At 40.5% G+C, this 288,358-nt stretch overlaps 4 protein-coding genes and 2 pseudogenes across 4 annotated transcripts; all 6 read left to right on the top strand.

Moving 5' to 3' along the window:
• The first annotated feature begins 35,824 nt into the window (after positions 1–35,824).
• LOC134621420 (cytidine monophosphate-N-acetylneuraminic acid hydroxylase-like) lies at positions 35,825–45,241 on the top strand (annotated as a pseudogene).
• A 36,031-nt stretch (positions 45,242–81,272) lies between these two features.
• LOC134621412 (E3 ubiquitin-protein ligase TRIM21-like) lies at positions 81,273–91,706 on the top strand. Its single transcript, XM_063467897.1, has 2 exons — positions 81,273–82,898; positions 91,533–91,706. The coding sequence occupies exons 1-2, from the start codon at positions 81,273–81,275 to the stop codon at positions 91,704–91,706; spliced, it is 1,800 nt and encodes a 599-aa protein (XP_063323967.1).
• A 3,221-nt stretch (positions 91,707–94,927) lies between these two features.
• LOC134621405 (NACHT, LRR and PYD domains-containing protein 12-like) lies at positions 94,928–204,906 on the top strand. Its single transcript, XM_063467885.1, has 16 exons — positions 94,928–95,195; positions 95,316–97,107; positions 102,503–102,676; positions 113,129–113,305; positions 115,265–115,438; positions 119,856–120,032; positions 189,263–189,436; positions 191,500–191,673; positions 195,537–195,713; positions 196,948–197,124; positions 197,915–198,091; positions 199,011–199,184; positions 200,550–200,726; positions 201,327–201,500; positions 203,264–203,437; positions 204,397–204,906. The coding sequence occupies exons 1-16, from the start codon at positions 94,928–94,930 to the stop codon at positions 204,404–204,406; spliced, it is 4,350 nt and encodes a 1,449-aa protein (XP_063323955.1). The 3' UTR covers positions 204,407–204,906.
• Positions 142,007–161,978, top strand: LOC134624315 (protein NLRC3-like). Its single transcript, XM_063469291.1, is given in 8 exon segments — positions 142,007–142,308; positions 145,012–145,090; positions 145,930–146,155; positions 146,293–148,090; positions 148,480–148,653; positions 150,301–150,474; positions 161,275–161,321; positions 161,449–161,978. Coding segments are annotated over 8 exon segments (3,303 nt in total). The 5' UTR covers positions 142,007–142,033.
• Positions 204,907–206,034: 1,128 nt separating the features above from the next.
• LOC134621395 (NLR family CARD domain-containing protein 3-like) lies at positions 206,035–235,156 on the top strand. The gene is made up of 8 exons (XM_065470139.1): positions 206,035–206,341; positions 220,449–222,240; positions 224,556–224,729; positions 224,923–225,096; positions 228,018–228,191; positions 231,388–231,434; positions 231,610–231,680; positions 235,070–235,156. Exons 1-8 carry the CDS (start codon positions 206,035–206,037, stop codon positions 235,154–235,156), a joined length of 2,826 nt encoding a protein of 941 aa, XP_065326211.1.
• Positions 235,157–242,040: 6,884 nt separating this feature from the next.
• On the top strand, positions 242,041–274,159 carry LOC134621386 (uncharacterized; annotated as a pseudogene).
• The last annotated feature ends 14,199 nt before the right edge of the window (positions 274,160–288,358 follow it).

The raw sequence follows: 288,358 nt of genomic DNA, 5'->3' as shown, positions 1-288,358 counted from the left end.
TTTTTAATTTTCTACTAAATTATATTATTTTTGCTAGGTTACACTTCTTTTGTTTATTATGTTATGTTATGTTAATTTATGTTATTCTTAATTATTTTATTTCTGCTAAGTTGTAGCTTCTGGTAAACTACAACATTTCTGCTGAATTGTTATGTTTCTTCTAAGTTATTGCATATCTGCTAAGTTATTACATTTTTGTTAACCTAATGTTGTTCTGCAACGTAATTAAATTTCAACAACTTTTTAAACACTGACTTTGATTTCTTCAGCTTCTTCAGCTATTTTCAACTATTTTCAGCAGACAGCTTCAGCTTTACAGCATCCACACTGCATTTTCGCAGGAAATGCAAATTTTTCTAGTTGTGTGGATGCCCTCAAGGGCTTCCACACTATTGAGTTCCTGTTTCTCTTTTTGTGTGGATGCCCTAAAAGGGCTTCCACACTATTGAGTTCCTGTTTCTCTTTATTGTGTGGATGCCCTCAAGGGCTTCCACACTATTGAGTTCCTGTTTCTCTTTATTCTTTATTCCACTATATTCCAGTTGCTTCCGTACACTTTTTGGCACTTAACTACTCCCTCAGTTTTCAGCCGATTTTCTCCGTTCAAACTCTAAACTGTTCTGCTCTTTCTGCTAATGCCGGCTATATCTTTTGGTGTTTATTACTATTATACTTTTTAAAATATTACACTTTTTTCCTTTAATTTGTCCCATTGAAATGAATGGGAAACTTCCACAATTCTGCTAAAACTTGCTTGTTTTTGAAACTTAACTACTTCCTCATACTTTCACCTAGAAACTCCATTCAAACTTTAAAATGTTCTCAGATTATTGGGCTATTCCTGTATGATTCAGCTTTCTCAGATCTTCTACCGTTTGAATTTTATACCTCTTTAAGTTTTCAGTTGAAAAATTGTGATTTTTCAGAAAATACATGCGTTGTTATGGTTGCTATGCAATTAACTCAGAGTGGACAGTGGAAATTTCTGAATTTTCTCTTCATGTCTGAACAACTTCTTGCTACTCGCTCAATTTCCACTCAACCCCCACAAATTATACATCAAAACGTAGGTATTTTTGCTGTCTTTCAGAAATTGTCACTATCATTATTGTGGGAGTTACAGAGTTTTGGCAAATCTCCTCAGAGCAACACAAAGTCTGTAAAGTGTCCTTAGAGAGTCAATGGAGAGTTTGTTCAAAATCAGCGCTGGATTTCTCTAATGACAGGCATTTTCAAATCGTCATATCTCCTTAATGAAACAAAGTTGAGACATGACGCTTGTGCCAATATATCTTCAGACACCCCTGATGCTCACAATTCAAGAATTTTTTTCTCACCTATTACCGTTTGGCCATGAATTACATTTGTTTGAGGGTAGGAAATTTGTGCCTTGCTGAGATCTCTTCAGATTTCAAACTCTGGAAATGAGCAACTTTTTTCTCTCGTCAGATCTTTTTGATGGATTTCAACAGAGACCTGAAAATTTCCATGACTGTTCACCAAAGCCTGCTGTTTCTTATGGTGAAAGAATGATTTTGATGCTCCATATAGATTTAGAGTTACAAAACGTTGTTTGAGGGCAAGTCGAGGCAGTTTTGCTTTGCCTCTACTCAGTTACAGTGTATTACAAGTCATATATCTTCAATAATTTGTATTTTATCTCTGAATTATGAAGACCTGCAGATTCCCCCATCTCTTCTGAACAAAACAGTGTCAGTATGAGCGTTCTAGCCCCTACGGTTAGGAAATTATGGCCATTTGTTCGAGGGGAATCCTGAATGTGAGAAATACACTGAAGAAGACTCATACTTCTCTCTGTGTCTGTGTGTGTAAGGGCTGATTACAGCAGGTGCAGCCAATTTAGCTGACCTAGATATACCAAGCCCAGACTCTTAACAGCCACTGTTCCCTTTAGGCTCTGTGTATGTGTGTGTGTATCAATATTTCTCCCATGTTAAAGTATTACTCCTCCATAATAGTATTTGTGCTAAATCAAAGTACTTCTACTACATCTTAGTACTTCTGCTCCATCATAGTAATTCTAGGTAATCATAGTATTTTTGCCAAATCATGGTATTTGTGCCAAATCATGTTTTTTTGTGTCAAATCATGACATTTCTGATATGTTATAGTATTACTAGTAGGTGGAGGTATTTCTGTTATGTTATAGTATATGTGCTGAATATAGTATATCTGCCAAATCATAGTATTTATCCAAAATCATAGTATTTATGCAAAATTGCAGTATTTCTGCTAAAAAGCAGAAATAGTACCTTTTAGCAGAAATTTCTGTCAAAAGATATTATTTATGTTAAAACATAGTATTTCTGCTAAATCATAGTATTTGTACTAAGTCATAGTACTTGTGCCAAATCATAGTATTTGTACCCAGTCATAGTATTTCTGCCATATCATCGTATTTGTGCCAAATCATGGTATTTTTTTGCAAAATCATGGTATTTGTGCCAAATCATGTTATTTGTGCCCAATTAAAATTTCTGTTATGTTATAGTATTACTACTAAGTCATAGAATTTCTGCTATGTTATAGTGTATCTGCTGATCATAGTATATGTGCCAAATCACAGTATTTGTGCCGAAGCATAGTATTTCTGCCAAATTGTAGTATTCCTTCAATATTATAGTGTTATTGCAATTTCGTAGTATTTGAGCAAAACCGTAGTATATGTGCAAAAACATACTAGGTCTGCTAAATCACATTATATCTGTCATGTTATTGTATTACTACTAAGGCATGGTATTTCTACCAAATCATAGTATTCCTTCAAAATCATAGTATTACTGCAATTTCGTAGTATTTGAGCGAAATCGTATTATTCGTGCAAAAACATAATGTCTGTTCAATCACAGTATATCTGTTATGTTAAAGTATTACTACTAAGTCACAGTATTTCTGCCAATTTGTAGTATTTGTACTAAATCATAGTACTTGTGCCAAATCATAGTATTTTTTGCAAATCATAGTATTCGAACCAAAACATAGTATTTGTATGAAGTCATACTATTTCTTCTAAATCATAGTATTTCAATCAAATCTCAGTGGTTGTGCTGAAATACAGTATTATTGCCAAATCATAGTATTTGTACTGAAACATAGTATTTCTGCCAATAAGAGTATTTCTACTAAATCATAGTACTTGTGCCAAATCATAGTATTTCTGCCACGTTGTGCTAGTTGTGCAAAAACATAGACTGTCTGCAAAATCATAGCATATCTATTATGTTATAGTATTACTACTAAGTCGTACACTCTCTATTTATTTATAGTATATCTGCTGAATACAGTATATGTGCCAAATCATAGTATTTATAGCAAATCATAGTATTTGTGCTAAAACATAGTATTTCTGCCACATTATAGTATTTGTGTAAAACCAGAATGTCTGCAAAAACGTCATATATCTGTTATGTTATAGTATTACTACTAAGGCATAGTATTCCTACCAAATCATAGTATTCCTTCAAAATCATAGTATTACTGCAATTTCGTAGTATTTGAGCAAAACCGTAGTATATGTGCAAAAACATACTATGTCTGCAAAATCAAATTATATCTGCTATGTTATAGTATTACTACTAAGGCATAGTATTTCTACCAAATCATAGTATTCCTTCAAAATCATACTATTACTGCAATTTCATAGTATTTGAGCGAAATCGTAGTATTTGTACTAAATCATGGTACTTGTGCCAAATCATAGTATTTTTTGCAAATCATATTATTTGAACCAAAACATTGTATTTGTACGAAGTCATAGTATTTCTTCTAAATCATAGTATTTCACCCAAATCTCAGTAGTTGTGCTAAAACCCAGTATTATTGCCAAATCGTAGTATTTGTACTGAAACATAGTATTTGTGCCAATAAGAGTATTTGTACTAAATCATAGTACTTGTGCCAAATCATAGTATTTCTGCCATATTGTGCTAGTTGGGCAAAATCATAGACTGTCTGCAACATCACAGTATATCTGTTATGTTATAGTATTACTACTAAGTCACAGTATTTCTGCCAATTCGTAGTATTTGTACTAAATCATACTACTCGTGCCAAATCATAGAGTTAAAATCAAAATATAGTATTTTTACCAAAGCATTGTATTTGTACGAAGTACAGTATTTCTGCCAAATCATAGAATTACTGCAATTTCATAGTATTTGGAGGAATCCCTTTTGTTATAGTATTACTTCTAAGTCATAGTATTTCTGCTTTGTCATACTATTTGTACTGAAACATAGTATTTCTGCCAAATCATATTATTACTGCTATTTCATAGTATTTGAGTGAAATTACAGTGCTTCTGCAAAAACATTGTATTTCTGCTAAATCATAGTATTTCTTTCATCTTAAAGTACTCAATTATAGTATTTGTGCCAAAGTTTAGTATTTCTGCCAAATCATATTATCTCTGCTAAATCATAGTGTCTGCCAAATCATAGTATTTGTGCCAAATTATGGGATTTTGCCATTTTGGCTAAGTAGGAGGCTGACTGTTACTAAGTGCATCAGTGTACATAGGTCATCTCTTGTGTTGGAGTTCCCTCTTGTGGCGCCTTTTGGGTAGTGCCTTAGTAAACATGGACAGTGCAAAGTAGTAGTATCAGACTAGTGGAGGACTAGTGGAGGAATTTGTTGCCAGTTTCTTTTATCTTTAATCCGTATTCATGTTGTAATGTACCACAATATGGCAGAAACACTATGTTTTGGAAAAAAATACTTTGATTTGGTATACTTTAGCTTCTTCACCCATTTTCAGCACAAATTCCAGCTTTTTTGGCTGTTTTCAGAAAAAAAAACTCTTTTCAGCAGAAACTCTGCTGATTCATCTCTTTTCAGCGCAAGTTTCTGCTTCTTTGCCTTTTTTATGCAGAAATTCTGCTGATTCACCTCTTTTCTGCAAAATTTTCAGCCTTTTCACCTCTTATCAGCACAACTCTCAGCCGCTTCTGCTCATTCCACCATAATTGTCAGTCTTTCCATCTCTTTCCTTGTGAGAGTGAGTTTGGCACAGTGACATGAGTCTCTGCCTTGAGCCCACGAGAGCCAGGTTCGAATCCTCCTCAGGGAGGCATTTTTTTGTACACCACCATACAACTTTTTGCAACTTTTCATCTTTTTCAGCTTTTCAGCAGACAGCTTCAGCGTTAAGGCATCCACACAGCATTTTCGCAGGAAATGCAAATTTTTCTAGTTCTTTATTATTCCTCTAGTTGCTTCCGTACACTTTTTGGCACTTAACTACTTCCTCAGTTTTCAGCCGATTTTCTCAGTTCAAACTCTATACTGTTCTGCTCTTTCTGCTAATGATGGCTATGACTTTTGGTGTTTATTACTATTATACTTTTTAAAATATTACACTTTTTTCCTTTAATTTGTCCCATTGAAATGAATGGAAATCTTCAGAAATTCTGCTAAAACTTGCTTGTTTTTGAAACTTAACTACTTCCTCATACTTTCACCCAGAAACTCCATTCAAACTTTAAAATGTTCTCAGATTATTGGGCTATTCCTGTATGATTCAGCTTTTTCAGATCTTCTACCGTTTTAATTTTATACCTCTTTAAGTTTTCAGTTGCAAAATTGTGATTTTTCAGAAAATACATGCGTTGTTATGGTTGCTATGCAATTAACTCAGAGTGGACAGTGGAAATTTCTGAATTTTCTCTTCTTGTCTGAACAACTTCTTGCAACTCGCTCAATTTCCAGTCAACCCCCACAAATTATACATCAAAACGTAGGTATTTTTGCTGGCTTTCAGAAATTGTCACTATCATTGTTGTGGGAGTTACAGAATTTTGGCAAATCTCCTCAGAGCAACACAAAGTCTGTAAAGTCTCCTTAGAGAGTCAATGGAGAGTTTGTTCAAAATCAGCGCTGGATTTCTCTAATGACAGGCATTTTCAAATCGTCATATCTCCTTAATGAAACAAAGTTGAGACATGACGCTTGTGCCAATATATCTTCAGACACCCCTGATGCTCACAATTCAAGAATTTTTTTCTCACCTATTACCGTTTGGCCATGAATTACATTTGTTTGAGGGTAGGAAATTCGTGCCTTGCTCAGATCTGTTCAGATTTCAAACTCTGGAAATGAGGCAGTTTTTTCTCTCGTCAGATCTTTTTGATGGATTTCCACAGAGACCTGAAAATTCTCGTGACTGTTCACCAAAGCCTGCTGTTTCTTAGGGTGAAAGAATGATTTTGATGCTCCATATAGATTTACAGTTAGAAAACGTTGTTTGAGGGCAAGTCAAGGCAGTTTTGCTTCACCTCTACTCAGTTACAGTGTATTACAAGTCATATATCTTCAAAAAATTTATATTCTATCGCTGAATTAAGAAGACCTGCAGATTCCCCCATCTCTTCTGAACAAAACGGTGTCAGAAGAAGCGTTCTAGCCCCTACGGTTAGGAAATTATGGCCATTTGTTCGAGGGGAATCCTGAATGTGAGAAATACACTGCAGAAAACTTATACCTCTCTCTGTGTCTGTGTGTGTAAGTGCTGATTACAGCAGGTGCAGCCAATTTAGCTGACCTAGATATACCAAGCACAGACTCTTAACAGCCACTGCTCCCTTTGCTCTCTGTGTATATGTGTGTGTATCAATATTTCTCCCATGTTAAAGTATTACTCCTCCATAATATTAGTACTTCTACTACATCTTAGTACTTCTGCTCAATCATAGTATTTCTGCTAAATCATAGTATTTTTGAAAAATCATGGTGTCTGTGCCAAATCATGGTTTTGGGGCAAAACCATAATATTTATTTTATGTTATAGTATTACTACTAAGTGGAGGAATGTCTGTTATGTTATAGTACATTTGCTGAATACAGTATATCTGCCAAATCATAGTATTTATCCCAAATCATAGTATTTATGCAAAATTACTGTATTTCTGCTAAAAAGCAGAAATAGTACCTTTTAGCAGAAATTTCTGTCAAAAGATATTATTTATGTTAAAACATAGTATTTCTGCTAAATCATAGTATTTCTGCTAAATCATAGTATTTGTACTAAGTCATAGTACTTGTGCCAAATCATAGTATTTGTACCCAATCATAGTATTTCTGCCATATCATTGTATTTGTGCCAAATCATGGTATTTTTTTGTCAAATCATGTTATTTGTGCCCAATTAAAATTTCTGTTATGTTATAGTATTACTACTAAGTCGTAGAATTTCTGTTATGTTATAGTATATCTGCTGATTATAGTATATGTGCCAAATCATAGTATTTATAGCAAATCATAGTATTTGTGCCCAAACATAGTATGTCTGCTAAATCACAGTATATCTGTTATGTTATAGTATTACTACTAAGGCATAGTATTTCTACCAAATCATAGTATTCCTTCAAAACCATAGTATTACTGCAATTTCATAGTATTTGAGCGAAATCGTAGCATATGTGCAAAAACATACTATGTCTTCAACATCACAGTATATCTGTTATGTTATAGTATTACTACTAAGTCACAGTATTTCTGCCAATTCGTAGTATTTGTACTAAATCATACTACTCGTGCCAAATCATAGTATTGAAATCAAAATATAGTATTTGTACCAAAGCATTGTATTTGTACAAAGTACAGTATTTCTGCCAAATCATAGAATTACTGCAATTTCATAGTATTTTGAGGAATCCCTTTTGTTATAGTATTACTTCTAAGTCATAGTATTTCTGCTTTGTCATAGTATTTGTACTGAAACATAGTATTTCTGCCAAATCATAGTATTACTGCTATTTCATAGTATTTGAGTGAAATTACAGTGTTTCTGCAAAAACATTGCATTTCTGCTACTGTATTTCCGCTGTATTACGTAGTGGCAAAGTAGGAGGCTGACTGTTACTAAGTGCATCAGTGTACATAGGTCATCTCTTGTGTTGGAGTGCCCTCTTGTGGCGCCTTTTCATAGTATTTGAGTGAAATTACAGTGTTTCAAAAATACTTTTTTATGAGATTTGTGCTAAATACAGCATTTCTGCTAAATCATACTTTTTCTGCTATTTTATGAGATTTGTGCTAAACACAGCATTTCTGCTAAATCATACTATTTCTGCTATTTTATAAGATTTGTGCTAATTAGAGCATTTTTGCTAAAACATAGTATTTATATAAAATTACAATATTCATAGTATATTACAGTGTCTCTGGTAAATCACAGCATTTCTGCTATGTTGTACTGTTTTTCTAAATCATAGTATTTCTGTAATGTTTAAGAATGTTTGGCTAAATATATTCTTTCTGTTATCTTATACTATTTCTCCTACGTGAACACTGCAAATAAGTGGTATCAGACTGGTTTGTAGTGGAGGAATTTGTTGCCAGTTTGTTTCATCTTTAATCCGTATTCATGTTGTAATGTAGTAGTACCACAATATGGCAGAAACACTATGTTTTTGCACAAATACTTTGATTTGGTATACTTTAGCTTCTTTAGCCCTTTTCAGCAAAATTTTCATTTTTATCACCCCTTTTCAGCACAAATTCCAGCTTTTTTTGGCTGTTTTCAGAAAAAAAAAACCTCTTTTCAGCAGAAACTCTGTTGATTCACCTCTTTTCAGCACAACATTCTGCTTCTTTGCCTCTTTTCTGCAGAAATTCTGCTGATTCACCTCTTTTCTGCAAAATTTTCAACCTTTTCACCTCTTATCAGCACAATTGTTAACGCTCCATGGAAGAAACAAGTACACAGCCTGATGAAGCAGACAGAGGCAGTACCTCTGATTGGTGAATTTGAGCAGAACCAGGTTGTTCTTTCATTTCATTTCTTTATTTATTTCACACATGGTTCATCGTGTTTCTTTTTCTACATACAGAACCTTCTGCCTCTTTTCAGCAGAAATTCTGCCTCTTTTCTGCAGAAATTCTGCTGATTCATCTCTTTTCTGCAAAGATTTTCAGCCTTTTCACCTTTTTCAATGCTTTCATCTTTTTCAAATCATAGAGTTAAAATCAAAATATAGTATTTTTACCAAAGCATTGTATTTGTACGAAGTACAGTATTTCTGCCAAATCATAGAATTACTGCAATTACATAGTATTTTGAGGAATCCCTTTTGTTATAGTATTACTTCTAAGTCATAGTATTTCTGCTTTGTCATAGTATTTGTACTGAAACATAGTATTTCTGCCAAATCATAGTATTACTGCTATTTCATAGTATATGAGTGAAATTACAGTCTTTCTGCAAAAACATTGTATTTCTGCTACTGTATTTCCGCTGTATTACGTAGTGGCAAAGTAGGAGGCTGACTGTTACTAAGTGCATCAGTGTACATAGGTCATCTCTTGTGTTGGAGTGCCCTCTTGTGGCGCCTTTTGGGTAGTGCCATAGTAAACGTGAACGCTGCAAACAAGTGGTATCAGACTGGTTTGTAGTGGAGGAATTTGTTGCCAGTTTCTTTCATCTTTAATCCGTATTCATGTTGTAATGTAGTAGTACCACAATATGGAAGTTTTGGCACAAATACTTTGATTTGGTATACTTTAGCTTCTTCACCCCTTTTCAGCAAAATTTTCATTTTTTTCAACCCTTTTCAGCACAAATTCCAGCTTTTTGGGCTGTTTTCATAAAAAAAAATATTTTCAGCAGAAACTCTGCTGATTCATCTCTTTTCAGTGCAAGTATCTGCTTCTTTGCCTCTTTTCTGCAGAAATTCTGCTGATTCACCTCTTTTCTGCAAAATTTTCAGCCTTTTCACCTCTTATCAGCACAATTGTTAACACTCCATGGCAGAAACAAGTACACAGCCTGATGAAGCAGACAGAGGCAGTACCTCTGATTGGTGAGATTGAGCAGAACCAGGTTTTTCTTTCATTTCATTTCTTTATTTATTTCACACATGGTTGAACAGTGTTTCTTTTTCTACATACAGAACCTTCTGCCTCTTTTCAGCAGAAATTCTGCTCATTCACCTCTTTTCAGCGCAACATTCTGCTTCTTTCCCTCTTTTCTGCAGAAATTCTGCTGAGTCACGTCTTTTCTGCAAAATTTTCAGCCCTTTTACGTGTTATCAGGACAATTCTCAGCAGCTTCTGTTCATTCCAACATAATTGTCAGTCTCTCCATCTCTTCCTTTATCGGAGTGACTTTGGCACAGTGAGATGAGTTGCTGCCTTGAACCCAGGAGGGCCAGGTTCAAATCCTGCTCACGACAACATTTTTTTTCACAACCCTACAACTTTTGCTACTTTTCATCTTTTTCAGCTTTTCAGCAGACAGCTTCAGCGTTAAGGCATCCACACAGCATTTTCGCAGGAAATGCAAATTGTGTGGATGCCCTAAAAGGGCTTCCACACTATTGAGTTCCTGTTTCTCTTTATTCTTTCTTATACTTTATTATTCTGGTTGCTTCCGTACGTTTTTTGGCGCTTAACTACTCCCTCAGTTTTTGTGCTATTTTCACCGTTCAAATCTTAAAAAATTCTGCTCTTTCTGCTCTTTCCTGCTATGACTTTTGGTGCTCATAACTTCTATACTTTTTGAGATATTGAATTTTTTTTGCAATATTTTTTGCCCATTTCTGTCATATTATCAGTGGCGTCACTAGTTTTCCTTGCCGGTTTGAGCTGTGTTTTAGCTCAGTGAGATGAGCAGCCGTTCTCAGACTGGGAGGTCCGGGTTCAAATCCCGCTTATGGCAACATTTCTTCAGTTAACAGTTAAACTTTTTTTTAACTCTTTTCAACAGAAATTTCAGCTTTTTCAGCCCTTTTGAGCAAAATTTTCAGTTTTTTTACCACTTTTCAGCACAAATCCCAGCTTTTTCAGCTATTTTCAGCAAAACATCTTTTCAGCAGAATTCTGAAAAGAGTTCTGCAGAACTCTTTTCAGCAGAAATTCTGCTGATTGAACTCTTTTCAGGAGAATTTTCAGAATTTTCACCTCTTATCAGCACAATTCTCAGCAGCTTCTGCTCATTTCAGCAAAATTGTCAGTCTCTCCATCTAATTTTTGTCAGAATGAGTTTGGCTCAGTGAGCTGAGTGGCCGCCTTGAGACCAGGAGGGCCAGGTTCGAATCCTGCTCAGGGTGACATTTTTTTTTCACCACCATACAACTTTTTGCAACTTTTCATCTTTTTCAGCTTTTCAGCAGACAGCTTCAGCGTTAAGGCATCCACACAGCATTTTCGCAGGAAATGCAAATTTTTCTAGTTATTCTTTATTATTCCTGTCGCTTCCGTACGTTTTTCGCCGTGGATCTACTCCCACAGTTTTCAGCCGATTTTCTCCGTTCAAACTCTAAACTGTTCTGCTCTTTCTGCTAATGCCGGCTATATCTTTTGGTGTTTATTACTATTATACTTTTTAAAATATTACACTTTTTTCCTTTAATTTGTCCCATTGAAATGAATGGGAAACTTCCACAATTCTGCTAAAACTTGCTTGTTTTTGAAACTTAACTACTTCCTTATACTTTCACCTAGAAACTCCATTCAAACTTTAGAATGTTCTCAGATTATTGGGCTATTCCTGTATGATTCAGCTTTTTCAGATCTTCTACCGTTTAAATTTTATACCTCTTTAAGTTTTCAGTTGCAAAATTGTGATTTTTCAGAAAATATATGCGTTGTTATGGTTGCTATGCAATTAACTCAGAGTGGACAGTGGAAATTTCTGAATTTTCTCTTCTTGTCTGAACAACTTCTTGCAACTCGCTCAATTTCCACTGAAGCCCCACAAATTATACATCAAAACGTAGGTATTTTTGCTGGCTTTCAGAAATTGTCACTATCATTATTGTGGGAGTTACAGAGTTTTGGCAAATCTCCTCAGAGCAACACAAAGTCTGTAAAGTCTCCTTAGAGAGTCAATGGAGAGTTTGTTCAAAATCAGCGCTGGATTTCTCTAATGAGAGGCATTTTCAAATCGTCATATCTCCTTAATGAAACAAAGTTGAGACATGACGCTTGTGCCAATATATCTTCAGACACCCGTGATGCTCACAATTCAAGAATTTTTTTCTCACCTATTACCGTTTGGCCATGAATTACATTTGTTTGAGGGTAGGAAATTCGTGCCTTGCTCAGATCTCTTCAGATTTCAAACTCTGGAAATGAGCAACTTTTTTCTCTGGTCAGATCTTTTTGATGGATTTCCACAGAGACCTGAAAATTCCCATGACTGTTCACCAAAGCCTGCTGTTTCTTACGGTGAAAGAATGATTTTGATGCTCCATATAGATTTAGAGTTACAAAACGTTGTTTGAGGGCAAGTCAAGGCAGTTTTGCTTTGCCTTTACTCAGTTACAGTGTATTACAAGTCATATATCTTCAATAATTTATATTTTATCGCTGAATTATGAAGACCTGCAGATTCCCCCATCTCTTCTGAACACAACGGTGTCAGAATGAGCGTTCTAGCCCCTACGGTAAGGAAATTATAGCCATTTGTTCGAGGGGAGTCCTGAATGTGAGAAATACACTGCAGAAAACTTATAGCTCTCTCTGTGTCTGTGTGTGTAAGGGCTGATTACAGCAGGTGCAGCCAATTTAACTGACCTAGATATACCAAGCACAGTCTCTTAACAGCCACTGTTCCCTTTAGGCTCTGTGTATGTGTATGTTTGTGTGTGTGTATCAATATTTCTCCCATGTTAAAGTATTACTCCTCCATAATAGTATTTCTGCTAAATCAAAGTACTTCTACTACATCTTAGTACTTCTGCTCAATCATAGTAATTCTAGGTAATCATAGTATTTTTGCAAAATCATGGTATTTGTGCCAAATCATGTTTTTTTGTGTCAAATCATGACATTTCTGATATGTTATAGTATTACTAGTAGGTGGAGGTATTTCTGTTACGTTATAGTATATGTGCTGAATATAGTATATCTGCCAAATCATAGTATTTATCCAAAATCATAGTATTTATGCAAAATTGCAGTATTTCTGCTAAAAAGCAGAAATAGTACCTTTTAGCAGAAATTTCTGTCAAAAGATATTATTTATGTTAAAACATAGTATTTCTGCTAAATCATAGTATTTGTGCCAAATCATAGTATTTGTACCCAGTCATAGTATTTCTGCCATATCATCGTATTTGTGCAAATCATGGTATTTTTTTTGCCAAATTATGGTATTTGTGCCAAATCATGTTATTTGTGCCCAATTAAAATTTCTGTTATGTTATAGTATTACTACTAAGTCGTAGAATTTCTGTTATGTTATAGTGTATCTGCTGATCATAGTATATGTGCCAAATCACAGTATTTGTGCCCAAACATAGTATTTCTGCCAAATTGTAGTATTCCTTCAATATTATAGTATTATTGCAATTTCATAGTATTTGAGCAAAATCGTAGTATTTGTACAAAAACGTACTATGTCTGCAAAATCACAGTATATCTGTTATGTTATGGTATTACTACTAAGGCATAGTATTTCTACCTAATCATAGTATTCCTTCAAAATCATAGTATTACTGCAATTTGATAGTATTTGAGCAAAACCGTAGTATATGTGCAAAAACATACTATGTCTACTAAATCACAGTATATCTGTCATGTTATTGTATTACTACTAAGGCATAGTATTTCTACCAAATCATAGTATTACTTCAAAATCATAGTATTACTGCATATTCGTAGTATTTGAGCAAAATCGTAGTATGTTTGCAACAACATACTATGTCTGCAAAATCATAGCATATCTGTTATGTTAAAGTATTACTACTAAGTCACAGTATTTCTGCCAATTCGTAGTATTTGTACTAAATCATAGTAGTTGTGCCAAATCATAGTATTTTTTGCAAATCATAGTATTCGAACCAAAACATAGTATTTGTACGAAGTCATACTATTTCTTCTAAATCATAGTATTTCAATCAAATCTCAGTGGTTGTGCTGAAACGCAGTATTATTGCCAAATCATAGTATTTTTACTGAAACATAGTATTTCTGCCAATAAGAGTATTTCTACTAAATCATAGTACTTGTGCCAAATCATAGTATTTCTGCCACATTGTGCTAGTTGTGTAAAAACATAGACTGTCTGCAAAATCATAGTATATCTATTATGTTATAGTATTACTACTAAGTCGTACACTCTCTATTTATTTATAGTATATCTACTCAATACAGTATATGTGCCAAATCATAGTATTTATAGCAAATCATAGTATTTGTTCTAAAACATAGTATTTGTGCCACATTATAGTATTTGTGTAAAACCAGAATGTCTGCAAAATCATCATATATCTGTTATGTTATAGTATTACTACTAAGGCATAGTATTTCTACCAAATCATAGTATCCCTTCAAAATCATACTATTACTGCAATTTCATAGTCTTTGAGCGAAATCATAGTATTTGTACTAAATCATGGTACTTGTGCCAAATCATAGTATTTCTTGCAAATCATATTATTTGAACCAAAACATTGTATTTGTACGAAGTCATAGTATTTCTTCTAAATCATAGTATTTCACCCAAATCTCAGTAGTTGTTCTAAAACCCAGTATTATTGCCAAATCGTAGTATTTGTACTGAAACATAGTATTTGTGCCAATAAGAGTATTTGTACTAAATCATAGTACTTGTGCCAAATCATAGTATTTCTGGCATATTGTGCTAGTTGTGCAAAAACATAGACTGTCTGCAAAATCATAGTATATCTGCTATGTTATAGTATTACTACTAAGTCACAGTATTTCTGCCAATTCGTAGTATTTGTACTAAATCATACTACTCGTGCCAAATCATAGTATTCACATCAAAATATAGTTTTTGTACCAAAGCATTGTATTTGCACAAAGTACAGTATTTCTGCCAAATCATAGAATTACTGCAATTTCATAGTATTTTGAGGAATCCTTTTTGTTATAGAATTACTTCTAAGTCATAGTATTTCTGCTTTGTCATAGTATTTGTACTGAAACATAGTATTTCTGCCAAATCATAGTATTGCTGCTTTTTCATAGTATTTGAGTAAAATTACAGTGTTTCTGCAAAAACATTGTATTTCTGCTAAATCATAGTATTTCTCTCATCTTAAAGTACTCAATTATAGTATTTGTGCCAAAGTTTTAGTATTTCTGCCAAATCATATTATCTCTGCTAAATCATAGTGTCTGCCAAATCATAGTATTTGTGCCAAATTATGGGATTATGCCATTTTGGCTAAGTAGGAGGCTGACTGTTACTAAGTGCATCAGTGTACATAGGTCATCTCATGTGTTGGAGTGCCCTCTTGTGGCGCCTTTTGGGTAGTGCCTTAGTAAACGTGAACACTGCAAAGAAGTGGTATCAGACTGGTTTGTAGTGGAGGAATTTGTTGCCAGTTTCTTTCAACTTTAATCCGTATTCATGTTGTAATGTAGTAACATTTGTGGCACAAATAACACAATATGGCTAAAATACTATGTTTTGGCACAAATACTTTGATTTGGTATACTTTAGCTTTTTCACCACTTTTCAGCAAAATTTTCATTTTTTTCACCCCTTTTCAGCACAAATTCCAGGTTTTTTGGCTGTTTTCAGAAAAAGAACCTCTTTTCAGCAGAAACTCTGCTGATTCACCTCTTTTCTGCAAAATTTTCAGCCTTTTCACCTCTCATCAGCACAATTCTCAGCAGCTTGGTCCACATGTTTTTTTTCACTACAAATGAGTAGTGCAAAAACATACTATGTCTGCAACATCACAGTATATCTGTTAATTTATAGTATTACTACTAATTCACAGTATTTCTGCCAATTCGTAGTATTCGTACTAAATCATACCACTCGTGCCAAATCATAGTATTCACATCAAAATATAGTATTTGTACCAAAGCACTGTATTTGTACGAAGTATAGTATTTCCTCCAAATCATAGAATTACTGCAATTTCATAGTAATTTTGAGGAATCTCTTTTGTTATAGTATTACTTCTAAGTCATAGTATTTCTGCTTTGTCATAGTATTTGTACTGAAACATAGTATTTCTGCCAAATCATAGTATTACTGCTATTTCATTGTATTTGAGTGAAATTACAGTGTTTCTGCAAAAACATTGGTTGGTATTGGTTTTAGTTACCTTTAGCGTATGTGCTAGTTAGCAATAGCTATGGCAGCCCAGTTATTTTATTGTTTTGGGCTTGTTCCTGCTTTGTTTGTTCCCCCTGCAAATTTATGTGAATTTGTACACTGTAATATCGCTGTATTACATAATGGCTAAGTAGGAGGCTGACTGTTACTAAGTGCATCAGTGTACATAGGTCATCTCTTGTGTTGGAGTGCCCTCTTGTGGCGCCTTTTGGGTAGTGCCTTAGTAAACGTGAACACTGAAAAGAAGTGGTATCAGACTGGTTTGTAGTGGAGGAATTTGTTGCCAGTTTCTTTCATCTTTAATCCGTATTCATGTTGTAATATGGTAACCTTTGTGGCACAAATACCACAATATGGCAGCCTGATGAAGCAGACAGAGGCGGTACCTCTGATTGGTGAATTTGAGCAGAACCAGGTTGTTCTGCCTCTTTTCAGCAGAAATTCTGCTCATTCACCTCTTTTCAGCGCAACGTTCTGCTTCTTTCCCTCTTTCCTGCAGAAATTCTGCTGATTTACTTCTTTTCTACAAAATTTTCAGCCTTTTCACCTCTTATCAGCACAATTCTCAGCAGCTTCTGCTAATTTCAGCTGAATTGTCAGTCTCTCCACCTCTTCTCTGTGTGAAAGAGTTTGGTTCAGTGAGATGAGTAGCTGCCTTTAGACTAGGAGGGCTAGGTTCAAATCCTGCTCAGGGTGACTTATTTTTCCACCACCATACAACTTTTTGCAACTTTTCATCTTTTTCAGCTTTTCAGCAGACAGCTTCAGCGTTAAGGCATCCACACAGCATTTTCGCAGGAAATGCAAATTTTTCTAGTTATTCTTCAAGTTGCTTCCGTACGTTTTTCGCCGTAGAACTACTTCCACAATTTTTGTGCTATTTTCACCGTTCAAATTTTAAACTATTCTGCTATTTTTGCTCTTTCCGGCTATGACTTTTGGTATTTTTTGCTATTATACTTTTTAAAATATTCAGTTTTTTTCCTTTAATTTGTCCCATTGAAATGAATGGAAAACTTCCAAAATTCTGCTAAAGCTTGCCTGTTTTTGAAACTTAACTACTTCCTCATACTTTCACCTAGAACAACCATTCAAACTTTAAAATGTTCACAAATCTTTCTGCTATTCTTGTATGATTCAGCTTTTTCATATCTGTTACCATTTTCATCTTATCCCTCTTTAAGTTTTGAGTTGCAAAATTGTGATTTTTCACAAAATACATGTGTTGTTATGGTTGCTATGGACTTGGCTTTCAGTGAGCCACTGTAAGTTTTGCAGTCTTCTCTTCATGTCCGAACAACTTCTTGCTACTCACTCAATTTTCACTCAACCCACACAAATTATACATCAAAACGTAGGTATTTTTGCTGGCTTTCAGAGAATGTCACTGTCATTATTGTGGGGTTTATAGAATATTGGCAAATCTCCTCAGACCAACACAAGGTTGGAAAAGTCTCAATACAAAGTCAATGGAGAGTTTGTTCAAAATCACCGCTTGATTTCTGTCATGAGAGGCATATTCGAATCGTCATATCTCCTTAGCGAAGCGAAGTTAAAACATGAGGCTTGTCCCAGTATAGCTTCAGACACTCCTGACGCTCACAATTCAAGAATTTTTTTCTCACCTATTACCGTTCTGAGATGAGTTAGACTTGTTTGAGGGTAGGAAATTCGTCCTTCGCTCAGATTTCTTCAGATTTCAAACTCTGGAAATGAGGCACTTTTTTCTCTCGTCATATCTTTTTTTTGGATTTCCACAGAGACCTGAAAATTTCCATGACTGTTCACCAAAGCCTGCTGTCTCTTACGGTGAAAGAATGATATCGATACTCCAAATAGATTTAGAGTTACAAAGCTTTGTTTGAGGGCAAGTCAGGGCAGTTTTCTCTTCGCCTCTACTCAGTTATGGTGCATTAGAAGTCAAATATCTTCAATAATTCATATTTTATTGATAAATTGTCAACACTGTAAGATTCCCCCATCTCTTCTGAACAAAACGGTGTAAGAATGACTGTTCTAGCCCCTACAGTTAGGAAATTATGGCCATTTGTTTGAGGGGAGTCCTGACTATGAGAAATAGACTGCAGAAATCCTGTCTCTGTGCTGCGTGTGTAAAAACAGGTGCACCAGTTTTGGCGGGAAAAAGCACAGAGCCTCTCTGATTGGTGGATTCAAATTTAGCAGCTCCCAGTCTGCTTGACTGACCAAGAAACTTGATTTTCTCTCCCTGTGTGTGTGTGTGTGTGTGTGTGTGTGTGTGTGTGTCACACACACACACACAGAGTGAGAGAGCCTTTCTATGGGAGCATCTTATTGTATGATTTAAATTCAATATATTTAGACTGGTTGACTGAATTTGATCCTGTGTGTGTCTCTCTGTACATGTGTGTTTCCATATGTGTACATATTTGTGATTGTGTGACTGTTATACTTTTTTTTTTTTGCTGATTTTTTTTCATTTAACAATTACAATTGAGGGACCCTTAGCATGTTCAGGATTTTTTCAGCTGTCCATTTTGCTTTTCCAATTTTTCTATTTAACTTATTACTATTGTGCTAAGTCATAGCATTTCTGCTGATTTACAGTATTTGTGCTAAATACAGCATTTCTGCTAAATCATACTATTTCTGCTATTTTATAGGATTTGTACTTAATATAATATTTCCGCTTAATTATAGTATTTCTGCCATTTTATAGTATTTGTGCTAAAACATAGTATTTGTACTAAATGCAGTATATCTGGGTAATCATTGTATTTCTATATATTTGTGCCAGGTCCCCAGGGAGTCAGTCCTCTGTAAGGACTGTAATATTCAAACTTACCTATCAGGACCTGGACGGCTTCCCAGCCAGCCAATCATATCTGAGCCCTGGCACATTCAAATTTGCATATTGTTGGCTTCATGGCTTCTAAGACAACCAATCATATCTGAGCCCTGGCACATTCAAATTTGCATATTGTTGCCTTCATGGCTTCCCAGCCAGCCAATCCATATCTGAGCCCTGGCACATTCAAATTTGCATATTGGGGCATTCATGGCTTCTAAGCCAACCAATCATCTATGTCATATATCTTTAATATTTTATATTTGTATTTTAAATTGTCAACATTTCAAGATTCCCCCATGTCTTCTGAACAAAACGGTCTAAGAATGACTGTTCTAGCCCCTACGGTTAGGAAATTATAGCCATTTGTTTGAGGGGAATCCTGACTATGAAAAATAGACAGCACAAATCCTGTCTCTGTGCTGCGTGTGTGTAAAAACAGGTGCACCAGTTTTGGCGGGAAAAAGTACACAGCCTCTCTGATTGGTGGATTCAAATTTAGCAGCTCCCAGGCTGCTTGACTGACCTAGAAACTTGATTTTCTCTCCCTGTGTGTGTGTGTGTGTGTGTGTGTGTGTGTGTGTGTGTGTGTGTGTGTGTGTGTGACAGAGAGAGAGAGAAAGAGAGGGCGAGAGAGAGTTTTTATGGGAGCATCTTATTGTATGATTTAAATTCAATATATTTAGACAGGTTGACTGAATTTGATCCTGTGTATGTCTCTCTGTGCTTGTGCGTTTCCATATGTGTCCATATTTGTGATTGTGGGACTTTTTTCAGCTGTTCATTTTGCTTTTCCAATTTTTCTATTTAAGTTATTACTATTGTGCTAAGTCATAGCATTTCTGCTACTTTTCAGTATTTGTGCTAAATACAGCATTTCTGCTAAATTATACTATTTCTGCTATTTTATAAGATTTGTGCTAAATACAGCATTTGTGCTAAATCATTCTATTTCTGCTATTTTATAGGATTTGTACTTAATATAATATTTCTGCTTAATTATAGTATTTCTGCCATTTTATAGTATTTGTGCTAAAACATAGTATTTCTACTAAATGCAGTATTTCTGGGTAATCATTGTATTTCTATATATTTCTGCCAGGTCCCCAGGGAGTCAGTCCTCTGTAAGGACTGTAATATTCAAATGAACATATCAGGACCTGGACAGCTTCCCAGCCAGCCAATCATATCTGAGCCCTGGCACATTCAAATTTGCATATTGGGGCATTCATGGCTTCTAAGACAACCAATCATATCTGAGCCCTGGCACATTCAAATTTGCATATTGGGGCCTTCATCGCTTCTAAGCCAACCAATCATCTATGTCATATATCTTTAATATTTCATATTTGTATTTTAAATGGTCAACATTTCAAGATTCCCCCATCTCTTCTGAACAAAATGGTGTAAGAATGACTGTTCTAGCCCCTACGGTTAGGAAATTATAGCCATTTGTTTGAGGGGAATCCTGCCTATGAAAAGTAGACTGCAGAAATCCTGTCTCTGTGCTGCCTGTGTGTAAAAAGAGGTGCACCTGTTTTGGCGGGAAAAAGCACAGAGCCTCTCTGATTGGTGGATTCAAATTTAGCAGCTCCCAGGCTGCTTGACTGACCTAGAAACTTGATTTTCTCTCCCTGTGTGTGTGTGTGTGTGTGTGTGTGTTTGACACAGAGAGAGAGAGAGAGAGAGAGAGAGAGAGAGAGAGAGAGACTTTTTATGGGAGCATCTTATTGTATGATTCAAATTCAATATATTTAGACTGGTTGACTGAATTTGATCCTGTGTGTCTCTCTGTGCTTGTGTGTTTCTATATGTGTTCATATTTGTGATTGTGTGACTATTATACTTTTTTTTTGCTGATTTTTTTTCACTTAACAATTACATTTGAGGGACCCTTAGCATGTTCAGGATTTTTTCAGCTGTCCACTTTTTTCTTTTCCAATTTTTGTATTTAACTTATTACTATTGTGCTAAGTCATAGCATTTCTGCTGATTTACAGTATTTGTGCTAAATACAGCATTTGTGCTAAATCATACTATTTCTGCTATTTTATAGGATTTGTACTTAATATAATATTTCCGCTTAATTATAGTATTTCTGCCATTTTATAGTATTTGTGCTAAAACATAGTATTTCTACTAAATGCAGTATTTCTAGGTAATCATTGTATTTCTATATATTTCTGCCAGGTCCCCAGGGAGTCAGTCCTCTGTAAGGACTGTAATATTCAAACTTACCTATCAGGACCTGGACGGCTTCCCAGCCAGCCAATCATATCTGAGCCCTGGCACATTCAAATTTGCATATTGGGGCCTTCATGGCTTCTAAGACAACCAATCATATCTAAGCCCTGGCACATTCAAATTTGCATATTGGAGCATTCATGGCTTCTAAGCCAACCAATCATCTATGTCATATATCTTTAATATTTCATATTTGTATTTTAAATGGTCAACATTTCAAGATTCCCCCATGTCTTCTGAACAAAACGGTCTAAGAATGACTGTTTTAGCCCCTACGGTTAGGAAATTATGGCTGTTTGTTTGAGGGGAGTCCTGACTATGAGAAATAGACTGCAAAAATCCTTTCTCTCTCTGTGCTGCATGTGTAAAAGCCTGCACTTGGTGCACCAGTTTTGGCGGGAAAAAGCACACAGCCTCTCTGATTGGTGGATTCAAATTGAGAAGCTCACAGCTGTTTTACTGACCTAGAATCATGCTGTTCACTTGCTGCTGCTGTGTGTGTGAGTGTGTGTGTGTGTGTGTGAGAGAGAGAGAGAGAGAGAGAGAGAGACAGGGAGGGAGAGAGAGGGAGAGAGAGAGAGAGAGAGCGAGAAAGAAAGACACACAAAAACCTTTTTAGGGCAGCATCTCATTGTTGGATAGAAATTTAATATATTCAGACTGGTTGACTGACATAGACCCTGTGTGTTTGGCTCTCTCTATGCTGCGTATGTGTAAGCAGTTGCACCTGTTTTGGCGGGAAAAAGTAAACAGCCTCTCTGATTGGTGGATTCAAATTTAGCAGCTCCCAGGCTGCTTGAATGACCTACAAACTTGCTGTTCTCTCCCTGTGTGTGTGTGTGTGTGTGTGTGTGTGTGTGTGTGTGTGTGTGTGTGTGTGTGTGACAAAGAGAGAGAGATAGAGAGGGCGAGAGAGAATTTCTATTGGAGCATCTTATTGTATGATTTTAATTTAATATATTTAGACTTGTTGACTGAATTTGATCCTGTGTGTCTCTCTGTGCATGTGTGTTTCCATATGTGTACATATTTGTGATTGTGTGACTGTTATACTTTTTTTGCTGATTATATTTCGTTTCACAATTACATTTGCGGGACCCTTAGCATGTTCAGCATTTGTTCAGCTGTCCATTTTGCTTTTCCAATTTTTCTATTTAAGTTATTACTATTGTGCTAAGTCATAGGATTTCTGCTGCTTTTCGGTATTTGTGCAAAATATAGCATTTCTGCTAAATCATACTATTTCTGCTATTTTATAGGATTTCTACTTAATATAATATTTCTGCTTAATTATAGTATTTCTCTCATTTTTCATATTTCTGCTAAGTTCTGCTATGCTATTTTATTTTTGCCAAGTATTATGTTTCCTCTAAGATATTAGAGTTCTGCTAAGTTACTACATTTTAGCAAAGTTCCTTTGCTTCTGCAAAGTTTTTACAATTTCTGCAACTTTTCAGCTAGTTTCAGCAGACAGCTTCAGCGTTCCAGCATCCACACTGCATTTTCGCAGGAAATGCAAATTTTTCTAGTTTTAAAAGTTCTTCTAATGAGGTTGAGCTTTTAACTAATTCTTTTAATGAACACTGTCTTGCCATTCTAAATCAGGTTGCTCCTTTCAAAAGCAGTTATTGCTCTGTTAGTTCCCGCACACCATGGTTAAATAATCAGACTCGTGGTCTTCGACGCTCCTATCGAAAAGCAGAGCGTCTGTGGAAGTCCACTGGTCTGACTGTCCATCGTGAGCACTTTAAAGAACTACTTTACCTATATAATGAGTCAGTCAAAGAGGCCAGATCCTCTTACTTCAAAAATCGTCATGAAAATAATTCCAGAATTCTATTTGATACCATCAACAGTAATGTTTCTCCTCCAACCCAGCATGCTCTGTTATTTTCTGATGAAGATTGCAATACTTTCCTTAATTACTTTGTAAATAAGGTGATGGACTTGAGATCCAAAATTTCCTCAAGTGCCTCCCCTTATGAAGATACCCCTTGCTGTCTTGGATCATTTACCTCCTTTTCTCCAAATCACACTAAATGACTTAATTATAGTTTTAGGTAAAATGAAATCCTCTACATGCTCTGTGGATATATTACCTCACTCTGTCCTGTCTGGGTCTATCACCAGCATTGGTCCCAGACAGAACCTTGATCCTAGCTCTACTAGTAATTACCGACCTGTTTCAAGATTGCCATTTTTAAGTAAATTACTTGAAATAAATTGTTGAAAATCAGTTCAGGACTCTATTATGTAAATTAACCATCCTTGACCCTTTTCAGTCTGGCTTTCAAAAGCAGCACTCTACAGAGACCGCTCTCCTAAGAGTCTATAATGATCTATTAATGGCATCTGACGCAGGGAATTGTTCTGTGATCATCTTGCTTGATCTTAGTGCAGCCTTTGATACCATCGATCACAAAATCCTACTTAACAGGCTCAAGGTTTTGGCTGGTATATCTGGCTCTGCCCTAGACTGGTTTTCCTCCTACTTATCAGACAGGACCTTTTCTGTTAGGACTGACAGGTTTACCTCTGACATTGCTGCCCTGACCTGTGGGGTCCCAAAGGGTTCAGTTTTAGGTCCATTACTATTTTCTTTTTATATGCTTCCTTTAGCTGGTATCATTCAATCTTTTAGCGACCTGTCTTATCATTTCTATGCTGATGACATTCAGCTCCATATGTCCTTTAAGCCTCATCAGCTGGATAGGCTGTCCACCCTAGTCCAGTGCTTAACCCAGGTTTCTGATTGGCTTTCAAGCAACTACATTGTTCTAAATACTAACAAGACAGAGACCATGATCATAGCTCCTCCTGAGCTACATTCTAAAATCAGTCAGGTTCTTGCCTCCTTCGGTCCATCCGTCAAGTCAAATATTCAAAATCTCGGAGTAATATTTGACTCTTCTCTGGGCCTTGACTCTCATGTAAAATCTTTGTCTCGTTCCTGTTTCTATCATTTAAGAAACATATCTAAACTGCAACATATGGTTTCCTCAGCTGAACTGGAAAAACTCATTCATGCATTTGTGTCATCACGCTTAGATTACTGTAATTCCCTGTTTACTAGCTTGGATAAATCATCTCTCTCTCACCTCCAGGCAATACAAAACGCAGCAGCCAGACTATTAACTCGTTCTACCAAGTGTGTTCACATTACAAACGTTTGTTTAAACAAGCATTTTGTTGATCTACATATTTTATATTTTTTACATCATTTACATTTGATCTTTTATATTGTGTACATTGTCTATTGATTTTATTGTTTATTTTAATATTTGTGTACAGCACTTTGTGATTGTCTGTCTGTGAAAAGCGCTTAATCAATAAAGTTTACTTACTTACTTACTTACTATGAAATATTTAAAGTGCATATACAGTGCTATGAAATTTGCCCCTTCCTGATTTATTTGCTGGTTGGAAATGTAACACTACCATGTTTCAGATCAAACCCATTGAGGCCAACTTGTACATAGAAAGAGTGGAAAAGATGACTCTGTTAGCCTACAGAAGAGCTAACTCGTCAGGCCAGGACTCCACAGTCCATTCATACCTACAGGGCAGTGGCCACTATTTCAATAATGATGATGTACACATCCTGCACAGGGAAAATGCTGGTTTGAGCATGGAGTCAAGGAGGCCATTTACATGAAGAGGGAAAGAACATCTGTCAGGTTTATATAGTGGATTGTCATTTATGCTTAGAAATATTTACTCATATATGCTTAGAGTTTTATAATTGATTGCCTAATGATAGAGGTCTGATCATTAGCTGTTTGTAAAGACTGTGCCTTCCAGAGTGCTCTGGCATACACACACATCCTAAGATCATGAGAGAGGTCGTACCTTCTCTTTCTGATTCATGGTATAGGACAGGGGTCGGCAACCTTTGTGATGATGAGTGCTGTCTAAAATTTCCTCAGAAGCGAATGTGCCATATGATTGCAATAACAATAAATTTAATAGCACTCTATATTAACAGTTACACACTATATATAACAACTTTACAGAATTATATTTGTTTGCAGATGCTGGCAGCTATCAGCGAATAGTTATCTTCTGTTTTGAAACAAACAAAAAAAAAAAAGACACTTTTTATCAATAACAAGAACTCCATAACAGCAAATGAACTGTACAACAGAAAATACAAATGCTATTTATGGTCTCCTCACAACAATGAAAACAAACGCTGTTGTGACAGTGATGTACACTGTCTTGTTGGTATATGTATGATTTCTATACATTTTACATCAGATAAAAACTTTGGTTGTAAGATTTTGATAATTATTTATTAAAACTAGACATTTTAAATGAGAATAAAAAAGAAAAATATTTCTCTATGCCCCCCTTTCCCTGTTAATGCCCTACCTGCACACTTACCAGCTGTCAGCTACATAGAAAAGGATCCTGGTATTATTTGTCTCTCAGAAACAGTTGATAACTTCCCTTCAACTCATTCATGTCACCTAAAAGGTAAACCTGTTCCTCCATCACCTGTTCAGCTCTGATGATTCAGTAAGGACATCTCCTGGTTTCATCTTCATGTTTCCCTCTCACCACATATCCAAACCAACATCATGACCAGCAGCTTTTACAGCTGTGGCTCCAGCAAACATCAGCTGATACTAGAAAGTAATATTAAATAAATTCTAACAACAGCTGATCAAGCTTAAACGTGCTGCTGTTGTTTAGTGCGACATCCGCTGGTTTCCGCTTTCTGGCGCAAAGTGGGAGATAAACAAGAGAGGAAAGCCGATCAGCTGATCATTGATCCGTTTCATGATTGAAGTAGCAACAGGAGAGAGAGGGGGAGAGAAAGAGAGAAGAGGCAGCTGAGCAGCGTAACAACAGAATAAATCCAGCTTTGTGTCTTTTTCGATTCTAGCTGAAGTCCAGGACAAACTGTGTTCCTGCGAAATGCGTAACATTTTCTCTGAATGCGGGATGATTCCGTCTTTTTACGGGACGGTTGGCAACTCTACTAACCTTATGAATAAAAATAAAAAAATTCACTATCAGTAACATCATAGCACCCACCCAGCAGTACAGAAACTCCGTCATGCTAGCTAGCACACAGTACGGGTTATTGTAACTGACTGTAAAAAGTCAGCATAACGAAAATAAACTCCACCTAAACTTGGTTTATATCTGACCCAGATAGACTGCAGGTCATAACTTCTTACCTGAAGTTCAGTTCACCTGACACTTGCGGCCTGACACTCACTCTGGTCTCTCCTCCTCCTGCCTCCCCTTTCCGGCCCATCGGGCAAATGCCTGGTATGCCCGATGGCCAATCCAGCTATAGTTGTGCCATCAGTTAACTCTTCGCGTACCAACTGTGGCACGCGTGCCCAGGGTTGCCGACCCCTGGTATAGGAGGACACCTACTCTGTATCTGGTTAAGTATAAGAGCCCTTTGTTTAGGTGGACCGCTGCGCTTCTAGCACCAGCTTTGAGGAGTCTTCACAGGGTCACATCTTGCCCACCCCCCCCCCCACACACACACAACATACCTACACTATGCACAGACTGGTACTCTTTGTTTACATGTACGCCTATGTAAGATGTCATATGTTAATCAACTTATGCATATTCATGTAACCTCAATAAAGAGCAGTGTTACGAGGGAGCAGACCAGAGCGACTGAGGTCAAACGAAGGAACGGTGCTGTCACGGTTCTCTCCCTCGTGCACAAGTAACACAAAGAACTTTGGTGACTTGCGTCTTGCTTTTGCTGTTGTAGTAGAATTGTCTCGTTCCAGCAAGGGGTTGTGCTAGACAGACCCATAACATCTCTGAATCGAGTAGAGGGCCTTAGAACATGAACGACTCATCCAGTAGGTCCCAGAAAACAGAAAAAACATGTAAAAGAATGGCAGAATTGTTCAGGCCCTTTTCCCATTCCAAAGCGTAACGCAGTGTTAAGAACGGGATTAAAAATATAAATAAAGGCTTTTAGAGCAGCCTTTTTTTCTGGCTCAGATTGGATCCTTGTGTGTGTGTGTGTGTGTGTGTGTGTGTGTGTGTGTGTGTGTGTAACATTAGTAAACATGATGAATGCAGGTAGCAATGACAGTCTGGTACCTTGTGGGAGAAAAAAACATAGATTTTCTTGCCATTTCTGAAGATTATATAAAGAAAAATATCCTTTACAACATTGCAAATTAAACTCCACTTAACAAAACTGATGAGAAATTTCGAACCAGTTGTTTCCAGTGTTTTTCAAGCAACATTAAACTTTCAAATATGATACCCAAGTTTCTGAGACTTGACTAAAATGAAGGATCTAAAAACTGATATGCTGCTTAATTTTGAAAACATGTGATCAGAAGCAATAATCAAAGTTTCTGTTTTATCTGTATTAAACTGGAGAAAGTTGCCATTTATGAGAGGATGATGGAGAAATATTAGACCTGACGGCAGCAACCTTATTTACAAAGTTTAAAAAAATGTATTACATCAGATTTGCTATAGATTGGTAGATGAGGAACATCAGGAATTAACGATGTTCTTAATTGTATCAAAAAACACTTTACGATAGTTCTTTTTTAAAGCTATTAAATTTAAAAAAAAATATTCTGTTCTGGCTTTTTTTTTTTTAAATCATGTCGTTATGTGAGAAAATTGATTCCTTAAAATGTACCCATGAAGCTCAAACTTGGAAGCCTTCCATAAATGTTCTAACTTGCCACAATATCTCCTGAAATTTCAAACAATTTTATTTATCCAGGGACATAAATTTGAAGAATGAACAACACTTTGCTTCAGAGGTGACACCTTATCTAAGATAGATTTACATTGATTGTTAACACACAAAATAAGTGTGCCGATGTCACTGCGAGCCATGCCAGGGTCAAGCATGCCAGAGAACCTTCCAGCAGCATCATGGCTTATAACGAAACAAAAAGTAAAAAAAATAAAATAAAATTACAAATACACAGCCCTCTGTGAACCTCCACTGTATCCTTAGTGTCAGGTTTATATTGTTGATTGTCATTTATGCTTAGAAATATCTACTCATATATGCTTAGAGTTGTATAATCAATGTCATGTTGGTAGAGGTTTGATCCTTAATAGTCTGCAAAGACTGTGTGCATTCGAGAGTGTTCTGGCATTCACACTCACGTCCTGGGAGCATGGGAGAGGGCATACCTTCTCTTATTGTTTTGTGGTAGGATAACACCACTGCTTTGCACAGCACATGAAGGACCTTCATCTGGTGGTTCTCCCCCTCCTATAGTTTGCACTGAAACACTTTCCTTCTGCTTGGAGTGGATATGTAAGAGTGTGGGGTGTTTCTGATTACAGACTTTACACAAGAGACGTTTCCTGCAGTCCTTGCTTCTGTGCCCAATGCACAGACAACCAAAACACACACCATTCTCTTTCAAAAAAGATAATCTTTCACAGTGCAACTTTCTTTCAAATGAAGGACACAAATCCAACATATGCCCTACTCCACAAAACAAATAAACCTTGGTCACAACTGAACCACTCTCTCGCCTCAACGCTGGCTCAATCTTCCCTTCCACCTTGGTCACTGTAGTAGCAAAACTACTCCGCTTAGCCTTAGGGTAAAACTAAGACTTAACATTCCTCGCCTCTTTTCTGATGGCTGTTGGAGGATCCTGTATATCTCCAAACAATGGGTCACTTGCGATCTTCACTTGCTTTTCAACAAACTCAACAACATCGCAAAAAACTACTTTACGTTGAAACCTCTCCTGCAGATCGCAGGCAACCATTCTCCATTCATCCCTGAGCTTATAAGGCAACTTTTTTATAACTGCTTGCATGTTAGCAGAGACATCCAACTCATGCAAGGACTCAACGTATCCCATTGCATTGCAACATTGCCTTAATAAAAAACCATATTCCTGCAAAGCCTTCACATCATCAGATTTGATGGCCATTTACTGACCCTTTCAATTTAGGCAGCAGCAATTTTCAACGAATGGCCAAAGTTCTCCTGGAGCAAAGATTTAGCTTGACATATCCATACTCAGCAGGCATATACTGACAGCTTCTGACCATTTCTCTTGGATGGCCTCTAGTATATTGCTCGAGAAAATATAAACAATCCTTAGCACTGTGAGCTTGACTCTCCACCCTGTGCTCAAAAGCTCTCATAAATGTTTGATATTGCAAAGGATCACCATCAAAGAACTGAATGTCACGCCTTGGTAGCAAAAAGAGAGACTGCTGCACAGCCAATAAAGTTGTAATTTCATTTTGTTTCTTCAAAACGGTGACTAGATGATCATTACCTTCACTACCTTGCACTGTATGTATAAAATGTTTTGATTGTGCGTGAGACTGCGACATCATCCGAGTAGTCGAAACTACACCTGGAAATACTTGTGGCTTCATCTCTGACTGTTCCAACAAAACGACCTTGGGCTGAGAAATATTTTTAACCTTGGGCCTCACATCCAATACATGCGCTTGATGATCACTTGCATCAACACCCTGATAGCGTTGCTCTGGTAACACAGGTTTGAACGTCAGGGCATTAGGATTTAAAACGCCTAAATGCCCCTCCTGTCGTTCTAAATACGAATTCATGCCATCGGATTTACCACTAACAGCACTTGAGATTCGGGGCGCTGTCACTTGGTGATACTTAGAGTATCACTTCCTGTTCCTGCTCAAACACAGTGGTGTTTCTGAGTAGCTTTTCTGCTTAGCAATTTAATTTAAATCTTTTGATACATCCCTTTTTCATAGTATAATCTTAACGTGCTTCATCTGAATCACCCTTTCTGTGTGCTCACTACCTAATTTATAGCCAAAGTATTCACTCACTGTCTCTTTACTGCTTCGCTAGCTTAGCTTAGCTCGTAGCCGACTCGTTAGCACCATGGCTACTTCACCTGTCCCTCCTGCACTTTCCTGCTCATTGTGTCAGATGTTTAGTTACTCCTTGGCCTCCTTTAGCAGTAATGATACCTGTAACAAATGTAGCATACTGTATTTGCAGCTCTGGAGGCCAGGATTACTGAATTGGAGACTCGGCTTCGCACCCTTCATTCACCCGTAGCTAGCCAGGCCCCTGTAGCTGGTGCAGCCGAAGATAGCGCAGGCCGCGCAAGCTGTTCCCCGGCAGACCCCAAGCAGCTGGGGAAAGAGGGCGGCTGGGTGATGGTGAGGAGGAAGCATAGTCTTAAACAGAAGCCCCAGGTACATCACCAACCTGTTCATGTGTCTAACCGTTTTTCCCCACTCGGCGACACACCCGCCGGGGGTCAAACTCTGGTAATTGGTGATTCTGTTCTCAGACATGTGAAGCTAGAGACACCGGCAACCATAGTCAATTGTCTTCCAGGGGCCAGAGCAGGCGACATTGAAGGAAATTTGAAACTGCTGGCTAAGGGTAAACGTAAATACAGTAAGATCATAATTCACGTCGGCAGTAATGACACCCGGTTACGCCAATCGGAGGTCACTAAAATCAATATTGAATCGGTGTGTAACTTTGCAAAAACAATGTCGGACTCTGTAGTTTTCTCTGGTCCCCTCCCCAATCAGACCAGGAGTGACATGTTTAGCCGCATGTTCTCCTTAAATTGCTGGCTGTCTGAGTGGTGTCCCAGAAACGATGTGGGCTTCATAGATAATTGGCAAACCTTCTGGAGGAAACCTGGTCTTGTTAGGAGAGACGGCATCCATCCCACTTTGGATGGAGCAGCTCTCATTTCTAGAAATATGGACCAATTTATTAAACCCCCCAAAATATGACTATCCAGAGTTGGGACCAGGAAGCAGAGTTGCAGTCTTACACGCCTCTCTGCAGCTTCTCTCCTCCTGCTATCCCCCCAAAAACCCATCCCATTGAGACTGTGTCAGCTCCCAAAAAGACAAAAAACAAACTAAAAACCAGCAATAAACAACTTAAACATCAAGAATCACAAAGAAAGAACAATACAGTATCCACATCTGAACCAAAGAGTAAAACAGTGAAATGTGGATTATTAAATATTAGGTCTCTCTCCTCCAAGTCTCCGTTAGTACATGACTTAATAATTGATCAACAAATCGATTTACTCTGCCTTACAGAAACCTGGTTGCAGCAGGATGAGTATGTTAGTTTAAATGAATCAACACCCCCGAGTCATTCTAACTACCAGAAATCTCGAAGCACAGGCCGAGGGGGCGGTGTGGCAGCAATTTTTCACACCAGTCTATTAATTAACGAAAGACCAAGACAGACTTTTAATTCATTTGAAAGCCTGATGCTTAGCCTTGTCCACCCCAGCTGTAAAACTCAGAAACCAGTCTTACTTGTTATCATATATCGTCCACCTGGGCCTTACACAGAGTTTCTCTCTGATTTCTCAGACTTTTTATCTGATTTAGTGCTCAGCTCAGATAAAATAATTATTGTGGGTGATTTTAACATCCATGTAGATGCTAAAAATGACAGCCTCAACATGGCATTTAATCTGTTATTAGACTCAATTGGCTTCTCTCAAAATGTAAAAGAACCCACCCACCACTTTAATCACACTCTAGATCTTGTGTTAACATATGGCATAGAAACTGGACATTTAACAGTGTTTCCTGAAAACCCTCTCCTGTCTGATCATTTCCTGATAACATTTACATTTACAATAATTGATTGCACAGCAGTGGAGAGTAGACTTTATCAAAGTAGATGTCTTTCTGAAAGTGCTGTAACTAAGTTTAAGAATATAATCCACCCACTGTTATCATCTTCAATGCCCTGTACCAACATAGAGCAGAGCAGCTATCTGAATGCTACTCCAACAGAGGTCGATTATCTTGTTAATAATTTTACGTCCTCACTACGTACAACTCTGGATACTGTAGCTCCGGTGAAAACTAAGGCCTCAAATCAGAAGTCCCTGACTCCGTGGTATAATTCTCAAACACGTAGCCTAAAGCAGATAACTCATAAGCTGGAGAGGAAATGGCGTGTCACAAATTTAGAGGATCATCATTTAGCCTGGAGAAATAGTTTGCTGCTTTATAAGAAAGCCCTCCGCAAAGCCAGAACATCTTACTATTCGTCACTGATTGAAGAAAATAAGAACAACCCCAGGTTTCTCTTCAGCACTGTAGCCAGGCTGACAAAAAGTCAGAGCTCTACTGAGCCAACAATCCCTTTAACGTTAACTAGTAATGACTTCATGAACTTCTTCACAAATAAAATTTTTATCATTAGAGAAAAAATTACCAATAATCATCCCACAGATGTAATATTATCTACAGCTACTTTTAGTACCATTGATGTTAAGTTAGACTCTTTTTCTCCAATTGATCTTTCTGAGTTAACTTCAATAATTAATTCCTCCAAACCATCAACGTGTCTTTTAGACCCCATTCCTACAAAATTGCTCAAAGAAGTCCTGCCATTAATTAATTCTTCAATCTTAAATATGATCAACCTATCTCTAATAATCGGCTATGTACCACAGGCCTTCAAGGTGGCTGTAGTTAAACCTTTATTTAAAAAGCCATCTCTAGACCCAACTGTCTTAGCTAATTATAGGACAATCTCCAACCTTCCTTTCATATCAAAAATCCTTGAAAGAGTAGTTGTCAAACAGCTAACAGATCATCTGCAGAGGAATGGCTTATTTGAAGAGTTTCAGTCAGGTTTCAGAGCTCATCACAGCACAGAAACAGCTTTAGTGAAGGTTACAAATGATCTTCTTATGGCCTCTGACAGTGGACTCATCTCTGTGCTTGTCCTGCTAGACCTTAGTGCTGCGTTTGATACTGTTGATCATAATATCCTATTCGAGCGATTAGAACATGCTGTAGGTATTACAGGTACTGCACTGCAGTGGTTTGTATCATATCTATCTAATAGACAATGTGTCCATGTAAATGGAGAGTCCTCTTCACCCACTAAGGTCAATTATGGTGTTCCACAGGATTTGGTGCTAGGACCAATTCTATTTACATTATACATGCTTCCCCTAGGCAGCATCATTAGAAGACATAGCATAAATTTTCACAGCTATGCAGATGACACGCAGCTCTATCTATCCATGAAGCCAGGTAACACACACCAATTAGTTAAACTGCAGGAATGCCTTAAAGACATAAAGACCTGGATGGCCGCTAACTTTCTGCTTCTTAATTCAGATAAAACTGAGGTTATTGTACTTGGCCCTGAAAATCTTAGAAATATGGTATCTATAAAATATGGTATAATATAGGACAGTTGGTGTCGTAAACCACCGCCTCTGTTCAAAGATGGTCGCTCACAGTGGACGTAAATGGCTTCTTTCACTCCTCTTTCAAACCATCTGTCCTCTCTGTCCAAAATGTGAACGTTGGCATCCTCGAAAGAGTGACCTTTGTCCTTTAGATGCAGATGAACTGCTGAGTCTTGTCCCGTGGAGGTGGCTCTTCTATGTTGTGCCATGCGCTTGTGAAGTGGCTGTTTGGTCTCTCCGATGTAGAGGTCTGGACATTCCTCGCTGCACTGTACAGCATACACCACATTGTTAAGTTTGTGTTTAGGAGTTTTGTCTTTGGGGTGAACCAGTTTCTGTCTGAGTGTGTTGCTGGGATGTCGTGTTTGGAGAAAACTCTCCTGAGTTTCTCTGATACACCGGCTACATAGGGGATGACAATGTTGTTGCGTCTGTCTTTCTTATCCTCCCTCGCTGGTGTCTGATCTTCTTTTCTGTGCATCTTTGCTGACTTTATTTAACTAGGATAACCACATGTTTTAAGTGCTTCCTTTGCATGTGTGTGTTCCTTCTTTTTCCCTTCAGGCTTAGAGGGAACATGTTCTGCCCAGTGGTGGAGGGTCCTAATTACTCCAACTTTGTGTTCCAGAGGGTGATGGGAGTCAAAGAGGAGGTACTGGTCCGTGTGTGTGGGCTTCCGGTAAACTTCAATGTTGAGGTTGCCGTTCTCTTCAATGTGCACGGCGCAGTCCAGGAAAGGCAAACAGTTGTCCTTTGTGTCTTCACTGGTGAACTTGATGTTTTTATCCACGGCGTTAATGTGCGCAGTGAAGGCTTCCACTTCTTGTCTTTTGATTTTGACCCAGGTGTCGTCTGAAGACAGCTCCTTGGAAGACAGGACCAACTTCACACCCGATCAGATTTGCACACTGTTAGACCTCTGCCTCAACACTACATATTTCAAATACAACGAAGGCTTCTACAGACAAAAACATGGCTGTGCCATGGGCTCCCCCGTGTCACCTATTGTAGCCAACCTTTACATGGAGGAAGTGGAAAGAAAGGCTCTTGGCTCTTTTAAAGGGAGAGTACCCAGCCACTGGTACAGATATGTAGACGACACCTGGGCCACATCCTTTTCTAAAATCTTAGCAGTAAATGGTAGTTTTCAAATTCTCCTGTAACTGCTGGTAAGAGAAGGGTCTAACTTTGTTTTTTGTTTTTTCAGGGGATGTATAGCAGCATTTTTAAAATAAGCAAGGACTTTACCAGACGTCAGTGAGGTGTTAATTATGGTGAGCACACAGGGACGAATAGAATTGAAGACATTTTTTTATAACGATGCAGGCAAACAGTCAAGCGAACACGATGATGCTTTCACTGAGTTAACTATTTTTAGCTCGGATAGTGAAAGTACAGACCGAGCTGGATTGGGAGCTGAGAATGCTAAGCTGAAAGGAAAAAATTATTTCTTATATTACTAAGAATGAAAGAAAGTTGGAAGTGATAGGGGCAGCAGGTGGAGCAGGAGGAATAATTTCAGTAATGGTGCCAAATCAAACTAGGATTACCTCTACTCTTTGCAACTAGATAAGATAAATAGGCAGCCCTCACCTCTCTAATTGCATTGTTTAAAGAAACTAATAGATGCTTTAAGTAAAGGAGATGAGCATTTAAGTGAGTTTTCTTCCACAAGTGCTCAGCTTTATGCCAATCACATTTTAAGCAGTGAATATTGTCATTTAGGCAATGTGAGGACTTAGAAACTGAAGCTGGTCTTAGTGATGATAACTGAAGGTTTCCCGCTGGGTCTTCTGGGAGCAAGGCCTCAATGTGAGCGGTCCACCAGGATTTCTTTGTCCAGTTGCAGAACTTCTTTCAATAGGGTGGAAACTGAGCTGGTCAAACTGGAACCAGCGTCATTCGCAACACTCACAATATGAATATTGCACCTCTGCGTTCTTGCCTCCATATCTCCATACTTTTCTTTTATGCTAACCAGCTCACACTGTAATCCTGCACCCGTCCCTTGGAGGCTGACAACCTTGTCCGACCATGACAATAAACCCTCTTCCAGGTCGCTAATGGTGGACTTGATGTTGTTCATTTCTGAGCGGACTTTAGCCGTGTTGTTAGCAATCTCCCTCTTAACTTCCCTCAGTTCGTTCTTCAGGGAGTCAAAATCCTCTGCGAACGCACATCTCAGTTTTGACCTGATAATCGTGGAGATATCGTTTTTCAGAGAAGAAAGGATATCCGATTTCAAACCTTCATACTTCATCACGGTGTCCGACTGCGAGCAAGGCGATGAGCTCCCACTTACTTTATTAGCATGTGCCAAGGATGCGCCTGACCACTTCCCTGAGGAGCCAGTATATTTATATTTACGGAGTTTAGATGCCATTTCAATTGTAACTACTGGTCCATTTTTTTTTTTCCATTGGTCATTGTAAGATTCCTTGTGCTTGCCTCATAAGGTTGTGCGTTAAAACTTTTCTTTTTGAATTTTACCATTTAGGTGCAATGGCCTCTCAAATGGCAAAGGTATTGTTGTTATTGGATGCTGAAGCAGTTGGCTCACTCAAAGAAGGAGTGAATTTCAAGAAAATCCCAGAGGATGGCAAGTGTTACATCATATTTAGCAACAATGACTTTAAAGCATGCAAGAACCAGTGCAAGCATCAAGGGGGGCTGTTCATCAAAGACATTGAAGATCTGGATGGCATGTGAGAGCAGGAGCAGATATCAGTGATTATACATTGTCAATTTTTGATTATAGCTGACAGAATTGTCTGTTCCCTCAGGACTGTTAAATGTACCAAACACAACTGGAAATTAAATGTGTCAACAATGAAATATGTGAACCCACCTGACAGCTTCTTGCAGGATGAGCTTGGTAAGTTCTGTCTGTAAAATGCCATTTACTGTATATTGATATTCCACTTCCTGCAATATGAGTGTTGGATGCTAAATCTGAAATATAAATATGTAAACTGTAAAGGTGCATTATGGGATGTGTGGGGACCTTATAATTATAGCTCTTGCCAAAGTAGGCTCTAACAATCAGAATAGCAATTACCTTCATTACTTTATTAAATTAAATGCTAAACTGGTAGAGGGCCACTTCTAAAGAATAACATGACAATTTATGTCAATAGTTGTAATCAAGAAATGTCAAACATACTCTTTCCAACAGACATTTTTCATGCTGCAAATGACTGGGATGTAAACTGTTTAATGCAATGTAATTCTCTCCTTGGTAATTTGCATTTTTGCATTGCACAATGAGTGAACTTAGCCCACTGAATGAACAATGGGCTGTAAGGTCAGTTCTTTGGTCATTAATATGGAAATGGTGCCAGTGCTGCTAGTTTCAGTCATTGTGCAAATGTACTGTTTATAAGGTTGAGGAAACCTGCAGTCAGCTGAGACTGAAGAAGTCACTTGGATGTCGATGATGAAATGTTTCTCCCACTGAAAACGCTACGTCCATATGAACAGAATCAACTTTTTGGGAGTAGCTAGCAAAGCCGTTATCATTGTTGTACAGGTTAATAGGTTTTCAGGAATGAAATGATGACCATAAATAGCCGAAAAATACAATAAAATACAGGAGTTCAGGTGCATTTTAATGATTCAAAGGAAAATAAACATGCCAAAGGGCGATGTAATCTTGCAAAAGAACTCACTGAATAAATTGTAGATAGCCTCCTCAGAACAATAATTAAACATCTGTGAAGAGCTCTGACCAGGAAAGCAAACCAAAACAAGAAACCAATGCCAAACATATCCTTCCAACTGCCAATTTCCATGACTGGAACTGTTTAATGTAATTTATTCCTCTGAAAGTAATAACAATTATACATTTGTGCCAAAAAGCCCACTACAGTATAAATACATGTGAGTCAGTATGAATGACCATATTTAATGAATGGATAATAATATAATGAGAATAATATATAACTATGTGGCTGTTTGTACCGTGTGTTGGTTGGAAGATACATAAAGGATACGAATACCAAGAACAGTGCAGAGGACCTCAATGCACTTATTAATAAGATTGCACCGGCAATCAAAACTTGGACACCGCAGCCAGGTGCTATTTTGGACCTCGGCCTCGCTCTGAGAGACCCCACCGACAGGTTGGAATAGCTCACATGTTTATCTGTGTTTTCCATTCCTGGTCAATGTAGGAAAGAAAGAGACTGTTATTCCATCTTTGTAATACAACTACATAAAACACAAAAATTTAAACAGCAATGTCAGTCTCTACAATGCCAGTGTATAAACAGATCATTTTGTTTCTCAGAGTCTGATAAGGATAAATATTCATTGTCTGCACTCCAAATGTAAAAGTAAAATGTGCCACTTTTATTGATTTTTCTTTGAGCAGTAGCTTCAGTCCCGTCTTTTTCCCATTTTGATGTAAGTGCCCAGTAAATATATATGACTTTGACTCTTACTGACAGAGTTACAACAAGCTACAGCTACTCAATTATTTCATGTAAATAAGAAAATCCAAATTTGACTGCATTTGTCTATGTTGTGTGATAACATGATGGCATTATTTTATTGAAGAGTTATTATTACTATAAAGAGCACAGGCAGGATTAATACATTTCCAAATATACAACAGGGGTCTCAAACTTAAATGAGGTGTGGGCCACTGCTGGCATTGTCATGTCATTGGAGGCCAGGTACTACAAAACAAACAAACAAACAAGAAAAAAATGACTAATAATTATGAAAATGTAGCGTTTTGTTTTGTTTGTTTGTTTTTTGTTGTTGTTTTTTTTCAGATATTGTATAATAAGACAAAACTGCAAATGTGAATGCAGATTTTTTCCTCCCTCTTAACTAACTGAAGCCTTTGATTGAACTACCAAATAAACACACTGGTACTCTCTTTGTGGCAGCACTTCGGTTATCATTTTGTTCTTATTTAACAAACTAAAAATGCACACATAAGTGTACACATTAGTTTTTGACTCTCACTGAACTAACACAGCCAATATGTTTGTACTCTCTGCTCATGTTGCCTTCATATGGCTGCAAGTGGTCCATGGGCTGTGAGTTTGAGACCCCTGTAATACATCATGTAAACTGCACATGCAAGTGCTGAATGAAATATTTTCTTTGCAACTTTCTTTGCTATGACCAACCGTAGGGAGGCCATCACCAATCCCCCAGCCAGTACAAAGATCTACAAGGACAGCTGGGAATTCGACTTGTATATGGATGAGCTGAAGAGTGCCATCAAGTCTGACATATTTAAACATCAAGACTGGATCCAGTTTTATTACACATGGGCTGGCTTTCAAAACTACAACCTGGTTGTGCGGGTAAATGTTTTTGACAGAGATGTTTTACTTTTCTTTGGCATGAACTGTCCTTCTGTCAACATGTGATTTCTTCGGCATTTACTTTGTTTTCATGATCCTTCATACTTAAAAGCATTTCTCTGCTTACAGCTTCATAAAAAATAAATAATAAAGAGGCCCCCAGAAAAGTAAAAATATATACACTTGTCTCCCTCTGAGAAAAGGGACCCCCCCCCCTAAAAAAAAAAATTGTATATCTTGGCCCTTTGATGGACTAGCAACCTGCTCAGGGTGTACCCTGCCTCCCACCCTGTGAAAACTTAGACTCCTTCCCCTGTGAACATCAGTTACATATGTGTTGAAAAATAGATGGATGGGTGGAACTAAACATGATTTATTCACTTACAGAATTCAACTAAGGTATTTGGGATTAGACTGTGATGGACAGAACAGAATCCCAGCAGTGATAGGGAAAGGGCAGGACCGCCCTCTGAGTTTAGACTCTGTGAGTTGCACAATGGTGTCTTGAAGGGAAAACGACAGATGAGATTCAAAGTTGGCAGAGCAGAGGCTGATTGGCCTTCGTTATTGAATTCATGAATAAGCTTCATTTGGCTAATCCAATGAGCTAAGCTGCTAGTAAAGTTGTTATTCCTCATAAAAATGACAGTGACTGATATTTTTTAATACACATAATAGTGATTTTGGTATTATTTTAGTTTCAGTTAACCTTGTAAGCCATAAAGTCATGTGGAATAATCTATAAAGTTTAACAAAACTGAAAGGAAATTCAGTATTTTCAGTCTGACATTTCTTGTTTGATGAACATACATGAACCTTGGTGTACTTTTTTTTGTTATACCTGAGCAGAAATGTTCCTTGTCTTTATCTTTATGTTTTTTAAAAATTATTTTCTGCCATGCCTCAGCAGCCTCTGCAGTAGCTTAACAGAAACTGGAAATAGAGATGTAGTTCACATCCTGCATTGATGACATTTTAAAATCAAAGACAAAAAAGCAAAATAAAAACCCAGCTCTCTGCTCTGATTCCTTCCAGCTGTTATAAATCACCTTGGCTTACTTCTTTTTTTAATTACATTGCTATCTTACTCAGAGTGGATGCAAATCTGCTGAAATGCAAATGTCTCTGTGTAGGTCATTGAAACAGATGACAAGTTTGAATGCATCACTGACGGTTATGATTATCTGGTGGACTTTCTGGATCTATCATTCCCCACAAAGAGACCCAACAGAGAGCACTCCTACTTGGAGGTGAGACACTATAGAGCACTAAACAAACAAACATCAGCATAACAGAACCTGAATAATAGTAAATTGTCATGACCACCAAGATGATTTCATGACAAAATTATCATGTGTTCCATCTAACATCTGGAACATGTTGTTCTGCCTGTTTTTTGTTTCTATCTATCTATCTATCTATCTATCTATCTATCTATCTATCTATCTATCTATCTATGTACTATTACCAGAACTATAGGTGTACTTCTGTTCTTCTGTCACAGTCCTGGGTTTGTGACCCAGTGTGTTGACTTTTGTTCTATTATTGATCTTTGATTTCATCATTGTTATCTCTATTAGTCTTTTGGTTTCTGTCACAGTATTTCTAGTAATTTAGTTCTGTGCTCTGTGACTTCTAGTTCTTCGGTTTGGTTCCTGTGTCCTTTTTGTCCCATGTCAAATCTGTCTGTCACCCACTACCTGTTTTATTTTGATAGTCCCTGTCCTGAGTGCAGCGGGTTTAGTTTTGCTTCTCCTAGTCTCGTTATGTCTAATTGTGTCTCCCTCCTGTTTTCCATTTCCTTGATTGCTCCAGAGTTTATTTAAGCCCTCTGTTTCTCTTTATCACTGTCACGTTGTACACCCTCTTGATGCTGTGTGTTTGTCTTGTAGTCCTGTTAGTTTCCTAGTGTTTAGTTTGACATTTTACGTTTCAGGTTTTGGTTTGTTTTTGTAAGTGTTTAAGTTTTTCCAGCAATAAAAGCTGTGTTTTGAATTTAAGTCCCATCTTTGAGAGTCCTGAATTTGGGTCCAATCCTGCCTGCTGCACAGGACAATGAGATTATTACATGGACCCAGCGGGTTATCCTGGGAGTGTGACCTGGCCCGCAATTTTCCACACCTCAGATATCAAGGCAAGCGTGGTAGGGCTAAACGCCATCAAGGCTATTCTAGATGGGAACCCTCCTTTTCACCAGCTCCCAGAAGTAACGGGCCTGGTTAAAGAGCTGCACAGGGTCGGGGACATGCTACAAGCTTGAGAGCTGGCAGACTTTGTTTGCTCACGGCGTTCCACGCCTGCAGTTCAGCCGTCTGCTGTTCAGTCTTCAGCTCAGTCTTCTGTTCAATATGCAGCTCAGTTACCTCCTCTGTCACCTGCTGTTCAGCTGTCAGTTCAGTTACCTGCTGTTCAGCCACCTGCTCAGTAGCCTGCAATTACGTCAATGGCTCAACCATCAACCTAGCCACCTCCATCCTCTGCTGGAAGCTCTGTAGAGCTTGTTCAACCAGCTAAGGACTGCATCTTGCTGGCCCTGCCAAGACAGACCACCTGCACTGCATTCCAAGCCAGCTGTGTTCCCTGTGCAGTTACAGTTAACTTCATTCCTGCCAGAGGACTCGGCGCCTGCTGGTTCCGTTTCATCTCAGCCAGAGGTTTCCCAAGTTTTCTCTAGAGCTACAGTATCCAGAGTCGTACGTAGTGAGGAGGTAAAATTATTAACAAGATAATCGACCTCTGTTGGAGTTCAGGTAGCTGCTCTGCTCTATGTTGGTACAGGACATTGGAGATGAAAACAGTGGGTGGATTATATATATATATTAACAGACGCTATTATTCAACTCTGTTACAACTCTAGTGAATTATTGCCACACTTGCACTTGCACAGGAATATTTAATCTGGCTCTGTTCTGAGGAAACTAGAACTGCTGGACAGGCGAATTTTGTGATTATGGCCCTCCAAGTAGCATTATTTACTTTTAACCCTTAATGCTCCGGTCAAAACGTGCCCACTCCGTTTTGCGTTACTATTTTTAAACCCCTGTAGAACTGCAACCACGTAAGCTAGCGCAGTATTTTTTTTTTTTTTTTTGCATATAAAACCGGAGGACTTGTACTTACATCTTATGCAATCAGCTTGTCCTAGGTCACGGTTTCCTTCCACATATAGCTTTGCAAAAATTGCATGAAAAGCAGTTGCAGCAAAAGAAACATAATATTCCGAAAACACGTTTTGCCGATCCGATCAGCTGTTCATATCACTTCCTACGTTGGAATAGACATCAGCATTAAGTGCTTGTACAAGATGTAAAAGACGCAAAATCTTTCAAAAACATATTTGCTTGCACAGAGCAGTGACCCTTTTTGGTTTCCTTTTAAATTAAAAACCGGATTGGAGTGATGAGGTATGTGGTGCTTCATGGCTGTCTATGGGATGACCTGTACATCGGCTTTCAGAACCGCATCAGCCGAGACCCAGACATCTACCACCACAAGTACAGACATTTTATCTGTTATATTTGAGAATTCCATGTTCTGAAAATCTGTTTTTCTGTTCTTTGCTTGTTCATAACTCCTCTTCCAATTGACTTTAAACGCAGTGGGTGTATTGCTGGAAATGGCAATTACCTTATGTAGCTATTACTTTAGCAAAACTATTTTGCGTGTATGTGCATGTATTTCACTCCATACACATTCAATTGGCTCTGTCTGGAGATACCTGTGTACATATTGAAATCTCTGTCTATATATAACTCACCCAGCTTTTCAAAGGCAGGTTTTTTTTGGTGAGGGGTTGTTTTTATTTTAATACATGACGTTTGCTATAGTTCTTCCATGGCAGAGTTGGAAATGATATATGCAACAATTTAAAGATTCAATTGAATTCAATTTTATTTGTATAGCGCCAAATCACAAGAACATTCGCCTCAAGGCATTTTATATTGTAAGGTAGACCCTACAATAATACATATAGAGAAAAACCCAACAATCCTATGACCCCCTATGAGCAAGCACTTTGGTGACACAGGAAAGGAAAAACTCAATTTTAACAGGAAGAAGGCTCAGGGAGGGGTGGCCATCTGCTGCGACCAGTTGGGGTGGGAAAAGGAAGACAAGGTAAAAGACGCGTTGTGGAAGAGAACTAGGGATTAATAACAAGTATGATTCAATGCAGAGAGGTCTATTAACACATAGTGAGTGAGAAAGGTGACTGAAAAAGAAATACTCAATGCATCATAGGAATCTTCCAGCAGCCTACACCTATTGCAGCATAACTAAGGGAGGATTCAGGGTCACCTAGTCCAGCCCTAACTATATGCTTTAGCAAAAAGAAAGTTTTAAGCCTGATGTTAAAAGTACAGATCGTGTCTGTCTCCCGAATCCAAACTGGAACTAGATTCCATGGAAAGGGGGCCTTAAAACTGAATGCTCTCCCTCCCATTCTACTTTTAAATACTCTAGGAACAACAAGTAGGCCTGCAGTGCGGGAGCGAAGTGCTCTAATAGGGTGATATGGTAATACAAGGTCATTAAGAAAACAGTGGGGCCTGATTATGACGATCTGAGCTGAGCACTAAAACAGATAAAAAGTTTGAGCAATCAGACAGAAAAGCTGACAGTCTCAATAGAGATGGGGTTTTGGAGGATAACAGGAGCGGAGAAACTGCAGAGAGGCAAGACTGCAACTCTGCTTCCTGGTCCCAACTCTGTATAGTCACATTTCAGGGGGGGCAGATTTCTAGAAACCAGAGCTGCTCCATCCAAAATGGGATGGATGCCGTCTCTCCTAACTAGACCAGGTTTCCTCCAGATAGTTTCCCAATTATCCAATTATCTATAAAACCCACCTCACGAGCTTTATAGATAATTAGAAAATTTTGTGTGTTTATCTTTATACATCTCTATATCTTTGGGGAGTTGTCTGAAGGACAACAGTTTAGCAATCCTGGGCTCTGGCTGACAGGCTCAGTGCATACTAACATGTGGAATATTACACAGTCTGAGGTGTGATGTTAGATTGCTGGTCATGGTGGTTGTGTTGGTGCAAGACATGCTCAGATAGATCTGAATTCAAATTTTCTTTTGTTTTTTTCAGTACCTGTCAAAAGCAGCTATTATTGTAAGAAAAAAATACCATTATCCATAACTAGGAACACCTGTGACTACTCCACTCATGATTCACCTACAACAAGCCTCTTATATCATTCAAAGTAGTCCAGATTCTCATAAAGTTTACTTTTTGAAACTTTTCTTATAAAACATACAATTATGTTTACATATGGTAAATTCATTGCGTTGGCACAACCATCACTACCAGTCAACTAATGTCACACTTATGCTGCACAGTATGCTGGTGGTATATACTGAGCATGAAAGAAAGCTGACCCATGAGCCCAGGGTGGATGAACCTTTATCTTACACTGCATAAACTTTTGTGGATCTGACTCAGCAAAAATACAGCCAAGGTCACATGTAAAATGACAGCCAATTCAAATGCTGGGTAAGTAAATAACTTACCTGCATTAGCAGTGCTTTGAGCAAAGCTTTAAGACTGTCATTGATAAATATTTCTACACACTTACAGATTCAGTTGCACATTAACACATCTGATTACACAGACAGATCCACACAGATCAAAATACATACAGACCTGAAGTTAGATACAAACATACTTTTGCTAAAATAAAATAATGGGCTCAAATTGTGGTCATAAATATTTTGTACTTGTAAATCAGAATGTGTAGCTGTCAGTTGTTACCTTGTAAACCAAAATATCTGAAAAGTTTATGTTTGTATATGTATAAATGAGAATTTGTGTGTGTGTGTGTGTGTAAAAAATTATTTTTGTTTGTAAAAATATTTACACAAGTTACAATTTTTTTGTCTTAAGGTCAGGTTACAGATACAAAGCAAAAAACTACATGTAAAACTCTGCACTCAAGTTCCCGAGCTATGTGTGAGTTTCAACTTACACGTACGAACAATCCAATCAGAGAACAGAGGGGTGCTTTACTTACGTGCTTTACACAAAAATTTTTGTAACTTTCTGTTCAGATATTTTGGTGTACAAGGTTACAAAACTTCATAACTATGCATTCTGATTTAAAATTACAAAATATTTATGACCACAATTTGAGCCCATATTACAGTCCTATATAGGCGACACTTACTCCTGTTCTATGACAGAAACGGCTGTTCCACACTGTGTGCGGGGGGAAGCAAACAGACAGATACACTCCTATTTATATGGCATGTTTATTTGTCTGTTATGGAAAGGATATGTTTTGCCATTTCCAAGCCTAATAGCTCTCAGTTTAACTATCACTACAATGAAATGGTTACTTTTGTAACTTTATGATTGCCCACATGTGATGTGTTTAGAGGAAATATGGAAATGATAACAAAAGAAAAATAACTTAGGCTACATGTAAATGGTCACTGTACTAGTCCACCTTTTAATCACCTTCTTTTGGCCTCTAGGTTCTGGAAACACTTCCAAGCAGAGCTGCCGCTTTGCAAGCCCGACTGGGAACAGTTCCAAAAGCAGGCCGTCCCCATCAGCGAGACCGGGATGGGAAATAACTGTGCCTTGTCATGAATTTGCATTCTGGATTTGTGAAGATCAAGTTGCTGTTTTCTGATTTATATTGTGAAAACATAACTTCTGTATTTTTATCTGAATGTTTAGTTTTATCAGTCTATTTCAGTTTTAAACCCTTGTTTGACTATTTCATCTATTTCAAAGGCACCAGGTGAGACTCAAGCCCTTCTTGCTGTAAGCACCACACCACCTTCTGCTGTGCCTCTTTTGTGGTGGAAGATTTCTTTTCTGATGTACTGATCACTTTAGTAATAGTAATATCACTTTCTTACTAGCTGTATGCATGAATGTTATTACAAGTGGGCCTCATGTTTATGGCACCCTCACAGAGGGCCCTTCTACCCGTCTGTGGAAGAGGGGAGGCAACGGTTAAGTGAAGAATATAGTCGTAGATCTCTCTCTTTGAAGGTATAGGCCTGTGAGGTGGGGTAATATGTAAGAGTTGTGGAATGTCTTTGTCTGTGTGTCTATATAAGATGTGAGGGTGGCAGCCATCATCAGAGATCACCCTGGTGTTTGAACTCAAAACAATGCAATGAATAAATGTAGATACGACCCAGGTGGAAGATACAGAGGCAGGAGTGACAAAAAGGAGCGTTTATTGGTCCAAATGCAAAACTGAAAGACGAGAAGAAACAAAGTCCATAAAACAGAAATCCAAAGCAGACACAGGAAAAGAGGACATTATATACACTGGGAACTACCTGCAAACAAGAGACAGGTGGGAGCAAAGCACGGGTGCACAGTTGAATTGTTACTGGATGGTAGTGCTGCTGTTGGTTGTTCTCAGATTAAAGATTTGGATTAAGGATTACAGACTTCAGACTTGTGAAGGAACGGTGGTAGGAGTGCTGGCGACAGCCTGTATTGGTCCAGACCATTACCCTTGCCTGTTTCTGGAAGGTTCTGACAAAGAAAGCAGCCAGTTCTTGTGAGTAGCTGGAACAAGATGTGAAGAATAGCAGGGTGCAGAAAGTGTTGCTGCTTTCTGCAAAGTGTGTCTAAAGACCTGATGAAGAAAGAGAAGAAAACATCAAAGACTGACCAGAAGAAACTGGCAGAGGCAGTTTTTCACATGTTATCTGTGTGCAGTAAACATAGCTGAAGATGGAGGAAGGAAGTGGTAATAATTCTAGTTGTCATTATTATTAAACAATATATTATACTTATTATTGTATTCATTTTTTCAGTGGAACACACACACACACACACACACACACACACACACACATACACACACAAAAAAACACCTAGCTCGCCCCTGCCGGCAGTTTTTTATCCTTCAAGCTCGGGTCCTCTAACAGAGGCCTGGGAACTTGAGTGTCCTGTGCAGTATCTTAGCTGTTTCCAGGACTGTGCTCTTCTGAACAGAGATCTCTGATGTTGCTCATGGGATCTGCTGGAGCCACTCGCCTAGTTTGGGGGTTATGGTTAGGGTTTCCATATTGATCAGATCAATATGTACAGCTCTGATGTCACTAACAACTCCTTGAACTCTCCATTGACGATGATTTGTGGCCCTCTGCTGGTGAGAAGATGAACTGCCTGATGTCAGTTTAATGAGCACAGATGACATTAAGTGTTTTTAAAACTGCTTTTTCTAATTGTTCAGGGTCCTGTTCCAGGAAACAGCTTCAACAAACTCTGGCAAATTCATTCAAAATAAGACCTCCATTTTTGTTTTTTTTGTGTTTTTTTTTAAAGCTCTTATTTTGGAGGGTGCTGACATTTAATATTCATGTTATCAGTCCATCAATGGGCTTTATTAGCAGTTATCAGCCCATAACTGTGGCTCAGATTGACCCTCCTGCACCTGGTAGCAGCCTCAGTAGGTCGTTATCACCAATCGGTGATTATTGCAGCATTTCTAGTGCTCATGAATAATGTTCAACAAAACGTTTCTGGGAGAAGATTATGCACGCTTCTTGAGGGAATTTATCATTCACTGATGGAGATGTCAGCTGAGCTAACACTTCGAGCAGAAGCTGAAGTACATGTTATGGGCTCATTATACCATTCTATATGTCAAAGAGGAAAGCCAAGGTAAGTGATAAAAATGGAAAAAATTTATTCATAATGTGTATGGCATTTGAAAGATTCAAGTGATGGCAAACTAGATAATGAATGCAAGAAATAAGAAAGAAGTTAAAATATTTGTTATTTTGTTTCTAACTCTTTTAGGTACAACATACCAGCTACTCAGCTGACTGACATGCGAAACTTGAGGTTTAGTTAGATGGCCATATCTCAAATGTTGTCAGTAAATGTTCAAACACTGTACAACCACAGGATACAACTAGGTTTAGTGGACTATGGAACTTTTAATAATATTTCAAATGTGGATCTTGATCATCTCATTACTGAGATTCTTACACATACCCCTGGCTCAGGAGAATCCTACATTAGTGGTAGTTTGAGAGGAAGAGGAATCAGAGTTCAGCGGTGGCGAGTGCGAGAACGTTTAAGAATAGTTGATCCAGTGGGAAGAGCTTTGAGAGGACGGAGAGCAATTCAGAGGAGGGTCTATAATGTCACTGTCCCAAATCAAGTGTGGTGTGCCTTTTTTTACTTTTTAAATTTGATTAATGTTAATTATTACTTCCTGCATTGCAGTAATATAATATTTAATTCATGTTTTAATAAACAATGTTGTGCAATGTCTGGGTTTAAAATATTGTTTATCTCCAGAAATAGGTTACATGACAGAAGTACAATGTCAAAGTCATAGACCTTTATTGTAATGTACATCTAGTGTCATAATAATAATATATTTCTTCTTATTCCAGGCATATTGACACAAACCATAAGTTAAAAAGCTTTATGGTTGGACGAAGTGTGCATAATCAAAGAATTGAAAGATTGTGGGGTGAACTAAACAGAATTGTGTCAGCATACTTAAAAATGTTGGGATTTTAGATAGCACTGACCCATTTCATATTGGGGCTCTTCACCATGTAGAAGTAACAGATCTGTGGATGAATTTGTAAATCAGTGGAACCATCAGAGCTTAAGGACAATGGAAAATAACTCCCTGCTGCAGCTGTGGACTGTTGGAATGTTGCAACTTCCTCAGCATCACAGACCACTCAGTCAAGTGCACGTTAGACATCGTTCTTACCATCACCAGCAGCTGACGGCTGACTTGAGGCAGATCAACCCCTTGAGTGACGATGGAAATCATGGGATAGAAGTTTTTTTGACAGCATGCCGCATGCTTCAGTTAAGTTATTGGTAAATTTGTTTGTGTTAATTAAAAAATGTATTTGAGTGCCGGACACTAAAAATCGTGAAATATCATGATACTGAAAAAGGTCCAAGGCTATTATTTAGGTAAAAGTAAGGTAAGGTAAAAAGACTGGTTTTATCTTCATATGCACTTGTGCCATTTAAATCATAAAAGTAGACAAATAAAGTGTTTAGACTACACCTTTCTTTCACGACCAACCATACTTGTCACAGTACAAAATGTTACAGTATATGTTACATATGATTGGATTATGTACTAATTTATCTGTTAATAAACACGAATTATGATTCATTCATTAAATAAAATATGTTATACATTTTGAACTCTTTAAACCCTTTTTATTTAAAGACACAAAGTACATAAAAAGTAGGAACACAGAACACTTTGTGTATTTCCAGTACCCAGAGGAAGGAAATAATATTCTGTAGTAATAGGGCTGGTCTTAACAAAAAGGAAAAAAAAAGGAAAGAGAAAAAAAACCCCCAAACAATCTACAATGAGCCTGTGTTATCAAGTAGTATAGTAAAATATGCAAACAAAATCCTTAAAACACTCCCTGCAAACCAGGTTATGTTTATTATCATTATTATTATTATTATTATCATTATTATTATTGTTTATAATACTTTGATAACATATAATAAGTTGATAAGATTGTAATGTCATATAGGGTGATATAATGTTCATATTTCAACCTGTAACATAACCAGGTTTGACCAAACCAATGTCTGTCACATTTATAGACAACTTTGCTGGCAGTGTTGGAGATACTGTCTTTCCACCTTTCAGTATGTAGGGTTACTGTAATACTTTTCAGAACTTTACCAAAACCTATGACAAACATTGTGAGTTAAGCTTAGAATGAAATGATATTAATACAAAGTTCAGTATAAAGCATAAATGTTCATATGGGACACTGAAATAAAGCTTAACTCACCTCATTTGAAAATTCAAATTATGTGGAATAGTTTAACACAGGAAGCATTTGAGAATTCTATATAACAATGAGATTTGTTGCATATTATTTTGCTTACTGCAGGGGTGCTAAATAATCTAATGTTACTATGGGTCATATCAGACACAAAACATGCCATATAAGCAGGAAAACAAATTAACTACAATCAAAAACCAAAAGAATGCCTCACATGTATATACTGAAACAAAATTATTTCATCCATTCTCTTCTTATCTTTAACTGGGTTGCTGTGGGGTTGCGCCTTTTCAGCTACCGTGGGGCAAGAGGCAAAAAAAAATAAAATAAAAATAAATATGCAAAATAGAAAAAAACCCCAAATCCTCATCATGTCAACAATTCTTAAGAAAACACATCATGCTCGTCCAAATCCTGGTGAATTCTGTATTGCAAAATTCATGTCTGATTTGAAAGTAGTGTACATTTCCAGTGGCCAATACTTGTGAAAATATCCTTCGTATACCAGTTCATGCAATCTGCAGTTAGTGACGAACTCAAGGCTTGGCTTTGGAGAAAAACCCAGGGCTGGTATGCTGTCACATCCTGTGCAGAAAACAAGAATACCTTTCAAAGAGACATCATTTTCAACTATAAGATACAAAATTGGGTAGACCCTCAAAGATGCCAAGTTTGTCCTTGACTTTACGGAGGCAAAGTTGGAAGAACTCCCGAGTAGGTCCTCCATTGTCAACAGCACCCTCAGATATCCCATAGTCATCAGTAAACTTCACATCAATTTTTTTCTCTGGTGAAAAATTTGATCTGCCCATGGCTCTGGATAATCCATCCCACACATTTTGCCTTATGATGTTGAAGAGTACAGTGCTTTCATTATTTACTCTAGTAGCAATCTGCTTCAAGATTCTCTCTAAGCTCTCAACATCACTGAAACACACACACACACACACACACACACACACACACACACACGCAGTAAAGAAATATACTAGTCCCACCAACAGAATAATGATGTACCATCCTTAAGACTGTAATTGATATTTAACAAAAAAGAGATACCAATCAAGAATCTTTAAATTTTTTTATCTTGTCATAAATACACTAGTATTAATAAATAGTATAAATACACTACATAAATACAAGTAGAACAAGAATAAAAAAATAAGATCCAACACTGACAGCCAACCTCCATTCAAAAAAGTAAAAATAAACCAAAACATATATCAAGTAAAATATAATTAATCTGATAGCCTTGGTAATCTTCAAATGACAACAGAAATCACAGGTTGCAGTTTGTAGTTTGCTTATTCAAACTAATCCAAAACTAGACAGTAGGTGACTCTTTTTCCGCAACAAACATCAAATAATGGTTAATATGTTGACCTTTCAACATGACAAGTAAACGTTTTTGTTGTACTGACCTTTCACTTGCACTTGAGTCTAAAGACCTTGAAATGGCTTCTTGGAGGTCGGGGTCATCTGACAGGTATTCTTCCTCAAACAGGCCAAGATATGTACTTCAAAGCCAGAATGTTTTGTAAATTATTTAGTTAAATTACATATAAATGATGTTGACATAATTACATTATCACAATACATAGATTGGCCTCAGCATTATTAAAGTTGTGTGGGATCATCTTGATAGAGAACAGAACAAAAAGCCTGGAAAACTATTTCTGAACCATGCTTAAAGAAATTCAATAAAAAGAACACATTGCCATCAAGAAAGCTTGGATAAGAGAGTTTAAGCTATGTTGAAGACTAAATCAGCTCATGTCACATTTTGAATTTTAAGCTCATTAAAATTCTACAAGTTTTGTTCTACTCTAATATCTGTGCTTCCATGTCTGTTTGTAGACATAATTTTGTAGACTTCAGTAAATCACTGTTGTTCTTTCCTATTTTTCCAGCAAAATACAAAAAAGGAGGGGCGGCTCATGACTTTTGCACAATATAGCTCAAAAGATTAAAAGATACAAACATGTACAAAACACATACCTGTATCCTCATCATTAGCAATGACAGAGGGATTGGTGTGGATGGAAGATTCAACAGTACAAACATCTTGGGTAGCAATGCACCAGATGACCTCATCATCAACAGACACGAACTGTGTGTTAACCCTAGCTCTTCCCCTCTGACTGCACTAGGACATATTGCCACAAATAACACAGTGATTTGTGCCATATAAAAAGTGAGACATGTCATTTCAGATTCTTTGTCAAATATACACTAATGAATCCATTTACATCAGCAGCCTAACAACTGTCATGATAATAAATACTAGTTAATCTATAGCACCAAATAATCAGTCAGTCACCTGTGACCTCGCCTCTACACCTCTGTCTGAGCTACAACATGGCAGAGCTGCCTCTGTCACCTGATAAATAACAGTGAAACATTCAAAATACATGCAGTCACACATGTGCTTCAAATACAGTCATGAACCAACAAGTTATCATTCAATTTCACCTGTGATCTTGTATCATCATTACTCTCTGAGAGAGAGAAAAAGAGAGAGAGCGCGTTTTGAGATGTGAGTGATTTGTGACGTTTAGCGTGTTTGGAGTGTGTAGTTAGTGTGTTGTCTTCTGTAGTTAGTGTGTAGTGTTGTGGATAGTTTTGTGTTGTGTGTCAGAACAATGAGGCGATTGCTGTCTCCAGGTAGAAACAGGAGTGATACACCTGCTGCTGTCAGACCTGCAGGTATCAGGCTGTGATGTTCTCCTTTATAGTGGACAGAAATTATTTTTGAGAGGGGCAAAAATAATTTGTGTGGCATCTTATTGAAGAACAGCTGATTGTTCTGTAAATAGTTTGAAATGGTTATTTAAAAAATCAAGGTAAAAGGTAAATAACTTTGTTTGCAAACCTTGTGCATAGGATTTTAAAATTGACAATTTATATTTGCATTTAAAGTTATGAAATATGATTCATTAAAGATTTTTGTGGTTGTTACAGTAAAAAACAATTACTTTTTCTACTCTGATGTTATGTTTTTTTGTCTGATTTTAGATCAATTGTGTTAATACAGTATGTCAAAATGAAAACACAACGGTAAATTCAGACACGTGAGGTTGTGCTGAAAAGGATGATACCAAACAAGGAAAAGTAAATATTTTTTAAAGGTAAAATGTAGAGGGAAAAGTAGTTAAAATTGGCCAATTATAACCTGGACCCCAGAGGGTTAAACTTCTTTTTTTTTAAGTAACGTAATAGTTACTTTTCAAGTAATTATTTACTTTTAGAATATTGTAACTCAGTTACTAACTCAGTTACTTTTTTGAAGAAGTAACTAGTAACTATAATTCATTACTTTTTCAAAGTAACTTGCCCAACACTGGTACTGACTATATGGAATATGAGCCTTTCTTCTTTAGAGGTACATAGATCTGACAGTGATCAGCATAAAAGTGAAATGCAATGTCGTGTTTTCTCAGTATATAACTAGGAGGGAGCAGATACAAAGAGGATGTGGTGAATTTTTGGATGACATGTATACCTATATACACTATATATCTCTTGTTGGTCAAATCTGCTGTGGATTACCATCATTCATTTTCCTATAATACATGTAGAGCTGCAGACACATCACAGCATTCAGTTCCAATAGAGGCAATTTATAACTAAAGTAACAGACATATTCAAGCACAACATGAAGGTTGTTGTGATGTGGTGCCGTATAAATAAAATTAAATACAAATAAATACAAAATGACAATGACCCGAGCATGCTCTTGGAAATCATATAGTGGATGTATAGTGTATAGAAGCACAACTGCAGCAGTGACTCCACAAATGTCATGTTGACAGGACACACACACACACTGAGGGCTGGAATGTTGTAAGTTTTGTATGTAAAACTTTATTTTCAGCCATTATTAAAATTTATCACAAATGAACATTTACTGTGAAAAATACAGGCTTCTATAATCAGATAATCCTTTCTGATATATTCCTCAGAGACCCTCAGAGGTCTGCCTGATATCAAATTAATACTAAAAATTCTGCTTCTTACAAGTACAGAGGACAGCTGTGAGTGCTGCTCCAGCATGTGCATCTGTGGCAAGGTGGAAGGAAGCGTCAGTTCACAGATATGAACTCAGATCAGCGATGAAGCCGTGGGAAATATTTCTGGATAATATATGAAAGTTTTGGAGCATACTGAAAAGTGAAAAATCATCTTCTGCAGCTTCAACACAAACACCCTTTGCAGCTCAGAAGGCATGCTCAGTGGTGTCATAAGCAGTGACGTCATCGTAGACTTCATCTAGTCCTTGACCTCTGTGATGCTGGGTCATCTCCATGGAGACGGCTGGTTTGTTCAGTGTCTTGCTGTAGATGGACAGCAGCAGACCAGTGGAGATGCAGTATGGACATAAGACCACTAGATGGCAGAGGAGTCTGAGCACAGACTCAGAAAGAAGAAGAGGAGAAGCATCTGAAGAAGGAGGAAGCAGAGGAGGTGTGTTGGTCAGTTAAACACAGCACAGAGGTGCACTAATCAGCTCTCTCCCCTCACAGCAGGAAGGCTGGAAGTGCTGATCCTGGATCAGCCCTGGAGGTGAGGCAGGTATGAGTGTATGAGTGTGAGCTGTAGTTTAAACACTCTGAGCAGTCAGTGAGACCAGAAAAGCTTTACACTGCATGAACTCCAACATGCTGCTCAGGACCAAACATGAGGAGGTTATAAAAGGTGACCCTGACTGACAACATCTGCCCAGCTGCATCATGTCAGAGCTCCTCTAAGCAGTGCAAAAGAAATGAAGGAGGACTCTGTTTGTGGCTCTTCCTCCAAAGGAGGTCTTTCCTCCCTCCTCCTCCTTCATTTATTAGTGTTTGTTCCTCGTCATCAACTTACCTGCAGGAACAGCCAGCCCAGACAGCAGCAGCACACACATACCTGCAACAGGACAGAGGTCACTAAAGTTCACCAAAGGTTAGCGGTCATGATGAGGACAGACAGGTGTAGGAATGTCAGCTCACCTGCAGCAGTCAGCAGAACCAGGCCTGAAACTGAAGAACACACTGATCAGAGATCAAATGGTCACATGACTGAAGAGAAACATTCAGACTGCAGTGATTGGTTACTGTTCCCACACATCAATAAACAACAGTGCCCTCCAGTGTTGGACAGACAGATAATAAATGTGGAGAAACTTGAAGGAGACTCACAGAAGGAGATTCGTCCGCTCCATCTCAGATAGCCGTGACCTCCACACTTCCACAGGTCTGATCCCCAGCCCCCTACATTACACAGAGCACACATCAGCACAGGAGGAGCTCCAACAACAGTCACCTCAATGTGCTTCATATTGTAAGACCCCACAATAACACAAAGAAATCAGATGACCCTCTTTCAGCAATCACTTTTGCCACAGTGGGAAGGAAAAACTCACTTTAACAGGAAGAAACTTAACTTATTAATGCAAAATCATATAAATAATCTCACGCGCAATCATGTACATTTCTACTGATTAGTGAAAACATACGTTCATTTTTATACTTTTAAATGTTAACACAGTTTAATTAACACAGTAGTAACACAGCCCCTGTTTGGACTCCCCCCTGCTTGCTGTTGGTGTTGCTTCCATGTAAAATAGGACGGCTGCTGTTAGCCTTCATTAAGCTGTAAATGTAAATGTCTTAAACATGTGAGTTCAGCTTTCTCTCTGTAAACAGACATTGGTGGAGCAGCTGCAGAGTTTATTGATCAGCTGCTTTGATGAATCCTGCAGCTTTGTCCCAGTAAAGCTTTTACAGGTGTGTTCTTTCACTCCACCTGAGCACAGCGCCACGGTAACGTTAACCTCAACGTTAAACTGTGACGTCATTATCAATGCTGCTGTTGTGTTATCAGCAGTGTTGGTCAAGTTACTTGAAAAAAGTAATCAGTAACTAATTACTGATTACTTCCCCCCAAAAGTAATCCTGTTACTTTACAGATTACTTATTTTGAAAAGTAATTAATTACTTAGTTAATTTTAAAAAACACGATTTACAACCTGAATAGGTGATAAAGCGATAGATCTTTCAGCCCAATACTACTTTTTCTGCATAATCCATCATACAAAATGTAATCAAATAGAAAAGTCTTTTTTTTAAACTTGTTTTATTAGTTTTAATCTTTTAACTTTATGCATCAAGCAAAAATAAAATTATATGCAACATTCTCTGACTGGAAGAAATTTGTTTAACATTTAAACCTATTTTCTGCACATTCCAGCACATAAAATAAAATATTTTTTTGTGTTTAGACTCACTCTTTCAAACTAATGCAAGTGAAACACAGCAGAAAACAAACAAAATCAAAGACTAGCAGTCCTGTTGCTCTATTTTCACCTGTATAGCAGGAGTGGGGTAGGTGGAGGTTTACCCTGGTGCAGGTGTGCTGCAGCGGTCAGTGGAAGAATCCGCGAGTTTCTCTGTGAATTTCCCATTACGTCGTAGCGCACTCGGTGCTTGCTCGGAAGTTTAGGGGGGTTTTCTCGCTGTAAAAAGAAGTTTTCTTCCCACGCATTGAACAGCGGACTCTACGGAATCAAACTCAAAATAAGGTCAGTACTTCCACGCTTTAAACGCTGCACGCTCATACTCTCTCCCGCACTCGATATATTATCCATTGTTGAACTGCAGACAGCTGTTGCTGTCGCACTGGCTTACGTCACTGTCATGAGACATTCTCACAAAAAAATCACGGTTTTAGTAACGCAGCGTGCATACGGGAAAGTAACAGTAATCCAATTACCCTTTTTTGCTATAGTAATCCCTTACTTTACTCATTACTTGAAAAACGTAACCATCTCTGGTTATCAGTGTTTGTGTTTCAAACTGGGAGCTGTGTGGGCTCACTGCTGTCACACTCTTATTCATATGTTTGCGCTGCAAGTCTGTTTTTAGTCACTAATATGGCCTGTGTTTCCATGGTGACAGTGGAGCGCTATAGAGTCACGTATCAAATGAATGATTGAATTTTTGCAATCCTAATCCAGATGTTGCAAACGTGTTGGAAACATCAACAGCTGGTTTCAGCGATATGTGAGGATTTGCTGGAGGATGGATTAATGCGTGGAGGTCAAAGGTCACAGACATCAGTCAGTGTGACGGTAGAGCTCGCTCTGTTACTAAGTCACACACACACACACACACACACACACACACTCTTCACCTTCTCTGTTCCTCATCCTTATGTAGCACACGTAGGCAGCAGCCAGAATGATCAGAGTACCCAGCAGCACAACTGAGAGGACTGTGGGCCAGACTGGAGGAGGTTCTGTAACACAAACACACGAGACATAAACATCATCAACATGTTTGTATGAATTCACATCAATCTGACCTCTGTCAACTGACCTGTGACCTTCAGCTGTACTTCAGTCAAGCTCAGCTCTTTTTCGCTCCTGAGGGTGATGCATTTGTAGGTTCCACTGTCAGAGACAGTAGGGTTCCTCAGAGTGAGGCTGAGGTCTCCAGTCTGCAGAGCGTCGGCTCTCATTGATGTTCGACCAACGTAATGAACGTTTTGATCCTGAAGATTGTCAGCACTACGCAGGCGCACGTGGACTTGTGGGTTCTTGAACTCATCACAGCGCCACAGGACTGCTGTGGTGCTCCTGGAATCATCAATTTGTATCCGACAGGGAAGCAGGACAGACTCCACCCCCTCATAAACCTCCACCCCTGAGGCATGCTGGGAAACTGAAGACAGAAACATGAAACAGATAGACACTGTGACTCGCAGTCACCTGACTTTTCACACACACACACACACACACAGTGATGTTCTCAGGGTGTCACAGAGACTAAGAGTTTGACAAACTACTTCCAGAGTTATTTAATTTTAAACCTTTTTGTCGTATGGACCCGCCCACCAGGCTGCATGAGCCAATCAGAGCTGTTCCCTGCACCACAAAGTCTCATGGACTGGTCTGCAGTACAGCGTGAAGGTAGAACCAGTTCTACTGATTTTATTCTGTGAAGTTTTAGATGAATTTGTATTTTACTTTTTTCTCAGAGCTGCTCTGAATTTAGGAGGAAGATGAGGACCAGTTTTATTTTGAAGCAAAGACGTGAACATTAGCAAGAAGAAAGCACAACATGTGACAGTAGAGCTCAGTTCACCTGATGGAGCAATAGAAACATGTTTGTCATTAAACTCAATCATAAAGATGTTTTTATTTTCCCACTTTTTCTCTGTTCATGTTCAACTCAATGAATACAAGTATCTTTATTAGAATTTAAATTCAAACTAAAATAAAGTTTGTTAATTATTAAATCAATATTAAACAAATTTAATTTAACTTTGAACAAAAACAGCTGGTAGAAATGTCCTTCAGGAGCTACTTTTACTTTCTTACTCTGAGTACTTTTGACAGCCAGTACTTTCCATTTCACTTGAGTAAAGAAGTTGGATGGCAACTCTTACTGCAGTATTTTTTACTTAAGTACAGACTGTGTGTACTTTTGCCACCTGTTTCTCCACAACAGGCACAGTAATAACATCCAGCATCACACAATTAAGCAGTCTGCGTCACAGCATCAGTCCTCCTTATGTTTAACATTACAGAGATGAGCAGTGTTGGGGAGTAACGGAATACATGTACCGCCGTTACGTATTCAGAATACAAAATATGAGTAACTGTATTCCGTTACAGTTACCGTTTAAAAAGGTGGTATTCAGAATACAGTTACTTTGGTGAAATAAATGGAATACACGGCGGTACTTCCCTGTTTCATATTGTCGCGGGTCCGGATTGTTTGGGTTTGTTTGACAGCTATGTTCTGTTGTTCCAGGCGGCAGCGTTACGGTTGCCATGGTTACAGGGTGACGCGCGCTCTCTCTCTGCGTGTTTCCTGGGTGAGAGAGCGCTTTTTTGTTGTTGTTGTTGTGCTAAGCTAATAGACAGAATGCTACAGGCATAGCTCTAAAGCATGCAGCCTGATGGGCAGTGTAGTCCGTGCTGCAGCGAGAATGGACTGCCATACACGTTATGTGTCTGTGAGCGAGGGAGGGAGAGAAAGAAAAAGTCCGAGCTGTCACGGAGCAAAAACGGGAGCTGGAAGCATGTAAATATAATAATAACCACAGCAGCCAAGAAGAGTGCCTGACGAGCCCATTTGTAAGTAAGCTATTAAGACTCAACTGTACACTGTGTTCGTGTTTTCCTCCGGAAACAATAAGTTCCGTTGGAGCAGCCTTTCAACGCCTCTCTCTGTCTCCCACAAGCAAAGTTGACCCAGACAACAAAGTAAATCTAGTTTTCAGCTACCAGCCCGACACTAACCCGAGGTATTAGCCAGAGGTCCCTTTACTACGTTTCGGACCTTCAGTAACAGTAATAAATCACAGCAATAGTACATTCACGTAGTTGTAAACAGCATGATAATATATTAAGTATTCCAAAGTATTCAGAATACGTTACCCTCATTGAGTAACGTAACGGAATACGTTACAGAATACATTTTGGGGCATGTATTCAGTATTCTGTAGTGGAATACATTTTAAAAGTAACCTTCCCAACACTGGAGATGAGTGACCCAGGACTCAGGTAAGAACTGACTGACTGAAGGTCATACTTCCTGCTGTCACTGTGCTAGCTGACATGAAGCTAGCAGACACTGCTGACCAGTGTACTCAAACGAGGCAGTGGCGCAAGAATACAGAGTGGCGGAGTTTGAAATATTACTCTTTCTGGGTCACAAAATAAACTTTTAAGATATTTTCATGCGAGAATGGTGCTTTATAAACTTCAAATATCTGCTCGATTTATCAAGAAATCACATATTTGCATAAGTTCTCTAACGTTTTCGGAGTTACCCACCAGCTGACCGCATAGCTGGACTGGCTATTGGGCATTTAGAAAATAAAGTCTCTAAGGGGATCTGAGAACTCGCTAAATATAGCGACAAAGTCGCTAAGTTGGCAACACTACCACTGCCTCGTTTGAGTTTTCAACGAAATGGATTCTGGGATACTGCATTTCATCATTTCGAGCTGATTGGAGACCAGAACAGCCAATCAGGTTTTTTTGCATCCAAGTCTGTGATTGGCTGGTTTTGTGGCACAAATATAATGGTGTACAGAAAGAGTTGAGCGCGCACGGGCAGAAATGTTGAGAGCGCGAGCAACACATTGCGAGCGAGCGCAAATGCAAAAACTGAGCGAGAGGGGCTGCTATTGTGTGTGTATGGATAATAGCAAACACTGAAATACATTTTTTGCAGGCAGGAATGAATTTTGTTCACTCAAATTCAGCTTTTCTTCACTGAAAATAAATTTCTCCTCAAAATACAACACTTGCACCTGCAAACTTTTTTTTACGTGCGGTCAGTTCCTTAATCATAATTATGCAAATTCCCATGACCATTGATCGACAATCACTGACCAAAAACCACTGATCAAAGAACACTGATCAATGGCCATGAGTACCTTTTGCTGTGAAGTACAGCCAGACTTTTGACCACTTCGCCTTGGGCATTTTTAATCTGTAGCTTTGCTCTAAAAGAATGTACGTACCTGGCCCGCCTACTATCCTCGGAAAGGTAAAATGATTGGCTAGAATCCAAAGTGTATGACATCTCAGGAAAAAAGTGGTTACCGGTATGGCACCGGATACCGGTACCCATCCCTATGTGTATATATACATACATATATATATATATATATATACGTTTAAATATATATATATATGTATATACATACATATATATATCTATTCAGTAATGCACATACAATCTTATATTGTACATATATTTATTGTTATAATTCTCAGATTTACCCATCCTTTTGTTTTGTTTTGCTTGTTCTTATGTTATTGTATTTTGCACACCTCTGTTGCTTGCGAAGCTTACACACAAGAATTTCACTTGCATGTGCTGTACCAGTGTATCTGCACATGTGATGTGAAATAAAAGTGATTTGATTTGATTTACTGTATGTACTGTTACTGCATGTAGTGCACATATTGATATGTAGTACTGATACTGATTGTTGTACTGATACTGCATGTGGGTACTGATGCTTATATGTAGTACTGATATCTCTGGGTGTGGGTGAATGTTCCCCTGTGGTCAAGCTGAAGTTACATCACTGAACAACCACGCTCCCCACACTGCTTCTTTTTTCTCTCTCTGGCTCCTCCCCCCTGCTGGGGTGTGAGGTTAAATCTAAAAAAGGCTCAGTGGGCACTTCCTGTAGTACAGACTCCTCCCTGCAGTCTAAGGTTAAACACGTCAGATCACCACAGAGACATGAACACAGCCCAGTGTACAGCAGACATAACATTGTGCAGCTAGGGTTCAGCGGGTGGAGCAGGTCCATCTTGCATGGAGGCCATGAGAATGAGCTTCATCACATGAACGAGCTTCATCACATAAAAGAGCTTAATCAGTGGACATGAGCAGTTAATAAATAATGTTAATGTGCAGGTTTTACTGAAGTGTTACGCACTCACTGTGAACACCCAGCTTCACATTTGGTCGCATGACAACAGGGTAGCTCGGTGTGGCCAAATAAAAGCATACTTGACTGTAGAAATTCAGTTTGCACAAAGCACATTTACCTTTTGTTTTAATGTAGTTCAGCTGCATTGAACTATTACTTCATGTTTCCTGATGATGAAGAATCATTTGTGTGTGCGTGCGTGCGTCTGTGTGTGTTTAAAGGATCAGAGCAGCTTTCTTACCGAATAAGAGGAGCAGGATCATCATCTTCATCCTCAGTAACAATCCCGTTACAGCTGATCCTCTCAGGACGGCTGTCAGAGCAGAGCTGTTACTCTGCAGCTGATGGCACAGAAAAAAAGTTCTCTTTCACAGGAAGTCTCCTCCTCTGACAACCTTCACAATAAAAGCTGTTTACAGCGTTGAACACAGAGCCAACTGGAGGATCAGAGGTTAGAGGGAAAGATAGAAAGAATAATGTGCAGGTCAGAAGCTGTAGCACTGTGTGAAAGTCAACTGTGCACCAACAGCTTCATCACAGCTTTGAAATATTGTGGACTGCAGACACGATCCTTCCATGATAAATTTCAATAACTCTGAAGACAGAAGGGCCAGAGAGCATGAAACTGTAGCAATGCATGTAAAGCAGACACTCGCACATGCACGATGGTTTCTTTTTGTGCACAGATGCTGAGATTAATTTTCTGTATGCTGGACATCACAGATTTAGTCACCCAGGGACTGATGTTAGGAGGAGTTTTAACTCACCTCGAAGGAACAATCATGTCTCTTCAAAACACAGTACAGGAACATGTGACATCAGCAAGCATGTCCGAATCATGCCTGCAAGTGCATCTAAGGATGTCCCAGTCTGCACAGTTGTAAAACTCATCCAAGCAGAGCACAAAAGAGTTCTTTTTAACCCATACATGATTAAAATCACCTAAAATGATGATTTACATCTACATCCCAAGCAGTACCCCCTGCACAGGTGGGTTTTAAGTGTCTTTTTAAAGATATCAACAGTGTCCACAGATCTTAGTTCCAGTGGAGGTGAGAGCCGCAGCTTTGGAGCCACAACCTTGAAAGCACAGGCACTGACTTAGATAGGCAGCCAAAATCATCAGTGATCCCTTTCACATTATTCACCTGCATTTCAATAGCTCCCCTCTGGGCGACGCCTCCACTACATTTCCTGCAAGACTGAGAGGAGGAGAGCCACCTTTGTCCCCAAAGCCACCCTGCTTTTTAACTCCAGCCGATAAGAACATTTCCCACACCAGAAACATAAACTATTCTACACTATTTTTTTTAATGCCGACACTTTATTCACTTTTAGTCACTTACAGTTATTTATTCACCTATTCAGTCACTTTAATCTTAAAACTGTTTAATTTTAAAACTGTTTATATACTGTATATTCTGTTTATTTATTATCTCACTCTTATTGCCTGTTTATGCCCTGTCCGTATCTGCAACATCATGTTGCTCTGTTGGATCTTAATTGCCCCTTCGGGATAAATCAAGGTTTTCTGATTCTGATTTTGTCACCTTAGGTCTTTAAGCTGGACTAATGTACAGACAACAAGCTTTGATCACAGAGATCTCTGTATGACTGAAGTAGTTTACTGATATAGGGAAGTATCTGAGGGCTCTGAAATTGATCACCAAAATCTTAACGCCAGTGTAAGGCAGACAAAATGGTTCTCACATGGGACCTTCAGAGAGCCTGGTGAGAACCCTCACAGCAGCAGCATTCTGAACCATCTGTAGGCGATGCAGGGATAATCTGCTCACACAGGGGAATAATGAATTATAATAATTAAAGCGGGATAAATGAAAGAATGTGTAATCATTTCCATTTTACTTTGAGAGACAACATGACAGACCGTGGCAGCAAACACAGGCATAATCTTGCCTGGCCAAGTGAGCTCCAGTTAGCACAATAAAAATAGGGTCTTAGCAGGCCTGCTCTGATTGAGAGAAAGCCTCAGCAGAAGACACAGAGGGAAACTCAGAAATTACAGACACTGAATTTACTTTCACTCAGGTAGTGAAAACAGGTCCTCTGTCTACACAGAGTTAGCAAAAGGTTCCTTTTTACAGTTCTTAGGGATATAACTAATATAACTAACAGGAAGTGACTCATTATGATCTGTGACAGGGACTGAAAACAAGGTCTTCATGGAGGCAAGCATAGAATTACTAGAACCAGAGTGAGCACAGGAGATAAACCCCTTTCTGACTGAGCTAATTGAGTTATATTGCTGATTGTTTCAGACTGAGCTGCTTCAGAGACTCTTCCTGACTGAGAAGCATGAAAGTGAGTCTTTGACAGAGCACAAAAAGCAATCTTAGGAAACTCCGGCTATGAACCAGTCTTAGGAAGTTCTGGCTCATCGCCAAAAATAGATGCAGGTTCATATACGAAATCCACACGGACAGTTTATTTTCAGCCAGTTCAGGAGAACAAAACGATATGCTATTTAGATTTATTGGCTCAGCCAGTAAATGGACGTGGCACTGAGTTACAGGTTCAACACATTCAGACAGAGAAAAAGTCCAGAGGAAAAAAAACAAAATTACTGTCATTAAGGTGTCAGATAGTCCAGAGTCACAATGTTCAAGGGGAGCTGCAGAGTCAAGCTGTGGCTGTGCAGAGACCACAGCTTCAGCAGGCTGAGCCTGTGACAGGAGGCTGAAAGAGGAGCGAGGAGGCTGGCTACAGGGACCCCTCAGCTGAGCTGGGTTGGATACCGGTGGGAGAGCAAAAGGAGGATCAGGATGTCTGCAGAGAGCCCAGAGAGCCAAGCAACTTTGGGACGCAAGACTGTCAAAATACAACAGGAAACACTGAGATGCACACCTAAGATACAACGGGGGTGAGGGATCGAGAGAGAGGGATATCATATCCTGCATCCTGACAAAGCATCCTGACAAACAGATGCCAACAGAATCAATAAACTGATCCGCAAGGCAAGTAATGTTGTGGGGTTGGAGCTGGTCTCTTTAGGGTGGCGTCTGAGAGGCGGATCATTCCTGCCTGTGGATATCTCTGTACAGCTCTTTCTGAGACTCTCCATTCAGTTTGGTACTTATATTATTTTTCAATCACTTTCCATAAAATAGGACATTAGCAGACTGACAAAAAAAATTATGGTCAGATTATGTGAATTTTATAAGTTTGAGGTTTGTTCATTTTCAGAGTTTTGAATGCAGAGCTAAAACTTTGGCTCCGTCCTAAAACTCTTCACTAAGTCCTCACACGAATTCCTGGTCCTCAATAATGCTTCATTAGGTTTCACTGAAAACAAAGCAGAACTGAACTGTCTTCAGTTCTGGCTTCAACTGTCTGACTGACCTGTTCTCACAGCATTTTAAAATAGAACCGAGAGTCCGGTTAAAATCAGCTCAGATCTGTGCAGTCATGAGCAGAGCTGCTGCTATTTTCAGAAGTTTGTCACAGTTGCACGATAACTGCTTCTGTAGATGAAAGAAGTTCTCTCTTGATAAAGTTTGACTGGGGACGTATTGGCTGACTCACATTTAAGATCAAGATTTAATCTTGCATATTCCAAACGGGAGCTGATATCCTTCTACATCCAGCCAAGCTTGTTAGCCTTTTACAGTTACTTGACATCTGCACCTCTGCAGCTCTTCCTCATGCTGTTTCTGACTGCAGATGAAAGAGTACTGACTATATCAAGCTCAAGTGTTATTTCCATATAAAGGTAAGGTGGCACATTAATACCGGCAATGAAATTCTTAGGCTCAGAGCCCCCTTGGTGTTTCACAAAGAAATATTACACACAAGTAGCAAATAGATAAGAGATTGAACTGTACAAATAAATAAAAGTTAATATTAATTTTAAAAAATTACAATAAATAAATGCAGATCATTAAAACTACTGTATATGCATATACAATGTGATTGTGCAAAATAAACTGTCCTATATTTCAGTAGTTTAGTATCCTGATGGCTTGTGAGTAGAAACTGTCCCTGAATCTGCTGGTTTGGGTGTAGATCTTGCTGTACCATGGGAAGGGTGTATGGGTGGGGTGGCTGGGGATAGTGAGGGTCCGCTGAGCCTTCCTCTTACAGCGCTGTGAGTAGAGGTCCTGGATGGCTGGCAGTTCAGACCTGCTGATATTCTGTGCTGATCTGACCACCCTCCATAGAACGGCTGCCATATCAGGTCATGATACAGGCAGACAGAATACTGTCGATGCTGCATTGATAGAAATTGGTGAGTATTTTGCGGTGAATGGCAAACCTGATGGAAGTGCTTTGGCAACAGTGGAACCCACTCATGTTTTCATTCATGTTGTGGTTGAACTTGGAAGCTTTGCTTTTACTGGTCTCTGGAATATGTGTCACTCTGTATATTATCCTCCACTTTGCTCAATGCAGTGATAAACTGTTACTGCCCGGTACAATCGATAGAAAAGAATGAGTTTCAGAGTGGAGCACGCACAACATCATCAGTGAACTTATTTCTGTTTAAAATTAGCTCATTAGTCAAGAGATAACACAGATCCACCACTCTGTGTGCACACTACCCAAGGAGACACTCCTGACCCTGAGTGCTGCAGGAATGTGGAATATCACTCCTCTGGTGGTGAAGGAACTGGAGGTAAAGAAGGGAATGAACCAGTACATCACTGAAGCTATTCAGGAGCTTTCACCAGAGTCACAGAGTCACATTTGAAAATCTTAGAAATATGGTATCTAACCAGATACTTTGGATGGCAGGGTCTTGGCCTCCAGTAACACTGTGAGGAACCTTGAGAGTTTTTCAATGTGCATATTAAATAAATATGTAGGACTGATTTCTTCCTTTGGTGCACTAGTCTGCTGATTATCTCTCGATAATGTCACCCTTTCAAATCCAAATCCATCTCAATAGTCAATCCTATATTTATTAGCATAGAAAAGAGAAATTACAGAGTAATATTACAATCAAGAAACATGGAACTGCTGTTTGATTATGTGCCTGCATAGGTTCCTTACCACGGTCCAGACATTTGCACGTTACCAATTCAAAATTGTCCATAGTCAACCTGTCTATGGGGCTAGAACGATTCCGTGTTAAAATGAAACTGAAAATCTATCTATCTATCTATCTATTGATAGTGAAAAAAGATTAATTAAAACTGTACTCTTTTTTTGCTTACAATTGTTTTTTTCAGTTGCACTTCTTTTTTTTCAGTTTCAATTTGTTGGCACTGTTTTAGCGTCTGGGTGGCGGGCTTGGGGGGCGGGGCTTCAGACCCGCATGTATTTGCACACATTATAGAGGCAGATGCTAGTGCTGACCAAGCTGCAATCTTCCTCTCTTCCCCTCTTTCAATGGCTGCGTCAAGTTCCTGTGCACCCTCTAAACCGCAGGTAAGTAATGATTTTTCATCATCCTTCTTTGCAAATTCCATTGGATTGTACATTTGCTTACCTTTTTTTTTTAGCCTATTCGTTGTAGCAGGCTAGCCTACCGGTAATATTTGCTCTTGTTAGGAGTTGGAGGCCAGTGTTGTAGCAGTGGCACAAGATCTCATGAACAGGTTAATATTCACATAAAGTATTCAGCAACCTCATACCACAGTGCAGCAAAATGCAGAGCAGTCTCATGAGTGCTGGGAATGACAAGCCCAGACCCCCAAACAGTCCAGGAGATGGTAAGGTTAGTAATTGTATGGAAAAATTATACTTTTAATTATTTTGATTGGTTAAAAAAAAAAAGCATATAAAAAGTTATTTCTGCTTGTCATTTCCAGGCTTTTCCCCTCTCCAAAACAATGACATGACTGTAGAGGTCCTTTATAATTAGAGCTACATTCACCCTGTAGGGATCAAGCAGGACTCATGATCTTCACCAGCAGCTCCCTCAAAGGTAAATGTTCAGAGCTCCACTGTAGGAAGATGGATAAACCCAGCAGTTCATGAACGTGATGGAGACCTTTTCTTTGTGTAATGTTAGAAGTACGTGTAATGTTAAAAGTTAGAAGTGTTTCATTTGTTCTATATTTTGTCATGTTGCAGGCTTTTTCCAAACCTGATTTGCTTGAAATTCTGTCTGATTTATAATAAATAAGAAACAGAAATGTAACATATACATAAACACATGTCATATATAAATATGACATCTGTTTAAGCCTTATACTGTGATCTGAAAGGTAAATTTGCATGCTAGAAGCAGCTTTGTTGGATTTGTCTTAACTTGGTAAAATATAGCGCAAATCTTTTTTTCTTGAATCTGCTTTCTTACAGGTTCAAACAGCGTGGTCTTTTTCTCAAGTGAAACTGAATTCGTCCTGTCTGGGAAAACACAGGTTACCCCTGGAATGTCCTTTTATCAAAAAACATTTGTTGACTTTTCACCACCATTTGTTCCGCTAGAAGCTAAACATGTACAGACATGTGTGGACATTCATGCTCCCCTCCAGACCCGTCACGTTTGCTAGTTCATGTCCTTGAATATTTTGTGGTGCTTAAGGTTTGAGGCAATAGTGATATATTGAGTTTGATGTAATCTTTAAAACATAGTTGTTTAATTAACAGACAATGTATTATTTAATTCTGTTTTATCATGTGTGACAAATATTTTTGTCTTCAGTGTGAGTTTGAGTGGAAATATTTTGTTAAGGATGATCTGGATGGATGATATTTAATGTTGCTTTATCCTGGCACTATAGAAAATAAAGCCGTATGGGAGTATAACTATTTAAGTTAGACAATGTTGCTGTTGTGGAGTGGATGTCATGGTCCGACAGCCCTTGCCTGGCTACCTGCCCATGCGTTATTGTGTGCATGTTGCTCCCTTCCTGTCTCTCCCACTCTCTCTCTCTCTCTCTCGTAACGCGATTGTTTACCTCCGAGCGGTGGCGAGCATTCCCGAGAGTGTTCCCGCGCAGAGACTGGCCGCACCTGTTGTTGATCGGAGCTGACCAGCTGTAAGGAGGAGACCACACCTGGGCACGCCGTCACTACATATATATATATATATATATATATATATATATATATATATATATATATATATATATATATATAACTGTTGCACCTTTACCGCACTGTAAATAAATCCACTGTCTTCTCCCAAAGGAGTCCTGCATACGAGTCCTGTTTCCTACACCTACCCTGACAATGGAAGACCTATTTGCTTTTTAGACTTTGGTCTGAACAGCAAATTTAACTGTTAGAAGCAGCATTCCTGGATTTGTTTTTAATTTGATAAATGTGTCAATCTTTTCTTAAATCTCTTTTTCACAGGTTTTAACTGTGCCATCTTTTTCTCAAGTAAAGTGGAGTTTTTCTGTCTGTATGGAAAAAAGGTGACCAGGACACTTGGAATGTATCCTTTAACAAAATAAAAGTCTTATGGCCACCAACCATTTTTCTGTGAAAAGCTCGACATGCACGGACATTAGTTTGTGTGCACTCCCCTCAGACCTGGCATGTTTGCTCGTTCGTGTCCTTGATAACTAAACTCAGAATTTTATAGATCTAAATGTTTAGAGACACTAATGAGGTACTGACCTATGTGTTTCTTTAAAATGTAGATGTTTAATTCTAGGCTACATCTCGTATTGAGTCTGTTTGTCATATGAATAAGAATCAGAATACTTTATTGATCCCTAGGGGAAATTATTTTGGTTACAGTGCTCCAATATAAACAGTAACAAAGAAAATAAGACAAAGTAAGTAGGGCTGGGCAATATGGCCAAAAGTCCATATTGCGGTATAATTTGAAGCATGTGTGGTAATGATATATATCGTGATATCTAAGTATTATTTTCTTCTGTATATCGTATTTTCTGCAGTATAAAGTGCACTTAAAATCCTTTAATTTTCTCAAAAATCGACAGTATGCCTTATAATCCGGCGCGCCTGTATGATCTCTGGTTGTGCTTACTAACCTCAAACAGATTTTATGTGGTAGACGGCGCTCAAAAATATGTCAAAAATGTTTTAGTATGACTTTGATTAGCTACCATGCCGCACTACTTGATGGACTGTCGGAGCGTTATGACAACCGTAGTCAGGAGTCTCGCAGAGTGTTGGATGAACTGATATCGTTGTGTTGGTGTTGTTCCCAGATCATCATGAAAATGTTGTTCCAGGTTCAACATTGCAAGTGACCAATCACATTGTTGTGACGTTATTCTTTTGTGTGCCAAGCCATTTGTGGATTTACGAAATTCCAATGTTGCAAGGACAATATCAATTCTGCTTACCGTTTATTAAAGGGTTAGGATTAGGGTCAGGGTCCATTGATCAGCGGACAGAGGTGGTTTCTCGCAGCTTAAGTACAGGTTTTTGTTTTACGGCGGTTTTTCCCGAAGTCGCAAAAGTATGACGTCACAACATTCTGATTGGTCACTTGCAATGTTGATCCTGGAACAACATTTAGTATGATGATCTGGGAACAACACCAACATGACGATATCAGATCGTGCTATTACTCCATGTCTTCTTCTCCTGCTGCTCTTTGTTAGTCTGTAAGTAGCGGATGGTACAAATACAACCTTTTCAAACCTTTTTTCTTTTAATTCAGTCTTTAGTGGTCTCAGCCTCTCGTGTCGTCCAGCAGAGTCAGAACCAACTGAATGATCTGGATGTGTTTTCCTGGCACGTAACTTGGATGCGTAACTTGGAAAACCCTAAGGACTAAGTGGAGCTTTGCCGAGCCGAGCCAAGTAAACACTAATGAAAAAGGCCTAATAGAGACTGAAGCTGCTGTTAAACAGTTTCCTCCCAGCTCAGATCTCAAATGTGATGATCTGTGAGTATGTGTGCACAGAGTGAACTGCAGGCTGAAATGGATGTTTGACTTTGTCTTTTATTTCAAGTTTTGACTTTATTTCTTTTCTATTTTGATGTCAAATGGATTTAGAGAGTTCAGTGGTTTCCTGGACTTTGTTACTTCACATAAGTGAAGTGCTCCACCTGCAGAGGATACCCACACTAGAGCTGTGCTGCTGCACCTTAACAGTGTCCCTCTGTCCTTCCAGATGTTGTCAACAACTCAACCTTCAGCTGATAAGAGCTGGAACATCTGCAGCTGACACAGCTCAGTGTGGACAACACAGGGTTAATGTGGGAGCAGCTGTCACATTGAATCATATTGCTATGCCTTAAATCAAGATGCCGATGATGAATCAAACATCTGGATCATCATCTCACTGCACTCACACTGAAACCTGCAGAGCTCCTGCTGACACACTCTTGGTTATGTGACTGTGCAGACAGACTCACACAGAGCTCAAAGCAGGAAGTGGAAATCAGGCTGAAGATGGACTCATAGGATATTTACTGAATATGATTTTGAAATCTCATTGAATCACTGCAGAACCATTACAAGCATCACATCTGACTGTAAATATGTTTATATGTATATGTGTATGTTTATTAGGACATGGAAAATAATGAAACTGACATTTTTCATCATGTCTTTACTTTGACAAAAACTCAACAGTGATATTTGTATTTCTGCAGCAGCAGTAATGACAGAGAAATCATTTCTTGAAGAAAATCTGCTGTTCATTTCTTCACATCTGACTTCAAATGTCATAAATCGAGTATTTGGGGCTTTGATGAGTTGAATCAATGATCTGGATTAGATTAGATAGATCATTGATTAGAGATCATACAGAGATCACATCAGAAATGGTCCAGCAGTACAACAGCTAACACATGGATGTGAATAATTACAGAAGAACACTGAAAGTTTCATATGAATTGTGGGTAATATGCAATAATGTTTCAGCTAGCATAAGATCTAAACATAGACTGGACAGCTCACCGAGGACATTTATCATCTGACCTCACATAAGCACACGTTCATCAATTAATTATTGTCAAAGTTTCTGATCTCCAGTCAACTCTCCTCCATCTCAGATTGCAGCTCCGCCTCCTCAGCCCTGATCCTGTCTGATTGGATGCTCTGCTCTCATTTCTTTTTGTATTTGCTCTCATTGGTTCTCCACACTCTGAACTCTGTTCAGCTTTTTAAGTGTGTCTTTTTTAGGAGGGATACACTTCCTGTTGTCAGGCCTGTGATGTGTCTTAATATCTGCTGGTGGACAGAGGAACAGTTTCCCACCCAGGAACAGAGCATGAACATCATCTCTGTCTGCGCTGTGTTGGTCACAAGGTTTGTTCTGGGCTTTTAAGTGGAGGGCTGGAACTTGTTGAGTGATGGAAGCTGAGAGCTGTGTTTGCATATGCTCGTGTTACAGGATGTTGGCTGCTGTGAAAGCTGAATGCTCTCTGGTTAGAAGTGATGTCACACATTAGGATAACTGTGCTAGCTCTCTGTCAGAGTACCAGGACCTCGCTTTGACCACATGACTCTCAGTGCACAGCATGATGTGTGCGCTGTAAACAGGAAGCAGAGGAGCAGGACTGAGGTAAACCTCTGAGGGATCAAACTGAGACTGAGCTCCAGATGTTTCCACATGTTTCTGCTCTGCCGTATGTTTGATGATTATTTCAGGTGTAGATGATGGAATATGACCAGTCTGATGTGAGCCTGCTTTTCTGACAGCGCCTCACCTCTCTGTGCTGCCCCCTGCTGGCTCTTATCATTATTTAGCGCAGACATTCCCAAAGTGTGGGGCCCGCCCCCTAGGGGGGGCGCAGAGCCATTGCAGGGGGGGCGCGGCATGAAAGGGGGGGGGAACAAAACGCTTGGACACTGCTAGCACGGGGCAGCCACAGAAACGCAAAGCAGGAGATGAAGCATCGCTGAATATGTTTCCAAACCAACTTCATTCTAAGCCAAAGACTAGAAAATATGGTGAAGCATATCTTCCCTTTGGCTTCACCTGCACAAGTGCTGAGGTAGGTCTCCCCTGCAGAATTGGTTTTCCCTGTGTCGGGAGCAGCGCTGGGCTCTCCAAATCACGGACAAACAGTATCCCACAGCTGTTTATGTTTTTGAACCCATGTTGAATATTATTACACAGGGAAAAAAACCAACTACACCTAAAATAATTACACCGTGACGCCTCTGCCTTTCTAAATGGAGGGACAGTAACTGCGTGTGTGTATGTAAGCGTGTAAAACCTGCAGATAGTCAGATTAACAGTAACAGTATTTTGTCTCTATCTGCCATTCTGCAATTCATCTCATGTAAACAATAACGTGGCGCACAGCGTGACGTGAAAAAAGGCACATACCTTTGACGTTGCGTGATGAACTCTGTATTCCTCGTCCACCCGGAAACGCAAAAAAGGAGTTTAAAAAAATCTCAGTTTTCGGTGATTCGAAATGCCGTTTACATGTGGACGAAACAGCTGCGCTTTCAAAAATACCCGTGTAGGTGTGGACGTAGCGTGAAAGTGTTAGTAGTTTATTTTATTACTACCTGCGATTTATTGCAGATTACTTGTATTTGCTTAATTTTTTACTAAATGTTTGAGGTGTGAAATAAACCGCAATGGAGGAAAATATGGGTGTGTGTGGTTGGAGGATGTGCGTGTGCGCGTGCGGGGCGGGGTGGGGTGGGGGACATTTTTCTTGTAAACAAAGGGGGGCCCGGCAAAAAAAGTTTGGGAACCACTGACTTAGCGAGTCCTTGATACACTTACTGCCACTTTATTAAGTACAGCTTTCTAACACAGGCTCAGACTTGCTTTTGCCTTCAGCTCTTCATGGCTCAGACTCAGCCAGACAGAGAGCTCCATTCAAACTTTGCTGCCATCAGTAATAATTCTTCAAAAATAATCATCAGTGTTTGAACAGATATGATATCAGGGACAATCTAGACACCTGTGACAATACTGAACATGTCACATGACACACTTTAAAAATCATGTGATCCACTCTCAGTCTGCACTTTCAATCATGACTTCAACATGTTAAATGAGCTTTGAAGAAACATTCAGTGAAATAAAGCTTTCATCACAGGATTCATGTGAGCAAGAGATGAACTTTACAAAGATTGATATATGTTCTGTTTCAGATCAGCTTTGATCACTTAGAGCCATCTTTAGTCCGTTTTGTCTAGCTTCTCACTCACTAACATCTTATATGATTTCAGATTCTTGCTGTTCCCCACCTGCCCTATAGGTGGCCTCAGTGTGTTCCCACTGTTTCCAGTCATCTGACCCGTCCTCCATCAGCACACTTGTTCAATCTGATATTCAATGAAAATAGTTCAAAGTCATCAGATCAATTCAAACATTTAATTTCTCTTATTTTGAGAAGTTATTTTTGAATTTTAATCTCAGCGACATGTTTCAAATATTTGGCTCAGGGCCAACAAAAGGCTGTGACCGCATTGGCCAACCTGCCTAGAAGCTTTAATTTAACGCCAACATGACAGATCCATGTTTGGATATTTACATCATTCAGTCATTTTATTCACACAACAACATCTTCAGTCTGAATGAAGCTCAGCTGTTGCTGCTGCTCACTGATTGGACTGTTGGTTTCAGCTCTGGTCTCTGTCTTTACTGCACAGGTGAAGGTAGAAAGTGTGACTGGATCTATAAACTGGAAACAGGGAAACTCACTGTGACTATTTGCAGTATGTTTTATTCCAAACACAGTGGGCAGTCTGGGTGTGACGGTATTAGATGTATCAGATGTCTGTTTACACTGGCAGATACAACAAGGCTTCATGTTAACAAGGTCAACTTTACTCTGAACCAGCCTGAAGTCAAACACACTGAATTAAATTGTAAAACCAAAGATCTGTTTCTACACATTAAAGTCTGTACATGATCTAGATACATTAAACATGTCAGGTTTAATTTGTCTTCATCAGATTTTTCTCATTTCCAGAAATCTTGTGATTTCATGTGTGCTTCTTTTTCACTTTGTGTTTATACACCACTCTGCTTTAAACTATGACATATTATTCATCTCTGGCTCGCTTCCACAGTATGTCTTTGTGCTGTCTTCCTTCTTCCTTCCTTCACCCCAACCGGTTGCGACAGATGGCCGCCCCTGAGCCTGGTTCTGCTGGAGGTTTCTTTTGCATTCCAAGTTTATTATTTAAAAATCACTTTAAACAGCCAATACAGGACCAAAGTGCTGGACATTAAATGAGTTAAGAACAATAGATTAAAAGAAAAACAGCTAAAAATAAAAATGAATAAATAACATAATACTTAAATATTAAAACAGCCCTTAATTAGTTATTAAAAAACAAAACAACAACCAAATCTCATATGGTGTCAAAGGCCAGGGTGAAGAGATGTTTTTCAGGTTTTCAGGAGTGATTTAAAAACAGGCAGAGAAGAAGTCTAATCTCTAAAGCCAGATCGTTCCACAGTTTTGGAGCTGCTAAAGCAAAAGCATGATCTCCTCTAAGTTTACGCTAATTCCTGGGTGTACAAGGCTGTAGCAGCTCAGAGAGATAAGATGAGAAAGACAGTATCTCTACTTTTAAGATTAGGCTTCAAACTTTCCTTTTTGCTAAAGCATATAGTTAGGGCTGGACCTGAATCCTCCCTTAGTTATGCTGCAATAGACGTAGGCTGCCGGGGATTCCCATGATGCATTGAGTTTTTCCTTTCCAGTCACCTTTCTCACTCACTATGTGTTAATAGACCTCTCTGCATTGAATCATATCTGTTATTAATCTCTGTCTCTCTTCCACAGCATGTCTTTATCCTGTTTTCCTTCTTCACCCCAACCGGTCGCAGCAGATGGCCCCGCCCCTCCCTGAGCCTGGTTCTGCCGGAGGTTTCTTCCTGTTAAAAGGGAGTTTTTCCTTCCCACTGTCACCAAAGTGCTTGCTCATAGGGGGTCATATGATTGTTGGGTTTTTCTCTGTATTTATTATTGTATGATCTACTATACACTATAAAGCGCCTTTAGGCAACAGTTGTTGTGATTTGGTGCTATATAAATAAAACTGAATTGAATTGAATAGATGGAGCTAGGCCGTGGAGAGTTTTAAAGCAAATAAAAGAATTTTAAAGTGAACTCTAAAAGTGAAGTGAAGCTAAAATAGGGTAAATGTGCTCAAACTTTCGAGTGCCAGTTAAAAGACAAGCTGCAGCATTTTGCTCCCTCTGTAGATAATTGATGTATGAAGCACTGACCCCTATATAAAGTGAATGACAGTAATCCAGGTGAGTGCTAACAAAGACGTGGATAACTGTCTCAAAGTGCTGCTGTGAAATAATTGGCTTCATTTTAGCAAACTGCCTCAGCTGAAAGAAGCTTGATTTTACCACTGCCTTAATCTGAAAGTCAAGCTTCAGTTCACAGTCCACTTTGACTCCCAGGTTTGTCACAGTTCGCTTAACATATTGGGCTAAGGAATGTAAATACACAATGGGGGTCTCAGTGGGGTTACCAAAAATCATCACCTCAGTCTTTTGTTGTCATTGAATTTTAAAAAGTTAATGTCATTACTTCAATGTCATAAAGACACTGAAGTAATGAGTGTATGGAATATGAGCCTTTTTTCTTTTGATAGAAACAGATCTGACAGTTATCAGCATAAAAGTGAAATGCAATGCCGTGCTTTCTCAGTATAGAAAATAAAACTTATTTGATTGAATGAAAGACTAAATTATCTGAAGAATTTGCTGAAGCATGGTATCTAGAGTAGGTGGCACTCATGGGAATAAGTTTCTGTAAAAGAAGATCCATCCATCCATCTTATTATCTTATCCGGGGCCGGGTCGCGGGGGTGCCTAGGCAGAGAAGCCCAGACCTTGTTCTCCCCAGCCACCTTCTCCAGCTTCTCCAGGGGAACACCAAGGCGTTCTCAGGCCGGCTGAGAGATATAATCTCTCCAGCATGTCCCCGGTCTGCCCCGGGGCCTCCTCCTGGTGGGACATGTCCAGAACACCTCACCAAGAAGGTGCCAAGGAGTCAGATGCCCGAACCACCTCAACTGTCTCCTTTTGATGTGGAAGAGCAGCGGCTCTACTCTGAGGCTCTCGTGGATGGCTGAACTTCTCACCCCATCTATAAGGGAGAGGCCAGCCACCTTACAGAGGAAGCCCATTTCCGCCACTTGTATCTGCGATCTTGTTCTTCTGGTCACTACCCACATAGGTCAGGGTAGGGACGTAGATCAACTGGTAAAGTCAGTGTCCTCAGCGTCCGCATCACTGCAGCCGCAGCACGAATCCGTCTGTCGGTCTCCGACACTGACTTCTCCCGTGACTCGTGAACAAGACCCTGAGATACTTAAACTCCTCCTCTTGGTGCAAGAACTTGAGCCTGATCCGGAGTGAGCACTCCACCCTTTTCCGGCTGAGGACCATGGCCTCAGATTTGGAGGTGCTGATTCTCATTCCCACGGCTTCACACTCAGCTGTGAACCGTTCCAGTATGAGCTGAAAGTCATCACCCGATGAAGCCAACAGAACCACATTATACGTGAAAAGCAGAGGGGAGATTCTGAGACCGCCAAAGTGAAAGTGGCTACACCTAGAAACTCTATCCATTAAAATTATGAACAGAATCCGTGACAAAGTGCAGCCCTGGCAGAGCCCATCACCCACCGGGAATAAGTCCGACTTATTATATAAGAAGAAGATTTGTGAAACACTCCTTTCCCGGGGACAAAGTGTTGAAAACGTGGATTAACTTGGTGGGTTCTATTAAATTCAGTTCTTTGTATTCTTTACGGCAAAGAAAGACACGGCTCAAAGTGGTCTAACTTAAAAAATGATCTTTAATTTTACATTTTCCGGAAAATGGAGACTGAGCACACACAGAAACGCCAGTTCAAGTCTGGGGCATTGGGAGCCTGTCTCACTATATATTTTGCAGCACGTCACCCATAGTTTCCATACAAACAACTCCTTATACTCAGTTCCTCTTTTCTGCGTCTGATTTATGAATATGCCTGTGCACTAAAACTTCCTGTGCAGCTTGCAATAACTTCCCCTTTTTGAGGTCTGTTGCCAGGGCAACCTGTCACCCTTCGTTTAAACTTAGTTTCACTCTCTGTCTGCTACTAATATACTACAAAAACATGAAGTTCCTGTCTGCCTGTGACCTGGTCAAGTCTGGGCCTCTCATAAAACAATCTAATCAGCAAATAAGCATTAAAAATATATATGTGACAGTTTATTGTCATTACCAGTGTTTTGGGTAGCAAATATGGATACTGGAAAAATACCCCAGATATATAACAGATTGACTGTGGTGAGTGGTAAATGTAAGTTTAACAGGATCTATAAGATTGTAAACAGAGAAACTTCCTGGCTTTGAATGTTTGTATTGTGCATATTTCAATTGAAACAGTGTCAGCTGGGATCAGTCTGACCAGTTTGAAGGTAAATATACACAGTAATGAAGGACAGAAGGCTTCAGTCAGATTAACATAAAATAACAAGCTCAAAGACAGTAAAATGATCAGGATCCATTAAAAATGTCTCACTGATTTGATTTCTCTTCATTAATAATTTTTCTTGTTTATCTTTTGATAAAATTACTGTAATTGGAGGAAATCTGATTATGAATTAATAAATTAATTAATTGGTTGATGTTTTTAAACATGAGCTTGTAAAAAAAGTTAACATGACATCTGTTCAACCAGTCATGATGTATGTAGTGAAAACTAATACTGAACACAGAAAATTAAAATTCAAATGTAATACGAATGAAACTAAAAAAAAAATTGTGAAATGTTCCAGTTTCCAGTTAAATGGACTCAACTGCTGCTCCTGCTGAGCTCCTCCCACCTGTCCTGCTTCAGGTGGCGTCCCGCGTTCTTCCAGGAAGCAGCTCACCTGTGTGTTCGTGTTTAGTGTCCAGGTGTGGAGTGGAGCTTGTTGTTGGTGTGTTTGAAGAAACTGTAAGTTTTCTTTGTTTCCTCCTTTAACAGTTTGTCTTTAGGAACTTTACTGTTTGTTCAGCTCAGGTTTGATTTCTTCACACAACAAACTGTGTTTTTATTTCTGGTCTCTCGTTTAAAGTCAGTGTATAATGTTTTCCTGGCTAACATCAGCTGTGTGCAGCTTAGTTCCAGCACAAATCTGCCACTCCATAGTTCACGGTAATGGACTCACAGCTGGACCAACGAGGTCGAGTGTGTCCGCCATATTCTGTTAGTATGTGATCAGGGCTGTGTTGATCTGAGACTGTAGACATTAAAAATTCCATGGTAGAGATTGTAGCTGAATAAACAAGACTTTTGAGATAATGGGGTAGCAGGAGGAGAGAAGCTGCAGAGAGGCATGTAAGACTGCAACTCTGCTTCCTGGTCCCAACTCTGGATAGTCATATTTTGGGGGGTTTAATAAATTGGTCCATATTTCTAGAAATGAGAGCTGCTCCATCCAAAGTGGGATGGATGCCGTCCCTCCTAACAAGACCAGGTTTCCTCCAGAAGGTTTGCCAATTATCTATGAAGCCCACATCGATTCTGGGACACCACTCAGACAGCCAGCAATTTAAGGAGAACATGCGGCTAAACATGTCACTCCTGGCCTGATTGGGGAGGGGACCAGAGAAAACTACAGAGTCCAACATTGTTTTGGCAAAGTTACACACAGATTCAATATTGATTTTAGTGACCTCCGATTGGCGTAACCGGGTGTCATTACTGCCGACGTAAATTATGATTTTACTGAATTTTATGAATTTACGTTTATCCTTTAGCCAGCAATTTTAAATTTCCCTCAATGTCGCCTGCTCTGGCCCCTGGAAGACAATTGACTATGGTTGCCGGTCTGTCTAGCTTCACATGTCTGAGAACAGAATCACCAATTACCAGAGTTTGACCCCCAGTCGGTGCGTCGCCGAGTGGGGAAAAATGGTTAGACACATGAACAGGTTGGTGGTGTACCTGGGGCTTCTGTTTAAGACTATGCTTCCTCCTCACAATCACCCAGCTGCCTTCTTTCCCCAGCTGTTTGGGGTCTGCCGGGGAACAGCTAGTCGGGCCTACGCTATCTTCGGCTGCACCAGCTACAGGGGCCTGGCTAGCTACGGGTGAATGAAGGGTGTGAAGCCGAATCTCCAATTCAGTAATCCTGGCCTCCAGAGCTGAAAATATAATACATTTGTTACAGGTATCATTACTGCTAAAGGAGGCTGAGGAATAACTAAACATCTTACACAATGAGCAGGAAAGCGCAGGAGAGACAGGTGAAGAGGCCATGATGCTAGCGCGCTGGCTACGAGCTAAGCTAGCTAAACAGTGAAGACACAATGAGTAAATATTTTGGCTATAAATCAGGTAGCGAGTACACAGAGAGTGTGCTTCAGATGAAGCATGTGAAGATTGTTGGGTCTGAGTTTAGAGACTTAATCCCGTGAAGGAAAAACACGAGGCAACAGCGGTCGATCGATTTACTTGCGGAAGGGAGGCCTCATCGGTATCTCAGGAACACACTTCGAATCCTACCACAAAATGCCCCCGACTCCGGCCTCCGCTCGCTGCCTTTTACTGGACAAAACAGTTACAATACGCACAAGCACCTCCCCTCGTAAAACCTCTCTTGGTTAGAAAGACAAGGCACTGTGTGTGTGTGTGTGTGTGTGTGTGTGTGTGTGTGTGTGTGTGTGTGTGTGTGTGTCATGGGGGTGTGTTTGTGTGACCTCCTGCTCACCAAAAGGGTCATAAAAGCAGGAAACTTACAACACAAGAAAAAGATCTGTCAGATAGGATGTATAAACAATAAAACCTCCCCCAGCACAGAGTGGCTGGAGACGTGGTCAGGATCAAAGGAATGGCTTTGATCCTACTGCTTGAACTAAGACTTTACAAATTTAAGAAACACATTGACAACATTCAACAATTAGACTTAACAAAGATTATACTATGAAAAAAGAATGCATCTAAAAGTTTTTAATTAAATTGCTAAGCAGATAAGCTACTCAAAAATGCCACTTTGTTTGAGCAGGAACAGGAAGTGATACTCTACCGCAGAGAGAGCAAACACCAATGACAGCACCACACGCATGTTTAATTTTTCTAATTTTAGAGATGTTGCACAAATGGAAGAAAGCAGTCTTACATATTTGTTTAATTTGTACATTGAAGGACATTTCTTGGTCAAAAATGACTCCAAGGTTCCTCACAGTGTTACTGGAGGCCAAGGTAATGCCATCCAGAGTAAAAATCTGGTTACATACCACATTTCTAAGATTTTCAGGGCCGAGTACAATAACCTCAGTTTTATCTGAATTAAGAAGCAGAAAGTTAGCGGCCATCCAGGTCTTTATGTCTTTAAGACATGCAGTTTAACTAATTGTTGTTTATCTGACTTTCTGGACAGATAGAGTTGGGTGTCATCTGAATCTGCACAGTCTCCGCACACAGACAATCTGCGTTGCACACAAAAAATAATCTACACTGAATTGAAATAAAAATAAATATGTTAACAATTCATTCTGTTTTGCAGTGTGAGTCAGTCAGTGACCGGTGTCTGGCTGCTCCAACCAATGAGACAATTCACATTTGTATACATGCAGCTAATCAACGTTGTTGACAGCACCCTTATGTGCCGACACTGGTGTTTTAGCTAGAAAAGCGGCGTGGCTGACATTGAGTGAAGCCACGCTAATGACATTGTGTGCAACCATTGGAGATGTGAGCAGGATTAACAGAACAATTGTTGTTTATTTAAAAAAAACACCTTGGTGGAGACCTGGCCAGACACTCAGACACAAACTGATTCATCCCAAACACAAACTGAACAGCGTAGTATATGCTGTACTGTGTAGCGAGGGATGCACAGACCTCGATGTTGGAGAGACCAAACAGCTACTTCATAAACACATCGTGCAACATAGAAGAGCCAGCTGGAGAGGACAAGACTCAGCTGTCTAGGTCAAAGGTCACTCTTTGAGGAAAGCAAATTTCACATTTTTTGACCTCAATAAATCACATGATAGGATGAGGTTAGGTTTCACAATGGGTTCACCTGAAATCTTGGCTGATTGTGACCCACAAACATTTTGACACCTTCTTGTGTAATTAGGCAGAGGATCAATAGAGGGTACACTCCCATAGGGCGTAAAATCTGGGACTCTCCACCAAAGTTCCCTCTAATTTTTCATGTGTCTGAGCAAACACACAAACTCTCTGAGCGGTCCCTTGGACCACTCTGAGCAACAGCAGACGTGTGCATCGTGGTCACGCCAGCACTGAATCCATCCAAGTTACATGGTGTATTAAAATAATCAAATTGCAGCATTTCCATTTATATTAGACTACTTTTAATTAACTGCTTTAACCCACTTACAATGAAAATTTAAAAAGAAATCTTGTTCAAACAACAAAGTTTTTGCAGCTATTTACCTAAAAATGCAGCCAGTTACTCTTAGAACTGAAAAAGCTTCTCGGATGTAACGTCTTCAAGAAACTCAAAGAAGTCCAGACGCTTTGACGCTCGTATCTCTCTTTTCAAACATGACATTTAAAGTGAATTTTGAATAAATAAATAAATGTGTTTCTTTTCTTTCTCCCTCAGAGTGCAGACATGTCTGCTGCCAGCAATCTGCCATCTGAAGATCAGTTTCTGTGCTCCATCTGTCTGGATGTGTTCACTGATCCAGTCTCTACACCATGTGGACACTTCTGCAAAACCTGCATCAGTCAGCACTGGGACATGAATCAGAGCTGTCAGTGTCCCATGTGTAAAGAGACTTTCTACACTAGACCTCAGCTGAGCGTCAACACCTTCATCTCTGAGATGGTTGCTCAGTTCAGACGTGAAGCTCAGCAGAAAGCCAGCAGCTGCAGCTCAGAGCAACAAGGTGCCAAACCAGGAGAAGTTCCCTGTGACATCTGCACTGGAACCAGACTGAAAGCCCTGAAGTCCTGCCTGGTGTGTCAGACCTCCTACTGTCAGACTCACCTGGAGCCTCATCTGACAGTGAAAGGCCTGAAAAGACATCAGCTGATTGATGCTGTGGAGAACCTGGAAGGCAGGATGTGCACGAAGCACGATAAACTTCTGGAGCTATTCTGTAAGACAGACCAGACATGTGTCTGTGTGATCTGCTCTGTTTTAGACCACAAGAACCACAAGTTTGTTCCTCTGAGAGAAGAATATGAAGGAAAGAAGGCAGAGCTGGGGAAGACAGAGGCTGAGATTCAGCAGATGATCCAGAAGAGACGACTAAAGATTCAGGAGATCACAGAGTCGGTGAAGATGAGTAAAGATGCTGCAGACAGACAGAAAGTAGAAGGTGTTCAGGTCTTCACTGCTCTGAAGGAGTCTTTTGAAAGATGTCTGAAGGAGCTCATAAAGGAGATCGAAGACAAACAGGAAACTACAGAGAAACAGGCTGAAGGTCTCATCAAAGATGTGGAAAAGGAAATCTCTGAGCTGATGGAGAGAAGCTCTGAGGTGGAGCAGCTCTCACGCTCTGAAGACCACCTCCACCTCCTCCAAAGCTTCTCGTCCATGAAAACTGCTCCACCGACCAAGGACTGGACAGAGGTCAGAGTCCGTTCACCATCATATGAGGGGACTGTGGTGAGAGCTGTGGCTCAGCTGGAGGAGACAGTCTGGAAACCCATGAAGAAGAAGCTGTTAGAGGCTGAGCTGCAGAGGGTCCAGCAGTATGAGGTGGATGTGACTCTGGATCCTGATACAGCTCATCCTGCTCTCATCCTGTCTGATGATAGAAAACAAGTGTATCATAGTGATGCGAGAAAGAATCGTCCAGACAACCCAGAGAGATTTTCTTACTATGGTATTGTTTTAGGAGAGCAGAGTTTCTCTTCAGGCAAATTTTACTTTGAGGTTCAGGTTAAAGGAAAGACTAAATGGGATTTAGGAGTGGCCACAGAGTCGATCAACAGGAAGGGAGAAATCACACTGAGACCTCAGGATGGTTTCTGGACTGTAGTGCTGAGAAATGGAAATGAGTACAAAGCTCTTGCTGGTCCTTCAGTCCCCCTCTATCTTCAGCCTGGTCCTAAGAAGGTGGGGGTGTTTGTGGATTATGAGGAGGGTCTGGTCTCCTTTTATGATGTAGGTGCTGCAGCTCTGATCCACTCCTTTACTGGCTGCTCCTTCACTCACAAACTCCACCCATACTTCTGTCCCTGTAACAATGATGGTGGTAAAAACTCTGCACCTCTGATCATCTGTCCTGTCAATCAAACTGAGTCGATCAACGACTGATTTTATTTGATGACCTGATTGATTTTTCTTGAAGGGAAAAAATGAACATGTTTAGTGTAAATCCTCTACAGTCTCCATGTTTCTATAGAATCTGATTATCGGGGACTGTGATTCACATTTTGATCTGATTCTCATTGAATTTTATGCAAGCAGAAGAAAAGTTGAATCATGAAATGTTCCCACTAATGGAGACTCAAGCTGAAGAGCAAATATCAGAGAAAAAATGTCAATAAGCTTCATTTCATAATAAAGTTTGTTAAATGCTTTGAGTGAATACAGAATCACGTGTGGGTGTTATAGGGAGCGTCCTCCCTATAAAAACTGACAAAAACATTAGTGTCCATTGTGCGTGGGAAGAAAACTTCTGTTTACAGTGAAAAAAAAACCCTTAACTTCCAAGCAAGCACAGAGTGCGCTACCACTGAATGGAAAATTCACAGAGAAACTTGCGGATTCTTCCACTGACCGCTGTGGCACACCTGCACCAAGGCAAACATCCGCCTACCCCACTCCTGCTTTGTTTGTTTGCCTTATTTATTTTCTGCTGTGTTTTACTTGCATCTATTTGAAAGACTGGGTGTAAAAACAAAAAGAAAATATTTTATTTAATGTGCTGGAATGTGCAGAAAATAGGTTTAAATGTTAAACAAATTTCTTCCAGTCAGAGAATGTTGCATATAATATATTTTTTGCTTGATGCATAAAGTTAAAACATTAAAACTAATAAAACAAGTTTTAAAAAGAGACTTTTCCCATTCGATTACATTTTGTATGATGGATTATGCAGAAAAAGTAGAAATGGGATGAAAGATCTGTCGCTTTATCACCTATTCAGGTTGTAAATCATGTTTTTCAAAAGTAAATAAGTAAGTAAGTAACTAAGTAATGAAATACTTTTGAAAATAAGTAATCAGTAAAGTAACAGGATTACCTTCGGGGGGAAGTAATCAGTAATTAGTTACTGATTCCATTTTTCAAGTGACTTGACCAACACTACAGATGACTGAGCACAACCAACACAGTAAAAGTGGCACAGAAACACACAAAGGGAGGAAGAGGAGGAAGGCTTCTCTTCATCCTTCCTGCCATCATTAATGAAGTTTAGCTGACAGACAGTATCTGAGAAAAATTATCAGGGATATCATTACAAATATTTATAATGCTGTTATTGATTCAATTCAATTCAATTTTATTTATATAACGCCAAATCACAACAAAAGTCGCCAGATACAGAGAAAAGCCCAACAATCATATGACCCCCTATGAGCAAGCACTTTGGCGACAGTGGGAAGGAAAAACTCCCTTTTAACAGGAAGAAACCTCCGGCAGAACCAGGCTCAGGGAGGGGCGGGGCCATCTGCTGCGACCGGTTGGGGTGAGAGAAGAAAAACAGGATAAAGACATGCTGTGGAAGAGAGAGAGAGATTAATAACAGATATGATTCGATGCAGAGAGGTCTATTAACACATAGTGAGTGAGAAAGGTGACTGGAAAGGAAAAACTCAATGCATCATGGGAATCCCCGGCAGCCTACGTCTATTGCAGCATAACTAAGGGAGGATTCAGGGTCACCTGGTCCAGCCCTAACTATATGCTTATCAAAAAGGAAAGTTTGAAGCCTAATCTTGAAAGTAGAGATAGTGTCTGTCTCATCTTATCTCTCTGAGCTGCTACAGTCTTGTACACCCACCCGTTCTCTTAGGTTAGGTCAGCCAGTCAGCTGTTCCTAAATGTACAGGATTTAGCGTAAACTCAGAGGAGATCATTCTTTTGCTGTAGCAGCTCCAAACCTGTGGAATAATCTGGCTTTAGAGATTAGACTCTTCTCTTCTCTTTATTATCTTTATTATTGCACAGCATTTCAGTCTTGCTCACCACTTTGTGACCTGTTTAATATAATGGCCTACATAAAACAATATAAACAGAAAATAAGCACTAAGAATATATATTTATTCTTTAACATCTGCCTGTTTTTAAATCAATCCTGAAAACCTGAAAACCATCTCTTAACCCTGGCCTTTCACACCATGTGAAATGTGGTTGTTGTTTTGTTTTTTAATATCTATTTTTAATATAGGGCTGTTTTAATATGTAAGTATTATGTGTTTTATTTAGTTTTTAGTTTTTGCTGTTTTGTTTTATCTATTGTTCTTAACTCATTTACTGTGCAGGACTTTGGTCCTGTATTGGCTGTTTAAAGTGATTTTTAAATAAACTTGGATTGCAAAAGAAACCTCCTGCAGAACCAGCAGAATCTGTCGCAACCAGTTCGGGTGAAGGAAGGAAGAAGGAAGACAGCACAAAGACATACTGTGGAAGCGAGCCAGAGATGAATAATATGTCATAGTTTAAAGCAGAGTGGTGTATAAACACAGAGTGAAAAAGAAACACTCACATATGAAATCACAAAATTTCTGGAAATGAGAAAAAACTGATGAAGACAAATTAAACCTGACATGTTTAATGTATCTAGATCATGTACAGACTTTAATGTGTAGAAACAGATCTTTGGTTTTATCATTTAATTTGGTTTGTTTGACTTCAGGCTGTTTCAGAGTAAAGTTGACCTTGTTAACATGAAGCCTTGTTGTATCTGCCAGTGTAAACAGACATCTGATACATCTAATACCGTCACACCCAGACTGCCCACTGTGTTTGGAATAAAACATTTTATACTGCAAATAGTCACAGTGAGTTTCCCTGTTTCCAGTCTATAGATCCAGTCACACTTTCTACCTTCACCTGTGCAGTAAAGACAGAGACCAGAGCTGAAACCTACAGTCCAATCAGTGAGCAGCAGCAACACATGAACTTAATTCAGATTCTGTTATTGAAGATGTTGTTGTGCGAATAAAATGACTGAATGATGTAAATATCCAAACATGGATCTGGTCTTGTCGGCATTAAATTAAAGCTTCTGGGCAGGTTGGCCAATGCGGTCACAGCCTTTTGTTGGCCCTGAGCCAAATATTTGAAACATGTCGCTGATATCAAAATTCAAAAAGAACTTCTCAAAATAAGAAAAATTAAATGTTTGAATATTTGATCTGCTGACTTTGAACTATTTTCATTGAATATCAGATTGAACAAGTGTGCTGATGGAGGACGGGTCAGATGACTGGAAACAGTGGGAACACACTGAGGCCACCTACAGGGCAGGTGGGGAACAGCAAGAATCTGAAATCATATAAGATGTTAGTGAGTGAGAAGCTAGACAAAACGGACTAAAGATGGCTCTAAGTGATCAAAGTTGATCTGAAACAGAAGATAAATCCATTGAATCTTTGCAAAGTTCATCTGGTGCTCAAATGATTCCTGTGATGAAAGCTTTATTTCACTGAATGTTTCTTCAAAGCTCATTTACCATGTTGAAGTCATGAATGAAAGTGCAGATCGAGAGTGGATCACATGATCATTAATGTGTGCCATGTGACATGTTCAGAATTGTCACAGGTGTCTAGATTGTCCCTGATATCATAACTGCTGAAACACTGATGATTATATTTAAAGATGGCAGCAAAGAAGCAATTGAGCTCTATTATTATTATTATTATTATTATTATTATCATTATTATTATTTTTATTATTATATATCCTGGTTATGTGGATGCACTTTTCTATCTGTCAGTGCTGAAGCAGACATCACTGATCACATGATTCTGAGGGATGTTTCCAGCACCTCGCTGAATCTGAGCCATGAAGATTTAGCCTCCTGAGACCCAAACTCTTCCAAAGCATGCATTTTTAATTTCCCTTTGATATCTGGGCATATTGGCACCTGATGAATGTAAAAACAAAGAATTACCAGTTTTTTATTTAACCTTATTTTTGTTTCTAAGAAAAATTAGATCCCCACATGAGGATATTTGTTTAAAATTTCAATAGAACAGTAGCAGTATAATGTCTTCGTAAGTTGATATCAGGCCCTTGTAGAGTAAAATTGAGTATTTTGGTCTAAATAACCCAAAATGTGATGTCCACATATGTGGATGCCAGGTCCTAGGAGGTTAAGGCAGCTCTGAAGGCAAAGCAGGTCTGAGCCTGTGTTAGAAAGCTGTGCTTAATAAAGTGGCAGTAAGTGTATCAAGGATTCAGTCAGTAATGATAAGAGCCAGCAGGGGGCAGCACAGAGAGGTGAGGCGCTGTCAGAGAAGCAGGCTCACATCAGACTGGTCATATTACATCATTTATACCTGAAATAATCATCAAACACACGGCAGAGCAGAAACATGTGGAAACATCCGGAGCTCAGTCTCAGTTTGATCCCTCAGAGGTTTACCTCAGTCCTGCTCCTCTGCTTCCTGTTTACAGCGCACACATCATGCTGTGTACTGAGAGTCATGTGGTCAAAGCGAGGCCCTCGTATTCTGACAGAGAGCGAGCACAGTTATCCTAATGTGTGACATCACTTCTAACCAGAGAGCATTCAGCTTTCACAGCAGCCAACATCCTGTCACACTGAGCATGTGTAAACACAGCTCTCAGTTTCCATCACTCACAAGCTCCAGCCCTCCACTTTAAAAGCCCAGAACAAACCTTGTGACCAACACAGCGCAGACAGAGATGATGTTCACGCTCTGTTTCTGGGTGGGAAACTCACCTGTGGGTGTGGCTGTTCCTCCCCTACAATCTCTGTCCACCAGCAGACATTAAGACACATCACAGGCCTGACAACAGGAAGTGTATCGCTCCTAAAAAAGACGCACTTAAAAAGCTGAACAGAGTCCAGAGTGTGGAGAACCAATGAGAGCAAATACAAAAAGAAATGAGAGCAAAGCAGCCAATCAGACAGGTTCAGGGCTGAGGAGGCGGAGCTGCAGACTGAGGTGGAGGAGAGTTGACTGCAGATCACAAACTTTGACAATAATTCATTGATGAACGTGTGTTTATGTGAGGTCAGATTATAAACGTCCTCATTGAGCTGTTCAGTCTATGTTTAGATCTTATGTTAGTGCAAACATTATTGCATGTTACCCACAATTCATGTGAAACTTTCACAGTGTTCTTCTGTAATCATTCATATCCATGTATTAGCTGTTGTACTGCTGGACCATTTCTAATGTGCATTGAACTGTATGATCTGTAATCAATGATCCAAATCATTGATTCAACTCATCAAAGCCCCAAAATGGACTTTAAATACTCGATTTGTGACATTTGAAGTCAGATGTGAAGAAATGAACAACAGATTTTCTTCAAGAAATGATTTCTCTGTCATTACTGCTGCTGCAGACATACAAATATCACAGTCGAGTTTTGTCAAAGTACAGACATGATGAAAAATGTCTGTTTCATTGATTTCCATGTCCTAATAAACATACACATATACATATAAACATGTATACAGTCAGATGTGATGCTTGTAATGGTTCTGCAGTGATTCAATGAGATTTCAAAATCATATTCAGTAAATTTCCAATGAGTCCATCTTCAGTCTGATTTCCACTTCCTGCTTTGAGCTCTGTGTGAGTCTGTCTGTACAGTCACATGACAATGAGTGTGTCAGCAGGAGCTGTGGGGCAGCAGCACAGCTCAAGTGTGGGTCTCTATGGGGTCAAATTGTGGTCATAAATGTTTTGTACTTGTAAATCAGTTTTGTACTTGTAAACCAGGATTTGCATGTATAAAAAGAATTTGTGTGTGTGTTAAAAAAGATTTGTGTGTGGACTTAGCCAAAAAATACGTGTGAAACTCATGTGAATTCCTGAGGTCAGATGGCCCAGGATGTGAGTGGGCGTTAAGGCGTCTGGGGAGGGAACTCAAAACTGGATTATAGATGGCAGACAGTTGGTGTCGTAAACCACTGCCTCAGAGGCGGTGGTTTACGACACCAACTGTCTACACCAACTGTCCGCCCACTCACATCCTGGGCCATCTGACCTCAGGAATTCACATGACAAGGTGGGGCCAGGTTTCACAATGAGCTCACCCGAAACCCTGGCTGATTAGGTCCCACACCCGCTTTCACACCTTGGCGCATGTGATTAGAGGATCATCAGGGGGTCTTTTGTCCCTCTTTGGGGGGATACTCCCACTGGGTTTAAATCTGGGACTCTCGGCCATTTGACCTTAGAACTGAAGAAGCTTCTCGGATGAGAGGTGAAACGTCTTCAAGCAACTTAAAGAAGTCCAGACGCTTTTCTTTGCAAACTCCTTTGACTACGATGACCTGGATGACTGAGAACCTTCACAGACTTACGAAGGGTATGTTGTGACTTACCTTCAAAATTACAGTGGTCCCTCACTTCCGACACTGCATCATAGTTAATCATAGTTCCCTAAATTATGTTTCCCTATCAACAATAGTGTAGAATTCAATTCTGTATGTCCAAATCTCAGTCTTTACGACACGACCACCACCACCACATCCTCCTTCTCCTCCTCGGTTTCAGTTCTGCTGTTAGTCTTTACTGTTAGGTGAAGCTAGAAAGTGTGACTGGATCTATAGACTGGAAGCAGAGAAACATGCTGAACATTTAAAGCTTTGCAGGAGAAATGTTCATCTTGCAAACACAGCAGAGCTGATCTGGGATCAGTGTTCACACCTGCAGCTACAATAAAGTTTCATGTCTTCACACGTCAGCATGTGAACTATACTGTGACTCAGCGTCACTCTGACTCAGTCTATACAGTCAGACAGCATATTTTTAAAGTTAACACATAAACACACACATAGCTGAGGCCGTCCCATCTGTCCTGCTTCAGGTGGAAACCAGCCTCCTTCCAGGAAGGACCTGTGTCCATGATTAGTGTCCAGGTGTGGTGTGGAGCTTGTTATTGGTGTGTTCGTTTGAAGAAACTGTAAGTTTGCTTTGTTTCCTCCTTTAACAGTTTTACTGTTTGTTTCTGCTCTGGGATGTTTGGACCAAATGTTAAGCTCTTATTTCAGGACAAACTTTGATCACTCTTATGTTTGAAGACAAATCCACATGATTTTAGATTATTGATTGACTGAATCCATACTGGTTATGAGTCAGTAACTCTGCACTGAAATATTTGGTACTGTGATGGATCTGTATGAAACTTTAGAAACATCAGACATTGATTAGTGATCTGATAGAAAATTGATCTTCTTTTAACTGGAAACAATCAGATAAAATCAGTTTGTTCTTAAGAAGTTGGTGTTCAGGTTTTACTGAAGTGACAGAAAAAAAAACCCCTTCATACATCTGCATGTGGAGGATTTTACTCGAGTCATGCATAATATGCAGCAAAGTATTTGGACTCTGCAGCTTTTCCATGACTTTGTGTTTTTAATCAGTGGATTTGAGTCTGAGATTTCTTTTAGCATTTGAAGCTGTGAATCATTATTAGTTGGTCAGAGTGTGTCTCTTGTGTTTCTCTCTAGTTTGTGGTCTCTGGGTCGTTTTGCTGATGATTGAGGCGTCACAGAAACTGATGGAACAGAAACAGAAAGTGAGACATTTTCAACTTACTGCTGATGCTTAAGAGAAATCAGCTGTTCTGTAAACTGAAAGAATGCTGCTTGCAGTTACCAGTTTTTCTAGTTTAAACTTCCATGAAGAATGTTCCCTCGGCTGAAAAATACGGGCTCAAATCGTGATCATAAATATTTTGTACTTGTAAATCAGGATTTGTATGTGTAAAAAGAATTTGTGTGTGCGTAAAAAAGATTTCTATGTGTAAAAAGAATTTGTGTGTGTGTAAAAAAGATTTGTGTGAAACTCTGTACTCAAGTTTCAAGTTACAAGTACGAATTTTGACCCTATTTTTCTTCCTTTCATCTGATTGGCCAATGTCATGTCAATCACAAATTTAAATATCCAATCAGAGAATAGATGGGTTTGGCTGTCCTTGAACTGCAGGTCCTTGAAGGGTAATACAGTAAGATCAGAGAGGCTAAGGACAATTACAGGAGGAAGCTGGAGTGGAAACTCTAGCAGAACAGCATGAGAGGTGTGGAGTCACAAGAATATCATTTGTAACCTTCACTAAAGCTGTTTCTGTACTGTGATGGGCTCTGAAACCTGACTGAAACTCTTCAAATAAGCTATTTCTCTGCACATGATCTGTTAGCTGTTTGACAGCAACTCTTTCAAGAATTTTTGGTATGGAAGAAAGGTTGGAGATTGGCCTATAATTAGCTAAGACCGCTGGATCAAGAAATTGTTTTTTAATTAACGATTTAACTACACCCAGGTTGAAGGCCTGTGGTACATAGCCGATTATTAGAGATAGGTTGATCATGTTTAAGATTGAATTAAACAAACAGTTCTCTATGGTGGCATCATAGTAGTACTAGAGAAGCTTATGGCAGCTTCTTCTGCCTCACACTGCTATCTGACTGCATTCAGCTGACACTGAGATGAAGCAGGAAAGAAGCAGCTGATATTTGGACAGCACACGTGATGGAAAGGAGGATTTCAGTTGATGTGCACATGAATGGTTTGTGTTTCCTCTGCAGGTGAAGGTAGAAAGTGTGTGTGAGCTGATGTGAATTGAGCAGCATGGATCAGTGTGAGGACAGAGAGGAGGGAGTCCCTCCCTCTAAAAGCACTCTGTGTGGGGAACATGAGAGCCAGACCAAAGCTCAGAGGTGAGATGACCATCTCTAACTGTCCATGACTCTTCTCCATGTCACAGCTCAGCACTCACATCACTGCTCCATCATTATTCACAGGAAGAAACAAGGAACTAAACGCAAACATGAACCCGGATCTGATCCCAGCTTTGTGTCCTCAAAGAGCAATGTGCCTAAATATGAGGTCATTGATTTTAACGTCTCTGCTGCAGAGAGGTGAGCTGTTAGTAACATGAACTGATGTCCGTTTGGTGTCTGATTTAAATGACTTTTATGTTTCCTGTTGTCTAAAATGCATATCTGTAGGAGAGCAGTGTCTGAAAGAACGCACAGGTGTAACTGTCTTTTTAGCTGGTTTTAAGACAGATTTGGACAGAATTGTCAGTTTTTAACTATTGGAAACAAAAATGAAGCATCACTTTGTGACAAAAAGTGGAGATACTTTTCTGTTGGAAGTAGGGCTGCCACAAACGATTATTTTGATAGTCGACAAGTCACCGATTATTTTTGCGATTAGTCGACTAATCAGATCATGCATCCATTGGACGTAAAACGTACAGCTTATTGCACCAGCATGCATCTGCTCTTATATAACTATCATTAGCTTACAGCTTTATGTGTTTAAGGTATGTGCTAACTAAAAATAAAGACAAGATGATAGTTTATTTAATTTTAATGAAATCTGCAGATTGTTTCAGTGGAGTTTAATAAACTTAGCCGTCTGCTCCTTGCTTTCTAAAATATAACAGGACACTGGAGTAAATTCTCGAGCATCTCACACTTCTGATAATCAGCTGTCTGCTTGATGTTTATTCAGCTGTGTAAAAACTATAACTTTAAATCTCAGCCAAACCGATTTACTCAGGAACAAATAAAATGAAAAAAGCCAAACAATAACATTTTTAGGTTATCTAAGTGACTTATATATCATGTTTAACCTGAGTAGCGAAAGACGGCGGTGGGTTTGAAAATGATTTGCCGGGAGTCCGCTGTTCTCACCGGCTCTAGTGAGCCTTGAACCCCGGCTAGCTATCGAGCTGGTGGGTAACAGAGGTCTCCAAAAACGTCGGCGCGCTTTTGAAAATAAGTGGTGTCTTGATAAACCAAGCAGATACTTGAGGTTTACACTAGAGATGGACCGATCCGATATTACGTATCGGTATCGGTCTGATACTGACCTAAATTACTGGATCGGATATCGGTGAGAAATTAAAAATGTAATCCGATCCATTAAATATATATTAAAAAAACACCTCACAAAACTTGCGACACGGCGTAACTGGCCTCATAACCGTAGCATGTCGAGCAGTGCGCTCACGTGATAGAGCGGCTGTGTGTATTTGTAGCCTCGCTACCAAACCAGCATTTCATCTCCGAGGAAGTTATCCCAGAGAGAAGTAAAGCAAGTGTGTAAGTTCATCTCTGAATGTTTGTAAAGCGTACCTACGTTAAGCTTACCACCGATATATGGAGCGAGTGCCTCTCATTCTCTCTCCCTCTCCTGCCGCTACTTCATGAAACTGCTTAATGATCAGCTGATCGGCTTTTCTGTCGCGAGTCCGTCTCTCTTCTTTGTTTTTGGTCCACTTTGCACCAGAAAGAGGAAACCAGCGGCTGAACAACAGCAGCACTTTTAACCTTGATAAGCTGTTGTTAGAATTTATTTAATATTACTTTCTAGACCAGGATCCTTTTCTACGCAGCTGACGGCTGGTAACTGTGCAGGGGCGGATCTAGCAAAGTTTAGCCAGGGGGGCCAATAGGGCATGAACAGGGAAAAGGGGGCACAAAGACATACTTTTCTTTCTTATTCTCATTTAAAATATCTAGCTTTTAATAAATAATTATCTGAATCTTACACCCAAAGTTTTAATCTGATGTAAAATATTGTGGCGAGCTCAGGAAAGGAGGAGACAGAGGTTTCGGTTGGTCTTGCTTCCGCCAGCTAGCCGGGAGCACAGCCGTTTATTTAACTTTTCAGAGGAACACTGGCGCGAGCCCACTGCTCAGCGCGGCAACAACACAACAACAACAAAAGGCGCTCTCTCACCGGAAACACCCCGTCGCAGAGAGAGCGTCACCTGTAACCATGGCAACATGACAACGGAACATAACTGCAAAACAGAACATAAGTGTCCATAACATCCCCGAACAGCCCTGGCCCGCTACAATATATAGAAGTCCATTACTGTATATAGTAACTGTTAAGTCTAATATACCCTAGTAAGCTATAGTACTTTTTCCTTTGGGAAGGTAACATCTGTGCAGTCTGCAATTCTGTTGAAGATGTTGAATCTATTTAATTATTCTTGAAAAATAATTTAATTCTGTGCATTTTTTTTTCACCCTGCATCAAATTAAAGTTGATTACGTCGATTAAGCATCATGAGGTGGAGGGTGGGGGGTGGTTCCCTATTTTTTTTTGCTGGGAGTTTGCAACCCTATTAGTGAGGTTGCTTAATATTTCAGCTAAGTACTCTTTAAAATACCAGAATAGGGAGGATGGAGTAGGTTTAAGTTTATTAGATTGATCAGTGTTGCTGAACTATGAAATATTTTGGGTGCAGTGTATTTTTTGCATACAGGTATAACAGAATAGCTTTAGTGTTGTTGTTTATTTAAACTTGAGTATGAACTTATACAAAATGCAGCAAGATATTAAAAAAACAGTTTTATTGATTAAAAAACACTATATCGGATTCATATCGGTATCGGCAGATAGCCAAATTTATGATATCGGTATCGGACATAAAAAAAGTGGTATCGTGCCATCTCTAGTTTACACAGCTACATTCTAACATGAAAATATGTTAAAAGTTTATTTTGTGACCCAGAAAGAATAATAAGTGTAATATTAAATAATATCAAACAATGGTTGCTGCCATTGTTTGAAACTGAGCAGGGCCGCGCTATGAATTCTGGGACACAGCTTCTTCTTCTTCTGGGTTTAACGGCAGCTGGCATCCTTGTACATGCAGTGCTGCCATCTTCTGTTTCAGTCCGTTATTACACTCTTAAATCCTACTACTTATTCCTGCGTCTTTTGGGATCTTACAAAGCTTCAAATGACGTGTCGACTATTAAATTAGTCGTCCACGATTTTGATGGTCGACTTAATCGTGACTAGTCGACTAATCGTGGCAGCCCAGTTGGAAGGCACTGTTCAGTCTGGAAACAGTCTGGCTGGGGCAGACTGCATGTAGTGTGAAAAGGACTCAAATGCAGACAAAAACAGAATGTGAAACGCGACGCTGATTAACAAAATCAAGCCGTTTATTAAGGCTAGCAAAAATAGATAGAAACAAAGGGCATGGGTGAAACTAAACAAAAACCTAAACTGGGAGAACTACAATTAAAACATGAAAAAAAAATATCGTAACACTTTTACTGTTCTCTGTGACCATCAGAACTTTTTCACCATCTTTTAAATTTGGATATTTTTAGCAACCGTCAGTAAATGATTTTAGTGATAAAGAAATGTGTTCACAGAAAGAGGAAGAGGAGTGCTGTTTGTGAGGAGAAGCAGCTGCCCTGCTGTCCTTTCTGTCAGGACGTCCTGAAGGATCCAGTCTCTACCAGCTGTGGACACTGGTTCTGCAGACAGTGCATCTCCTCATACTGGGACCAGTCTGCTTCATCAGGAGACTCATCCTGTCCCCAGTGTAGAGAAAGATCCAGAACTGGAGCTGGACAGCAGACAGCCAGTCAGAGCAGCTGTGTACAAAGTAAGGGCTGAACATCTGTCTGCTGATGGACTCATTTCTGAAAACTGGACTTCTTATTCTGTTGTTCTGACACTGAAGAGTTTTCTTTCTCTTTAGTCTCATTGTTTTTCTTTCTTTCAGCAGATGTTGGTCTGCAGGAGGTTTTAGATGAACATAAGATCAGTGTGAGGAGGAGATGTGAACGTGTGACTGAAGGAAGTGATAAAGCAGGAAGTAGAACCCTCCTCAACAGGATCTACACTGAGCTCTACATCACAGAGGGACAGAGTGAAGAGGTTCATACCCAACATGAGGTGAGGCAGCTGGAGACAGCTTCCAAGATGGACGCCCTCCATGACACTCCAATCAGGTGCCAGGACATCTTTAAAGCCTTACCTGACCAACAGAGACCCATCAGAGTGGTTCTGACCAATGGCGTCGCTGGTGTTGGAAAAACCTTCTCAGTGCAGAAGTTCACTCTGGACTGGGCAGAGGGCTTGGAGAACCAACATGTCAGTGTGGTGGTTCTGCTTTCATTCAGGGAGCTGAACCTGATCAGAGATGAGCAGTACAGTCTTCTGGAGCTGCTCCATGTTTTCCATCCAACATTACAGAAGGTCACAGCAGAGAAGCTCGCTGTCTCTCAACTTTTGTTCATCTTTGACGGCCTGGATGAAAGCAGACTTTCATTGGATTTCACCAACAGGAAGCTGGTGTCTGATGTCACACAGAAGTCATCAGTCAGCCAGCTGCTGACAAACCTCATCCAGGGGAATCTGCTTCCCTCAGCTCTCGTCTGGATAACTTCCCGACCTTCAGCAGCCAATCAGATCCCTCCTACATGTGTTGACAGGCTAACAGAAGTACGAGGCTTCACTGACACCCAGAAGGAGGAGTACTTCAGGAGGAGATTCAGTGATGAAGAGCTGTCCAGCAGAATCATCTCCCACATGAAGACATCCAGGAGCCTCCACATCATGTGTAGTATCCCAGTCTTCTGCTGGATCACTGCTACAGTTCTGGAGCACATGTTGACTACAGAGCAGAGAGGAGAGCTGCCCAAGACCCTGACTGACATGTACTCACACTTCCTGCTGGTTCAGACAAAGAGGAAGAAGAACAAGTACCGTGAGGGACATAAGATGAGTCCACAGGAGCTGATGGAGGCTGACAGGGAAGTTCTTCTGAAGCTGGGGAGGCTGGCATTTGAACATCTGGAGAAAGGCAACATCATGTTCTACCGAGAAGACCTGGAGCAGTGTGGTCTGGATGTCACAGAGGCCTCGGTGTACTCAGGAGTTTGTACAGAGATCTTCAAAAAAGAGTGTGTGATCTTCCAGAAACCAGTCTACTGCTTTGTTCATCTGAGCATTCAGGAGTTTCTGGCTGCAGTCTACATGTTCAACTGTTTCACCAATACAACGACAAAGGTGGTGGTGGACCTTCTGAGGATAGATTGGAATGAGTCACCTCTGATTGTTTTCCTGAAGAGAGTGATGGAGAAATCCCTCCAGAGTAAAAATGGCCACCTGGACCTGTTTGTTCGCTTCCTTCATGGCCTCTCTCTGGAGTCCAACCAGAGACTCTTAGGAGGTCTGCTGGGTCAGACAGAGATCAGTCCAGAAGTCATCCAGAGAGTCATCGACAACCTGAAGAAGACGACCAGTGATAAAATCTCTCCTGACAGAAGCATCAACATCTTCCACTGTCTGATGGAGATGAACGACCTCTCATTATTTCAGGAGATCCAAGAGTTCCTGAAGTCAGAGAACAGATCAGAGAAGGAACTCTCTGAGATCCACTGCTCAGCTCTGGCCTTCATTCTGCAGATGTCAGAGGAGGTTCTGGATGAGTTTGACCTGCAGAAGTACAACACATCAGAGCAGGGACGACTGAGACTGATTCCAGCTGTGAGGAACTGCAGAAAGGTTCAGTGAGTCCAGATGTGATCATTAACATCATTAATTAGTGTAGATTAGTAGCTTAGTTCTTCAGATATACACAGTACTAAATGACTCTCATTAGTTTGAGTTTCTCAAATAAAATGATATTTTCTGTTCATCAGGAAATGTGTGTGTGCACTTAGCATGATCCTGCATTGGTAATCATACGCTGTGTGTTGTAGACTCACATCTGCATGTAGTACATGTGTTGTGTCATTAGGGGGCAGTATTTTGAAATCTGCTGCTGCTGTTGTTGGTCATTCAGGCGGCTCCTGTCAGAGAGAAGACCGAAATAAGAATCTATGAAGAGCTTCTTTGTAGTGACGTGAAATCTAATGTTAAAAACATTGACAAATATCCAGAGCAGTCACCGTCTGAGCTTCTCCTTTGTGCTTTGATGTTCTTATCCACGGCGTTAATGTGCGCTGTGAAGGATTCCACTTCTTGTGTTTTGATTTTGACCCAGGTGTTGTCTACATATCTGTACCAGTGGCTGGGTACTCTCCCTTTAAAAGAGCCAAGAGCCTTTCTTTCCACTTCTTCCATGTAAAGGTTGGCTACAATAGGTGACATGGGGGAGCCTTTGGCACAGCCATGTTTTTGTCTGTAGAAACCCTTGTTGTATTTGAAATATGTAGTGGTGAGGCAGAGGTCTAACAATGTGCAAATCTGATCGGGTGTGAAGTTGGTCCTGTCTTCCAAGGAGCTGTCTTCTTGTAGTCGTTTTCTGACAGTCTACACTGTCAGAAAACTGTCAGAACTTAATTTTAACTTAACTTAAACTTAAATAAGTCCAGACACTTTTCTTTCCAAGCTCCTTAGACTACGATGACCTGGATGACTGAGAACCTTCACAGACATTTTGGGGTCCTCAGGGACTAAGTAAAGCGCTATACAAGTACAGCCCATTTACCATTTTATAGTGATCTCTGTAAATTGTTGCCTAGCCGCCTCCACGACGGCAGGTCCTAGGTGTGTTAAGGAAGTTACAGTTTCAGGAGTCAGTTCCACAAAAGCAAGTAGATCATCAGTGTGTAGCCAGGTTTCAGTAATAAAAAGAAAGTCCAAGCCATGAGAGACAAACAGGTCACGGTATATGAAATTCTTGTTCACCATGGACCTTGCATTGATTAATGCCAATTTGAATGAAGAATCCAAGACTATATGTGTGGCAGCACCAGGTAAAATAGTGGAAGGTATAAATTCCAGACACTGAAAATTGTTGGTGCTGGCACCTCTGTTTTTTCTGTGCAGTCTAGTTGAGAGACCATGGGGAGCTGTCCAGACAGATGGTATTTGGTGAGAAAGTCTGTTTCCCACAGGATAATTATAATCACGGCAGCCCCGGTGAATGTAGCGTGGGCGGCGAGCTATCCCGAAAGCAACACAGCGCGCATAAGTTTGGGGAGGCAGCCGAGTCCTCATGTTTTTTAACTGTTTTAATGATGTACTGGCTGCCTTAGTCTACGATCGTCTGACGCTATTATCCATCCGGTCGTCAATGACGCCCAAAGATGTTTTTTCTTCTTCCTTTTGTGGGACTTTCCATTCTCCACATTTTCCTCCGCACTCCTCTGGTACCTTCCACCCTCTGCCTGTGACTGGATCTTCGGCCAGCGCTTTCAGCGTTCCCCGTAGACCACGGAGAAGAAGAGGAAAGAGATCGGGCATCCAGGTGAAGTTTAGGCTCCTCTGGCGGCGGGGGCTGATTGGAAAGCGATGTCGAGCTTTTTCTGTTGCCTACGCACATGACAGCTATATGGAGGGGAATCTGTCTCCCAAGGCCCTACTTGGATATAAGGGGCCCGGCTCTCCGAGGCCGTGTTATCTCAGAAGGGTTCATCCAGTCTCTCCTGCCGACTGGCTTTTCATCCCCTCGGTGAGTGGAATATATGAACGTGAAGGCTCTGATCCCGAGAATTTACGCCCTTTAATTCGAGAAACTCGAGCTTTTTCCAACAACAATGTCTTCACCCCGCTGTCCATGGCGCTTTTTAATGCCCGATCTTTGACGAATAAATCGTTTGTGCTTAACGATTTTATTGTTTCTAAAAATCTGGACTTCCTGTTCTTGACTGAGACCTGGCAACGGGGGTCGGATTATTCGTCTACTATTGAAATGTGCCCAAATGGCTTCTCTGTCATTAGCCAGCCTCGAGGATCTGGTCGTGGAGGAGGCCTCGCGGTGGCATTTCGGAGCCGTTTTAACTGCCGTTCAGTGAAAGTTGGACACTTTCTGTCTTTTGAACTGCAGCTCATCAAAATCGGAAAGAAGGATCCTTTTTACTGTGCGTTGGTTTATCGCCCTCCTGGCCCAAACAGCTCGTTTTTAGCCGAGTTTAGTGATTTTCTGTCCTCTACTATGAGGTTGTCTAAATTGCTTCTTGTGGGAGATTTTAATATACATGTTGATGATGAGTCCGACCTCTTTGCTAGGGGTTTTACCAGTATCATGGACTCTTTTCACTTCATCCAACATGTATCGGGCCCCACACATAACAAAGGCCATACACTGGACCTTGTTTTTTCTTTGGGTCTGAATATTGATTATATTTGTTCTAAGGACATTTTTATTTCTGACCATTATTGTGTCTTTTTTAATATGTCTTTTTATGAGCCTATGTCTCCTGTTCATCGGACAGTTATTTCCCGCACTTTAAATTCCTCCACAGCACAGAGGTTCTCTGATGCTTTTAATTTAACATTATCCCCACAGAACGATGTTGATTTTTCTATAGATCTATTCAATTATCATTGTCTTTCGATCTTAGATGAAATCTGTCCGATTAAAATGAGACCTGTGCCTGCTTCTAAGTCTGTACCCTGGTTAAATGACAACATTCGTCTTATAAAACGTAATTGTCGTAAAGCTGAGCGGTTATGGAGGAAAACCCACTTAAATGTTCATCTCCTTTATTTAAAGGATCTTTTAGCCTCTTTTAACAATGCTATTAGAGTTGCGAGGGCTGCTTATTTTTCTCAGTTGGTTGCAAAGAGCAGAGGTAATCCTAAAGTTTTATTTGATACTATTACTAATATTATTACTCCTGCTCCACCTGCTGCTATTATTTCTTCCGTCGAAGATTGTGAAACTTTTCTTGCTTTCTTTTTAGAAAAAATTAGCAACATAAGGAAAAACCTGTCTTTTTCAGCGTCTGCGCTGTCAGTTCCCACGCCAGCTCGGCCTGTTGTTTTAGAAGGTTTTTCACCTGTCTCACTACCAGAGCTGGGAAAAATAGTTAGTGCAACAAAATTATCCTCTTGCTCTCTTGATTTTTTACCCGCATCATTATTCAAAAATGTCTTTTACTCTACTGGTCCCTGTATTCTTACTATAATTAATACCTCCTTGGCCTCGGGCATAGTCCCTGCCTATTTTAAAACTGCTGTTATACATCCCTTGTTAAAAAAGCCTATGCTGGACCCATCTCTCACTAGCAATTATAGACCGATCTCAAAAATTCCGTTAATTGCTAAGATTCTAGAGAAGATTGTGGCTAAGCAGCTTACAGCAGTTTTAGATAAATATAGTATTTTTGACAAATTTCAATCTGGCTTTCGTAAAGTTCATTCCACTGAAACAGCCCTTCTTAGAGTTTCTAATGACATTTTGTTACAAAGCGATGCAGGTAAATGTTCTGTTCTCTTAATGTTGGATCTTACGTCGGCCTTTGATACTGTTGACCACTATATTTTGCTTAACAGGCTGAAATACTGGGTCGGTGTCTCTGGGACTGCATTGAAATGGTTCTCCTCGTATCTCTCTGAACGATATTCTACTGTGGCAGTTTCTAAGTATAGATCATCTTCTGCGTCCCTGTCTTTTGGTGTGCCACAAGGCTCTGTGCTAGGGCCATTACTGTTTCTAGTTTATTTACTTCCTCTCCAGCACATTTTGAGCCCTTTTGAGGATATCTGTTACCATTGTTATGCAGACGATATCCAACTCTATATATCTTTTAAACCGGAAGAGGCTTCTAAGCTGCAGCTTTTAAATGTGTGCTTGGAAACCATTAAAGGCTGGATGGCTGAAAACTTCCTCCAACTAAATGAAAATAAAACCGAAGTCCTCTTATGTGCCCCAGATAGACATATACCCAGTATAATGAATGCTCTTGGTCCTCTTTCAACGTTTGTAAAACCATCTGTCAGGAACTTAGGGATTATCCTTGATCCTGCTTTTACGTTAGATAGTCATGTTAAATCTCTTGTTCGGTCTTGCTTTTATCATTTAAGAAATATTTCTAAATTGAGCTCTATAATATCCTATACCGAACTGGAGATTGTTATTCATGCTTTTATCTCTTCACGACTGGACTATTGCAATTCCCTGTTTACTTGTCTAAACAAAGGTTCTTTGGAGCGCCTGCAGATCGTTCAGAATGCTGCAGCAAGACTGTTGACGAAAGCTTCAAAATATTCACATATAACACCGTTGCTTATGCAGTTACATTGGCTTCCCGTCGAATTTAGAGTCCATTTTAAGATTTTGGTTTTAACTTTTAAGGCTCTTCAACAACAAGCACCACCATATATTATTGAGCTTTTACAGCCCTATGCCCCTGGTAGGTCTCTGAGGTCGAGTAGTCAGGGCCTACTTGTCACTCCGTATACGAGACTGAAAACTAGGGGTGATAGAGCTTTTGCTACTGTGGCCGCCAGACTCTGGAATTCCCTTCCTCAGGACTTACGATCCGCTGATTCATTGATTACTTTTAAAAAACAGCTGAAAACACATCTTTTTAAAATTGCTTTTTGCTAACTTTGTTTGTATTTTGTCTTTTTAATCTGTTATATCTTGTGAAGCACTTTGTGATTTCTATCTAGAAATGTGCTATATAAATAAAATTTTACTTACTTACTTACTTTAGACGTAGCAGTTCCAATTTTGAATAATGCATTCCATCATTCGCATAAAGGTCTGAGCCTTTGGTATGGCTCTAAAAAACACTGCATAGTCCAATAATAAAGCCGAGCAATGGTAGGCATATCAAGTGTATGGTTAAAAGGGAAATCATAGTTTCTAAATTTGTTCACACAGCCAGGTTAAACCACGTTAGCCAGCATGCAACGGCCACGAACTACAGCCCAGTGCCAGAAATGTAGCTGTGGTTACCTACCTGGCACTGTGCACACCGTCGGCAGCTAGAGAAGGCAGATGCTGTGACAGGCCAAACAGTAGTACATGCACCAGGGGACGTGTTAGGCTGGTGAGTCAGGTGCCCTCCTTTATCTCCAAACTAAAGCCAAACAAAGATTGTCTATAAAAGTCTGGAGATCTGAGAGAGACTGAATCACATTGTCATGTCAAACATAGTAAGAGGAGCTGAAGCACAGATGTGAAGAGCACATGTGTGTTTATAATATTATTTTCCATAATCACAGACTGACTCAGTGTGGACTCTCAGAAACTCACTGTGAAGTTGTGGCCTCAGCTCTGAAGTCCAACCCCTCCCATCTGACAGAGCTGGACATGAGTGACAATGAACTGCAGGATTCAGCAGTGAAGCTTCTGTGTGCTGGACTGGAGAGTCCAAACTGTCAACTGGAGACTCTGAGGTGAGTTTGCTGACTGCAGCTGTTGTTGTTTTTCTATATTTCGGATCTTTGATGTTTGAAACATTCTTTGGTTCATAAATGTTCAGGATGTATCTGAAGACAAATGTGAAGAAGTTTGAGTGCTTTCAGAAATGCTGTGTCTTCCCAAAAAACTGAACCACAGTTTTTCCTTTTGGCTCCAAATAGAAGTGACAGACTTGAGCAGGGTTCATTTAAAGGCTGACAGAAGTGGAATGGTGATGGGGAGATGTTTGACAGGACAGTTTTTCAGCCTCCACAGGTTCATGTTGTGCTCCATCAGTCAGTGTGTCTGCTGACTACTTCATCAGTACTTCATTAGTACTGACTTCAGTACTGATGAGGCTGTAGAGTGTGTGAGGGATGTGGATGAGGCTGTTGAAGATCTGATGATAGCAGATAAAAACAGGCTGCAGAGACATTGAGCTTCTGTGGAAACAAAGAGAGAGAAAAGAAAGACATGAATGTAAAAGCTTATAAAGGTGAAGTTAGGAGCGGTGATGATGTTCATGGTATCAGAAGCTGCTATGGCTGCTACAGAGACGACCCACACAGCTGCTGTGGGGATTTGTGTGTTAAAGCAGAGGAACACAGAGCAGCCTAACACAGACCCAAACATGACAACAAAGCAGGATTCGGGGTCTGTGAGAGGATTTCAAACAGAGGCTGGAGAAGAGAAAGGACTCTGTTAGAATGACTACAGAAAGAAGGCAGCTGAGACCAGCTGACTTATTCATCACATTTATTCCTTCCATAAAACTCCCCTTTCTCTCACCTTGGCTCAACGATATTAAAAACATAAGAACTGTTTTCATTTTGTAAAAAAATCTCAGATTCTTTCTGCCCGTGTCTGACACCTGTTGCAACAGGGATTTCAGCCCAGCCAATCAGAGTAGAGTTTGACAAAAAAGCCAAAGATGGCCTCCAGTGAAGGTGGGACATGATGGTTGACATCACTGCAGCCATCATGTCCCACTTCTGCTGCTTTCATTCATTTGGAAGTCCTGTCGCTGAGTTTGGGAGAGACCACCAGCCTCGGCAGCAGAGGGGAGAAAGGCCAGCTGTAACACCATTACTTTACTCTGTTTTCCCTGTGACATCATTTTATCAGAAATGATAAATGTTGTTCTATTGGTGCTGTTTATTATTGTGTTAGTTTTGATTCCTGTCTCTTGGATGGACCCCAGCTGTGCATAGCCCCTGGCCCCTGTGGTCAGAGTGTGTGTTGAGGCCAAATTGAAATGGGATTGTAAAGTACACCTGCATCCCGCATCGCCCCCTTGAGCTCACTGCACCACTCCTCCCCTGCAGTGGAGGCAGGGACCACATCTCTGCCACACACCTCCACCGCCCAACTGATGCCGGAGAGCCATCCGGCGGAACCCCTCATGGACTCCAGGACCGCGGCCACCCGCTGCATATGCTCCGCTATAGGTGTCACTATGGATGATCATGTCATCCAGGTAGGCCGCAGCATACACAGTGTATGGATGCAGAACCCGGTCCATGAGGCGCTGAAAGGTGGTTGGGGCTCCGAACAAGCTGAACAGAAGCGTAACGAACTGGTACAGAGGTCGATTATCTTGTTAATGATTTCACCTCCTCACTACGTATGACTCTGTATGATACTGTAGCTCCTGTGAAAACTAATGCCTCAAATCAGAAGTACCTGCCTCCGTGGTATAATTCTCAAACACGTAGCCTAAAGCAGATGACTCGTAAGCTGGAGAAGAAATGGTGTTTCAAAAATTTAGAAGATCAGCATTTAGCCTGGAGAAATTGTTTGCTGCTTTCTAAGAAAGACCTCCGTAAAGCTCTAACATCTTACTATTCATCACTGATTGAAGAAAATAAGAACAAACCTAGGTTTCTCTTCAGCACTGTAGCCAGGCTGACAAAAAGTCAGGGCACTGTTGATTCAACCATTCCTCTAACGTTAACTCATAATGACTTCATGAACTTCTTCACAAACAAAATTTTAACCATTAGAGAAAAAATACCTATAATAATCTCACAGATGTAACATTATCTACAGCTACTTTTAGTACCATTGTTATTTATTTAGTCTTTTTCTCCAATTTATCTTTCTGAGTTAACTTCAATAATTACTTCCTCCAAACCATCAACGTGTCTTTTGGACCCCATTCCTACAAGACTGCTCAAAGAAGTCCTGCCAATGATTAATGCTTCAATCCTAAATATGATCAACCTATCTCTAATGATCGCCTACATACCACAGCCCTTCAAGATGGCAGTAGTTAAACTGTTAGTTAAAAAGCCATCTCTAGACCCAGCTGTCTTAGCGAATTATAGGCCAATCTCCAACCTTCAGATTTCTGAGCCCATTGCAGCACAGAAACGGCTTTAGCTAAGGGTTACAAATGATCTTCTTATGGCCTCTGACAGTGGACTCATCTCTGTGCTTGTCCTGCTAGACCTCAGTGCAGCATTTGATACTGTCGACCATAATATTCTATTAGAGCGATTAGAGCATGCTATTGGTATTATAGGTAATGCGCTCAGTGGTTTGTATCATTGATAGACTCCAATTTGTTCATGTACATGGAGAGTCCTTTTCACACACTAAGGTTAATTAATGTGTTCAGTGCTAGGACAAATTCTGTTTACATTATACTGTCCTGATTCGAGATATTGAGAACCAAAACAAAATACCAGGGGCCCAGAAGGATGCAATCAAACAGATGAGTTTATTGAACACACGCGTGGGAAGAAGCACACAGCATCACATCTGCGGGGTTCTTCTCCCAAAATACACAGAGAAAGGTTTTTATAACGTCGGGGTTTGACGCCCCCTCTTGCGTTCTATAACATATTTTTGTATTTCTAAGAACATCATTTGCATCTTGTACAGACAATAATCAATTTTTAGAGCTAAAGTCAGACACAGAAGTTCCTCTTTCTAGCATCTTCTTTCCAAATATGGTGATGATCTCAGACCCTGGAGATCCCCATAGACTTGTCCTCCTGCTGACCCATCTCCTATCGTCTGTTGCTAAGCAAACTCAAATGCAACAGGTTGCACAAGAAGCTGAATACGTTCAGGCCTTCACTCAAGCCTATTTCTAGATTATATGTACTATATGTGTTTTGTAAGCATGTATGCAGTTTTAACCTTAATGCAATGTGTGTGTACAATTATTATGGCTGCTCCTGTAATAAAAGGTTAATGTGAGGCCAACAGGTTTTAATGAACATCTTAATGCAGTATCAATGCTGTAAAGCAGTAAAATAATTTCTTCAATTCCACAATACATGCTTCCCTTAGGCAGTATCTTCAGAAGGCATAGCATACATTTTCAATGCTATTCAGATGAAACCCAGCTCTATCTATCCATGAAGCCACATAACACACACCAATTAGTTAAACTGCAGGAATTTCTTAAAGACATAAAGACCTGGATGGCCGCTAACTTTCTGCTTCTTAATTCAGATATAACTGAGGTTATTGTACTTGACCCTGAAAATCTTACAAAAATTGTATCTAACCAGAGTCTTACTCTGGATGGCATTACTTTGGCCTCCAGTAACACTGTGAGGAACCTTGGAGTTGTTTTTGACCAAGAAATGCCCTTCAATGCACATATTAAACAAATATGTAAGACTGCTTTCTTCCATTGGCGCACCTCACCCAGGAGGCGCCCAGGAGGGATCCTTGTCAGATGCCCAAACCACTTCAGCTGGCTTCTTTCGATGTGGAGGCGCAGTGGCTATACTCTGAGACCCTCCCGGATGGCTGAACTTCACACCCTATCTCTAAGGGAGAGGCCAGCCACCCTTCAGAGAAAGCTCATTTCCACCGCTTGTAACTGCATTCTTGTTCTTTCGGTCACTACCAACCGCTCGTGACCATAGGTGAGGGTAGGGACATAGATCGACTAGTACATTGAGAGCTTCACTTTTATACTCAGCTCTCTCTTAACCACGACGGACCAGTACAGCGTCCGCATCACTGCAGCTGCAGCACAAATTCATCTGTGGACCTCCGGCTCCCTTCTCCCATGAACAAGACCGCGAGATATTTAAACTTGGGGCAGGAACTCGTCCCCGACCCGGAGTGGGCACTCCACCCTTTTTTGGCTGAGAACCGTGGCCTCAGATTTGGAGGTGCTGATCCTCATTCCCACCGCTTCATACTGGGCTGCAGACCATTCCAGTGAGAACTGGAGGCCATCACCCGATGAAGCCAACAGAATCACTTCATCCGCGAAAAGCAGAGATGAGATTCTGAGACCACCTAAGTGAAAGCCCTCCGTCACTTGGCTGCGCCTAAAAATTCTGTCCATAAAAGTTATGAACAGACTCGGTGACAAAGGGCAGCCCTGGCGGAGCCCATCACCCACCGGGAATGAGTCTGACTTATTGCCGGCTGTGTGAACCAAGCTCTTGCAAAGGTTTTATAGGGATCAAATGGCCAACACCAATTGGCCGGACACTCCATTACTCCCGCAGCACCTCCCAAAGGACACACCGAGGGACATGGTTGAATGCCTTCTCAAAGTCTACAAAACACATGTCGACTGGTTGGACAAACTCCCATGCAGCCTCAAGTATCATGGAGAGGATAAAGAGCTGGTCCAGTGTTCCGTGACAAGGACGAGAACCACATTGTTCCTCCTGTATTCGAGGTTCAACTAACAGACGAAGTCTCCTTTCCAGTACCCTGGTATAGACCTTCCCTGGGAGACTTTTCTCAGTCGAAGTCAGCAGGGCTCCACCAGAACTATACACAGTACAGGTAGAACACCGCTTTCCCCTCCTGAGTCACCTGACGGTTTGCCAGAATCTCTTCAAGGCAGTCCGAAAGTCTTTTTCCATGGCCTCTCAGAACTCCTCCCACACCCAAGTTTTTGCTTCAGCCACTGCCCAAGCTGCATTCCGCTTGGCTTGTAGGTACCTATCGGCTGCCTGCGAAGTCCCACAGGCTAACCAAGCCCTTCTTCAGCCTGGTGGCTCCCTTCACCTCTGTTCTCCACCATTTGGTTCGGGGGTTGCCACCACAACAGGCACCAACCACCTTGTTGCAGCTCAATGCAGTAGCTTTGGCAATGGAGGCGCTGAACATGGTCCATTTTGACTCAATGTCCCCAGTCTCCCTCGGAATGCTGTTGAAGCTCAGCCGGAGGTGTGCCTTAAAAATCTCACAGACTGGGGCCTCTGCTAGGCGTTCCCAGCACTCCCTCACTATACATTTAGGCGCGCCGGGTCTGTCCAGCGTCCTCCCCCGCCACCTGATCCAGCTCTCTCTTCAACCCTCTCTTTACCTGAGTATCCAGAGCATACGCCTGCAGGTCTGGTGATGCAATTACAAAATCGATCATTGACCTGCGGCCTAGAGCGTCCTGGTGCCACATGCACTTGTGGACACTTTGATGTTCGAACATCGTGTTTGTTATGGCCAAACTATGATTTGCACTGAAGTCCAATAACAAAACACCACACGGGTTCAGATCGGGGAGGCCGTTCCTCCCAATCACGCCCTTCCAGGTCTTACTGTTGTTGCCAGTGTGAGCATTGAAGTCTCCCAAAGGACAACAGAGTCTCCAGGCTGAGCACCCTCCACCACCCCGCCCAGGGACTCTAATAAGACTGGGTACTCCGAGCTTCCACTCAGCGCATAAGCGCAGATGACAGTCAGGACCCATTCCCCGACACGAAGGAGCAGGGAACAAACCCTCTCATCTACTGGGAAGAACCCCAATGTACAGGCAGCAAGCCGAGGGGATATTAGAATACCCACCCCAGACTGAGACAGTCCAGCCCCTCTCCAGGAGACTGGTTCCAGAGCCCAAGCCATGCGTTGAGGGGAGCCCGACAATATCTAGCCAATACCTCTCAATCTCACGCACTAACTTAGGCTCCTTCCCCACCAGAGAGGTGACATTCCATGTTCCAATTGCCAGTCTTGGTAGCTGGGGATCAGTCCCCCAGGGCCTCCGCTCCTGGCCACTGCCCAGCACACAATGCACCCAACCCCTACGGCGCCACTTGTGGGTGGTGGTCCAGCAGGAGGATGGGCCCATGTCCCCCTTTTGGGCTGTGCCCGGACGGGCCCAATAGACTAAGGTTCGGCCACCAGACACTCGCCCTTGTGCACCCTCCCCAGGCCTGGTTCCAGTGCGGGGCCCCGGTAACCCTATCCCGGGCAAGGTAAACTGTTCTCTTGGTGAAATTCTCATAGGGGTGCGATAAAACCTGTCTTTTAATAATACAAAGCGGGGGTAGGTCCACACGGCTTCAGTGAGCACCACATGACCATTGATCTCAGTCACTTGGTCGAAGGCTGAGCGTAGGGTGTCATCACTGCTCCACTCGGAAATCTCCCGTGCAGGTTATTTCCAGAAGGCAGGTCCTTCCAGGGAGGACCCGCTCCCACCCGCCTCCCTGGAGTCAGTGTCGGATGTCACTGCTGAGCGCCACACAGACACTACACGCTACTAATCATGATCGCATCCCCGCAAACTGACCCAACACATGATGAAACCCCGGCCAATTCGTGCCCAAGATGAGGGGATACAATAGGCATTGGCTAAGCACAGCCTTAACTCTATGGGTTTTACCCTTATATTTTAACAGCAGTGGCACTATGAGATATTTGTTGTGCGCATCACCACACTTCACCTCCACCCACTCTGCCTCTAGCAATGCCCCGGGGCAAACCAAGTTTTAGTGCACGAGGGTCTCCCTACACCCTGTGTCCACCAAAGTATGGCGTATACCTCAAGTGCTTACCGGAATGCTGTACGTCCCTCCTGGACCGGGGGAGGGTGCTGGGGCACCGCCAATGCGGAACACCTGTCCCACTTCCATCAGAGGGCAATCCCTCCTCAGGTGTCCCGGCTGCCCGCACTTCCAGCACTCCTGCCCCGGCGTCTGTGCCGCTCTCCGTGGCGCAGGGGCAATGTTAGTTGTCTCTGATCAATGGGGAGGAAAGGCGGGAATGAACAGGTTAGTAGGACTCCACACCAGGGCCCATTCTCCTGGTATCGGTGCAGGAATCCGTCGCCTCGGTGCCGGCACCGGGGCTTGGTTGCGCGGTGGCCGGCTGGCTCCTCCCGGCTCCTCTGTTTTGGCGGCCAGGTGATCCTCCGCCAGCGTGACTGCCACCTCCAGCCTTGCTGGTCGATGGCACGGGACCCACTTAGCGGTCTCCACCAGCAGCCCCTTCACAAACTGCACCAGCATGACTTTATCCACCAGCTGGGCTTCTCCCACCAACTGCCCTGGCTGCAGACACTGCACTGCTGCATCCTCCCCAGTCAGCCCATTGTCAGTAGCATAAACTCAGCCACTTACAACATTTCGAAACACCTTGCTACCATCCTAGCACCTCTTGTGGGGAACACCCCACACCACATCAAGAACTCCACCGACTTCACCAACAAGGTCCAGAAACTTACCCTGGATCCAGATGAAAACATGGTGTCCTTTGATGTAGTCTCTCTCTTCACTTGCATACCCACCATGGAGGCAGTGGAGACTGTCAGAAAACGACTACAAGAAGACACCTCCTTGGGAGACAGGACCAACTTCACACCCGATCAGATTTGCACATTGTTAGACCTCTGCCTTACCACTACATATTTCAAATACAACAGGGGTTTCTACAGACAAAAACATGGCTGTGCCATGGGCTCCCCCGTGTCACCTATTGTAGCCAACCTTTACATGGAAGAAGTGGAAAGAAAGGCTCTTGGCTCTTTTAAAGGGAGAGTACCCAGCCACTGGTACAGATATGTAGATGACACCTGGGTCAAAATCAAAACACAAGAAGTGGAATCCTTCACAGCGCACATTAACACCGTGGATAAAAACATCAAGTTCACCAGGGAAGACACAAAGGACAACTGTTTGCCTTTCCTGGACTGCGCTGTGCACATTGAAGAGAATGGCAACCTCAACATTGAAGTTTACCGGAAGCCCACACACACAGACCAGTACCTCCTCTTTGACTCCCATCACCCTCTGGAACAAAAACTTGGAGTAATTAGGACCCTACACCACCGGGCAGAACATGTTCCCTCTAAGCCTGAAGGGAAAAAAGAAGGAACACACACATGTAAAGGAAGCACTCAAAACATGCGGTTATCCTAATTGGGCATTTATAAAGTCAGCAAAGAGGCACAGAAAAGAAGATCAGACACCAGCTAGGGAGGATAAGAAATACAGACGCAACAACATTGTCATCCCCTATGTAGCCGGTGTATCAGAGAAACTCAGGAGAGTTTTCTCCAAGCACGACATCCCAGTGTACTTCAGACCCAGCAACACACTCCGACAAAAACTGGTTCACCCGAAAGACAAAACTCCAAAACACAAACTTAACAATGTGGTGTATGCTGTACAGTGTAGCGAGGAATGCCCAGACCTCTACATTGGAGAGACCAAACAGCCACTTCACAAGCGCATGGCACAACATAGAAGAGCCACCTCCACAGGACAAGACTCAGCAGTCCATCTGCATCTAAAGGACAAAGGTCACTCTTTCGAGGATGCCAGGACAGTTGGTGTCGTAAGCCACCGCCTCTGTCCAAAATGTTCAGGACAGATGGTTTGAAAGAGGAGTGAAAGAAGCCATTTATGTCCACTGTGAGCGACCATCTTTGAACAGAGGCGGTGGCTTACGACACCAACTGTCTGCCATCTATAATCTAGTTTTGAGATCCCTTCCCAGATGCCTTAACGCCCACTCACACCCTGGGCCATCAGTCCAGACGCTTTTCTTTCCAAGCTCCTTAGACTATTCCCGCTGGGCCACCGCCTGGTCTCAGCACAGCGTTGCCATCTTCGCCAGCATCTGTGCCAACAACTGCGCAGGCTGAGTGGGTGGCGCATGGTGTTGCAAGTTCACATATTAGTCAGGCGGCATAGACTGTTGAACAGCGAACTCACAGCTGTCAGCACACATTTGCATCAGCACAATAATAAAAGCACGAAATCCCCCCAAAACGCTCCATCAGCTGATTCATGACAAATGCCAGTTTGTGCTTCATCATTACCCAGGGGTAACTCTGTGATTATTCTCATCCTGTGGGACTGGATTAATGTCACATCATAAATGTTGAGTAATAACTTGACTCTCAAACAGCGTGACTGAAATGCCTTTAAACATCAGTGTTATCCTGCTGATCAAAGTCCAACACTGAGTTTGTAAAAACATGTTTGTGAATCATTTTGTTTGGTTTCATCATATTTCCTCATAACCCTCTGTTGCCTGACCATTTGAATCACATTTAAATTTCCAAAAAAGGACTCTACAGACTTTGGTGAAAATAATGACAGTAGATGTTTGTGTGAAAGTGCTGTAAGCAAATTTGTGTCTCATGTTCTGTCATGGTGCTGGGTCATTGACCCAGCTTTTTGTGTTTTATGATTATTTTCCTCTGTTCTAGTTTCTGATTTTGGTATTCTGTGTCCTCCCCCCTTGTGTTCGGTTCTTGTTCTAGATTTCCTGTTTTATTCTGAAGGTCTGTCTGTTGTCATTGTGTTCTGCTTGTGTCCTTCAGTCATCATGTGTATTAGGATCAGCTGTTCTTCCCTTCTGTGTGTCATTACCCGATTACCTTGTGTGTGTATATTTAGTGGGTGTCAGTCTGTGCTCGTTGTCGGCTCGTCTGCGTTGGTCTGCGTTCATCTGTGTTTCTCCGCGTTTCTCTGTGTTTCTCTGTGTTTCTCTGTGTTTCTCTGTGTTCCATGGTGTTTCGTTCGGCTCTCTGCGTCTCTCTGCCCCGCACCCTGTTTCGTATGTTCTCAGGTTTGTTATTTAGTTTTCCCAGTTTAGGTTTCTTTAGTCATTTCTCATGCCTCACTGCTTGCTTGCCACTATCCCACCTTGTAAATAAACGTCACTCGAATCATCAGTCACTGCCTGCATTTTGGGTCCTCTTTTCCTCATTCCACAACACGACTGCTGCCCCAGCCGTGACATGTTCTTTCAGTGTTGCACTTTGTAGACGCTCCCTGAGCACTGGTCTCACAGCCAGCTGCACATAGAGCCCAGTGTTGTTAGTCCAGGTCAGAAGGTGACTTGTTGGAATGAAAATGAGCTTGTAGGTTGTCTGCTGTAGTAATGGGATTGGAAAATTGTGCTGTTGGACTTCAATTATGTCCATTTCGTTCCAAATCGACCTTTAAAAGTGAAGCGATTTGGTTCCTTGAATGAAAAACCCAACTTTTTCAAGTCTTCCTCATGTTTTTATGAGAAATGTGCGACATTAATGTGAAAAATTCAGAGTTTTTTTTTTCTTGTTGTGTTTGTTTGAAGCTGCTTCCTGTTGGCTTCAGCTATTTGGAGTTTCCATTTTATAAACTTCTACATTCTGAACCTTCTTCAGCTCTAAATCAGATTGTGAAACACAGAATGATTTCAAGAACACACTTTGTCTAATAAACTTACATCTTTCATTGTTTATACAGATTGATGAGCTCTGGTTTGTCAGAGATCAGCTGTGATTATCTGGCAGCAGCACTGAAGTCCAACCCCTCCCATCTGAGAGAGCTGGACCTGAGCTGGAACAACAAGCTGGAGGATTCAGGAGTGAAGCAGCTGTGTGGTTTTCTGGAGAGTCCAGGATGTGGACTTGAAACTCTGAGGTCAGTCACCATGTTTTAGTTGTGCTGAGATGAATATGATGTGAAAGTTGCCCTGACACTAAACTGCAGACATAAGGCTGAAATTATACTGATCCACACTGAGGATCTTCATGGTAAAGTCTGTTTTCTTATCCTCTGGATTAGTCCATTGACAGTAGCAGAATTATGTTCACATTTCAAACAGTGCAACCGTACGTATTGCCCGCAGCACTCCACAGGATGCCAATCAGCCTGCTGACCTTTCCTAATTCAGAGAGCGGGGACCCTGATTAATTGTGTGCTGTTCTTTCCTACAGTTCTAAGAATAATCCACAGCTGAAAGGTCAAAGGTCAAAGGTCACGGCACACAGCAATCTGTGAAACTGAAATGGTTTGGAGCAGGAATTATTGCACATTTCCCAACTGAGACTGCTGCACAGCATGCTGGGTAATGCTAGCTGGTCAGGTATGGGTATGTTAATGGCTGTGAGAGGCTCCGTGGCTGGAGAACACTGAAGAAGAGAAAAGAGAGATGGAGGCCACACAGTGACAGTGAAGCAGGCGAAGAGTAATAAATAAAGACTATAATAGCAGACAGGATTTCTTAAGCTGATGTACAAACATGTAGAATGATGGTGGCAGGTACAGAAACAGGTTCCTACAGACTGAAGCGTGTCTCCATTCCTTTGCATATTCCATATTTGATACTGAGAGTTTCCAGAAGAGCAAACATCAAACATGCCTCCAAACATTTCTACAGAGAACAGTGTGAGCTCTCAGCGGGTCACTTCAATAAGAAGGACAAACAGTGCAGCAGGAATGACTAAACCCACTAACAGTCTGATGTCCCCGTGTTCCTGTTGTTCTACAGCGTCATCATTAATGCTGCTCCACCACCATCACTGCAGCTGACTAATGAGCTTCTGTGATGTTATGTGGCACTCTGTGACTCAGACTGGAGAAATGCTAAATATCTAACGTGAAGCTAACCTGAGTTTGGTAGTACTGTGTGTGCACAGATGGACTCCACATGAGATCTTCTTTATGAAGAAACTGTGAAGTTTTTCCAACAGTGGGAACATTTCAGAGAATATCTCAGAGAATATCTGTGAAGCACAAGCTAAACATAATAATAGAAGAAAAGCAAAATAATGATCAAAATCCTGCTCTGAGCCATCGTTTAAACATCACTATGCCTGAGGTTTGTAAAGGCTTCCAAAGACTGCTCACCTCTCAGACTTAGTTAAAGATGCTTGTGCTGATCACAGACCAGCTGACCTGGCGGGTCTCCATGATCAGCTTTGTTTCCTGGAGATAAAGGCTGAGCCCTTTAGAGCTTCAGTTCTCCAGAGCAGTAGGATGCCTGAGGTTTGCAGAAACACAAAAACACAGCAGCTAAAAATAGTTGGGAGCTGCTGATTCCTGAGCTTTCATATTGGATTTGCTTCAGTGTTATTACAATCACTGCTGTAGGAGCTATATTTAGTCACAGCTGATTGTCTTCTTTGAACAATAAGAATGAACATTGTTCTAAAGCATGCTGGCGGTTAGCACTATTGTCTCACAACAAGCTCCTGGGTTCAGTTCCACTATTGGAATGTGAAAAATTCAGTGTTTTTTTTCTCTTGTTGTGTTTTTCTGAAGCTGCTTCCTGTTGGCTTCAGCTGTTTGGAGTTTCCATTTTCTAAACTCCGATGCGTTCATTGGAGTGTGAATGTGTGTGAATGTTTATTAGTTGCACTTGAGTTTAGAAGTGCTTGTATGAGTGGGTGTGAATGGGTGAATGAGGCATGTTGTAAAGAGCGCTTTGAGTACTCCGGGAGAGTAGAAAAGCGCTATATAAGAATCAGTCCATTTACCATTTACCATTTAAACGTCTACATTCTGAACCTTCTTCAGCTCTGAACAGATTATGAAACACTGAATGATTTCAAGCACACGCATTGTCTAATAAACTTACATCTTTCATTCTTTATAAAGATTGAGGAGCTGTGGTTTGTCAGAGATCAGCTGTGATTATCTGGTAGCATCGCTCAAGTCCAACCCCTCCCATCTGAGAGAGCTGGACCTGAGCATGAACAACCTCCAGGATTCAGGAGTGAAGCAGCTGTGTGGTTTTCTGGAGAGTCCAGGATGTGGACTTGAAACTCTGGGGTCAGTCACCATGTTTTATTTGCGCTGAGATGAACATGATGTGAAAGTTGTGCTGACACTAAACTCCAGGCATAAGGCTGATATTATACTGATCCACACTGAGGATCTTCATGGTAAAGTCTGTTTTCTTCATCTCTGGTTTAGTCCATTGACTATAGCAGAACAATGTTCACAATTTCAATCAGTGATACTCAACGTATGGCCCGCGGCCCACTTGTGGCCCTCGACAGGATGCCGAGTGGCCTGCCGAACTTTCCTAATTCAGAGAGATGATTAACTGTTCTTCCTCACAGTTCTAAGTATCAGACACAACAATGAATAATCCACAGCTGACTCTCTTTAGCAGGTCAAAGGTCAAGGCACACAGCAAACTGAAACACTTTGGAGCAGGAATTATTGCACATTTCCAAACTGAGACTGCTGCACGGCATGCTGGGTAATGCTTACTAATGTTAAACTGGGATCCCAGTTTTTGTATAAATATAAACATCTGCAGAATTCTCTCCTCTGAGCTTTGACTTTATGAATGAGTAAATGACTTGGAGCATCGGTCAGCTGGATTCAAACCCAGGACCCTCTGCTGTGAGGCCACAGTGCTAACCACTGTGCCACAGTCATTGCTTGGTTCATTGTATCTCTGGGTAATTGTGTGGATTACTGTCGGCTACCTTCACCTGGTATGTTATTTGCCATGATATTTACTTCTGGTTCATTCGATTAAGACTCATTAAAGTAGATCTGGAACTAACTCTCTGTGCCTACTCTCTGACCGGAGTCCCTGTCCTAGAAGGAGCTATCAAACCATTACAGAGATATCCAGCCTAATAAATAAGGAGAGCTCATTATGATGAACTGAACATGATTCACTGATGAGCAGAATTCAATCCAGCTGTTTGGGGATTGGACTCTGATGGCCAATGATGGTGGAATGGTTTCCCAGCAGTGAGAGGGATTAGGCAGGACCAATGGAGTCTGAACACTGGTGATGGAGATGAAGATAGAGGCTTGGATGGAGCCTGAGAAACATGGGATACGGAGATGGGGAGGAGGTGGGTTGGAAAAGGAGTCTGCAAGGAGAAGGACAGATGAGCCGTGAGATTTAAAGTATGTGGAGTGGAGGCTGATTGGCCTGCAGAAGGCTGCAGAAAGATGGAGACTAGACCAGTGATGTCAGCAATATGGCAAAGAGGAAGTGATGTAAGCGTAGGTTAGCAACCAAACACCGAGGAAGCTGACAGATGTGTGATTACAGATGTTTGTTATTGAACTTACACATAAGCTTCATTTTTGGCTCAGCTGGAACCTAAAATCTTAAGCTGTGTGAGTAACTGTGTGTTTGTTCATGAAGCAGTTTTCAGTGTGCAGCATCTTATCAAACAGGAGTAGAGCAGAACAATTCTGAGGGTACCGACTGACAAAGACACGATCAGAGTGAACAGGAAGTCATTGGAGCGCAGTAACCCCAGAAATCACTGATTACTCTGATCACATGCTGCTGAAAGTCTCTGTCCTGTGTGGCTCCAGCCACCTCAAAGCTGATTGGAAATGAAAGATCACATGTCCCAGTGATCTGGATTTCATTAAAAACATGCTACGCTTAAGAGTTTGGCTGAAATCAGAAGGTGACGTCTGGGAATCGGTTAAAAGTAACTGGAAGAGTTTAAATTCGAACGTGGTGAATGAAATCAATTAAAAACAAAGTATAACAAGGACGTCAACAGATACAAAGAGCTGAATAACACAGGAAGAAGAAAACCTATAAAGTAAAACAGAGTGTGTTAAGAATGAATTATTATTGGGTGAAACTCACAAGAAGTGATGTCAGTGGTAATGTTCGCTCTACCAATCAGAGCAGGCGTGGCAGTAGTTCAGTGTGGTGCATTAAAGGTTCCCTCAGAGAGCTGCTTGCTTATGTTCAGCAGTCTGCCGTGAGATGGTGACACCATCAGCTCCTTTTACAAATCATTGATCCCTTTGAGCTCCAACCAGGAGAGAGGAGGTCATCACAGCATCGTCAGCTAAACAGTGATGAATCTCCAGGCCCTGACAGCTGCCAGCTGACTGTTAGAAACTTTGTCTGGATGACATCATTGACCTTTAACCTCAGTTTATAGTTTGTGGTTTGAAGGATGGTGTTCTGTGCAACTCCTTTTACCGTGGACTCTTGTGCTTCTGATATAAAAAAGGAGATAACTGTGATTTAAATGATTATATTATACTAGACTGAATTATGTACCAACATGTGCAATGAGGGGTCTCCAGATGTGAGACAGACTGTACACAGAGAGATCACTGACAGCAGTAATACATCAGACATATTCCATCAGCATCAGGGCCAAATGAAAGCAGCACAGAGGGAGTGTGGATCGGCTCTGACCTCACTAAAGCTAATATTAATATCCAGGTTTAAGATGACATGAAGGTTCTGGGTCTCTGGATCAGCGGGAAAGACTGCTGTGAGTCAAACTGTGGACCAGTTTGACTCACAGCAGTCTTTCCCACTGAAAGAAGGTGAAGGGAAAGAAGTCTGGAAATGGGAAAACAAAAACCCTGATCATGAAGCTGGTGTGAAGATTGTTCAAAGCCACACTGTGTCCAGATCACGTTCTTATCAGCAGTTTCCACCTCCACAAAAATCCATCATGACTGAATACACTGAGGTCCAAACTGATCTGGGGGACAAACCGTGAGCAAACACAAAGATCTTTAATGCAGAAAAGTCCCATAAACGCTGGTTTAGGACCCTCTGATCTCAGGACCTGCTAAAAATCCCTTGGACTAAAAATAAATGTGATGCAATGAACAGAGGAACGTTCTGGATCAGTGGGAATAAAACTCACTGCTACAAGTTCAAAGGTGGAGCTAAACCCAATGTCCCTGACTATAAAGTCTTCTTTGGAGATTTGATTGAAGAAACATTTCAGTATAAACTGGACCGGCTCAAACACCATGTATACAAATCCCTCAACAATGCAGAGCGCCGCCACATGGTCAGACATAAATGAGACAGTTTGTCTTGTTTGAATCAGCAGATTTCCTGTCAGGGCTGTGGTTCATCACACCTTACGTTAAAAACACATCCAATGACAGATGAAGATGAAACATGTGCTGCTAGGCTGCTGTAGATCGACTCCAACAAGACAGAAAACACTGGAACATTGAATCCAGTGTAACATCTGTGACGTGCGCTCTCATTAAGGACCCTTTTGGACAGTCAAAGACGTCTGCTCTGGTTAGTAATGAGCATCATTAACACTCACATGTGGAAAACCAAAGTTTTACTGAGCAGAGGATGATCATTAGTGTCTTTAAATATACTTTTGCTGACCCTCAGCAGGAGGAAAACCATCAGACTGAAGACCAACAGTCCTCTTTCCCAGACATTTTGAAGCTTTAGTGGTTCTGATCAGTGTAAACTGTAGATCAGTGTACAAGCTTAACCATGAAAGAAAGAACAGCAGTGAGAGAAGGCACTTAAAAAAATTACCTTGATCACCTGTTGAGAGAGAGAAAAAAGAAAACAATGGTGCTAACCACCAACAAAGAGAGCTACATACTGAACACAACACCATTGCAATAACCTAGATAAGTGTAAATAACAGTAAATACTAAATATTGAATGTTATTGCGCAGCACAGAAGAGATGTGCTTTGAGGTAACAGCCAAGAAAGGTATACAGTAGTTTGTGTCTATGAGCAACTGTGTGGATGAGCACACTTATATGCAAAACGTTTCTCCATATAACAATCTGCCAGAGGGTGTGGGGAGCCATAGCCTCATCCCCCAAGGCATGAAGCAGGCATGTACAAGATTTAGGCCCCAGACATCCAGAGGCCAAGGAGGACCACCGGAGTGGCAGCAGCACCACCGTCCTTGAAAGAGCTGAGGAGAGCCCCACACGTGGGGTCAACCAGCAGCCACGGTGCAGAAGCCACAGGGGGCTGCAGTGAATTCAAACAGGCTCTGTGGGCAGCCAGCCACAACAGAGCAAACTGAGCTCCGGACCCAGAGGCCCAAGGTTCGAGGCCCCCCACCACCAGGAGTCAGCCGGTACATACCTAAGTGCCCAGCTTTGCGCTCACGTATGTAGTTTGTCTGCTTTAATAAAGTGACTGGAAAAAGGTGCTGTTGGACTTCAAATATGTCCATTTCTTTCCAAATTCACCGTTAAATTGAAGCCATGTGGTTCAGGGAAAGAAAAATGCATGAAATGTGTGACTTTAATGTGAAACATTCAGAGTTTTTTCTCTTGTTGTGTTTGTTTGAAGCTGCTTCCTGTTGGCTTCAGCTGTTTGGAGTTTCCATTTTCTAAACTTCTACATTCTGAACCTTCTTCAGCTCTGAACAGATTATGAAACAGAATAATTTCATGCTCACACTTTGTCTAATAAACTTAGATCTTTCATTCTTTATACAGATTGATGAGCTGTGGTTTGTCAGAGATCAGCTGTGATTTTCTGGCAGCAGCGCTCAAGTCCAACCCCAACCATCTGAGAGAGCTGGACCTGAGCGACAACAACAACCTGCACGATTCAGGAGTGAAGCATCTGTGTGGTTTTCTGGAGAGTCCAGGATGTGCACTTGATACTCTGGGGTCAGTCATCATGTTTTAGTGGTACTGAGATGAATATGATGTGAAAGTTGTGCTCACAATAAACTGCAGACATAAGGCTGATATTATCCTGATCCACAATGAGGATCTTGGTAAAGTCTGTTTTCCTCTTCTCTGGATTAGTCCATTTACTGTAGCAGAACAATGTTCACATTTCAAACCTTCAAAGAAGAAGAAAAATCACTGCGAAACTCTAAAACTTTATTCCACCTTAAAGTCTGTCTGACATTGAAATCCAAACCAAAATGGCCGTCTGCTTTACAGATAGCAGTCCACCACAAAACATACGCATATCAAACAAAACAAAGAATGATTGGAAAAGAGGAGGAACACTCTGATATTCAGGATTAGAATGAGTTTCATAAAGCAGACTGTGAAGATCAAAGCTGCATTAGAAGCTTACATGAATGAATGAGTGAACATAAGTGGACAGAGATCATCTCAAACACTTCAAATGCTTCAAAGAATTAAATTTCTCTTCATTCTTTATTAACTGTGTTAGTTTCTATCAGTTTTCTGTGTAATGAAGCTAACAACAAGCTAATAACATGCTGACCAATAGGTTTCTATAAAAGGTTGTAATTTGTATATTATAAAGTGCTTTGGCTCAGCAGGGATCAGTTTACAGGTAGAATACAGCTGCTGGATGTGATTAGCATGTCATGGCTATCTACCAAACTGCCAACTGGGGAATTTCAGGCCATCTATGAATCATTTTTACTAACTGTTTATTCAGCTTAGGCTCACAGGGCTGCAGCCTGTGCCCTAGCTGTCATAGGGCAATAGGCGTGGTCCACCTGCACAGGTGAGCAGTCTTTGACAGGCCCACAGAGAGACAGAGAAGCACTCTCTCACATCCACACCTACAGCCAATTTAGAAGCACCAATGAACCTAAGCAGCATTTCATTGGACTGTGGGAGAACATCCAACCTCCACAGAAAGGCCCAGCTGACCAACAAGCTTCAACCTACAACCTTCTTGCTATAAGGCACTAGTGCTAACTACTTTTCCCAATTTCAGCCCAAATCCTGCATTTTCCTGTTTCTGACTCCAGGCCAGCTCCACTAACACTTTCTCATCAGACACTGCCACCTAGTGGAGCAAGTCTTACTTTGATTTGAAGCTTCAGATTACAGTTAGTTCCTTTAAAAAATGGTTTCCATATGCTGGGAACTTCTGCATCTGCATTCACAACAATGGGCAACAAGTAGAATGGTTTTAATTCTTGTGGACAAAGAAGTGTCACATAAACAAACATTTAAGCCAATATAAGGATGGCAGAAACAACACACAACATCTAATATTTAACCAAAAATAGCCGGGTCAACTTCTATTACTGTTGCAGTTAGTAACATGATTTTTGTCCATAACATTTACACATTCGTTACCTCTGCAGGAATCTTCCATTACTCACCCACACTTCTTTGCCATTTGTAGTTAATGCAGGGTGACATTTGCGACCGTAGGTGGTGGCATTGTCCCATTAGCGGAATTTAACTTGTGCCTTTATTAATTATGTTACAAAAGCAGTCCCTCAGTTCCAGTATAAAGCCTTTGGTGCAGACTGGAACAACTGTGTGCTCAGTTTGAGCTCTCTTCAGTGCTGTGATCTAACAGACCCAGAGGGCCATCACATCACATTTAGAAGCTCCCCTAATGGAGCCACAACACATGTCCAATACTTAGTCTGTCTTGTTGGAAAAACTGGAAGAAATTATTCAAGGACTTAGTCACAGAACAGAGATTCAAATCTCCTAAATCAGACTGGCTGCATCAGGACATATAGTCTGAAAACTCTGCACAGTTTCCTGTTTGAAGCTGCTTCCTGTTGGCTTCAGCTGTTTGGAGTTTCCATTCTCTAAACTTCTACATTCTGAATCTTCTTCAGCTCTTAACAAATTATGAAACACTGAATTATTTCAAGCAGACACTTTGTCTAATAAACTCACATCTTTCATTCTTTATGCAGATTGTGGAGCTGTTGTTTGTCAGAGATCAGCTGTGATTATCTGGCAGCAGCGCTGAAGTCCAACCCCTCCCATCTGAGAGAGCTGGACCTGAGAGGAAACTACCTCCAGGATCCAGATGTGAAGCAGCTGTCTGATCTTAAGGAGAGTCCAGACTACAGACTGGAGACTCTTTGGTCAGTAGAGTGTTGGAGTGAGTGGGTGGTGCTGTCGGCAGTTTTGTAATAACACAGTCAGTATGAAACAAATATCCAGATTGTCCTATAAAGCTGCAGCCTTCTCGGTGAAGCTTTGAGAGGAGAATGGTGACAGGCTTCAGAATTGGACACAAAAACTTCCTGTTTCTTCCTTTTTTTCCCCCCACCTTTTTGTTCACCATAGTAAGGGCTGACACGCTGTGATCAAACACTGACTACAGCCAATCAGCTCTCTGAACAAAGCATGCTCCAGACCAATGACTGCATTTATTTCCAAGTTTAAAGGAGGGAAGAACACGGTCTGTAGGCAAGGAAGAATTTAGTGAGACCAGAAGTTTGGATGGAATTCCTCCAGTTAACAGCTGGAACCGTCCATCTGGATTGTTGGGGTTGTTGTTGGGGTTCCTAAAGAGCTCAAAGTCGACAGACCAAGGTTATTCTAATTAATGAAAGTCCAAACTAAAGCTAGGAGTGAAAAACATTTTCATGAACTTCAATAAAAATCCAAAGTAAAGATTAGAAAAAGTGAAACAATAATGAGTACTACTACAGTCCCAGCACTGAAGGCCCTGCTGCTCTTTATACTGGATGTGCTGCATCACTGACTGACAGCTGATGAAGTGTCTCTGGAAACATTTGTGTATCTCCTCTGCTCTTCCTTCTTCTCTTTGCAGGTGGAGCTGGTGATGGTAAACAGGACGGTGTGTGTGCTGAGAGAGGATGAGCTGTGTCCTGATGATCCAGAGAGGTTGAAGCAGCAGCAGCTTGTGTGTAGAGACGCTCTGAGTGTGCCATGTTACTGTGAGGTGGAGTGGAGAGGAGAGCTTCATCCAGCAGTGACTGACAGATGCATGAGAAGAAGTGCAGATGACTGTCAGTGCTGCAGAGTGAACTGATCTGAGAACAGCTCCACTGTCAGACACAATGTAGAGTCCAGCATCATCCCTGTGTGTCCCTCTGGATCTGACAGAGGATCATCAGTGTATCTGGACTGCTCTGCTGCTGCTCTGTTCTTCTACAGTCTCTGCACAGTCTCTGTCTGACACTGGCTTCAGACCCTCCTGGATCAAACTCACCTGGAAAGGCTTTCAAACACCTTTGAATAATAAACATCATGTTTTTATAAGATAAATATCATGTTTTCATGTATGTGTGCAGTTTGAGCCTCAGTGGATGAATCAGTGCTTAATAATGATCAATAAATGTGCTGATTGGAATAAAAAGAATTACTGGGACTGAATTTGTTCCTGCTTGTCTCTCATGTTGATCTGATCCAGACCTGCAGCTTCTGCCCTCTGCCTCACATTTGTCACCCAGCACAGCAGCTTTCCCATTAAATCTCACTTTTCCCGCCTCCTAAAGGAGCCTCAGATACACCTGGAAACATGGATCAGAGAAGTGTGACAAGATGAAGAACATCTGGGAGAAAAGACACAACACAAGCTTCTCGTCTGTGACTGAACAGACGAAACACTCTGGATCCAGAGTGTCTGTCTGGCCTTAAACTCTGATTGCTGTTCGCTGTCTGCGTTGTTTTGTGACAATGACCAGAGGAGTCAACTCTCACTTTGCTAGCTGGGGTGGATTTATTCTCCCATAACTGTTTAAAATAAAAATTAAAAAAACAGTACAGCAACTTCACTTTACTGGACTTCTGCATGAACACGACAAATCTAATTAACAAATATTCTGAGATTGGCTAACTAGCATGTTACAATAAAGTGCTTTACTCAAAAGAGAAACAACAATTCAATTTTATTTATATAGCGCCAAATCACAACAACAGTCGCCTCAAGGTGCATTATATTGCTTTATATTAAAAACTCCCTTTTAACAGGAAGAAACCTCCGGCAGAACCAGGCTCAGGGAGGGGCGGGGCCATCTGCTGCGACCGGTTGGGGTGAGAGAAGGAAAACAGGATAAAGACATGCTGTGGAAGAGAGACAGAGATTAATAACAGATATGATTCGATGCAGAGAGGTCTATGAACACATAGTGAGTGAGAAAGGTGACTGGAAAGGAAAAACCGGCAGCCTACATTTATTGCAGCATAACTAAGGGAGGATTCAGGGTCACCTGGTCCAGCCCTAACTATATGCTTTAGCAAAAAGGAAAGTTTTAAGCCTAATCTTGAAAGTAGAGATAGTGTCTGTCTCCCGAATCCAAACTGGAAGCTGGTTCCACAGAAGAGGGGCCTGAAAACTGAAGGCTCTGCCTCCCATTCTACTTTTAAATACTCTAGGAACAACAAGTAGGCCTGCAGAGCGAGAGCGAAGTGCTCTAATAGGGTGATATGGTACTACAAGGTCATTAAGATAACATGGGGCCTGATTATTTAGCACCTGAGCAGGATTTTGAATTCAATTCTGGATTTAACAGGAAGCCAATGAAGGGAAGCCAAAACAGGAGAAATCTGCTCTCTCTTTCTGTCCCTGTCAGGACTCTTGCTGCAGCATTTTGGATTAACTGAAGGCTTTTCAGGGAGTTTTTAGGACATCCTGATAATAATGAATGTTAGTAGTCAGCCTGAAAGTAATAAATGTGTGAATTAGTTTTTCAGCATCACTCTGAGACAGGATATTTCTAATTTTCAAGATGTTGCGCAAATGGAAGAAAGCAGTCTTAAGTTAACTCAGAAAGATCAATTGGAGAAAAAGAGTCTAACTTAACATCAATGGTACTAAAAGTAGCTGTAGATAATATTATATCTGTGGGATGATTATGGGTAATTTTTTCTCTAATGATAAAAATTTTATTTCTGAAGAAGTTCATGAAGTCATTACTAGTTAACATTAAAGGGATGGTTGGCTCAATAGAGCTCTGACTTTTTGTCAGCCTGGCTACAGTGCTGAAGAGAAACCTGGGGTTGTTCTTATTTTCTTCAATCAGTGGGAAGGGCTTTCTCATAAAGCAACAAACTATTTCTCCAGGCTAAATGATGATCTTCTAAATTTGTGACATGCCATTTCCTCTCCAGCGTACGAGTTATCTGCTTTAGGCTACGTGTTTGAGAATTATACCACGGAGTCAGGTACTTCTGATTTGAGGCCTTAGTTTTCACAGGAGCTACAGTATCCAGAGTCGTACGTAGTGAAGAGCTAAAATTATTAACAAGATAATCGACCTCTGTTGGGGTAGCGTTCAGATAGCTGCTCTGCTCTATGTTGGTACAGGGCATTGAAGATGATAACAGTGGGTGGATTATATTCTTAAACTTAGTTACTGCGCTTTCAGAAAGACATCTACTGTGATAAGGTCTACTCTCCACTGCTGTGTAATCAATTATTGTAAATGTAAATGTTATCAGGAAATGATCAGACAGCAGAGGGTTTTCAGGAAACACTGTTAAATGTTCAGTTTCTATGTCATATGTTAAAACAAGATCTAGAGTGTGATTAAAGTGGTGAGTGGGTTCTTTTACATTTTGAGAGAAGCCAATTGAGTCTAATAACAGATTAAATGCGATGTTGAGGCTGTCATTTTTAGCATCTACATGGATGTTAAAATCACCCACAATAATTATTTTATCTGAGCTGAGCACTAAATCAGATAAAAAGTTAGGCTGGTGTGAAAAATTGCTGCCACACTGCCCTCTCGGCCTGTGCTTCCAGATTTCTGGTAGTTAGAATGACTCGGGGGTGTTGATTCATTTAAATTAACATAATCATCCTGCTGCAACCAGGTTTCTGTAATGCAGAGTAAATCGATTTGTTCATCAATTATAAAGTAATGTACTAACAGAGACTTGGAGGAGAGAGACCTAATATTTAATGATCCACATTTCACTGTTTTATTGCTCTTTCTTTGTGATTGTTTAAGTTTAAGTTGTTTGTTGCTGGGTTTTTTGTTTTTTTTCTCTGTTTGGGAGCTGACACAGTCTCAATGGAGATGGGTTTTTGGGGGGGTAGCAGGAGGAGAGAAGCTGCAGAGAGGCGTGCAAGATTGCAACTCTGCCTTCTGGTCCCAACTCTGGATAGTCATATTTTGGGGGGTTTAATAAATTGGTCCATATTTCTAGAAATGAGAGCTGCTCCATCCAAAGTGGGATGGATGCCGTCTCTCCTAACAAGACCAGGTTTCCTCCAGAAGGTTTGCCAATTATCTATGAAGCTCACATCGTTTCTGGGACACCACTCAGACAGCCAACAATTTAAGGAGAACATGCAGCTAAACATGTCACTCCTGGTCTGATTGGAGAGGGGACCGGAGTAAACTACAGAGTCCGACATTGTTTTGGCAAAGTTACACACCGATTCAATATTGATTTTAGTGACCTCCGATTGGTGTAACCGGGTGTCATTACTGCCGACGTGAATTATCATTTTACTGAATTTACGTTTACCCTTAGCCAGCAGTTTTAAATTTCCTTCAATGTCGCCTGCTCTGGCCCCTGGAAGACAATTGACTATGGTTGCCGGTGTCTCTACCTTCACGTGTGAGAACAGAATCACCAATTACCAGAGTTTGACCCCCGGCGGGTGTGTCGCCGAGTGGGGAAAAACGGTTAGACACATGAACAGGTTGGTGGTGTACCTGGGGCTTCTGTTTAAGACTATGCTTCCTCCTCACCGTCACCCAACCGCCCTCGTTCCCCAGCTGCTTGGGGTCTGCCGGGGAACAGCTAGCGGGTTCTACGCTATCTTCGGCTGAACCAGCATTTACTTACCTGGATGATTGAGCATGCATCTAGACGTAAAAACTGAATGTTAACATGATTGCTCAACAGCTCGAGGAAAGCCTTTAGACCCATGTAGGGTTCGCGTTTCATCTTCTGCACCTTTTGGACATCTCCCTACACGGAGAGGTCACTTCACACATCACAATGGCAGCTGTCTGTCGTCCTCTGGTCAGGCCTGTAGAGTTAGAGAAGGGGACATCCCCTAACAGTAGAATTTATAGGCCTGTCTTTCTCTGGGAGAGTCAGTCTCAAAGGTTTGGACCTTCTGGTGTCATCACGAGTTCAGGCAGACCATCTTCAGAGAAGACAGCTTCTCTTTGATTTTGTCTGTTAGTATCTGAGTGTAACAGTCCAAATTGATGCACATAAGGGGGCAAAAAAACCACAAATATCTTACAACAAACCACGAGGCAGCTGTGCAATATAAAATAATGGGGTACATGAGCCTTAAAGGGTTTAGTAACTACCGGTCCCCCACATAACAACTCAATGTTCACTATATGTAGGAGCCACACACATGCCTTCTCCTCTCGTTAACTGAGATAAACTGCTGGCATATTTTACATCTATACTGTCCAGTCTCTCCTGGTGGACATGGCATACAGCAGCATTGTTTAATCTCATTTGAGTCATTGTTGACCTTAGCCATCTTTTTAGTCTTCTGAGAGCACTGAAGCTTCTTTCAGCCTCAGTACATGCGTTTTATCCTCAGATTAAAATTATTATTATGTGCTTGATGTGCCTCACCTTTGGCCCTGGCTCCTCCCCTCTGACTGCACTAGGACATATTGCTACCTGATAAAATAACACATGGATTCGTGCCATATAAAAAGTGAGACATGTCAATTCAGATTCTTTGTCAGATATACACTAATGAATCAATTTACATCAGCAGCCTAACAATTGTCATGATAATAAATACTAGTTAATCTATAGCACCACATCATCAGTCAGTCACCTGTGACCTCGCCTCTTCACCTCTGTCTGAGCTACAACATGGCAGAGCTGCCTCTGTCACCTGATAAATAACAGTGAGACATTCCAAATACATGCAGTCACACATGTGCTTCAAATACAGAAATGAACCACCAAGTCATCATCCATTGGTTCTTCTGTCACCTGACAAATAGGACATACATGACAGTAAGAATAAAATGTGTAGCTGCTTCAGTGTTTCTGTCACTTTGTGCAGATCTTGACTCATCAGTAATGTTTGTAGGGTGAGTACATTTTTAAAACAATTTGTGCAAACTGCACTACAAGCTGGAATATTTGAAAAATGATGACTACCTCATGATATTTTGTCTCAAAAATTAACCCTATGAACATGTCAGTACCATTAGGATGAAATTATTGTGTCACCAACATTTTAACGTTAGACATATAATTTTAACAGCCTCTGTAAACTAATATCCTGGCTGCTCGAGGCTCCGTTTTCTCTGACAGTTTCAATCAAAATTAGAAATGTTACTCTGAGACTGAGAGAACTAATAGTGCTGCATGTTGTGCAGTTAGTTTCCAAAACACGTTATTCATGGTTACATACAGTTTTAGACTGATGTTGGCCGTAGCCTAGCATAGCCTGTAACATTATTATGACGGACACATTTTATGAGTGAACTTGGCTTTAAGTGACTTACAGGTTTCTTTGAAATATACTTTTTATATCCAGGTTCTTCCTTTGTGCTGCCATCCTCCTCTCCTCCTCGCAGGTCCTTGCAGCGCAGGTTTGCCACTGCTAAAACTAAACAGAGCTCCCTGAAAGGCACAGCCAATCACATTGGCCATAAGATAAGATAAGATAACCTTTATTAGTCCCACACGTGGGAAATTTGTTTTGTCACAGCAGGAAGTGGACAGTGCAAAAGTTATGAAGGAAAAATTAGAATAAGATAAAATAAGAATAAATAGAGTACACAACTGTACATAATAGAATAAAATAAAATACTATATACAGTAGAATAAAATAGAATAAAATATACAATAAGATAAAAATAGAATACAAATGCTATATACAACTGAGTAAAAATACAACGATGCCAGAAATGCCATATTTGTCACATTAGGTAGGACTCCAGTAGAGACCGTAATTTAACTCTTTCTGCACCGCTGGGTGAATGAGACGTTGACAGATCGTATTTTTCTTTCTATCGGGTTTGTTTTTCTTTACTCGAAGAGATCAAATTATTGGTGGAGACAATTCAATAATCGCTGAATATTGGTGGGGACATGTCCCTTCTGTCCATGACAAATCTACGCCCTTGGAATGAAGTCCACAAGAAGATGATGATGGAGGAAGAGGAGGACAGAGCAGAGTCTGGAGTGTCCAGCTGTCCATCTGTGAGGAGTGACCGGTCCAAAGATCGACCTCCACTCTTCAGTAATGAACTTGGTCCCGATTACGGCGTTCCTGCGTAACTCATCTCCCGGTCCCTTGGTTTTTCTAGTTTCTCGCGTTTTCCTTTGACCCTTCTGGGACACCTTTAGTTAAAATAAAGTTTCTTTTTCGTACTCCTGTGTGTATTGTCTCTGCTTCTGGGTCCAGCTTGTGTACTGAACTTCAGTTCATGACATGTCCAGTCTCTGTAGCTGCTGGTGAAATGAATAATATTTCTGGTGTTGCTTTAGGGTACTTGTTACTAGATCTAACAACAATATTACATAAACCCTTTTCTTTTTATACCTTATGTTCAGTTTTTCGTGGTCCTGGTCCATGGTTATGAAGGAAGGATGCCTCAGAGTTTAAGTCATCATCATCATGGGCTCATCCGATTAGAATGAGAATAAGCAGTCATCAATCATTCACAGGGTTCTCCTTTTATTCTCAAAATCAATAAGGAAAGACACACATGGACTGCCAATGCTGAAAGAAAACAGAGATTTAAATTACTCATTACCTTAAACAATACATGAAATCAAACCCAAACAGAATCTCACCTCCGCTGCTGCCCCGTATAATATTGTTGTGAGTGGAGAGGTGTACTTACGGGCAGGTCGTGGCTGGTTGAAAGATGAAACAGGACTGGCCTTTCTTGGTTGACACTTGCCTTCCATTTCCAACCAGGATGAGAACAAAGGCAAGGTATACGTCATTTCTCCCTGTTCCCTGCAAACGTGCCGTTTAAAGCGACTGAAATGCTCTGCAGGCAACTTTGCTAACAAGCGATCAACATGGGAGCCACAATCTAGTTCTGCACGTCCTTGATCTTCCATAGTGCTAAGCAAACCAACTAAAGCTTGTACACAAAGAGCAAAGTTATCAAGACTCTGACCATCACCTGCTCTGATAGGAGGGAGCTCCAGTATATTCTTTAGTTCTTTCAATGCTAGCTGTCTTGGTTGTCCATAACGTTCATCTAGGGCTTTGATGGCTTGAGTATATGGGTCAGGAGCGTAGGAAAAGGCAAGAGCTAATCATTTAGCTTGGGCTACTTTCAGGTGATCAAAAAGGACATGATATTTGAAGTGCTCTGTCTCATGAGGATCAAGAAGGTTTGTAAGGGCCATTCGTAATCCGTCCAATCATGACCTAAATTACTGGATCGGATATCAAGGAGAAATCAAAACTGTAATTCGATCCATTAGATATCACAAAAGCACCTCACAAAATTTGCGACATAGCGTAAGCCAAGTAGTGACCTTAGCATGTCAGAGCAGTTGCATCATCTGATGGAGCGGCTGTGATGTGCGAGACCTGTCGGCGGTCTGGAGTTAATTCACACTGAAAGAATTTGGAGCCTTGCTACATGCTGCCAAACCGACATTTCTTCTCAGAGCAAGCTATTTCAGAGAAGTAAAGCAAGTGTGTAAGTTCATCTCTGAATGTTTGTTAAGCATTCATCCTTTTAGTTTAACAACCGATATATGGAGCTCAGACATGTGTGCGTTGTCATTGCTAAGTCTGACTGTACCAGGGGTTGGCAACCTTACTGATGATGAGTGCCATCTAAAATTTCCTCAGAAGTCAGTGTGCCATATGACTGCATTAGCAATACATTTAATAAAGCGCTATATTACAGTTACACGCTATATAGAACAACTTTATATAATTATATTTGTTTGCAGATGTTGGCAGCTATCAGCGAATAGTTATCAGCTACTTTGAAGAAAAAAAAAGAAAGAAACTTTTTATCCATAACAAGAACTCCATAACAGCAAATGAACTGTACAACAGAACATGCAAATGCTACTTGTGGTCTCCCCACAACAATGATAAGAAAAATAAATTGGGCCAGTATGGTATGTTTGTTAATACAGAGACACACATGTTAATGTGATCTCTGGTCTCCCACTAAGAAAATATGGGTCTCCGAGTGTCCAGCATTCAGACGGCTATCTGAGGACACTGTTCATGTGACAGAAAATCTGCTCACACAGACATGTAGAGCCAAATACTGTCAATAAGGCCTCTGCAATGTTCTGAAGACAGTTAAACTTGTCAGGTAGTGATGTCCAGCAGGTGAAACTGCATGCTCCATGAACACGCACAGCTGTAGTTTCCAGCTGCGTTCGTAGTTTTGCCAACTTTGACCCTCACAGAGTCGAGCTTTTCAGTTCAATCAGATGCATTTTGATGTCCTCTGTGTCCAGCCAGTTAATGCGAGACAAATCCAGCTGCTCATTAAAGCTTTCTGGTTTGATCAAAAAAGAAAACATTGGTCCATAACCACCAGCACAGTGGAACGGTGGTTAGCACTGTTGCCGCACAGCAAGAAGGTCCTGAGTTCAATTCCAACATCAGGCCGAGGTCTTTCTGTGTGGAGTTTGCATGTTCTCCCCATGTTTGCGTGGGTTCCCTCCGGGTACTCCGGCTTCCTCCCACCGTCCAAAGACATGCAGCTTGTGGGGATAGGTTAATTGGATAATCCAAATTGTCACTAGGTGTGAATGTGAGTGCGCATGGTTGTTTGTCCCTGTGTGTTGGCCCTGCGACAGACTGGCGACCTGTCCAGGGTGTACCCCGCCTCTTGCCCTATGACAGCTGGGATAGGCTCCAGCGCCCCCCGCGACCCTGAAAAGGATAAGCGGAAGTGAATGGATGGATGGATGGTCCATACACCTGAAAGTCCCGAAAACACATTGTGAATTCTGTCTCGAGTCTATGGATGTATCCATGTATTTCTGCTGTGCTGATGCTGCTCTGAGCGGACAGCTTTTGAAGTGTCGGAATGTGGAAATTTCAACATTGCTTAAAAAAACTGACAGCTAGCAATGTCCCTCTCACCGGTGGCTAAGTTATTTTGAATCTGGTAGTTGGGGTTGTTAGCTAAGATACCGTCATTAAGAAGCTCCACAACTTATGTGTCTACGGCTGTGTCCCAATCCAGCAACCGCACGCTTTGTAGTGCGCATTTGTAGACTGATTATGTCACAGCGACGCGACGAAGGGTGTCCCAATTCGAAGTGTGTTCCAAATGCGGTCGACAAATGCGCACCTCATTTCCCCAAATTTGAAGGGTGGGTCTGGTGTAGACTTTGTGGTCCCATATATCCCACTATTCATATCGCGGTGGTGGGTGTGGATATTTTGTTTGGAAAAAACGGCGGATGGCTGAAGTGGGGCATCGAAGAGTAAACTTTCAAAAGTAAGTACAGAATATTATGTCACTTATTTATGTGCGAATGAAGAAACTGTGGTCCACGTAGTTCACATGGTATGGCCTTAGATTGGACCGAGCTCCCCAGGTCAATGTAGCATCCTCATCCCACATAGCAAAATTGGTATGGCCTGGATCTGGCCCACACAATGTGCTTACACATGGCCCACATACCAAAATGAATGACGGCCCTTTGGTGGCCCAGATCAGGTTTGCCAGAGGTGGCCCAGACATGGGCCAGCAGAAGGCCAGTTGCAGACACACTGGTTTTCCTGTGCTGGCCCACAACAGTTTCAGCTCTGGCCCCAGATGTCAGCCTAATGTGTACCTTAATCAAGCCATGTAATAACAACATAGCACAGATTAAAAATGTCTCAAAGGTAGCTAATTTATTTTGGATTGAATAATTTATATAATTAACAATATATCAAATAATACTGCTGCTGGAACATAATAGTGCAAAAGCAACATGCTGAAACTCAGTTCAGACAGTGAATGGACTGATTCACATACGGCGCTTTTCAACTCTCCTGGAGTACTCAAAGCACTCTATACAACATGCCACATTCACTTTCTGTAAACTAAGTGCTTCCTAACTACATTCATACACAGTCACACTGTGATGGATGCACCGGAGACCGGCTTGGGTTAGTATCTTGCCCAAGGATACTTGACATGCAGACTGGAGGAGCCAGGGATCGAACAACTAACCTTTCTGATCAGTAGTTGACCTGCTCTACCTCCTGAGCTACAGCCACCCAGTGGTAAATGTGAGTAAGCCCTCACTACCAGTGGTAGCCTAGTGGTAAACACTAGGTTTTGGAAAAACTGTACACTCACAAACCTGCATTTGAAACGTTGGCTACCATAGCAGTGTAGTATTGCAACATGGCGTTTGGGTCTTCTAACTAAAATAGGAAAATAGGAACATAAATAGTGACATCATTGCCAGACCTGGCCCACATCTGGTTGACATACACCCTGCCATGACACCAGTCAGTCAGAAGTGCCAGCTTGATGCCGGATCCAGGCCAGACCCATTTTCTATGAGCCTGGGCCACATAGTATTTGTGCTTGTAGGTTCACTGTGTTTATTCTATTGTACGTAGGTTGTTCAGTTTAGCATTTGGTTATTAGGGTTCCCCTGTGTCCTTGCCCTTGTGTCTCCCTCTGTGTGCCTATGTTTATATTGTAGTGTGAGTCCATGTTTCTCCCTGTGTCTTATTCCCTATCCGTCATGTCTGCCTCTATCTCTCGTGCTCCTGTGTTCCCTCTCTCCTCTTCCAGTCTGTGTATCTGTGTGCTAGCTGTTTTACTTGGCAGTGTACGTCATGTGGTGTTTTCCCCTCCGCCCTCGTTACAGTGATCTGTGTCAGCTGTGCCCTGCATCCATTGTTATCCTTCTGTTTATTTATGTCAGCATTTTCCTCAGTTCTGTTTTGTTTCAATAATGTCACCCTCACCTTCTCCGTGCTGTGTCTCGCCCTCCATCTTCAGGTGAAATTCCAGTTCCCTCGCCGAGTCAGTGCTTCCTAGTTTAAGTTCCCCGAGTCTGGTTAGCTTTAGTTCAAGTTTGTGGATTCTAGTTTGTTGTTTCTTCTGTCAACGGATGTTCCAGCAAATAAAGCTGCACTTTCAGTTAACCTCCTGTTTCCGAGTCCTGCATCTGAGTCCACACCCTGCCTGCACACAGCGTTAGCCATGACAGTTACTTTGTTTTGTAGGGCATCTCACAATATGATACATCATTTATCAAACACACCATATACAAATCTAATATGTCAATAAAACAATAAGGTTACATTAGTGGAATCTTTTTGTGACCCCTTTTGAGCTAATGTGATGAAATCATAACAATATCTTGATTTTAGGTTCAGAGGATTTAAGCAAATTTGCGCAGGGTTAGTAAATCTAGTGATAAACCAAACCACAATCTAGCCAGATATGGCATGCCATCACATAAACAGTGCCATCTATGCCATGCCTGACCCATATCTGGATGATATACCACTTACCATGCCAGAAGTTAGTCAGCAATGTTGGCTTAACACCACATCCGGGCCAGACCTGCGTGCTACGTGGGAGCTGGTACAGTTTTGGAGCCCCTGCAGGTCCGTCCACACCACCAGGGTCTTCTCACTCACCTTTTCTTTGTCCTTGTCCTTTATCCGCCATGCTGAGTCTTTGTTCTTGCAGTGTTGTTCCCACGATGCAACGCTGATGTTCCCACCTCAAATGCACAAAAATGATGGTGCTGGTCTTTCCTTGGGTGGGAAAGCACTTCACTAACCCAGAACAAAGATCCAGAGTTTGATCCCTCCTAGGAGAACAGGAAACATAGTCATAAGAGTTTCAAAGTGTCTTTGTAAGCAGACATGATTCAAATGAGTCAGTGTAAGTTTGGCTCCTGCAGTTTGTGCATCATGAACAGTGCTAAAGCAGAGGCAGCGTGTGCTTGATGTGGATCCGATCAAGACCTCCAGCTTCTGCCCTCCGCCTCACATCAGTCACCCAGCACAGCAACTTTCCCATTAAAGCTCACTTTTCCCACTTTTAAAGGAGCCTCAGAAAAACCTGGAAACACGGATCGGAGAAGTGAGATGAGATGAAGAACAGCTGGGAGTGAAGGCACAAGCTTCTTGTCTGTAACTGAAACCTTTCAATCAGACTCATTTTTAATCAGTTCTTTCCTGTTAAACTGGGCAGTGATGCAGCTTTGAACACAGGAGACTCAGCATTGACCTGTAAATGACCCTGTGACCTTTCCTCCAAGGCCACCCTAATTCCACAATCAGGGTGTGACTGATTAACTGAGCTGAGCAGATCAATATTCCAGGAGTTTCACAGACTCGATGCTGCACTCTGATTAAAACGAAGTTTTATTTTTAGGAGCAGTGTATAGTTCGCTTCCTGTCACTGACATTAAGACACATCAGAAAGATAATAATAATAATAATAAAAATAATAATAATCTGAAACAGCTCAATAAAACAAAACAGAAATATTTTAATGTAAGAAATTAAGTAAAATAAAAGAAAAAAGTAGAATTCAATAAATTAAAAAAAAAAAAAAAATGAACACCACAATATTATGATCATTAACAAAGCATAGGTTATGATTCATCATGAAATTACAGAGAAATCTAAAGTATGTAAAACAAACAAAACATGAAGAAAATTGAAACTAATAAAAGAAACGGTAATAAATAATAAATTAATAACAAAATAGAATGAAATAACATCACTTATCACCTTAATATAAAATTAATAAAGACGTCGCCATGAGTCTGACTCTGAGAAACTTCTTGTGTGTCAGCTTAGCGTTGCTGCTGCCTCACGGCTCATGTTACTCAAAAATTAACCACACAACTTTGAAAACCTTATATAAAATATATCTGAAAATTTCTGAGCATGGTCCTATGGTCCTCGTTCTTTGTGATACAATGGAAAAAGAACATCCATCTCCTCCTCCTCCTCCTCCTCCTCCTCCTCTGTCTCTAACAGAGCAGCAGTGTATGTGGACTGTCCTGCTGGCACTCTGTTCTTCTACAGAGTCTCCTCTGACACTCTGATCCACCTCCACACCTTCAACACCACATTCACTCAAACTCTTTATCCTGGATTAAAATTAGGTTTTGGCTCCTCAGTGTCCCTGTGCTGAGTTGAGTGTAAAGAGTGTCCTTCTGTTTGTTGTTGCGTTTCTGTGTTTTTCCACTCAAAGCTTCACAGTGAATATCAGTATGTTGTGTTTCTGTGAAGCTCAGTTCACAACCAGCTTCTCTGCATTTTCAACAAGTCTGAGCTCATTAAAATGAATCCAAATGTTTGATGTCTCCTTTTTAATGGGATTTTCTCAAACTCTCCACATGCTCTTACTGTTTCACTTATTGTTGGAAGCTCATCATTTGAAAAGGTTTCAGCCATATAAGCTGAAAATATTAGATCAATAGTTTTTATTCCAGTTATAACCAGAATCTGATTGTATTGAGGGATCATAATGCATGTGGCTTATCTAATAAAAAGCAAAGACTTCAATTCTCATTTGAAACTAGTCTTGTGTATTTCCCATGTTAACCATGAACATGGTGCAGGATGTTGGTAACAGCTTGGTTATCAAACTCCTAGAAACATGTAAATATGTGTGTATAGCAATGCATATGTTGTGTATCACCTTAGTTTGTATGAAACATGAAAACTATCACAAAGGGTCCTGGTGAAGAATCTGCTGGAATTTGGTGTCAGACATTACATTTACTTTGATGTCAAACTTTTAGAAGCCATCTCATTGTTTTTCATGCAGCTCTAATTTTATAAAAAGCTGCATCGAAAACAAAGAGGAAGTAATGACAGATATGTTTATGTCCACAGAGGAAAAATTCTCCTTTAAAGAGCCTTTTAGAAGTACAGACGATCCTGTATCCACAGTGCTTCACTGTGTCTTCACTGGACAACAAGAATAGTTGCCAGAATGCTGTTTGTTGACTTTAACTCAGCATTCAATATAGTCATTCCCTCCAAGCTGATCACCAAACTTGTGGATCTTGGAATCAGCAACTCTATCTCTAACTGGATCATGGACTTTCTGACCAACAGACCCCAGCATGTTCATGGTCAGGCCATAACTGCTCTACCACCATCACACTCAACTCTGGCACTTCACAGGGCTGTGTGCTGAGCCCGTTCCTCTACTCCCTTTTAACCCATTCCTGTAGGTATAAGTATTGATCCAACTCCATCATCAAGTTTGTGGATGACACCACGGTGATTGGTCTCATCTGTGACAACAATGAGTCGGACTAAGAGAAAATAACCTTTATTAGTCCAACACGTGGGAAATGTGTTGTGTCACAGCAGAAAGTGGACAGTGCAAAGTCAAAGCAGCAAGGATTAAGAAGAACAATGGAATAGGATAAGATAAAAAGAATAACATACTATGTACAGTAGAATAAAATACTATGTTCCATACATCCGCTTCTGCTTATACTTTCCAGGGTCGCGGGGGGTGCTGGAGCCTATCCCAGCTGTAATAAGGTGAGAGGCGGGGTACACCCTGGACAGGTCGCCAATCTGTCGCAGGGCCAACACACAGGGACAGACAACCATTCGCACTCACATTCACTCGCGCATTCACACCTATGGACAATTTGGATTAACCAATTAACCTATCCCACAAGCTGTTGTGTATATAAGATTTTTAATTTAATTTTATTCTTTCTTTATTTTCTTTCCTGTTTACAATCTGTGCATATGGTTTAGAACAAGGTTTCATGTCTTCACATGTCAACATTTGAACTTTACTTCTTCCTGAACCAGTCTGAGCAGTCAAACAGCATAATTTTAAACCAGCACATGAAGGTGTGGCCCTCTCACACTCTTCAGGTAGAGTCCCTCCTCCTTCCAGGAAGCAGCTCACCTGTGTGTCTGTGATTAGTGTCCTGGTGTGGAGTGGAGCTTGTTGTTGTGTCTCTGTTTAAAGAAACTGTAAGTTTGCTTTGTTTCCTCCTTTAACAGTTTGTCTTTAGGAACTTTACTGTCTGTGTCTGCTCTGTGATGTTTGGACCAGATGTTCATCTCTTATTTCAGGAAAAACTATGATCACTCTCATGTTTGAAGAAAAATCCACATGATTATAGATGATTGACTGTGCAACTCTGCACTGAAATATTTGTTACTCTGATGAACAGTTTTAACTTATCTCCTGAGCCCCAATGCGTCCAGTACCGGGGGCAAATGGGGTGAACTGCCGTTTAACCCTCCACAACGTCAAGTCTTTTATGCAAATATCGACGTGTGGTATCCACAGAAACCTCAGAATCTTAGCATGAAGCTCATAAAAAAACAATTCCTACAAGCGAAAAAAAGCAACAATTAAGAGGAGTCATGCAATTGCGCAAAAGTTTTCTAAACACAAATGGAGCGACAAACTAACCTGTCTTCATGTAAACAGGTAAACAATGCCCGGTTAGCAAGCAGAGCTGTAATTTTCAACAGACTCAGATCAATATTCACTGAATGTTTAGAACCACTACCATCAAGAATTGCCATTTTAATACCAGTGACAGACATGTGACTGGATTACGCAGCGTTGTAAATTTAGGGTCTAGTAAAGTTTTCTCTTTGCAACTTCTGATTGGTTGAACTTACGCTAACGCAGCATTCTTACCTTGGTTATATTTGCTCATACGATCGAAAAGAGGCGTCAATCATGTAAATCAGCCAATAGAAGCTGAAGTTACAGCCCTCAAAGTTTAAAGCACCAGGGTCTATTTAAACTGGCTAAAATGCAGGGCAAAATAGCTTGGATGCGATTGTGTGTGTAATTCTTTCAAAATATTTTTTTTAAAAACCCAACATTTTTAGGAATGTAAATGAATTTAAATAAATTGTGCTGTTTAATACCTAAGCCTAGATCAAGTATCATGTTTCACACACTTTATACTGTCACAAGGTTGTACAAACCTTTTTGCAAACTTCGCAATAGATTTAAACAAATGTTATTATTTATGCCTCTATAATGTGCACATGACTGAAGATGTCACCTAGATGACCGACATAATGTGCATACATCTTTTAAAATTATGGAAATTGAGGACATACATACTGTATATTTATTTTTATAATCACAATGACTTCCAGTATACTGATTGAAAAACTGACCAGTATTCAGGTTTTTTTAATTGTCGTGTGTATCCATTGAAGTGTAGATATATACATATCCTGTACTATGGCAGTTCTTTAAAGATAGACACTGATCTACTATTGATGATGCCAAAACTTTTTTCTTGACTCTTATTGGATTTATTCCTAAAGTTGGGCTGCAAGCACAAACAGTTGCAACTAATAAAATTGGATAAACAAAAACTTTACTTTTCTATAGATTTCTTGTAACATAAACAAACACAAAGAGCAGAAGCTTTGAAAAAAAAAAATAAACCAACCATTTTTGACTGACCCTGTTTGTTTACATCACCCCAGCGCACACACTTTAGGAGCTGCCAATGGAGTTATTTTACTTGGGCCAGCACAGCGCAGTGTCCTTGACGTTCTGACCAAGAAGCCCAAATGTCTCTCTCTCTCACACACACACACACACACACACACACACACACACACACACACACACACACACACACACACACACACCATAGAGTAGCTAGCACTGCCTCCATCTGTGAAGAGCAGATTAGCTGTATACTGAGCAGGGTCCGAGTGCAGCCAACATTCTCACCCCTGCCAGGTTAACACTTTAACAACTTAGCCTTGTGTGTTGACTAAGAACCAAAAGGCTTAATACAAATGATATTTAGATGGCATTAAATTAGTGTTTTTTATTTTACTTTGATTACATGTAAACTTCGGAGTGGCTGACCTTAAAGACACCAAGGTCTCAGAGTGAGGATCGAAGATGGTGGCTAAATATTGGGGGTGGCAGTACAAATACTCACGTATGTTGCTGTTGCCATCACGCTTTCATTAGTAGCAAGCGAGTTAAGTGCAGGGATGATTCAATCAGTTTGTTCTTAAGCAGCAGACATGCAGGTTTTCCTTGTCTTTATGTTGTAATGAACACTTTGGCTCCTGCTGCCAGACTCTTAAGGTTTTATGTTTACTTTTGTACTTTGTCTTCTTAATCAGTGGAATTTTCTTCTTTTACTGTTTGATGCTTTTAATCATTTTTAGTTGGTCAGTGTGTGGTTTATTGTGTTTCCCCCTGCATAGCCTTCCATTGACATCTTTGGATTTTTTATTAAACATTTTGAAATGTTTTCAGTCTCAATGAAGGCCCGCTTAAAGTCATTTGAGTTAGTTGTGCTGGATTTGACCACAAACCTCTGCTGGCTAATGCCAGCAATATTGCGTTAAATATGTTTATATCTGTCCCTCAATAACTCAAGAATGAGTGAAGTGCAGAAACAAACCCCAATACTTGTGTTTAATCTATTTCAAATTAAGTTTTCAAAGAAGAAAAAAGTTGTTAGGAGTTTTCTTCCCCTTTGTGAATTCTATTTCATGGATAAGACCAGAGGCCCTCAGACTCTTGCACTCTCTGTAGGTAGTTCATTACTCTGCCAGTCTAATCTAGACTGTTCACCCTTTCCATTTAAAATAGATGTATTCATGAAACATATAAAAATACATTTAAAAACAGAACAAATTGATTAGAATGAAGTTTGAATTACTTGGTTAATGTTCACAGACAGACACACACATACTGTAACATCTCAGACATGAGGAAATGTTCAGGTAAACATTCCTTTGCTCACAAATGATGATTTGAGGCATCACAGAAACTGATGGAGCAGAACAGGACGTCAGACTGTTATTTAATATGTTCAAAACAACTCTGTGTGATTTGGATTAATATGTAAATCAAACAAACCACTGATCTCTGTTATTGTTTATACAGTCCTGTTAAATAACATAATGATGCTTCTCAATGCTCAGGTGTGCTTCAAACTAAAACTATGCTGCATGCAATTACATTTTTTTCTAGTTTGGTGATCTATAATCACCTCCACATGATTATAGATTATTAAGTGACTGGAATCAAACAATTTGATGAATAACTGATGTTTTATTAATTTATTTGTAAATCAAACCGTTTTGTGTTTTTATTTCTCAGAAGGAAACGGTCATCTCTCTATTTGAAGTGATACAAAGCTGTATGCTGCCATTTCCTGTTGGTTGTTTTAAAATGACTAATGTTGGTAATGTTGGTTTGGTTTAGCTGCAGGGCAGATGTGACAAATGATGCTGCACAGTCTCAGTGTTCATGTGTCAGCCAGACAGTGTGAGAGAGAAAATTATGTTTTTTCATCAGCGTACCACCAAACTGCTTCAAAATTTACATTTACAGTGAAGCTTGACACAAAAAGCCTTTCCACATAAATAGTTTGTTGAAATTTCACTCAAAGAGCAGTGTTTATTCCTCTAAGTGTTTTTGTTTTCAGCATTTACTAGACTGTTTTTAGCAAAAGTGTGTGTATTTCTACTGAAAGGTGGTGTGTAGTTTTTCCACCTCTGGTCAGAGGTGTGTGTGTGTATGAAGCGTTGTCTGTCTCACAAATGACACAAGGACATTTTGATGAACTCAGAATGAACTGCCAGCCATGGGATATGTTTGAGAGCTTCACAAATGGTAAGATGCATATGTGACAGGACTGCAGTTGGTGACTTGAAATGTTTCTGTAACAGTGCCAAGGCAAGAAGCCCAACTAGAAATCCGTTTTAAGTATTTCCAGATGTGGGCAGTTAGGCCACAGTGTGTGTATACATAAATGTTGAGGAGTTTGTCCTTTGTCTTTATTCTGTTGCACGAACGATACTGGACTAAATGCTCCTCATTGTCTCCATCGTCAGCTAAACCTCCATTATAGCAAGTTGGCAACCTGTCCAGGGTGTACCCTACCACTTGCCCTACGAATAGGCTCTAGCCCCCCATAACCCTTAAAAGGATAAGCGAGAGAATGTATGGATCAATTATTTGTATTTTCTCCGCAGGAGAAGGTAGAAAGTGTGTGTGAGCTGATGTGAATTGAGCAGCATGGATCAGTGTGAGGACAGAGAGGAGGGAGTCCCTCCCTCTAAAAGCACTCTGTGTGGGGAACATGAGAGCCTGACCAAAGCTCAGAGGTGAGATGACCATCTCTAACTGTCCATGACTCTTCTCCATGTCACAGTTCAGCACTCACATCACTGCTCCATCATTATTCACAGGAACCCACCTGGACCTCCACCCAGATCTGTGTCCTTACAGAGTGACGCGTCTAAAGAGCGCTTCATTGAATTTAAAGTCCAGCCTGTGTCTCCTGCAGAGAGGTGAGCTGTTAGTAACATGAACTCTTTTATATAACTGCTTGATGTTGCTGGATAGAAAACGGCAGTGCAAACACATCATTCCCTCTATCCAATTTAAACGGTCTGTTAAAGAGCAACAGGACGTAGGTGCTCTTACAGTTTTACTCATTGCTTGTCTTGAATCTGGCTGATGGGGTTCAGACATATGCAAAATCGCAGTGGGGACAGACCATCTCTTTCGTAAATTCCCATTTGCTGGTGTTTTGCCGCTCAGGTATTTCTGCCAATTACGTTCTGTGTGTATTATTGTAAGGTCTACCTTACAATATAAAGTGCCTTGAGGAGACTGTTGTTGTGATTTGGGGCTGTATAACTAAAATTGAAATTGAATTGGAATTTCTTTGTCTTGCTCATGTATTGAGCCATGTTTCGTTTCATCTTAGCCGCTGTGACACTTGGCTCAAGCCCAACAAGCTGCACCGAAGCTTCCATGGTGTGCTGAGGCAGGTCACTGGTCAATAGTTGTTAGTGGTCCCTTCTGGGTATCCTTGGCGATCGCAACTGTCCAGCCTTCATTTAGCCACTCTGGGTGGCTCTCGTCAATTAGCATCAGGTTTGTTTGTGCTGCCAGATGCTCGTGGAGTTTAGTCAGCTTCAGTCAGGTGTGAATCATGTCAGGACCTGGTCCTGTCCAACTCTTCATACTGGAGACTTTTTCACGGATTTCTGCCACTTTGATGGTTAATGGATCTTGTTCAGGAAAGTTGCTGTGTTTTGCTCTTATATCCACTAGCAGCTGATCTTTTTTGTTATGGGTTGTGTCCTTCTTTGATATGCTCATCCAGTATCGTTCTGTCTCTACCCTGAGTGGTGGAGCCATTTGCTGGGATTATATGTGCATTCCAGTATTCCGTAATGTCATCCTTTGTTTTTCCAGTAGCCCACTTCCCATCAGTAAGTTCTGGTTCCTCAAGATGTGATGCAGATAGATAGCAGAGCAGATGTCCGTAACATGTGATCATCCCAAATTTTATGCAACAAAACATCTTTTTACAAAGCACATCCAAGCAGTTTACAACATAAACGCACAAAGCTAACTCAGTTTTTCACCAAACTACTAGTCCTGATATCTATCAGCATGTCTGTAGGGGAAACGCTTATTTCTTAAATCCAGCTTTACAGACAGTGTTAGGGCTCCACTGTATAAATTGGCCTTTGTGTATGCAGTGTTTCACGCCAGTTTAATGCAGACTATTAGTAATATTCAAGTGTTGCAGAAGAATATGACCAAAGTGGAAAACTAAAGTCAGGAAGAGAATGGCTGGATAATTTGGTTTGTTTGGGATTTTTTTTTTCATTTATTTATAGATTTTATTAAACTATTTGGATTTTTCAATCAAGAAAATAAACCTAAAGTATTTTTTTCTCTTTTTTTTTCCTATCAGGATCAATCTGATATCTGATCCCCATGAACCTGGCACCAGCTGTGTGTCCTTCAAGAGTGACCAATCACAGGATATTATTAAAACATTTAAATCAGGCCTCTGTCCTCCTGCAGAGAGGTAATGTGTGTCTAAATGGTGTTGTGACTCACTGTTTATGAATAAATCCTCCACCATGTTTAATGTCAACTCTGCTCTTTTTCACACACATTTCTATTTTCATACATGAAGCAGCGTGTGTTGAAGTGTTTCCACGAACACAGCAGTTAGAGTTTAAAGAATGGATGTGGGAGGAGGTGTTTCTTTAGTGAAGAAAAAAAGATTTTTCTTGGAATTTTCCCACAACTCTTAGGTCATGGCACTTTCTCTAAATAGTGACTGTGGATAATAAGCTTAAAAAAATTGCCTTGTTTTGTTGACCCAAGATGATTTTTAAAACCTGCAGGACACCGGCCCTCGAGGCCTGGAGTTCGACAACCCCTGGTCTACATTGAAAATTTATACATTAAAATGTAGTTGTTGTAGTCCTCTATCATCCAGATTCATTCTCATTGAGATGGGATTTACAGTCCTCTCACAAATGGCATCAAAGCAAAGCCTCCTTCATTCAAGCCTCACATAAAGAACAATGTTAAAACGGCTGAAATTTGAAAAATGGGGGGTATGTTCACACTGTCACCACATAATTATAAGAAATTCTACAAAGATGAAACTTTTATAGTTTGGATTACTTTTGTATTACTCTGGATGTTGGTCCTGAGTTTTATTCCACCACCTAGCCGGGGTCTTTCTATGTGGAGTTTGGATGTTCTCCAAATGTTTGGGTGGGTTCTCTCCGGGTACTCCAGCAGTCCAAAGACTTGCAGTTAGTGGTGTTAGGTAAGTTGGTCAATCTCAATTGCCCATAGGTGTGAATGTGAATGGTTGTCTGTATTTCAGTGTTAGCCCAGTAACAAATAGGCGACCTGTCGAGGGTACAGCCTGCCTCTATGGTAGCTGGAAAAGGCTACAGTCCCACATGACCCCTAAGCAGAAGAAAATGGATGGATGGATAATCTGGACGTTTGTACTAATGGCTCTCTATTTAAAACTCAGCAGGTCTTTGCTCCAACGATATAGATTCTGATATCTTGTGAGAACTGCCCTAGCATTAGCATAGACACACTTTAGAAATGATTGCTTTTTTGTTACTATTATTATTATTTTTTTATTGTCAAGGACCAGCATCTTGACTAATTGGTTATGTTTATTATTATTCTTGATCTTCATGATACCTCCACAGAGTGGACCAGGAGAGCTCAGAGCTTCCCAGTGGTCAGGCTGCCCAGCAGCGTCAAACACAGCTGGACTCCATATTTATGGTCTGTACATGTACAACAACTATTTTTGTTGGAAGAGGAGGCAGAGGTATTTGACAGACCTCTGCCTCCTCTAAACTGCGTTACATACTTATATATCATGCAAATACATGTCAAATGCTGGCTCTGTTGGTAGGGCCCAGTAAACTATTAGCTAACAATTAGCTTCTTTCTAGCTAAGAATTATAGAAGAAAATATTCCTTGGTCTTTCATGAAATGTCTTCATCAAGTTTTTAAAAGAAGTCAAGGTTTGGATTTCATTAGGACTCTTGATATTATACATAATTGAATTGATTTCTATGAATTAAGCCTTTACTGTGAACAATTGGTTGTAAAACAGTGGTTGTAAAAATGTTCAACCCAGTGGTTGCATCGGGGTGTAATTAACATGTGGCAGAGGTGAGATATCACATAACCTTGACATTAGCTGAATATCATATCTTTCATTTAAGAGCTCATATTTCCTTATTATGTCAACCAATTACTTCACTCGCAAACTGCAGGTTTACTTTTGGTTCCTAAAGTTTCTAACAGTAGAATGAGATGAATAATTCTGAAGATTCCCTCCTTTAAAATCAGATACCAGTTTGGTTTCAATAGAAAGACGCCTGTCTTTTAAGGCTTCCAACTTTCATTTGTCCATGTAGTTAGGGTCAGTGGTGAGCTTAAGCTGGGAAACTTCTGATGATGCTTCTCTTTTCTAAGCTTCTCTCTCCACTCTCATTTATACAAAAATACTGCGTGTCTCTGTTCTCCTTCTTGTCACTTGCATTTTGCTCTGTTGTTTCTCAGTATCTAAGGCACACCTCTCCACCCTCATTCATGAAGTATTCCATTGCAGGTCTTGGAAGACAATATGATCACTTTTGTAAAAGAAGAACTTAAAAAGATACAGAAGGTTCTGAATCCAGATTACGCAGAATGCTCACAGAGTCAGAGGGAGAAAAACCAGGCATTCAAGGGTGAGGAAGAATGCCACAAGGACAGTAGAGAATCATTAATAAAGATCATTCTGAACTTCCTGAGGAGAATGAAGCAGGAGGAGTTGGCTGATGAAGTGCAGAGCAGTAAGAGGATTTCTCAAATGATTTAAGCTGCTAGATAAACAGGGGGTTGTAGTATTGATTCAATAAATACACATATATATTCAAAATAAGTGCATATAACAACTCCTATTGATATTTTTGTCTATTGACTCATTTAGGAACCTTAATTAGGAACGCTGAGTGGACTAAGCATACACTTAAATCTACTTTGAAGGAGAAGTTCCAGCATGTGTTTGAGGGGATTGCTAAAGCAGGAAACCCAACCCTTCTGAATCAGATCTACACAGAGCTCTACATCACAGAGGGAGAGACTGCAGAGGTCAATAATGAACATGAGGTCAGACAGATTGAAACAGCATCTAAGAAGCTAGACAATTTGGAGTCTACAATCAGACATGAAGACATCTTCAAAGGCTCACATGAAAAAGAGGAACCAAACAGAACAGTGCTGACAAAGGGAGTGGCTGGCATTGGGAAAACAGTCTTAACACAGAAATACTCCCTTGACTGGGCTGAAGACAAAGCCAACCAGGACATCCAGTTCATATTTCCATTCACTTTCAGAGAGCTGAATGTGCTGAAAGAGGAAAAGTTCAGCTTGGTGGAACTTGTTCATCACTTCTTTACTGAAACCAAAGAAGCAGGAATCTGCAGCTTTGAAGACTTCCAGGTTGTGTTCATCTTTGATGGTCTGGATGAGTGTCGACTTCCTCTGGACTTCCACAAAACTGCAATCCTAACTGACCCTAGAAAGTCCACCTCAGTGGATGAGCTGCTGATAAATCTCATCAGAGGGAACCTGCTTCCCTCTGCTCGCCTCTGGATAACCACACGACCTGCAGCAGCCAATCAGATCCCTCCTGGATGTTTTGACATGGTGACAGAGGTCAGAGGATTCACTGACCCACAGAAGGAGGAGTACTTCAGGAAGAGATTTAGGGATAAAAAGCAAGCCCACAGAATCCTCTCCCACATCAAGACATCACGAAGCCTCCACATCATGTGCCACATCCCAGTCTTCTGCTGGATCACTGCTACAGTTCTGGAGGATGTTCTGAAAACCAGAGAGGGAGCACCACTGCCCAAGACCCTGACTGAGATGTACATCCACTTCCTGGTGGTTCAGGCCAAAGTGAAGAAGGTCAAGTATGATGGAGGAGCTGAGACAGATCCACACTGGAGTCCAGAGAGCAGGAAGATGATTGAGTCTCTGGGAAAACTGGCTTTTGATCAGCTGCAGAAAGGAAACCTGATCTTCTATGAATCAGACCTGACAGAGTGTGGCATCGATATCAGAGCAGCCTCAGTGTACTCAGGAGTGTTCACACAGATCTTTAAAGAGGAGAGAGGACTGTACCAGGACAAGGTGTTCTGCTTCATCCATCTGAGTGTTCAGGAGTTTCTGGCTGCTCTTCATGTCCACCTGACCTTCATCAACTCTGGACTCAATCTGGTGGAAGAAGAAAAAAATTCCCAGAAATCTAAAACAATAGATCCTACATTTTTCTACCAGAGTGCTGTGAACAAAACCTTAGAGAGTCGAAATGGACACCTGGACTTGTTCCTCCGCTTCCTCCTGGGTCTTTCACTGCAGACCAATCAGACTCTCCTACGAGGCCTGCTGACACATACAAGAAGTAGCTCACTAACCAATCAGGAAACAGTTCAGTACATCAAGAAGAAGCTCAGTGAGAATCTGTCTGCAGAGAAAAGCATCAATCTGTTCCACTGTCTGAATGAACTGAATGATTGTTCTCTAGTGGAGGAGATCCAACAGTACACAAGTTCAGGAAGTCTCTCCACAGAAGAACTGTCTCCTGCTCAGTGGTCAGCTCTTGCCTTCATCTTACTGTCATCAGAAAAAGATCTGGAAGTGTTTGACCAGAAGAATTACTCAGCTTCAGAGGAGGCTTTTCTGAGGCTGCTGCCAGTGGTCAAAAACTCAAATACAGCACTGTAAGTAAATTTGTGCTTTGTGCCCTTTATTATCAAAATACTTAACGGAATACCATGCATCCATCCATTTTCTTCTACTTATCGGGTCACAAGGTGTAGAGTGGGTGGAAGTGGTGGAGCCTATCCAATCACCCTTGAGGGTGGGAGTCAGGGTATACCCTGGGCTTTTCACCAATCTAATGCAGGATTAACAAAGAGAAACAGACAAGTATTCACACTCAACTACTGAATTAATCTTAAAGTAAAGTTGATTCTGTTCATATGGATGTAATATTCTCACTGGGAGGGACGTTTTGTCATTCAAGTGACATCTTCAGTCTCAGATGATGACAATAGGTTTTAGGTAAAGCATAGTGGGGTTTTTTGTCACAAATGTTATTGTGTTTCAGACTTGGTGGCTGTAACCTCTCAGAGAGAAGCTGTGAAGCTCTGTCGTCTGTTCTCAGCTCACAGTCCTCTAATCTGAGAGAGCTGGATCTGAGTAACAACAACTTGCATGACTCAGGAGTGAAGATGCTCTCTACAGGACTGCAGAGTCTGTGTTGTACACTGGAAACTCTCAGGTAAGCAAACTTTTCCACTTTAATTAAAAAAAAATCAGAATTTCTGGATAATTATTATTGCATGTACAGCTAAACTTTAGAAAAATGTAAAATACATTTTGACATTTTACATGCATGATCAGATTCTTACTTGCTATCTAAAAATAATTGATATGCAAATTCTGTTTTAGATTTGTTTGTATAAATTACTTAGGCAATGATCATTCAGAGATTTAGGGTCATTTGTGTTCAAAGCATTTTAGTTTCCTTTTATTGTTATGAACCTTAAAGTCAGGGCTGAGATAGGACTGTAGAAAATAGGAGAAAGCTACATTTGGCATTTAACTAGATTGCCAAAAAAAGTATATTGTACATACATCCACAGAGATGCTGAGACACATTTGTCAGTGATTTTTCCTGAGGTCACCTGGTATTTTGGGCTCTAAAACACAAGTAGAGTCTTGATTGGTGATCCAGCCAAAAGAGTTAACTTGTCAAACAGTAATTCAGCAAATGTACTACTTATAAAGTTAGGGAGACTAAAAAAAACTTGGATGAGTGACATCGACTGAAAATGCTATGTCCAGATACAAAAATCAACAAGACTGTGTCTACAAATTATGAAACAACTGAAGTTGGGAAGATTTTTTTTTTTTTTAATTCTAGTGAAAACATTTCCAAGTCTGTTGTTAATACAGTGCCAACTCAGACCCAAAGATAACAAGCATCCAGTATTAAATTAGTTTAGTCTGTTTACTCCGTGCACAGACAATCTGGAGAAATCATTGGCTGAAAACCTTGACTGGAGTAGAAACTCTACTAGACAATGCGAGTGCATCATAATGGACAATCTCTACTACAGCCAACACTAAAAACCAATCAACAGATCTACACCATATCAACAGTGATCCTTGAAATGTTTGGCTACAAGACAAACATCCACAAGGAGCATTACCCTCCATGAAGGGGTATAGAGGCCAAGATGAACCATAAAGGAAAGTTAGTCAACTATCAGAACTGCAGCAAAGACACGCCTTAAATACAAAGCAATAAGGCCATACCTGATGATTAGCTAACTGCCTAAACAAGCATATCAGAGAGTAAGAAGCCAGTAGAATAAATCAGCTGTTTTCACATGAAACATTCAGGGTGTGTTGCTACCAGCACGTGAACAATATGGCATGGCAGCCACTCCTGTTCTGCATAGGCCTGAGCCCACCCCCCAGACAGATTATCAACAGCTGGCTACAGATCCCAGTCATGGAATGGAGCAGTTAATGACCACGTCTTCCAAATGCATGACATCCATTTGGAAACAACCAAATATATGTGCAGGTGTTCCTAATATTAGGCCAAATTGATCTATGAACTGCACTTATTAGTTAAAGGCATCTGTATTGTTATTGGTATGAATTTAGAAAAAACAAGCCCTTTGTTTCCTTGATATCAATTTGATACAGAAATGTACAGTTATCCACGAACTACATATAGTTCCTAGAGTTTTCAAAAGTAGATGTGGATTATTAAAAAAAATAAAAAATACAAATGAGACAAATATTATAGTTGTCTCATTATAAATAAAGCAAAAGAAAACTGAAGAAAATGAAAAAAAAATGAAGTACATAAGAGAGTTGTTTATTGATGAATTGTTGTTTGGTGTATTTTCAGTCTGTCAGGCTGTCTGATCACAGAGGAAGGCTGTACCTCTCTGGCTTTAGCTCTGAGTTCGAATCCCTCTCATCTGAAAGAGCTGGATCTGAGCTACAATCAACCTGGAGACTCAGGAATAAAACTGCTGTCGGCAGGATTGATGGATCCATCCTGGAAACTAGACACTCTCAGGTATGAAGAGAATGTCTAATAGAAGAGGGGGAGCTGGGAACATTTCTTTCCATTTTTCCTGTGCTCACAAAAGAAACAGTCCACTTTGTCAAGAAAATTGAGAGATACTTACAAATTGGGACACCAAGAACTTGCCTGGCAACAATAATTTTAACTGGCTATAGCTCTGTGCTGTCCTCACTAAAGTTTGTTGCAGGCAACGTAATTTCAGCTATACAGCTTGCTTAACATTCTTTATTCCCAGCACTTCATCAAGAAACAGGCCGCTTGTTGTGTTTGGCAGGATTTAATGATGAAAATAAATTCTCTCTCTCTCTTTTGTAAAACTGTACAAAGAAAAGGAATACAAACTACACAATGAAGACATGTTCCATTACACTGGGAGAACATTGCTCTAATGAAAGATACACGAGAACAAATGAAGCATCTGCTGAAAAAATACAAGCATCTACTTGCCTCCATATGATTTAACTCAAAATAGTGTCAAAACTTACTAATACACATTAAATGTATAGGAACTTACGGATGAAGCCAATAGTGTGGACTTTAACACCAGGATTGCAGAGATTGCCATCAGATTACAAATGTTTTTACTGCAGCAGCTAAAGAGCACACTACTTCCTGTAGACCACTTCCTCTACAAAAAGACATTCTACTTAGTTACCACTAGGTGGTAGTAACCCTTCTTAAACAACTATAATATGTCCGTTCCATGACACTCCCTGCCTGGCATATTAAAGATATACCACTTTATGCCACAGTCTCAATCCCCTAGCTTGCTGATGAGTCATTGTCCTGTGGTGAAAACAACAAGATTACTTGAGAAACCGGTCTAGAGAAGACCTTCGCTGTCTGTTTCTGTATCACCTTAGCTTCGACTTTCCTGACAAGTCCATCTCTGCTGGGAACAACCTCGACAATAATTCCCATAGGCCACTGATTCCTCTTGGTTTGATCATCCTTGAGCAGAACAATATCTCCTTCTTTCAGATTAGGTTTTGGTGGTAGTAACGTTTCTTAAACAACTACAATATGTGCGTTCCATGACAATCTCATTATTTAGTGACAGTTTTGACCCTGATTCATATTAGATTAGATTCTTTAAATACCGGGTGCTAAGATGCATTAATTAGAGTTTAGACAGAAAAGAGACTAATCTTCACGGTACTGGGTCTGGTGACTCAGTATTTGTGTTTTGATTTATTATGATTCATCCCACATAGCATGCAGTTCTGGCACGGCTCTGGTGTCAAGCCAGAACTGCTGGCTGACTTCTGGCATGGTAAGACGAACATCATCCAGATATGGGCCAGGCCTGGCATAGATGGCACTTTATATGTGATGACATGCCATATCTGGCTCGATTGTGGTTTGATTTATGTGGCCCAGGCTCATGGGTCACATAAATGGGTCACATAAACCCATTATCTATGAGCCTGGGCCAGATCTGGCATTAAGCTGGCACTTCTGACTGACTTGTGTCATGGCAGGGTGTATGTCAACCAGATGTGGGCCAGGTCTGACAATGACGACACTATTTATGTTCCTATTTTCATATTTTAGTTAGAAGACCCAAATGACATGTTGCAATACTATACTGCTATGGTAGCCAAAGTTTCAAATGCAGGTTTGACTGAATTGTGAGTGTACACTTTATACATAAATCTAGTTATGGTTGCTTCACCACACACTGGTGATGGCAAGCTACGTTGTAGCCACAGCCACCCTGGGGTGCACTGACAGAGGCGAGGCTGCCGGACACTGGCGCCACCGGGCCCTCTGACCACCACCAGTAGGCAACGGGTGAAATGTCTTGCCCAAGGACACAACGACCGAGACTGTCCGAGTCGAGGCTCGAACCAGCAACCTTCCGATTACAAGGCGAACTCCCAACTCTTGAGCCACGATCGCCCCCAAGTTAGGGTTTACTCATGTTTACCTCTGGGTGAATGTATACTCAGGAGGTAGAGCTGAGCTGAAACTGTTCTGGGCCAGCACAGGACCACCACTGTGTTTGTAAATGGCCTTGTGCTGGCCCATGTCTGGGCCACCTCTGGCAAATCTGATGAGGGCCACCAAAGGGCTGTCATTCTCTGCAGTATGTGGGCCATGTGTAAGCACATTGTGTGGGCCAGATCAATTTTGCTATGTGGGATGGTTGTGTTTAGTCTTAGTTCCTAGAGTTTGGGGTTTTGTTACTTTGCCTTCCCAGTGTTCCTTGTTTTGTTATTTTTTCCCCATTTCCCTTCTATATCTCCAAGTCAGTCATGTCTCTGTCTCAGTGTGTAGTCTGCGTCTTTGTGTTTATCTCATGTTTCTTGTTTTAATTTGATAGTCCCATGTCCCTTGTCAGTGCATCTAGTTTTAATTTCCTGCTCTCATTATGTTTGAATTGTTTGGATATTTATTTGTATGTTTCATTTGTACCACTCCCATGTGCTGTGTGTGTCTCCATCATTCTCCCAGTGTTTCCAAGTTCTCTGTGCTCTAGTCTTCAGACTAGAGCTTCAGACTGGAGCACAGATCCTCAGAACTTCCATTACACCCATGTCTTGAACTGCTTGTTAATGTCTGGGTGAATTAAAATGAGAGTGGAGGAGAATAATTGTTTTAACTCACTAAATGCAATGTCAGGCTCATGGGGCCAGACATTCACCAGCCTAGTTGCTGCCCCCCTCACTCATCTCACCTCTTCTAAGTTCCTGATGAACCGTTGATAGAAGTTAGCAAACCTGAGGAATCGCTAGAGTTGCTTTCGTGATGTTAGCCTATCCACCTGCCAAGTTATAGCCCAGGAATGAGACTGAAGGAGCATGGAATTTGCACTGTTTGGCACTTTTCTTTTACATAAAGCTGATTCTCTAGCATCTGCTGCAACACAGAGGATATCATCAAGATGAACAAAGACTAAAATGTTTAGAAAATTCCTGAGCACCTCTTTCATTAGGGCTTGGAAGAGCATGGGGCATTAGTTGATCCAAGTGGCATAACCAAATATTTAAGGTTTCCTAAAGGGACACGTTTTCCACTCGTGTCCCTTCCGCATTTGCATACGGTGATAGGTATTACACAGAGCCAATTTGGTAAAAACCAAGGCCCCCTGAAGAGACTAATGGCAGAGTTAATGAGTTTAGGTTGGTATATTACTTTTATAATGATGTCATTCAGATCCCCAAAATCTACGCACAGCCAAAGCAACCAGTTTTTCTTAGCCAGAAAGAAAAATCCAGGCAAATGTGTAAAAGGACATGTTGTCACGGGGCAAACCGTGTGGGATTTAACCCTCCTCTTGTGTTAGGGTCGGCACCAACCCATTTTAAATTTCAAATGCATAAAAAAAAACACATACATTTGTTTATTGTATCAAGGCTTTTTGACTTTGTCAGGAACCTCTACTTCTACAAAATAAAACAAAAAAAAAATCTTTTCACTAAATTATAAAATGCCCTAGTTGAAATTATGACCTTTGTGTTGTTAGGGTCGGCTTCGACCCAGGTATAATATTATGAGTATAAAGCAATAATTAAAGCCAAAACTGAAATCATAAGTGAACTATCAGCTAAAACACTGACACCAAGCTCCTCTCCTAATCATATGAGCTTCAGGGGATTCTTATTTTGCGTGTTTTTCCCAGTATACCTGCACAAAAACAAAACAAAATAAAGACGGCATGTCAAGACATGTGAGGTGAATTCACTCATTTGAGTGGCCATTTGACTTCCAGAGTGCACATTTACAATTTCCAGCATACAAAAATGAGAAGAAGATTTACAGTGAGCCAAGTTCTGGATCATATTGTTGGTGAAAATGAAGGAGAGGACAGAGCAGCACAGCGATTCAGATGTGCAGGTTTCTAAGGAGGAAGACAATGTGGACTATCATCCAGAAGACACAGACACATCTGATCAGAGGTGGAGGTCGCTGGTGCTGAAGCTACTCCTGCTGAAAGATTCAAGTCCAAAAATGGAAAGATCTTTTGGAGCTCAGTACCTCATGATGTACATGGCAGGGCAGCTGCTGCAAATGTCATCAAAATGACCCCTGGAATCGCAAGGTTTGCTCTGACCAAAGTCAGTGACATCAGGAGATGTTTTGAGATGTTATGCCATTGTCACTAAAAAGAATCATCATTACTATGATAAACCTTTGAAGGAAAAAAGTCCATGGCGACATGTGGAAAGATATGGATGAGGAATACCTGGATGTGTTCTTCTTCTTGCTGGAGTGTACAGATGCTGCAATGAGGCCACTGATAGTCTATGGGACGCATCAACAGGCAGAAATATTTTCTGGGCAACGATGTCACTTCACACATTTGATATCATTTTGATTCAAGAGACCTCAGGTTTGACAACAGAGAGACCAGACCGAGATCTGACAAGCTTGCTCCAATCAGGGATGTCTGGGAGAGATGGGTGCAGCTTCTTCTGCTGATGTTCATCCCAGGACCAGAGGTAACAGTGGATGAACGCCTTGTCCACTTTTCGAGGAAAATGCCCCTTCCGGCAATACAGAACCAGTAAGCCAGGGAAATACGGCAGAAAAATCTGGGCAGTCTGTGATGCAAAAACCAACTATGCCTGGAATGTACAGATTTTCACAGTCAAAGCTGAGAGTGGCATCCCTGAGAAGAACCAGTGAAAATGTGTGGTCCTCAATATGAGCACTGGACTGCAGGATCACAATATCAGTTGTGATATTTTATTTTATTTATTTATTTTTACTAGATATGACCTCGGACAGGAACTTCACAAAGGAAACGTCACAAAGACACAGCTGTATCATCAGGAAGTGATAAAAAGCCCACAATTACCCACGACTATAACCAAAACAAAGGAGGAGTGGACTTTTTTTCAGTTTATATTAAAGGTCTACTGCTGAAAAAACCCCATTTTTTGTCTTTTCTTGATGTAAATAACTATGGGTCAAAATTGACCCGTAACACCATAGATGTCATTTTGGTTATTAATCTTAAAATGAAAAAATCTATGAAACAGATTTATTTAAGAGATGTGTCCTATACCCCTCAGTAATAGTCAGGTAACACAAAAACCTTTTATTTATTAATATGATTCACTTGAGGTTAATTTTACTATTTTTTTTAATTTAAATCAAGGGGTATTGTGACAAAGAAAGACCCAGAGGCCCACACCAAAGGTATTAAAACCAACATTTTCATGGATAAGGAACCCTAACAAGGTAACCAAGAGAGGAGAAACAAATTGGATGATAACTTGTTTTTAGTGTATTTTATAGCTGATTTAATTAACGGGTCAAAACCGACCCGTTAACATAAGAGATGATAGCAGAAAGCTAAACAAAGGAACTAAGATGCAGGCAGCTTCTGATGCGAGTGAGCTTTATTAAACCTAACGACAGAACCCAAGGAAAACCTATACTGGGAAAAACTAACCAAAGACAGACTTGAAACCTAGAAACCTGAAACCAAGATGCAGGGAGACGCAGGGAAATGATGCAGGAAAAAAGACAGACGATGTCATGTTTGCGTACCGGCAGGCAAGGAGAGGAGGACCCAAAATGCAGGTTTCGGTGAGACGAGGTAGAGCTCAAAGTACGCTTTATTAGCAAGTTGCCGGTAAACAGTGGACCAAACTAAACTGGGAGAAGTACAAGCTAATAGGCAGATACACACGGACGGAAAACAGAGTGCAGACCGAAGGTGAGTAGACATCAACGATACGACAGAGAACAAAGGTAACACAGGGCTAATATACACACGGCAGTAATCAAGGGATGAGGCACAGGAGGGGAACACACCTGGGAGGAATCACAGCTGACGAGACAGGGGAATAGCAAACAGAATACACTGACACCAGACACGAACCTCCAAAGTAAAACAGGAAACCAGAAACAACTTACAAGGAGGCAGAAGACGCTGCACTTAATCTAGAACAATAAACAACACTATAGAAACATACCAAAATATAAAGAACTGAAGAAGCTGGGTCAAGGTGACCCAGAACCGTGACAGACGAACCAGAAACAAGCACGAGATGACACACACTATAAATACACAGGCAGGCACATGAGGGAACGAGGAACAGGTGGCAACACAGCTGGGACTAATTGGGGAAGATGAGACAAGGGCTGTGTCCCAATTCAGGGTATGCACGCTTGAAGTACGCACACTACGCGTACTACGGACGGTGCGTACTATAAGTACGAGAAGTGCGGAAGTGAGAGGCTTGTGAATTGGGACGGTCTAGCCTCCGTCGTGCTGCTCAGGTTGCCTAGCAACCATGATACTAACCGCTAGAAACTTTACATACAGCAGAAATGAAGGAGAAAAAATGTTTTGTTGGTCATTCATTTTTGTCATGACATCACCTTGATTAGTTGAGTATCTGAGGCTGAGACCACAGGACTGTGAAACATGATAGTTGGGCTTCATTTCTGTACTGAACAGTCATTTTAAGATTAGTTAGTAAATAACAATTAGCTAACGTTGTTCATGAGAATAAAATCATCTCACTGTGGTAATGTAAATATTATATAGCCAATATTACATGTATTTGTAACAAAGCGAAGGTGATTTTTGCACAGTGTTATTAAAGGAGGGAAACACATCTCAAAATGGACAGAGCAGTGGAGCAGCCAAGGGAATGCAAACGAATTAAAAACTGTATGACTAAAATATAATTTATTATATTTAAACAGTTAAAAGTGTAAAATGAATTAAAACAACCCTGGCCAGGGAACAACACAATAGAAATCAATAAAACACAATATAAAAGCCACTAAAAATTTACAATCCAGGCAAGCGGTGCAGAAGGGGGAAACCCGGCGGCGTCCTCGCCTTCCTGTCCGTGTTCTCCGCTCCAGCGCGCTATAAAAAAAAGAGGAAAAAAAGGGCAGCGACAGTAACTACTCTTTTAGTGGCTACCGTTAAATAAAGTGGGATAAGTCAGAAGACTTACCTTAGGTGGGCAGAGCTCTCAACTTTATATATATATATATATATATATATATATATATATATATATATATATATATATATATATATATATATATATATATATATATATATATATATATATATATAACAGCTTCATCCACCAGGCTGTGAGACTGCTGAACTCTCTCCCCTCCCGGCTCCCAGCCAGCAGAAACACCAGACTGGCAGGAGTATAGGAAGACAGACTGGACCCTACCCCCCCCCCCCCACACACACACACACACGACTACCTCTGCATTACAATTGCACACACCTGCTGCCTTATATTTTTTGTATTTTTAGTATTTTCTTTAGCACTATTTATATTATTTATATTACTATTACTGCTGCTACAGTCTTATGCTGCATTAAAACAAAAACACTTACCAACCACAACCTGGGACTACGTCAAGTGAACTAGTACACTACTTTCCAGGGCGCACTGTGGAACACTTTATTATATGTTATATGTTATGTGTAGGTCCTGTCTTATTATATCCTGTATGTTACCTAAATGTTGTGCATCTGCACTTTATTGTTGTCTATGTCTACGCATGGGACAGTGTGAAACGTAATTTCAATTCCTTTGTATGGCAAGTACATCTGAAGAAATTGACAAATAAAACTGACTTTGACTTTGACTTTGACTTATTTATTTATATATACACACACACACACAAACATCACTCATATCACATAACTTTGCCGACATGTGGCCAACAGTAATGTTTTAATGGTCTTCGTTATTAAACGTTCGCACATAAATAAGTGACATAATATTCAGTTCTCACTTTTGACAGTTCACTCTTCGGCCGCTCCCTTCTGCCGTATTTTGCGGCAAAATTATCCACACCCACCGCCGCGCTATGGATTGTGGGATATATAGGGCCACGAAGCGTGCACCGGACCACGCTTGATATTTGGGGAAATCGACGGCGCATTTGGAGTATGCATTTGAAGTACACTTTGAATTGGGACAGCCGTCGTCGCGTGGCGGTGACGTATTCGCACTTGAAATGCGTACTTCAAGCGTGCATACCCTGAATTGGGACACAGCCAGAGAAGCAAAATACAATACACTAACATAAGACAGACCTTCAAAGTAAAACAGGAAATACACCGAGACTCAGACAGGAGGGGAAGAGAGAGAACACTGAGGGGCACGAGGGAGAGCATAGACATAAAGGGCTGGGGAAACATGGAATAAAACACAAGGAGGGGAAACAAGGCACCAAAACACTAATACAGGGAGAAAGACAGAAGGGGTGTATCTCTCCCTCACTTTACTGACACAAGTATTCACTCCTTTATGTTCACACACATATGAACTTGAGTGACATTCCATTATTTTAGCCATGAGTTGAATATGATGATAGCCCACCTTTCAGTTTTCAGTTTTATTTGTCATATGCAAGTTAGCACAGGGTCAACATCGCAATGAAATGTGTTTGACGAGCAGCGGTCTCTCAGCATGATACAGTAGGGAAAAAAAAAAATATAATAAAATATAATATAATAAAATAAAATAAAAATAGAAAAATAGTAAAGAGCAAAATATTAGAGAGACATGGTAAAAGAGAAAAGATGACTAAATATATATGTATCTATAAATATAAATATATGTACACTAGTGATTAAATAAGAAAATCTTGAAAAGAAATATGACGGGAGGGCAGATGGGATATTGCACAGGAATGAGCAGCAGAAATTTACAGTATTGCACTTTTTAAATATAAATTACAATAACAATAAAGTGAAGTGACCAGTGCAGATTAATCAGAGTACTTGTGAAGCTGCAGGGTAGCTTCTGAGTCCTGTGTTGTGTGTGTTTAAGTGTTGTGGTTGAGGTGTCGTATGGCTTGGTGGTAAAAACTGTTTTTAAGTCTTGTAGTCCGAGCAGACAGACTCCTGTAACGTCTGCCAGATGGTAACAAGGAGAACAGCTGATGTGCTGGGTGGCTGTGGTCCTTGATGATGCTGTGTGCTTTACGGAGGCATCGCTGGTGATAAATGTTCTGAATGGCAGGAAGCCTCGTGCCAGTGATGTGCTCTGCTGCCTTCACCACCCTCTGTAGTGATTTACGGCTGCTGGCAGAGCAGCTTCCGTACCAAACTGTGATGCAGCTCGTCAGCAAGCTCTCAATTGCACACCTGTAGAAATTTGAGATGATGCTGGCGTTCATGCCAAACTTCCTCAGCCTCCTCAGGAAGTAAAGCCGCTGGCGAGCTTTCCTGATAGCAGTGTCTGTGTGAAGGGTCCAGGAGAAGTCCTCAGTGATGTTGACTCCAAGGAACTTGAAGCTGCTGACCCTTTCGACCTTGACACCGTTGATGTGGATGGGCTGGTGTTCCCTGAAAGGTCGTTTCCGGTAGTCCACTATCATTTCTCTAGTTTTGCTGATGTTGAGAGTCAGGTTATTTTCCAGGCACCACTCGTACAGTGCCATCACCTCCTCTCTATAGGCCGTCTGATCATTACCTGTGATGAGACCTTTGCCACTATGATAACTTCAACTCTTCTGGGATGGCTTTCCAAAAGTTTACGAATGTGTTTATGAGAATTTCTCAGCATCCTTCCACTTGTTTATTTGTTAGGTCAAACATTAATGCTGAAGGAAAATGCCTGGCTCAATGTCTCCGCTCTAATTCATCCAAAAGGTGTTTCCTTTTTTGGGGGTGGCTGTAGCTCAGGTGGTAGAGCAGGTCAGCGACTGATTGGAAGGTCGGTGGTTTGATCCCTGATCCCCAGGTTGTATGCCAAATATCCTTGGACAAGATACTAACCCCAGTGAATATGTGTTGGTTAGAAAGCCATTAATTAAAGAGGAAAGTTTGACTGCTTTGGAAGGGTAGAAAATCACTATTGAAGAATCCGTCCATTTACCATTTATCATTCTTGGGTTGACTTCAGGACTCTGTGTAAGCCAGTCAAGTTCTTCGACACCAGACTCACTCATCCATGTCTCCTGAGCCCGCTGGAGGCATGGGTCTCTGGTGGTAACTATTCAAGGGCAGGCTACTGGAGTTTTAATTTTTGCACTGGAGCAGAGTCATGTTTGAAAAGGAAGGAGGCTTCCCCTAACCTTTCCTACAATGTTGGCAGCATAAATTGTCCAAAATGTCTTAGCATACTGAAGCATAAAGTGCTAATTTTGGCGATACCAAGAGGTTGAGCCCAATCGTGAAAAACAACCTCACACAAATTCCCAAATGCTTCCATCTTTATTTTAAGCTTTTTTTTTCCTGGACTTTTTGAACATTCTATAAAAATACCACGTTTACAATGATACTACGTTTTTCAACTGCGATTACGAGAGCAACCTATTCTAACATGCATGCTTCCCTTAGGTGCTTTACTTTAAACACCTGTGGCAATGAATGTTATTGGAACACCTGAATTCCATGATTTAGATGGGTGAATTTCATGGGTGTGTGGGTGTATACTCAATATTAAGTATGGAGTATTATGTTGAGAAACTGATATTATAAGATAACTCTCTGCAAAAGTTTCCAGTAAGTCCCACATTTATCTAAATAGTGGTGCTCATACATAATGTAGATTATTCCTTGCTGACTGAAGGAGTAACTTTCTGAAGGTAATCAGTAAAGTGAGACAAAGGATTATGATGACCACGGAAGAGTTTGGCAAGTACTTCAAAGGACTAAAAGATCCAGGATCAGTCCAAATCATCAGCAGTTTGATCCATGTATGATTGAAGTTTATTTGTGAAAATGTTGGACTGTTCCTTTATCAATGTCTAACGGTACGTGTAAGAGAGCGATGTAATGTCCATATGTGCATGCTGAAAGAGACTTTTCTGGTCTGACCCCTCTCCTCCTTTCAGGGTGGAGCCTGCTGGAGTCCAATGGTTGAGACCAGGTCTGAAGAAGTGTAAGTGTGTTTTTAATGTGATTCATGAAAACAAAGCAGCACACATTCAGCCATCTTCAAACTGTCAATCAATGAACAGATGATGGATCAATAACTGCAGCTGGATTGTGTTTGTTCTCTCCATCAGATTCCTGTCAACTCACAATCGACACAAACACAGTACACACAAACCTCAAACTGTCTGACAACAACAGGAAGATGACACATGTGGAGGAGGTTCAGTCATATCCTGATCATCCAGAAAGATTTGATCGACTTACTCAGCTGCTGTGTACAAATGGTCTGACTGGTCGTTGTTACTGGGAGGTCGAGTGGAAAGGAACGGTTCTTATATCAGTCACTTACAGAAGAGTCAGAAGGAAAGGAAACAGTAAAGCGTGTATCTTTGGATGGAATGATCAGTCCTGGTGTCTGTACTGCACTAATGATGGTCCTGATTCTGTCAGGCACAACAACAAAGGAATATCCATCTCCTCCTCCTCCTCTGTCTCTAACAGAGTAGCGGTGTATGTGGACTGTCCTGCTGGCACTCTGTCCTTCTACAGAGTCTCCTCTGACACTCTGATCCATCTGCACACCCTGAAAACCACATTCACTGAAACTCTTTATCCTGGATTTAACCTCTGGTTTCCTGGTGCCTCAGTTAGTCTGTGCTGAGTTGAGTGTAAAGAGTGTCTCCTGTTAGAGAAACACTCTGCCTGTTGAACAGATAGTTCACTCTGTACATGTCTGTCTCTTTCACTCAGAAAGATGTTTTCAGATTTATGGATTCAATCAGTTGATGTTTTAAACTGTTCTTGTAAACTTCTTCCTCTTCAGTCCTTTAAAGATGGAAGCTCCCATTATTCCAGGCTTCACATGTTGTTTTTCTGTCTTTTTCCACTCAAAGCTTCACAGTAAATATCAGTATGGTGTGTTTGTCTGAAGCTCAGTTCACAACCAGCTCCTCTGCATTTTCAACAAGTCTGAGCTCATTAAAATGAATCCAAATGTTTTATTTCTCTTTCTTAATGGGATTTTTCCAAACTCTTGTTGGGATGGAATTATTTGATGTGCCGTAATTCTATGCTGTGAATTAACTAAAATGCCATATAACTGTATAGTGTCATATTAAGTGGACACGGCCCTGGAAAATAAAGGCATTAGACTATGTGTCCTTGGGGGGTATGCTGTAGACTCTTGCCCACGCTTGCCTGGGAAAAAGCAGATATCAGGGGACCATCTGCTAGTGGAAAGTTACTGATACACTGTTGTTTAGGCTAGAATGAGAGAGCTGGTAATATAACCGTTAGGGGCACACCACCCTTTTGAGATCCGCGGCAATGTGTCATGTAGGACGCATCTTCCTTCTAGAAGTAATTGTGTAAGAGAATAAAGTGTGAAATGGTCTACAAAGTAGTGTTTTGTCTTCCATCGGGTGCCTATGAGGAATCAAAAAATGAAGTGTTGATATTTAACACTCTCCGCATGCTCTTACTGTTTCATTCATTGTTGGAAGCTCATTATTTAAAAATGTTTCAGCCAGCTGAAAATATTGGATTGTACTGAGGGATCATAATGCACATAGCTTATCTAATAAATATTAAAGGCTACATTACCATTTTAAACTGAACATTTGTCAGTGTTTCCTGAAAACCCTCTCTTGTCTGATCATTTCCTGATAACATTTCAATTTACAATATTTGACACAGCAGCGGGGAGTAGACTCCATCACAGGAGACCGCTGGTTCAGAGACTTTGCACCTGTCAACAAAGCAAGACAAACAGCTCAACCGGTTTTTAACCTGCGGCGCAAGGGAAGTGGATTGGAACCAGGTTCTTATAGCACAACGCTCCTCCACCTGTTTCCAGCCAACTCCGACCCCGGCCTCCGCTGACAGTCCCTCTTTTGAATGCAGTTACAGTTTACACAAGCACCACCCACTGTAAAACCCATATGGTCATAAAAGGTTAAAGCACTGTGTGTGTGTGTATGCATGTGCGAGCATGTGTGTGTGCATGTGTGAGTGCATGTGTATATGTGTCTTTGTATATGTGACTTCTTGCCACACAATACATGCTTACAACTGTTTAACCACATTTCTTAGTTATCCAAAGGTAATCTCCCCACACCCATATATGGCTTAACCTCTTTAATGGCTCACCATACACAAGCATGAGCTCCTAAATGGCCAGGAGTGAACATCTTTCGCCAGATAAGCAAACCAGAATCTAACATGGGATGTGCCTGCAGTTAAACACTTATAGCTATATCATCCCCCACCTATATGTAGGGGAGGAACAGAAGAATATCTGAACAGAGCAGTTCAGGACAAGGTTTACAAATTTAAGTGCAATAATGACAACATCTATCAAAATCAACCTAACAGTAGATGTCTTTCTAAAGGGGTTTAACTATGTTTATGAATAGAACCCACCCACTGTTATCATCTTCAAGGCCCTGTACCAACACAGAGCACAGCAGCTACCTGAACACTTCTCCAACAGAGGTCAATTATCTTGTTAATAATTTTATCTCCTCACTGTGTTTGACACTGGATACTGTAGCTCCTGTCAAAAATGAGGCCCCAAATCAGAAGTACTTGACTCCCTGGTATAATTTTCAAACATGTAGTTTAAAGCAGATAACTTGTAAGCTGGAGAGGAAATGATGTGGCACAAATTTGGAAGATCATCATTTAGCCTGGAGAAATACTCTGCCTGGCCAAAAGAAAGTCGCCACCAAAAACGAAGGTCACACACTCTAATAGTTTGTGGGACCGCCTTTAGGTTTGATTATGGCAGGCAGTCACTGTCGCATTGTTTTAATAGAACTAAAAGCGTTGCTTACACACATTAAGAGTATTGAGATTAAGTAAAGTTAATATAAACGACAGAGCCCAGAACATGATATTGTGAACCAAGTTTGAATAATTAAAGGAACATTAGATGAACACAGTAGATTAGTGAGGTGTAGCAGAGAGAGGCTGTTTGTTTTCTATCCCTTTCAGGAGAAGATTTCCACTAGAGAGGGACCGAGAAAAGGAGCAGAGACCACTTAAGCATGAAGTGTTTTCAAGTGGGAGCTGGTGTTTTATTACTGGACCACCTAGATGACATGAGGTTGTTGTCTGATTTGCTGAGTCAGAGGACGGCTAGAGAGGGTCAGAGCGAAGGCAGTGGACGTGGGAATGGTAGTTTCGGGGCCCATGATGCCATTAATGGATCTAGAGGTGACAGAGTGGGTCGAGGAGTGACACAAGAAAATGGTGTAGTGACGTCTCTGGGAGAGACATCAAGAGAGGGAATTGTAGAATTAAAGAAATTATTTTACTGCTACTGTTCATAACCATCATTTTTATCGTTGCATTAATTATCATTCATCAAAGCATTTATTGAAGCTGTTGGCATTATGGTATAATTTGTATTACAGGTGGTATCATAATCACATATTAACATGTTTATTACAGGTGCAGTTATAACCACTTTAAATCGTTGAGTTAAATCTATCATCTTAAAAGCTTATATGCTGAGTATATTGTTACAGTAAAATAGTAGCTGAGCAAAGGCCTGAGTGTATTCAGCTTCTTGTTGCATTTGAGTTTGCCTAGTAACAGGTGACAAAAGTCCATGGTGACCTCAAAGGCCTGAGATCATCACCATATTCGGAAGAGGATGCCAGAAAGGGGAACTTCTGTGTCTGCATTTATCTCTTAGAATTGATCATTATCTGTAGAAGAGGCAAATAATGTTCTTAAGATGCAAATTATGTGACTGTAAACGCAAGAGGGGGCGTTATAATACCCTGATGTTATAAAAGCAATCTGAAGTGTATTTTTGGACAGAGATATACAACTGAGCTTCTGCAGTTTACATCTCTCCGCGCTGCGTGTATTCATTAAAATCAATTGTTTGACCGACCTCTTCTGGACCATCATTGTTTTACTCTCGTCCTCAATTTCGGACCCGTAACAATACAGTTTTGCAATGTCACAAGATTTATTTCCATCCAGTGTTGCATTAATTTGTCACACAGAACTTGCATTAAGAACTTGTAGAGTCTGATCACTGTGCAAAGCTTTCTCCAGCACTTCCATGGCCATTTCCATTTTGGAACATGTCCCATAACCCCAGATCATAGCACTGCTCCCACAGGCTTGTACACTAGGCACTAGGCATGATGAGTGAATCACTTCATCTGCCTCTCTTCTTACCCTGATGCGCCCATCAATCTGGAACAGGGTAAATCTGGACTCATCAGGCCACATGAGATTCTTCTATTGGTCCAGAGTCCAATATTTATGCTCCCTAGATAATTAAAGCCCTTTTTCCAGTTTGCCTAAGTGATTAGTGGTTTTCTTAAAGCTACATAGCTGTTCAGTCCCAAACCTTAAGTTCCTTAAGTTAGACTCTTTTTCTCCAATTGATCTTTCTGCGTTAACTTGACTAATTATTTCCTCTAATCCATCAACGTGTCTTTTGGACCCCATTCCTACAAAACTGCTCAAAGATGTCCTGCCATTAATTAATTGTTCAATATTAAAGATGATCAACCTATCTCTCATAATTGGACTGGGACAAATGATCGGCTCGGGCATCAATCTAATAAACTTAAATCTACACCATACCTAATCTGGTATTCTAAAGAGTACTTAGCAGAAACAAAAAGACTGCTTGGTTGAGTTAACTACCTACAATACATGGTGGAAACCTGCACTTAAGACAGACAAGACTAGAGATGAGACACGGTCATTAAGTAACATTAAAATTAATAAATGACAGATTTAGTGATAGGTTCATAAACTATTTATTTACCACAACAATAAACAGCATGACAGCACAAAATATGTAATATGTAATAATATGTAATATGTATGTAATAATAAAAGGTGAAAGGAGGCAGAGGAAGCAGGGTGAGAAAGAATAACACTTAATTAATTTTTTATGGTATTTTACACACAGTACTAGCACAGTATGTAGAAAATGTGGGAAAATAGTGGCATCATATGAATAATAAAATCTAAGGGTCAGATTGTGATTGACTGAACATATCTTAACACATGGAAAACTTTAGAAGTGAAAGGACAGTCAGCAAAGGGTAAGAAAGAATTGCACTTAATGGATTTTTCAGATGATGACAGTACTGGTATTTTTACTCCAGAAAATGGTCTAATCATATTCTATATAGTACTTACTTAACATGAACACACTTCAGGCTTCCAAAAATGACTGACAGCATCTGAAACGAAACAATGACAGATTAAGGCTGTAAGAAAACATGTTTAGAAATGCCTAATAACCCAGTCTCATATTTAATCTGTCTATGAAGATGGACAAATTCTAAGCATTTTCTGAGCACTTGACTTGTTTGAAGTGAAGATAAATACTAAACCTATTTACTTTACTTTAGGCAATTACAATAAAGTTGAATTTAATCTTAACTGATACATAATTAGGAATGTTTTGATCATTTTTATTTCACTGCACCACGTTACAAGAGCAGCTTTCTTAGCAGAGTGTTAAGCTTGTTCTTTCACAGGCAACCTGAGTGAGGGAGAGGATCAGCAGGTACTTGTATGCCAGCCCAAGGACACAGTATGCATCAGACAGCTGTTATAATGTGCTCTTGTCAGTCTGCCTTGGAAATGCCAGACAGACAAAGCAGAACAAAAAAATGGCATTCTTTGCAATAAGTAAGCCACTTCCTGTTGGTGTCATCCTTACAGCTGAACACCCTCATCACAGCTGCATTACTGGTGTTCTGCTGTGGGTAGTAATCTAAGAATGCCTGTAGTATGGCGGGTTCAGGGGGAGCAAAGTAATCTATGCCCTGGCTCTCACTCTCCTGCTCTTCCATCAACTTTCTCTTGCTCTTCTATATCTCCCTGCTGCTCTATCTCTCTTTTGCTTCATCTCTTTCCCTCTCACTCTCCTGCTCTTCTGTCTCCTCTGTCACAAACTTTCCCACTTGTGATGATGGATCAACCTGGTGTAACATTTGTGGATTGGCACAATTTGTTAAGATTTTGAGTTGTCGTCTCAATAACAAGGTTATTCCTTTTTTTTAAAGGGACAGTGGGCAACTCTACTAATCTTGCAGCAGTATAGATACTCTGTCATGTTAGCTGGTATGCAGTAAAAGTTATTGTAACTGACTGTTAAAAGGTAGCACAACGAAAACAAACTGCACCTAAACCTGGTTTATATCTGATCCAGATAACGTCTTACCTGAAGTTCTGTTCACCTGACACTAGATCGGCAGCCGCCGAAAGTTTCTCCTCCTCCTGAACTCCCCTTTCCCTGATCCACCTGCTGGCCTCCACTACTTACTATTAGGAGTTGGTGGTATGTGTGTTGGTGTTTCTGGGGTTTGTTTTCCTTTTTCGGCACAGGTAGGCGGGGGGCGGTGTTTGACGGCATTCCGGCACACCTGCGGCGCATCGGACGTCATCAGTGGGAGCATTTAGGGAGCTGAGTGATGGACGTCTGATGTCGGATTATTGTCGTTCCCACAAGTGGTAACAGTGCTGCTGCAAGTTTAGTCTGTTGGTTCCGTGCATCTGAGCTACATGTTTTAAGCCTCATCTCCTGCCTGCTTTTTTCTCTGCACCAGCCTGTCTCGCCGCCTGCTCGCCTGCCTGTTTCTCTGTGCGCTGGCCTATTTGTTGGATCTATGACAGAGACTTACCTGGCGCTGGCCTGCGATCGTTGTCTTGTCTGTATCCTGGTGTTTCAAGTAAGCTCTCCAACTCTCTCCGTTCGTTTTCAGTTTCATTCTCGATTTTTGCCGGTTATCCGCTAATTCTGTTTTGTCCCTCGTTCTCAGGTAGCTCTGGTTTGTCCATCTATCTGCTTGCATATCTCGGCTTCGTTCATCCTCCTCGGCTCAATTATTTGCACATTTACCTGGTCATTGTATATAGCCCCGTTCCCTTGTAAATATTCCCTGATCACCATTAATAAATCTGCTTCACTGCTATTCGGTGCCTGTGTGTTTCTGCCACTGAATCCACTTGTTTAAATGACCCTAACACTTACTGAATCTGTGAAAGCTCCACCATAGCCACCACCAAACAGTTGAGTTACTTTTACACATTTGGTAGCATCTGCTTGAAGGGCTTGTTTCTTTTGAACCTATTTCTTTCTGCACCTCCTTTCCATTTTTTTGGTCTCCATGTTCTTCTGTTTGTCTGTGATAAGATTGCTTTTAGAACCATTGCCCAAGCAAAGGGGAGGGTGCATCCAACCTCCTCCGCTGCAATTGGTCAAGCCCAGGGTCGATCATGGTTTGGAAACAAAACACACACACACACACACACACACACACACACACACACACACACACACACACACACACACACACACACACACACACAAATCACAGAGAGAACAGGCCAAATTTTATTATCAACAAAGTGCAATGTGCAGTACTGAGTGTTATTAATCATGATAATAACAGCGGGTATATAAGACACTCCATGTCTCCTGGTCTTCACTGCAGGCACTTCATACCGATGACCTGAGGGAAGCAGCTGAAAATCATTAGAGGGAGGATGGTCTGAGCAGAACATGACAGAGGTCGCCTTCCTCAGCAGCTACCTGTTATAATAGTCAACAAGCTGGACCTGAGGCCTACCTGAAATCTGATCAGCCACTTTAACCAGATTACTAAGTCTGGTCTTATTAGTTAAAGCAATGATTTAGAACATTAAAACAGGTTCAACAAAACTTTTATTTTTTTTTAAAAAAGGGTCATCATTTTAGTTGAAACGTTAAAACTTCTAAATCTCCTTACAAAGTACATTCGTTGTTGAACCTTTTTCACAGTAGCAGCAAGATGTGACTCAAAGAGTCACAGACAGAATCTTATCAAGAACAGCCCCCAAATACTTATAACTGTCCACCATTTCAATGGCTGCACCATTTATTACTGTTAGTACAGGATGGGGGGCAGGGCTGGACTGGGACAAAAAAATCTGCCTGGGCATTTTGACTAGAGACTGGCCCACCATTAAAGGAAAAACCATAAAGCCTTTGAATGAAAACAAACACTGTTGTGACAGTGATGTACACTGTCTAGTTGGTATCAGTCTAATAAGCTTAAACCTACACCATCCTCTCTATTCTACTATTCTAAACAGTACTTAGCTGAAACCCAAAGACTGCTTGGTTGAGTTAACGTCCTGAACTATCTACAACACATGGTGGACACCTGACATTAAGACAGAGAAGACATGAGGTGAGACATGATCATTACTGAATATTAAAAATAATAAATGACAGATTTAGTGATATTTTCATAAACTATTTATTTACCACATCAATAAACAGCATGGCAGGGCAAAATATGTTTTCTAACATGGCAACCTTTAAAAAGTGAAAAGAGACAGAAAGTAAGGTAAAAAAAAAAAAAAAAAACTTTAATGACTTTTTGATTGCATTTTACACACAGTACTGGTACAGTATCTAGAAAATGTTGGAAAATACTGACATCATATACAGTACTTACGTTTGAAGTACAATAATAGATTTCTATACATTTGACATCAGATGACCACTTTAATTGTAAGATTCAGATAATTATTCATTAAAAGCCAGATATTTTAAATGAGAATAAGAAAGAAGAAAAGTATTTCCTTGGGCCCCCCTTTCCCCGTTAATGCCCTCCCTACCTGCCCCCCTGGCAAAACTTTTCTAGTTACCAGCTGTCAGCTACTTCTGATTTCTGCTGGTGTTATTTGTCTCTCAGAAACAGTTCATAACATCCCTTCAACTCATCCATGTCACCTAAAAGGTAAACCTGTTTCTCCATCATATGTTCAGGGCGGTAGTTACACTCGCAGTAGCTCACGACCAGAGCAGAAGGGAGAGAGAGAAGGAAAGAGAGCCAAGGGCAACAACAAGACACAACACCATCACATTAGAAAGATATAGAAAGATATAAAGAAAATGAGTGACACCAACAAAAGAAGCAAAATCTAAAACCATTTCAACTTTATTGACAATACAAAGGTAGAGTGTAGAGTTTGCAGGAAAAGGATATCATATAAAACCGGCTCCACTAACAGGCACCTGAGAATTGTCCATCCATCAGTGCAATGGGAAGATCAAACACAGTCAGTTAAGTGTGATATTAATGATGATGCCAGTGTGTCTACTGTAACTGTTGCTGCTAAACCCCGACAAGGGATCCAAAGTGGAGTGGAACACGTCTAAGAAAAACCTTGCAGTCAATCCAGAGGTTCTGACATTGATCACCAAAATTGCGGACTATGAGTAGAGAGCATAAAAAGTTTTTATTTTTATCTTGAGGATAACATAATCTGCTGTTCAGTAGCACTGGTCTCTGGTTCATGGTCAATGTCAACAGCACAGGTGGCCTGCTTGATAGGGGAAAAGGGAAATATAGGCTGCAAATCCTATTCAAATTTAGCTAGCATTAGTGCTAGCCAGTTGGTATGCTACTGTCTGCTGACAGGCTCTCTGTCACTCTGTCCTGCTTTAGGTGTAGCATTGTCTTAAGTATTATCTTCATCCCAGTTCATTGTAATAGGCTAAACATTGACACTTGCGGTGCTCGCTCTGCAAACACAGTCCCATCCGTTCTGTTATTTTGGTAAAAGTTTGTGTAAAAGTGACAACTTAGAACATATCAATACTTATCAGTTAAGTATAATCAGCATAGGAATGAGGCTTTTGTTTGCTCTAGTTGTTCTTTGCATATAATTACATTGCAAATTTCTCCAAGGGAACACAAATGGCCAGCAGCAGCCCTAAATGTGAGACTTTCAGAAAGCTAGGCCTACTTTAACCTACAGGTTATGTGCCTCAAATATTCCCCTGTTTGTTGTTCCAGATGTGGGGAGGCAGATGAACATTTGAGGTGGCAGTGTCCCCTTCTTTTGTGCTTAAATGTGTGTTTTAATTATATATATTTTTCTATGTGCCTTTGTTCATGCATAAGTGTTAGTTGCTCTTGAACTGTTATCTTTTTGTCAATAAAATCCATGCTAATGATTGAAACAATGTCTCATGTCTTATAGGTAAAATAAACATGTACAAACTGCTTATACATATGCTCAACATATGATCAAGAATTAACATAATCTTGATGTAATTATAATCAGGGCTTTTGTTTAATAAGGGTTCTTTGGGTGTTATGTTAGAGATAAAACCAACAATCTTACAGGGAGCATGATTAATTCAATTTGAAAGTCCAGTAATGTCACAAGCTGGTAGTAGGAACTCAAGAGCAGAGCAGTTTGACGTCTCCAAAAACAGTTTGTTTACAGCACCAGTGTACGATATATACCGTGAAGGCAAAATCCAAACTCCAGGGAATCACGGGGAAGCTCTCTCACACTCGCTCACGTCTTCTTGCCCAAACTCACATGGCAGGGAGGTCACAGGTCCGGGGAGGAAAGTGTCTATAGTACAATCATCCAGCGGCGAGAGGATCTGTGTTCTAGCCTCAAATAGTGCTCCAGGTGATGACAGCTGATTGTTGTCAGGTGTGTGGGCCAAGGGCGGGAGCCCACAGGGAGCTCCGCCCAGACAGAGAGGGAGAGAGAGAGAGAGAACCAAACAACACATGTAGCCTTGTGGGGCCGGCCGGGCAGGCACGCAGACCATGACAAGTAAATATTCAGGAAATTTATGTTAAATTACACTTAAAATCTAAGTTTAAATGTGATATTATCTAAAGTTAACAGTGAATTGTAATTTTAAAGCCAATATCTAGTCTTTTGACATGTTTTGAAAGATAAATCAAATTATTTTGTGCTGTATACTGTACTATTACATCAAATATAATTGAATAAACAACTTTTTGCCATCAAATAAATGTATTTGTTAGGGTTCAACGCAGGGGACTCAAACGCGGGACTCCTGAATCAGCTTAAGACAAGGGTTTATTAACAGGGGTCACCAAAGTGTATATACAGAGAGTGCGGGGTAGTGCTATATACAGAAATGTGAGGGGATCCAAGGGGGGAATCACTCGCTCTCCAGTTTCTCCACATACACGACAGCAGTCCTCTTCTTTCACACTCGACACAGATTCACACGGGAGGGGTTATCCAGGGGGTCTGCAGATCAGAAGACAGGAATGAGAACAATATTTACAGAAAGCACTTGACTTATCTTGAGCTGAGGTTCGACTTTCACTGACGTGTGGCAGACAACGATCCAGCGAAGACCAGCAGTCACTTCCTGGCTTAAATGCTGTTCACCTTGATGGGCACCAGGTGTGTTCTTTCCCGTGGGCGTGGGCCGAGGGCTTGAACCCGCAATGAGTTCCGCCCCGGCGACAGAGAGGAGGAGAGAGAGAGAGAGAGAGCACAAGAGCGAGAGAAAGATGGAAAAGGCCAATCAGCGTCTCGCTGATCCCTCAGGCCGTGACAGTATTTAAACCAACTGTTAACTGTATAGTTCTGTAAATTTAAGCATTATTATTCATATTGCTGCATTCATTGACCTTGTTTATAGGTAATTTCATTGTTTGATCACGTTAAAATGTTATTAATTTCATGTTTAAAGCATTTGAAAAAGGCAAAATTCCATGTAAACGTACGGCAACAAACTGTATTTCCATTACTGAAAATAACCGTATTTTTGTGAGAAAGTTATTTTCTGTTATTTTACGGTATTATTTTGGCGTCCAAGCTGCTGGAATATTGCTGTTTTTTTAACAGTGTGTCACATTTTCACTTAGCTTTTTTTTTCTTGCTAAGAATAGTATTTTGAAAATATCACGTCTTAAAATCTAGTTAATCTGATCAACCCTATTGAATCCTCGTTGGCTCTTCCTCCTCCTCTTCCTCACACACTGCTGAGTTTGTCCTGGTGCATTATCAGGGGTGGAAAGCATCCGTCTCATCAGCTTTCCCTCAGAGACACCACAGGTAATCTGCAATCTGTGGGTCCCTCAGTCTGTCCTCACTCTGGACACTTGCAGTTCTCACACCTGGAAATCAAATGTCTGATAAGCTGCAGGATTCAAACACAAGTATAACTTATAAATACATGTTCATACTTTATATTTTACTTTCAGAGAGAAAGAAAGCGAGAGAGAGAGAGAAGGATTGAAGGACAGGACAGGACAGATAGGAAGGTGAAGGGCTCAGGTGGTATACATTACTACAAAAACAGCAAAAGAGAAGCATTGATGCAATGATGGAGCATTTCCTGTTTGTGTTATTATCTGTGTTATTACTCAGCTACTAAATAAGATGAAAGCTAAACTGAAGCACAAAGTGCTTAATAAGTTGGTACACTGGCCAAATGTGACTAAAACTATCCAACCTCCGTGTAGTGGTGTTCTTTTAAAGCTCTAAATAAGACACTTTTGAGCTTGTGCACAGTAACTTCAGTCTAGCGCACATGACAGAAATGCAATTCAGTTTGAAAACTTTTACTTTGAAAGGCTCAAAATGACATCATCGTCACGCGGTAGAAAAACTGTACACTTCTATGCCTAATGCAGCTCTCCTTCTTTCTCCGCTGCACATGGAGTCACTCGCTATATTAAAGGGAACATGAACAGCTGGTCAGATACACTTACACTTTATACATCATGCTTTTCTTATGTAACATCTACACATGAATCATGAAACTTGGACAACATTTAAAGTATCACTGCTCTGTCGCTACTTTTTCTGACTCTTTTTTTTATGGTAAGATTCAAAGTGTGATTGGTGATTTGTGAGCAGCAGAAAGGATCAAAGCACTAATCCTGCCACAAGCCAGTGTACTCCAAGTGCCAGCCCAGGTAAATGTAGAGTGTTGCATCAGGAAGGGCTTTCTGCATAAAAGCTGTGCCACATCAAAGATTTGGATCATAAAGAATAAGACTGTCACATCAGACTGGTCAGAGCTTGGGTTAACAACAACTACCTCTGGTGCTGTTGGCCAACAGGGTGCCAGTAGAAACTGTGCTGGTGATGGCTGAAAACAACAGAAGGGGAGAGGAGGAAGGAGGCATGTTAGGAGGCAATGGTAGAGAAGGAAAGGAGGTGAGAGCAGGACACTAAATGTATGTGAACAGTGTTGTGGGGGTGAAGAGCAGCTCAGACAGGATCACGAGTCTGAAGCTAGGAATGATGCTTAATGTTGTGCTAGTGTACAACCCACAGGTCGGAGGTCAGACAGGAGAGAGAGGTATTCTGGAGTAAAGTGGATGAAGCAGTAGAGAGTGTCCACTGAGGGAGAGAGTGGTGGTTCGAGCAGACTTTAATAGACATGTAGGGGAAGGGAACAGTATTGTATTGTATTGTATTGTATCCAGGCAGCATTGGATAATAGACAGCAGCGAGGATTAAATGGTGAAAGCTGAAGAAGGAGGAATGTAGAGTTCAGGGAGGAACTGAAAAAGGCTCCGGGTGGTTGGGAAAAGCTACAAGATGATGGGAAAGTTCAGCTGAAGTGCTGATAGAAACTGCCAAGAAGGTGTTCGGTGTGTCCTCTGAACAGAAAGAGGACAAGGAGACTTGGTGGAGGAACGAGGAAACACACAAAGAAAGTATTGAAAGGAAGAGGTTAGTTTTGTAAACCCCAATTGTTTGATCTTCGGGCTAAAGGAAGAACAACACTCAGTGTTTAATGCTCGATCAACAATCTCTTTAACCAATACAACTGTCTTTATTCCATACAAACTCTTTGAGCATTACAATCGTCTGGATGGGAGATGTGCACAGGAGGGTGTCCAGCTGATCTCAAAATGTCAGACCGTTACCCTTATAGCCAAGGTCTTAAATAATCAGGCCCCATCTTATCTTAATGACCTTGTAGTACCATATCACCTTATTATAGCACTTCGCTCTCGCTCTGCAGGCCTACTTGTTGTTCCTAGAGTAATTAAAAGTAGAATGGGAGGGAGAGCCTTCAGTTTTCAGGCCCCTCTTCTGTGGAACCAGCTTCCAGTTTGGATTCAGAAGACAGACACTATCTCTACTTTCAAGATTATCTCTGTATCTACTGTACAATATAAAGCACCTTGAGGCGACTTTTGTTGTGATTTAAATAAAATTGAATTGAATTGAATAGCCTCGGCCCCCACCAAAGTCATAAAAAACTTAAACATTCACATTCTGTCTCTCATTGAGCCTTTGTTACAACCTTGGCTTTCTGTTTTTCTTCTCCTGTGTGAGATGGGAGAGAATCTCATGCTCTGCTCTCTTTGTAATCAGGAAAGCCAGGCCATGATTCTCTGCAAACAGTATTTGTTTATAAATCAGCAAAATGCATGAATCATAAAACAGTGTAACATTCCAGTCCTGTTATTTTCAAAATAAACAATCAATAAATTTTATTACATGTACATGGGGATTTTCACAGCTTAGCATCCAACATCAAAATCTACTGGGGCAGTCCCAGCAGCACACATTTATACACAGAAATCAACAACTTTTGTCTCTCAAAACTAGGTGCCTGCTGATCATAAAATATTATAAACTCACAGAAAACGGCGATGAAGCGTTCATGTTACGCCCATTATTGAACTTCAGGAAGAAGTTTGTGTCTTAATCCAGGTGAGGATGATAAAAGCTGTTTGATTCACTGGATCATCAGATTTTGTTACACTGGTTTTATTTGATTACAGACACAACAGAGAGATGAAGGTTGTGTCTCTTTCTCAGTGTTTACTGTGTTGGATGCGAACATTTGACTTATCTAAAAAGTCATGTTGTCTTTTTTTTTTTCCAATGGAGCAAAAAGAAGCAGAGATGTTATAACATGACGACATCAGAAGGTAGGCCAGTGAGTTGCTGAGTGAGCTGCACTGATGTCTCTACAGATGTAGCAGAGCTTTAATGACATGTGCCTCTCTGGTCAGTGTGGAGGAGAACAAACAGGTAACCATCGGCTCTCTGCAGATTAAAGCTGTTGTAGAATGAGGCACGTTGTGTTTGCAGTGGACACAAATAAAGAAGCTGAGCTTTCTGCTTCACTCCATCTCACTGCACTCACACTGAAACTTGTTCCTGCTGACACACTCATGGTCATGTGACTTTATCTGAGGACCACCACCACCTTCTTACTGCACCATTATGGACTCATGATTAGCTTCTGTTTTCATTGATGCACATCTGTGTGGAAAATGAAGTGTAACACTACACAGCTGATTTTACTCTGTATTTTCTGGAACAGATCAAACATATTAAAGTTTTTCATCATAATTTCTCTTCTTTCAATAAAGGAAACTTCATTATTTTCTAAATCGATGAAGCTCAAAGTTTTGGAGCCGGAATTCAAAAACCTTTTAATAACTTCCTGTCACTGTGGTGGTTACAGTGACATCATGCAGTTTGTGTTTTGACCTCCAGAGGGCGACAAATCAGCACAGACAGAGAGCTGCATTAAAACTTTGCTGCCATCAGTAATAATTCTTCAAATATAATCATCAGTGTTTGAGCAGTTATAGTATCAGGGACAATCTAGACATGTATGACAATACTGAACATGTCACATGACACACCTTAAACATCATGTGATCCACTCTCAGTCTGCACTTTCGATCATGACTTCAACAGGTTGAAATGAGCGTTGACGAAACATTCAGTGGAATAAAGTTTTCATCACATGATTCAGCTTTTATTTATTTAGCTTTTATCACTTCAGCTATCTGAAGTGTGTTTTTTTCTAACTTCTCACTCATTAACATCTCATATGATGTCAGATCACTGCTGTTCCCCACCTGCCCTGTAGATGATTATGTGTAGTTCACAGTTCATATTTAAATAAAAGATGTGGGACGTTGAAGCAACACGTCCATCCATCCATGAACATGTAGGAAATAAAAATAAAGGTTTGCTTAATGTCTGTAATATGTAGAAAATATTCTCAGTATAGCAGTTTGGGTCAAAGTGCAGATGCTCCAGATGTTCTGCAGTCTCTGGGTTTCATGTTAACATGTTGATTTTGTACCAAAGTGAAACTTTTGTTTTTTTCATTCATAGCTGCTTTCACAGGAGGTCAAGGTGTCAAACAAACAGGGTTAACTGCAGAATGACACACTTTAAATCATCTATAGATATATATATATAGTATTTGATTTATGAAGAAATAATAAAGATGTGTTCTACAGCTGTCCATAAAGTAGCTTCTCACGCAAACTTTGACACTTCATGACTTTAACTCATGAAAAGCTGAATAATAAAGAGCTGTGACTGCTATGAACGGCTTTTGATGACTCCATTAAGCTCTCAGCTGAAGTTTCATTCATTTATTTTAACGTTAATGTCGCCTTTTAAGTCTGTGTGAGGATTTTAATGACACACATTAAAGGAGCTTCTTTGATTAGAACCAAATTCATGTTGATTTTCAGCCTTGTAATCATAAAACTGGAGACTAAAGAAAAGTATAATAGTAAAAAAAAAAAGCCTTTATTATTCGAGTAATGCCTGAATCTGCTCAGAGACAGAAACAACACAGAGCTGTTGATGGCATTTTGACATTAACTGAATTTTCTTTTTAAGTGCTCTTATTGTGAAAATCTGCCTCATCCCCCTCCCACCTGTCCTGCTTCGGGTGGAGTCCCGCCTCCTTCCAGGAAGCAGCTCACCTGTGTGTCCGTGGCCGTTTATCAATATGCGTACTTGTGCGTACTTGCGTTCTCGTGTACTCGTGATACGTCATCAGTCGGAGACCAAGTACTGTTCCAATTCGAAGTACGCATCACGCCGAGAACGCGGAAAAACAAAAAGCAGGGAGGATTCTGGGAAGATGGCGGAGTGAGCGGTTCAACTTGAGTGGGCTCCGAGGCTTTTCTTGAAAACAACCTCCTTTATGTCATGACCGCAATCAATTACGAAATGGCTAACATTAACAAAGATCATGGCTACCACCTAGCGGCTCTTCGGCAGGCGTGCGACGAAGAAGATATTGAATGGATGGAACAGCAGCACGACTTACCGCAAGACAAACCGCAAACTGATCGTCACCACACACCGGTTAAAAGTCCAAATCCTAAAAGAATGAAGGCTATCGAATCGCAGACGCAAAACGAAGTTTCAAACACAGTTCTCCTCAACGCTATCCAAAAACTGGTATGTAAATTCGACACCCAAAGTGAGCATCTAAAGAGTTATAAATTCCAGTTGAAAGAAAACACCGACGCTGTAAGAAAAGTAAAGGAGTCCGTGGATGCTAATACGGAAGCTGTTAAATCTGTGGTGGAGGATGTGAAGCGTATTAAAACGCAGATGGCGACGCTGAAAAAAGAGAACGAGGCTCTTCGTGAAATGTGTCTGGAGCATGCTAGATACAAACGGAGATGGTCTTTGCTGCTAACTGGGGTTCCCGAAAAGGAGGGTGAGAACACAAGAGAGGAAATAATCGGAATTCTGACCAAGATAATTCCTGCAAACGCCGAGCAGCTGTACAACACAGTGGATACAGTGCATCGGCTGGGGCAGAAGGGACGAGTCGGTGACAAACCCAGATTGATCGTCATACAGTTTGCCATGAGAACTGTTCGAGACCTAGTGTGGAAGATGTCCAAGGAGGCGAAGTTCTGCAAGGAGATGAAGATTCGGTTCAGAGAGGACTTTTGTAAGGAAGACAGAGAAGCCCGCAAACGTCTGTGGCCGAGGGTGGAGGAGGCAAGGAGCAGAGGGCTCAAAGCTTTCCTAAAGGAAGGATATGCTGTCATCGATGGTCGTCAAATCAAAGAATGAAAGAACTTTATAACGACTTGGATAAGAAGGTATAACTGTTCAACTACATTTAAGCAGGTAACTTGCTCAGTGGTCCTTAAATATGACTGAGTCTGTTAGTTCATAGGAGGTAAAACGTTCTATTGCCCTACTCTAGTTATTAAAGCACTCTCAAGCTATATTCAATGGTTCTTTCAATATTTTCTTTAAATGTTCGAGGTTTAAGAAATAACATAAAGCGTAAAGCAATTTTTCTTTTTTGTAAGGAACAGCCTAACAATAATTGTTTTTTATTTCAAGAGACACACAGTAGCGAAGATGATCATATATTTTGGAGAAAGCAGTGGGGAAGCGGTGATATTTATTTATCTCATGGTACCTCTCATTCAGCAGGAGTGGCTATTTTTCTACATCGTTTTAATGGAAGAGTTATTGATCATAAAGGTGATAAGGAAGGTCATTGGTTAATGGTTAACATAGAGTTGGATGATACTAAGTACATTTTAGTAAATGTTTATGGGTTTAACAATAGAGCCAAAAACCGGAAATTAATTTCTGATTTGGAAAAAATGATAGAAGAATGGAAGATCATTTATTCAATTGAAAAGGTTGTTGTTGCAGGTGACTTTAATATGGTACCAGATGAAAAACAGGATAGATTTCCTACTAAATATAACTCTTCTCATTTTAACCAAACAATATTGGATTTCTCCTGCTCCCTCAACCTAATCGATATCTGGCGTAAGTTAAACCCAGACAAACTGCATTACACCTGGAGTAATTCTGAACGCTCTCAACGCTCAAGACTAGATTATTGCTTAATAACTGGTAGTCTTTTCCCCCTGTCATCCAACTGTAAGATTCTTCATTCCCCTGTTACTGACCATTGTGCCATAACACTTTCAATCTCCCCGGATAATAGATCATCAGAACCGAAGAATTCTCACTGGAAGTTTAACAGTAACCTCTTAAGAAGCTCATCTTTCTGTATAAAAATTAAATCCTTAATAGGAGAGGTAAAAGCAATGGAGGATTTTTCTTCTACTAGTAAATGGGAATGGTTCAAGTTTAATGTAAAAAAAATTGCCAGTCAAGAAGGTAAATTAATGGCTATTAAAAGGAGACAGAAACAGGCTGAAATTACCGCAAAAATAAGTTCATTGTGCAATTTATCACATCTGACAGAGGAAAATTCTTTAGAACTAAACCAGCTGCAGTACAAACTTGATGAACTTTACATAGACAAAGCAAAAGGTGCCTTCATTCGTTCAAGGGCTAAATGGATTGAGGAGGGGGAAAAGAATTCTACTTATTTCTTTAATCTGGAGAAAACTAGACAAACAAAAAAAACTATAATGAAGTTACAAATTAATAATACCCTAACTGAAGACCAACAGACTATAAACAACTATATTACAGAATTCTATTCAGCCCTCTACTCTACAAATTATTCTACTTCGGAGACTATTTCTTTCTTTAGCTCTATCCATGAAAAGATTCCTCAAATTGACGCAGACTTTAAAAATCTCAATGAGTCTGAAATTACTTTAGCTGAATTGGATACTGCTGTTTCCCAAATGGCGAGTGGTAAATCACCAGGTCCTGACGGAATCACGATTGAATTTTACAGGTATTTCTGGAGTGATATTAGAGACTTATTACTAGAGGTATTTAACGAATGTATAAATGATCAAATGTTATCTCCAACTATGAAACGAGGAATAATTTCTTTACTTCCTAAACCTAACAAGGACTCTATCCTTCTAGATAACTGGAGACCTATCACACTTCTTTGCTGTGATTACAAACTGTTAGCTCATGTCTATGCCAACAGATTAAAAACAGGAATAACTCAAATAATAGATGAGACACAGTCAGCCTTTATAAAAGGACGTCATATCCATCATCATTCCCGTTTAGTATTAGATATGTTGGATTACAATCATTTAATTCCTCATGATAGCCTCATTTTATTTCTTGATTTCTTTAAAGCTTTTGATTCTTTGGAGCATAATTTTTTATTTAAAGCTCTGGAGGCTGTGGGTTTTGGTCCCAGATTTGTTTGTATAATGAAGATGTTGTACAGAGATATAACAAGTAGTATTGCACTCAATCAAGGGTTTTCTAATAGTTTTAAAATTAATCGTGGCATACGGCAGGGATGCCCTATTAGCCCGTTATTGTTTATTATTGCAGCAGAAATGCTTGCCATTTATATCAAACTCTCTTCAGATCTAGAAGGCATAAACATTCTTGATAAAGAATTTAAAATTAGTCAATTTGCTGATGACACTGCCTTATTTCTAAGGAATGCAAATATGGTCTCTATTGCAATCAATAAAATCCTTTCATTTTCAAAAGCATCCGGCTTATCACTAAATCTTCAAAAATGTGAAATCTTAGCTGTACACAGCTGTAACCAAAGTATTATTAACAATATTCCAGTAAAAGAGGAGGTAAAATACCTCGGTTTAATAATCAGTAAAAATACTAATGATCGAGAGAATAATAACATAACTCCCAGACTAAATGCAGTTAAAAAAATATTTAATCATTGGCTAACTCGTGATTTATCCATATTAGGTCGTATCTTACTGTCTAAAGCAGAAGGACTCTCAAGACTCATATATCCCTGTTATTCAATTTCTACATCTCCTAAAACGATTAAACTGTCCAATTCTATTATATTTAGCTTTATTTGGAAGAATAAAACACATTATATACGCAAATCCCAATTAGTTAAAGACTATGAAAATGGGGGCTTGAAAGCTTTAGACTTTGAATCCATTATTGCTGCATTCAGGCTCAGATGGATTAAAGACTGCATTTCCTATCCTCATTCTATGTGGTACCATATTCCAAACAAACTCTTTAATAAGGTCGGGGGGTTAGATTTTTTGCTCAGATGTGATTATGAAATATCTAAGATTCCTCTTAAGTTGTCTAGTTTCTATAAGCAAGCTTTGAGTTTTGGGAAACTAATTTTCACCCACAATTATTCACCTCACAATTCTGTGCTGTGGAATAATAGGGTTATAGTCATCAATAAGAAATCCTTATTTAAATCAGACTGGTATAATTGTGGTGTGTGTTATGTTGTTGATCTGCTTGATAAAAATGGAAACCTGCTATCTTATGAAGAATTTATTGATAAATATAAAATAGACGTTTCATTTAATAATTTTAACAAGGTTTGTAAAGCACTACCCACACCGTTGTTAAATCTTATCGTAAATACTTTAAAGTATTCACTAATAAGAACATACTTACCTTCACTGGCGATAGGTAATACCTCAATAAAGGACAAACAATTTAATAATAAGTTAATCTCTAATACCTTCAAGCAAATAGTATTCTGTAACTATAATGTCAATGTAAGACATGACCCTGATAGCGTGTTGAAAGAAAAGTCATTTTCTTTTTACTTAAAATACCCACTTGCGCCTAAAATGAAAGATACACACTTCAGGATCATATCTGGCATTTATCCAGTAGGAGAATTCCTGTATAAAAGGTTTAATTTTGAGGCTGACTTTTGTGCTTTCTGTTCTTCCGTTCCAGAAACACTAGAGCATCTATTTTTCACTTGTCAGTATGTTAATGCTTTTTGGTTTGACATACACTGTTGGGTTTCACTCAGGATTTCCAATATACCTTCCTTCACATCTAAGGATGTTCTTTTCTTTATGGACAATCTAGATTCTGAAATCTCAGATGTTGTCAATTTTGTAATAGTGCTATGTAAGTTTTTTATTCATGTATGTAAGTGGAAGAATGCCTCTCCTATATTTACCGTCTTCTTGAATTACTTTTGTCAATACTTTAAATCACTTAAGCTTATTTCTACTATGAATAAAAAAACTGCTGTACTATACTCTAAAATCACAAAATACTTGCTATTCTAATCTGCCTGCTTGTGTCAAAAGGTCTATGTTCCTTATTACTCTACCCTGAATTTATATTTATTTTTATTTTTTTAATTAATTAATTAATTTTTTATTTTTTTTTGCTCTCCCTGTTAAGTTATAGTGACTTGCTTCACCATCTTTATAATGTAAATTGTTACAATTCTGGTCTGTTTCCTTGACTTGCTTTGTATATGGAAAATCTCTTTCAATAAAGGTTTAATAAAAAAAAAAAAAATCACGCCGAGAACGCGAAAAAGTCCCGGATGTGTTCTCGATCCGCCCATTTTATCGAGCATGCATCGGTGTAGACTTGGGACAGCTATATATCCCAGAATGCATTTCGTCTAAAACTCAACAGCGGACTCCCGGCCAGTGTTGCCAACTTAGCGACTTTGTCGCTATATTTAGCGAGTTTTCAGACCCCCTAGCGACTTTTTTTCTAAGAAAAGTCGCTAAAAAAAGACGTGAAAGCGCGTATCGCTTTTACTCTCAACAAGCAGCTGGTGCTGTAACGCAGTCAGTTCTTCTTTTACTCTTTTACTCTTATGCTGTTTTGTGGATCACAAGGTTTAAAACTACTTATAAACACACACACAAAGTAACTCCACCAGAGTGCCTATTTCGGGTCACTTTTGCCGGTCCAAGCCCGGATAAAGGAGCAGGGTTGGAATTGTGAAATTAAAAAAAACAATAATTGCTAAAAGAAATTTAATTTGTAGTTCTAAATAAACTCTAAATGCATTTAGGATGTTTTTTACTCACTTTGTCTCTTCCACGATGTTATTTCTGTCTCCAACAACGTAGGTTACAATTATATTAGTATGACCAATTATGCAAATTAGGTGATGACGTCATTTAGCGACTTCTAGCGACTTTTAGGACAACCAATAGCGATTTTCCTTACTGAGGAGTTGGCAACACTGCTCCCGGCACATCGTCGTCGCCCCCCCGCTCGCGGTCCTCTCACTACTCAGGTTAAAGAAACTCCAGCAGCTGTCTATAGTATTGAGTGTCCACTACAATAGAAACAAAAGCGTTCTAACATCTCACCTGCTTGTTTTTATTAAGGTATATACACGTATGTACATGTACACTATTTTTATTAATAGAGGTTTCACTACTGAGGTTAAAAATGATATATAAGTCACTTAGATCACTTCTAAATGTTAATGTTTGGTTTATTTCAGTGTTTTATTTGTTCCTGAGTAAACCGGTTTGGCTGTGATTAAAGTTAAGCTTCATAACATGTTACTCACAGTTAAATTAAGAGGGGACGGCAGTAAAAACTCCGGGCCTGTGACATCATCACGTACGCTGGTGTTCCGACTGTACAAATCACGAGTCCGTGCTCGCGTACTTGAGAATTGAGAAACAGCCCACGAGTCCGTGCTCGCGTTCTCGGCGGGTACGTACTCCCGTGCGTTCTCGGCGAGTACGTACTCACCGAGCACGCGAGTACGTACTCGCGTACTTGGGCATTGATAAACGGCCCGTGTTTATTGTCCAGGTGTGGAGCTTGTTGTTGGTGTGTGAAGAAACTGTAAGTTTGCTTTGTTTCCTCTTTTAACAGTTTGTCTTTAGGAACTTTACTGTTTGTTCAGGTCATGTTTGATTTCCGGTCTCTCCATTAAAGTCAGTGTGTAATGTTTTCCTGGCTAACATCAGCTGTGTGCAGCTTAGTTCAGCACAAACAGCACAAATCTGCCGCTCCATAGTTCACGGTAACGGACTCACAGCTGGACCAACGAGGCAGAGTGTCTCCGCCACTCTGAGCTACGTTCGTGTTTGTGCACTTGTAGTTTGTACTGTGTGAGTTCACAGAGGACGCAGCGTACGTGATGACGTCACAGCTAAGCTGCAGTTTACTTTACCTCCTTTACTGTCACTGTGATTAATATTTACACAGGAGAGACCTGCAGAGCGCTAACGCTAAGCTAATGATAAGAGCTCCTAAAGACACAGAGGACAGAGGGAAATAAGATAAGATTTTGAGCACTTCGACAAAAAATCTGTCAATAAAAAAAGGCATTAATGATCATCAGTCTCCTGTTTAGCTCTAGCTAGCTTTATGATTTTTATTAGTTTTTTCCTGATATCCGGAGGTCTGTATGATCTGTTTCATAGAAAGTAGAACACATTTCTACATCAGGAAATATAAACTTTAGAAAGTTCAGAGTTTCCCACAGTAAGAGAAACAAAGTTCTCCAATTCAGCAGAGACGAGTTTGAGCTACAGACTGTGAATGAGTATGTGGATTAAACATGTGATTCATACGTCTCCAGCAATAAAGTTTAAGTTCATCCTTGTTTCCTCAGACTGTTTGAATTCATTGTGTCAGAGAAACTTTAGACTATTCAGCAGAGCTGATGTGGAGCTGAGATCTGCACCAACATGAATGTTACATGTATGAAGTTCACATGTTAAACTACGACAGTCACAGAAATCATGTGTGAACATCATGTGATCCTAAAGTGTCTGCATGGCCATAAAAGAGCTTTTAATATAGTTTCATACCGAGGTCGGAGTTTGAAGAGAGCTGACTGCATCTGACTGCATTCATAATATTCTCCAGGTAAGACCAGGTTTCTCTGATCCCCGATGTGGACCATCTGACCTGGTTTTTAGGTTACATGACAGGTCAGAGGTCAGCGACTGTAACTCAGTTACTTCTGTTAATGTGAACCCACTGAGTGTTTGTGGTTTATCTCTCAGACTGATTGAAGTCCACAAGAAGATGATGATGGAGGAAGAGGAGGACAGAGCAGAGTCTGCAGGAGCCAGCTGTCCGTCTGTGAGGAGTGATGGGTCCAAAGAACGACCTCCAGACTTCAGTGCTGAACCTGGACCAACGAGGTCAGAAACCTGTCATGAGCTCCTTTAGATGTTTGTGTTTTCCTGGATAAATCTGACCTGAAACATCCTTAGATTTTTACAAAGATTCGTTAAAAAGAAAACACTGAAACAACAAAGGTAAAAATATTAGACTCAGTCGTTTGCTGTTTGAGGACAGTGATGCTCATATCTGTGGGGAAAGTGTGACCTGAGTGGGTTCATGTTTGTCTTTAAAGAGCTGCTCTGATTCTCTTTGTGTCTGATCTGTGAAACAGTCTGAGAGGTCACACAGAGACCCAGCAGCTAAAGCCTGGATCATACTGGCTGCTGTTAATCAGACTCCATCAGGACAACACTGTACTGATGCTCAGATTTAATCACAGGAAACAAAACCAGATTTTATCTTCAGATTGTGACCTTTGGAGTGGAGGATGCAGATTTCCATAGAGAATAAATGTTATTGTTTTTCAGCTGTGAAAAAATAATCTAATTTTGTGAACTTAAGAATTTATGATCCTAAAAAAACATGGTGACAATAACACAACATTTCCACTGTATTCATATAATGAATGTAAAACTTTCAAATATTCATTAAATATGCAAAGTGTCTCCAAGCAATCAGAGAGGGCAGATGTGAAGTACTCTGTGAATTTTGATAAAATACACATCAGTTATTAATCTGTACTACACTAATCTACCAAGGGTTAGGGTTTCTATTTGTTTTTGCATATTTCTCATAATTGCATTTTATAGATCATCAAACAAATTGTAATAATAGAGAACGAGACCCTGATTGAATCCAAAAAGAGGTTTGTAAGTGATGATTTCCTTTTGTAAGGGCAAAAAGGCTGACCAAACCTACCCTGCGCCTTTACATAATTGGGTGTGTCACACATGGCAACAAGAACTGCATTTGCAATAAATTTCAAAGAGTCTTTTACATCAGCGTGAGGACTTTTGCCCCTATATGAAAAATTAATTGCCCTGAACCACAGTTTTGGAAAGCTTGAGTCAGTATTACTACCCACACACAAACACAACATGTAACAAATGATCAAAAAGAAATTAGGAGGGGGCAAATTCTGTTTCACGGCACTTCTGATGTTTTAGTCGTGACTTGGTTTGAAACTAATCTGGAGTCGAATGCCGTTTCTTTTCTTTTATCTGGTATGGCTGCCATAATTGTATCCAATTCAAAGGTAAAGCTTGGACTTCATATCTTATGATACACTCAATCTTAGTGCATTATCTCAGTTACAACCTCTTTTCTCAGTTTGAGTAAACAGACTTCATTTCTAAGTTAAACTGTACCAGCGTCATCATCACTGCTTGTTGTGATCAGTGTTTTTGTTTACAACTGGGGGACTTTTTATTCACACACTGCTCCAAAATACGTTTGTACTGCAGGTCTGTTTTCATATGATCACTGTTTGAAAGACTGTTCCACACCAAACAGATATTAATTATATTAAAACTAATTCCTCACTTGCCTTTGCGAACCTTCTCCCTCCACATATTCTCAAGCTCTTCTCTGAGCCCTTGATACTTCTGCAGCTTCTCGTGTTCCTTCTTCCTGCCACAGCAAAGAAGATGTTGCTCTCAATAACAGACTGATAAAACAAAGAGCAGCCTGCTGCATACATTGATGAATTTGAGCCTTCATAGAAAGTAGCACAGCTTGTGATTCAGTTGAACTCCCAGATATTTGTAGGATGTGACTATTTCAACATTACTCCCACCCATGCAGACGGAGGAGGGTCGGGATCTGTTTCTGCTGAAGTCCACCACCAGCTGCAGGTGTTTCTCCTCACACCATGAAGCGACCAATCAGTTCACTGTACTCCTCTTGTCGTCCCATCTCCATGGTTTCAATAATGGCCGTATCACCAGAGAATTTCTGGAGGAGACAAGTTTCTGTGATGTACTTGAAGTTGGCCGTATAGATGGTGAAGAGGAAAGGGGACAGCGCAGTTCCATGCAGTGCTCCTATGTTGTTGTTCAGGCTCTCTGACCACAGCTCTGCAGTCTCAGAAACTGTGGTCTGCTCGTCAGGCACTCGCTGATCCACCTGCATGTCCTCCAACTTCTCCCTCAGCAGCCTGGGCTGGATCATATTAAAGGGCCTAAGCATTAGTCACAACTGATTGTCTTCTTTTAACCATAAGAATGACTACTATTCTAAAAGCAAGCACATATATAATTGAACTCTTACAGCCCTATGCCCCTAGTAGGTCTCTGAGGTCGAGTAGTCAGGGCCTACTTGTCATCCAGAATACGAGACTGAAAACTAGGGGTGATAGAGCCTTTGCTACTGTGGCCGCCAGACTGTGGAATTCCCTTCCTCTGGACTTACGATCTGCTGATTCATTGATTACTTTTAAAAAAGTAGTCAAAAACACATCTTTTTAAAATTGCTTTTTGCTAACTTTGTTTGTATTATGTCTTTTTAATCTGTTATATCTTGTAAAGCACTTTCTGATTTCTATCTAGAAATGTGCTATATAAATAAAATTTTACTTACTTACTTACTTACTTACAAAGAACCAGTGAGAGTGAAGAACAGGATAAAGAGCTCCTGTGGCTCAGTCCCATATCATTGATTAGAAAGGAACAACACCGGCGATATACTGCTGCTCAAGCAGATTCAAGCAGCGCGCTCACATTAGAGCAGCTGATGAGAGAATCTGTGAATATGATAAAATGTCTCATCACTCGCTCCTGCACTGCTGGATCTCCAGATGTTCATTTGGCTGAAGTCGGTGAAGAAACTGTGGTCCACGTAGTTCACACGGTACAGCCTCAGATTGGAACGAGCTGCCCGAATCACTGCAGCATCTTCAGCTGGTACTCAGTCTGATGTCTCTCGTCCTCAGTCTTGGAGTCCCTGCCGGACTCACTCGCCTTTTTTTGGCCTTGTGGTGCGGGCGTGGCTGGGCGTGTGGTGTTGTTCCAGCGATACAGCGCTGATGTTCCTGCCATAAATGCACAAGAAGTACAGCGCTGGTCTTTCTTTGGGCGGAAACCATCCCTTACTGGTCCAGAAGAGAGTTTGATCACTCCTAGTAGGACAGGAAACACACTGATAAGAGCCTCAAAGTGTCTTTGTAAACAGACATGATTCAAATAAGCCAGTATCATTTTGGTTGCTGCACTTTGTGCATCATAAACAGTGCTGAAGCAGAGGCAGTGTGTGCCTGCAGGTTAATGTACACTGCTGTTATAAGAGCTGTGGAAATTCAGGAAAAAAGGATGTAACGATACTGGTGACAGTCCCAGAGTTACAGCATCATTTATGAACATGAAGACAGAAAGGTCATCCAAAGTTTTGCTGAACAGAAGATGATCATCAGTGACGCTGTCTTTAAAATACTCTTGTTAGAAAAGTAAAAGTTTTTTGTCTTGTTGTGTTTGTTTGAAGCTGCTTCCTGTTGGCTTCAGCTGTTTGGAGTTTCCATTTTCTAAACTTCTACATTCTGAACCTTCTCAGCTCTGAACAGATGATGAAACACTGAATGATTTCAAGCTCACACTTTGTCTAATAAACTTACATCTTTCATTCTTTATACAGATTGAGTTTCTGTGGTTTGTCAGAGATCAGCTGTGATTCCCTGGCAGCAGCTCTGAAGTCCAACCCCTCCCATCTGAGAGAGCTGGACCTGGGCGTGAACAAGCTGGAGGATTCAGGAGTGAAGCAGCTGTGTGGTTTTCTGGAGAGTCCAGAATGTGGACTTAAAACTCTGAGGTCAGTCACCATGTTTTAGTTGTGCTGAGATGAATATGATGTGAAACTTGTGCTGACACGCAACTGCAGACATAACACTGATATTATACCGATTCACACTGAAGATCTTCATGGTAAAGACTGTTTTCTTCTTCTGTGGTTTAGTCCATTGACTGTAGCAGAACAATCTTCACATTTCAAACAGTGATACTCAATGTATGGCCTGCGGCCCACACACATTTCCTGATGACATCACACTGCGTTTTGGTGAATATAAAGTTTACTTGTGAATTATTTCCAGCTTTGACTTTAACAGTGATTCCAGCAACAGTTAAAACACACAAGCATTTATTTTCAAAGCTTTTAATTAGAAACACTTTTAAACTTCTACTTTTTAATATCCCAGGAAGCACAAGTAAGCCTGCGAGGAGAATTATTAATTAATATTTGTTAATAATAATAATAATAATAATGATCAGCTCATATTAGATAACAAGCTATTTTCCAGGAAGTACCTTCCTGTTGCAGATGAGCTGATCAGAGCCAGGTCAATCAGCTCTGAGCATGCTCAGTCTGAGTTATGGAGTCCGACACTATGATTCACCATGGCAACGGGTAAATAAATAGCAGAAACTCTGTGTGAAGCCAGAGGAGCAGGAATATGAAGACGTGTCAGGTCTGCGTGATATAAAAACAGGAGGGAAGAACAGTTTGAATCAGTGTGGTTCACTCTGTCATCGTCACAGACTCAATAAAGTTTATACAAAATCCATCATTTATTATAACGTCTATGCTTATCATTGAGCAGCTTGAGCTTTGATCAGATGAATCGATCAGTGTGATTGATTCTAATCAAACAATGACTGATCACTGTGCAACACAGTCAATGTTTGTAGTGCAGGAATCTTCCAATCTGATATCAACACTATCCAAAGAGTCTCAGAGTTACAAAGATGGAGATTGTAGATCTTATTCTGAGCTATTATTCTTATTCTTATTCTTAATCTGTGACGTCATTGCCGTCCCCATCCTGATATATTGATGACTGATTGGCCGTAAAAGCTTAATGTTTAGCAAACCAGTGTTTAACTGGGATCTCTGAGCTTTGACTTTATGAATGAGGAAATGACTCAGAGTGTCAGTCAGCTGTAGATCAGTGAACAAGTTGAACCATGAAAGAAAGAACAGCTAACAGTGCTCCTCAAATCTGCATGAATCATGATCATGTGTTTGAGTGCATCTGTGACTGAACTGTAAATGTGAGGAGGACATGAATAAAAACAAAGTGTGATGAATGAGAAGAAGAGGCTGACACTCAGCTGTCATACTGCTAATGTTTCTCAGGACCTGCTGTACATGTTGCATTAACAGTAAACAAACTGGAAATCTTTGTGGTGCTGAGCTCGAGGATTTCTGATGATCAACGATAGTCTGATGCTGTATAAACTCAACCATGTTTAAATATGTGTTGATGTAGCTTGCCATCACCAGTGTGTGAACGTGTGGGTGAATGGGTGGATGACTGAATATAGTGTAAAGCACAATACAAATACAGGCCATTTACTGTTTATATGTAGAAGTGAGTGGATCATATTCTGACTTCTACTTCTACATCCCAGAGGAATCCTGGGACATATTGAACAATAATATGATGTTTCTTCATAAACACTTGGTTTTGTGATTTAATCCAACAGGTTCCAAAATCCTTCTGCAAATTTTTTCACTGGGTTGTTGATGCTCTTGTGCAATTTCTCTGTCATCTTCGTTCCTTCTTTGCACTCAGTCTTTTGTGCATCATAAACACTCACATGTGGAAAACTTTTACTGAACAGAAGATGATCATCAGCGACTCTGTCTTTAAAATACTCTTTCTAGAAATGCACGACTTTAATTTGAACATTTATTTTTGTTATTGTGTGTTTTTATTTTTAAGGTGCTTCCTGTTGGCTACAGCTGTTTGGAGTTTGCATTTTCTAAGCTTCTACATTCTGAACCTTCTTCAGCTCTGAACAGATTATGAAACACGGAATGATTTTAAGCTCACACTTTGTCTAATAAACCTACATATTTCATTCTTTACACAGCTTGTGGAGCTGTGGTTTGTCAGAAGTCAGCTGTGATTATCTGGCAGCAGCGCTCAAGTCCAACCCCTCCCATCTGAGAGAGCTGGATCTGAGCTACAACAACCTGCAGGATTCAGGAGTGAAGCATCTGTGTGGTTTTCTGGAGAGTCCAGGATGTGGACTTGAAACTCTGAGGTCAGTCACCATGTTCTAGTTGTGCTGAGATGAATATAATGTGAAAGTTGTGCTGACACTAAACTGCAGACATGGAAAACTCTGTTTTCTTCTTCTCTGGTTTAGTCTATTGACTGTAGCATAATAATTTTCACCTTTCAAACAGTGATACTGAACGTATGGCTGGCGGCCCACACGTGGCCCTCCACAGGGTGCTGAGTGGCCTTTCCTAATTCAAAGAGAGGGGACCCTGATTAATCCACAGCTGTCATTCCTAACCAATAGTGGTGCGGCAGCAGGACAGAGAGCAGCAGCAGGGGCTCTCTGTCCTGGCAAAAGAGTGTTCCTGTCTTTGTTTTCCTGTTTTTCTTGTTCTTTTTCACAAAAAACCTCATACAGTTGTGAGCGCCTGTTTAAAATCAACAGAAGAAATTCCACAAACTTTTCATACGTGAAAGAGCTGTTAGGTCTAAACTCACAAACCTCGCTGTCTCAGAGACCGATCCTTGTAAACAAAGCAAAACCACTGTGCTTTTATCTTTTACTTGCCACAAGGGAAGCCCGGCCAGGATCTTGGAGAGAGTCATTAACTCTTCACCTAAGCTCACTCAACTCCAAACCTCAATCCCCTTATGGCTCCTTTTATTTGGGTGAAAACAGTCATACATTCAAGGCAAGCATATGTGCGCAACGTCTCTCTGTGTGTGTGTGTGTGTGTGTGTGTGTGTGTGTGAGTGTGTGTGTGAGTGTGAGACATTTCCTGACACCACATATGGCGTGACCCTTCACAAGATCTCCAGTCGCTCCATATAGGGCATGACCTTTTAACGAATCAACATGTGCACTAAGCATGTAAAAAGCAGAAGTGAGCAGTCTTGCACCTTCGAAGAACAAAACCTTGTGGTTTCTAAATGTGCAATGGAAAACTATTGCAACGAGGCTACTTGCATCTCATATATGTACAGAAGCTACGACCTAATAAGGAAAAAAACATTTTATGCAAGCAATGGTCATGTGACTTTGCACAAATACCAATCTTAAAATAATCAACTCTAACAAGAGCTACGAGTTACAGTAAGGAACTGCAGACTGCTTTGGAGGCAGCATCAGTGACCCCCTCTTCTAGATCTCGTCCACAGTAGAAATGTCTCAGTTGGTGCAAGAGGAAACGGAAGAGGGGTAATGGCGAATACACCTGGAGTCAGCTAGCAGCTAATTCACAAAAACCTGCTGTTCACACCATCGTACTGTCCTCCGTGCGCTCCGTGGACAACAAGCTGGATCGTGTAGACTTACAATTGCAAAAGTATTCGGCCCCCTTGACCAGCTAATATGCTTTCGAGCAGACCGATCTCTCGCCGAAAGAGCTAAGACTAGCGGAGGAGGACTCTGTGTTTACATCTACAATACCTGGTGTAGTGATGTTGTTGTGGCTTGAAAACACTGTTTACCTCTGCTGGAGCTTATGATCATCAAGTACAGACTGTTTTACCTCCAGAGGGAATTTTCAGCCATGCTGTTTGTTGCTGTCTACATCCCTCCCTTCTCCAATAAGAACAACAGAAGTGAGGCACTGAATGAATTGTATCAGCATGTCAGTGAGCAGCAGACGGCCCACACAGATTCTTTTCTCATCCTAGCAGGTGATTTCAATCATGCAGACCCAAAGGCTATGTTTCCCAAACTGCATGAACACATTAAGTTTCCTACATGAGGAAACAACATGTTTTCACCACCCAGAGAGGAGATTACAAAGCACCCTCCCCCCAACCTTCTTGCCTCTGATCACATCACTGTTGTGTTAATGCCAGGCCCCTGGTCAAACTCACCACACCAGTTTGTAAGCAGGTACGTATATGCCCAGAAGGGTCCTCAGAGGCACTGCAAGACTGTTTTTGGCCACAGATTGGCAGATCTTTAAACAGGCCATCACACATGACAACACCTCATACCTTAGGAATATACAGAAACTGTCATTGCCTACATCTCAAAATGCATGGATGGCGTTACAGAGACCAGGACTATCACTGTCAGGGCCAATCAGAAACCATGGCTCACAAGTGAGGTCTACAGGCTTCTGAGGTTGAGAAATGTGGCCTTCAGAGCCAGGGATGAGGTGAGCCTAAGAACAGCAAGGGCAAACTTGTCATGTGGCATCAGAGAGGCAAAAAGGCAGTACTCAAGGAGGATTTCACAAAGCTTTAGTGACAGCAGAGATACATGCAGGCTGTGGAAAGAGATACAGACCAACACAGATTACAAGCCCGCACCGCAGACTACCGTCAGTTCCACCTCTTTACCAAATGAGCTGAAATAATTCTTTGCTTGCTTTGAGGCACAGAATTACACCCCCACACAGAAGACTTCCACCCCCCCCCCCCCCCCCCCCCCCCCCAATGAACAGGTGGTGACACTATCCTCAGATAGTGCGTAGGCAGGATCACACATGAAGCCCCAGGTGCTAGCAACATCCCTAGCACCTCAGGGACTGAGCTATTGAAACTCAGATGTCTTCACTGACATATTTAATGCATCACTGAGCCAGGCTGTCGTTCCCACGTGTCAAAGCCTCCACCATCATTCCTGTAACGAAGAAGTTGTCTCCCTCCTGCTTTACTGACTACTGGTTGCACTCACCTCAATCATTATGAAGTGCTTTGAATGGGTAGTCATGCATCAAATCAAGACATCTCCTCCCCCCAACCTTGATCCATTTCAGTTTGCATACCAGTCAAACCGCTTGACTGATGATGCAATTTCAACTGCCCTTCACGCAGCCCTCACACATCTGGAAACTACAGACTTATACTTTAGAATGCTGTTCATAGACTTCATTTCAGCATTTAACACAATCGTTCCCCAGCAACTCATTCATAAACTGGAACTGCTGGGGATCAGTGTAATTGGTGGCTAGATTTCCTGACAGGAAGACAGCAGACAGTATGGGTCGACCGCAACATCTCCAGCATAAGAACACTGAATATAGGGGCTCCCCAAGGATGCCTATTGATTCCTCTTCTCTTCCCTCTGCTGACCCATGACTGCACACCATGACACAGCTCCAACCTCTTCATCAAGTTTGTAGATGACAGAACTGTGGTTGGTCTCATCAGCGACAACGATGAGACCTACTACAGGAGTGAAGTTAACCATCTGGCTTAGTGGTGCAGCAACAACAACCTGTCCCTGAATGTGGAGAAGACTAAGGAGATCATCCTAGACATCATAAACATCAGGGTTATCCTGCTGATCAAAGTCCAACACTGAGTTTGTAAAAACATGTTTGTGAATCGTGTTGTTTGGTTTATGAGGAAAATGATTCAATAACTCTAATACACAACATTTCATCATCTTCCTCATAACCCTCTTTTGTCTGACCATTTGAATCACATTTGAATTTCCAATAAAGGACTCCACAGAGTTTAGTGAAAATAATGACAGTAGATGATTGTGTGAAAGCGCTGTAAGCAAATTTGTGTGTGATGTTATTTCAGTGTTGCACTTTGTAGACGGTCCCTGAGCACTGGTCTTACAGCCAGCTGCACATGAAAATGAGCTTGTAGTTTGTCTTCTTTAATAATGTGACTGGAAAAAAGCGTTTTTGAACTTTTAATATGTCAGTTTCTTTTCAACTTCACCTTTAAGTTTTTTTTTTTATCACGTTTTTATGATAAATATACGATTTCAATTTGAAAAATTCAGAGTTTTTTTTCTTTTGTTGTGTTTGTTTGAAGCTGCTTCCTGTTGGCCTCAGCTGTTCGGAGTTTCCATTTTCTAAACTTCTACATTCTGAACCTTCTCAGCTCTGAACAGATTATGAAACTCTGAATGATTTCAAGCTCACACTTTGTCTAACAAACTTACATCTCTGATTCTTTATACAGATTGAAGGACTGTGGTTTCTCAGAGACGAGTTGTAATTATCTGGCTGCAGCGCTGAAGTCCAACCCCTCCCATCTAAGAGAGCTGGACCTGAGTGACAACGACAAGCTGGAGGATTCAGGAGTGAAGCAGCTGTGTGGTTTTCTAGAGAGTCCAGGATGTGGACTTGAAACTCTGAAGTCAGTCACCATGTTTTAGTTGTGCTGAGATGAATATGATGTGAAAGTTGTGCTGACACTAAACTGCAGACACAAGGCTGATATTATACTAACGATGTTCATGGTAAAGTGTGTTTTCTTCTCTGGTTTAGTCTATTGGCTGTAGAAGAACAATCTTCACATTTTAAAACGTGATACTGAACGTATGGCCTGTGGCCCACACGTGGCCCTCACAGGTCAAAGGTCACAGCACACAGCAATCTGTGAAACTACTGTGCTTCAGTAGTTATTACCATCACTGCTTTCGGAGCTGCATTTAATCATAGCTGATTGCCTTCTTTTAACAATCAGAATGACTACTATTCTAAAAGCAAGCACAAAAGAACAAATCAGAGTGAAAAACAGGATAACGAGCTCCAGACGGCCGTCTACATGTTGTAGTGGTTTACATTTACTAGGGGGTGCTGTCACAGCCATGCAGTCAGTGGACTGCTTTGCTTGTGCTGTTGTTGGTAAAGATGAAGTGAAAGTGAGCATTCAAAAATGAAAAGTGTCCACTGCAACCTCCATCTGAGTTTCTCATGCTCTTCTTTTATCCTCCATGTTTGTGCTGAACGCTACTGTCACTCTTTTCCCTGTTCCCGCCCTCTTTCCAACCAGTCAGCATTGGAGCGTGCACAGCATTGTCCACACTGAGCTTTGTTGTGACTGCTTGCACTCGTCTGCAGAACATTCCCAGTACAATAAACAGCTGTGCATGAAGCTAACACCACCACGAGCAGCTGCTCAGTCGATTTGGTGGAGAAATGTCTCCAGCTTTTCACAGGCAGTATACAGAATGTAGATCTCCACAAAGACTATGGAGAGCTCGTCCCAGACTCTAAATCCACACTTGTCTGCAAAAAACTTCTCACACGTTCCCCTGTATGAAGCTCCCAGGTTCAGGTCCAGCTTGTTTATCTGGAGCTGCAGTAGATTAGTGATCCATCCTCACAAAGCAACACAGACACCAGATATGGAAACACAGCATTATGCTTTTATGATAAATGTATGACTTTAATGTAAAAAATTCAGAGTTTTTTCTTTTGTTGTGTTTCTTTGAAGCTGCTTCCTGTTGACTTCAGCTGTCTGGAGTTTCCATTTTTTAAACTTCTACATTCTGAACCTTCTTCACCTCTGAACAGATTATGAAACTCTGAATGATTTCAAGCACACACTTTGTCTAATAAACTTCCATCTTTTATTCTTTATACAGATTGGACAGCTGTGGTTTGTCAGAGATGAGCTGTGATTATCTGGCAGCAGCGCTGAAGTCCAACCCCTCCCATCTGAGAGAGCTGGACCTGAGTGACAACGAGAAGCTGGAGGATTCAGGAGTGAAGCAGCTGTGTGGTTTTCTGGAGAGTCCAGCATGTGGACTTAAAACTCTGAGGTCAGCCACCATGTTTTAGTTGTGCTGAGATGAATTTGACGTAAAAATTGTGCTGACACTAAACTGCAGACATAAGGCTGATATTATACTGATCCACACTGAGGATGTTCATGGTAAAGTCTGTTGTAGAAGAATGTCCACATTTCAAACAGTGATACTCAACCTATGGTCTGCGCACACATGCAGCCCTTTTCAATGGAGCACAGTAATTAAGGAAACCACTGATTACTTTGATCACATGCTGCAGAAAGCCTCTGTCCTGTGTCGCTCCAAAGCTGATTGGACATGACAGATCACATGTCTTAGTGACCTGGCTCTGCCGAATAGAGTCAACAGTGACATTAAGATGATAGATGATGTCAGTTGCAGTTGCCCACAACCGAGATGACAGACCTTGTCAACCGTACATGTAATACACAAACATCACATTGGGGAGACATGTCAGGCTAGATAGCAAAGGAAAAAAACTGTGAAATGTGTAACACAAAAGGATTATCCAGGAATGTATAGATATCATCGTACCATAACACAATAAAACACAGACAAGCAACATGGGAGAATATTCCAGTGTGTACAGCTGGATCTGGGACCGCTGCAATATATATATATGTATATATATATGTATGTATATATATATATATATATATATATATATATATATATAGATAGATAGATAGATAGATAGATAGATATAGATATATATATAGATAGATATAGATATACATATGCTACAAATTATTTCAAGCACACACTTTGTCTAATAAACTTACATTTTTCATTCTTTATACAGATTGGACAGCTGTGGTTTGTCAGAGATCAGCTGTGATTATCTGGCAGCAGCGCTTAAGTCCAACCCCTCACATCTGAAAGAGCTGGACCTGAGTGATAATGACAAGCTGCAGGATTCAGGAGTGAAGCAGCTGTGTGGTTTTCTGGAGTGTCCAGGATGTGGACTTGAAACTCTGAGGTCAGTCACCATATTTTAGTTGTGCTGAGATGAATATGATGTGAAAGTTTTTCTGACAATAGACTGCAACCAAGTTCATAACAACTGAAGCGTGGCTCCATTCCTTTACATATTCCATGTTTTATAGTGAGAGTTTCCAGAAGAGCAAACATCGAACATGCCTCCAAACATGTAATGAGTCAGACTGAAATCATTTCTACAGAGAACAGTGTGAGTTCTCAGCAGGTCACGTCAATAAGGACAAACAGTGCAGCAGGAATGACTAAACCCACTAACAGTCTGATATTCCCTGTTCCTATTGGTCTACAGCATCATTATTAATACTGCTCCACCACCATAACTGCAGCTGACCAATGACCTTCTGTGATTTCAAGTGACGCTCTGTGACTCAGACTGGAGAAATGCTAAATGATTCCTACAAAGTGTGTGTGCTCAGTATGAGATGAGTTTGGTAGCTCTGTGTGTGCACAGATTAACTCCTCAGGACATCTCCTATATGAAGAAACTCTGATAGTTTGTCCAACAGCGGAAATATTCAGAGAATATCTCAGAGAATATCTGTGAAGCAGAGGCTAAACGTAATAATAGGAATACTTCAGCTTTAGGTGTAGCTTTAGTGTAGAGCCTTCACCACAGTCCCACTGATGGCCTCCTGAATTGGTAATATTTTTGGACTCTGATATTTCTTGTTCCATTTTTTGGATTGTACAAATGTACAACTTTAGTGTGAAATTTCTTTTTCATTTGTTATGTTTGTTTGAAGCCTCTTCCTGTTGGCCTCTGCTGTTTGGAGTTTCCATTTTCTAAACTTCTACATTGTGAAATTTCTCCAGCTCTGAACAGATTATGAAACTATGAAATGAATGATTTCAAGCACACACTTTGTCTAACAAACCTCCATCTTTCATTCTTTATACAGATTGAGGACCTGTGTTTTGTCAGAGAAGAGCTGTGAATATCTGGCAGCTGCGCTGAAGTCCAACCCCTCCCATCTGAGAGAACTGGACCTGAGTGACAACAACATGCAGGATTCAGGAATGAAACAGCTGTGTGGTTTTCTGGAGGGCCCAGCATGTGGACTTAAAACGCTAAAGTCAGTAACCATGTTTTATTTGTGCTGAGATGAATATGATGTAAAAGTTGTGCTGACAGTAAACTGCAGATATAAGGCTGATATTATACTGATCCACACTGAGGATCTTCACGGTAAAGTCTGTTTTCTTCTTTTCTGGTTTAGTCCACTGACCGTAGAAGAACACTGTTCACATTTTAAACAGTGATACTCAACGTATGGCCCGTGGCCCTCCACAGGGTGCCAACCATTTAGCTAACCTTTCCTAATTCAGAGAGGGGACCCTGATTAACTGTGTAATGTTCTTCTTCAAAGTTCTAAGTATCAGACACAACAATGAATACTCAACAGCTGACTCTCTTTATCTGGTCAAAGGTCACGGCACACAGCAATCTGTGAAACAGTAAAGGTATGGAGCAAGAATTATTCCACATTTAAAACTAAGACTGCTGCTCAGCATGCTGGGTAATCCTAGCTGCTCAGGTGTTGGTCTGCTAACGACTGTAAGAGGCTCTGTGGCTGCAGACCACAGAAGAATAGAAAAGAGAGATGAAGGATAAAGAAAAGAGGCGAAGGTGAAACAGAACTTTAGCTCCAGAGAGGAGCTGTGTCTGTGTGGGTGGGTCTCAGGCACCTCCACCCACACAGTGACAGAGAAGCAAGTGAAGAGTAATAAATAAACACTTTAACAGCAGACAGGATTTCATAAGCTGATGTACAAATGTGTAGAATGATGGTGGCAGGTACAGAAACAGGTCCATAAAGACTGAGGCGCGTCTCTATTCCTTTGCATATTCCATGTTTTGTAGTGAGAGTTTCAAGATGTACAAACATCAAACATGCCTCCAAACGTGATGAGTCCGACTGACATCATTTCTACAGGGAACAGTGTGAGCTCTCAGCAAGTCACTTAAATAACGACAAACAGTGCAGCAAGAATGACTAAACCCACTAACAGTTAGACTGGGGAAATACTAAATGGCTAACTTGAGAAACAGTCAAAGTACTGATCATTCCTACAAAGTGTGTGCTTAGTATGAGATGAGTTTGGTAGTTCTGTGAGTGCACAGATGGGCTCCACAGGAGATCTCCTGTATGAAAAAACTCTGAAAGTTTGTCCAACAGCGGGAAACATTTGAGAGAATATCTCAGAGAATATCTGTGAAGCAGAAGCTAAACATAATAATAAGAAAAGCAAACTAACGATAAAACTCCTGCTCTGAGCCAACATTTAAACATCACTATCAGACAGTGAAGGCTTCGAAAGACTGCTCACTAAACTTCTACATTCTGAACCTTCTTCAGCTCTGAACACATTATGAAACACTGAATGATTTTAAGCACACACTTTGTCTAATAAACCTACATATTTCATTCTTTATACAGATTGTGGAACTGTGGTTTGTCAGAGATCAGCTGTGATTATCTGGCAGCAGCGCTCAAGTCCAACCCCTCCTATCTAAGAGAGCTGAACCTGAGTGAGAATGACAAGCTGCACGATTCAGGAGTGAAGCATCTGTGTGGTTTTCTGGAGAGTCCAGCATGTGGACTTGAAACTCTGAGGTCAGTCACCATGTTTTAGTTGTGCTGAGATGAATATGATGTGAAAGTTGTGCTGATACTAAACTGCAGACATAAGGCTATTATACTGGCAGAAGTATACACTGGAGGATCTTCATGGTAAAGTCTATTTTCTTCTTCTCTGGTTTAGTCTATTGACTGTAGCAGAACAGTGTTCATATTTCAAACAGTGATAGTCAATGACACGGCCCGCTAACCTTTGCTAATTCAGAGAGAGGGGAGCCTGATTAACTGTGTAGTGTTCTTCTTCACAGGTCTAAGTATCAGACACAACAATGAATAATCCACAGCTGACTTTCTGTAGCAGGTCAAGTGGGCTCAGGCACCTCCGCCAACACAGTCACAGTGTAGCAGAGGTAGAGTAATAAATAAAGACTTTAACAGCAGACAGGATTTCATAAGCTTATGTACAAACATGTAGGATGGTGGTGGCAGGTATGGAAACAGGTCCATTAAGACTGATGCGCGTCTCTCTTCCTTTGCATATTCCATGTTTTGTAGTGAGAAACATCGGACAGAAGCTAAACATAATAAGAGCACACACTTTATCTAATAAACGTACATCTTTCATTCTGTATACAGATTGTGGAGCTGTGGTTTGTCCGAGACGAGCTGTGATTATCTGGCAGCAGCACTGAAGTCCAACCCCACACATCTAAGAGAGCTGGACCTGAGTGAGAACAACCTGCAGGATTCAGGAGTGAAGCAGCTGTGTGGTTTTCTGGAGAGTCCAGGATGTGGACTTGAAACTCTGGGGTCAGTCACCATGTTTTAGTTGTGCTGAGATGAACTTTTAATTCAATTCAATTTTATTTATACAGCGCCAAATCACAACAGCAGTCGCCTCAAGGTGCTTTATATTGCACAGTATATCCTATTATAATAGATACAGAGAAAAACCCAACAATCATATGACCCCCTATGAGCAAGCACTTGGCGAGAGTGGGAAGGAAAAACTCCCTTTTAACAGGAAGAAGCCTCTGGCAGAACCAAACTCAGGGAGGGGCGGGGCCATCTGCTGTGACCGGTTGGAGTGAGAGAAGGAAAACAGGATAAACATAAAGACATGCTGTGGAAGGGAGACAGAGATTGATAACAGATATGATTTAATGCAGAGAGGTCTATTAACACATCATCAACGCATCATAGGAATCCACCAGCAGCCTACGTCTATTGCAGCATAACTAAGGGAGGATTCAGGGTTACCTGGTTCAGCCCTAACTATATGATTTAGCAAAAAGGAAAGTTTTAAGCCTACTCTTAAAAGTAGAGATAGTGTCTGTCTCCCGAATCCAAACTGGAAGCTGGTTCCACAGAAGAGGGGCCTGAAAACTGAAGGCTCTCCCTCTCATTCTACTTTTAAATACTCTAGGAACAACAAGTAGGCCTGCAGAGCGAGAGCGAAGTGCTCTAATAGGGTGATATGGTACTACAAGGTCATTAAGATAAGATGGGGCCTGATTATTTAAGAACTTGTATGTGAGGAGCATTAATTTGAATTTAATTCTGGTTTTAACAGGAAGCCAATGAAGGGAAGCCAATACAGGAGAAATATGTCTCTCTTTCTGGTCCCTGTGAGTACTCTTGCTGCAGCATTTTGGATTAATCGAAGGCTTTTCAGGGAGTGTTTAGAACTTCCTGATAATAATGAATTACAGTAGTCCTGTCTGGAAGTAATAAATGTATAAACTAGCTTTTCAGTATCACTCTGAGACAGGATATTTCCAATTTTAGAGATATTAGCAAATGGAAAAAAGCAGTCTTACATATTTGTTTACAGTTTTTCTCCATTGGTTTGGCTCATTTCTTGAAACTGATCCTGAGCTTGATGCTCATACACTCTCCACCTCCAAGCAGAGAAAAACTCCTCTATCGGATTGAGGAAAAGAGAGTAAGGTGGTAGGAACCCAATGACCATCCTTGGACGCGTTGAAAACCAGCCCCTAATGAGTGGGCTATGGTGGAAATTGACATTGTCCCACACAATTACATAAATGGGTAGGTGAGGCCCTATGAGACCTCTCTCATTTTCAAGGATAAAATCGGTATAAAGGCAATCCAAGAAGATGAGGAGCTTGTGTGTGTTGTATGGGCCAAGACTGGGGATGTGAGTGGCCACACCATTTTCAGAAATGGCAGCACACATAGTTATATTGCCCCCTCGCTGACCTGGGACATCCACTGTGGCCCGGTGGCCAATAATATTACGGCCACATCTTCAGCCCTTGGCCAGCTTGAAGCCAGCTTCATCCACAAACACCACGATGTGAGAGGTCTCATGTCCTTCCAATGCCATTATTCTCTAAAATAGAGTAAAGAACATAAAATCAGTCATACAGAAGACTCATATACTACAGTTAGACAATTACATGTTCTCCCCCACAGGTTCAGTATACTACAGGCCACTACTCCAGTGGTTCTAAACTAGTGATAGGCCTATGAGGCCTGATTATGAAACACTGAATGATTTCAAGCAAACACTTTGTCTAATAAACCTACATCTTTCATTCTTTATACAGATTGTTGAGCTGTGGTTTGTCAAAGATCAGCTGTGATTATCTGGCAGCAGCTCTGAAGTCCAACCCCTCCCATCTGATAATGATGGACCTGGCTGGAAATAACATGCAGAATCCAGATGTGAAGCAGCTGTGTGATCTTGAGGAGAATACAGACTACAGACTGGAGACTCTGAGGTCAGTACAGTGTTGGAGTGAGTGGGTGGTGCTGTCAGCAGTGTTGTACTAAACACAATCAATATGAAACAAAGATCCAGTGTTTCCTGTAAAGCTGCAGCTTCTCAGTGAAGCTGTTAGAAGAGAATGGTAACAGGCTTCAGGATTGGACACAAACACTTCGTGTTTCTACCTTTTTGCGACCTGTATGGTTACCATAGTAACAGCTCTTCCATCTGTAATCCAGTTTTGAGATCCCTTCCCAGACTCCTTAACACCCACTCACATCCTGGGCCTTTTGACATCAATAAATAACATGATGGGGTGGGGCTAGAATGCACAATTAGTTCACCTAAAACCCACACCTGTTTTCACACCTTGTCTCGTGTGATTAGGAAGAGGATGAATATGGAGTCCATGTCCCCTTTGGGGACACTCGCATAGGGCTTAAATCTGGGACTCTCCACCATTTGACCCTAGAACTGAATAAGCTTCTCAGATGAGAGGTGAAACATCTTCAAGCAACTTAAAGAAGTCCAGACGCTTTTCTTTCCAAGCTCTTTAGACTATGATGACCTGAATGACTGAGAACCTTCGCAGACAACACAGTCTGTAGGTGAGGAAGAATTTAGTGAGACCAGATGTTTGGATGGAATTCCTCCAGTTAACAGCTGGAACAATTCCATCTGGACTGTTGGGTTGTTGTTGGGGTTCCTAAAGAGATCAGAGTGGACAGACCAAGGTTATTCTAATTAATGAAAGTCCAAAATAAAATAGGAGTGAAAAACATTTTCATCAACTTCAATAAAAATCCAAAGTACAGATTAGAGTGAAGTGAAGCAACGAGTACTAGTACAGTCCCAGCACTGAAGGCCCTGCTGCTCTTTATACTGGATGTGCTGCATCACTGACTGACAGCTGATGAAGAGTCTCTGGAAACACTCGTTTAACTCCTCTGCTCTTCCTCCTTCTCTCTGCAGGTGGATGTGATGAGGGTAAACAGGACGATGTGCGTGCTGAGAGAAGAGGAGCTGTGTCCTGTTGATCCAGAGAGGTTGAAGCAGCAGCAGCTTGTGTGTAGAGACGCTCTGAGTGTGCCATGTTACTGTGAGGTGGAGTGGAGAGGAGAGCTTCATCCAGCAGTGACTGACAGATGCATGAGAAGAAGTGCAGATGACTGTCAGTGCTGCAGAGTGAACTGCTCTGAGAACAGCTCCACTGTCAGACACAATGTAGAGTCCAGCATCATCCCTGTGTGTCCCTCTGGATCTAATAGAGGATCATCAGTGTATGTGGACTGCTCTGCTGCTGCTCTGTCCTTCTACAGTCTCTGCACAGTCTCTGTCTGACACTGGCTTCAGACCCTCCTGGATCAAACTCACCTGGAAAGGCTTTCAGACATCTTTGAATAATAAACATCATGTTTTTATAAGATAAATATCATGTTTTCATGTATGTGTACATGTATGTCGACACTAATGATCAATACATTTCCTGAATGGAATCAAAGGAATGACTCAGACTAATTTGTTCCTGCTTTTCTCTCATGTTGATCTGATCCAGACCTCCAACGTCTGCCCTCCACCTCACATTAGTCACCCAGCACAGCAGCTTTAACGTACTTAGAGTACAGAACAAAACTTTTTACTGCATTCAGGTAATACAGATGACTGAGCACGACCAACACACTAAAAGTAGCACAGAAACACACTAAGAGGAGGAAGACTTCTCTTCATCCTTCCTGCCATCATTAATGAAGTTTAGATGACAGACACATCTTGGACAGGGAGGAACACTGGTTTGAGCGCGGAGTCAAGGAGGCCATTAACGTGAAAAGGGAAAGACCATCTCTTAGTCGAGGAGGGGGCCTAAGGGTACATCTTTCGCCATCTTACAATGCTGTATTTGCCGCCATTCCCCAACTCTCTGTGATTGGTACTCATGGCCATTGATCAGCGGTCTTTGATCAGTGGGTTTTGGTCAGTGGTTGTTGATCAATGGTCGTGGTGAGAATTTGCATAATTAAGATTAAGGAACTGACCTCCTAGCCCATTGTTCCCTCAGCAGGCTGGTTTCAGTCAGTCATGCAAATATATTGTTTATAAGATTGGGGAAACCTGGAGTCAGCTGAGACTGAAGAAGTCACTGGGATGAGTGACAAAACGTTTCTCCCACTGAAAACGCTACATCCAGATGAACAGAATCTGAAGAAGCTTCTCGGATGAGAGGTGAAATGTCAAAGGATTTCTTACAAAGTTGAAGGAGTTCAGGATTGAGGAGGCTGAGGACCTGTTGGCTCTACGAGCTGCTCAGACTCTTCTGCCATCTAGTGGTCTTCTGTGCAAACTGCTATTTACACAAATCTACTGAGAGGGGAAAAAACTTCAGTTCTTTGAAACATAATTGATGAAGTTTGTAGTGCATGAAAAACCAAATGAAGGCAGCATGACAGCCTTTGATTACACAAACATGACATAGGAGTAATCAATGGAGAACAACTATTGATTATCCTGAGCTGAAGCTGGTCATACCCTCTGCACATGAGCAGCTTGAGCTGATTATATATGTATATATATATGTATATATATGCACTTTTAGCAGTGACGGGGACGTGGAGCATGACGTTAAGTGCAGAATTGGGCAGCCTTTCAACGACTACGACCTACATGGATGACCACGCACTGCCTTTATCAACCAAGTTGCGGCTCCTGAAGACCATCGTTATACCGACGACACTGTATGAAGCGAAGACTTGGAAATCAACTGGAAAGATCAACCGCCATCTTGACGTCTTCCAAAAACGTTGTCTTCGACAGCTGCTCAAGATCACATATCGGGATTGCATTACCAATGAGGAAATATATCGCCGTGCAGGAGTAGAGCCGCTCCATGTCCAAGTCACCAAGCGTCGGTTCAGATTTGCCGGTAACATCCTTCGGCTACCGGACCTGAGACCTGCCCGTGTCGCGGTTCTGTGAAACCCGAAGAATGGAAAGAGACGGCGAGGAAGACCCAAAATAACATGGAGGAGGACCTTCCTTGAAGATTTACGTTCAGTTGAACTGTCATGGGATGAAGCAACAACTGCCGCGATAGATCGAGTTTGATGGCGTTCTCTTGTCGCCCGATGCGCCGATCGGCGTGGGAGGATCTAAGTCTAAGTCTAAGTAAAGGTTATTTGCATGACGCACAGACACAATTGTAAGTTACAAATGTATTGTGCATGAAACAAATTCAAACGTGTTGCAGATGTGTGTGTCACAAGTTGATCTGGCTGTAGGCTATGGCACATGGCCAGAGGTGGCGCTGGTTGATACGAGTCCATGTTAGTGCACACAAAGTAAACTGCACACTTTAGTTGTGAAGCAAAAACGCTGAAATCGGAGAAATAAAATGTACAAGGGGAACGATAACGACGACAAGATTCTCCCGATCGTTTACTCTTGCTGTCCTGTGAACAGCATCAGCGGGGTGTTAACTGTTTGCTGTTTTTGCGATCACGTCATCCATGAGAATATCACCAGGTAAACTCGCAACATTTTTAAACATTTTGTTGTTCAACAGCAACAAGACTGACAGAGTGTGTTTGAGATAACCTCACAAGTGTCACAGATAACACATTTGGCGTTTTTTTTTTGCTGGTTTGTCAGTAGCAGCTCCTGAAAAGCAAGTCTGCCACACATCTGCTTGACCAAATCCAGTTAATCTGTGACGCCAGTTAATCTGGAACACACCACAAACAGTCAATTAAAAGTTCAAACTCACCAATTCCGTTTCACACAACAACACTACTGCTCAGGCTCACAGTAACCAGTGTCTAAGTCGCATAAGGATATAATTGGTATTAACCCTTGAATGCACAACCTACCAATACCTACACTCTTCCATGAGTGGGATCAAAAATGACCCCAAATAGAAACAATGCATTTTGCTATAAACTCGGTTGTTATTCTTCAAAATCTTTAAAACGAAGAGTTGTAATATTTTCATATTTGAGTTATTCCTAATTTTATGAAATTGCAGTTTTTGTATCACTTGTATCACTTTTGTATGCTTGCTCTGCATATACTGCAGAAGCTGGGTCTTCCCTCTGAAAGGCACAAGTTGTTCATCCACTGCAACAAAATCACTGAGGATGAATTTCTGCCTGCAGTTGACCAGGAACAGGCCCCATATGTACCGGGAAGCTGCCATGTGGTTTGTTTTCAGTCGGTAGGCTCTGGTCCTCTTGTCATCAAAGTGCAAGAAACGGCAAATATCTTTAAATCTTTGAATTGACATAGTGTCCTTGTACAATGGGTTATGCAAAGGACTCCCAAAAAACACACAGACTGGTACATCCCAGTTCTTCTCACTTCCTGCAAGAATGGTCAATCAAATGAAGGCCATGAGCTTAAGTTTGATTATATTTTTCCACTCTTTTCCCCTGTCTATGGCAACTCTTCATGCCTACATGTTTGTGCATGTCAGAACCTCTTCTATTATATTATCGGACATGAACATCTTCCATACATCTATTGGGGAGACAGTACTAAACCCAGGTGCAAGATCTGGCCGACTAATTCAGAATATTGTGGCTAGAGCAGTAAGAGGGGCTTATTTTGTTAGACTCAATATCCATTTCCCCTTCAGAGGACTCATCAGAGGGCTCCTCTGTATATGACTGGCCTTGTTCAGTGTGGGGGACAATAGTCTGGGTCCTCTATACAGTATCTTAGATGTCAGATTCTGAGTCAGTGCCTCCGATGGGCTCTTCATCCCATCCGTCCTGGATCATTTGTAGGGCTCCTTGCTGGCCTCATAGCAGCCATGTTACTTTAGATATATTAAAAAAAAAACATCAGAAAGGACAATGTTTGAAATGCACAGGAAACTATAAACAGGGCTGCACATAAATGGCCTGCAGGTGCGCATTTACTGTCAAAATAAAAGACGCGTACCAGATAAGAAGTTGAAACGCTCGTTTGCGTACATAAGATAATCTGGAGGAGGACAGACATTTGTTCAGAACTCTTAAAGATGTCGAAGAAGCAAGCTCCATAAGCAATTACTTTGGTGTTCCTCCACCGCAAAAGAAGCGCGGATTCTCTGAATTTCCGGGAATACTTTTATTTTGACAGCGAATGCACACCTGCAGACCACTTATGTGCATAATCCACCCACTGTTATCATCATCAATGCCCTGAACGCTACTCCAACAGAGGTCGATTATCTCGTTAATAATTTTACCTCCTCACTATGTACGACTCTGGATACTGTAGCGCCTGTGAAAACTAAGACCTCAAATCCGAAGTACCTGACTCCGTGGTATAATTCTCAAACACGTAGCCTAAAGCAGATAACTCGTAAGCTGGAGAGGAAATGGCGTGTCACAAATTTAGAGGATCATCAATTAGCCTGGAGAAATAGTTTGCTGCTTTATAAGAAAGCCCTCCGCAAAGCCAGAACATCTTACTATTCGTCACTGATTGAAGAAAATAAGAACAACCCCAGGTTTCTCTTCAGCACTGTAGCCAGGCTGACAAAAAGTCAGAGCTCTACTGAGCCAACCATCCCTTTAACGTTAACTAGTAATGACTTTGTGAACTTCTTCACAAATAAAATTTTTATCATTAGAGAAAAAAATACCAATAATCATCCCACAGATGTAATATTATCTACAGTTACTTTTAGTACCATTGATGTTAAGTTAGAGTCTTTTTCTCCAATTGATCTTTCTGAGTTAGTTCAATAATTACTTCCTCCAAACCTTCAACGTGTCTTTTAGACCCCATTCCTACAAAACTGCTCAAAGAAGTCCTGCCATTAATTAATGCTTCAATCTTAAATATGATCAACCTAGCTTTAATAATCGGCTATGTACCACAGGCCTTCAAGCTGGCTGTAGTTAAACCTTTACTTAAAAAGCCATCTCTAGACCCAGCTGTCTTAGCTAATTATACGCCAATCTCCAACCTTCCTTTCATTTCAAAAATCATTGAAAGAGTAGTTGTCAAACAGCTAGCAGATCATTTGCAGAGGAATGGCTTATTTGAAGAGTTTCAGTCAGGTTTCAGAGCTCATCACAGCACAGAAACAGCTTTAGTGAAGGTTACAAATGATCTTCTTATGGCCTCTGACAGTGGACTCAACTCTGTGCTTATCCTGCTAGACCTTAGTGCAGCTTTTGATATTGTTGACCATAATATCCTATTAGAGCGATTAGAACATGCTGTAGGTATTACAGGTACTGCACTGCAGTGGTTTGTATCATATCTATCTAACAGACTCCAATGTGTCCATGTAAATGGAGAGTCCATTTCACCCACTAAGGTCAATCATGGTGTTACACAGGGTTTAACACTAGGACCAATTCTGTTTACATTATACATGCTTCCCTTAGGAAGCATCATTAGAAGACATAGTATACATTTTCACTGCTCTGCAGATGACACGCACCTCTATCTGTCCATGAAGCCAGATAACACACAGCAATTAGTTAAACTGCAGGAATGTCTTAAAGACACAAAGACCTGGATGGCCGCTAACTTTCTGCTTCTTAGTTCAGATAAAACTGAGGTTATTGTACTCGGCCCTGAAAACCTTATGGATATGTCCTTCAATGCTAATATTAAACAAATATGTAAGACTGTTTTCTTCCATTTGCTAATATCTCTACAATTAGAAATATCCTGTCTCAAAGTGATGCTGAAAAACTAGTTCATGCAATTATTACTTCTAGGCTGGACTAGTGTAAGTCATTATAATTTATATATTATCATTCAGTTTGGTACGGAAGCTGCTCTGCCAGCAGCCGGAAATCACTACAGAGGGTGGTGAAGGCAGCAGAGCACATCACTGGCACGAGGCTTCCTGCCATTCAGGACATTTATCACCAGCGATGCCTCCGTAAAGCACACAGCATCATCAAGGACCACAGCCACCCAGCACATCAGCTGTTCTCCTTGTTACCATCTGGCAGACGTTACAGGAGTCTGTCTGCTCGGACTACAAGACTTAAAAACAGTTTCTACCATCAAGCCATACGACACCTCAACCACAACACTTAAACACACACAACACAGGACTCAGAAGCTACCCTGCAGCTTCACAAGTACTCTGATTAATCTGCACTGGTCACTTCACTTTATTGTTATTGTAATTTATATTTAAAAAAGTGCAATACTGTAAATTTCTGCTGCTCATTCCTGTGCAATATCCCATCTGCCCTCCTGTCATATTTCTTTTCAAGATTTTCTTATTTAATCACTAGTGTACATATATTTATATTTATAGATACATATATATTTAGTCATCTTTTCTCTTTTACCATGTCTCTCTAATATTTTGCTCTTTACTATTTTTCTATTTTTTATTTTATTTTATTATATTATATTTTATTATATTTTTTCCTACTGTACCATGCTGCTGAGAGACCGCTGCTCGTCAAACACATTTCATTGCGATGTTGACCCTGTGCTAACTTGCATATGACAAATAAAACTGAAACTGATTTATATACCTAAAAGCTCCATGAAAAGTCTTCAGTTAATCCAAAATGCTGCAGCAAGATTACTGACAGGGGCTAGAAAGAGAGAGCAGATTTCTCCTGTTTTGGCTTCCCTTCATTGGCTTCCTGTTAAATCCAGAATTGAATTCAAAATCCTGCTCCTCACATACAAGGTCTTAAATAATCAGGCCCCATCTTATCTTAATGACCTTGTAGTACCATATCACCCTATTAGAGCACTTCGCTCTCACTCTGCAGGCCTACTTGTTGTTCCTAGAGTATTTAAAAGTAGAATGGGAGGGAGAGCCTTCAGTTTTCAGGCCCCTCTTCTGTGGAACCAGCTTCCAGTTTGGATTCGGGAGACAGACACTATCTCTACTTTTAAGATTAGGCTTAAAACTTTCCTTTTTGCTAAAGCATATAGTTAGGGCTGGACCAGGTGACCCTGAATCCTCCCTTAGTTATGCTGCAATAGACGTAGGCTGCCGGGGGATTCCCATGATGCATTGAGTATTTCTTTTTCAGTCACCTTTCTCACTCACTGTGTTTTAATACACCTCTCTGCATTGAATCATATCTGTTATTAATCTCTGTCTCTCTTCCACAGCATGTCTTTATCCTGTCTTCCTTCTCTCACCCCAACCGGTCGCAGCAGATGGCCGCCCCTCCCTGAGCCTGGTTCTGCCGGAGGTTTCTTCCTGTTAAAAGGGAGTTTCCCTTCCCACTGTCGCCAAAGTGCTTGCTCAAAGGGGGCCATGTTTTGTTTTTCTCTTTTTCTCTGTATCTATTATTGTAGGGTCTACCTTACAATATAAAGCACCTTGAGGGGACTGTTGTGATTTGGCGCTGTATAAGTAAAATTGAATTCAATTCAATTTTATTTATATAGCGCCAAATCACAACAAAAGTCGCCTCAAGGCGCTTTATATTGTACAGTAGATAGCACAATAATAAATAAAAAATTGAACTGAATTGAATGTTTGTGGTTCAAACAGGAAAACCAGCGGAAATAAATGACAGCCTGCCAGAGATCAAAAGGTTTCTGAGATGCTCCAGAATCACCTTAACACCTCTCTGCGTGTTTCCTTCCTGCTAAGAGTTTACTTTCACTTCCTGAACTTCATGGAGTGGAGCTTAGTGCTGGTGTGTGTGTTTGAAGATACTGTAAGTTTGCTTTCTTTCCTTCTTTAACAGTTTGTTTTTAGGAACTTTACTGTTTGTTCAGCTCATGTTTGATTTATTCACACAACAATATGTGTCTTTTTATTTCCGGTCTCATTAAAGTTAGTCTATAATGTTTTCCTGGCTAACATCAGTTGTGTGCAGCTTAGTTCCAGCACAAATCTCCCACTCCATAGTTCACGGTAACAGACTGATGTGAAAAAAACCCCCAAGTTATTTCCTTTCACATGTGTAACTAAACTGGTTGCGTGTAAATTCAACAACCCAGGCAAGCAGAACCCAGCAGCCACTCACACAAAGACGCCCCCCCACTCATCAGAGTTTCCCCTATGCTCACGCTGCAGCAGCTTTGCGCTTACGCAGTTTATCTGCATGAGCAAACTTAATTTTGCTCATTCAGATCATTTTGACTTTTGATGAAAGAAGCTTGTCAGTAACAGCAGTCAGTGTGTATCAGTGAATGTATGATGTGTGCGTCATGGCTTCTTCTAGTGGACTGATAGTAGAAGTAGAGCAGCTGATTGCAGCTTCCTCTGCCTCACACTGCTGTCTGACTGCATTCAGCTGACACTGAGATGAAGCAGGAAAGAAGCAGTTGATATTTGGACAGCACACATGATGGAAAGGAAGATTTCAGTTGATGTGCACTGTTTCCTCTGCAGGTGAAGGTAGAAAGTGTGTATGAGCTGATGTGGATGTGAATGCAGCAGCATGGATCAGTGTGAGGACAGAGAGGAGGAAGTCCCTCCCTCTAAAACCACTCAAAGGTGAGATGACCATCTCTAACTGTCCATGACTCTTCTCCAGCACTCACATCACTGCTCCATCATTATTCACAGGAACCAACCTGGGCTTGAACTTGGACCTGAACCCGAGCTTGAGCCTGAAACCAGCTGCGTGTGCTTAAAGTACAACTGCATGAAGTTTTTTATTTGTAGATTCACAAAAAGAAGACAGTTATCTAAGAAAGAGTAAGTTTGTGTCAGTATTAATTTATCACTACACTTATTGGCAGTTTATGTGCAGTGATATGGCTGTTCGATATGACCAAAAACTCATATCCCGATAACGATATATTCTGTTAATCTCGGGCAACTCGACTTGGGTGAAGTTTTTTCAGCTGGGTGTCATATATCTGGAGTCGAGTTTTTTGATTAATGCACAAAACTATTTATTTATATCCATAAGTTTTAACGGCTGCTATTTTCTTACTGTGGGGAAAAGCCTGTTCTAATGTTTCAGTCTAAGGTTTACTTTAAGCACTTGACGGCTCTTTTTTGCTTTTCATCTCTAAATTCTCTCCATACCCTTTCATGTGATTGTTGTGTAGGCGGTAGAAGAAAAAAAAATATTGTCGTAAACAGTGTATTTTGCAACACCATGAAGCAAACGATAAACATAAAATGATTTATGTTTTAATTCGTCATCCGATATATTTCGTCATCGCACATAGCTCCATGCAGTGAAAAGTTTTATGTTTTGAGGGTTTTTTTTCTTCTTTTTAGGATCCATCAGGAACTTAGCACTGAACCCAGCTTTGTGTCCTTAAAGAGTGAGTGGTGTGAAAGGTGCTCTAGTGGTTTTGAAAGACAAGAACTGTCTTCTGCAGAGAGGTAAGATGTTAGTAACATGTACTTTTTTTAACTGATTAACTGTTTATTGTTACCCTAAATATCCTATTTAAATTACAAACACAGTCTTTTTTAGAAATTCTCTTAAAATCTAGACTTTGTTTTCTAAAGAACTGAAATTCCTCTTCTGCTACTTAATTTAAAAAAAATCCCTCCGTGAAGCTAGGATGTCTGATTCATTATCTCTGAGAGGAAAACTGGAACAAACCAAGGTCTCGTTTTAGCACTGTAGCCAGATCTATGTTAAGCTAAGTACTCCTTTGTCTAATTACTGGTTTTTAGTTATCCAGTTCATAGTAGCCCTAGGTGCTTCAATTAAAGGTAATGCAACTTCTTTTAGCCTTCATGGTACAGTAGGTCAATAATCAACTGGAGAAATACACAATTTTTGTATGTTTTCCTTTTCACACTACCAATGGGATCAAAAAGTTAATGGACATCTTTAGCAAACACGTTCTATGTTGAAAACCTGACCAGACATGTGATGATTGCGCTGCTACATTCACGGCTAAAACACTATTAACAGTGTAGTAGGTGACAGAAAATTTTTATTATTTATTATTTTAAAACTTTACGAGAAGTGCGGAAGTGAGAGGCTTGTGAAATGGGACGGTCTAGCCTTCGTCGTGCTGCTCAGGTTACATACAGCTTTGATTGACAGAAATGTCATTTTTGTCATGACATCACTTTGATTAGTTAGAGTATCTGAGGCTGAGACCAGAGGACTGTAAAACATGATTGTTGGGCTTCATTTCTGTACTGAACAGTCATTTAAGATTAGTTAGTAAATAACAATCAGCTAATGTTGATCATGAGACTAAAATCATCTCACTGTGGTAATGTAAATATAATATGGCCAATATTATATGTATTGTCAGATTATATATATATATATATATATATATATATATATATATATATGTGTGTGTGTGTATATCAAGAATCAAGTTGCAGTTATTTATATTTATTTATATTTATATTTCCTGTCACCTTAAATCTTCACTCAAAGACAAGTATGTTTGACAGTGTATATATAGATGTGTTATATTTGAGAGACAAATATTGTAAGTTTAATATGTTAGCATTATTACATTTGGCTCAATGCTTACATACATGTGTAAAAAGGAAAATGTACAAGCTGTGAAAACTGTGTCTGATAGAATGAAGAGTAGACTGATATATTAAATATTCCTTTATTGGGTGAGACAATCAGATCATGTCATAACTGCTTTAAGTCATCTGGGCAGAAAGTTGTTAGGAACAAAAGAAATATTTTTTAATGTGTATCTGCTCATTATATTGTTTTATGTACTTTAATAATGAAGGCTTGTAGAGCAAGGCCACTTTTAACTCACAAACTAAGTGCGCGGCCAGACTGAAAAACAGGAAGTTTTAGTGCACAGGCATATTAATAGATAAGACCCAGAAAAGAGGAACTTTCCATATAAGCAATGTTTATATGGAAACAGTGACGTGGTACTTTACATGTCACTGTGTGAATATTCTATTCTATTGAATAGAATATGTTGTTAAGAGACAAACAGCTAGAAAGAGCAGAAGAAAGGATATCAAGATTTGTGGGTTTTTTTTGATATTCCCAAAGGAAATAGTGTGAGGGTTCTTGATTATGGAAAAAGTCATTTGGATATCAAAAGAGAGAAGCAGATGATCAGAGATTGGTAGTTAGTCAGCAGTGCAGTTGGACGGAGTAAGTCCGGAACAGCAAACTAGGTCCAAAGTATGGCCCTTTGTGTGAAAGGAAAGGTTATGTGTTGTTTAAAATTATGGTAAATGGTAAATGGCCTGTATTTATATAGCGCTTTACTAGTCCCTAAGGACCCCAAAGCACTTTACACAGGGGGCTGCTATTAGGCTGTATCCATGTCTCAGTTAAACAGAAAAATTCAAACTTACGGCCTGTGAGGAGATCCTGGATGAGATGTCCCTTGTTCGTGAGCAAACAGATATTAAGCAGGCCGAAGTTGACGCAAGTACTGTCAGACTGTGCAAAAATGGTTGCAGAGTTTGACAGTGTGTGACCGTGAAAATAACTGAAAAAACCTTTCTCTTATATTATGTTGAATAATTCTCAAAAATCTCATGTTATTTTCATTACAATTACAGCTTTTTTTTAAACCTGTCTAATTCACACCATTTAACCCTCTTGAGGCAGGCGTTGCCGATTTGGAACAGTTAAGAACAGTTAAGAACTAAGAACCTGCTCTGCCTTCATAGATTTGTAATCCCCCCCATGGCTTGACAAGGTGTTCTAAATGTGCTTCAAAAAATGAAACCTTGAATTACATTGGACTTTATTTTAAATACTGCACTGCCAACACCAGTTTGGGGTGTATATGGCTCATGCACTAAATGTTTGTCACAGTGTCTTCCATCATATTCATTAATTTAGGACAGTAACTGACAGAAACTTCATTTCTTGTGAAAAAAATGATCAACTCATGTTTTTTTTGTAGAAATATGATAAAAGAGAAGCAGAGGGAACCATCAGCCAAAACAGCATCAGCAGGTAGGATATTGCAAAACTATATGTCTTCAGAGCGGGAGTTGAAAGGAAGTTCAATTTTGTATCCAGTAAGGGTCCTAGATAACCCCCCTAGATAATTAAGCCTACCACAGACATGATCAAGAGAGAGAAATATGAAGGCGCCTGCATGATATGATTTGTACCAATGGCAGATAGAGGAACTGGCCGTCCTACCAGTGGCTGGACAAAGCTGGACTGAAAGACAGCACAGAGGCACTAATCATGGCAGCACAGGGTCAAGCTCTGAGTACAAGTCCCATAGAGGCTTGGGTCTATCACCAGGCAAGACCCCAGGTGCAGGTTGTGTCAAGATGACCCTGAGAGAATCCAGAACATAACAGCAGGGCACAAGATGGTACCAGGCAGGGCATACATGGAACGCCATAAACAAGTGGCCAGCAGAGTATACAGAAACATCCATGCCAAATATGGCCTGGAAGTCCAGAGGTCAAAATGGGAGATGCTCCTTAGGGTGGTGGAGAATGTCTGAGCTAAGATCCTGTGGGACTTCCCGATATACACGAACAAAATGATGCTGGCTAATGTGGTCACAAATTTTAAATCCAACATGATAACCTTATTCCACCTACGATGTGGAGCTACAAGTTTTTTTTTGTTTTGTTTTTTTTATAGATCCAATTTAAATCAGTTAAATCAGTAAAAAAGAACTTCTGGAAAAGAGCAGAATTCTTGGAACACTGTTTAATACACCAAATCATATGGACAACAATAAAATAAATATACAAAACAGCAAGACAACACATAGCAAAGCAAGCAAAGCAAACCCCGGGGTGTAGAGTCTTAGGCAAAGACAGCAGAGCCACACAGAGACAGACAGAAAAAAGCAGAGCCCTGGAGTGTCCTCTGGCGCATTATTATAGGGACCAGTAACCCGACCCGCTGGTGCTGAGCATCTTTCCACTTGTCTTCCAGCCAAAAACAGCAAGTGCAGGCTCAGGTACCTGCCAAGGTCCGGCCAGGGACAGAGTCAAGACTATGGCTAAGGGTCATCCGCAGAGGGGTAACCTTTGATTAACCCTTTGCTTTAGCTTATCAAAATAGGTCACGGCACGTTCAAAAGTTAACACAGCAAGGGGCATAATCTTATGATATACATGTGAATACTTGAACTAAATATCAAATATATTGGGTAAATGCATTAACATACTGATAAATACCCCAGTGTAGTTTTATAGTGTGTGTGTATACATGAATATATATGTCACGATCAGGAACAGGGAGGACTCAGGCGCAGACTGAAATCACAGAAAACTGAATTTTATTTACACACTCCCAGTGCACTATATACATGTGAAGGAGAAGGGGGCCAAGGTTCCCAGGGGTACAGGGAAGAATCAGGAAAGTGTCCTCTCTTGCTCAGCTCCACACGAACAGAATATTGCACTTGGAAAGGTCCTTTTCTCACACACGCCACTCTCACTGCAGCACTCCTGAACAGGCTTCGGTGTCCAAACTTCCAAACCGAGCACGAAGAATCTGTATACAGACATCAGGAATTAACACGGAGAACTTTCATGAAGAGAACTCAAAATTGGCTAAGGCTAAAGTAGCACTGACGAGCATTACTCAATAGTCCAGCGGCGAGGTGCTCTCAGTCACAGCCTTAAGTAGCGAGAGCAAACAAGGTGAGGAGCCACAGGTGATTGGTTGCAGGTGGTGAAGGCCAGGGGCGGGAGCCCACAATGAGCTCCGCCCAGGCAACAAGTAGAGAGAGAGAGGAGAGAGAAAGAGAGCGAGACAAAAGCAAAACACATGTAGCCACATAGGGCCAGCCGGGGACCATGACAATATAATCATTAAGGTGATTTTATTGTAATGTGTTCATTACTGACTGTAGACAGATGATAGTTTTGCTACATCAGAGCAAAATATCTTGTGTTTATTGCATATATGTGGTACATCACTCAAAAATCCCACTACACTAACCAACCGGATATAGTGGTGGTAGACAAGCAGAACAAGAGGGCCGTAGTCATAGATGTAGCGATACCGAATGACAGCAACATCAGGAATAAGGAACATTAGAAGCTGGAGGAGTACCAAGGGCTCAGAGAAGAATCTCCTGTGAGATGTGGAGGGTGAGGGTAACAGTGGTCCCAGTGGTAATCTGAGCACTAGGTGCAGTGACTCCTCAGCTAGGAGAGTGGCTCCAGCAGATCACAGGAAAAAAATTGGAGATGTCTGTCGAGAAGAGCGCAGTCCTAGGAACAGTTAAGATACTGCACAGGACCCTCAAGCTCCCAGCCCTCTTGTAGAGGACCTGAGCGTCAAGGTCTAGAACACCAACATGGGTGAAAAGGGAATTTTTTATGTTTCTGTTGCATCATGTCTTAATTATTCTTTGGCACTGTTTATTAAAAGAGTGAGTGAGATGCACATTTATAGCTCTTTCTTGTTCCTGTAGAGGAGGAGCTTACCAGGGTACGGACAACCTTTGTGTGGAGGGTCTCACCAGAAATTCTTATACAGCTGCTTGAGGCCCTTGTTACAGAAAGTGTCTTCAATGATTTGGAGAAAGAATCGATATTGGAGGGGAACCCTATTAGAGCTGATAAGGCACGTTGCTTTATTGACACAGTGAGGAAAAAAGGAGACAAAGCATGCAAGATAATGATCAGACACCTTCAGACCATAGATCCTTCTCTCTTCTTTCAACTGCATTTATACTCTGATCCATCTGCTCTGCAAGGTAAGTTCATTTATCTCTATATGAATAGTCACCTTTCAGCTTGTTGAGGTATTAAAGTGTGAAACCTCAGAATTAATTGTAAGAAACTTCATTCTATAACATATGTTTGGATGTGTTGAAAGGCTGCAAAATATTTTCCAAAGGACACGGAGGTATTTTGATGATTATTATAAACCTATGAAACTACTTAGAAGATCAAATGTGAGCAGTATTTACCCTTTAAAACCGGTCGGAGCGGGCACGCTCTGTTTTGCGTAACTATTTTTAAAGCTCTGCAACCACGTAAGCTAGCGTAATAATTTTTTTTGCATATGAAACCGGAGGAGTTGTACTTACATCTTTTGCCATCAGCTTGTCCTAGGTCACAGTTTCCTTCCACATATAACTTTGCAAAAACTGCATAAAAAGCGCTTGCAGGAACAAAAACAAAATATTCCAGAAACACGCTTTGCCGATCCGATCAGCTGTTCATAACACTTCCTAGGTTGTAATAGACGCCCAAACCCGGAAGTGACGTCATTTTCGCGGAAATGTAGTTTTTTTTAACCATCAGGGCCTCATGAGCCTGTCCAGGTGTTTTTAAAAGTTATCTTTGACTTCATGACTTTTTGTGTCATTTCTGTGATGCTTTGGACTTATATTGCACTGTTGGAAATAGTTTATTTTGATGCATATGCTGTTTTTTTGCAAATTTGCACTATAATTTTTAATTTTGTTTTTTTCCTGCAGTATATAAAAATTGGTGTATCTCAAAAATAAAAGTATGAAGAAACTCAAAATAAATTTCCTGTGGTGGGAAACTATTTTGTGCAACTTTTTTGTATTTACAGTTTTGAGGGATAAGCCTCTTAAATTTCTCTAACAAGAAATATATGTTAAAAAAACTAAAATGATTTTCAATTTGTTTGTACTTTATTGCACTTTTTTGCAATTTATGTAAATACTATGCACTTAATCCATACATATTATTAAAATATGGGCTATAATGGTTGCATTGATGTATAGCAACTTGAAATGCTCCCAAAAATGGCACTACTGCATGTAAAAATATAATATAAGCTCTGGCAGACTTGGTTCTATGGTAGGTCTTAAAGGGTTAAATAAATGCCAGTCTTCTTCACTTGGTAAAACCATGGAAACTGATTGCCTTAAAAAAATGAACAGCGTCACTCATTTGACTCGAGTGCTTCATGAAAGAAAAAGAAAATGCAAAATTTACATATATTAATAAGTAAAGTATGTTAGGATTGGGTACATATGAAAAGCTGTAAAGTAATTCAGTATTTTGTGGGTTTGAAGCAATGTGACTGTTTTCAGGAATTACATTTAGGAAATGCCGGAGCCCTTTTTGATGAATTTTGGGTAGAATGAGCATAAAAAATATAATGGATAAAATAGGCTGAACAGTGAGCAAAGTTCTTCATAGCACCCTCAGACCAGGTTTGACTGGATATTTTTAATGTTTTTTTATTCAGATGCTCTTCAGAATTGTCAGCCTAAACTTAAGTCCAAACTGAAGAAGAAGTTCCAGTGTGTGTTTGAGGGCATCGCTAAAGCAGGAAACCCAACCCTTCTGAATCAGATCTACACAGAGCTCTACATCACAGAGGGAGGAACTGCAGAGGTCAATAATGAGCATGAGGTCAGGGTGATTGAAACAGCAAACAGGACACCAGACAAACCAGAAACAACAATCAAACAAGAAGACATCTTTAAAGACTCACTTGAAAAACAGGAACTAATCAGAACAGTGCTGACAAAGGGAGTGGCTGGCATTGGGAAAACAGTCATAACACAGAAGTTCAGTCTCAACTGGGCTGAAGACAAAGCCAACCAGGACATCCAGTTCATATTTCCATTCACTTTTAGAGAGCTGAATGTGCTAAAACAGAAAAAGTTCAGTTTGGTGGAACTTGTTCATCACTTCTTTACTGAAACCAAAGAAGCAGGAATCTGCAGCTTTGAAGACTTCCAGGTTATGTTCATCTTTGATGGTCTGGATGAGTGCCGCCCTCCCCTGGACTTCCACAACACTGAGAGTGTGACTGATGTTACAGTGCCCACTGCAGTTAATGTACTTCTCACAAACCTGATCAGGGGGAAACTGCTTCCCTATGCTCATATCTGGATAACCACACGACCTGCAGCAGCTGATCAGATCCCCCCGGAGTATGTTCACAGAGTGACAGAAATCAGAGGGTTCACTGACCCACAGAAGGAGGAGTACTTCAGGAAGAGATTCAGAGATGAGGAGCAGGCCAGCAGGATCATCTCCCACATCAAGACATCACGAAGCCTCCACATCATGTGCCACATCCCAGTCTTCTCCTGGATCACTGCTACAGTTCTGGAGGATGTGCTGAAAACCAGAGAGGGAGGACAGCTGCCCAAGACCCTGACTGAGATGTACATCCACTTCCTGGTGGTTCAGGCCAAAGTGAATAAGGTGAAGTATGATGGAGGAGTTGAGACAGACCCACACTGGAGTCCAGAGACCAGGAACATGGTTGAATCTCTGGGAAAACTGGCTTTCGATCAGCTGCAGAAAGGAAACCTGATCTTCTATCAATCAGACTTGACAGAGTGTGGCATTGATATCAGATCAGCCTCAGTGTACTCTGGAGTGTTCACACAGATCTTTAAAGAGGAGAGAGGACTGTACCAGGACAAGGTGTTCTGCTTCATCCATCTGACTGTTCAGGAGTTTCTGGCTGCTCTTCATGTCCATCTGACCTTCATCAAGTCTGGACTCAATCTGCTGGAAGAACAACAAATAATCTTCAAGTCTCAAATAACAGAATCTGCAAAGAAACACTTCTACAAGAGTGCTGTTAATGAGGCCTTACGGAGTCCTAATGGACACCTGGACTTGTTGCTCCGTTTCCTCCTTGGATTTTCACTGCAGCCCAATCAGACTCTGCTACGAGGACTGTTGAAACAGAAAGGAAGTAGCTTACAGACTAATCAGGACACCGCACTGTACATCAAAGAGAAAATCAGTGAGAATCTGTCTGCAGAGAAAAGCATCAATCTGTTCCACTGTCTTAATGAACTGAACGATCATTCTCTAGTGGAGGAGATCCAACAATCCCTGAGATCAGGAAGTCTCTCCACAGATAAACTTTCTCCTGCTCAGTGGTCAGCTCTGGTCTTCATCTTACTGTCATCAGAAAAAGATCTGAATGTGTTTGACCTGAAGAAATACTCATCTTCAGAGGAGGCTCTTCTGAGGCTGCTGCCAGTGGTCAAAGCCTCCAACAAAGCTCTGTAAGTACATTTGTACTCATTCTTATTTTTACTTAAACAGCAGGTGTGGGACCTAATCAGCCAGTGTTTCGGGTGAGCTCAATGTGAAACCTGGCCCCACCATATCATGTGATTTCCTGAGGTCAGATGGCCTCAGTTTTCAGTGACAGATGCTTTAAGACCCTACGATAATATCTAGAGGAAAAACCAAACAATCGTATAACCACCTATAAGCAAGCACCTTGGCGACAATTTACTTTGGCTAAGGTAGCGCTAACTACCGTGACGATTTCTGAAATGAACAGAAGTGATGGTAATCAGCTTTGGAAGAAGCTGGCATCCCGGTGCCAAAGCTTGCAGCTGCATTTGCATAGGACAGATAGAGGAAGAGAAACTGGCATCCTGGTTCCAAAAGTATGCTGCTGCATTTTGCCAATGGGGGATACAGGAAAGGGAAACTGGCGACTCATTCATAGAAAAGTTTGCTACTATTGGAAATGAGGGAAGAGGACCTAGCATCCTGGTGCCACGAAAGCAAATTGCTGCATTTTGTGTAAAAGGGATAGAGGGAAGGGAAACTGGCAATGCGTTGGTAGAAAAGCATGTTGCTGCATTTGCTTATGAGGGGTAATGATACATGCAGAGAAACTGACAATTCGATAATAGGGAACTCGCTGCTGTGTTTACAAATGAGGGATAAAGAAAGAACAAGCAAGCGGTGCCATAAGTGTGCTGCTGCATTTTGCAAAAGAGGGACAAGGAATGAGAACCTAGCATCCCAGTGCTAGAAGGATTGGCTGCTGCTTTTTTGATAGTAAATGCAGAGAGGCAACTCATTGATAGAGTTGTCTATCAAATACGTCGGGTTCTGTGTCGGGCTCACAGCCGAAAACTAGCTTTACTTTGTCTAGGTCAAATTGCTAGCGAGAGACAGAGAGAGGCATTGAAAGGCTGCTCCAATGGAACTTATTGTTTCGGAGAAAAACACAAAAAAAGTGTACAGCTGGGTCTTAATAGCGTACTTACAACTGGGCTCGTCAGGCACTCTTTTTGGCTGCTGTGGTTATTATTATATTTGCATGCTTCCAGCTCCCGTTTCTGCTCGGTGACAGCTCATACTTTTCCTTTTTCTCCCTCCTCACAAGTAGAAGTGACATGGGCCGTGAGATTGAGACATAGCTATTAGTCTCTTAATGCGTGTTTTGTTTGGGGCATGGAAACCAAAATAGAGAGGGCATAGCTGAACATATGAAACAGGAAAATACAGCAGTGTAATCCCTTTATTTCAAAGTAACTGTATTCTGAATACCACCTTCAACGGCTGCAGCTCTCCCGCTGCCAGCCGTACACATCACCACCACCAAAACTGCAGCGGCATTGCAGCATCTGCCATGTGCGTATGAAAACAAAGGCACTGCGCATGCGTGTTTTACCCATATTCTATCGCGATATTTTATTTTCTTACCGTTGCCCATCATTTTACCGGTATTACCGTGAACGGTATGATATGGCCCAGCCCTAGTAATGAGTGTAATAATGTAAAAAACAAAGATGTATCTTGCTGTAATTTTTGGTGGTGTGGATGTTCACTATCATATTCCAGAATCGGGTTCTGTAATTTATGCATCAGCATGAGATGACTTTATTTTCAATCATGAGCCAGAAAGTTTCTTTAAAGTTTGTTTTCAGAAGTAGAAGCTAAAGGGGTGCCGTTCTTAAGGACCGAGTGCTGCCCTTCAGCAGATGTCCTGAAACTGGCCAGTCAAAAGTGGGCTTTTAAGGCTAGTGACATTAAAAGGAAAGAAGCGTAAGTTGCTTGCTTCAGGTAGAGAATTAAATGAGAGAAATGGTCCAAGATGGGACAAATATAACTTATTTTTGCCCGAATAAACACAGATATTAAAATCTTCCCTGTTTTCCTTTTAGATATGTTGGTATAATTGTGTTATTTTATAATGTTTTTATTTTTTCCAGACACAATGTTTAAGTTTATATATTTTTGTTTGCTTTCTATTAGATTGAGCAGCTGTAACCTCTCAGGTAGAGTCTGTGAAGATTTGTTGTCAGTTCTCAGCTCCCAGTCATCTAGTCTGAGAGAGATGGACCTGAGTACCAACAGCCTGAAAGATTCAGGAGTAATAAAGCTGTCTGCTGCAGTGGATAGTCGACACTCTAAACTCGAAATTCTCAGGTCAGATCAAGTGCTTGTTGTAGTTTCTTATTATTTTTCATTATTTATAAAATTTCAAGACAACCTGTTAAAGAAAAGGCAATAAAAATTATTTAAAATGTTGGATAAATCATTGCTAATTATTGATGGTTTTTTTTATTTCCAGACTGAGTGTGTGTAACCTCCCCAAGAAATGCTGTGAATCTCTGCCTTCAGTTCTCAGCTCTCAATCTTCAAGTCTGAAAGAGCTGGACCTGAGTATCAACCAACTGCAGGATTCAGGACTGCAACTTCTATCTTCTGGACTACAAAGTCTAAATTGTAAACTGAATATGCTGAGGTCAGGTTGAGGTCCAATTATATTTGTTTGTTTAATTAACAAATCAAATATCTAGCCAATAAATGTCAAGCCCAAAGTACGGCATTAAAGAATTCTGAAAAAAAGAATATCGCTTTATCTAATAGTTCCTCACTGCACCCTGGTTACAATTTAACACCAGCATTTCTTTTCTTGGTCATATTATTTTTTTCAGACTAAGTCAATGCAACTTCTCAGAGAGAAGCTGTGAAGCTCTTTCCTTGGTTATCAGCTCCCAATCCTCTAGCCTGAGAGAGTTGGACCTCAGTAACTCTGACCTGCAGGATTCAGGAGTGAAGTATTTATTTGTTGGACTGGAAAGTCCAAACTGCAAACTGGAAATTCTCAGGTCAGTTTAAAAATTTTCTATCAAAGATTATTGAACACATTATGTTTATAACTGAATCAATAGATCATCGTTATAGAAGATTGATCGTCAGCTTTGCCTTTGGATGGATTATTACCTTCTAAATTACTGTCTTATGTTTTTTCATAGTGGAACGTTTTCATTGTTTCTTCTGCTCTTTTTGAAATTTAGTGCAGTTTTGCTTCAATAACATACCAAATTCCTAAGAAAATGTCCAAATTATATGTTTAAGTGTTGGTTACTGTCCATGTTTCTTTATATTATTGAGACTATGAGTGTAAATGAAATAAGGACCTAGTTTTAGTAAAACTAAAAGTGACTCATTTATTTGGCTGGAAGAAGGTGTGATAGAGGCACCCAACTACACACAGTGTTGCAATGCAAGTCAATGTTTTATTCAGAGATTTTCAGTGTTCATCTTTTCAACTGTTATCTCAGCCCAGCACCACACACTCTTCTTCCACTGGAACAGCAGCAACTGGAATAGGGAAGACATGTTTACTGTGATGGATATCCGCTGTGCCAGCCAGCTTTCCCTGGCACTGTGTCCTGAACCCGCTGCTTCACCACTCCCATGCAGCCACAGCAGGCGATTTAAAACATAAACTACAAAGAGAGAAACTGAAAACTACAAACTTATTGAAAACTGAAAAAAACAGGCTAGGCCTGAAAACACTGCCTATGGGAAACACTGGGGCAGGGAGAACAGAACTCCCACACAATACAGGGCAGCACTGTAACTATATATTTTTTTAAAAAATCCCCTCATGCTCCTGCAGGCCATCTATCCTTCAAGCCCAGTCCTCAACCAGAGGGCTGGGAGCTTGCGGGTTCTACACAGTATCTTAGCTGCTCCTAGGACTGTGTTCTTCTCGACAGATATCTCCAATTGAGTTGCTGGGATCTGCACTTCCTAGTGCTCCGATTACTACTGGTCTGCTATAATCTTGGACCCTTGTCTCAGGGGCATCTTTACACAGCCTGCACCTGGGATCTTGCCTAGTGTGACAGACCCCAGCCTCTATGGATTTTATACTCAGAGCTTGTTCCTGTGCTGCCATGATTAGTGCCTCTGTCCTGTCTTTCAGTCCAGCTTTGTCCAGCCACTGGTAGGACTTCTGGATGTCGGTCAGTTCCTCTATCTGCCCGTGGTAAATACCATATCATACAGGCGCCTGTAGTTCCATAATGTTTCTTCCTCTTCCTCCTCTTTCTTGGGTTTCTGATGCCCGAGGTATTCACTGAGCATTCAGCTGGGATAATCTTCCTGATGTATTCGTTAATGGTCATTGTCTCATCCTGGATGGTAATACTGACACTCACCAATCCCCAACCTCTTTCCTTCCGCTTAGCGTACAGCCTCAGGGTGCTGGATTTGGGGTGAAACCCTGCATGCAATTGTTTCTATTGTTTCCTTTGGCTAGCTTATTATCCTAGCAGGGTACCTGATCATGCGTAGGTGTTGATAGCCCGTATATTGTTCTTAACGTTCACCTGACTCCTCAGGACTTGCCTTACTGTCTGCCAGTACTTGTTGGTAGCAGCCTCTTCATAGTTCCCATTTGCCTGTGGAATCCCCAGGTACTTGCAACTGTCCTCTTTGTCTGCATTTTTGCCTTCTGGTAGTTCAATCCCCTCAGTTCTGACTACCTTCCCTGTCTTTGTTATCATCCGACTATATTTCTTGAGTCCAAACAACATTCCAATGTCATTGCTGTATATCCTTTTTAATGTGGATCAGTGAATTGATGTCTCAATCACTCTTGGCATACATGTTGATGTCATCCACGTACTGATGGTGGCTGACGACTGCTCCATTCTGTAGTCAGTATCCGTAGCCAGTCTTGTCAATGATCTTACTGAGGGGGTTCAGGCCTATGCAGAACAGCAGTGGGGACAGAGCATCTACTCGGTAGATCCAATGCTTGATGGTGAGTTGTGCTATGGGCTTGAAGTTGGCCTCTAGTGTTTTCCACCACATTCCCATTGAGTTCCTGATGAAGGCTCTTAGGTCCTGTTGGTCTTGTATAGGTCCAAGCATCCAGGTATGGAGAATTGAGTCATAGGCCTTCTTGTAATCAAATCGTGCAGTTCACAGGTTGGTCAGCCTGGTCTTGCAGTCTCGTTTGATTGCTCGGTCTACCAGTAGCTGGTGTTTTCCACGTCTGTTATTAGTCTTAGTCTACAGTCTCCTTCTCCATGGAGGGTACTGCTTTTTAGATGATGATATATTCTCACACTGATCCTGCATAGTGATGCTACCATCCACCCACTCCTCCTGGATTCACATCAACATCATCATCTTTATCAACCCTCACAATATTCCACCTTCATCCGCTTCATGTTCAGGTGCCCAATTTTTCCATGGGTTATGGTGGGGGGTTGAGTGCTGAAGTCAAACAGATCTCAGAAATTAAAGACTGATTCATTTATATTTTGTCTTATGAGAAGCAGCTAGCTCATCCATTATTCTCCTTATAGGCTCAGGCTATTCATAGATTTGGTATGATACTCTGAGCATTTCTTCTGTTTTCACTTCTGATGCTTTTATATGCATATTCTTAACTTTTGTCCTCTCTGTCCTCAGTATGTCTTTTGTTCTTTTCTCTTCGTTCACATCCCCCTGCGCCCACTTCCAACCCAAACAGCCATGTTAAATGGCTAGTCTTGATCCCCAATGCTACAAAGTGCTCCTCACACTGATGGTCTTATTGATGGGGCTTTTTTGCTTATATTTCATAGCAAGTTATATTGTAAAGTAAGTTAACTTGCGCTGCCAAATTCTTTTTTCTTTTTAGTTGTAAATACAGTTAAATTAAATCAAACAGATGGTTAGATGTTATTGTTTCTAACAAACAGAAAGTCACTGGTTACAGATTGATTGTTGTTTTGTTTGTCTGCAGTCTGTCAGGCTGTCTGATCACAGAGGAAAGCTGTACTTCGCTGGCCTCAGCTCTGAGCTCCAACCCTTCCCATCTGAGAGAGTTGGACCTGAGCTACAATCATCCAGGGGCTTCAGGAACGAAGCTGCTGTCGGCTGGACTGAAGGATCCACGCTGGAGACTGGACACTCTTAGGTATGGAGATAATGTCTGTTAGAGAAGGAAGAGCTGGATACATTTCAAGTGCAAAGGGAAAGCCCTTCTCTGAATTGAGGAGGGGACCTAAGGGTACATCTTTCACCATCTTAGAAAGCTGTGATTGCAGCCATTCCTCAACTGTCTGGGAATGGTACTCATGGCTATTGATGACTGATCAATAGTTGTTGATCAATAGTCATGAGAATTTGCATAATAATGATAATGGAACTGAGCTTATAGCCCATTGTTCATTCAATGGTGTTACTTTCAGTTATTGTGCAAATGTACTGTTTATGAGTTTGGGGAAACCTGCTGTTACTGAAGAAGTCACTTGAATGAGTGGCAAACATTTTCTCCCACTAAGAACACTACATTCAGATGTACAGAATCAACTTTTTGGGATTTCCTACATTCTTCATTCACTTCCTGTTTGTTTCATGCAGATGTAATATGAACAATCACACATGTAGGAACAGTTTTTCTTCGTTCACAGCATAAACTGTACTCTAGTTGAACAATGAAGAGATAAATATGTAGCAATTTCCGAGGAGAACTTTTCCAGGAACAATAATAAATGTCTTTTGCTCACATTTTTTTTTCACCATTTGGATAGATTGCTTTATGTTTAACAATGCACTGCTAAATTATTTTTCTCTGTCTCACCCTGATTCATATCAAATTAATCTCTGCATAAAAAGACACATTCATGCGGGCCTCATTCTCTGACTGCCCGGGCTCTTGCCACCTCACCGCTGCATCATGCAGCTTCTGGCCTAGAAGATCTTACTGCTCAGCAGCAGACACGGTGGCAGACTCAGGGCCGCCATCTGGGGCTCCCCTGACAGCAGTGGCAACAGTCGTGGTGCCCACTCTGCCGCTGATAAACCTTAGCAGTGGCCTTAAAGGTCTCCAGGAAGATCTGGGAGTTATCTCCCTCCCCTATCCTGTGCAGCGACACCGACAGTGGATGGGGGATGGTGATGCTGTAGCCCCGACCTGCCACTTCTGCTACTGCCAATCACATGCTCCTGCAGTTTTGCCAGGTGCTTCTGCTGCACTACAGCCTGATTATTGTTCATTCCCACCATGTAATATGCAGCAGCCACATCATCAAGTGGAAACACTGTCCATGTTTATTTTCCACTTTGATTGCCATGACACACACTACTGGCAGTCTCTTCATTGTTTTCTGGCTTGGCACCCAAGCATGCAGCTTTCCAGCTGCACTCTGACACTCTCCAGTCTCAACTCCAGCTTAACTAAACATCACAATGTATTGTCATGGTGGCCCTGTGGCTGACAAATATATCCCACATAGCAAAATTGGTATGGCCCACACACCGCAAAGAATGATGGCCCTTTGGTGGCCCAGATGTGGTTTTCCAGAGGTGGCCCACACACGAGCCAGCACAAGGCCAGTTGCAGACACACTGGTGGTCCTGTGCTGGCCCATGTGTGGATTAACTCTGGCAAAGGAAACTCTGTTCAGACAGTGAATGGACTGATTCTTATATAGCGCTCCTCTACTTCCCGGATTATTCAAAATGCTCTATACAACATGCCACATTCATGCAATCAAACACTTTCTTTGAACTGAGTGCCACATAAACCAAAACCACAATCGGGACAGATATGGCATGCCATCGCATAAACAGTGGCGTCATTGCCAGATCTGGCCCACATCTGGCTGCCATACACTCTGCCATGACACTAGTCAGTCAGTCAGTCAGTCAGAAGTGACAGCTTGATGCCACATCTGGCCAAACATCTTTTCTATGAGCTTGGGCAACATAACCCAAAACATATGCCATCACATAGACAGTGCCATCTATGCCAGGCCTGGCCCATATCTGGATGACATACCACTTACCTTGCCAGAAGTCGGTCAGCAGTGCCGGCTTGATACCAGATCCGGGCCAGACCTGCTTGCTATGTAGGGATTGTTCTTCAGCATATTGCATAACCAAAGATAAATGAGGCCCTGTTTCTCTAAAATGATGTCACTGCCTTATTTTGTTATTTGAGCTGTCTTAGCCCGGTGAGACTCAGGCTAAAATATGTGGGTTGACGCTGACAGTGGGGATAACCTTTCAAGTAACCTTTGTAAGCTCCAAATTACCACGAAATTCATGCTTATAATAAATGCATGTAAGCTTCTGACCACAAATTTAAGAACAGCTGAAATTTTTTGAACAGATGTAAAACATTTTGTAATATTATTCATGTTCAAACAGATGAGCTCACATGTAACCCACCCTCAAATATCTCAAATATGATCTAACCTCCTAAACTGTAAAAACATAATTAAATAAAACTATTATTGAACAAACTTGTTCAACACACTTGAGTAACATGGAATTTGCTTTGAAGATTAATTCTGTTACTTTAGTATACAACAAATCATTAAATTTCATAATAAATTGTTGTTTCAGATTTGGTTCATACTTATGTGAAGTATAAATGCCTAGAATTGTGTCATACTTCTTAAAATATTTTGAATTTAAACTACATTTAAAAATTTTAAAATCCAAGTTCTAAAATGAGAAGCTTTTCAATGGGAGCAAAAGTTGATAGGCAAACATTTTACTATCTCACACATTGTTTTGGGGTTCTATGTAAAGAAAATGTTGGACTGTTCCTTTTAGAGATGGCACGATACCACTTTGTTATGATACAGATACCGATATCATGCATTTGGATATCTGCCGATACCGATATGAATCCAATAAATATATAATATAATAATATACAGTCGCTCCAAATATCGCTTGTTAAGCTTAATATGGGTACACTTTACAAACATTCAGAGATGAACTTACACACTTGCTTTACTTCTCTCTGGGATAACTTTCTCAGAGATGAAATACTGGTTAGGTAGTGAAGCTCCAAATACATGCAGCCGCTCTATCACGTGGCAAATACTGCTCCGACGTGCTACGGTTATGAGCCGAGTTACGCTGTGTTGCAAGTTTTGTGAGGTGTTTTCATGATATTTAATGGATCGGATTACATTTTTTATTTCTCCGATCCAGTAATTTAGGTCAATATCAGACCGATACCGATACGTGATATCGGATAAGTGCATCTCTAGTTCCTTTATCAGTGTCTAACAGTACGTGCATGAGAGCCATGTAATGTCCATGTGTGCATGCTGAAAGAGACTGTGCTTGTCTGACCCCCCTCCTCCTTTCAGGTTGGAGCCTGCTGGAGTCCGATGGTTGAGACCAGGTCTGAGAAAGTGTAAGTGTATTTTTATTGTGATTCATGAAAACAAAACAGGCCACATTCAACCCTCTTCAAATTGTCACATCACTAATTCATATCTCTGATGTCAGGAGTCATCATCAAAGTGTCAATCAATGAACAGATGATGGATCAATAACTGCAGCTAGATTGTGTTTGTTCTCTCCATCAGATTCCTGTCAACTCAGAATCGACGCAAACACAGTGAACACAAACCTCCAACTGTCTGACAACAACAGGAAGGTGACATATGTGGAGGAGGTTCAGTCATATCCTGATCATCCAGAAAGATTTGATGTTCATCCTCAGCTGCTGTGTAGAAATGGTCTGACTGGTCGCTGTTACTGGGAGGTCAAGTGGAGAGGAAGGGTTGATATATCAGTGAGTTACAAAGGAATCAGGGGAAAAGGAGACACTTATGACTGTAGGTTTGGACAGAATGATCAATCCTGGAGCCTAAGCTGCTCTGATGATAGTCCTTATTCTGTCTGGCACAATAGCAGAGAAACATCCATCTCCTCCTCCTCCTCCTCTGTCTCTAACAGAGTAGCAGTGTATGTGGACTGTCCTGCTGGCACTCTGTCCTTCTACAGAGTCTCCTCTGACACTCTGATCCACCTCCACACCTTCAAAACCACAATCACTGAAATGCTTTATCCTGGATTTTGGATCTGTTCTAGTTCCTCAGTGAGTCTGTGCTTAGTTGAGTGTAAAGAGTGACCTCCTGTTAGAGAAACACTCTGACTGTTGAAGAGATAATTCAGTCTGTACATGTCTGTCTCTTTCGCTCAAACTCATTTTCAAAGTCATAAATTCAATCAGTTTATGTTTTAAACTGTTAAATGATTCCTTGTAAACTTTAGCAATCATTTTTGCAAACTAATGAGTTGAAAATGCTTCAGCCATATAAGATGAATGTATTGGCTTAATAGTTTATAAAGCAACATTTAATGTCTGTCTGATCTGTCTGATCAACACGTTTTGGAGAAATTCCTGAAACTGCCCTTTCTGGTCAAATAGCTGCTACAAAACCACCACTAAGGAAAAGCAAAACGCAGAAGAGATTTGTTTGCGCCAAGAAACACAAAGAATGGACATTAGACCAGTGGAAATCTGTGCTTCGGTCTGATGAAATCTTTGGTTCCACTTGATGTGTCTTTGTGTGATGAAGAAAAGGAGAACGGATGGATTCTACATGCACGGTTCCCACCATGAAGCATGGAGAAGGAGGTGTGATGGTGCTTTACTGGTGGTACCGTTGGGGATTTATTGTCACTGTCTGGCTGCGAAGCTGACTGTATAAATTTGAGGATCGGATCTGAAATGCAGACATGAAGGAACGAGAAGAAAACTTGGATATAACAAAATGCAAGCCGTTTGATATGACTGATAAGAAAGGTACAAAAACAAAAAGCATATACACTAGGAAGAAAGTAACTAGAACCGAACTGGGAGAAAATAAATGTGAAACACAAAAGATGAAGAACAAAACCTTGAACGTGGCAAAAACCTGTGCTTGGAAAACCCAGGAGACATGAGACGAAGACATGATAATACTCATCTGAGTACTTGATATCAAAGACATCTTCAATGTAAATGTTGTGGACATAAATAAAACAACATTAAATAAAAAAAAGGTGTGTCCAAACCTTTTACAGGTATTATATACTACAGTAATGCTTCCAAAAAGATCACACTTTCGATCTGACTGTTTAAGTGAATGGACAACCTTTATTGGTCTTCACAGTCTAGAGCTAAAAAAAGTAATGACACATTCAGGTCATGTCATAGCCGTCAAACAGGGGTTTTTGGAGATTTAATGTCTTCCTCAGCTCCCTGTACTTGTGGTGTTCCTCGGGGATCTATATTGGGGCCAATTTTATTCTGCGTTTACATGCTTGTTTCCATTCATACACCGATGACATTCAGATTTCTCTTCAACTGAAGTGAAGCTGTTCTGCTCCACTTTTAACTTTCCTTCAGTCTGTTGGTGAAATTAAAGTCTGGATGGCCTCTAACTTTGTTAATGTTTATGAGAACAAAACCAAAGTGATGGTGTTTGAACCAAGTGGTAATCCCATCACATCTCATTTTAATCTACACAGACTTGAGCCTTTTATTAAGTCAAATGGCAACAATTTGTGGGCTATATTTGACAGCAATTTCACCTTTGAAAAACAGATTAGCTCAGATGCTTTTTCAAACTGAGGCTTTTATCCAAGGTGAAATCATTTTTATATTCTAAAAACTTTGAACAGCTGATACATGCTTCCATTACATCCCAGCTGGACTATTGTAACTCCGTATATGTTGGAGGTAGTCAGACCTACCTTGCAAGGCTGCAGTTGGTCCAAAGTGCTGCAACTCGTTTTCTGAAACGAAATAAAGATGTTAACTTAGTTCCCTGGTGCTTGCCTCTCTTTACTGGCTTACTTTTTTTTTTACGTCCGAATTAATTTTAAAATTTTATTATTGACTTAAACAGCCCTGAATTAACAGGCTTTTGGGTTAGTATTTGACCTCTTGCACCCTTATCCACCTTCTAGATCTCTTAGATCAAATGATAATGATTCTTTGCTTTTAGCTATAGCAGGGTCTAGGCTTGTTTACAGAGGTGATCAAGGATTTCAACCCCTTACTCATCAGACAGGCTTCTACTGTCAATATTTTCAAATTTCATCTACAAAAAAAAAAAAAAATTGCATTCACTGACTTTTTAATAGATTATGAGAGTTATTTGGCATTTGGTACTATTATTATAAATTATTTGGTATGAGTTATTTTGTATTTCCGTACACCACTTTGTTCAGTGTTGCTGTTGTAATTAAATGTGCTAAATAAAAATGATAACAATAACATTGGCTGTTTTCTTTTATAAGTGCATGTGAGCTCGTTTGGAATAAAAGAAGCCACATTATAATGGTTGGATGCTGCTTTTTAATCATGTGTCATGTCATGATCATGTGTGCTGTTCTCAAGCATGTGTTGTGCCTTCATTCAGTCTCATTGAGGAATGTATTTACTGATCTTTGGCTCCAAAACTGAAAAAAAAAAATCTACTATTAATCTAATTATTGCACACACATTAATTTAAAGATAAACCTTTTTCAGAGGTGTGGAGATGCCCCCCACACACACATATTAGCTGGACTCAGCCCCCACACTGTAGAGCTGGCAGAGAAAAGCCCTGTGGTTTAAAGCTCCTTTTAGTGCCTCTGAGAGTTAATGTGATAGAAACAGTGAATCCTGGACTGCTTTAATCCAGCTGTTTCACACTGAACATCAGCGTGGATGAAAATGGAAGTTACTGTGGAGCCTTATTGAGGGGAGGTTTATTGAGGTGAAGCCTCATTAAGCTTGGAGGCTTTACTTTTATTTACACTCATATCAAAGTAGGATATAAAAAGGGGACATATTCCCAGTGGTCAGTCTGCCCAGCAGCATCAAACACGCCTGGACACCATATTTATGGTCTGTACATGTACAACAACTATTTTACATCTATTCTGTTCACAGTCATCTCCATGCTGCTCTTTGTAGACCAGTGGATTGTCATTGTGTCCAACATGGATCTGATGTTTGGCTCCATGATTTCAGTCTGATTGGCTCATTCATAAAGTATTCTGTTCCAGCTGCTGGAGGACAACATGATCACTTTTCTGAAGAAAAAGCTGAAGAAGATCCAGAGGTTCTTAGTCCAGATCACTCCGAATCCTTAGAGAGCCAGTGGGTAAAGTTATTGAAAAATTTAAAGCAGACTTAGGCTACAAAAAGATTTCCCAAGCCTTGAACATCTCACGGAGCACTGTTCAAGCCATCATTCAGATATTTAAGGAGTATGGCACAACTGTAAACCTACCAAGGCCTTTATGGAAGAGTGGCAAGAAGAAAGCCATTGTTAACAGAAAACCATAAGAAGTCCTGTTTGCAGTTTGCCACAAGCCATGTGGGGGACACAGCAAACATGTGGAAGAAGGTGCTCTGGTCAGATGAGACCAAAATGGAACTTTTTGGCCAAAATGCAAAACGCTATGTGTGGTGGAAAACTAACACTGCACATCACTCTGAACACACCATCCCCACTGTCAAATATGGTGGTGGCAGCATCATGCTCTGGGGGTGCTTCTCTTCAGCAGGGACAGGGAAGCTGGTCAGAGTTGATGGGAAGATGGATGGAGCCAAATACAGGGCAATCTTGGAAGAAAACCTCTTGGAGTCTGCAAAAGACTTGAGACTGGGGCAGTCTCAAGTCTGAAGCAGTATGTATGAAGTTATTTTTTTTTAATTGGAGGAATGAAACTGTGATGAACATTTAGTAAAACATTCAATTCAATTTTATTTATATAGCACCAAATCACAACAACAGTTGCCTCAAGGCGCTTTATATTGTACAGTAGATCGTACAAAATAGATACAGAGAAAAACCCAACAATCATATAACCCCCTATGAGCAAGCATTTTGGCGACAGTGGAAAGGAAAAACTCCTTTTCAACAGGAAGAAACCTCCGGCAGAACCAGGCTCAGGGAGGGGCGGGGCCTGCTGGGACCGGTTGGTGTGAGAGAAGGAAAACAGGATAAAGACATGCTGTGGAAGAGAGACAGAGATTAATAACAGGTATGATTCAATGCAGAGAGGTCTATTAACACAACGTGAGTCAACGTGAAGCACAGAGAATGAATCCGACAGCTGGTGGGTGTCAGCCATGTCTCGGTGAAGCAAAGAATGTTGCAGTCCCTCATGACTTGTAGGAAGGTGACTCTTGCTTTTAGGTCATCCAGCTGGTTCTTCAGCAACAGTACATTAGCCAGCAGGTTACTGGGGAATGCTGTGTGATGTGCCTGCTGTCTCCGGCTGTTCTGAACACCAGCACATTTCCCCGGGTGGTTCTTTGTTCTTCACCTCAGGTAAGCCACCTGTTTATTGTTGTTGTCTGCGCCACGGAGTATCTCAGTCAGCCATTATGGGTTGGGTTTAAAAGCATCTAAGATTACATGTGCAAACTTGTTACCGATGTTGAGAAGCAATCTGCTATCGTAAACTATAAAACCAGAAGATTTTGGAACATAGAACAAAGTAATAAATAAGTTAAAAACTACAAAGGTGTCTGGACATGGCCGCGCCATCTTGCTAATTCAAGGCTCCCGCAAACGTGTCCTCCTTCTTCCTAGATGTGAAGGACAGGTGGGCCCACCCTATCCCAAGATTCATCGCAGCATGGTGGTGGAACATATACTTGGGTCCAGAGATGGAGCAGCGCTCTCTCTCTGAGACTTTGTGGCTGTTTTATGATTGAGTCTGGCTTCAATTCAGTCTAATTTAGCAGCTCTGACATCAGAGATTGTAGGGGAGGAACAGCCACACCCACAGCTGAGTTTCCCTCCCAGAAACAGAACGTTAACGTCTCCTCTCTGGGCTGTGTTGTTCACAAGGTTTGCTCTGGGCTTTTAAGAGGGCTGGAGCTTGTGAGTAATGGAAGCTGAGAGCTGTGTTTGCACATGCTCAGTGTTACAGGATGTTGGCAGCTGTGAAAGCTGAATGCTCTCTGGTTATAAGCAGTGTTGGGTAAGTTACTTTAAATTAGTAACTTAGTTACATTACTAGTTACTTCTCTAAAAAAGTAACTCAGTTACTTCAAGTTACTCGTTACTTTCAAAGTAACTAGTTACTAGGGAAAGTAACTTTGGCTTTACTCAGAATTCTCTTGTTAATGTGTTGCTTCCGTAACTGGATACCCAGCAAGTTTGCCAGTCTTCTAGCTTGCTTACTTGCCACAAGTGCACTGTGCCACCTACCAAAAGAAAGGAAAAAATAATGTGCACATTTCCACGAGAGAAATCCCACGCCTGGACCGTCGTTGACCGCTGCCATGATTCTAGCCTGCTTTTTACATCCAACACAAAAACTGCAGTCGTGGTGCTTTTGATTGTACTCAGAACTTGGAAATTCTGCCTTCTGAATAGGAAGATGTAGGTAACACCAGACTGCAGATGAGCTGCATACAGAGCTGGACTGGGACAAAAAAATCGTCCCGGGCATTTTGACTAGAGACCGGCCCACCATTATAGGAAAAATCATAAAGACTTTGAATGAAAACAAACACTGTTGTGACAGTGATGTACACTGTTCTGATGGTATATATGTATCAATCTATCAATTGTTTGTTGTAAGTCTCAGATAATTATTTTTTTAAAAGCGAGACATTTTAAATGAGAATAATAAAGAAAACTATTTCCTTGTCCCCCCCTTTCCCTGTTAATGCCCTACATGGACCCCTGGCAAAAATTTGCTAGACCCGCCCCTGCACAGTTACCAGCTGTCAGCTACGTAAAAAAAGGATCCTGGTGTTATTGGTCTCTCAGAAACAGTTCATAACTTCCCTTCAACTCATTCATGTCACCTAAAAGGTAAACCTGTTTCTACATCACCTGTTCAGCTCTGATGATTCAGTAAGGACATCTCCTGGTTTCATCTTCATGTTTCCCTCTCACCAGATAACCAAGCCAATATCATGACCAGCAGCTTTACAGCTGTGGCTCCAGCAAACATCAGCTGATACTAGAAATTAATATTAAATAAATTCTAACAACAGCTGATCAAGCTTAAACGTGCTGCTGTTGTTTAGCGCGACATCCGCTGGTTTCCTCTTTCTGGCGCAAAGTGGGCGATAAATAAACAAGAGAGAAAAGCCGATCAGCTGATCATTGATCAGTTTCGTGATTGAAGTAGAAACAGGAGAGGAGAGAATGAGAGAAGAGGCAGCTGTGCAGCTTCAGCTTTGTGTCTTTTTCATTGTAGCTGAAGTCCGGGACAAACTGTGTTCCTTTTCACCTCAGTACGAAACGCGTAATATTTTCTCTGAATACGAGACGATTCTGTTTTTTACAGGACGGTTGGCAACCCTAATAATTAACCGTATGAACAAAATAAAGTTATACATCAGTAACATAGCACCCACCCAGCTGTATAGAAACTCCGTCCTCGCTTTGACCACATGACTCTCAGTACACAGCATGATGTGTGCGCTGTAAACAGGAAGCAGAGGAGCAGGTCTGAGGCTGAGCTCTAGATGTTTCCATATGTTTCTAGTCTGCCGTGTGTTTGATGATTATTTCAGGTATAGATGATGGAATATGACCAGTCTGATGTGAGCCTGCTTCTCTGCCCCTCTGCTTCCCCCTGCTGGCTCTTATCATTACCAGTGATGGGAATAACGGCGTTACAAGTAACGGCGTTACTAACGAGCACTTTCCATCACAACATCTGGAGCTCAGGAGGCAAAACAATCGCATGAGTGCTGCTGTTTGACTGAGGAAGAATAAAGTAGTCGTGGTAAGTCAATCACACGACCACTTAAAGACAAAGCAACAAGGTGATATATACCAGTTTATAAATTGTGTCGATAGGCCACGTAAAACCAGAGTCATGATAAACAATATATACGTGGCGTTTTTTCCTCAATAGTTTCGCCACGTTAGCGCTAGCAAGCACTCTCTGCTTATGAGCAAAACAAACTAAACAAAAAAAAGTTTTAGCGGTGACGGCGAGAGAGAGAGAGCAGGAAAAGAGAGAGAGAGTTTTGAGATGTGAAATTTGTGACGTTTAGCGTGTTTGGGGTGTGTAGTTCATGTGTTGTCTTCTGTAGTTAGTGTGTAGTGTTGTGTATAGTGTTGTGTTGTGTGTCAGAACAATGAGGCGACTGCTGTCTCCAGGTAGAAACAGGAGTGATACACCTGCTGCTGTCAGACCTGCAGGTATCAGGCTGTCATGTTCTCCTTTATAGTGGACAGAAATTATTTTTGTGGAGTGGCACAAATAATTTGTGTGGCATCTTATTGAAGAACAGCTGATTGTTCTGTAAATAGTTTGGAATGGTTATTTAAAAAAAAGGGTAAAAGGTAAATGGATGCAAATAACTTTGTTGTTTGCAAAACTTGTGCATAGGATTTTAAAATTGACAATTAATATGTTTTTTGTCTGATTTTAGATCAATTCTGGTTATACAGTATGACAAAATGAGAACATAACTGTAAATTCAGGCATGTGAGGTTGCGCTAAAAAGAATGATACCAAACAAGGCAAAGCAAATAGTTTTTAAAGGTAATATGTGGAGGGAAAATCAAGAGTAGTAAAAAAAATGGCCAATTATACTCTGAACGCCAGAGGGTTAAACGTTCTTTGTTTTGTTTTTTTTTAAGTAGCGCAATAGTTACTTTTCCAAGTAATTAATTACTTTTAGAATATTGTAACTGAGTTACTAACTCAGTTACTTTTTTGAAGAAGTAACTAGTAACTATAATTGAATTACTATTTCAAAGTAACTTGCCCAACACTGATCATTACTGACTGAGTCCTTGACAAACTTACTACCACTTTATTAGGTACAGCTTGCTAACACAGGCTCAGACCTGCTTTGCCTTCAGAGCTGCCTTAAATCTTCATTGCTCAGATTCAGCGAGGTGCGGGAAACATCCCTCAGAGTCATGTGATCAGTGACGTCTTCTTCAGCACTGACAGATAGAAAAGTGCATCCACATAAACAGGATATATAATAATATTAATAATCAAAGAATGATTTTCAGCTTTTCAGACCTTTGTCTGGGTGCTAATCCAGCTGTGTGTTTGTGATGACAGTAAATAAATGTCAGACTTACAGCTCCTGTTTTACCTCATTAAAGTGATAAGATGACTTCAATGCTTTGACATGGATGGTAGTGAAAGCAGGAAATGACAAATGTAGCACAGCAGCAGTGTTTAACACGTCTGAGCTGGAAACACAAACTCTGGTATGAACATCATTCATAGATCAGCTTCCAGCTTCTTTTGCTCGGCTATAGTTTGGATGGATTTTCAAGCATATCTGCTCATATGATTTTATGATTTTTCCCTGACGTTTGCTACTTGCCCTTTAGGTGGCCTCGTTGTGTTTACATTGGCAGCTAAAACAGCTGTGAAATTTAATTAGCACACGGAGGTGTGGCCCTCTTGTTTGGAAGGATATGAAGTTTATTTTTGTTTTTTTGTTTTTTGAGCGTGAGTCCTGTCCACACTCCATACCAGTGGTGACGGTAATAAACCATGCAGTTGCTTGCCAACCCCCAATAATACTTACAAGAAGAAGAAGAAGAAGAAGAAGGTGTGGCCCTCTCACACTCTTCAGGTGTAGTCCTGCCTATTTTCAGTAAGCACCTCACCTGTGTGTCTGTGTTTAGTGTCCAGGTGTGGAGTGGAGCTTGTTGTTTGTATCTCTGTGTGAAGAAACTGTAAGTTTGCTTTGTTTCCTTCTTTAGCAGTTTGACTGCTTGTTTCCGCTCTGTGATGTTTTGACCAAATGTTAAGCTCTTATATCAGGACAAACTTTGATCACTTTTGTGTTTGAAGACAAATCCACATGATTATAGATTATTGACTGATTGAATTCACACATGTTATCAGTCAGTAGGTTTGCACTAAAACATTTGTTACTGTGATAAACAGTTTAAATAGATCTGTGTGAAACTTTAGACCAATCAGACACTGGTCATTAATCTGATTGAACATTGTGTTAAAGGGAAGATCAATCTGATAAAACCAGTTTTTTGTTAAAAATTTGAAATTCAGATTTTTACTTAAGTCTCATGAAAAACAAACAAACAAATACATTCAAAACAAAACACAAAGTAAAGCAGTTCAGGTTTACTCTGCAGGAGTAAACCTGAACCATTTCCATGTCTTTGTGTTGTGCTGTTGTCATGTTCACGTTTTAATCGTTGGATATGAGTTTTTGTTTTATTATTCTTGTTTTTATTTTTTATAGTTTAAAGCTTTTAATCATCAATAGTAGGTCAGAATGTGGCCTCTTGAGTTTCACTGTGTATTACCCTCCTCTGGGTTCCAAGTTTTTGAATTAAAAAAAAAAAGCTTCAAACTTTTTTTTTCCCCTTAACCTGATTTCCGGATTAAATAATACAGATTATCTGATATCAGAGTCCTTATAGAGCATGCACTCGGATAACTCAGTGCGATTTCAGTCTTTTGGAAATGTTCAGGTGTAAAGATCTGAAATACTTGAACTACTTTAACAGGATCAGAGGCTCATGTCCGAAAGATCAGGTCTGAGACCTCCTTATCAGCAGAGATGAAGACCTACAGAGCAGGAGGCAGCCTAATCCAGACAGGAAAAACAGAAGGAACTCACTAAAATATAATTTTAATAGTATACAGTAGTATGCAGACACACACAAAGCATGACAAGCTCAAACATGAGGAAGTGTTGGTTTAAAAATTCCTCTGCTGACAGATAATGATTCTGGCGTCACAGAGACTGATGGAACTGAGGGCAGAACAGCAGGTGTATTTTTTATTACGTTTTATTTCCTTTACATAAAATTAATCTGCTCTATGATCTGAATTAAAGTGTAAAACAAAGAAATCCCTGTTGTGTTTTGATGTTATATATATCTATTAGCTTTGCTTCACAAAGATCAGGTGAACCGCAAACTGAAACTTTGATACATTCAGTTACTAGTTTTTCCAGTTTAAACTTTCACGGAAGATTGTTTCTTTTGTATAATGCCAGCTAAAAGCACGGAACATCATTCATAGCATTTTTGTTTATCACGAACATGATGTAAGACAAAGCAGAGAGATGACTTAAATGGGTGCCTCAAGACCCACTTCCTCTATTCTCTGTCGTTATATTATAAATATTATTGGGATCACTATAATACTTTATATCTTATACTAGGGCTGTTCGATATAACGATATATATTGGATGACGATATAAAAACGTCTATCGTTTCATTTTACGCTATCGTTTGTTGCGTGGTGTCGCAAAATAAACTGTTTACAGCAATATTTTTTCATCATTTTGATGGTCACTGTAGTGGCTATATTAATTTCCTAAAGTTCTCTCTTTCTCTTATATTTAATATAACCACAGTACAGACGGACAAGCGCTTGTTTTTTATGCGTTTTCGTTAGCAACAACGACGGTAAAACCACGGCGTATCCGCTTGTTTATTTTCCACATAAACCTTTCACAATAAAGCTCAAGATCCTGTTGAGACTTTTCAAAATAAACTGAGTCACGTGAAAGATGCAGAGTATTAACGGCTGAGAAGCAAAAAAGAGCCCTCAGGTGCTAAAAAATAAACCTTAGACTCAAACGTTAGAACAGGCTTTTCTCCGCAGCACGCTGTATAATAAATACTCACAAAGAAAACGGCGGCCGTTACAACTTGCGTCTAAAAATGTATCATTTCATGCATCGATTAAAACACTCGACTCCAGGTACACGACGCCCAGCTGGAAACACTTCACGCAAGTCGAGCTGCCTGAGATTCACATAATTTACAGGAAATGTTACATTTTTGTAATTTATATCGTTATATCGACGATAGATGTCTTAATATCGGGATATGAGATTTTGGTCATATCGCACAGCCCTATCTTATACCTTACCTGGTCTGTGTGCCAGCTTTCTACTGGTTAACTGGCCATGGGAGACCACCGCGCCTCCCTAAGCCTGTTTATGCTGGAGGGTTTTCTTCCCAGTTGCCAAAGTGCTTGGTGGAGGAGGTGGTATCTTCAAGCCGTAGATTCTGTTTGTAGAACCAAAGTAAAAGCAGCCATCAGAAGACATTTGGGTTAGAGAGAAAGAGGAGAATTCAAATGGCTTTCAGAAAGATGATGAACTGAAAGAAATTAAGTAAATGATAGACATTATTATTTTGAACTTTGAATCGCATAAAGTTATTCCAGTCATTAAATTCACCATAAATATATGCTAAATATAATCCTCAGTTACAAAAAAATCTAACAATAACAGAAGTTAATACGACTGTATTTACACAATAAAAGAAAAGCTATATTGCTCAACTAGAACTGACAGCCAGACTGAATGAAAGGCTGTGAAAGTTGAGTTGGGTACAGTGGCATCAAACCATCTGCACAGACAGCATGATAACACAGAGCTAGCCAAGAACACAGAGTGACGTTAAAGCTGAGTCTCTGCAGACCCCAGCACAGCAGCCAGAGCCTGAATTACAACTGATGAGCAGTCACACTGCAGCCCTTGTTTTTACTTGTTCTTACTTGTTCATGTTTTTACAGTATAAACACGAATATACTGATTATACGATTGCTTAAAAATTTTCGTCTTTGCTTTGTGTTGATAGCTTTTGCCTTCATACCTTAAGAAAAAGATGGTATGTGTTCTAAATAGGTTATGAATTTGTGTTGGCGTGTGGAACTGTAGTTTATAGGCTTATATTGTTAAAATGGTAGGTATTAGAAAGTTTCATGTCATTTTATGGAGACATGACAAAATAATTTAACACACAAACACACACACAGTTGCAGATGCATTTGTATGAAGGAATAGCTGATAGTGGAGCTGTTCATCCATTCTTTATAATAACAGTGCAGGCAGTTGTATAGATGTAGCATGACTTGATTAAAAAATGTTGGCTTCTCATTAAAAACACTGCATCACAAATGTTGAATCTGCTTCAATAGAAGGTAATTATGACAATGATTACAAAATTATTACAAAATAATTATTACAAAATAAGTACTGACTTCTGTTAATAAACAGATGCAATTTAAGTAAAAGCACAGATGTCTCTGCGTCCACAGTGTTCGATCCTAGTTGTCTGTATGACATACTTATGTCTAAATGTGTCCCTATTGGTGACAATCAATTACATCTTTAACTCTGCAACCTCCAGTTTTATGGGGAGAAGGAAAGCCGTACTGAACAAAGAGCTATAAGGAGCGTCTTATTATCAGTAAATTATTGTGTGTTCAGTTCTCTGCAAACTCAGCAGGAATAATTAGCTTGAAACTTTTAACTCTGCTGATCTTCTTTGAATCATGGATCGGCTGAAATGTTTGAAAATGTTTGTAATAAGTGTTGAACTCAATGACTCATTGATTGAACTGGCTGCGTACTACTGGACTGAAGCCTCCAGTCACAGTGAGTCAGTGTGTGTCAGTGAATGCATCGTGTGTGCGTCATGGCTCCATCTAGTGGACTGATAGTAGAAGTATATCAGCTGATGGCAGCTTCCTCTGCCTCACACTGCTGTCTGACTGCATTCAGCTGACACTGAGATGAAGCAGGAAAGAAGCAGCTGATATTTGGACAGCACACATGATGGAAAGGAGGATTTCAGTTGATGTGCACATGAATGATTTGTGTTTCCTCTGCAGGTGAAGGTAGAAAGTGTGTGTGAGCTGATGTGAGCAGCATGGATCAGTGTGAGGACAGAGAGGAGGGAGTCCCTCCCTCTAAAACCACTCTGTGTGGGGAACATGAGAGCCAGACCAAAGCTCAGAGGTGAGATGACCATCTCTAACTGTCCATGACTCTTCTCCATGTCACAGCTCAGCACTAAATCACTGCTCCATCATTATTCACAGGAACCCACCTGGACCTCCACCCAGGAGGTTGTCTTTAAAGAGTGACACTTCTAAAGAAGAAAGGACTGATTTTAAAGCCCAGCAGACATCTGATCAAAAGAGGTGAGCTGTTAGTAACATGAACTCTTTGAGAGCTTATTTAATATTATTTAATGTTTATTATAATGTTAATGTTTAAATTATTTAACTATATATTTTAATTATTTAATGTTGTTGGATATAAAGAGCAGTTCAAACACCTCATTCCCTGGGATTTTTTTTGTCATGTGTAAGGAAACATGAAGTTCACCTTAAACAGTTTTCCTGTGTAAATATAATTGGGCAAGATACGAATCCACATTCAATTGGATTATAAATGTATGTAAATAACAGATAGAAAGCACAGACAAAAGTGCATGTGTTAATGAAGCAAGGTGGGTAAAGTGTCAAATGCCCAGAGTAGAAAAGTGCTTTTTAATGAACCAGTCCATTTACCATGTAAAGTGGCACTGATAATAATTTCAGTAATATTGCTGACAGTTCGATGGTAGGAACTGTTATTACATACAATTTAGTAAAACAAGCCACCTAATTAAACAACTTAAGGCCCCATCCATATTACTACAGTACCTGTTGGATTGTGTTTGAATATGAGATACATGGACATCTACCAATTGGCTCAGACCTGGCTTATCGAAGAACAAGAAGTGGCTACAGCTGTTCAAAATCCCACAAGGCTGGCCGACATGATAGACGATGGGCAGGGCTGTGAGCGCTGTTTTTTTGTTTTTGTTTTTTTTAAACACAATATGGATACGATCTTGGAGAAGCTCATGGCTCTGCTAATTGGATAAGATCTTGAAGAAGAACAACAGGAATTGAGAGACCTGGTGACCAGTGACGGACATTAGACCAGCTGCAAAACTGGAAGCAGTTTGTTCGCACTAACCAAAGCAGCTACCATCTTCATCTCATGCCCCCCCTGGCGCCAGCTGGATGCTCAAGGCTAAAGCTTATGGGAATAACAATATTCTCCCTTAGATAATAAGACTGTTTGTTATGACTTTCTCCCTCCTCATTCAAGGCCACCCGCATTGACCAAAGAATGTTGACTTTTGCTCAACCGGGTGAAGGGACACTTTCTCTCAGCTGAACATGGAACACAGTCTGGGGGGAGTTCTTTTTTTCTCCTCGTCTTTCCTCACATTGTGCATTTTCCATTGTTGTTCGGTTCCGGGTCGCTGCTCCTGCGGCTGACCGGCCAGCTACCTAGCCTGACCTGTCTCCCCAGTGTGATGTTTGTGTATTGTATGTATGGTCGGCAAGGTCAGTCTCTTAATTGCCCCTCGGGGATAAATAAAGTCTTCTAAATCTGAATCAGGTGCTACACAAGTTAGAGCACTGCTGCGATCTTCACTAAATAGATAAAACCAAATTTAAAAAGAACCATGTCACTATTTTAAAATATTGGCTGAAAGTCTTTCTCATGCTGTAATCGTCACTCTCAAAAGTAAATTTTTAATTTTAGTCTGAGTCTCGTAGGATGTGTTAGGATAAACTAATAATAGGTCTGAGCTGTTCCTCACAGTTGGATTCAAGTAACTGGTGCAGAGGGGAGGAACTAGAACAAAAACATGTGCTTATGCTACTTTGGGTGCCAGGAGATGAATACATGTCAAGCACTGAAGAGCAGAAACTGTAAAAAAAAAACTGGTGAAATTAAGAGTAAAACCAAAATGTTTGATACCAAACACCAGAATTTAAAAGTGTTAAGTAAACATTGAGCAGTGATTAATTCTTCCTAAATCCCATCTGAAGTTTTCCTGACAGCAAGTTGTGAGAGCTTATATATAGTGCTAGTGCAGCGCCATTTGTACAGTGTAGATGACTCCTTAGAGTAATTTGTCCAGTTCTCAGAGAGCTCATTGTGAAACCTGGCCCCACCCTATCATGTGATTTCCTGAGGTCAGATGGCCCAGGATGTGAGTGGGCATTAAGGCGTCTGGGAAAGGATCTCAAAACTGGATTATAGATGGCAGACAGTTGGTGTCGTAAACCACCGCCTCTGTTCAAAGATGGTCGCTCACAGTGGACGTAAATGGCTTCTTTCACTCCTCTTTCAAACCATCTGTCCTCTCTGTCCAAAATGTGAACGTTGGCATCTTTGAAAGAGTGACCTTTGTCTTGTCCCGTGGAGGTGGCTCTTCTATGTTGTGCCATGCGCTTATGAAGTGGCTGTTTGGCTGTTTCACAATGAGCTCACCCGAAACCCTGGCTAATTGGGACCCACACTCACTTTCACACCTTGGCTCATGTGACTAAATAGAGGATCATCAGGGGGTCCTTTGTCCCTCTTTGGGGGGAAGCTCCCACTGGGTTTAAATCTGGGACTCTCCACCATTGACCCTTAGAACTGAAGAAGCTTCTCGGATGAGAGGTGAAACGTCTTCAAACAACTCAAAGAAGTCCAGACGCTTTTCTTTTCGAGCTCCTTAGACTATGATGACCTGGATGACTGAGAACCTTCACAGACACAAAGGTATCAAGTCTTCTTCAACTTATGTGACTCCAAATTAAAAACACATTTTTCTTCCCTAACAGGATCTATGATAGACCTGCTGAACCTGTATCTGAACCCAGCTGTGTGTCCTTAAAGAGTGACTGGTCTAATCCACGTGACGCTAATTTTAAAGTCCAGTCTCTGTCTGCTGCAGAGAGGTGAGCTGTTAGTAAAATGAACTCTTTGATTTAACTGCTTGATATTGTTGGACATAAACTCCAATGCAAACACATTTCCTCAATCCTATTTACACCAATTATTGCAAGATAAAAAAAATTGTATAGTATAATGCAGGAAGAATAACAATGAACAAGATGCCATGTAAAAGCAAAGAACAGGGGAACCAATGCACTAGCACTAAAGGTCATGACAATGAGCACTGAAGAATTACACATGAAAGTAATGAACTCAAAGCTCAAAATGAACTCAAAATAGGAAATTACCAACTCAACAGGAACTAAAAAAGAAAAAAAAATTAAATAACACAACAAACGTCATGTTGAAGAACTGTAATGATATTAAAATGTAGCAGAAATCAGAACTCAAGCATGAACAGAAAACCCAAGACAATAACAAATAAGGACTTGGGTTTTATTAAAAAAAAAAAAAAAAAAAAAAAAAGCCTGCAGGATGTTTGCCATTGCTCTCTAACTTTAAGTCAGTAGTCACTTGGCTCGCAAGGTGGAAGAACAGCTAACTATAGTGTCAAATTTTAATAATGTTTTGGGGATAAAATGTGCACTAGAAACTTCTGTCGGCCACTTTGTTTGTCTCTCATGACTTTTCCACAGAGTGGAACTGGAGACATCAGAGGTTCCCAGTGGTCAGTCTGCACAGAAGCATCAAACACACCTGGACTCCATATTTATGGTCTGTACATGTAAAACAACTACTTTTACATCTATTCTGTTCAGTTATCTCCATCCTGCTCTTTGTACACCAGTGGATTGTCAGTGTGTCCAACATGGATCTGATGTTTGGCTCCATGATTTCAGACTGATTGGCTCATTCATAAAGTATTCTGTTCCAGCTGCTGGAGGACAACATCATCACTTTTGTGAAGAATGAGCTGAAAAAGATCAAGAAGGTTCTTAGTCCAGAATTCCCAGAATGCTTAGAGAGTCAGAGCGAGGATGATGAGCAGAGGAGCAGCAGCAGCAGAGAGGGATTTGTGAAGATCACAGTGGACTTTTTAAGGAGAATGAAGCAGGAGGAGCTTGCTGACCGTCTGCAGAGCAGTAAGATTTCTCTAGCTGCTGGTTAACTAGAACATATTTTCATCTTTAAGGACATGGATAACATTGGCTTAAACAAAGTAAAAAATGAATTGATATTTATTTGCTGATTTTTCAGGACATCTGGCTGAAGTTTGTCAACTTAACCATAAATCTGCTCTGAAGAAGAAGTTCCAGTGTGTGTTTGAAGGGATCACTAAAGCAGGAAACCCAACCCTTCTGAATCAGATCTACACAGAGCTCTACATCACAGAGGGAGGGACTGCAGAGGTCAATGCTGAACATGAGGTCAGACAGATTGAAACAGCATCCAGGAAACCAAACAGACCAGAAACAACAATCAGACATGAAGACATCTTTAAAGCCTCACCTGGAAGCAATGAACCAATCAGAACAGTGCTGACAAAAGGATGGGCTGGCATTGGGAAAACAGTCTTAATACAGAAGTTCAGCCTTGACTGGGCTGAAGACAAAGCCAACCAGGACATCCAGTTCATATTTCCATTCACTTTCAGAGAGCTGAATGTGCTGAAAGAGGAAAAGTTCAGCTTGGTCGAACTTGTTCATCACTTCTTTACTGAAACCAAAGAAGCAGGAATCTGCAGCTTTGAAGACTTCCAGGTTGTGTTCATCTTTGATGGTCTGGATGAGTGTCGACTTCCTCTGGACTTCCACAAAACTACAATCCTAACTGACCCTAGAAAGTCCACCTCAGTGGATGAGCTGCTGATAAACCTCATCAGTGGGAAACTGCTTCCCTATGCTCATCTCTGGATAACCACACGACCTGCAGCAGCCAATCAGATCCCTCCACAGTGGCTTGGCAGGGTGACAGAGGTCAGAGGGTTCACTGACCTACAGAAAGAGCAGTACTTCAAGAAGAAATTCAGAGATGAGGAGCAGGCCAGCAGGATCATCTCCCACATCAAGACATCACGAAGCCTCCACATCATGTGCCACATCCCAGTCTTCTGCTGGATCACTGCTACAGTTCTGGAGGATGTGCTGAAAACCAGAGAGAGTGGACAGCTGCCCAAGACCCTGACTGAGATGTACATCCACTTCCTGGTGGTTCAGGCCAAAGTGAAAAAGATCAAGTATGATGGAGGAGCTGAGACAGATCCACACTGGAGTCCAGAGAGCAGGAAGACGATTGAGTCTCTGGGAAAACTGGCTTTTGATCAGCTGCAGAAAGGAAACCTGATCTTCTATGAATCAGACCTGACAGAGTGTGGCATCGATATCAGAGCAGCCTCAGTGTACTCAGGAGTGTTCACACAGATCTTTAAAGAGGAGAGAGGACTGTACCAGGACAAGGTGTTCTGCTTCATCCATCTGAGTGTTCAGGAGTTTCTGGCTGCTCTTCATGTCCATCTGACCTTCGTCAACTCTGGACTAAATCTTCTGGAAGAACAACATACAACATCCCAGAATTCTGAAACGAAAGAATCTGCAGAGAATCTCTTCTACCAGAGTGCTGTGAACAAAACCTTAGAGAGTCGAAATGGACACCTGGACTTGTTCCTCCGCTTCCTCCTCGGTCTCTCACTGCAGACCAATCAGAAGCTCTTACGAGGCCTATTGACAGGGACAGGATGTATTTCAGAAACCAATAAGGAAACAGTCCAGTACATCAAGAAGAAGCTTAATGAGAATATGTCTGCAGAGAAAAGCATCAATCTGTTCCACTGTCTGAATGAACTGAAGGATCACTCTCTAGTGGAGGAGATCCAACAGTCCCTGAGATCAGGAAGTCTCTCCACAGATAAACCATCTCCTGCTCAGTGGTCAGCTCTTGTCTTTATCTTACTGTCATCAGAGGAAGAACTGGAAGCGTTTGACCTGAATAAATACTCTGCTTCAGAGGAGGCTTTTCTGAGGCTGATTCCAGTGGTACAAGCCTCTAACACAGCTCTGTAAGATGTATTTCACCACAGCAGACACAGTAGTTGCAGTTTAATAGCCTTTTACTCCAACGTGTGTGAGTGTGTGTGTGTCTGTGTGTCTGTGTGTGTGTGTGTGTGTGTGTGTGTGTGTGTGTGTGTCTGTGTGTGTGTGTTGTGGCATTTGCTATAATACCCCCCCCCCCTTCTTTTTTTTTTTTTTTGGCCTGGTATTTAGTATTGCATCTGAGAAATTAGGCTTTTTACAATTGGTAGGATGGTGCATAAAAATAAAATGAGAAATGCAGTGCTCACCCCTAGTACAAGGGGCAGTGGGGTTGAAAAGCTTAAGTGCTTTGCACTTTGTGTAATTCTGAGTTGAATAGCATGGCACAGCAAATGTGTACAATGGAAAATTGTGTTTCGTTGGTTTTCAGATTCTAATCTGGTATGGCTGAGGCTGCTCCTCATTGTACGCATCAATAGGAAGTTGATTAAGAAGGATTTAGTTGAAGCTGTGCCGATCAACCCCACCTGAAGCTATCACTATAAATAAATCCTCTGATATCTCTCAGAAAAATGAATAACTTTGTCTTCTTTCCTATTATTGTCTTGTCAGACTGAGTGGCTGTAGCCTCTCAGAGAGAAGCTGTGAAACTCTGTCCTCAGTTGTGAGCTCTCATTCCTCTAATCTGAGACAGCTGGACCTGAGCAACAATGACCTACAGGATTCAGGAGTGAAGCTTCTGTGTGTTGGAGTTGCAAGTCAACACTGCAAACTAGAAACGCTAAGGTCAGATCAAGTGATATTTAATATTTTTGTCAATGATTGTTAGAAAAAAAACCCCAAGACTAAATTTATCCATGTGCTTTTGTGTCTTTTTGATCTTAGTAAAAATTTGAAGTTTCTAACTCATACTCAAATCAGAATTCATTAACGAACAGAAAAAAACTATTGCCAAATCTAGTGACTCCTTGTTGCACAATGAATACACATTAATGACTGTGTTATTTCTCTTTGCCTTCATAATTTTCAGACTTACTGACTGTAACCTGACAGAGACAAGCTGTGAAGATCTGTCCTCAGCTGTAAGCTCCCAGTCCTCTTGTCTGAGAGAGCTGGACCTGAGTAATAATGACCTACAGGATTCAGGAGTGAAACTTCTGTGTGTTGGAGTAGCAAATGAACACTGCAAACTCGAAATTCTAAGGTCAGATCAGGTGATATTTACATTTTTGTCAATGATTGTTAGAAAAAAATATCACTAAAAGGCTAAACTTTATCCATGTGCTTTTTTATCTTTGTGTTATTCATTCAAAAAAATCTAACAGGGCTAACGTGGCTAAATGATTAAGACAGAATTCATGAATCAACAGGAAAAAAAATATATATATTGCCAAATCTAGCAACTCCTCATTGCACCATAAATGTACTTTAACACCAGTGGGGTTTTTTTTATTTGTGTTTAAACCTTTTTTAGACTAAGTGGCTGTAACCTGTCAGATCCAAGCTGTGAAGCTCTGTACTTAGTTATCCACGCCCAATCATCTAGTCTCAGAGAGCTTGATCTGAGTAACAACAACCTGCAGGATTCAGCATTGAAGATACTGAAGACTCCAAACTCGACAATTATCAGGTCAGATCAAAATTATTTTTCTTTTAAAAATGACCAACAACAATGACCGACAGTTAAAGATAATGAGGAGAAACTGTAAAGATCAATCTTGCTTAATGTCAGCATGCTATTGTGACATGGAGCTGTTTCTATGAGCAGAGTAAATACTTTTCATGCATTAATTGTGTCTATTTTTATTTTTATTTTGTTATTCAATGTTTTTCATATTTTTATTTTACGTAATCATAGTAATTTATTTCTTTACTATTTTGCCTTATTTCCATGCATAAGGTCGACACTAAAAAAATCTACTAGTTATGTATGGATAAATTTGCAGACAACTGCAAATGTAAAATTTAATTTGTCACACACACAAACATACACAGTACGATATGTGGTGAAATGATTATTGCTGTGCAAAGCACAACCATTAAACAACAGTAAGGGTGATCATGGCTCAAGAGTTGGGAGGTCGCCTTGTAATCGGTCGTTGTGTCCTTGGGCAAGACACTTCACCCGTTGCCTACTGGTGGTGGTCAGAGGGCCCGGTGGCGCCAGTGTCCGGCAGCCTCGCCTCTGTCAGTGCGCCCCAGGGTGGATGTGGCTACAGTGTAGCTTGCCATCACCAGTGTGTGAATGTGTGTGTGGATGGGTGGATGACTGGGTGTGTAAAGCGCTTTGGGGTCCTTAGGGACTAGTAAAGCGCTATACAAATACAGGCCGTTTACCGTAAAGAATTTACAGATTTGCAGGTTTACAAATTATGACAAAATTTAGAAATTTACATTAAAAAAATTATGTGCAAATAACAATTTAAGACAGAAATTATAAGAAATGTGCAAATAAACGTGTGCGTGCAGTGACGTGTGCATGCAGTGACGTGTTGTATGCGACTCCAGTCCTACACCTGGTTCAGGGATTGAATATCCTGGGGGAAGAAGCTCCTTCTCATTCTCGCTGGTTTGGCCTGAAGGGAGCGGAAGCGCTTCCCAGACCTCAACAGTGAGAAGAGACCACTGTTGGGATGGAAGAGGTCCATGATAATCTTCCTGACTTTGTTCTTGCACCGCTTGGTGTAGATGGACAGCAGATCAGGAATCTCTGATCAAATGATGCGTTTGGCTGAGCACACCAGTCTTTGCAGATCTTGTCTGTCCTGCTTGGTGCTGTTCCATGGTTAGGTCTGGATCAGGTAATATATGCTCTTAATTATTTTAAGGAGCTTGGAAAGAACGTGACCGGCCTGTCATGGTCTGTGTACAGAAGGCAGGAAATGAAGACCCAAATGCAGAACAGCAAAAATGTATCTCAAAACTCAGCTTTTATTGCTGGACAGCAAAAAGAACAGAAAACTAACTAGACTAGAAATGCAAAAATAAACTAAGCAGGCGGAGAGAACGCACAGCCAGGTATGAGTGTACAATGCAACACAGGGCAAGGATAACACAGGGCTTAAATACACACTGGAGTAATCAGGGAATGGGAGACAAGAGGGACACAGTTGGGAGAAATCAGACCTAATGAGACAAGTGAAGCAAAACTAGAAACAAAGACATGAGAAATGGACGTGCAAATTAAAAACTGAAACACGACAGGCAAAAACTTGACACTGAACTAAACCTACACTAAACACAAGGACATAGGAACCAAAACCTAAGAACAAGAAATTGCAAACCACGAAGAACTGGAGAGCAAGAAATACAAAACAGAACCCAAACCCTAGGTAAAAATCCAAGATCAATGATAATAATCATAATAATAATCCAAAAACCCAAAACACTGGTTCACCGATCCTGGACTGTGATATGTCCTTCCTAAGGTTTTCTGAAGTGATGTTAGGTTACCTGACCTCAGCCCACACTAGGGTTTAGTAATGCCACAATTTAACATCAGTATTCCCATCACTGGTCCTGATCACCACAAATTTGTGTTTTAGAGAATGGTGAGAGTCAAGGAGTAAGTACTAATCTCAGTGTGTGGGCCTGTGATAAACTTTAATGTTTAGGTTACCATATTCTTTAGTGTAAAGAAAGATGCCTACTTTTTTTTTTTTTTACCCACAACACTTGGAATCAGTCATATTTCATTCAATACACTGGGGTACTGACAGATCCAGGATCAGTCCAAATCATCAGCACTTTGATGCATGTACAGATGCCATTTAATGTCCATGTGTGCATGCTAAAAGAGAACTGTGCTGGTCCCCACCCCCACCCCCCCTTTTTTTCAGGGTGGAGCCTGCTGGAGTCCAATGGTTGAGACCAGGTCTGAGGAAGTGTAAGTGTGTTTTTAATGTGATTCACAAAAACACAGCTTCTTCAAACTGTCACTCATTCATATCTCTGATGTCAGGAGTCATCATCAAAGTGTCAATCAATGAACAGATGATGGATCAATAACTGCAGCTGAATTGTGTTTGTTCTCTCCATCAGATTCCTGTCAACTCACAATCGACACAAACACAGTACACAAAAACCTCAAACTATCTGACAACAACAGGAAGATGACATGTGTAAGGGAGTTTCAATCATATCCTGATCATCCAGAAAGATTTGATGTTTATCCTCAGCTGCTGTGTAGAAATGGTTTGATTGGTCGCTGTTACTGGGAGGTTGAATGGAGAGGAAGAGTTGAGATATCAGTGAGTTACAGAAAAATCAGAAGGAAAGGACGCAGTTATGACTGTTTGTTTGGAAGGAATGATCATTCCTGGAGTCTGTTGTGCTCTGATGATCGTCCTCGTTCTGTCTGGCACAATAACAGACAAACATCCAGCTCATCCTCCTCCTCTGTCTCTAACAGAGTAGCAGTGTATGTGGACTGTCCTGCAGGCACTCTGTCCTTCTACAATGTCTCCTCTGACACTCTGATCCACCTCCACACCTTCAACACCACATTCACTGAAACTCTTTATCCTGGGTTTAGAGTCTGGTCTGGAGGTTCGATGTCTCTGTGTGCACTTGAGTTTAAAGAGTGTCCTCCTGTTAGAGAAACACTCTGATTGTTGAACAGATAGTTCAGTCTGTACATGTCTGTCTCTTTCACTCAGAAACACGTCAGATTCATGGATTCAATCAGTTGATGTTTTAAACTGTTTTTATTGATTCCTTGTAAACGGCTTGCTCTTCAGTCCCTTAACCTCCTTGGACCTGGCATCCACATATTTGGACATCACATTTTTCGTTGTCTTGACCAAAATACAACATTTTGCTCCTCAAGGGCCTAATATCCACTCACGAGGACATTATACTGGCTCTATATTAACAAAATGTAAAACTATCCTCATATGTGGCTCTCTCGTTTTTCCTAGAAACAAAAATCAGGTAAAAACAAAAATTGGTGATTCTTTGGGACCCAATGAATGTAAAAACAATCAGCCCAAATATCATAGTGAAATTAAAAATGTATGCCATGGAAGAATTTGGGTCTTAGGAGGTTAAAGATGGAAGGTACAATTATTCCCGGATCCACATTTTATTTTTATTTTTATGCTAACTTGCTGTGAAAATTTTTGTGTCTCTGAAGCTCCGTTCACAACCTTTACATTTCTGTGTTCAACAAGCGTGTTCTGAGCACACTTAAATTAATGCAAATGTTTGATTTCTCTTTCTTAATGTAATTTTTCTATCTTGGCTGAATAAGTGGACATCCAATTGTACTCAGTGTATAAAATATTAAAGAGACTGAGCATCTCTCACGTTTTTGTCGTTCTATAAAAACAGCTGCTTTTAAAAACTGAGCCAATGAAAGAAACATGAACTTCCATATTGATCAGATACATACAGCTCTGATGTCACTCTGATGATCTCCATGTGGCTTCCTGTCCTGACGGATAGGAAACAACATGTGAGGATGGGGAAGAATGTCTTGGACTCCCATGACATCAGCACCGACTTCCCTCAGGGCTTTGTTCTTTCTCCTCTGCTCTTCTGCTGCACCTCCAACCACCAGTCTGTCAAGCTAAATAAGTTTGCAGATGACACCACCGTTATCGGACTCATCTCGGACGGGGATGAGTCTGCCTACAGGATGGAGGTTGAACGTCTGGTGTCCTAGTGCAGACGCAACAAAGTGGTGCTGAATGGCCGTCATAAAGAAGACCAAGCAGAGGATGTAATTCCTGAGGCTGCTGAAGAAATTCAACCTGCCAACACGGACAATGATGTAATTCTACACTGCAATCATCGAGTCCATTCTCACCTCCTCTATCACCGTGTTGTACGGTGGAGTCACCATCAGTGACAAACAGAGACTGCAGTTGACTTTATTGTCATCACCGCTACGTACAGTCCAGTATATAGAGAGACGAGGCTCCAGTTACAGCAGTGCAAGTAAACAAACAATAAATATAAGAAGAGTAAGAAAATAAATATACACTTTAGGACTTGGGGGTAAAGGGATCAATGACAATTTAAAATTTACAGTTTGATGATTTAAAGTCTCACACACAACCCGTCAAAAGGGGAGGGGGGCCGACTGCTTCCAAATAGAGCACATTTCATTTATAATGTTGTAAATCCAAGCCCATTATGTATTCATGATTTGAATCCTGGGTTGTGTGAAATCTCAGAAATAAACCTTCGACAAAGTGAATCTGTGAACTAAGGTGTAGGTCTGTTAGGTTATGTTGTGGTGATCCTCAAGTTGGGGGATGGGTGTCCATACTGGAGTGCAGAATTAAAACCAATGGAAGATGGAGAAGAAAAGGTCAAAGCTATCAGTTTAGAAAAAAGAGAAAAGAAGAGGAGGAGAAACGAGCAAAAGATACAGGTAAGCAGATGTGTCATTGGATAATGGCAGGTCATCATGAAACAATCAGAATCAGAAAACTCTATTAATCCCTAAGGAAATTATGTGGGTTACAGTTCCTCCAAGAAGAAATGGTAAAAAAATAGTAACAGTAACATACTAAACTCCAAACAATACATTATGTTACAGATTTTAATATTAATTAGTCAGTGTCAATTGTTGATTTGTCCTGTTATCATTGTATGACGAACTATGATGGCCGTTTGGTAGCCGTTTGCATACTATGCATACTCTCTCTCTTGTCGTGTGTGTGTGTACAACAGTTTTTGCTTAATGTACAATATTTAATATGTTTTGTTGTCTATGTGGGGTGGGGGTGGGGGGTGGCGCCAGGGGGAGTGTTCGCCCACAACTTTTAAATGGACCCAGAAATGTCGATCCGTTTCTTTTTTTATACAATTTTAATTCTGGAGGTGCTTTACCATCGTCGCCGGCAGGTTTTTGTCAGGGCTCCTTGTGCGGGCAGGTGGAGATGTGGATCCAAATGCAGGACTCTGAGACAGAAATGTATCTGAAGACCACAGCTTTATTGCTGGCACCAAACAAAAACAGAAATCAAACCATGAAACCGCAAACTGAAACACACAGGCAGGATCTGAGGGTAGAAGACATTAACGACGCGACAGAGAACAAAGGAAACACAGGGCTTATATACACACGGCAGTAATCAAGGGTTGAGAGACAGGAGGGAGACACAGCTGGGAGAGATCAAGGCTAACGAGACAAGGAGAGCAAAGCTGCACACACTAACATAAGACATAGACCTTCACAATGAAACATGAAACAAGAAAACACTAAACAAAGACGCAGACCCGACACAGAGAGACAGACAGAAAATGACACATGGAACTGGACTATACATGAAACAACAAATCCTTAAATACGGATACACAGAAACATGAAACTAATAATAATCTATCATCTTCATATCCACCCAGTCGCTACACTCCTCCTCTTCTTTCTCGTTTTTTAAACATTAAAAACGGGTTGTGTGTGAGACTTTAAATCAGCTAAATATAAAATATAAATTTTAAATTATTACCCCTAGTCCTAAAGTGTATATTAATGTTTTAGACTCTTAAATACTTATGGTTTGTTTACTTGCACTGCTGTAACTGGAGCCTTGTCGTCTCGTCTCTCTATGTAGTGGACTGTATGTAGCGGAGATGACAATAAACTTTAATTTATTATTTTACTAGCGAGCAGGCGCACCGAGGGCTCTCGCGCTCACTTTTCGTGTATAGAAAAGTGAGTAAAGACACAGAATAACTCCAGCTTTGTGTCTTTTTCCATTCTAGCTGAAGTACGGGACAAACTGTGTTCCTTTTTGCATAATACGGGACAATCTCTGAATATGGGACGATTATCTTTTTAAAGGGATGGTTGGCAACTCTGCTAACTAACCTAATGAAAAAAATAAAGTTCACTATCAGTAACATCATAGCACCCACCCAGCTGTATAGAAACATGCTAGCTTGTGGAGTTGTTGTAACTGACTGTAAAAACTCAGCACAACGAAAATAAACTCCACCTAAACTTGGTTTGTATCTGACCCAGATAGACTGCAGGTCATAACTTCTTACCTGAAGTTCAGTTCACCTGATACTCAGACCGGCGGCTGCCGGCGGCTGTCTCTCCTCCTCCTGCCTCCCCTTTCCCTCATCCACCTGCTGGCCTCTGTGGAAGCTCCGCTATAGCCACCACCAAACAACTGACTTATTTTTACACATTGAACAGCATCTGGCCAATTCACCACCTTTCATTGTTTATATCATTACCGGGCAAATGCCCGGTATGCCTGATGGCCAGTCCAGCTATTCCGAGTCACCTCGGAATAACAAAGACTTACAGTTGGGTCCTCTGTTATTTCTTTTGGCTCAGTCTCTAATCGGATGTGGTGAAATTCTGTCACTTGTGCCATACCTGCGGGCTCACATGTAAACGTAGCCAGGTGCCCATCCCACTTATTACAGAGGCATTTCAACATGATATCACTGACTGTGTTGGATCGATTCCAAAAAAAAAAAAAAAAATATCAGGAAACCAGTGCATCCTTACAATGATGTGTACAGCTCAGCGAAAGGAAGCCTGGAGAGCTAAGTTCTCTATTCAGATGATAAGGCACCAAGAAGTGTCTGTGATATGAAGGTCTATGAGCGCTTGCTGAGTGTGAAGACTGTAAAGTTATGATTTCTGGGAAAAGACCATGTTAGTAGCATTACATTTGTGTGTGAAAGGATTACTTTAGCACAGTTAGTTATTTGGACTCTGCATTACGCGCAGACCTCACCTGTTCACCAGTGATGAGGTTCCCATGATTTCAGGTCATTGTGCTGAACAACACAGTTGTTACCATTGACCTGCGATGGAACCATAGCAGCAACCAATGCTGCTTCCTTTTTTTTCCCAGAGTGCAGTGAGCTGTGGCTAAACCAAATCATGTGTTAATATTTGTAGCATGAGATAAATATTTTTCTTTCATTTCCACAGATACACCACCAATGTGAGAAGTATATGTCAAGTACAATTAGACTGATTTCTTTAAATACACAGAGAATTTACAACACTAATGTTCACCTCTAAATGCTTCCTAAACGATTCATTGCAGTGTTTCTTCCCAAGGTATACAGTGTTGCACTCATTTTAATCACAGCCCCAAGAATTTTATTTAATTTTTCCTTTTTTTCCTAAAATGAAAACATTTGACATTCTTTCACATATTTTACAAAACAAGTTTGTTTTCATGTAATCAGAGCTGTGTGTGTCTAGATGCAAGCTTCACACATACATCTGAAACAGGAAACTCAGTCTGTTAGTCACCACTCTAACAGACTCTGCTAAATCCTATTCACTTGTGTTATAATCAATCAACTAATTTACATAGCAAACTCATAACCAACTAATCTCACAGGACAACAGAAATTCCTGTTCAAAATATTACCACAGAAGAGAATTCCCTTCATACAGTAAATCCCTTGTGTTGCTCAATCAGCAGAAAGCATCACATAATTTTACTATAGTAACAACTACATTTATTGTCTCTTTTTTTTCCCACAAAAAGTTAACCTGTTGTCCTGCAAGCTGGAGAGTTAATTGTCAGCAGTGATGAACTCAGCATTTGATAACAGGTGCTGGTTAAGTTTTCCCTGTTTTAACATTGATGAGATATATTTTAGAATTAACAGATTAATGACTAACCTCGTATTGTGGATGGATTATCTCAGTTGTTCTCCTGACTGAAGTTTGGTTTTATGTTGTTATGTTATGTTATGTTATGTTTAGTTGTTATGTTTTATGTGTGAATGTTTAATAATGAAGAACATTAAAACATTACCGTTGGGCACATGTCAGCAAAGTTGTGTGACATTAGTGATGTTTGTACTCACTTGGTTTTAAAGCCCTTAATTTAAAATATTCGCCGTTCAATAGTTGACCTTAATCTGACAGAGAATGTGATGATTTCATGGATAATTAAAGTCACTCGTAATAACACAAACACTAAATCCTCCTTCTCTTGTGCTGTTTTGTAGCAGTGTATACACCTGAGACTGTCACCTGTCTGTCTGTCCTGCACTCTCTCTCTGTTTCTTTTTCTCTGATTGTGTAATAAAAGTATGAACATGTGTTTATAAGTTACACATGTGTTTGAATCGTTCAGCTTATCACACAATTGATTTCCATGTGTGACAACTGCAAGTGTCCAGAGTGAGGACAGACTGAGGGACCCACTGCTGCACATCATCTGTGAGGCTTTGCACCCCTGATGATCCACCAGGACAAACTCAGCAGTGTGTGAGGAAGAGGAGGAGGAAGAGCCAGCGGCAGCTGACAGATGGAGAGAATAGACAGACTGTTCCCTGTTTGTGAAGGACTGCTAGGAAAGTTTAACATAACTAATTGTCTGTCCTGAATCAGTTTTATTAGGTAATGTTCAAATAATTTTATCATCCCAGTGTTTTCAGTGTGGGAGAAAGTACTCAGGGCCTTCAAGTTACACACTATGAAAGGCAGCAACAAGTTTAATATTCAGAAACCTAAAGTATGTATCAGCAGCAGAATGGAGCTAAAAATAAATGTTTGTTTCAGTTCTATGAAGCTTTGAGTATTTTGGATTAGTAGCACTGCTGTGTTTGTTGCATCATATTGCTGTAATTGTTTATATGCTTTATATATTCTGAGGTAAGTTGATCTATAGTGTTACATCATATTCTATAAGGATGTTATGCGTTTGGATACTTTCTGCCCAGTTTGACCAATTTAGCAGAAGTCAGCCTGTTTAAGGCTCTGATATCTATTCTGTATGACTTAAAGCAGTTATGACATGGTCTGATTTTCTCACCCAATAAAGGAATATTTAATATATCAGTCTACTCTTCATTCTATCAGAAACAGTTATCACAGCTCATACATTTGCTTCTTCCACACATATATAAGCATTGAGCCAAATTTAGTAATGCCAACATATTAAAAAAACAATATTTTTCTCTTATATATAATACATCTATAGATACACTGTCAAAGATACTTGTCTTTGAGTGAAGATTTAAGGTGATAGGAAATATAAATAAATGCAACTTGAATCTTTACTGAAGCTCAGTGTTTGGCACAGAGTTCATGTCCACTGCTGTAATAACGAATAATGATTAATATAATATTGGCCATATTATATTTACATTACCAAAGTGAGATGATTTTAGTCACATGAACAACATTGGCTAATTGTTATTTACTAGCTAATCTTAAATGACTGTTCAGTACAGAAATGAAGGCCAACAATCACGTTTTACAGTTCTGTGGTCTCAGCCTCAGATACTTATCAAATCACACAGAGCTCATGTAGAAACAAATGTACAAAATATGTTCTCCTTCATTTCTGTCAAACAAAGCTGTATGAAACGTTTCCAGCTGTTAGTATCATGGTTGCTAGGCAACCTGGGAAGCGCGACGGAGGCTAGACCGTCCCATCTCACAACCCTACAAGCCTCACACTTCCGGCCTCAGCGGTCTTTGAGTGCGGCCCTTGAGGACCGTTAAGGCTGCGTACTTTAAGGCTGCAGACCCTGAAAAACAGTCCCTGAATTGGGATACAGCCATGTTTTGGTTCGTGCAACTGGTCCGTCCGGTTATTGTCTCCCCAGAAACATTTCCGTTGTCTTTTTTCCTATTTCCGTTGTGCTTTGTGTGCTTTTGCAGCGTTTTTCTTTTTGCAAGTGTTTTTCTTTCTCCAGCGTTTTTCTTTTTGGAAGTGTTTTTCTTTTTGCAGCATTTTTCTTTTTGCAGCATTTTTGTTTTTGCAGCATTTTTCTTTTTGCAAGTGTTTTCTGAAGTTGCAGTCCGTTTGGCCTCTCAGGGCCACCGTACAAACAGCACAAATCTGCCGCTCCATAGTTCACGGTAACAGACTCACAACTGGAACAACGAGCCCGAATGTGTCCACCGTTCTGAGCTACGTTCGTGTTTGTGTACCTATATTTGGAGGTTAATCCCTAAGGAAATATTTATGTGTTACAGTTGCTCCAAGAAGAAATAGAAACTCCAAACAATACATTATGTTACAGATTTTAACCTCCTAAGACCCGAACTCTTCCACGAAATGCATTTTTAATTTGTCTTTGATATTTGGGCATATTGGGGCCCGATGAATGTAAAACAAAGAATTACCAGATTTATTTATTTTTTTACCTTATTTTGTTTTCAAAAAATATAAGAGCCACATATGAGGATATTTGTTTAAAATTTTGATAGAACAGTAGCAGTATGATGTCCTTGTAAGTGGATATCAGACCCATGTAGACAAAATTGAGTATTTTGGTCTAAATAACCCAAAATGTGATGTCCACATATGTGGACGTCAGGTCCTAGGAGGTTAATAAAGTATTCTGATTCTGATTGTTTCAGGATGACCTGCCATTATCCAATGACACACCAGGTTATCTGTATCTTTTGCTCGTTTCTCTTCCTTTTCTTTTTTGTTTTCTGAACTGAGCACGTGATGGCTTTGAACTTTTCCTTTCAATCTTCCATTGGTTTTAATTTTGCACTCCAGTATGAACACTCATTCCCCAACTCGATGATCACCATAACATAACCTAATAGACCTTCACCTTAGTTGTTGTCTAAGGTTAGCTTTGTCTAAGATTTATTTCTGGGATTTCACACAACCCCTTTCGTCAGGTTGTGTGTGAGACTTTAAATAATCAAACTGTAAATTATAAATTTTTAATTGTTATTGATCCCTTTACCCTAGTCCTAAAGTGTATATTTATTTTCTTACTCTTCTTATATATATTGTTTGTTTACTTGCACTGCGCTAACTGGAACCTTTTCTTCTCGTGTCTCTATATACTGGACTGTACGTAGCGGAGATGACAATAAAATTTACTTTGACTTCAGCAGCGAGCAGGCGCACCGAGGGCTCTCACGCTCACTTTTCGTGTATAGAATTTCGAAAAAACATCGATGCAAATTAAAGGTCTGTATCATGATGTCTGGTGTTTTCGTGTTTTTTGGTTTGTTTTTATTTTTGTTTTATTTTGCAAGTTGGTTATTAGACGCTGCTCCAGCCAGCCGGAGTATCCCCCGCCGCCCCGCCCTCTCCTCCCTGTGACGCAAGCAGCAGGCACACCTCGCAAACGGAGGGCGCCCTTACTCCCAGCCAATGGGCGATAGAAAACCAAATGGGCGATAGAAAAAGCACGAGTGCAAGCAACTGTTTTTTTTTCTTTTTCTTTTTGCTGATGCCCGTGATGCCGCCCCCCACCACGATGTGTTGCCCTAAACACCGCTACTGCAGACAGCATCCTAACGCTAAGAGCTCTAAAAGACACAAGTTAAAAATCTATTTGAGCACTTTGTAAATGAGAGCAGCAGCAGCAGAGTTAGTTAATGGTCAGATGGTTACAGAAAAAGCAGCAGACTTTGTAAATGATGATTTATTCTAGCTGTAACTTAGACATGACATGACAGGAAGTGATGCCTTAACTTTCAGCTGTCTGTGGATTTTCTTCAGGGAATTTAGTTGCAGCTGTGAAATGAGGCTGACTGTGAGAAGGAATAATGTGCTAATAATGTAATATGAAACAGGAACTGTATAAAAACTAAAGTCACACCGTCAACATGTCAGCAGAAAACCTCACTTATGACTGCTTCATCAACATGGAGCTCTGAGTGTTTATTAAAGGATCATTGTGTGAAAGATGCTCTAACACAGCTGACTGTAGCCTTTAGTGAGCGCACATTGTCTCATATTTACATTCACTTTACTTTCAAATACACTCAATATATTTAAACAGCTGCTGTTATCAAGTGAAAATACAAAAGATTTCAGGGCAGGGCTGAGCCCCAGTGTTTCATCATCCTAGTAACAGACAGTCAAAACTCATCAAAGCTTCTCATTATCATCAGGACAGATTTAGGTCAATATCATTTCACATTTCTGTGTCATCATCCATCAGCTGTTGACACATAGTGGGTTTGTCATTCTCTCAGCTGACACTGAGATAAAGCAGAAAAGAAGCAGCTGGTATTTGGACAGCACGCATGATGGAAAGGAGGATTTCAGTTGATGTGCAGATGAATAATTTGTGTTTCCTCTTTAGGTGAAGGTAGAAAGTGTGTGTGAGCTGATGTGGATGTGAATTCAGCAGCATGAATCAGTGTGAGGAGAAAGAGGAGGGAGTCCCTCTCTCTAAAACCACTCAGAGGTGAGATGACCATCTCTAACTCACCATGGCTCTTCTCCATGTCACAGCTCAGCACACACATAACTGCACATCACTCACAGGGACCAACCTGGACCTCCACCCATTTGTGTGTCCTTAAAGAGTGATGCGTCTAAAGATGAAGCCATTAAATTTAAAGTCCAGCCTCTGTCTGCAGCAGAGAGGTGAGCTGTTAGTAACACAAACTCTTTTATGTCAGTTTGGTGTCTGATTTAAATGAACTGCTTGTCTTTGTTTCCCAGTTTCTAAACTGCATCTCAAAGGAAGTCACTGAGCGAGGAATTCCTTTATTCTCTAAAACATGTGCAACATGTACATTTAAACTCCTGCTGCTCACAGTAAGACCATCAATAGTCCTGCACAGTGTTAATGACTGTATTTGCGTCTGGGTGGCATTATGTTCGTACACTGCCAGCACGAGTTTGGCGTTTCCTTCTGCACAAGCTCAGTGTGCAAACCACTTTGTCTTTGGGATGAGGAAGGTCTAAAGGACCTAGAAAAGGATCTAGAAAACCGACAGGATAAACAGTGTACTGTGAGTGTAGAGGATTTAATCAGCCAGGACAACTCATAAAGCATCTGCTTACATCTGGTTGAATTCAGTTGTTTACATCCACAAAGAGCAGCAGGTCAGCTGATCACAGCCTGTACACTAAGAAAATCTACCGGAGCTCTCAATAGAATTTATTGCTAGTTCGGATTCTTTTCCCCACATTGAGCCATTCCAACCAATTTTAGGTTCCCCCACCTTCTGAATACACTTTAAGCTCTGACTGTGCTCGTTTTCCATTTTAGGTGGGGACGCAACAGGAAATAGCTTTTTTCTCTCTCTGTTGATGTTCAATAACCGAGCGGTGGGTTCCTGCAACAGCCTCTGATGTTAATTGGCAGCATTTAAAAGACTGCTGATAATTGGCCCTCAAGCCATTCCATTATCTTTGCTTACATACTAAACTAAACTACACACAATTCTGATCTAATAGCTTTTGTTAATGTCAAGCCAAAACTGTAGACTTAATTAAAATAATTACTGTTTATTAAATAACATATTTTCCCACTTGGCTTACCGACTACAATCAACAATAAAACTAAAATGGCTATCCACTCCCCTATTTGAACACTTGGTGCCACAGGGAACCTTAAAAGGATGTTCAGGATTCCTTGGGACTATTATGGCTGATAGGCAGAAAACGTCTTGATCTGTTCTGTGCTTGAAGTAATTCTTAATGATTCCTCCACAGATTGGACCAGGAGAGTTCAGAGGTTCCCAGTGATCAGTCTGCCCAACAGCATCAAACACACATGGACTCCATATTTATGGTCTGTACATGTACAACAACTACTTTTACATTGTTCACATTCATCTCCATGCTGCTCTTTGTAGACCAGTGGATTGTCAGTGTGTCCAACATGGATCTGATGTTTGGCTCCATGATTTCAGTCTGATTGGCTCATTCATAAAGTATTCTGTTCCAGCTGCTGGAGGACAACATCATCACTTTTCTGAAAGATGAGCTGAAGAAGATCCAGAAGGTTCTGACTACAGATTACCCAGAATGTTTAGAGAGTCAGAGGGAGGATAATAAGGCAGGAGGAGCTGGCTGACCGTCTGCAGAGCAGTAAGACGATTTCTATGAAGATTTAAGCTGCTGGATAAATGAAACATTTACTAATGTCTCAAAATATGTATTCAAAAAATATTCATATTGACTTTATAAAAATGAACCGATATATATATTTTTTATTTAGAACTTTATGGTGCAGTTTGTCAACATAATCTCAAGTCTGTCTTGAAGAAGAAGTTCCAGTGTGTGTTTGAGGGCATCGCTAAAGCAGGAAACCCAACCCTTCTGAATCAGATCTACACAGAGCTCTACATCACAGAGGGAGGGACTGCAGAGGTCAATGATGAACATGAGGTCAGACAGATTGAAACAGCATCCAGGAAACCAGCCAGACCAGAAACAACAATCAGACATGAAGACATCTTTAAAGCCTCACCTGGAAGAGATGAACCAATCAGAACAGTGCTGACAAAGGGAGTGGCTGGCATTGGGAAAACAGTCTTAACACAGAAATACACCCTTGACTGGGCTGAAGACAAAGCCAACCAGGACATCCAGTTCATATTTCCATTCACTTTCAGAGAGCTGAATGTGCTGAAAGAGGAAAAGTTCAGCTTGGTGGAACTTGTTCATCACTTCTTTACTGAAACCAAAGAAGCAGGAATCTGCAGCTTTGAAGACTTCCAGGTTGTGTTCATCTTTGATGGTCTGGATGAGTGTCGACTTCCTCTGGACTTCCACAAAACTACAATCCTAACTGACCCTAGAAAGTCCACCTCAGTGGATGAGCTGCTGATAAACCTCATCAGGGGGAAACTGCTTCCCTCTGCTCGCCTGTGGATAACCACACGACCCGCAGCAGCCAATCAGATCCCTCCTTACTGTGTTGACATGGTGACAGAGGTCAGAGGGTTCACTGACCCACAGAAGGAGGAGTACTTCAGGAAGAGATTCAGAGACGAGAATAAGGAGCAAGCCAGCAGGATCATCTCCCACATCAAGACATCACGTAGCCTTCACATCATGTGCCACATCCCAGTCTTCTGCTGGATCACTGCTACAGTTCTGGAGGATGTGCTGGAAACCAGAGAGGGAGGACAGCTGCCCAAGACCCTGACTGAGATGTACATCCACTTCCTGGTGGTTCAGGTCAAAGTGAAGAAGATCAAGTACGATGGAGGAGCTGAGACAGATCCACACTGGAGTCCAGAGAGCAGGAAGATGATTGAGTCTCTGGGAAAACTGGCTTTTGATCAGCTGCAGAAAGGAAACCTGATCTTCTATGAATCAGACCTGACAGAGTGTGGCATCGATATCAGAGCAGCCTCAGTGTACTCAGGAGTGCTCACACAGATCTTTAAAGAGGAGAGAGGACTGTACCAGGACAAGGTGTTCTGCTTCATCCATCTGAGTGTGCAGGAGTTTCTGGCTGCTCTTCATGTCCATCTGACCTTCATCAATTCTGGAGTCAACCTGCTGGAAGACCAAACAACCTTGAAAAAGTACAAATTCTTTAACAAACCAAACCCTCAATCTCTCCACCAGAGTGCTGTGGACAAGACCTTACTTAGTTCAAATGGACACCTGGACTTATTCCTCCTCTTCCTCCTCGGTCTTTCACTGCAGACCAATCAGACACTCCTGCGAGGCCTGCTGACACAGACCGGAAGTAGCTCACAGACCAATAAGGAAACAGTCCAGTACATCAAGAAGAAGCTCAGTAAGAACTTGTCTGCAGAGAAAAGCATCAATCTGTTCCACTGTCTGAATGAACTGAATGACTGTTCTCTAGTGGAGGAGATCCAACAGTCCCTGAGTTCAGGAAGTCTCTCAACTGAACTGTCTCCTGCTCAGTGGTCAGCTCTGGTCTTCATTTTACTGTCATCAGAAAAAGACCTGGATGTGTTTGACTTGAAGAAATATTCTACTTCAGAGGAGGCTCTTCTGAAGTTGTTGCCAGTGGTCAAAGCCTCCAACAAAGCTCTGTAAGCTGTATATTACTTTATTGAGAGGTACCTTAGGGTTCTGTTGATCCTTGCAGACATAAGTGGTTGCTGGGATCAGTTAGCGCAGTGGTTTCCAAACTTCTTTTTCCTAGGCCCCCCTTTGATTTACAAGAACCTCACCCTTGCCCGCTCCCCACCAAAAAACCACAAACACATCAACACACCCGCCCATATTTTGCAACTCCATTGCTGTTTATTTGACACCTCCAACCTTTTGTAAACAATGAAACAAATAAAAGTAAACTGACATAGGTTACAGGTTGCAATAAAAAAAACTTCTACCTAGTTTTTTTAAATAACAGAAAAACAAACCATGCTTGTGGTGTAATTATTCCATGTGTAGTTGTTTAGTTTTTTCTCGATGTGTAATAATATTCAACATTGCTATCAGTATATTTTTCAAAAAATGCAGGGGAAATAAAATTTGTCGGGGATATCTAACTTGGTACTAAGGCTGGGGGTATCGTCGCTGATTTCTATAATCAACTGAATTTCGATTTAATTCAAGGGCAAAACACAGGAAAGCATGAAGGAGATATTCCTGTCCTGGCTTTTAATAGGAGATAACCTTAAAAATATTCTGCAGTAGAACAAAATTGAAGAGAACCATGAATAAATATTTGGAAATTACCTGATACTGCTGAAGTGAAGCAGAGTTAAGCTATAGAGATTTTATTAGGGATACAGTGAAGGGTTTTGCAATTTGGCCTTATTTAAAAAAGTAAAAATTTCTTCAGTGTTGAACAGCAGAAATGTGGCTTTCTTATCAGAGGTCATTTAAAAACAAACAAACAAACAAACACAAAAACAGCAGTGGCCAACAGCTCTGAAGACAACTGTAGACTGTAGACCTTTAATTTCATCTTTAAAAACTGGTCAGCCTGCTTTGTTTGATATAATTATTTTCAGCAAAACCTCAAATATCTGAATTTGGATTTATTTTCTCATTTTGACATACTGTATTAACACATTTAAATTCAGACAAAAAACATAAAATCTGAGCAGAATAAATTTATATTTTTTCTGTAAAAACCGCAAACATGTTTAACGAATTGTTTTAATAACTTGAAATGCAAATAGAAATTGTTATTTTTTTGTAAATTATGCATAAGATTTGCAAACAACTAAGTTATATGGTACTATTTACCTAAAAATGCAGCCAAGGTCTCAAGCGTTTTTATATAACCATTTAAAACTATCTACAGAACCATCAGGTGTTCTGCATCAAATAAGAAAAATACAAAATATTTATGCAACTCCAAAAAAATTGTCTCTTTCCACTATAAGACATGGGAACACCGCAGACCTAAACCCTGGAGGTCTGACACCAGGAGGTGTATCACACCTCCCGTTTTGTAGCTGGTGGCTTTTTTGCACTGTCACAACTGTGACATTCAGCAGTATTACTGGCACACAAAACAAAACAACGACTACACTACATACTAACTATAGCCTCCAAACACACTGAATGTCACTAATCTCTCACGTGTGAAAACTTGCTGTCTCTCTTTCTTTTGCTTGCTTGCTTTAGCTCACTGGAGTCACTCCTAAAACTTCCCCTCTTCCTAAACAACCAAATGCCAGATGTTGCCATATAAGTTTTTGAATGTTTGAGATGATAGACTTTAACACTAATAGGGAAGGAAAGGGGTGTTTTTAAAAATACATATATATATATATATATATTTAATAACAAGCGGAGCGTGTTTGCTAGCGCTGTCTCTAGAAAACGCTGTTTTTTACCGTTTCTTCCCGCTGTAAACCCTACTGTTTTATTCAGAAAAAAACATTGTGTGTATTTTTGATCAAAGCACTTGTTTTATCTGGCATCATGATGGCAACATGATTTAAAAACTGGTATATAGGTTGAAATCTGGGGTTTTGACACAAGTTAAAGCCGAGACTCTGTGTTGCTGCATCTTGTTGCTGTGCTGTCTTAAATGGGTCATGTGATTTTCACGCGCTGGCGCATCTGTCGACCTCAGAGGGTTAAGTATAAAGTAGATGATTAGCAAATTTGTTGAAAATGTGTCAATCAGCCCCACTTGGCTTTATCCCTAAAAATGAATTCACTGATATCTTCTGGAATAAGAAATAATGTCCTCTTACTTCCTATCATTGTTTTTTCAGACTTAATGTCTGTAACCTCTCAGAGAGAAGCTGTGAAGCTCTGTCCTCAGTTCTCAGTTCCCAGTCATCTAGTCTAAGAGAGCTGGACCTGAGTAACAACAACCTACAAGATTCAGGAGTGAAGATTCTGTCCATCGGGGTGAAGAGTCCACACTGTAAACTAGAAAGTCTCAGGTCAGATCAATATATATGGAATATATATGATATGGAATTGCTTCTTTTCTGTTCATATACAGGTGAAACTCAAAAAATTAAATATCGTGCAAAAGTTCGTTTATTTCAGCAATTCAACTTAAAAGGTGACACAAATGTAAGATATAGACTGATGTAATATGCAAATTTTCCAAGATTTTGAATTTGAGGTTTTCATAAGCTGTAAGCCATAATCAGAAAAATTCTAAGTAACAAAATCTTTAAATATTTCACTTTGCCTTTGATGAGTTTATGTCATCTATTAGTTTCATCTTTTAAGTTCAATTACTGAAATAAATAAACTTTTGCATAATATTCTAATTTATTGAGTTTCACCTGTGTGTGTTGTTATCCTTTTTTTGTTTCGAACTTGGCTGGTATCCTTATATTAAATAATCAAGTGAGGAGTGAAGCCAGAAAATAAAATTCATTTTACCAACTCTAGTAACTCCTCTATGTACCATGAAGACACTTTAACAACCAGCATTGTTTGTCTCTGTGGTTTTTCAGACTTAATGTCTGTAACCTCTCAGAGAGAAGCTGTGAGGCTCTGTCCTCAGTTCTCACCTCCCAGTCATCTAGTCTGAAAGAGCTGGACCTGAGTAACAACAACTTACAAGATTCAGGGGTGAAGATTCTGTCTGTTGGGGGTCAAGAGTCCACACTGTAAACTGGAAACTCTCAGGTCAGATGAAGTGATATGGAATTTTTTCTTTGAATTAAAAAAGAATCACTAAGAATTTGAGCATTAAATGTGTTTTGTTTAATGTTTTGTGTATTAGTGTAATGTTTCAAATTTTCTGACTTGACTGCAAATTTTACTTTTCACTTATGTTAAATAATCAAATGAGAAATTAAATCAGAAAAATGCATAATGCCAAATCTATTAACTCTGATAGCTTCTCACTGCATCATGAAAGCACTTTTATACCAATGTTATTTCATAATTTCATAATGGGTTTTATAATTTTTTAGACTAAGTGGCTGTAAACTCTCAGAAAGAAGCTGTGAAGATGTGTCCTCAGTTCTCAGCTCCCAGTTCTGTAGTCTGACAGAGCTGGACCTGAGTAACAACAACCTCAATGATTCAGGAGTGAAAATGCTGAAGAGTCCAAACTCTACAATTATCAGGTCAGAAATTGTAAAAATGAAGCCACCTAAATGCCATTATGCTTTCAGATCATCATTAGTATACTCCTGAGCTGTCTCAATGAGCAAGTCAAACATTTCCATCTATCTGTGTGTGTGTGTGTGTGTGTGTGTGTGTATGTATATATGTATATGTATATATATATATATATATATATATATATATATATATATATATATATATATATATATATATATATATGCACACGATAGTGCTGTCAGTAAATGTGAATGGCGTGTTGCAAGCTGGGCGACGAGCCAAAGTCCTAGCAGCATCCCCGACTAACGTTTGCTTCGCGTCAATGTGATATTTTAAGCTGGAAGTGCTTCGATGAAAAGAAAATTCCTTCCTGAATAACGTGCATGTCACTTTATGTTGGCCGACGGTTCCATCTTGTTATTTTTTTAATACTCAAATTTCCCTTTGAGAGGGCCAGTGTGTATTTATCATCTTTCATATTGGGTTGATTGGTTCAGCTGCACATCACTACCAGATCAACTTCCAATTTGTGCATGTGCGATGATAACTCTACGTGGACAAACTGCCCAAAATGCGTTGACAGAAACATTTAAGGGATTTTGAGTATGTCTGCGCTCCAGATGTGTTAATTGCGTTAAAATTTTTTAATCATGCTCACCGTGATGGCTGATTAATTTGCATTAATGCGTTAATTTTGAGTGCTCTGATATATAAAGTTTATAATGTCTTATGAATATAAATAATTTCTTTTAGGCACATAAGTTTATTTGTTGTTTGTTATTTGTTGTTTGTTGTTTTCTTTTTCTTATATTGTTCACATGCAAAGTATACAAAAAATAGTTAAATAATACATGCCCACCATGTATACACACACGCACAAGCACACTGTTATATACATACACCCATGTATATATACCCATATATCAAAACAAAAAGAACAGACAGTGCTGAAAAGCAGGTACAACGCAGTGAGAAAATTGGTTTTAAGTTCATCAGGGCTGCAGACTGGAGTTCTTTTTCCAAAGATTCCAAATAGAAGTCAGAGAGGCATCAAATAATATGGCTGTAGTAATGAGCTCTGTCCTCTTCTCTTCAGTCTTAGGTAATTTGACATCCACATTTCCTTTTCTTACCCTTTTTGAAGAGTCTTGTACATTTGGGTTCGTTAGGCTTTTTTTAATATAACAAAAGGATCAGTCCAAATTATGAGCAGTTTGATCCACGTATGGATTGAAGTGTATTTTTGAAAAGGTTGGACTGTTCCTTTATCAGTGTCTAACGGTGTGGGTGTCCAAATTAATAGGCTGCATCCTCCTGAGAACCCGGCCTTCGCAGTCTATGTGGACCGGGTCCTCAGGAGGCCAGGTAGGCTGGAAGTGAGTGGCTGTGAAATAGGACAGTCTAGCCTTCAGATTTTTAAGCCACCAGCTGTCTCGGTGGAGTTTAATAAACTCAGCCGTCTCCTACTTGCTTTCTAAAATATAACAGGACACTGGCGTAAATTCTCGATCATGCCACACTTCTGTTTGATCAGTTTTCCGTTTGACATTTATTCAGCTGTAATCTCAGCCAAACCGATTTACTCACAGCCTTCTTTGCTGTGACGTAATTGGCCTACAAATGCGGCCTCAGGAGGATGCAGCCTATGAATTTGGACACCCCTAACATGTGTATAAGAGCCATGTAATATCCATGTGTGCATGCTGAGACTGTGCTGCTCTGACCCCCCTCCTCCTTTCAGGGTGGAGCCTGCTGGAGTCCGATGGTTGAGACCAGGTCTGAGGAAGTGTAAGTGTGTTTTTAATGTGATTCATGAAAACAAAGTAGCACACATTCAGCCACCTTCAAACTGTCACATCATTCATTCACATCTCTGATGTCAGGAGTCATCATCAAAGTGTCAATCAATGAACAGATGATGGATCAATGACTGCAACTGGATTGTGTTTGTTCCCTCCATCAGATTCCTGTCAACTCACAATCGACACAAACACAGTACACACAAACCTCCAACTGTCTGACAACAACAGGAAGGTCACACATGTGAAGGAGGTTCAGTCATATCCTGATCATCCAGACAGGTTTGATCATTATCATCAGCTGCTGTGTAGAAATAGTCTGACTGGTCGCTGTTACTGGGAGGTCGAGTGGAGAGGAGACGTTTATATATCATTGGGTTACAGAAGAACCAGAAGGAAAGGACGCAGTAGAGACTGTGTGTTTGGGCACAATGATCAGTCCTGGAGTCTGGACTGCTCTGATGATGGTCCTCAGTGTGTCTGGCACAATAACGGACAAATATCCATCTCCTCCTCCTCCTGTGTCTCTAACAGAGTAGCAGTGTATGTGGACTGTCCTGCTGGCACTCTGTCCTTCTACAGAATCTCCCCTGACACTCTGATCCATCTCCACACCTTCAACACCACATTCACTGAAACTCTTTATCCTGGATTTAGACTTTGGTCTCCTGGTGCCTTGGTGACTCTGTGCTGAGTTGAGTGTAAAGAGTGTCCTCCTGTTAGAGAAACACTCTGACTGTTGAACCGATCGTTTAGTCTGTACATGTCTGTCTGTTTCACTTAGAAACACATTTCAGATTCATGGATTCAGTTAGTTGATGTTTTAAACTGTTCTACATGTTGTTTTTCTGTCTTTTTCCACTCAAAGCTTCACAGTGAATATAAATATGTTGTATTTTTCTGAAGCTCAGTTCACAACCAGCTCCTCTGCATTTTCAACCAGTCTGAGCTCATTAAAATAAACCCAAATGTTTGATATATAATGTATTGATATATAAATATAACATGAAAATGTTGGGGCAATAGTTTTTAAGGGAGTTTGTTTGTTTTGTGATGTCATAATGCATGTGACTTATCTAATGACTAGCAAAGACTGCATTAAACATGTAAAACTAGTCTTGTCTTTGATGGTGTCATTTATCTCTGTGATGTCTTTGAAAAATTACCAGTGTGTTGGGGTCTATAGTAGAGCACCAGCACAGCAGAGCCACCAGTGAAGTAGATTTTGGGGTAGGATTTTATGTGATGTCTGCAAATGCAGCACTAACATCCACACCTTCCCAGCTGATAATTAGCGGCCTTATAAGGAACAGCTGCGCTTCACTACCACACGAAGTCCTTTGGCAGTCTTTTCCCATCCAAGCTGAGCTTAGGTATCTAAGCACTGCAGATTTCCTCAGGAAAACTGCTCATTTTAGTATTGCCCTTTAGATAGTGGTAATTGGGATGGCATATAGTAGGGTGGACCTTGACGACTGTTTCCCTCTTTTGTTACAGGATCATGCCATACTGCTGCTGTCTTGTTTTATTTAATTCTGTGCTGTGTTTGTTTTATTCTGTCTTATTGTGGCCTGTTATCTTACAACTGTTTATGGCATGGCCTCAACTGACTCCTGTTTTTTTTTACTCTGAATTGTTTTATACATTTTAAACATGCTTTTATGAAGAACTATAACTTAGGGTTTATTTGTTTTATTTATCTCTTTTAATAATTTGTTTAGTGGTTTATGCTTTGTTGTATTGCTTTAGTGAAAGGGTTTTCTTTTTCCTTTAATTTGTCACAGAGTGTCAGAGAAGCCGAGGCTCTATGTCAGTCGTTTGAAGGAGACAGTCCCAGATGTGACTAAACAAGGGGTGGGCCCCTCAAGGGCCTGTGTCCTGCAGGTTTTATCTGTGTTCTTGATCCAACACAGCTGATTTAAATGGTTAAATTACCTCCTCAACATGTCTTGACCTTCTCCAGAGGCCTGGTAATGAGCTAATCATTTGATTCAGATGTGTTGACCTATAGGGTGAGATCTAAAACCTGCAGGACACCGGCCCTCGAGGCCAAGAGTTCCAAACTCCTGCTGTTAGTGATGGCCCGCTTCAAGCTGAAGCTCCGGTGTGTGTGTGTCAAAAAAAATCAACACACTGCTTCAGAAGCACTGTGTCGAAGCTTTATTCGTTTGGCCAGAGTCACGTAATCAGTGACGTCCGAAGCTTCATTTAGAACCTCACTGCTTCGGTATCTGATTCAATGGTTTATAAGGAAGTGAATCATTCGCGAGATTTGTGGAGCATTTTGATGGTGACAGATAGCAAACCACTGATATTTCTACTGAGAGATATGGAGCCAGCAAGGAATAGAGGGGGTTCTGTTGTGTGGGAGAATTTTGAGTTGATTTTTGTCAATTGGGTGGGTTTTCCAGCTTTGTGTTCTTGCTGTTTGCTTTTGTTTTGTGCGTGTTTATTATATCTGAAAATGGGGAAAAAGGTAAAATGTCAAAAATCTGCTTCCATAATATAAATATCAATAAATAACTTTAGAAAAACTTCCACTTCACTCTTTACATGTAATGTTGTAAAAATATATATATCTTATTGTTTAATTAATCTGAAAATGTTAGTCTGCCAGATGTGCAGCAATTGAATTTATTTATTTTCTTTATCTGACAGTTTGTGGGGCCCAGGTAGACTGTATAACTACATCTCTACCAGTTTCTCTGCACTCCAGCCTCTTCTGTGCCATGTGAGAGGATTTCCCTTAAGGCAGGAGAAATTATCTCCACGAAAAGGAACAGGTTCGGCCATCGCACACCAGAACAAATTTTCTTCTTAAATAAAAATGACAAAGGGCTACTTTAAATGCATCATGTTTTTAATTTGCAAGTTCATAAGCATTTTCCCTTTCCATTTCACAATAAATTCTACCCCCAGGTCAAAAATATGTATAGGAAAATTTCCCTAATATAATATTATTTATAAATACACCCATCTATCGATTAATTGCATAAGTGCATGGAGGCAGGACCTCACAGCAGAAGCATACTCCATAATGTGTTGTACATTATCATATGTATATTATACATATAATGTGGTACTTTTCAATTATTGTATTTACCAACATCAAGAAGTCACAAGTAAAGAAAGACCACACCATGGTGCATGTTTAAACAAGGAAAGTTTACTGGTCAAAATTATTTATTAAACAAATTAAACCACATTTTTTTAACCACCAAGAAATACACGTTCAAAGCAACACAACGGCGGCCCAATATGAGACAGAACTCCGCTCTGTAGAGTGAGCAATCATAATGAAGCAGTTGGTTTTATTTTGTGGATTCAAGCTGCTCTTCATATTTTTGGCCACCAGATGTCACCAGAGAGGACTCTGTTGAAAAGCTTCGAGTAATGAACCGTTTTTCAATACAAGCTTCAGTGTTTCAGAAAGCTTAATTTGGCCATCACTACCTGCTGTTGTATGTAAAATGTGATGCCAATGAGACGTTTGAAGTGAGCAGTGAAACTGGAAAAGATCCTGCAGTGTCACAAACAGCTCACAGCCAATGAGCTCTGCTCTTCATATCCTCGTTCAGGCGACCTTGCCGAACAACAATTGGACGGATGCTTTCAGCTCTGCTCTCACTGCTAACGTTATTTCTGGATGTGTGTTTAAAGCCAGCTGTCTCTCTCATCAGTGAGCTGTAGGCTGAAGCAGAGTATAGATGTATGATATTTATGAGTGTCTGAAAGAAACTGAGGACATATTAAGATCCTAAGGCCCATTCAGAGTCTCCTCAACATGAAATCCAGCTTCATGTTTATCTTTCATCAAAGCAGGAAGTGCTGAGCTCAGCAAAAATCCATTTATTATTGACCTGGTCAGAATCCCAATGAGGAAAGCAACATTTATTATGTTGATTATCAGCAGAAAGGAAGAACCAATCATTCCTCAGATTCATGTTTATCCACATTATCAATAAAAGCCAGAAGCATAAAAAGACATTTATCAATATTCTGAACATCTGTTTCAAAGCAAAATGAGCAGAATTAAAGAGCTTTTTATACGTTTCACTTTTTTAGGTTCACAGAGTCAAATTTAGTTTTAAAGTCAAAGAAATCCCAGATTTCCATCTTAATGAATGAAATGACATAAAGTCAATCAGCTGTTTTCCGCTTTATACTCTTACTTGTTGTGTTAGGAAAGTAATTTTAAAACTTATGTTAAAAACAAGATTGAAGGAGGAGGTGAGAGGAAGGAAAATAAAGGACGCAAAGAAACAAGTAAAGGAAGTAAAGAAGGAAAATGACGTAGGAAATGAGAGAATAGGAAGTAATACAGGAGGTAGAGAGAGATCTTGTCGTGTTTAATAATGTAAAAAGTGGAAAGGGGTCTTGGGAAAATAGCTGATTGCACCATGTCTGCATCACTGCGGCGGCAACACCAATCCGTCTGTCAATCTCCCGCTTCCTTCTCCCCTCACTTGTGAATAAGACCCATCCCTGATCCGGAGTGGGCACTCCACCCTTTTCCGGCTGAGGACCATGACCTCAGACTTTGAAGTGCAGATTCTCACCCCTGCCACTTCACCCTTGGCTGTGAACAGCTCCAGTACGAACTAGAGGCCATCAGTGATGGCTAGAGCCATCATTTAACTATGCCCAGAAATTCTCTCACTGAAAATTATGAACAGAATCAATGACTAAGAGCAGCCAACCACGAATAAGTATGACTTATTGCTGGTTATGCAGAACAACTTGTTGCAAAGGTTGTATAAAGATCAGTTTTTTTCCCTGTTAGCTGTTGTAAACTTAATCACTTCTCACACCCAACTAAGCTCCACCTCCATCTCCTTGTGTGGCAGGTCAACAGAGCTCTGATGCCAGGAAAGTGGAGTTGTCTTTGTCTAACTGGAATACACGGATTTCACAAAAGGCAAATGATATATTTGATACAATATATTAATGGTGATTACTGATCTACAGTTTATTAGTTAGATACATACTAATGGAGACAAAATGTCCCAACCTCTGACTAAAGGACCATCGATGTTAGAACCTGTAAATGCCAAAGCAAAGTAGTCAATTGTGTTACACAATGGAAGAGACTGGAACATGATATTACATGTATGCCAGAAGTCTGAGAAAAGCAACAGGAGAATCTAACTTTTAGCGAAAACAAGTCAAAGAATGTCAGAAGCTTCAAGTATCTTGGATACACTATTTCAAAATCTGAACCTACCTCATCCTCTATCTTTGGACAAACTGAAGGAAATTATAGAATATTCCATTTCAACTAACAAAATGTTAGCTGGAACTTTAAGATAGCTAATACACAACTACAAAATATAACCAAAATAGTCCCAATTTATGACTTTTGTTGTTTAAAGCAATGGAAATACATAGGTCATATATGCTGACTGAAAATTAAGATATGGAACAGAGTGAAAAAGTTGTTAAACACTGATGTACAGCAGATCAGAATACAGAATCAACGTTATGCAACTGCTGGATAATATATTAAATCAGGAGCACCAGTGAATCGTGCATAGAAAGAAAAGATGATGACCATTTGTTGAAGGTTAACTATTAATCTAGTCACATAAGAGAGCAGCAGCTGAGCTTTGACCTGTGAGCTACAACTTCAGATGTTTTTATAGTGTGAAGTGTTTAATGTGTAAAGGGTTTAAGCTTGAAGTGACACCCATACTCAGGTTTTGTTTTTGAAAATTATTTGCAAAATGCTATAAAGAGTGAGGATGTTATATTAGAGTGTGGCAGTTGAGCTTTGACCTGTGAGCTGCGTCATAAGACTGTTCTATGGTGTTTTTTAATGTGGCGGCAGCCTTCAAACACAGAGGACTGAGCAGATTTTCTCTCTTTTTACACAGACCTGGTGCAGACAGCAGAGCGCTGCAGAGTGAAGAAGTTGATGGGAAGAAGCTGAGTAAGTGCAACTTTGATTCATTCCAGTCTCTGAGGTTTCCTCTTCATCACAGAGCAGCTGTTTGTTAGCTGCTCTGTTTGTTAGCATATTTCTGCAGAGAACACATGGAGACTCGTTTCATCTCTGGCGTCTGGTGTTGGATAAAGACTCCAATGCAACAACAAAGTCTCCAACATCCAGATCAGAGCCTTTCAAACAGAGTGTGCGGTTACAGATTTGTTCTCCTCACATCATCACATCAGACTAACAGTCTGTGTGGGTCTTCATCAGACTGTGTCGTGTCTGTTTAATGTGGAGCCCCGCCATGGACATGGGAAAAAAAAAATTAAGATGAACTTTTGCGAGACCTCGCAAAAGTTTTGCAAGGTCTCGCAAAATAGGAATTCCAACAATGGCAGCAGCTACTTAGTTGTAATATTACTCTTTTTGGGTCACAAAATAAACTTTTAAGATATTTTGAGGTGTGAATGTAGCTGTGTAAACACTCGGCTTAAAACACATCACATATTTGCAAAAGTGCTCCAACGTTTTCGGAGACGTATGACACCCACCATCTTGAAGGTAAAGGGAGGTCGAGACCTACTAAAGCCGGGAGGAACACCGCTCTCCCGGCACATCGTGCCTCGACCTTCCGGTCGGCTTCAAGCTGGCAGCCTCCGAAGAATGCGTCCAAAACTTTTGCAAGATCCCGAGTTAGATTTGCGCGATCTCGCAAAACTTCAGCTTTATGTTTTTTTCCTCCAATCTCCCTTGCGGGGCTCCGTAGTTCAATGTTCTCCTGAAATCATGGAAAATATTTAACAGGACTTAGTGAGCGCCCCCTGCTGGTTCCTTTTTAGTGCTGCTGTCAGACTCCAGTGATCCTGTTGGATGGATTTATGGAGGCTTTAAGGGATTCACTGCAGTCCCACTGTAGTTAGTCTCTCACAGCTACACTTATATGTTTTGCTTCAAGCTCAGTGTCATCTGTGCAGCAACATTTCTCATATATGAGTTTTCCTCTGCAAAGTGCTGCTACATGTCCAAGTGTAGGACATGTAGCAGCACTTTGCAGGAAACAGAAGGTGTGATAAGATCCACAACTTTATACAAGATCAGACTGAGCAAGTTAGTGATGTAACTGTGCGGGAAAAAAATCCACCCACTGTCAAAGAGTGGATGGAGATGGACAGATAACAGGAACACAGTGGTTCCCTCTGTTTATGGTGGATGTTGTAGTCAGCCAGAAACCAACCTGTGAAAAAGAAATAAAAGGCGGAGATGCTTAGAAGATGGAAGCATGGTGTTTAATCCGCCAATCACAGCTTTAGAAACAAAGTGTCTGCTAAGAGAGAGAACTAAAAACAGCTGTTAGAAGCAGTTAGCAGTTAGAGTATGAACATTGTGTAAGCAGTCAGCTTGGCCGTTGTAACTAAAATAAAGCTGCTCTCTGCCATTTCATCAGTCATGTGTGACCTGCTGCTTTGTAGGACTACAGTAATGGAGGGATTTAGAGGCTGAAATCGGGTCTTTGTGACACTTTTTATAGTGAACTGATGTAAGCTGTGTCTCAGATGGAGTTGATGCTAGTACAAACACATCAGACATGACCTCTGCAGCACCTATTTGATGTGCACATGAATAATGTGTGTTTCCTCTTTAGGTGAAGGTAGAAAGTGTGTGTGAGCGTGTGTGTGATGTGGATGTGAATTCAGCAGCATGGATCAGTGTGAGGACAGAAAGGAGGGAGTCCCTCCCTCTAAAACCACTCAGAGGTGAGATGACCATCTCTAAATGTCCATGAGTCTTCTCCATGTCACAGCTCAGCACTCACATCACTGCTCCATCGTTATTCACAGGGACCGACGTAGACCGGAATCCAGCTATGAGAGGAACCGAGTGAAAGATTTCATTAACGCATTTGAACAAAAACAGTCATCTGCGAAAGAGTAAGGTCATGCCAATAATATCAGTTTATATGTGATGAGGCTGTTATTGATGATTTGAACTTTTTCAGGAAACACCAGAGACTCAAACCTGGAACTGAGCCCAGCTGTGTGTCATTAATGAGTGACCGGTCTAAAGATGCAGTCACGGGTTTTAAAAGCCAGCAGGTGTCTGCTGCAGAGAGGTGAGCGGTTAGTAACATGAATCTGGGGCTTAGGTTTCTGTCTGATTTCTCAGACTTTTTATCTGATTTAGTGCTCAGCTCAGATAAAATAATTATTGTGGGTGATTTTAACATTCATGTAGATGCTAAAAATGACAACCTCAACATGGCATTATAATTGGCTTCTCTCAAACTTTAAAAGAACCCACCCACCACTTTAATCACACTCTAGATCTTGTTTTAACATATGAAATAGAAACTGAATATTTAACATTGTTTCCTGAAAACTCTCTCCTGTCTGATCATTTCCTGATAACATTTACAATAATTGATTACACAGCAGTGGAGAGTAGACTTTATCAAAGTAAATGTCTTTCTGAAAGTGCTGTAACTAAGTTTATGAATATAATCCACCCACTGTTATCATCTTCAATGCCCTGTACCAACATAGAGCAGAGCAGCTATCTGAATGCTACTCCAACAGAGGTCGATTATCTTGTAAATAATTTTACCTCCTCACTACATACGACTCTGGATACTGTAGCTCCTGTGAAAACTAAGAACTCAAATCAGAAGTCCCTGACTCCGTGGTATAATTCTCAAACACACTGCCTAAAGCAGATAACTCGTAAGCTGGAGAGGAAATGGTGTGTCACAAATTTAGAAGATGATTATTTAACCCTGAGAAATAGTTTGTTGCTTTATAAGAAAGCCCTCTGCAAAGTTAGAAGATCTTACTATATACTAAATAAGAACAACCCCAGGTTTCTCTTCAGTACTGTAGCCAGGCTGACAAAGATTAAGAGCTCTATCTATCAACCATCCCTTTAACGTTAACTAGTAATGACTTCATGAACTTGTTCACAAATAAAATTTTAACAGTGAGAGAAAAAATAAATACCTTGTGATCATCTCACAGGTTTAATAATATGATACAGCTACTTTCAGTACCATCAATATATATTTAGTGTCTTTTTCTCCACTTGATTTTAATTTTATTTATACAGCGCCAAATCACAACAATGGTCGCCTCAAGGTGCTATACATTGTACAGCAGACCCTACAATAATACATACCGAGAAAAACCCAACATCATATGACCCCCTATGATCAAGCACTTTGGTGACAATGGGAATGAAAAACTCCCTTTAGACAGGAAGAAACCTCCAGCAGAACCAGGCTCAGGGTGGGGCAGCATTTTTGCATTGTTTACAATTTGTGCACTCCGTGCTTATTGTCCCTAGGGGTTTGCCGTAGTGGCAACAGGGTGAGTATGATTATGGAAGTGGAGGTGTGTCATAGATATACGGAATGAGCAGCAATAAAGAATAATTGTGGCTCATGAAGCAGTTTAAGAATATGTTCTTTATAATAGTTAAGATTAGAATATTACATAGGGGCCACCTGCAGTGACCGGTTGGGGTGAGAGAAGGAAAACGGGATAAAAGACATGCTGTTGAAGAGAGCCAGAGATTGATATCAAGTATGACTGAACAAAAAAAACCCAACCTCAATGCATGCAGCTGTTGCAGCATAACTGAGAGCGGATTCAGGGTCACCTGATCCAGTACTAACCTTAAAATGTCTATCTCCTGAATCCCACCCCCCACCTTCTACTTTTAAATACTCTAGGAACAACAAGCCTGCAGTGCGAGAGCACAGTGCTCTAATAGGGTGGCTTGGTACTACAAGGTCATTAAGATAAGATGGGGCCTGATTATTATTTTGAATTCAATTCTGGATCCTAGGTATGTACGTCTACGTTTGGGTCTCGGAGTTTCCTTCTGCTCATGCTCAGCGTGCAAATCTGTTTCTCTTTGAGATCAGGAAGGTATTCTAAGTCTTCATCAGCATCTCTAGCTGCAAATGAAAAACACAGTTTTCTTCTCTAACAGGATCATTGGGAGACCTGCTGAATCTGGACCCAGCTGCATTTCTTTAAAGAGTGACCGGTCTAAAGATGCAGTCACTGGTTTTAAAGGCCAGCAGACATCTGCCGCGAACAGGTGAGCTGTGAATAGCATGAACTCTTTAATAGCAAACGCTTCGGTGTCTGACTTAAATGTTGATTTTTTTTGTTTTGTTTTTGTTTCATGGTTTCTAAAATACAACTCTGTAGGACAGGTGTAGGCAACTGCAGGCCTTGAGGGCTGATGTCCTGCAGGTTTTAGGCTACGTCCACACATACCCGGGTATTTTTGAAAACTGAGATTTTCCGTTTTCGTTTTAAAAAATAATCGCGTCCACACGTAAACGCAGAAATGAAGGAAAACGCTGATAGGAACATGCCAAAGCAACAGGTGGCGATAGATTCCTAACCGTGTAGAAATGTTGGCCAATCAGAAGTCTCGAAGCGTCGGTGGGAAATAGTAAACAAAGATGGGGCGTAGAAGCAGAACCGAGTCGTATGTGTACAGGGACAGTAACTGTGTGTGTGTATGTAAGCATTTAAACACTGCAGAGAGTATAATTAACAGTAACAGTATTGTAGAAATTCATTTCACCGAAACAATAACGTGGCGCACAGTGTGTCGTCAAAAAAGGCGCACACCTTTGGCGATGTGTTTTCTCCGTTTTTCTCGTCCACACGTAAATGCAAAAACAGAGTTTTCAAAAATATCCACCCCCGGCAGGCGTTTTTAAAAATCTTCGTTTTCAGTGACCGAAAACGCTGTTTACGTGTGGACGAAAGGTGCAAACGCATAAAAAAATCTGCGTTTTCAAAAATACCCGGGTACATGTGGACGTAGCCTTAGACCACTGTGTCGGGGCACATAGGTGTGCCATGGAAAATTATCTGGTTCCAACTGATTAGCACTCTAAGCAACAGGCGTGAGTAATGAGCAGAACAATTACATTCTCTTCCACTAGAGGGCAGTACAATTACCTGCTTTAATTAAATGGGTTGCCAGCTGCCAATAAAACAGAAGAAGACAGTGAAGAAAGTACATAATAGTCATTCTAGAAGAGAGACAAAGCAGCAGGTAAGATGGAGAAAATTCTGACTGAGATCAAGTCATGGGCAGTGGTCTGACAAAAGCAAAAAATGTATACTGGGGACAAAACGGGCCAATTCCTCTATCCCTGGCGCACGCGGAAAAGTTATCAATATGCTTTTTGTGACATTTTTGTTTGGTGGTGTGCTGTGTGATTTTCTAACTTGTAGTATGTGCCGCTCTAATAGGATACCATAATATCCTATTAGAGCGATTGGAACATGCTGTAGGTATTACAGGTACTGCACTGCAGTGGTTTGTATCATATCTATCTAATAGACTCCAATTTGTTCAAGTAAATGAAGAGTCCTCTTCACACACTAAGGTCAATTATGGAGTTCCACAGGGTTCAGTGCTAGGACCAATTCTATTTACATTATACATGCTTCCCCTAGGCAGCATCATTAGAAGACATAGCATAAATTTTCACTGCTATGCAGATGATACGCAGCTCTATCTCTCCATGAAGCCAGGTAACACACACCAATTAGTTAAACTGCAGGAATGTCTTAAAGACATAAAGACCTGGATGGCCGCTAACTTTCTGCTTCTTAATTCAGATAAAACTGAGGTTATTGTACTCGGCCCTGAAAATCTTAGAAATATGGTATCTAACCAGATTCTTACTCTGGATGGCATTACCTTGGCCTCCAGTAATGCTGTGAGGAACCTTGGAGTCATTCTTGACCAGGACATGTCCTTCAAGGCACATATTAAACAAATATGTAAGACTGCTTTCTTCCATTTGCGCAACATCTCTAAAATTAGAAATATCCTGTCTCAGAGTGATGCTGAAAAACTAGTTCATGCCTTCATTACTTCCAGGCTGGACTATTGTAATTCTTTATTATCAGGATGTCCTAAAAACTCGCTGAAAAGCCTTCAGCTAATCCAAAATGCTGCAGCAAGAGTACTGACAGGGACTAGGAAGAGAGAGCATATTTCTCCTGTTTTGGCTTCCCTTCATTGGCTTCCTGTTAAATCCAGAATTGAATTCAAAATCCTGCTCCTCACTTACAAGGTCTTAAATAATCAGGCCCCATCTTATCTTAATGACCTTGTAGTGCCATATCACCCTATTAGAGCACTTCGCTCTCGCTCTGCAGGCCTACTTGTTGTCCCAAGGGTATTTAAAAGTAGAATGGGAGGGAGAGCCTTCAGTTTTCAGGCCCCTCTTCTGTGGAACCAGCTTCCAGTTTGGATTCGGGAGACAGACACTATCTCTACTTTCAAGATTAGGCTTAAAACTTTCCTTTTTGCTAAAGCATATAGTTAGGGCTGGACCAGGTGACCCTGAATCCTCCCTTAGTTTTGCTGCAATAGACGTAGGCTGCCGGGGATTCCCATGATGCATTGAGTTTTTCCTTTCCAGTCACCTTCTCACTCACTATGCGTTAATAGACCTCTCTGCATCGAATCATATCTGTTATTAATCTCTGTCTCTCTTCCACAGCATGTCTTTATCCTGTTTTCCTTCTTTCACCCCAACCGGTCGCAGCAGATGGCCCCGCCCCTCCCTGAGCCTGGTTCTGCCGGAGGTTTCTTCCTGTTAAAAGGGAGTTTTTCCTTCCCACTGTTGCCAAAGTGCTTGCTCATAGGTGGTCATATGATATGATTGTGGGGTTTTTCTCTGTATTTATTATTGTGCTATCTACTGTACAATATAAAGCGCCTTGAGGCGACTTTTATTGTGATTTGGCGCTATATACATAAAATTGAATTGAATTGCCGTACCTTAAAAATGTTGGGAAACACTGATGTAGAAAGTAGTAAAAAATAAGTAAACCATTAAATGAGAAGACTTGTCCAAACTTTTGAGTGGTACACATATGCACACTGACTTTGAACACCCCCAGTGCAATCGAACTAACAGCAATTTTCCAGAACTGCTGGTACTTTGACGCCTTCAACACAGAACACAGTAACTGTGGAGACTCTCACAGAGGTGATCTATTCAATGAAGTTCTCTTCCTGATCCCTAGAGATTGTGCTGTGAGATTCCTACAGGAAGTTTATGAGTCCCTACATTTTGTCTGTCATTAGTTCTCCACAGCTGAAGATATCTAGGTGAACCCTAAAAGTACCAATGCAGACTAACTTGTAGTTGACACAGATCTGGATTAAACTTAAACCTTATTTTTTATTTTTATTTTTTGGCGGGTGTTTGTAGTTCAAACTCAAACTGCTTTTTGGTCTGTTTTTTAGGGCTTCGAGTTAGAAAATGCCTGTCTAGGTTTAGTTTTTGGAGTTTCCTTCCGCTTATGCTCAGCCTGCAATCCAGGTTCTCTTTGGGATGATGAAGGTATTCTAAGTCTTCCTCAGCTCCTGTGACAGCAAATGGAAAGCACATTTTCTTCTCTTACAGGATCTATGGGAGAGCTGCTGGACCTGAACCTGAAAGTAGACCAGAACCTGGACCCAGCTGTGTGTCGTTAAAGAGTGACCGATCGAAAGATGTAGTCACAGGTTTTAAAATGCAGCCGGTGTCTGCTGTAGAGAGGTGAGCTGTTAATAACATTAATTACTGGAGAGCTTATTTAATTGCTTGATGTTATTGGATATAAACTGCAGTGCAAACATGTCATTCCCAATTAAGCTGTCTCTTACTGTCCTGGAATAGATCATGTCAGAATAGAAACAAATTTCTGCTTTGTAAACACCAAATAAAGTCACTCTTGACTTTAAATCAGTCTTCTGTTCTCCTCATGTGTGTTTAAACGTTGTTGTGACTCTGTATTTGTAAACAAATCCTCCATCGTGTTTAACGTCAGCTCAGCTCTTTTTCACACAGATATCTATGTTCATATATGACGTGGCGTTTTGGAGTGTTTCCACAAACACAGCAGTCAGAGTGTAAAGAATGAATGTTGTAGATGTTAGGCTGAGTGTCTGTAGGACTCCAGCTGCTCCAGCCGGTGTCTTCTTTGTGCTTTGCTTCAAACACAGTGTAGGGAGGAAATTCCACTCAGGTGTTTTTCCAGAATAAACTGACAAAAAAAATCTAAATATAAAAATACAATGGTGGTAAATATCAGAATAACAGTGGCAGGATACCTGAGTATAATTTGAATGATTGATCATTTTTTTTCTCTGGAGGGAAAATGTCTAAAAATACAATACAATAAGATAAGCATAAAAAACCTTTTAGTAAATTTAAACAACCAAACTGGCCACATTTATCGCAAATGTGTTTTTTCCTTTTTTTGAGCAGATTGTAAGTCTGGTACAGTGACAACCAATTCTTCATAATTCCTCTACAGAGTTGACCAGGAGACCTCAGAGGTTCCCAGTAGTGATGCTGCCGGGCAGACAAAAGCACACCTGGACTCCATATTTATGGTTTGTACATGTACAACAACTGCTTTTTTTTGTGATCAATATTTTATTGATTTAAACGGGGTTGGGGGACAGACATATACAGCACAACTGTAGACTGCAGTAGCAAAGCAAACATTGGTCACAAGTAGGGATGGGTATCGTTTAGGTTTTATCCGATACCAGTACCAAACTGGTACTTTTGAAACGGTGCCGGTGCTTAAAGGGTGCTCGGACTGGTGCTTCAAGAATGGAAAACACAAATTTGTCCTAAAACCTCTCATTTTTAGCTGTTTTTTTGTAAAAAGATAACAATGTTAGACTTTTCTGCAGCTATAGGGCATATATGGTATCACTCTTGGCTGGAAGCAGTGCTTAAACAATGGAAAAAACACAAAACTTGCCCAAAAACCTCTCATGTTTAACTGTTTCCCACTTTTTCTTTGGTCATTTTAGCCTTTTTGACCAGGGTGAAGGGAGTATCTGCCATCAAACAAGAAGACAGCCGCATGTAACTACGACGGTGTTTGCTAGTTCACCTTACATGCATTAATTTAATAACGT

This window comes from Pelmatolapia mariae, linkage group LG3_W (assembly GCF_036321145.2).
Source record: "Pelmatolapia mariae isolate MD_Pm_ZW linkage group LG3_W, Pm_UMD_F_2, whole genome shotgun sequence".
Classification (NCBI taxonomy): Eukaryota; Metazoa; Chordata; class Actinopteri; order Cichliformes; family Cichlidae; genus Pelmatolapia; species Pelmatolapia mariae.
The sequence above is the reverse complement of the archived record's forward strand: the minus strand, read 5'-3'. Positions and strand labels throughout refer to the sequence as shown.

Excerpts from the sequence above, each read along its gene's own strand:
- LOC134621412 (XM_063467897.1), top strand. The coding sequence starts at position 81,273 with ATGTCTGCTGCCAGCAATCTGCCATCTGAAGATCAGTTTCTGTGCTCC. Across the intron at positions 82,899-91,532 it reads CACCTCTGATCATCTGTCCT|CTCAGCACTCACATCACTGC; the intron begins GTCAATCAAACT and ends TCCATGTCACAG.
- LOC134621405 (XM_063467885.1), top strand. The coding sequence starts at position 94,928 with ATGATTTTAGTGATAAAGAAATGTGTTCACAGAAAGAGGAAGAGGAGT. Across the intron at positions 115,439-119,855 it reads TGTGGACTTGAAACTCTGGG|ATTGATGAGCTGTGGTTTGT; the intron begins GTCAGTCACCAT and ends TTCTTTATACAG. Across the intron at positions 191,674-195,536 it reads TGTGGACTTGAAACTCTGAG|ATTGAAGGACTGTGGTTTCT; the intron begins GTCAGTCACCAT and ends TTCTTTATACAG.
- LOC134621395 (XM_065470139.1), top strand. The coding sequence starts at position 206,035 with ATGACGTTAAGTGCAGAATTGGGCAGCCTTTCAACGACTACGACCTAC. Across the intron at positions 224,730-224,922 it reads TGTAAACTGAATATGCTGAG|ACTAAGTCAATGCAACTTCT; the intron begins GTCAGGTTGAGG and ends TATTTTTTTCAG. Across the intron at positions 231,435-231,609 it reads GAGACCAGGTCTGAGAAAGT|ATTCCTGTCAACTCAGAATC; the intron begins GTAAGTGTATTT and ends TCTCTCCATCAG.